Source organism: Antechinus flavipes, chromosome 1 (assembly GCF_016432865.1).
Source record: "Antechinus flavipes isolate AdamAnt ecotype Samford, QLD, Australia chromosome 1, AdamAnt_v2, whole genome shotgun sequence".
Classification (NCBI taxonomy): Eukaryota; Metazoa; Chordata; class Mammalia; order Dasyuromorphia; family Dasyuridae; genus Antechinus; species Antechinus flavipes.
This window is the reverse complement of record NC_067398.1, coordinates 693624467-693897007: the sequence shown is the minus strand read 5'-3', so window position 1 is coordinate 693897007 and position 272541 is coordinate 693624467. Positions and strand designations below refer to the sequence as shown.

General features: G+C 37.1%; 5 protein-coding genes across 11 annotated transcripts in view; 1 reads left to right on the top strand and 4 right to left on the bottom strand.

Annotated features, from left to right (window-relative positions):
• Positions 1-11916: 11916 nt before the first annotated feature.
• On the top strand, positions 11917-13408 carry B3GNT4 (UDP-GlcNAc:betaGal beta-1,3-N-acetylglucosaminyltransferase 4). The gene has a single exon (XM_051972723.1). It carries the CDS (start codon positions 12126-12128, stop codon positions 13215-13217), a length of 1092 nt encoding a protein of 363 aa, XP_051828683.1. The 5' UTR covers positions 11917-12125; the 3' UTR covers positions 13218-13408.
• Positions 13409-13604: 196 nt separating this feature from the next.
• Positions 13605-24203, bottom strand: DIABLO (diablo IAP-binding mitochondrial protein). Its single transcript, XM_051972724.1, has 7 exons — positions 21944-24203; positions 20386-21624; positions 18897-19017; positions 16642-16773; positions 15869-15979; positions 15595-15691; positions 13605-14389 (listed from the first exon to the last, which is right to left on the bottom strand). Exons 2-7 carry the CDS (start codon positions 20433-20435, stop codon positions 14154-14156), a joined length of 747 nt encoding a protein of 248 aa, XP_051828684.1. The 5' UTR covers positions 20436-21624; positions 21944-24203; the 3' UTR covers positions 13605-14153.
• Positions 24204-24306: 103 nt separating this feature from the next.
• VPS33A (VPS33A core subunit of CORVET and HOPS complexes) lies at positions 24307-45512 on the bottom strand. Of its 2 annotated transcripts, XM_051972721.1 has the most exons (13): positions 45305-45512; positions 43108-43173; positions 42376-42503; positions 37935-38121; positions 34939-35055; positions 34227-34401; positions 32567-32760; positions 30949-31075; positions 29254-29321; positions 28322-28459; positions 27666-27803; positions 26426-26594; positions 24307-26004 (listed from the first exon to the last, which is right to left on the bottom strand). In XM_051972721.1, exons 1-13 carry the CDS (start codon positions 45404-45406, stop codon positions 25823-25825), a joined length of 1791 nt encoding a protein of 596 aa, XP_051828681.1. In that variant the 5' UTR covers positions 45407-45512; the 3' UTR covers positions 24307-25822. The 2 variants fall into 2 exon arrangements, with proteins under 2 accessions (XP_051828681.1, XP_051828682.1); XM_051972722.1 differs by lacking the exons at positions 24307-26004; positions 26426-26594; positions 27666-27803 and adding an exon at positions 26752-26981.
• An 8406-nt stretch (positions 45513-53918) lies between these two features.
• Positions 53919-213120, bottom strand: CLIP1 (CAP-Gly domain containing linker protein 1). Of its 6 annotated transcripts, XM_051972715.1 has the most exons (26): positions 211823-212129; positions 173829-174023; positions 168714-169291; positions 147396-147520; positions 145109-145328; positions 141795-141992; positions 141102-141205; positions 138133-138193; positions 136576-136608; positions 133109-133213; positions 129012-129956; positions 126855-126971; positions 123481-123538; positions 122211-122294; positions 115950-116106; positions 115076-115241; positions 114762-114977; positions 100170-100286; positions 89420-89526; positions 81795-81915; positions 65892-65944; positions 59786-59903; positions 59547-59697; positions 58274-58311; positions 56271-56389; positions 53919-55689 (listed from the first exon to the last, which is right to left on the bottom strand). In XM_051972715.1, exons 2-26 carry the CDS (start codon positions 173911-173913, stop codon positions 55464-55466), a joined length of 4302 nt encoding a protein of 1433 aa, XP_051828675.1. In that variant the 5' UTR covers positions 173914-174023; positions 211823-212129; the 3' UTR covers positions 53919-55463. The 6 variants fall into 6 exon arrangements, with proteins under 6 accessions (XP_051828675.1, XP_051828680.1, XP_051828676.1 ...); XM_051972720.1 differs by lacking the exons at positions 133109-133213; positions 136576-136608 and adding an exon at positions 103666-105942 and having other exon boundaries at positions 211823-213120; XM_051972716.1 differs by lacking the exon at positions 136576-136608.
• Positions 213121-266729: 53609 nt separating this feature from the next.
• The window catches only part of ZCCHC8 (zinc finger CCHC-type containing 8), a 23346-nt gene continuing 17534 nt past the window's right edge, over positions 266730-272541 (bottom strand). The window contains exons 12-14 of the mRNA XM_051972714.1: positions 271439-271525; positions 270398-270518; positions 266730-268185 (exon numbers count right to left, since the gene is read on the bottom strand). Of these exons, the coding sequence (XP_051828674.1) occupies positions 267389-268185; positions 270398-270518; positions 271439-271525 (1005 nt within the window). The 3' untranslated portion in view covers positions 266730-267388. The remainder of the gene's footprint in view (positions 268186-270397; positions 270519-271438; positions 271526-272541) is intronic.

Below are 272541 nucleotides of genomic sequence, written 5' to 3'. Positions count from 1 at the left end.
AACATATTTAACATATATTGGATTGTCATCTGGGGAGGAGGTCGGGAGAAGGGGGAAATTTTGGAACACAAGGTTTTTCAAGGGTCAGTGTTGAAAAATTATCCATGTATATGTTTTGAAAATAAAAAAGCTTTAATAAAAAAGAAAAGAAAAGAAAAAAGCACAGTCCTTGAGAAAAAAAAAAGAAAAAAAACTGGGACAGGGCAAGCTAAAGAAGAGAGGAATTTACTAACTGGGAGTAAAAAAGAAGATAGAAATATATAGTCAATGCAAAAAAGGGCAAAACTCCAAAGGGAAAGGATAACAAAAAAGAAGAGGGGATCAAGTGTGAAAGGAAATGAGTCAGTGAGGGATAGGACTATCTTTAAAAAGATTAAATTGTGGCAATTAAAAAGATTTGAGAAACATAATTTCTGGGTAATTTGGTCATTTTATTATTTTATTATTTTATTATTATTTCTTAGATCAAAGACCATTACAGGAGCCGATTCAAGGCTTATATATTCATGTAGAAGAGGAGTGTTCAAAAAGATCAATTCTGATTAACAATCTCTACATCCAGATCACCCCCAGCTTTGGTCAATTAAGACAAAAGAGTCTGTCTGCACCCAAGCTTAGACTAGAGATTTTTTATAAGGTTGGGTGGGGTAGGATAGAGGAAAAGTTTAACTCAACCTTTAGACACTAAAGTTCTAAAATGAGGATAAATAAAAGGGAGACCTCTGAATCTACTCAAATAGTCAGTTATTAATAATCACTTCTCTCAAACTGAAGGAACATAATATTGTACTTATAGCAGAAGAATGGAAGGAATAACTTGGGGGGGAAGAGCAATTTTATAGCTAAATGGAGGAAAACATAAACCCAATTCATAACTTTTAAATGTGAATGGATTAACACAATTCAATAAAATGGAGGAAAAAATCAGTTGGATTAAAAAAACAACCCTATCTGCTCTTGCTTATGAGAAACTCATTTTTAAAAAAATACACAAAATAAAATGGAGAGAATAGGGAAACATTTACTATACAGCAAGTGAATCCATAAAAACAAAAGTTGCCATCATTATATCAAATAAAGCAAAAACATTCAAAAAATCAAAAGGTCATGTGCGTTATACTGAAAGGAACAATAGATAATGAACCCATATTAGTAATTTATATGCTTCAGATGCCTTATTGTCAAAATTCATAAAAGACGCATATGAGTTTTAATAAGACAAAGACAATAATACTATAATGACAGGAGATTTCAATCTCTCTCTGTTTTAAATAATTAGCAGAAAGAAACAAAATTAAAAATATAGAACTGAAGAAATTTCTGGAGAAACTAGAATTAAATGATTTGTAATGCCTTTTAAATAGAAGAGCAAAAGAACATACATGTTTCTATGCACCATATTTGGAACTTTACAAAAGCTGACCATATACAAGGAGATTGTTTGCAAGGAGATATTGCAAATTAGTGTTGTCTTTTTTAAAAATACATCTTTTACATAACATGATACAGTAATAATAGAAATTGGTTCAGAGACCACAAACAAAAGATATAGACCCAAATGGAGACTTCATAAAAATTTAAACAAAGAACAAATCATAGAAACAATATGAATAAAAGAATGAAACAATATGCCAAAGTTTTTCAAATGTAGCCAAGGCAGTCATAAGGAGGAGGATGGGAAATCACATCCTTATAATTTTATATTAATAAAATAGAAAAAAGGAAGATTAATGAACTGGTGCATTTTTTAAAATTAGGGAATCAACACCATCTGAAAATAAGCACAAAAGATATTAAAAGTTAGAGAGAAAATAGATAAATTAGGAACAAAAAAAATAAAAACAGTGAAACAAAAAGCTGTTTTTGAAACTGAAAAATCCTTAGCTAATCTGATTTCTAAAAAAGAGCAAAAACCAAATCAAAATAATAAGGTAAAATCACAACAAAATCAGAAGAAATAAAATGACCAATCAGAACATATTCTGCACAGTTATATTCTAACAAAAAAAAATGAAAGCACAAAAGAAACAGAAAAATATAAAATTTTTAAAAATATGAAATAAACTATCAGAAAATCAAACAGAAGCCTTAAATAATCCAATATCAGAATCCAATATCAGAAAAGGAGTACCCATACTTCACAAATTATTTTCAAAAATTAAGAACCCTGCCAGAATCCTTTTAAGGAACAAATATGGTGGTAATACCTACACTAGAGAAAGATAAAACATGTAAAGAAAATATAAACTAATACAACTAATTCTTTATTGACTGTGTGATAATTATATTTATTATGGGATAACATAATTGAATATTGACTTAAAACATTTAAACAAATCCTATCAGATTACAGCAATTTATCCAATAAATGCTTCATTATGATCAAATTGAATTTATATGAAGGATGCAAGAATGGTTGAACATTAAGAAAACAATATAATTAATTATATTAAGACTCAAAAAATTCCAAAGCACATGACCATTTTAATAAATGCAGGAAAAGCCTTTGACAAAGTACAACTTTTTTATGCTAAAAATCCTACAAAGGTAGGCACAGTGGGACCCTTCAATATTATAAAAAGCATCTATGTAAAAACAAAAGCATTATATGTAATGGGATTATACTAGAACCTTTTCCAATAAATATAGAAATGAAGAAAAGATACACACTCTGCCCATTATTATTTGATATAGCACTAGAAATGTTAGCAATAGCAATAAGACAAGAAAAAGGAATGAAATAAAGAGAAATTAGAAAAAGAAACATCCCTGTTTGTTGTTCATATGATTTATTTGGGGAAAAAAACTTCAGAAAATCCTCAAAAATGGTAATTGAGACAATAGTTTTAACAAAGTGACTGGTTATAAAATAAATCTGCAAAAACAGCATTTCCATATAATAACAAACACAAGAAGCAATAATAGAAAGAGAAATCCCATTTTGAATAATTATAAGACCTATAAAATATCTGGGGATCAACCCACTAAAGCACACAAAAATTATTATAGATTAAATTACAAAGCACTACTTAAGGAATTAAAGAACAATCTAAATAGCTGGAGGGACATTAAGTGCATATGGCTAAGCCATGCCAATATAATAAAAATGACACCACTAAAATGAGTTTACAATTTTAATGTTATACCAATCAAGAGGATACTTTAGAATTTGATAAAATTATAACAAGATTCATTTGAAAAAACAGAAGATCTAGAATAACAAGAGAAACAATGAAAAGAAGTATGGATGATGGAAAAATAAGACTTCCAGACCTCAAATTATAAAGCAGCAATCATCAAAACCATCTAATGGTGGTTAAAAAATAGATCAATGAAATAGACCAGACAAGAGAGATTCAGAAACAATAGAACTACAACCCAATATTTGATAAAGCACCAAAAAAAAAAAAAACAAGTTACCTGGGGAGAAACTCCCTATTTGATAAAAACTTCTATGAAAGCTGGAAAGCAATTTGGCAAAATTTAGGCTTAGATCAACACCTTATACCCCACACCACAACATATTGTAAAGGAATATGTGACCTAAATATTAAGAAATATATTAAAAAATTAGAAGAGAAACATCATATATCCCTTATAGCTATGAGGAAAATATGTATCCTTAACCAAATAAAAGATAGAAGCAATTTAAAAAAAATAAAATTGATATCTGAGTATTTGAAACTGAAAAGCTTCTGCACATGTAACATTAGAAGAGAAATTTTAAAAAGTTTTTTAATCAAATTTCTCTGACAAGGGGTTAGCATCCAAGATATACGAACAACTAATATATAAAATTACGTTATTCCCCAATAGACAAATGTTCAATGGTTATGAAATATTTCTAAAAAAAAAAACTACAAAGTATTAATAACCACATGAGAAAATGTTTCAAATCCCTATAATGAAAGATGCAAATCAAAATAACTTTGTTTCACTTCATATCCTGCAAATTGGCAAAAATGACAACAGTTGATGTAGGTGTTTGTGAGAAGATAGACACATTAATATATTGTTAGCAGTTGTAAAATGGCACAACCATTCTGGAAAGCAATTTGGAATTATGCTCATTAAAGTGACTAATGAGTCTATTGTCTTTGAACCAGAGACACTGTGCTGTGCTTATATCTCAGGAAAGTCCTCAATGAGAAAAAAAAAAGTCCTCATATAGTACAAAATACTTATGCCAGCATTTTTGGTGATGTAAAAGATTGGAAACATCATGGATTGGAAACATAGGCATAAATAAATTGTGGTACATGAATGTAATCAATTCCATGCAGAGAAAAATAGGAAGAGCCAAGAAAACTACATAGCAACTACAACAATATAATTGAACAGAACAATGCATGACCCCAAGTCAAAAGTAATTGTAACAAAACTTAACAGATCAAGGGGAACTCTAATGAAAATAATATGAAAAGATATTCCCAATCTATCCTTTGGTGGATGTGAGAGGTCCACATATTTTTGTACTTAATCAATACATCAACCAGTTGATTTCTCTAAAAAACAAACACAAAAAAACCAAACCAGTATTTGTCCTTTGAGATGACTCCTGAAGAGGAGAAGAGGAAGATACTATGGTAATGTAAGAAACAGAAAATATCAATAATTATTTTTAAAAACTTAAAAGCAATATTATGGTCACTGTATAAAATGTGTTCCTGGTCACGTTTATTTAACTCTGCATTTTCAGATTTCTTTGAATACATCCCTTTCTCAAGATACAATAATATTCCATTATATTTATACACTCTAACTTCTTTATTTCCCAATTGATGGTTTCTCTATAGTTTCTAGTTCTCAGCTACAACAAAAAGTGCTGTTAATATGTTTGTACATATCCCTCTTTTATCTCTTTTGGGTCTATGCCTAATAGTGGTGACATTGAGTCAAAAGGAGCAATTTCATGATTTTGGGGGGATGCAGTTCCAAGTTACCATCTAGCATAGTAGCACAACTTCACATTTCTATCTGCAGTATCTTAACACAGTCCCTCCAACAATGTCTTTTTCCTATTTGTCATCTTTGCCAATCTGATGGATATAAGGCAAAACCGTATAATTGTTTTCATTTGTATTTCCCTTATAATTATTTGGAGCCTTTTAAAATAGAATTATTGAATGTTTCATTTTATTGTTTGTCTATTGGGGAATGGCTCTTGTTTGTATCTATTTAGTTCATTTCCCTATGTCTCTTCTAGACTATCAGAACAGCCTTCAACTGGTCTTCCTGGCTCAAGTCTCTCCCCATTCCAATCCATCCTTCATATGGTAATTTTGTTAAAATGTTAAAGGAATATGTCACCTCCCACTACACAATACATTCCAGTGGCTTCCTTTTACTTCTGGAATCAAATATAAATGCCTTTAGCTTTTAAAGTTGTTCACAACCTGGTCTCATCCAATCTTTATAGTCTTCCTTCTTAAGATCCTGGAAGATCACAACACTCAGTACTTAGAGAAAGCAACAATGGGACCTCAGAAAATAAAATTCAGGACTAAACAAGGTTCTCATATTTCCCTCTAGAGGAGCCCAGAGCCTGTTCTTAATACAAAGTTCCAATTCATAAAGTAAGGCTGGAAAAATGAGTAAATTCTTGTTTAAATTTCCACAACAAAAAACTGTTGTGGTACCAGGAATAAGACACAAATCAGAACAAACAAATACCACCAAAATATCTAGTTTCAACCACAATTTCTGGAAGAAATAATGAAAGACTTAAAATGATAATACAAATTAAATGAGCATTATGGGAAAGAACTAGAAAAGAAATGAGAGCTTTGCAAGTCTTGAAGCTGGCAACTAAGTAAAAGAAGTATAAAACCTTACCCAATTTATAATAGACTCCTTGAAAAATGTATTAAAAAGCAGAATCTAATAATTTGTTTACAAGAAATAAAAAGTATTGAAAAGAGAAGGTAGAAGCAAAATCATTGTTTCTCAACAGAAATAGATGAAAGGAAATTTAGAGAACACCTATTTTAAAGATAATGCTTACCATTTCTCTGATTTCCATTCAGACCTATACCCTTCAGGGATAAGAAATAGGTTTAGAAAAAGTATGTAGGCTATAAAGTGACAGAATTGTTAATTGTTGATTTGAATAAGGCTTTTAAAAATATAAAGAGCTGCCTTTCTGTTAACTGAGGGAATAGCCATCAACTGGGGAATGGCTGAACAAATTGCAGTATATGATTGTAATGGAACAGTATTGTGCTGTAAGAAATGTAGATACTCTTAGAAAAATCTGTAAAGACTTAACATGATCAATTGGGGAATGGCTGAATAACTTGTGGTACATGAAGATAATGGATTATTATCACATAAAAAAATGAACAAGCCGATTTTAAAGGGGCCTAGAAAGATTTACATGAACTTATGCTGAACAAAACAAACAGAACCATGAATATATTGTACAGTAACAGCAAGATTGTTCAGTGATTCAAGGCAATCCCAATAAACTTTAGATAGAAGTTCCGCAACCAGCAAGAGAACTATGGAGAATGAATGTAAATTAAATATGCTATGTTCACTTCTTTTTTCTGTTTTTTTTTCTTTTCTCATGGTTTTCCCTTTTTGTCCTGATTTTTCTCTCTCAACATGCTTCACAAAGAAATGTGTATTTTAAAAATTAATATAACATGTGTAACCAGAAAAAATAAAGCAATAAATTTTTTAAAATTCTTTTGCATGAATTGATGCAAAGTGAAATAAGTAAAACCAAGAGAGCATTGGACACAGTAACAGCAATAGATGAGCAATTGTGACTTTTTATACTCAGCAATATGATTCAAGACAACTTTGAAGGACTTATGATGAAAAAATGCTATCCCTCTCCAGAGAAAGAGTCTGAATACAGATCAAAGTACACCTTTTTTACTTTATTTGTCTTGGGTTTTTATTTTGGTGTATGTTTTCTCTTGCAACATGACTAATTTGGAAATATGTTTTGCATTGATTATATATGTATAACCCATATGAAATCACTTGCCTTCTCAATAGGGGGGCAGGGAGAAAGGAAAGGATTTAGAATTGAACTTTAAATAGAAAATGTTGAAAATTGTTTTTTACATATAATTGGGGGGAACAAAATGCTAAAAAAAAAAAAACAGCTGAATGCTTTGAGAGATAGACATATGGGGAAGAGAAAAGAAAAAGATGTAAGAGGAGATACAACATAGAATATATAGCACTCTAGGGAATCTATCCTCCTACCCTTCCTGTTTAATCACATTTAGTTCGTTATGCTTTCTCCCTCCCCAGATTGCTGGAAAAATCCAAATATATAACTATTCTTTGCCTATTAAGATTTTCATCTACCAGAATCCCCTTCAGTTAAGGGAGGTTCAGAGAATGAACACAAAATCTCCCTTTTGTATCCCAAAAGGAATTCTTAGCCATGGGTGCCAACTTCAATTCCTTGTGGCCAGAAGAACTGGAGAGACCAAGAAAGGTCTACAGCTAGGTTGGTATAGAATTGGTACAGCATCAATTACTAAAATTTTCATACCTTTTGACCCCTGGGCTTCAAGCAATCCACAAAGTACTATGAATGAATGAATGAATGAATGAAGCATTTGCTAAGCACCTTGTGCAAAGCACTGGACTGAATGCTGGAGATACAAAAAGAAAACAGTCCCTTTTTTTTTTTCTTTTTCTTTTTTTTAAACTGCCTCATTCTAATGGAGAAAACATATAGGGAAGGTTCCAGTCCCAAGCTTGATAAAAAGGTGTCAGGTGCCTAGGGGGCAGCAGCAAAGCCGATAATAGTATATCCAATGCCATTTCCATTGAAAATATTTTCTAATGCTGAAGCATTTGAGAGCCCTGAGGATTTGGGGAACCAGAATTTTCTTTTCTGAGTTTTCAACAGTTATGGCTAGAGGACCAGCTGGATCAGTTGCCAGACTGCATCTCCACAGGGGCTGCTTCCCAGGAGATTGTCTGAAGGCACTGGGCTGGAAAGATTTTTATATTTTATTTATATCTATTTAATACATAATATTAGATATATTTATATTATTTAATATTAAGACATCTTTTAAATTTATACTTATATATTTAATGTGTTAGGTTAAATATTTCCCAGTTACATGTAAAAATGGTTAAAATTTTGACTTCCAAATTCTGCCCTTCTAATACCCCTTCCCTCATCCTTTGAGAAGGCAAACAATATAAGAGATCATTATACGTGGGAAATAAAGCAAATTATATTTCCGAATTGGGCGAAGTATTTTTGTTTGTTTGCTTGTTTTTGAGGCAATGGGAGTTAAATGACTTACGAAGCCCAATTACACAAAAACATTTATTAATATGTATATTCATTTTTGGACATTTCCTTATGAATCATGTTGCAAGAAAAAAGAAAAATCACGAGAAAAAAAAAACACTATTATTCTTGAGGAAGCTGCTGATTCCTAGAGGCAGAGTTAGGGTTAAGAGGGTTAATTAAGAAAGAGGTCACAGCACAAAGTGTAAACCCTGTTTTTCTTTGTAGCCTCAGAGGCTAGGACAGTGCCGGCACATGGTTCGTCACTTAATAAATGAATGAATCCGGGCAAGGGCTGGGGCGGGGACAGTTGCTTCTGGATGAAGAACCACTTTCCGTTTCTTCAGCTCTCGGTCGTACGAACCGGACGCGGGATCGGTGGCGGCGGATGCAGGACGGCCTGTGACGGTAACGTCCCGAGGCTCGGGCTGCATTTCCCAGCACTGATCCTTGGGATGCAAGTAGCTCTCGCGATGGACTGAGGCTCGGAGCGACTTGGCCAGATCCCGAGCTCTCTGCGCTACAGCCAGGGCCGTCGGCTCCCTCCTTACCTGGGACAGCTCCGCGCTCAGCCCCGAACGGCTCCAGAATTGCTCTCGGAGCCAGGTGCCCGGGACTCGGCTGTAAGAGACCCCCGGGATGGTCCTTCCGAAGAGTGGCAGGAGAGGGGGCCAATGGGAGATGAGCACAATCCGTGCCCCACCCCCCCATCAGTCCCGGGGCCGCGCACCTGGGCTCCGGCTCCTGACTTTGCTGCGCTTCCGAAGCTCCAGCGAGTGTCCGGCGCGGGCGTCCCGGGCCCCTGCTCAGGTGCGTGACCCTGCCGGGCTCCGTTTCGAGCACTGGCGCGGAGGGCTGGGGGGCGACTCGCTTGGAAGCCCGGGCTCGGAGGGGGGGCGTTGTGCCCCGTGCGTTGCCTTGGCGACCTTGGCCCGTTTCCGAGGGAGCTCATTGGCCACCTCGGGCGGTGGTTCTCCTCCCCCCCCCCACCTCTCCCGGGCCCGGGAGTCCCCTAGCAGGCGCGCTCCCCGCCCCTCTTCTCCTCCCTCCGGCCAGTGCATGAGTTTCGGGCCAGGTAGGATGGGGGGCGCGGTCTGGGAGGGAGAGCTCCCCAGCGCTCGCCGGCCCCCCGCAGCCCCCTGCGAGGGCTCCTCTTCCATCTTTGGTGTCGGGGCTGCTCTGGGGAGCCGGGGGAGGGGGTAAGGGTCTTGACTGCCACCTGCAGCAGCTTCAGGGAGGCTCGTCTCCCTCTCGTGAAGGCTCCGGGGCAGCATTTCAGCCGGGCTGCCCGGGCCCCACGCCAGGCCCCATCCTTTGGTGGGGGAGGAGGCCCGAGCAGGAGTTTGATCTCTGCCCGCCCGAGCTTTTGTTCTCTTTGGGCCGCCTGCTGAATGGGCAGGGGCCGGGGCCCCTTCTCTTCCGGGGGCCTTGGCTCTTGGCCAGCGGAGACTCCCGGAGCCTTTGCCCTTGGCCCCCGTAGCTCAAGAGGCAGGACGAAGGGCTTCTCACTTGCGAGCTAGGGGGCTCCCGGAGACACTTCTCAGAGCAGGTGCTTCGCGGTGAAGGTGTGTGTGGGGGGACGTTCTAATGAGGCTCTCTGGGGTCTGCCGGGCTTTCTCGTTGTGGCGTGGGATGAGGTGTGGGTGTGTGACGGGATGCTGGAGCCTTGTAGCACCGGACCCCCAGCCTTGGGGCTATAGTGGGGGCTCACGCTTTCTCCCCCTCGCCTTTCGGATCAGAAACGGGACTAGGAAGGACATTCTCCATCCCAGAACTTCCCGCTGCTGTGGTTTCTGTGGAGAGCGCTGCATCTGGAGGCGGGCACCTTCTCACCAAGCTGCTCCAGCTCTCTAGGTCTCTGTTTCCTTATCTGTAAGACGAGAGCTTGGAAGAGATCCCTTAAACAGGGAGAAACCTCAGAGAGTTATCTACTCCCATTTTACAGATGGGAAAACCGAAGTCCCTAAGATGAGATTTGTCCAGTCACACAGGTAGTTGCGCGGCCCACGACTCCCTGTCAACCTTTCCTGCCGGAATCCTGCCCGACTCCGGAGTAGTCACCGGGCAGCCCGGGGCATCAGACCACCTGTGGCATGCTGAGCGGGCACAGGTGGTGCTCTGCAGCCCTCGGTAATACACGGACTTTCTCCCTCGCCTCCAGCGAATCTCAGCCCTATTCCGTCGGCTTTAAGCAGAATTCTCGGCTTTTGCTTTGGTCTAGATCAGCTCAGCCATTAAAGTTGTAGCCCGCAGGGACGCTTTCATTTTTCCTCTCTGAAGCCCCACGCCCTTGCAGAGAAGGTCTTTGATAAATGTTTGTTAAACTGAACTCGGGCATCCTCCTCTCCTGGCTTTTACTATTCCCTCTACTGGAACTGCTCCCCTCTTCTCCTTTCCCTTCCCCCAGTCTCTGCCCATCAAAAAGCCCACTGTCTTTCAAGGGTCAGTAAGAAGGCCGCCTTTGTGAAGCTTTCCCAGCCTGTGGATCTCTTTCTCCTCTTCCTCCCCCTCTCCCCCCTCCTCTGTGACTTGTTTCTGTCACTTGGGTATGGGGGCCTGGGACCGAATTCATTTCCTTATCTCCACTGCGCCTTGCATAGGACCTTCGTTTTTCCAGCCTTAGTGGAAGGGATTGACCTGATGGATTTTGCCTTTTCCAAATCTGAGAAATTGACTTTAGCGGAAGAATCGTCAAATATTTATGAAGTAACTTATAGGCCGGGCACTGTGCTAAGAGTTGGGGATACAAAGGCAGACAAAGGATATTCCCTGTTGTACAGGAGCTCATGGTCTAAATGGACAAACACACAAACCACCACATACCCACGAGATACAGGGTAAAATGGAGCTACCAACAGAGAGATGGCCCTACGCATTTAAGATGGATTAGGAAAATGTTTTTTGGGAAGGAAGTCAGAGGCCCAGATGAGAAGGGAGAGAATTCTAAGCTTGGGGGGACAGCCAGTGAAAACACTTGGAGTCAGGAGATAAGAGTCTTAATGGGGGGAATTGCATTCCAATTAAAATCGGGCCCAATATAATCTTTCGTCTTGAGAAGCTCAGAGCTCTCTAGCTAGTGCCCCTAGGTGCCCAGCTGTGCTTGGATTTCTTGGTCTTTCTTGTAGAGCAGCTACATGTAACAGAAGATAATTGTGTTTTGGACTTGAGCCGAGCCAAAGTTGAGAATAGAACTGGGATGTTTTGTCTGTCCATCCATCTGCTGCCATCAACTCTCGGCTCTAACCCGGCCTGCAGCAGGGGTTAGGTCAGGAAAATGCCTTCCCTTAAATAGACAGCAGGGCTCAGTTCTGGTAAAAGCCCGAGGCTGAGAGCAGACTGTAATCCAAGTCTCCCAAACCACAAAGGGCGGGTTAAACATGAATTCATATACCAAAAGCAAGATCTCAAAGATTTCTTTTTAGGTCTAAGAAGGAACAAGTTTTAAGTTAGGAAATGAAACACTTCCTTAAAGTCTCAGTGGGGAATAAGCTTTAAAGAATTTCATTATCCATCAGAGACTGTAAGCAGATCCACAAGGGGTTATTAAAGGAAGTTAATTCAATAAACATTTCTTGAATGCCTTCTTTTGCCAAAGAGGATCTCTTGGTTACAGTTGGACGCTCTAAAGCCTGTCCCATAGTTTTCAGAGCTTGCAGCTCCAGGCTAGGCTCTCGGTGTAAAGGATAGTCTGACAAGACCCAAAAAGGAATTTCATTTTTTCCCTGCATGTTCTTAATCCTTCATGGCACTGAGTGAGTTTTGGGGTGTATAAGCCAGTGAGTAGCCCAGTTGCCGCCTTTGCTCATAACACTTTTTTCTCTGCAGGATTGAGGGCCATCTGGGCCTCGAGATGTCCCGTACATTTGGTTGGCTTGCTCTGTACTGTCTGTCAGTGACACTCTTCACATGTCTCCTCTTTTTGAAGAGGGAGACAAAACCAGCTCTCCCTGGGGGCCCACGGCAGGTGGGGAGCCCTGTGGCCAGGCATTCTTTCTGGGCACCCCCAGCGCCCCAGCGAAGCCCATGTCTGCCCAATTCAGTGACCAATACATCCACGGTCCTGCCTGTCCGTCACCGCCTCTTCCTGACCTATAAGCACTGCCGGAACTTCTCCATCCTACTACAGCCCACAGGCTGCCCTGCCGACACCTTCCTCCTGCTGGCTATTAAATCCTTGCCTGCTCACGTGGACCGCCGTGCAGCCATCCGTAGCACCTGGGGTCGGGTCAAGGCCCAGGGTGGGCGGCAGCAGCTCAAACTTGTCTTTCTCCTGGGAGTAGAAGGAACTTCCCCACCCCCCCAGTTGTTGCTTTATGAGAACCAGGAATTTGATGACATTTTACAGTGGAACTTTACTGAGGACTTTTTCAACTTGACTCTGAAGGAGCTTCATCTCCAAAGGTGGCTGGCTACCAGTTGTCCACAGGCTCGGTTTGTCCTCAAGGGGGATGACGACGTCTTTGTCCACGTGCCCAACATCCTGGAGTTCCTGGAAGGGCAAGACCCCAACCGGGATCTCTTTGTGGGGGATGTGATCAGTGAAGCCCTGCCTAACCGAAACACTAGGGTCAAATACTTCATCCCCACCTCCATGTACCGTGCCCGCCACTACCCACCCTATGCTGGAGGTGGGGGATACGTGATGTCCCAGGCAACAGTTCGAGGGCTGCAGGCTGTGGTAGAGGAGGTGGACTTATTTCCCATCGATGATGTTTTTGTGGGGATGTGCTTGAAGAAACTGGGAGTAAAGCCAACCCACCATGCAGGATTCAAGACCTTTGGGATTCGGCGCCCCCTGGACCCCCTGGACCCATGTCTGTACAAGGGGCTACTGCTAGTGCACCGTCTCAGCCCCCTGGAGATGTGGACTACATGGGCTTTGGTGAAAGACGAGGGCCTGAGGTGCGCTGCCCTTCCTGCTCCGGCCCAACAGAGTGGCTAAGGGATCGGCTGGGAGGTTGACTGGTAGTGTTCAAAAGCTAGTAGAGGACTTTGCTATTGGTTACTTTCTATAAAGGCTAAAATAGTGGAGAGCTTTTAAACTAATGTAGATTGATAATAATTTATATCCTAAGATATAACCCCACAAATTCCTTTTAACTTTGAACTCTGTCTCACACACACACACACACACACACACACACACACACACACACACACGGTGTCTCTACCAAAGCAAAAGTTTTTCAAGAAACAAGTGGATTCCAAGTGATGAATAGCTATTCTATGACCCTAAAACACCTTTTTTTTTTTTTTGAAGAGAAAGGGTGTGTGTACAAAAAAAAGAAAAACTAGTAAAAGGGAACAAAGCAACACAAGGCAAGGAGAGTTTCATTTAAGGGACTCCTGTTTCATAACAAGTACAAACACATTTCTCCAACTGTGCAGAGAGGCCTTCTGGCAGGGCCAGGCCAGGCATTTTTATCTTAGCCACATTTAGGTCAAAGAGGGCATGAACTTTTAAAAAACAAATACTATAAACACGACCACACCCTCCAAAAATTCACATCCCACAAGAGAGAACCAAAGCTTAAATAACTTACATTTGAAAATCTGACTATGGTTGAAAATGGAGGCTAACTTACTAATTACTTAAACTACTGGTAAGAGGGCTGGGTCCCCTGCTTCCAGAGGGCTGTTGAAGACCACTTTCATGACTGAGTGGAGCTACATGGCCTTGAACACGACTCATTTCACCCTCCAAGGAGGGGTGAGTTGTATGGGATCTTTGGCTGTCACAGAACTGCCTAACTCAGGAAAGATGTTACAACTTTGAGCTAGCCGCCCCACCCCAGCTTCCATTCCTCTCTAACTGTGTTTTCAAAGGCAATCAAGGTAACCATATTCACAGTGTTAGTGCCTCTGGGGAGAAGCCTCCTCAGTCCTCCCGCAAGTAGGCCTCCTCCTCATGGTCTGTCAGCAGAGATCCCCCAGTGCTGGGACGCTGGGGCATAGTCCCCTTTTCCAGCTCCTCGGGGCGCCTGAGGCGTAGCTCCTCGGTCTGGGCCTCGGCCAATTTGGTCTCGGCCGTCTGGGAGAGCTGTCGCACTTCCTGAACTTGAGTCTTCACCAGCTGAACATGATTTCGAGCCATGATTGAGGCTTGATCAGCACCTGGAAACCAAAAGAGCAACTTAAATCAGTAGCAGCAGCAGCAGAGATGGAAATACCAGGTCAACCTAGGGGCAGGTAAGACTTCCAGCTAAAAACAGAACATCAAACCCCGGGAACCCAGCAGGGCCAAAGAGTTTTGTTTAGGAACCCGAACCACGTTCCGTGCACTCAGGTTCAACTCCCTTCTTCCATCTACTTTTGGGCTATATTACCAGCCCTTCCCAGCCAAATGTCTAGGAGCTCAAGTGCCTCCTTAACAGGAGCTGCTTGGTTACACACATTGGCACGGTAAACTGGCCTTCTCTTTCTATAGCTATTCTACATTTAATAATCAAGGCATTTCCCTGTAAAAGAAAACAGCATCTTCCCTTCAGCCCCTCTGTAAGCACAGAAGAAAACCCCTCTTCCTGAGTCACATGAGCTTCTGCCACTTGTTAATGTTGCCTTTGGGACTCTCTCGGACATCAGTCTGCAGACTAAGGTTCAGACTCACTTAATTCCTTGCACCCTTAAAACTCTCTTCAACCTGAACCTTGTCATTCCCTGAGAAGAGTACATAACCTAAAAAGAGCCATTACCAGATCATGTGATCCAAAACAAATCCCTTCCCTCTCTAAGCCTCCATTTCCTATTCCATAAGAGGAAAAAGGCCAGTGTTCTTGGTCATCTAAGAACCTTTCAAGGTTTAAAATATTGACTGCTCATGTCTGATCACCTGGGTAACAGCCCACCTCTGACTGGAGCTCCTCCCCAACTCACCCACAGAAGAAAATTCATTAGAACGAAACTCCTAGCTCCTCCATCTCATCCTGCCCCAAACCAGGGGTCACTTAGCATACAAAAGGCTTCAAAGAAGAGCTCCAAGCATCCATTTAGGATGGCACTCGGGGTCTTGGACCCCAATTCTGCTGCTAATTTACTGTGTGACCCTCTTTCCTTTTCCTTCTTGGGGTTTCCCATGAATCTGATATTCTACAAATGGTCTCAGGTGACGCTCTCTCCCTGACAGAGTGTTGGAAAGGCCCTGGGCCAGAGGAGAGGCAGCAGCCAGGCTCCCCATTACACGAGCAGCTTCATGTTAAGAGGGGAGGGAGAACTCCCATATTCAAGCTTCACCGACAATCTGCCTGTCCTTGGTTAAGGAGGGATGGGGCATCTCAGCTTATTCACGTGAGTAAGAAGCCTTTGCTTGCCGCTGCACATACCTGACTGGTAGGCTGCTTCTGCTGCCATCTCAGACAGACTCAAGGCAGTCATCCAAGTCGTCTCTAACTTTAAATACTCTTCTTGTTTTGAAGACATCTGTATATTAGAGAAAGTATTTTATCAGGAAGAGCAGAAAAGTCAATGCCATTAGAAGTGACTTCCTCACAATGGCACTGTTAGTAGAAAGACAGTCATGAGGTAACTTAATTTCACAGTTTGTTTCCTGGATAAAATAGAAGTGGTAATAACTACAAATGAATTTTTGTTTTTTACCTCAACCCTGGCTCCTATGATCACCTGCCACACTGCATCTTCCTCTTGAGAATTCATTTTCCCAAGTAAACTTGAGTATTTTCGGTACAGAGACACTAATGTGTAAACCGCCTGCAAGAAAGGAGATGAGCTGGTTAAAAAGGAAGGTTCTCAGCAAGATGGCCAAACCAGAACTGGGCAAATTTCTGAAGAATTCACTAAGTACCTAATGAGGGGAAAGCTCTGTATGAGTTACCTGGGGCACAAAGCTAAAAAGAAGAAGCTGCCCTTGAAGTGAGGGCCAAGTGGAAAGTTTTCTTTTTAAACAAAAAAACAAGCCACCAATGGACAGCTTAAATGCCACAAGGCCTAAGGCAGCACCTACAGTTTTCCTGAGTTTAATGCTGAGCAACCAGATTCCATCTTTCTCTATAGAGTTTCATCCTCTTGGTATGTGCAAGAATTAGCTTTTGACTTATACTATGTCTTCTGGAATCAATTTTAGGGTTTTCCAAGAGCCAGTTAATGGCTAATCAAGGCCTTGAGCTTTTCTTTCTGGTCCTCATCCTACTTCCAATCTCTAGACTCCATCAAGATGCTGTTTCACTAAGGGAGGGAAAATGCAGAACTGTCAACATTAATGCTTGTTTGCTAGCAATTTAGGACAATAAAATCGAAACTGATGGCCAAAATAAGACAATCTTTACATTTTGCTAATCCATGCTAAATCTTTACCTCACAGATTTAGATAATCCACAGCTGGTTGTAAATAACCCTGCTGAGAATGAACTTACCCTAGTATACTCTGTGATGGCTTCAATCAATGCATACGTGGTTTGTGAGAGGAAGGTGGAGGTGCTGTCAGTCACCATGGAAACTGCTCTTCTCATCAGTGCTTCATTACTAAGAGAGTGTGTCTCCGTCTTCTGAAAAACAAGGTGTCTGCATTTAAGGGAAAGTTCATATTCCTGCTCATAAGAGAGTAAAGACAGTAGAGACCAAGTCCATTTAAAGACTGGCCCTCAAAGCTATTGGTGGCAGTCTTCCAAACAAAAATGCATGAGAAACAAATTTTCTTTTCCCTTCCCTTGGGGTGAATCCTGCTGAATCAGAATTTTTTTTTTTTGATAAATAAAAGGCAAATATTTACAAATCATAACATTCAAAGTTTATCTGTGTGTTATATGTATGTATATACTTCATGCACAACAATAGTAAGTTTTGAAGATCTCACAGAAGCTTCAAACTAAAGTGTTTTAGAGGAAACATTCATTTGGACCTTGATCTACCACATTTAAAAAAAAAAATCCTCTCTACTAGCTATCAGTGATTTCTTGAGGCCAAAAATTTGAGTTGAGTTTCAGTGGATTAAGCCAGCTGGTGTTCATCCTAGTTATGGAACCAATATGGTGAGTCCCTGAGATCCTGTGGGGTGGAGGGGCAGATTAGCCCAGGCTTGAAACAAGAGCCTTGCCAGCAGTTTTAGTTAACAACTGAAGCAGGCCATAGCTAACTGGCTCTGCCTTCTTCTTGGCTGAAGAGTTGCTGTTCTGTACCTGTTTTGTGTTTCACTTGGCTTTGCCTCAATATGTTTTTCCTTTGCTATTTTTAGTGTAACTACTTGGGCTGAGAAAAATGGCTGTAATATGTGTCCTGGCCTTTTGGAGGTCAAGTCTCTTGGACAGTCCTCGATTTCTCAGTAATCTCATAAACTGAGAAATAAAAGTTCAGTAAACTATGGAACATGAGTACCATTCTATTGAGCAAGAATTGGTGGTACTTCCAACATCTGTATTTTGGGAATGGTGGATAAAAGACATCAAAATGTTTGTTAAATTTTGATTTCATGTGATATTGAAGCCATGGATACTGTGGCCATGTGTCTGGAGAAGAAGAGCTGTCTTTGCATTAAGTTTTAACTGAAACATTTTGGGATTTCTGAACATTTTTTTTAAAACACATTAGCAAGATAAATTATTCATATTTTCATCAATCTCTAATGGCTTCAACCATAATCTTTAAGCTAATTTCTGATCTCTCAGGCAGTAATCCATTATCTTATAGTTACAGTGTTAAGTAGTTATAAGTGGAGATATATACATATATAAATAGTTATAGCGATAAAAGGTGGGTAAAAAGGTCCTATTAACTTTCAATTTTGTTGAGGAAATATGACATACACACAAAATATTACGAACTGATAAAATATCATGCCAGTGTAAACAAAGACCCAAATGGTTAAGCAGTCAAGAAAGATAAATCAATATTGATTACAGTTACTGAGGGAAGGTATTACAGAGGGCCTGACAACCAGCTGGGCCTGTAATGATTAGTAGAGATCTGAAGTAGGCAGAAAGAAGAACCAGAATCAACTTGATGTGTTCAGGCATCGGAAGGAGACAAGCTAAGCTAGAACATAGAGTTCATGTTGGAAAGTACTTAGAGGTATGGTACTAGACTAAACAAGACCAAAATTTCAGTAAGAATTTGGACTGAATTACACAGGCAAGAAGGCAACACTAAGGTTCTCAAGAAGACCAACCGGTCAGTCCACAAACTTTTATGAAAGGTCTATATACCAAGGACTGTGGTACTAGGAATCCTAAAATGAAAGAATCCTTGTCTTCAGAGAGCTTACATTCTATCAGCATGATGTGAATAGGGATAGGAGTGTGAAGTAAGAAGGGGAGTTTGGCAAGGAGACTAGTCAGGAAACTTTCTCTAGTAAGTAACAATAGCAGGACATCTGAAAGACTGGCAACTAAAGGTAACTAGAAGATAATGGATTACTGCCTGAGAGATCAGAAACTAGCATGAAGATTATAGTTGAAGCTATTAGAGATCATAACAAAAATATAATTTATTTTACTATTGCTATTAAAAAAAATGTTCAGAGATCCCAAAATGTTTCAGTTAAAACTTATTGCAAAGACAGCCCTTCTTCTCCAGACACATGGCTTCAATATCTCATGAAATCAGAATTTAAACAATTTTGAGCATCTTTGTTCAAGTATCCAAAGACAACACTAAGTATATCACTATACTTTACCTGTGCTATAGGCACTGCACACAGAGACACTCCAAAACCCACTGCCACTGTTTTGTGCCAGGGTCCTACCAAATCTGTCAAACGGCATCTTCTCAACCTTGTTACAACTGGAACACTCTGCCTGTATGAAATGTTAAACAATGAAAGCCAAATTTGAAGAAAACTTCAAATGTTCAATCTTCAAAGGATTTCTTCTAATTTTTCTTTTTCTTTCTTTTTTTTTTTTTTTTTTGGGGGGGGGGAGGAAATGCTAGACATTCTTCTTTACTACTAGGCCTAAAGAACACTAGCCAGTCCAGTACCTTTACAGCCACTCAAAAAAGCAGCCAAACTGACATTTTATCAAAATAGACTAACAGGTCATGTAAGCCAGCAATCCCTTGGGGGGAAAATTAGCCATAAGCAGCCTCACCAAGAACAGAGGCATCCCAGGAGACTTCAGGTTAGGAAAACATCAGCAAAGTGTTTCGTTTTCCTCTCTGAAAAAAACACAGCCAGTCTACAGGGATTGAGGGCAGGTGCTAAAGCAATGATCTATAGAAGTTTTCCAAGGCTCACTTTAACATCTGACAAGTCCTTTGAACCCTTTCAGTCCTCAGTCAAACTCTTGGGCCTGGATTTGAGAATGGCCTTTTGAGAACTTTTTGTGTTCTCACTTAACTCTAAGCCTTAGCTCCTTAATCATGAAAACGAACAGTACAAAACTTGCACTACCAACAATACAAGGTTGTGGGAGTGTTTTGTATACCCCGGGGAGCTAAAGAAATTTTGAGTTATGGAAATTGCCCCGGGCCAGCAACGCTTTATTATAGCAGGATCTCCAAGTAACTCCAGATCGGACTGAGGGTCACAAGGCTATCTTCTGGGCCTGGGAGAATTTGTTAAGAGGAATCAATAAAACCCACCGTGACTCAGTAACTGTAACGGTGCCATGGAATGCTCGCCCACTGTTCGGGCACGAGGCGCTTTTCCCGCTTTTTCCCAGCAGCGGAGGAAGATGGGGGCTCTACTCTCACTTCCATTTTACAGACCCAGGAATGGGCAGGGGCGGATGAGGATGTCGGTCTTGCTGTTCCGCCCCCAAGGCCGTTCCCCAGACCCCGCCAGACCCCATTTCGGTAAGCAGAGGCTGCCCCTGAGGGCCAAGGAGCCGGCAGTCTGAGCCCGACAGGCACCCTTCCTTCAACCAGCATTTATTAAGCTCCTGCTGGGCGGCCGGGCATTGGGCTCAGGGACCATCCCTGCTCTCGAGGAGCTTACACTCTAAGTAAAGTGAAAACAGGCCACAGAGGGTCAGGAGGTTAGAGATCAAAGATCTGAGCGTACACCCTCGGGAACTCCCAGACGCGATGGACAGGACTGTGCGGACTGCAAGGCCCAGGGCAGAAAGGGGATGAGGAAGAAGCCGGACCTCGCTTCGTCGGGGTCAGAGGGCCGGTGACGGTTTGTCCCCGCCCTCTCGCGCTCACCGCGCGGCTTCAGTAAGTACCTGAAGAAGGAGCCGACGCTGCGGAGAACCCAGCTCCTCAGAGCCGCCATTCCACAGCGGACGCCGGGAAACGGATGCCGGAAGTGACGCGCCGCCAGGTCCCAGCACCTGATAGGACAAGATCACTCGGCTCCGCCTTTAAGGTGACGCAAAAGGGGCGTGGAGCAGAGGAAGGATCCCTACGCACTGCTGCAACTGTCTCGTCCTCCCAGAAGGGGGAGGAGGAGGAGGAGGAGGAGGAGAAGAAAGAGGAGGAGGAGCGCGAGCGACTGTGGTCCCCTCCCTGATGGGAAGTGTGTAAGGAAGAAGCACGCTTAGTTATTATGGGCCCTACTTCTAATGAAGGTGGGACGGGGAAGAGGCACTTTCTCCATTGCGAGCCCCGTCCCAAGAGATGGGGAAGTGTTTTTGCTGCTGGGGGTGCCCAATCTGCAGAGGGAAAAGCACGCGCGGCTATGGCCCCGCCCCTAGGAGCGGGGAGAAGGGGAGGAGGAGCTCTGGCGGCTTCGGGTCTCGCCTCTAGGAGCGGAGAGAGGGAGAGAAGGAGCTCTGGAGGTTTCGGATCTCCAGGGGGGGAGAGGAGAAGCTCAGGAAATCTAGACCCGCCTCTAGAAGCCGCCGAGAGAGGGGAAAGAGGAGCTCTGGCATCTGGGAGCCCCGCCTCCAGGAGAGGGGAAAGGAAATGCTGGAGATTTAGGCCTGCCCAGGGGGCGGGGAAGAGGAGGAGCTATAGTAGCTGCGGCCGCCGCCCCCCAGCTCTTTGGAGCGCTGGGTCCGGGATAGGAAAAAGGAAAGGAAAGGAAGGGAGGAGAGGGAAGGGGAAGGGAAGCAAGGGGCAGGGAGAACACCCAGGAAGAGGATGACCGCTTAGAGAGGTTGAAGGAGGCCTGGAGTGCGGCGGGTCGAAGGTGTCTCTCTCTCACATGGCTCTCCCCGCCCGCTGCCGCGGAAAGTTTGGGCCGGATAGGCGCGTGGTCTTCGGAGCAGAGGGACTAGTAGGCGCGGCCCGCCGGCCTCCTCCAGGCAGCAGTCCGGCCCGGGCCATGACGCCCGGAGCTGTCACTTCAGCACCAGGAAGTAAGTGGTCCAGCCGGCCAGCAGCAGCGCCCCAATGAGCACCGTGTAACTGAGCAGCACGAAGGCGAGCAGCTCCCGCAGCGTCCGCAGCACGTGCACTGCCCACGAGGTGCGCATCGCGGCCCCACTCTGTTGGCGCCCGCCCGGCCGGACCGTCCTGCCCTGCTGGGAGGGGAGAGAAAAAGAGCAGACAGAGCTGAAGCTTCTCCGGCCGCGGGTCCCCGGGGCCCGCCGTCGGCTATTTCCAGCACCAACTCTAGGAGAGTTAGCTCCTGATTCTGCATATTTAATGCGGTAATGGACGTTAATGGACTGACCCGTCAGCCCGGCCAGGAAGGGGCCCACGGGGAAGGGGCTGCGGCTGCAGCTGCTCGATTTATCCGGGCCCGCAGCCCTCCGGGGAACAGCGGCCCCCCTGCCCAGCCCGGCCCGGCGGGTTTGGCTCCCTCGCTCAGCTGCCCGGACACTAGCCCCCACCCACCTGCTCGTCGGAGCCCGGAGGACGTAGCCGGCCTCTAGGGGCTGGAACTTAACTTCGCAAGACTTTTCTCTTCGGACTTAACAGACAAGAGTTGCAGCCAAGGTCTAGCTCAGGTGCGGAGCAGAGCGGAGCCCAGCCCGCGGGTGAGTGAGTGCGCACTGAGCCCAGGGAGCTCTAGGATGAGCGAGCTAGGAGGGGCCAAGGGCCGGAGGGTCCGCCCCCAGTTCCTCCGCCTGCCAGTGTCCGGGCCGCATCTGACTGCGTGGGTGAGTCCAGCGGGACGCCCCGAGGCGCGTCCCGCCCTTTCTGGCCTCGGTCTAGTCAAACTCAAACCCAAACCCTACCGGGTGTGGTCCAGGCGGCTCCTTCTATAAATAACGGGCGACCTCAGACTCTGAGCTGGGGAGGGCTCACCACCTCTGGCCAAGGTCAGATTGCAGGAGGCTGCTGGGTCCCCGGACTAAGGCTGGTGGTGTCCCAGTGAAAGGGGTCTGGCTTTTGTTTGAGAAGCGGGAAGACGTGAGAGGGACACCGGAGGCTGAAAAGAGGGGTGATCCACAGTTATAGGTGGAACTAATGACTTCTGTGGGAACTGAGACCCCATAGGTCAGAGCTAGTAAACGGCAGGGCATGACTCCAAATTCTGGGCTCTTTTAGAGCCGGCCTGAGTTTCCGAGATTGGGAAGGGAGTAAAGTAGTGCAGCGATCACACAAACCAGACATCTCCATTTCTACCTGCTCCACCTCCACCCCAAGCCGGGAGAGGGACAAGTGGAGGACCTAAGCTATTCCCTCAGCATGAGTAAAGCAAAGAATTCAAGAGCTTGCGCACTTAGGAATGATTTTTTGGAAGGAGTATATTTTACAAGAGGAGAATCTTTCTTGACCTTTAAGCAAATAAGCTGGATGGAGAAGCATTGTCTATCAATCCTTTTCTCAACATCATCATCCAGGGCATAAATGGTTCCTTAATTTAATCAGGATCTCTTATTATCAAATTATTGCCTCAGCAGCAGCCAGGCCAAAAACAGGAGCAGAGCATTATCAAGCTTTTCAGGAAGCCTGTTAGCAGTAATTGCTCCTCTAGAGAGTTGGTCATCCAAAAAGAGTTTCTGTCTGTCCTACCGAGAAGGGAAAAAAAAAAAAAAAAAAAAAAAGCCCGTCTAAGCTTCTAGTAAAGACATTGACTTCTCACACAGCCAAGTTAATGCATGAAAGGATACATTTCTTGATGAATTCTTTCATCCTCTTCCAAGTTCCCTCCCAAAGTCTTCCTCTTCCTCTGTTCTGTTTCATATAAATGAAGTATCTCAAGTATAAGAACACTCAATGACCCAAAGTTGACATGACATTGTGCTGGAAATACTTAATTCCAAATTGCCTTTTCATGCTACTAGATACTTTGGGTTTCTCTTTTTCTCTCTGAATCTGCAAGATACTCCAGCCAATAACCTGCAAATTGGCAACTAAGTTGTCATTTATCATCTTGCAGTGGCTGGGATCACTGAATGTAGGTAGTTTACTCAGGATCAGATAGCAAGAATGTGTCAGAAGGACTTAAACCCAACCAAATCTCCCCAAGCTGCCCGCTAAAAAAAACAATTGTTCTTCACTTGCACTATTTCCAGTAACCTCTCATCATGCTCAAATTACATTTATTGAGCGTAGCTGTCAGATACTGTGTACAAGAAATACACTCTAGAGGGTAAAGGAAAACAGCCAGGATAGGGGTCTGTACTGTAGACACTCTTCTACAATCGCTGTTCTTGTCTGATGCCCACTGACATGATTACAAAGATGAAAGAAAAGAAATTTGTTCCCTAGGGGCAACTGTTTGGAATATAAGTGTATATTTCCTGCAGGCGAAAGGTTAGGCCATGGTGTCCAGAGTGAGAAGAACAGGAGCACAGATGTTTTATACAAGCTTTTTCGGCTTCAATTCAAACAAGGCTGTGATGAGATCTAACTAGAAGACCTGGTGGAGCCTCAAGTCTCTAGAGCCTTACTAGAAAGATTTTCCCAAAGGAACTAAATATGCTGCTTTTTTGGTTCCATTGTCAGTATAAAAACAAATGTTATTCTCTTGTTCCCATTAAAACTACAATTAATATTTGAATGGGATTCTCTGATTTCACCTAAAGTTGTACACAAAAATAAAACTGTGCCTATGTAGCCATCTTCTTTAAAGAACAATCAATTTAATACGCATGTTTCCCCAGTTACACAGAAGTCCAGACATGATATAAATAATATATCCTTTCCAAGTATAAATGCACTCACTATTCACAGACCTCTTTTCAATGAAAACACACCCCCTAGAGACAAAAGCTGCCCACGTATTGAATAGACTTACACAAATGAGCTTTATATGGAATTATCAGTTGCCTTTTATTTATATACAAATGAAGCAGTTAATGTTTTCTGAGTCTTTCACTGAATAACTTCTCAAAACCTGACTTTATGCTTAGAGAATGGAGGAGGTGAACATTAGCACAGGAAAAAAAGCAACTTGCCTGTAAACAGGAGAAGGCACAGTTTAAGAGATAGGACTGAATTCTAATTTAAAATCGTACATGTCAAAAATATTGGGCGAGGCCTGGGATCTTGAAATTTGGATTTTATAACATAGCTATGGCTGAGTAAATTTCCTCAGGATAATGAAGAACAGATAAAAACTTTTTCTAAAATTTAGGATTGTTGTTTATTTCAAATCCTAAAAGGACAAAGCAAGTAGACTAAATTAATTCCATTACTGTTATTTCAATCTAAACAATCTACAATATTTCTCATCCTCACTATACTGAAGACTGACATTTGGTGTCTAGATTATTTTGGCCTTCCAGTTTTTCCTTTCCTCATCTAATCAAAGCTTATAACACGTAAAAGTCCCACTAAAATGCGACTGATTTGGGTTCTGCTATTAACCACTCAGTAATGGAGGCAATACCAGGAGAAAGATATTAGCCTTCGCCACCAGAATCCTGAGTGATTGGAAGACACCACCACCCTTGCTCCCTTCCCAGAAATAGCCGTTCCTCTGGTGCCCAGCTAGGAATCGAAGGGCAGCAATACCACTATCAGCCCTTTCTTGGTGCTATTTGGGATTCAAGCTCCCAGTTCTCTCATATACTGGAAGGAAGACAGATAGGAAGCAGTTTGAAAGCATTCTGCTACCCACAAGTGCTGCTTTTGTTCCTGCTCTGTGTGACCATCCATACTAGTCTCATTTCTGTTGTTGTTTCCCTAGGGCAACTGTTTGGAATATACTACGACCTAAAAGTCGTTAGCAGGAATCACTGCAGCAACTGCAGACTCTGAAACCACCTAGGAAGGCAATATCAGGAGCATCTTACAAAGTAAAGGGGTGAAAGGAAAAATCCTCCTGGGTTCAGCAGCCTTTGGGCCAGCCCAGGCCTGCCCCCACTTACCCTAGCCATCCTGGGTGGATGCACCTGGTCAGAGGTGAGAGATGGAGAGCAGCAGAGGGATGAGAGGATAGATTCTCCATTTTTATTTCATTCTCATTGGCTCAGAGCTTGATGTGCAATTCTCCTTGAACTAGCCCAATCCAAACAGCCCAGCGCCCATGACATAATTCCTTGGGGCCTCTACTGAGAATCCCAAACTTAGACCATGGTGGTCTTTTGTTTCTTATAGAAAATGATTGTCCTTTGTTATTCTTGTGCCTTCTGAGCGAGAAAAGGAATCCAGAATCTGACAGAGAAAAGCAGAGCTCAAAGCAGACAATAACTTAACAGACTCTGCATACTTCTGCCATTTTTTTCACTTTCCTTTAACAGCTGTTCCAAGAGGCAACTTCCGAGGTCCTGCCTCTGGCCACTTGCTGCAGCTGATTGAGGATGGCTCAGTATTCCCAATTTAGAAAGGTTTCTCCATCAGGGATTCTATCCAACTGGTTCCATTCATTAGTTTAGTAGTAGCAATGACATATTCTGTACCTCCATCTTCCATCTGAGATAAAAATCTCAGGGCAGCTATTTCAGCATAGGTCACACCTCCCAGGAAAAAGACCAAAGTAACTCTGTTTTCTCCTTGTTGACCTAAAGATGGAGACATTAGAAATTATTCTCTTTATCATTAGCATTTCTTATTTCCTCACCCCCTACAATTTTACACCCTTCACATAACAGTTTTGTAAACCTTAAATGTGAAAAAGTATTAATATTCCAAAAAGGCAGATATGATCTAGAACATATTTCATTTGAAACAGAAGACTTTAGATTTTATTTAATATGTTTTTTAAAATATCAAATACCAGAAATTCAGAACCTAGGAGTAGCAGATTACTTAAAACTCCTGAGGTAAAAAGAAATTAATAGCAATCAAGTACTTAAACTATGCATTAGTAGTCTGTAGAAGGGCTTTCGACACCACTTCCCAAACCCTGAAAAGATGCATTATACCAGACAACCACACATCACTCTGACATGTGTATATAAAGCAGAGAAACCTCCAACTCACGCTTCTTTTGCAATCCTGCTGGCAACTGCTGCCGTTCTTCAAAATGGGGGCCTGGAAGCATCTTCAGAACTTCCTCAATACTTCTCCATCCAGGCCGAGCAAGCAGCTGAGCTAGTCGGACACTGAGAGGCGCATAGCCACTGTAGACATAGGATATGTCATTGGGATTCTGTTAAACAGTAACATAAAAGAGATACTCAGTATCTTCCCAATTCATTCCTGTTTATGAAAGATCCAAAGTACATAATCCAAAGCTATTTTTGTCTTTGAAACAGCAAAATAAAAACTAGTGATTGACACGGGAATGGAAAAAGGGACGGCAGGCAGTGAGAAAGAATAAGCTTTATTAAGTATGCTTTGGATAGCTAAGTGGTGTACCAGATAGAGTCAGGAAGAATCCTCTTCATGAGTTCAAATCCAGTCTCAAGACATTTATAATCTTTATGACCTTACACAAGTCACTAAACAAGTAATTGTTTCTGCCACCCATTTGAGGTCTGAGCAATCCGGCTTGCTCTAGATTGTTTAAGGTCAGCATGTGTTCATAGCCATATGTCTGCAACAAAAAGGGTGTTGATACTGATGCCAGATGAGGAGAGAGGCTGATACCCATTTTGTCAGATCTGTCTAGTGTTCCAAGCTGAGACTAGCAACTGTTTTGTGCACCCTTACAAGACAGCTGAGCAAGACAACATTCAAAAACAAAAAATTGTTTGCTTTAGTTTTCCTTCTCTATAAAATGGGCCAGAGAAGGACATGGCAAACCACTTCACAGCTTTGCCAGGAAAATTCAAAGGGTCACGAAGAGCTGGACCCAACAGAAACAAATGAACAAAGGAGTACACTTTACAATTGTGATCTTTGATCCTCACAACCACCTTAGGAAGTAGGTTCTATGATTATCATTTTACAGATAAGGAAACTGAGGCAAATAAGTAAAGCAACTTGGTAGTGTCCAAGGTCACTGAGACTGTGGCTACTGACAAAGCTAGGACCCCATTATCAACTAGCTTAGCAACTCAGGGTCGACTTGGATAATAATGGGAATGAAGCCATGTCTGATGCATTCCTGGATACTTGAGAGCTGGCTTTCTAAGCCCTTTTAAAGGACCTTTAAGTACTGAAAGTGAATCTAGCTATTAAATGTGGTCCTGAGGCACAAGCCAGATACAAATAACAACATCACAATTTAGTATAGATCAATAAACCAGACAAGACCAAAGGGAAGGGGCTCATTTACCTGCTCGTTAACATCATCCATCCAGAGCCGCAAGGTTTTCCTGATCGTGGGGTAATTGTTTCTGCCACCCATTTGAGGTCTGAGCAATCCGGCTTGCTCTAGATTGTTTAAGGTCAGCATGTGTTCATAGCCATATGTCTGCAACAAAAAGGGTGATCATACTGATGCCAGATGAGGAGAGAGGCTGATACCCATTTTGTCAGATCTGTCTGGTGTTCCAAGCTGAGACTAGCAACTGTTTTGTGCACCCTTACAAGACAACTGAGCAAGACAACATTCAAGAATGCTCATTTGTTGTAAGGCTGGCTCATTATTTCTAAAAGACATCTTTAAATTTACTTTTTAAACTCTAAGGGGGCTTGAGGGTGTCTATTTAAATCAAGTAACAAATAGTGAGACATCAACACAAAAAGAATACTGTTTTAAGAGAAGAAAAGCAAAGGTGGTGAGTACATGTGTGCATGCACACATACACATACACACACACACAAAATACAAGATACAATTAAGTGGTAATCCTCTCTGTACTCTTTAGGTTCTCATGAACTCTACCTTGATGATAGTAAAACAACAAAACAGCAGCAGCCTGACAAAAATATTTGTGATGATTCTAAGATGTTTTCTCTAGGTTGTTACCAGTTTAAAAACAGACTCACCTGGAGAATTTCTCTCTTGTAATAATCTAACACTTTCTGCTTGAGCCCACTATTGCACACAGACTGAAGGCAAACCAGTCTTAGTATCTTGATCAGTGGATGTTTTTGAGCAATGCAATCTTCAATGTAATTGTTGACCTGGAAATATAAACATACACGGTATTTGTTACTACTTTGGGCACAAAAAAATGTAATACTGCTTTATTTCCTCATTATCATGTATTGCTTTAAATCCTAGATTCACTCCTCTGCCATATGTCCTTCAAAAAATGAGAGACAAAATTACAATGTACTACTTCATTTACCAGTTATACCATATTTTATAAGCAATAACAGCCTCTTATGCATGACCAAATAGTGAATTCCATTAAAATGCTATGGGCCATTTGAAATGTCTATCAAAACAGAAAGATTTCCTAAAAGCTGTCCAGTGCTCAGGAGAATCTGGCTTGATCTACTTCAATCACAATGTAGGCTCATCTTGTTTTAAGCTTTATGGAAATGTGCTTGTAATATAGTTAAAAAAATAAAAACAAACTGCATTTTAAAAAAATCAATGAAATGTAATGCTTAGAGGAATCCTATGGAATGTTAACCCAATTCATCTTATATTCTCATCAGAAAATGCTTTGAGGCTGGTTATGTAACTTTCTACCCCTCATGGTACCCTACATATAGCAGGTGCTCAGTTAATAGTTGTTGATTGATAAATCTGAGTTTTCATATGTTGAGATGATTTAAACATGTACAAACTTGTACAAGATGATATATCTATTTATGGTAATGTACTGGGGTATGTCGAGACAGACATCTCAATAAAGACATCAAAGAGCTTATTTATGAGCCTATAAATATGCTTTTCGATGGTTAGTTGCAACTAAGAATCTCATTCCCATTCCCCACCTCCAAAGACAATTTTATAATACACATACCTTATCTGTGTCTATTCCAGACATAAATTCTTGCTCCACTGTTAACTTATCAAAGAAATCTTCAGAAGCTAAAAAAATTAAGCAATTTTATAATTTGAAATGAAAATGGTATCTTTGTCTTCTGTCCATATAGGAAAAAATAAACTTTTGGTTCATGATTTTAATTAAGAAAATAACACAAAATGAGCAAAAGTTAGTCCAGTGTTATATTCAAAACAGACTTCATGATATTATTCATCTGAAAGGAAGCTTCCAAGGAAGGTGAGAAAATAATCCCAGCACTTGTCAAACATATCAAAATAGAGCAGGGTACAAGGGGGATTCAGGCAGAGGGTTCTGGCCTATACTCCTAACTCACTGCATAGCAGGGATCCTCAACCTATGGCCGCAGGCCAGACGCAGCAGCTGAGGGCATTTATCCCCCTCAGGGCTATGAAGTTTCTTTATTTAAAGGCCCACAAAACAAAGTTTTTGTTTTTACAATAGTCCGGCCCTCCCACAGTCTGAGGGACAGTGAACTGGCCCCCTATTTTAAAAGTTTGAGGACCCCTGGCATAAAGGAACTCTTAAGAATTTCTGGAAAACCAAAAGGAAATGGGCCACAAAAGGCAGCAGGCCCCAGAATGAAATAAATTCTCTGGCACACCCACTTTCCAGTTTATGATTCACTTTGGTTTTAATGAATTCCTCCTAAACTAACATGAACACAATCAAATGGGTGCAGTTTTACAATAATGTCAAATGGATAATGTAGTGCAGCTGGAGGGGAATTGTTTTGAATCTTTCAAGTCTGTTTTGCATAAAAGTTGTAATTACATAAACAGACTGATGAGTGCAAAATGTTACACACCCAACCAAGCTTTTATTCCACTACCTTAAGAAGCTAAGAAATTTTATAGATGAATATTTGCTCCAGATTTTTTCACATTCTTTTAATAGCCAACTGATGTTCTGTACACTTCGTCAGTGCAAAAGGAAAATTTCAAAATCCCCAAAATGATCAAACTCTTTGACTTGCTAGAGCCCTTAAAGATAACATGAAAAGGAAAACAAGATCCAGCTACACAAGAAGCACTCAAGAGTTGCTTGATCTGTAATACCAAAACATTGGGAACAACTTGGTATCCAGTGCCCAGAGAACAGCTTCATCCACTATGATCTTGTAATGAATGGACTGGAGGGCAATGGTACCACAGGAAGTGACAAATGTGAAGGACATAGGAGATGAGGAACCCAAGATCCACAGAACCAGAGCCACAAAGACATGAACAAGACGATGGTGATGTGTGAAGAAAAGACAAGGCTCAAGGGAAAGGAGCTTTCTATGTAGAGGGGGGCTCCAAAGGAAGGCCAGGGCACATGGCGGAAGGGAGAGAGAGGCTGAGTTAGTTTGATTTTAATTTGTTAAAATGTGGAGCATCACTTATTTCTGTTTGATTAAGCTGTACAATGACTCAATCTCTGGCTGTTCTGATTGTCAGTTTGCTGGTAAGTGTTGTGCTTAGGCAGCACTTGAGAGCAGAACAAGCTAAGCTCCAAAAGGAGGCACTCCAGGGAAGCGTGTTCTGCTTCAGACCACCCCAAATGGGGAGGCTTTCAGCACCAATTCTGCCCAAGCAAAGCATACCTACTGGGCATGGCACTGCCCAACACAAAGCAGAGCCCATTCCAATGAAAAGGATGTCAAATACTCACTGGTAATGTCTTTGATCAACTCTGCAATGGAGGTGTGGTTTGCCAGCGACCCTCTTGCTGCTTGCATGTGAGGCAGCTGTGAAACAAACTGCTTAATTTCACCAACTGTCTTTGCATTATGCCTTTCCTGAAAATAATAAAAGCAGAGGGAATGGCGGATTAAACGGAGGCAGGAGCTCACTCAGCTTTTTGCTCTCACCACCCTTTACGTTCCATGAAATCCTCGAGGGCCTATCTCATGTAAAAATGAGGGAGGAGCCAAGTGTGCCACAGAATAACCAACCAGCCCAAGTCCATCTCAAAACTTAACAGAGAAAGTATAAAAAGCAAGCCAAGCACTCCACAGATGAGAAAAGCCTGTTTTCTTTTTTTGTCATCTTCCTTTCTATGGGAGAGAACATGGCACGGAGGGAGAAAACACCGGGCCTGGAGTCAGTAGAGCCCTGCAGCCTGGCGATGCTGGGCAATGTGGCTAACCTCTCTGAGCCACAGATCCTCACATGTCAACTACAGAAAGTGATATTGGCCCTGCCTGCCTCACAGAAATGTTTCAGGGAAAGCATTTAAATGCAAGTTCTCTTTGTGTAGTTCCTGAGTTTTAGAACTGAAAGGAACCTTTGAAGGCATCACTTCCCACTCTCTCATCGAAGTGATGTGTCCAGGGCCAATCAGCTCAAGGCCTCTGAGGCAGGGTACAAGTTCAGGTCCTGATTGAGGCCCAAGCTCTCACTACATACCAGATCACCATGTAATGATGCAATCTGTGTCCTTGGGGAAAAACAATAACGAGGCAATTAGAGGAGAAAAAAGGGAGGTCAAGACTACTGAGGAGGAACAGGAATCAAAAAGTGAGTTTCTTCTATTTTAAAATCCACACAAGTTACTAATAGCACACTTAGCTTTTTGTCAAACAAAACCTAGTTTCAATAAAATTGCATTTTAGCAGGAAGCTTAGCAATTTAAAACAAACTCCCAAACCCTGCTGAAATGTGCTTAATGTGGAATTTAATCCCCAATTCTCAAACATAAAATATAAAAAAAGTATTCAAGAATAGAATAGATGTCTTATTTTTAAAGTAAAATTATTCATAGCTCATTTTATTGAATTGCTAAATTAAAAAAAATAAATTTAACCAAGCCTAAGATAGATGAATGGGCAAGCAGAGGCAAGAAGGTGATAATGAAACACACAAATTAAAAACCCAGGGCCACCAGGGGTCTCTGTCTCATTATCACTTATCCCATCTCTTCTTCATTCTCACCCCTTTCCCTCAGGAAATTCTCTAAACTTAAGAAGACCTTTCTTCTCACTAATTGGATAAATAGGATCAATAATAGAATAAAATGACCAAGTTATCTAAATCTGATCTAGGGTAAAGTTACCTCTCTCTTCATTCAGGAAGGAAGGGAAGAATGGACAGAGAGACAGAACAAAAAAGTCCCTGAGCTACAAGCACTGTCAAAAGAGGTAAATTTAAAGTGTGGCTACTGAAAAGTTTCTCCTTCCATGAGCACTCAGAGGAACAAAGGAAGACCCTTTAGGTTCCTGCAGGAAGTGCTTGCTCCATCCATGTCACGGGTCTCATGAGCGAATGGACAGACTCCACAGGGACCTCACCTCAAATGCCGCCGAGATGATCTTGGCTTTCTTGCTCAGGACGGAGCCCACAGCATTGAAGTTTTTGTCCCTGATCTCAGCATAGAGCTCTTCTGCAGAATTGAGCTGAAGCTTCTTGGCTTCCGTGGGCAAGTCCTTCCCACTTTCTCCCTGTTTCTTGGGAGCAAACTTTTCTGGAGGTAGTTTCACATAACCTAGGTGGACAAGGGAAAGGTTCCTGTGCAGAGCCACTTGAAAAGTTCACATCAAACCACAGCAGAACTTCTCTCCCCTCCTCCCCCAAGGTCTCACAGGAAGTGCTAAAAGGCTTGTCCCAGTAAGGCCTGGCTTTTCCTTGGGGTTTCCGCTCCCTACTGGCCTCCCTAACACTTTGCGCAGGCCCAAAGGGCTCTCTGGCAGTGCCCTCCTGGCACCCTTCCCCATGTGCTGTGCTGGCGATTCTCTTGCTGGTGAGCTCACCCACCTATTTCCCTGGGTTCAGTGTCACCTCCATGAAGGTAAACAGTCTCCACATCAAATCTTCCCTCCTGGACTGCAGTCCCACACTGCAGATCACCTGGTAGGCCTTCCCTCTGAATGTCACCTCCAACAGGATTGTTTGAAACTGAAGGCGCCATAACGCCTCCTCCGCCCCCACGATGGAACCAAGCACCTCCTTGCTACCGGGCAGCTCACGGGCATCTCTGTCTCTTCACCAAGCCGACAAACAAGTTGTCAAGACCTGCTGGGAACTCCTCCTCCTCTACTGCTATGGGCCCCTGTGCTCTCTGCTCTCCTCCTGTCCCCTCCTCACCTGCCTCTCCTCTTTAGGGACCTTGCAAAGGCATCGAACTCTAGGAGCAGCTGCTCAGGAAAGGTTTGCTCCATTTATAAGCACAATCCAGAGCTGGTGCAGGGGGAGCACTGAGCCCAGAGTCAGTCCAACACACACTGTGTGCCCCTGGACAAGACATTTAATTTGTCTGCCTCACTTTTCTCATCTGTAAGATGGAAATCATCTCATAGCCTGCCTCCCAGGGTGGTCGTGAGGACCAAATGAGAACAACTGTCAAGTACCGACTAAGCTCAGTGCCTGGCACATAGTAAGGGCTTTACAAATGCCAGCTTTTATCACCACCAAAAGCAGTTTTGCAATTCTGTCTGTCACACTGCCTCTCTGCTCCCAAGTGCCCAAGGCCACAAATCAAAACAATTCTGCCCAACCTCTGGAACAGTCACTATGTTATTCCCATTCAACCAATCAGATTTATTCCTCTTAATATCCCAGCTGGAGGTCGCCCACTGTGAATCCATCCAAGCAGACCTGCTTGCCCTCAGCTCATTCCTACCACATTACCATGCTGATGACACATCACAAAGTATGGAGTATCTTGGACTGTTTCTTGTCTACTTCAGTCTCTCTCTCAAAGATAATTTAGCTCCTCCCAGGCACTACAAAGCCTCTTACATCACTCCCACCCTTGTATTTCCTCAGGAACATCCCAAGTCAAAGATAAAGGGAGTTTTTTCAAGATGCTTCCTAATTTTAACTCTTTCCTATAGAAATGGCCCTTTTTGGAATGATATCTTCAAATGCCATACTTTTGAAGATGTTGCTGAATCTGCATCTTGGGGTAGCATTCGTTTCTTAAACTTCCTGAAGAGATTTGGCTCTACTTACTATTTTGAATGCCATAAATTTCATCAATGAGTCCTTCATATGTAAGTTGAGTGGCTAGCGGAGTTAACAAGTCAACATTACGATCAAGTAGCAAGAGAGTATCAAAAACAGGAAATATCGAATTTTGGCTTCCAGTGAACTCTCTTTTCATTCGGATCATCATATTGGCCACTTGCTGAAAAAGAAAATTAAATATAAGGGGTCTCTGTGGGAGCTACTAACATTTAGATTTGGGCAACAAACTGAGACAGTAAAAAGATAAAGAGGAATCAGAAAACATGGAAACAGCATGACTGAGCAGAGCAGATTTTCATTATGGTATCCTCTTCCCTGAAAGGTATATTACTGAATCAAAAGTAGATTTTACTAAAGAGGTTATGAGGGATGGGAGATTGACTAGATGACCCATAAGGTCTCCCTTTCAACTTGAAGAGATTGTGAGACTTTGGCCTAAACAAACATAGAAAAGAGCTTTTTGGGGGATGGGGAAGGGAAGGTTGGGGAAAATTACTCAAGGCACTATCAAAAGAAGAAAGCAAAATTGAACAGCATCATTTTCTCATACGTGAAAAGCCAAAAATCTCTAATCAAATATTTATAGGAAAGTCATTAGAACTCCCAAAGAGCAGCTTAATGGATTCTGCTGCTATAGCCCCCCAGTTCCACCAAGCAGTCCTACTAGAGGCAAAGGAAGTATAAAATAGTCCATTACCCGAGCACATTCCCCTTTGCCAAAGATTTGGGGGATGGTTCCGTACAAGGCTTGCAGAGTCATCAGTCCTTTGGCTGCATGGTACAGACTTGTCTGGTCATTCTCCAAATAACATTCCTAGAACAGAGGGAAAACTTGATCTTTATTACCTTCAATTTCTTAGGTGCCAGCAGATGTTCAAGATTGCTCAGTAGAAAGAACACAGATGTAGTTTCTGGGCACATTCTGCAATCACCAATGATTAAAGTTACCACTCAACACTTTCAGAAATCCTTTCCATCACAAACAGCAACCTTTTTTGTAGTGAAAACAATCAAGGTTTATTTTATGTTTTTATATGTGAATTCAAGTATCTAATTCTTTAAAGAAAGGCATTCTAGGTTCCAACTTATTAAACTATGGGTCACAATCCCATAGAGGGTCTTGTAACTGAATGTGGGGGTAGTAAAATGATTTATTATCAGTAAATCTTTGATTTACATATTTTATAAATTTTTATGCCTGGGTTTATTTAAAAATTTCTCAGGTGAAAAGGAGTTGCAAAAGAAGCCCTTGTCTAGGTCATGAGACAAAGCAGTAAAGTTCTCTCTCAGTTATGGAAGTGATTTTTCTAATGATGTGGGTTATTTAGCAATAAAGTTCTCACTGATGTCTTATCTTTTTATTGTTACCATATCAACCTCCTGATGATGAATTAAATTGAGTACAATCTTTTTAAACAATGATTTTTTTCATTATTTCATAGAGGACTGTCACTCTATGTCCTCACTTATGTTCATTTTCTATACTGGACCAAAAAATAAAGTTCTCCTCAGCCTGCTAATCAGAACTCTTAACTTCTCCCTGCCATTTTATCTCTTCAACTGAAGGGCAATTGTTCGACTGAACAGCAAAGCCTGGGCAAAATGGAATAGAAGGTGTAAGGAATCAAGGAGACAGACAATTGACAACTCTCCTCCAGGCTCCTTGCAATGATGGGAATATGAAAGAGGAAAAAAATCAAATAGACCAGCAGCTCTAAGGAGCACAGGAGATTTGTTAATTTGACCATTTTTTGAAATGTAGCAGACCAAAATTCAGAAGACAAACACACAGGGCCCCAGGGAGCCACAAGGAACCAAGATGAAAATTCAAGGGAAAAAAATCTGAAAGCATTTCCCAGTATTTCAAAGTGATTATCATATCCTGTCCTATTATAATCCTCTCTTTTCCAAAGATTTAAAAATCAGTAACAGATCTTTAATAACAGACTTTTTTCCCCCATAAATATGTCAACTCCATATGCTTTACTCAGCCATCAGATTTGAAATTAAAGCTGGGCTTAAACTTTTCAGTTACCACTTAATCAACATCCGTTATTTCTAAAACTCATCAAACACATAATTTACAAGTCAACCCACAAAGGGATAGGGCTTCAAATTCTAAATGGAAACAGGCCAGTTTTCCTAATATGGTTAAGTGAAAGAAAATAAGGTCTCAACAAATTCTGTCATGCTATGACAAGTTGGGGTTTTTCACCCATAACTACTGAATCATCTCTAGGACGCTAAATAGAAGAAATGGGGAAATAAAGGTTCACCCTAATTGAATGAGATTTAGTGACACAGTTCAGAATCTAACAAAGATTCCAAGTCCTTTATCTGTTAAACATCCTCAGTTGTCTATCAGTCACATGTTCCTTGTGAGATAAATCATGATTATCGACCCATTTCAGAAATGAGCACACAGTGAAAAAGAAAAGCTGGTTTTTCTCTTGATTTGTGGATAAAAGAAGAGCAGGACCCAGGACGCCTTCCCTAGACTACAGTTTTTGTCTTAAATCCCCAAGGCCTAGATCTTGTAAGTCCCTTTAAGTGGCTCTGCCTCTTCTTCCTGGGGATCAGTTCACATGATGTCATTATGCATTTCAGGCTCTGAAGTGCCACATCAACATAATGGCAGAATTCAAAACTGCACATTTGAAACATGTGCATGTGAAACAGTCACAAAGCAGCCTTTGTATGGGAAGTGAAAGCTCCTCATCCCCTAAAAGGAAGAATGACAATTTCTTGTTTCTGCAGGGAGAACTGCCTGTATTGCTTTTAGTCTCTCTCTAGTCCTATTTGATGTTTAAAATCCCATGTGAACCATGGGCTAGAGGTCAGGGTGCAGACCTCTGGAGACAAGATGAGGTACAATCGGTGATGTTGCCTGGCCCTAAGCTGACTGAACTAGCCCAAATGCAGCCCCCAAAAGTGCCAAGGGGTCCAGGGCTCCCAAGCTCCTGGGAGCAGATCTGACACACCATCAGGGAGCACTAACTTCCACTTTGGTGCGTATTTCAACATTCAGGCCAGCACCCTCACTTTCCTTCCCCCACTATACCTACACCACGATGGAACAAACTGGTTTGCCTTTTATATCAATTTATTGGTGGTAAAGATAAACCCACTAAAGCTGCCTTGCCATAACATAAACAAAGCTTTCAACTCGTTACAAGTCTGAGCTGTCTGGGTTCGAATTCCAAATGTAGATATTAAATAAGCAATTCCCTGTTTGCACATTGCCACCTGATTCTGTCAGGACAGAAAGTCACATCACCAATTTCTCCAAGGTTCCAACACTACTTTTTAGTAACAAAGATTTCACGGACTTTATCTGCTGAGCTTCTTTAATTCCCAATGAATATCAGATCTCTTTGGGGAGCAGCTGCTGGGCTTTGGGCACTATACAGACTGTAGGTCTTCAACCAAGCCTTCTCTGAGTATTCCTGAACTCTCCCTTTTCCAGCAGCCATTCCAATAAGCCACAGCTATCCGAACCCTCTTTATTCTGTCATAACTTCTAAATTTTTCTTAGATCCTGAGAGAAACTAATAACAAATCTTTTCAAACATGAGAAAAAGTACTACACAAAACTAATACTAATGCCTGATTGTCTTTCAAGACATGAGATCAAAGCTGATACATAAAGTCAGAATGTTACTTTTCTTTAATAAAGATAAAAAAGACACTTACTTTAAAAGCACTCTCAGATTCCATGGATAACAAGTCGCCATCAAATGGAATGAGGTCTAGGCTGTATTCTTCTCTATGAATAAAAGACCCCAGAACACCCTGATCCTTCAAACGCTGTTCACACAACAAACTCCGGCGTGGGACAAACAAGATGTGGAAATCTCTTGCAGGGGAGCGTCTATCTTCACTAGAAAAAACCAAAGTGCTTGTTATATTTACATCTCGAAGACAAATGGATAAAGGTACTGGTATTGGTTTTTCTCACAGAAAAGGAACACAGGTATATACACAAATGTAGTATTGGGAGAGGGTACAGATGAATTGCACCTCCTTTCCCCCTCCCCAGAACTTGACATAACACACAGAGCACCTGACCTGGAGTTAAGAAGACGTGAGTTCAAGTTTAGACTCAAACAGTTTCTCAATTGTAAAAGGAGGGGGAGGAGGGAGGAGAGAACAAGAGCCTCTATCTCTCACGATTATGAGAATAAAATGAGATAATGTTTGTAAAGTATTAGCATGGTGCCCAGCATATAGGAGGTGCTTAATAAATGCTTATTCCCTTCCCTTTGGGGCTTCTCATCCATTTTGAAATCTTCTTTTAAATCCTTTAGGTTACATTTTGTAGCAATAAAGTACTGCATTTAACCTTGTAGGAAGTCCAGTTAAAGGAAAATAAATGATACTCAAGAGCGTACAACAACTTATTAGCAAGATAATACACTGTGACCAAGTGGGATTTATACTAGGAATGCAAGGTTAGTTCAATATCAGGAAAACTATTGCTATAATCAACTATATCAATAATGAAACCAACAGAAATCATGATAATTCCAATAGATAAAGAAAAAATCTGACAAAATACAGTACCCATTCCAAATAAAATAGTAGGGCGCACAGGGATAAAGGGATTTTTCCTTAAAATAATAAGCAGCATCTATCCAAAACTGTCAGCAAGCATTATTGTAATGGAGACTAGTTGGACACATTCCCAATAAGATCAGGGTAAAACAAGGATGCCCATTGTTACCCCTATTATTCAATGTTATACTAGAAATGTTGGATCTAGCAATAAGAAAAAGAAATTAAAGGAATTAGAATAGGCAATGAGGAGATAAAACTATCATTCCTTGCAAATGATATTGATGTGGGAAAGATTTCCTTTCTAGATTCCCATCCTCTCCTAGTTAATAATGTAATTTGCCCTTTAACTCACAAATCCTGGTCCCTTTGAATTCCAATAGAAGATCAGACCTGTTCCCAGCCCGACCCGGATCTGAGCCAACTTTGGGGCTACACCCAAAAGCCCCTCGAGCTAAGTCTCCTATTATAAAAAGGCCACACTGGGAAGCCCTCCTTGCAGAGATTCCAAACATGGTAGCCATGTGAGAACCCTGTCCACTGGACCCTTTGTCCCGTGCCCTCCTTATCTCTATCTTCACCTAATAATAAACCTCTTTTATCAATCTAGCTCTCTGGGCCAATAAATGCTTTTATTGGGAACTCGCGCTGCTACTAGACCCCCTTGCGACGAATCTGTACCCCAAACCTGCCACTAGACCTCAACCCTAATTTCCTTTAGGTACTCCAAAGCTAGACCTCAACAATATGATGGTATACTTAAAGAATCCTAAAAAATCATCCAAAAACTTAGCTCAAACAAGCTTTACCAAAGTTGCAGGATATAAAATATATACAAATTATCAGCATTTCTATATATTATTAACAAAGCCCAGCAGCAAGAGGTCAAAAGAGAAATTCCATTTAAAATAACTAGAAAATAAATGATGCTCTAATTAGATCAAAACAGCAACACAGAGAGAACCTCAGATTAAAATATTCAGCAAGTTTCTGAAGGATTCTTTACTTCTCTGTGCTGCTTTGCTTTTTTCTCACTAATGACTCCCAATATATATTAACATCTAAGAGTCTTTCAGTGCACTTCAATTCAATTCAACCAGTGCTGATCAAAGGCCTATTATGTACATATTCTGGTAGGCTTTGTACCGGGAACAATAAGCAATAGGAAAACTAGTACCAGACCTAAACAATAGGGACATCATCTTCATCACTATTATTATTGTTATTATGCCTCATGAAAGATCCTGAGGGTTATAGGGAAACTTATGTGAAGGAATGATCTAATTTTAGTTCTGGAAAAGTTTTGCTTATTTTCTCTTATGAAATGTAAGGAGCAACTCATCTACTCTCAAGGACAGACTGGGTCTGGGAAACAAACAGCACATCGGATTTAGGTAAGGATGCTCTTCCTCCAAAGAGCTTTGAAGAAGTTTAAGCATTCTAGGCCTCAGGTCCCTCCTAACTCAGTGGCTGAGGGTGCTGGCTCACCAATGTCCCTTTCAATTCTAAATCTTGAAATCTGATTTATTATATCCTTGGTAAAAGGCTCCTTTCAGGCACCTTAGATCCAGTTTTCTTCCTCTTTTAGCCCCTGCCCAATTCCTAGTCATTTCGGGAAAGCCAGCCTCACACCTTTAAAAGGGGCCACACAGAAGGCCCAATTCAGTACTTCCTACTTAATGCTTTATTTAAAAGGCAGTGGGTGGGAAAATATTTTTACAGTCAAAGGTCCTAATAAAGGCCTCATTTCCAAAATATATAGAGAATTGACTCTAATTTATAAGAAATCAAGCCATTCTCCAATTGAAAAAAGAATATGAACAGACAATTCTCAGACGAAGAAATTGAAACTATTTCTAGCCATATGAAAAGATGCTCCAAGTCATTATCAATCAGAGAAATGCAAATTAAGACAACTCTGAGATACCACTACACACCTGTCAGACTGGCTAGAATGACAGGGAAAGATAATGTCGAATGTTGGAGGGGATGTGGGAAAACAGGGACACTGATACATTGTTGGTAGAATTGTGAATACATCTAACCATTCTGGAGAGCAATTTGGAACTATGCTCAAAAACTTATCAAACTGTGCATATCCTTTGATCCAGCAGTGTTACTACTGGGCTTATACCCCAAAGAGATCATAAAGAAGGGAAAGGGATCTGTATGTGCACGAATGTTTGTGGCAGCCCTGTTTGTAGTGGCCAGAAACTGGAAACTGAGTAGATGCCCATCAATTGGAGAATGGCTGAATAAATTGTGGTATATGAATATTATGGAATGTTATTGTTCGGTAAGAAATGACCAACAGGAAGATTTCAGAAAGGCCTGGAGAGACTTATACTAACTGATGCTGAATGAAACGAGCAGGACCAGGAGATCATTATATGCTTCAACAACAATACTATATGATGACCAATTCTGATGGACTTGGCCATCCTCAGCAATGAGATGAACCAAACCAGTTCCAATGGAGCAATAATGAACTGAACCAGCTACGCCCAGGAAAAGAACTCTGGGAGATGACTAAGAACCATTACATTGAATTCCCAATCCCTATATTTTTGCCTGCCAGCATTTTTTATTTCCTTCACAGGTTAATTGTACAATATTTCAGAGTCCGATTCTTTTTGTACAGCAAAATAACGGTTTAATCATGTATATTTATTGTGTATCTAATTTATACTTTAATATATTTAACATCTACTGGTCATCCTGCCATCTAGGGGAGAAGGTGGGAGGAAGGAGGGGAAAAATTGGAACAAAAGGTTTGGCAATTGTCAATGCTGTAAAATTACCCATACATATAACTTGTAAATAAAAGGCTATTAAAAAAAGTAAAGATACCTTCTGAATCCAATTCTCCCTGTGCAACAGGAGAACTGTTTGGTTCTGCAAATATGTATTATATCTAGGATATACTGCAATATATTTAACATATATAGGACTGCTTGCCATCTTGGGGGCGAGGGGGGGTGTGGAGGGAGGGAGGGGAAAAAACGAAACATAAGCGAGTGCAAGGGATAATGTTGTAAAAAATTACCCTGGCATGGATTCTGTCAATACAAAGTTATTATTAAATAAAATAAAATTAAAAAAAAAAAAAAGAAAATAAGAGAACGAAATAAAAAAAAAAGTAAAGAAAATAAAATAAAGAAAAAAAAAAAAGAGGCAGTGTGGAACAGTGGCCCTAAAGCCCTGCTTTTGGATGAAGCGGGAGGCTCCTGCTTCTGATGTTGTAGTGTCTGAGGAGCTTGGACTGAACAATCTTCAAGGTCCTTTCCCACTGTAGCTTGTAAGTATCACTTCCTTCCCCAAACGCTTTCCTCCAAGAATCTCCTAATCAGTGCAATGATACTAGATGATCAGCTCCCGTTCCTCACCTCCTCTACCTATATCCTCTTTCTAAGCTTAATACTCTTGCTCTAGCTTGGTCACTCTTCTTCCCTATCCATAACAGCCACATCACATTCTGAATGTATTCCATTTACCTATGCTCTTTTTCAAAAGTTTGAGTGTAAGAATTATAGCCACCATTTTATTTTAAAATAAATTTAAGATTTTCCCCTTTAGATACCTGAGTACGTTTTCAGCAATTATATCCATCAATTCTAGCCTGGGTCTGACAAAAAAAATGATGTTCTTGACATCAGCTGGAGGCAGCCGACTTCCTTTAAGTGTGAACATTTTTTCCACCTCATGTTCCTAAGAAAACAACAAAAGATGTAGCTGAAAACATGGATTTGAAATTGAGTCAGCAAACACTTAAAAGCACTTGCTTTAAATGAGTTTAGCAGCATAAAGGTGCAACTATAAAATATTGAGCAGTTAGGCGGCACAGTGCAGAGTGCCGGACGTGAAGTCAGGAAGACTCATCTTCTTGAGTTCAAGTAAGTTCTCAAGACACTAGCTATGTGACCCTTGGCAAGTCACTTAATCCCATTTATCTTAGTTTCCCCATCTATAAAATCAGCTAGAGAAAGAAATGGCAAAACCATTCCAGTGTCTTCGCCAAGAGAACCCCAAATGGTGTCACAAAGACTCAGGCACGACTGCACAATAATAACAAATCACAACATGAAGGACTATGAGTATGTTACAATTTATACAGTCGCCTTGGTAGGCAGTGATATTAGCAACATCAGCTACAGCATCTCCACCAAAAGTCATGGGCATAGGTGGGTACTAGTAACAAACACAGAACTTCAGAGTCTACAAGAAATAGAAAACATGTGCTCTGTGGAAGTTCATTAGGAAATTTAAAATAAGACATTAGCCTCTCCTCCATCAAATCCTATATTTGATTTACCTTCAATAAGGAATATTGTGCAATCAGTCCAAATGGTCCTGTTAGGTATTCATCCCAAACTATTGCCTGTAAAGAGAAGGAAAACTTTATTACTACAATTACTATCTGCAGTTTCACTCAATTCAATTCAATTCAACAAGCATTCAGTAAGCACTTTACATGGGCCAAACACACACTCAGATGCTGATGATGCAAAGACAAAACCTAAAAATCTCTACCCTTATGGAGTTTATATTTTCATAACACACACAAAGAAATACAAACACCTGCTTGAAATGTCATAGATGTAACCTCTCAAGCCAAATTTCTATTGATTGCAACAGTAGAACACTCCTGTACCTCCGAGAACAAGATCTAGGGCAAAGCATGTCATAGAAAAGTTGTGTATCATCGTTGCTGCCCTGCCTCTGGCCCAAGTGAATTGGATTCAATATTTGTTAAGCACCTACTCCATGCTGGAGTGCTAGAAAGAGCTAAGAAGACCTGGGTTTAAGAGCTGCCTCTGACACTAGTTGTGGGAGCCTGAAAGTTATTTCTCCACACAACTCTATGATTATTACAAATTGCAAAGAGGCTTGCATTAGGAGAAGGAGTTTTCTCATGGGGAGTTCCCTAGTTCTTAAACTTTTTCTACTCAGGACTTCTATTCACCAGAGAAATTTTTATCCAACCCCATATATATAAAATAGATAATCAAATCAAACACTGGTAATAATAATTTTATGACTCCCATATTCAGTTATGAGACTCATAGTTTTAGAAGCTGGGCTAGATCAGTGAAATGCAGACTCTATTTCTACCCCTTAATCTGTTAGTAGACACTGCTGAATATTAAGAATACAAAGATAGGAAAACAGTTCCTACCCTCAAGTAATTTATGGTCTAGGTATGGTAGTCAGTGCACAGACCAGTACAAATACTTATGTAATTGGGGGAGGGGCTAGAGAGAGGAGGCTGGATAACAAAGGGGCGGGTCCAGGAAGAGTTTGTGTAGGAAACAGCTCTGAGTCTTGAGTGAATGCAAGTGTGGATTTCAAGAGGCACCCAGAAAGAAAGAGCACAGAGCCAAGTGTGTACAAGGGCGACCAGTACCAACTTAAAACTCTTCAGTGACTGGACAGCAAGGCTGCACTCTGGTTGCTTTGAAAATCGGCTTGAGCCTCTAGGGGGCTTTCTGCAAATTCAATTTAAAAACATGGTGAAGACCCAATATGATGGGGGGACACACACCCAGGGCTCAATTAATACAAGCTCTTTGTGCTGGCAGAGTTGGCAAGTAGCAATCCATTTGCCTGCTTATCCATCCATCCATCCATTTATCCATCCACTCACCCATCCACCCATCCATCCATCCATCCATCCATCCAAGCATCCATCCATCCATCCATCCACTCACTCTAAGCATCCATCCATCCACTCACCCACCCATCTATCTATCTATCTTCTACCACTCAGCGGGGCCATATAACCCCAAAAAATAGGTCTCCTTCTTGGGTGTTTGTGTGTTTTGTAACAGAAAGAAGCAGTTTCATGAGCTGGTGCATTCAGCATGTGCTACAAAGTCCCTACAGCCTGAGTTCCCAACCAGATGTGGCTACATCCATCCATCCATCTATCCTTCTATCCATCCATTCATCCAAGCATCCATCCACTCCCCCACTCATCCATCTAGTCATCCATCCATCCATCCATTTATCCTTCCAGTCATTCATCCATCCATCTGGTCATCCATCCATCCACTCACCCACCTATCCATTTACTCATCCATCCATCCAGTCATCCATTCACTCCTCCACCTATCCATCCCTCCCTCCAGGCCCGGCCCCTGGGCGCTCGCCCTGAATTTTTCTGCATAGCTGGCTCCTGCCAGGATCCAGCCCAGTCCTTTTCCCGAAAAGGTTCTGAAGACCAGGCGGTAGGCGGCGAGCCGGCCTCGGGCACCAGCTGGCTCCGGGACCCTCCCCGGCCACCTGTTAGTGCCCAGGTACGTCGCCCGGGTGGTCGGGCAAAGGCCGACGGATGCAGACCAGCTTCGGGGGAAGGAAATCCCCTCCCCGGGAGATCTCCCTCCAAAGACATGACGGCCCGGTGCTTGGGTCCGAGTTCGATACATTGCTACCGCTCGTGTCACGAACAGGGGGCGCTCTCGTTCCCGCTCTGTGCCTCAGTTTCCCTTCCCCGCGGGGCCGGGCCTCACCTTGCTGCCCGCGCACTTGTCCAGGAATTCGCGCAGCTCCCTCCGCACCGCCTCGCGCAACACGTTCAAGTTCACCCGCCCATAAGACAGGTGCGCCGCCATGTTGCAGTGGTCCCAGCCGGGGTCGGAGGGCGCCGCCGCTCCCTCCTTTTTTCTCCCTTTCCCCTCCCCGCGCCCTGGCGCCCCACTACCGGCAACCTACAGAGCAGTCAGGTGACCGCGCATCTGCCACGTGATCCATGACAGACAGAGCAGGAAGCGACCCGAACGCCTTTGCGCATGCGCGCCGGGAGCGCGCCATCTGCCCCCGGCAGCACTTCCGTGTTTTGTTCCTGGCTGCCTCCCTTGTAGGGAATTCAGTACCAGTTAGGAAGTCACGTCCCTACTTGAGCCCTGCTTTCAGTCTGCTGGATCCAATAATTATTGCTCAATATAACTAGTCTGGGAGCTTCCGGGCCTCAGTTTTCCTCTCCAGTAAACTGGAGACAATTATAGGGCCCGTCCCACGGCGATTGTGAGGCGGGAGCAAGACCGTGAACTTGAACCTCAGCTGGCCTCGAACCCGAGGGTCAGTGAAAGTGGCCCGGCCACGTGGGGATGGAGGGGTGGAGGTGACACATAGAGGGCTTGGGAACAGAGAAGGGCGGAAGGGGCAGCCCTGGCACGGCGCCCACGAGGAGGGGCTTTACAGCAATCCCGTGAGGTCGAGTGGAGGAAACTGAGACAGACGGGTGAAGTGCTTTCCCAGGTTCAGCCTGACTCCAGTCACAGCCACCAGGAGGCGTAGTCAGTAGTGTAGAATAGGTGACAATACATTACAGGGGCCCTCAAACTTTTAAATAGGGGGCCAGTTCACTGTCCCTCAGACTGTTGGAGGCCGAACTATAGTAAAAACAAAAACTTTGTTTTGTGGGCCTTTAAATAAAGAAACTTCATAGCCCTGGGGGAGGGGGATAATCATCCTTAGCTGCCGCATCTGGCCCGCGGGCCGTAGTTTGAGGACCCTGCCAGCGATAAAGCATCCACAGCTTGGTATCAGGAAGTTCCCCAAGAGAGTGAGAATGTCCTGACCCTGCCACTGTCACCGTGGGTTTCCTTTTCTCTGTAAAGCAAGGGGCGCGGCGGGGATGGTAGAAATCTCGACATTGAACCGCCCACGAGATTAAATTTCCTTTACAAAGAGATACTTGAGTCTATCTAAAATGGGGAAGGGGGGAATTACTGAGTAGGGGGGCGTAAGTTCGGAACTGAGTAGATTTAACATTAAGTTCATGTCTAGATGGGACATGATTGGAGGGGAGGGCCTGGAAAAGAAGGAGATGCTCCTCTCAAGTTGGTCTGGTCTAGGAAGAGCCTCGGCTGTCTCTTCGACATCTGGTTGGGAACTCGGGCTGTAGGGACTTTGGAGCACATGCTGAATGCACCGGATCATGAAACTGCTTCCTTCTGTTACAAAAAACACAAACATCCAAGATGGAGACCTATTCTTGGTGTCATGTGGCCCCACTGAGGGGTAGAAGTCCCTAAGGCTGTTACCTCTTTTCCTTTACAGAATGTCTTCCTGATCTCATTGAGGGAAGGAATCACCAAAGAGAAAACCCATGGATTTTATTTATTGAAGCTGGAGCTGTTCTGTTGTCACACAATGGCGTTGCATTTTTCAATTTTGTGATGAGCATTTCTTTATAGAGATAAAACTTTGGAAATCAGAAGAGGACAGTTGGAAATTGTCCATGAGATTTGGTAGAATAGGGAAAATTACATGTGTGACTTTAGGCATGTTACTTCAATTCTCTCTGGTCTTCTGTTTTCTCATTTGTAAAATGAGTGGGATTAGATGAATTCTGAGCCCTTTAAATTCCTAAATGTTAAGATTTTATCATTTTCCTTTTAAAAGAAAAACTGTACAAAATCTATTTTGAAACCTATATGAACAAGTGTTCAATGGGTACTAGAATCCACTTATTGAAAAAGTTATTCTCTAAGATAAGGCACCATAGATTTAGAACTGAAGGGAACTAAAAACTGAGGCTTTTCCTCACATTTTACAGATGAGGAAACTGAGGATCTGAGTCTAGAGAACTTGCCCAGATCCTCTGCCACTGGATCCAGCATTAATTAGTTCTTCTGGCCTAGACACTAGATATAGCTATCCATATGCTGTAGATGATCTACTGTCAAAAACTCAAATGGCAAGCTGAACCTTAAAACAAAATTAGATGACCAAAGAGTTTCTCCAAATGAAAAGGATTTCTAACCAGTATTTTTATCATTTTTTTCAAATACAGAAATATTACTATTAATTCTGTGAGAACCACTATGCTTTAGATTTAAGGAAAAAGGATTTAGAATAAAAACAAATTAATATACCCCAAAGTTAAAAAACAAACTGATTAGGTTTTCATTAAGTGGTAACAATGAATATTGGAAGGCAGGAGAAAAAAGGCTGAAAGTAGTGGTTACTTGTATAACTTGCTGCTATCCTAGCAGAGACTAGCAGTTTGCACTCTATTCCTGGAAATTCCAGAGAATGAGAAGGGACTTTAGCGGTCATATTGTTATTCTAGCACCCAAAAGTGGTTGTTCAGCCTGTGCTGAAGATTTCCAAAGGGATTTTTACCACCTCCCAAGGTTGTCCCATCACATTTTTATACAGTACTAATTACTAGGATTTTTCCCCCTACGGTCAAGCTTAAATTGACCTCTGCAACTTCCTATTGCTCCTACTTCTATTTTCTGGAGTCGGTAGACTCTTTTACATGACAGTCTTTTAGAGACTTGATAACTATCGTGTTCCTCCTCTGTATTTCTCTAGGCTAAAGAAACCAGTTCCCCCTACCTCTCCTCCTGTGACATGATACAGCCTTTCACCATTCCACTTACCCTCCTTTAGACCCTCTGGGGTTCATCAGTGTCCTGAAGCTGTGATGTCTAGAACTACACACATAACTCCAAGATGAGGGTCTGACAAAGGCAGAATTCAATGGCACTCTTACTTCACCAATTCTGGAACCAATGTTCTTCATGCAGCCCAAGATCACAATGTCTTTGGTGATCACATGACAATACTGACTTGTAGAGAGCTTGCACTCCACAAAACCTCCAAGTTTGGGGGGTTTTCCAGCATAACTGCTGTCCGGCCATGCAGCCTTCTCACCCCTTTTCCATCTTGTACCTGTGAATTTGACTTTTTGTATCCAAATTCAAGTCTTTACATTTATACCTGTTGAATTTCATCTTATTTCATCCAGCCTGATGTTGTAGCCTCCTATCAAGATTTTTTTGGGATCTTGTTATGCACTGTTAGCTATCTTTCTTAGATGTCATCTGCACATTTGATGAATTTTATCTTTATCCAAATCATTGATACATATACATAACAAAGGAATAAGCACAGATTTCTTGAGTTTTGACCATTATTTTTAAGTCCGGCCATCCAACCAGTTCCAGATTTATCTGATTATATTACTGTCCCATCTCTCTCTTTTGTGTCTTCTCAAGAATTAATATGAGAAAGTTTGTCAAAAGGTTTGCTAAAATCTGCATCAACTACATGACTCCCTTCAGTCTGTGGTTGTTGCTGTTTATATTTCATTTTCGGACAGGATCAATCCTGAGGATTGTGCCTTGACTTGTTCACGAATCAGATTTAAGTAAGGTCCTCAGCCTCATTCTCCTCTCCAGTCATCAGAGTTCACTGGCAGGACAACTAGCAAAGAAAACGGTTGTTACATAGAGCCAGCATTGCCTTTCTCAAGAGCAAATCCTATCAAACTAATCTTTGGACAGGGTTTTAAAATTAGAACTTAATACAGTTTCCCTAGATTTTAGCCCAACACTTGATGAAGTATCACACATCATTCTTACTATCTGTGTGGAAAAGACGGAGATGTGCACTGGAAGGTAATTGGATGATTCAGCAGTGGATGAATGAGATTTCCAGAGTCGGGTTCCAGGGATCTGTCTGCTTGGTGCTGTGCTATTTTAACATTTTGATGAGTGATTTGAGTATTTGAAATAGTTTGCTCATCAAACTTGCTGATGTCAAATTTGTCTGGGATAAGTGGATGAGTCAAGAGCTAAAAAGAACTTGACAGTCTAGCATACTGGATAAAATCAAAAAAGAAAAAAATTGGGAGATAGAAATAGAAAGTTTTCCCCCAGGTTCAACAAAATCAGCTCACATGTGCAAAATGGAGGAGGCTTGGCTAATCAGAGATAGTAATGTGAACAGTGAGCTTGCCTAGGGGCCCCACAAAGCTCTGATCCTGGGCGGTGTTGATAGGGTTATCTTTCAGGCAGAAATAAGGAAATTGTAATTGCCTGAACCTCAAAAGTTTTTTTTGGTGGTTGGGTTTTTTGGTCATCAGAACATGGATAAACTGGAAAGCATCCAGAGGACCACCAGCATAAACAGGTGCCTGCTCTATGCTAGACACGGACTACAAAGAATAGAACTGTGTTACTTTTAAGGGGCTCACATTCTAATAGAGGATAGCTATTGATAATTATATAATGGGATACAAAGTTAAAAACAAGGTCCTTTGGGAGGGTGGTTGACCTGTTTCTTAAAGGGAGAGAAGGTTCTATGAGGTGGTGGTAAGGAGGGGGAATGCATTCCAGGTATGGAGAAAGGCCAGAGAGGTTTTCAGCTAAAAGGAATCTGCAAAAGTTCCCTCCTTGGAGGCATAATAGCTGTTTTGAAGTATTTGAAGGGTGTGTTAGATCCTATCTAATAGATGGGAGAATCAGAAATACTCAATCTGTATGAATATTGACAAACTCCTAGTACCCAGAGTCCTTTAGACATGTGGTATCAATCTCTAGAAAGGATCTCTGCTGCCTATCGAGTATTATCTTAGAAAAAAATATAGTATTTTTATTTTTAACATTTTCTAATTACATTTTAATCTATTTGGGGCTGTACCAGAGGATTTGCTGGTCATGAGTTTGACATCTCTGCTTTTTGCCTCAGAAATTTAATTAAAAGCTACGAATAAAGTTTATGATTTTTGTTCAAGCTCACAAGGAAGAGTTTCATCTTAGACTGAATTCATGTCCACATAGTTGCTCTATGCTGTGGAGTTTTTTAAAAATATTTTTTATTTATGTTTTTAGTTTTTCACAGAATCCTTCCTCCTCTGCCTTGAGAGATTTGTCATTTATAGCATATCATATGGGGTGAGGGAGAGAAGAAACCAAAAAATCAGTACAACCTATCATCAGGGTAGTGAAAAAGTGCCAAAACATGTTAGTGTGAAACACCTGTGAACCTCTTGCCTCAAAAAATGAATGAGCTGGGCCTTCTGCCTTTTGAGTCTTGCTTGAGTTTTATAATTTTCTAAGTCACTTGACTTTTTGCTGTGTGATGGTTCTTTCAGTTTACATTGGAATTACTGTGTTTGGTGTTTTCTTGGCTACATCAGTTTATATGGAATTGTCCATGCTTCTCCGTGTTCATCATATACATCATTTCTTCCTGTACAGTGATATTCTGTTACGTCCATGATCTACAGTTTGACCACTCCCCCAAATGACGTCCAACTCTCGGTTTCCAAATCTTTGTGATTATAAAAAAGATGAGCTGCGATAAATATTTTGATGTGTATGGTATCCTACGTAATTTTAACTGTTCCTCAGCTATTTTGTTTTCACCCCAAAGTTTCATCCACTATCAATCACCTAACAAGTCCAAATAGCCCATGGGATTATAGATAAGATTTTTTTTTTTACATCCCTCCTTATAATACCTTACAAAGATAGAGGTTAGAGAAGAGACCAAGGGAGTGATCCTGTCTCCTCCCTCAACCAGATAAGACTGTTCAAAGATCTGTAAGTGGAGGTAAGAACTGCCAAGACACAAGGGAACACTCCTACCACATTTCAAGAAGCAACAGGGGGGCATAGGGAACTGAGTTCAAATCCTACCTCAGACACAACTCTCCATGTGATGCTGAGCATCTCTCAACTTCCCAAGGTGGTTTTGAGATAATATTTGTAAAGTGCTTTGCAAATCTTAACGTGCTCTTTAAGTGTTGATGATGAGGTCGGAGATGAAATTTTTCCTGTGCATAACAGAAAATCGAGGACGTAGTCTTGCAAGCTTCCATACCGACGACAACATCTGAGCAAACTGGGAGGGCTGCAGCTCTCCCTATTCCCCCCATCTTGGGGAGTAAAACCTCAGTCAGCTGTTAAAGAGTAACCGCTCTATCCTATTTGCATGTGCAAGTTTTAAGCGAGGTTTTGCTTCTTGTCCCCTTAGTGTGGGCTACCGCTTTGTCATATGATCATTTACCTGGAGAGCCCTTTGCCACCAAATGAAGGGCATGAAATGAGCTGTGCTAGAAATGATAAAACAAAGATGTCCTCCAAGGTGACATCCAAGATGAATAAAGGGATGGTGAGCATCGGTGTCATCCCTTGTTAGAGTCAAGTCTCCTGGCCCAGATGAACTATACACGTGGTCCTTGGTGGATGTGATTGTTGGTTCACTGGAAATGGAAGAGGCACAGGAAGGTTGAAGGTGGCCAAATTAGTGTCCCAGTTTTCAAAAAGGAAAGCCAGCGAGTTAGATTCTTGGGAAGATCCTACAATAGCTCATGCAAGATTGGTGAACATCTATAAAGATGTCCTAGAACCTTCCTTAAAGAATAAATCATGCTAATTCCAATAGACTTGGAATGGAAAATCCCATCCACATCCAGAAAGAGAACTATACAGACCAAATGAATGTGGATCAAAACATAGCATATTCACCTTTTGTTGTGGTAGTGGTGGTGGTTTTTCTCATGTTTTTTTCCCTTTTGATCTGATTTTTCTTGTACAACATGACAAAAAATCAAAATATGTTTAAAAGAATTGCACATATTTAACCTCTTAGAGAACTTGCTGTCTTGGGAAAGGGGGAAGTAAAGGAGAAATTATTTGGAAAGCAAATTTTTACAAAAATGAATGTTGAAAACTTTATGTGTATCTGGAAAAATAAAATACTGAAGCAGAAAAAAAAATGTCATATCAAATTCATCTTTCTTGACAGGATTATCAGTAGATGGGGAGGACAATGCTATAGATGCCTGTGTTTTGGCAAAGCGTTTGATAAAATATCTCATGTCTTCTGGAGAAAATGGAGATATGAACTAAAAGGTTAATACAGAAAGCTGGATTGCCAGACTCCAAGAATAATTAGTAATTAATGCTTCAATAGTAGCTTTGCAAGGGAGTCTCCCATGGAGTACCCCAGGGATTTATGCTGTTTAATATTTTATCAGTGAATCAGATAAATTCATACGTAGCATATTCATCAAATTTGCAGATGAAATTAATCTGAGAGGAATAACCAATAGTGGGTAACAAGGCAGGCTAGAGCACTGGGTGGGATCTAATAAGATGCAATTCAATAGGCATAAATGGAAGGATTTGAACTTGAATACAAAAAGTCTAATGCACAGGCCCAAGATGATGGAGGAGAGGTGGGAAGGAGGCAGGTTGGACAGCAGCCTTGCTGGAAAAGACTTGGAGGATTTGTGGAGTGCCAGCACAAGTCAGAAGTGTGGTGTAGTCACCAAAAATGCAAGGGGCTTGATTTCAGGGGCACCCAGACCATGTCTGGAGCTGTGTGTGTGTGTGTGTGTGTGTGTATGTGTGTGTGTGTGTGTGTACGCGCGGTGCTGGACACTCCAGTTTCAGCACATTGATGAACCACAGAGGATCCAAAGGAAGGTAAGTGGAATGGTGAAAGGCTGTGTCTGTCATATCACATGAGGATGGCTTCAAGGAACTGGTTTCTTTAAGCTAGAGAAGATGCAGAGGAGGAATGTGATCATGATCTTCAAGTAGCTAAAAGGATGTCGTGTGAAGATAGTATTAGATTTCTTTTAATGGCCCTGAGGACAGAACCAGGAGCAGTGAGTCAAATTGCAAAAAAGTCAGTTTATTCTTCGTAATAAAAATTTCCTAACAATGAGTGCTGTCCAAAAGAGCACTGGGGCTCTACTTGTTAGGTGCTAGAGGAAGGGGTCTTTGGGGGTACAGGTTGGAGAAGATGGATGCTGAAAGTCCCTTCCCATGCTCTGATTCTGGAATTCTCTGATGTCATGTGACAGAACGTTGTGCTTGCTTAGAGATCACAAGTCAAGGCAGGTTCTGCACAGTGGGAAGGTTTCAAGTTTGAGCTCTGTGACAGAATATAGACACGTCAGGTAGCAGCTAGGTGGTGCAGTGGATAGAGCACCAGCCCTGAAGTCAGGAGGACCTGAGTTCAAATCTGTCCTTAAATACAACACTTCCTAGCTGTGTGGCTCTGGGCAAGTCATTTAACCTTAATTGCCTCAGCAAAAAAAAAAAAAAAAAATTATATATATATATATATATATATATATATATATATTTTTTTTTTTTTTTTAAAAAAATAGACTCGTCTGTACTCTGAGGAGCAGATACAGGAGCTACAGGGAGAAACATTTACAGCCATAACAATTTCCTAAAGTATGGAGAGGCCTTGGTGGAACAAGTAGCCATAATGGCCTAGTAACTGCTTTAATAAAAAAAAAAAAGGTCTGGTATGATAGGAACCACAACCACTCCCAGAATAACTCAGATTGATCACCACCACCAAAAGAATAATCCTTTATTAAAGTAGATACAGAACACTTAAGTTGGCCAAAGTTTAATACTGCTTTACATGTTTAGCTTCTTAGAACAATTCCTATTATCATACACCTGTAACTCAGACTTTCAGGTGATTACAGAAGTATTTTTTTCTTTAAAAATATATTCATGTGCCAAATATGCAGTTTATAATCTTAGGGGAAAGGGAAATACATCAAAGGCATATATACAATTTGTAGAAGAAAAGGAAATTCATATTGTACACATTGAATGGAAGACACGGTATATCTATTTCTTTACATATTCTGAGACATTCAAGAGAAGATAAATAATTTGAACCGTTTGAGAAACTGTTCTCTTGGATGAGGTTTTGTATTTTATTTTTGCTACAAGAAAATCCAAAATTATTCATGTTGAATTTCCCAACTTACATTCATCTAAAAATACAGTAAACCAGAAAAAGCAGAAGGGGAAGGAGCAGGGAAAAAGACTGAAAATTGGTTAACCTAAGGGTTTTATTTCTTATTGAGATTTTGCTTCATTTAAGTGATCGGCTGCTAGGGAAAATGGCGACAGGAGAGAGGGAGGAGTGAATTTCTAGGGAAAAAAAAAAGATTCCTCCAATGTATAAGTTTTTCAAAGAGCCAAATAAAAACCTTCACAGTTGCAAAGCCATGTGGTGCTTTTTCTGGGTTAGGCAGGTATGTTGTAATGAATATAAGAGATGTAATTTTTTTTTCCTTTAATAAAGTTAAAAACCTGAAAACAAAACTTCCTGTATGCTTTTTTCCCCAAAAAAATAGAGATTTTTAAAAATATATACACAATATATAGAAACTGAGATTATGCAAAAATGAAAAAAACCAAAAATCCCAGAAAGAATAGTAAATATGCAGCCTCCAGGTCCTAAGTCGTTCCCCACAGCAATTCTGAGGGGTCCTCACTTCCTTTACCTGCTTCATGATTTTATAATTACACAACATATCAAGTCTGAAATAAAGGCACTACTGACATCCAGGTAGCGCAGCACAAAGAGCTTATAAATTCTTTGATCAAGAATAAAACATTTTAAATGAGTAGATGAAAATGTAAGATGGAACACTTTTTTCAACTCATTCCAGTGTCAAAGCTATTTTTAAAAAAATCTAAATGTACAAATGCAGCCTTGAAACTTTTTAGTGCAAATATGAAAATTAACATCATAATTTTAAATTTTATTTAAATAAGATAACGTAAGGATAGTTCTCTGCTCCATGAGGTTTCCCTATGGATAAGTAACATAATGGCATTTGGTGCAAATGTCTTATTAAATATCAAATACATAAAGACAAATAAGAGGTGACAACTCACCTATTTATTATTTCAACTTTAGCTTGAAGAAAGAATAAAAAGGGTTGTTCATGGAAGATCAAAATATTTTTTTTTTTTAAGATTTGTTGAAGGGGTCAAAAAATAATATGAGTCTTCCTGAAATCTGCCCACACAAATGCTGGTGTTCCATTGTCCAAGTGTGTGTGCATCTGGAAAAGATGACGTTCTGACGGGGCCATCAGAAGGTCTCGTCGTCATTACAGTTGGTGGCCCAGTGCCCAAACATCTCACAGATCTCACAGTAGGGGCGCTCCTCACTCCGGCTGCCGTGGTGTGTGGAATGAGGAGGATCCTCAGACACCTGGGTCTGGGTGGGACAGTCCTCAGTGTCGTGGAGGTCAAAGCAGTCACAAATGTCACAGAAAAGGCGAGGTTTCTTCTTGAACTGTTTCTCCTGGTCATCACTGCCATTCCAACAAGAATAAGAAACCCAGCTTTAGCGGTATGCATGCAAGAGGCAAAAGCCTTTTCCCCTTTAAGGTATAGAATAATAGTAATAACAGCAGCTAACACATATTAGGCACATACCGTGTGCCAGGAGCTGTGCTGAGGGCTTTACAAAAATTATCTTATTTGACTCTTACAACCACCCGGGGAGAGATGTGCTATGATCATTTTACAGATTAAGGAAACTGAGGCAGACAGCAATTGACTTTTTCAGGTCACTCAGCTAGTATCTGAGATCAAATATGAACTCAGATCTTTCTGACTCCCAAGCCCAATGTTTTGTGTATTATGGTACCACCTAACTGTGAGAAGAACTATTTTTTAAAAAATACATTTACAAAATCCTATCATGAGGGATCGTTCAATTATTGATATTTTAAATTGTCTGCTACCCATAAGATTATTTTCTACCTCTAAAACTTAAAGACTTGTGATTTAACAGATTCTAACTTTGAAAAAAAAAAAAACTATCCCTATGGTCATTATGAAGAATCACTTGAACCAGTCTTTATAATAAGTCTATATTAGTATTATATACCTGTCATAGTTATTCAGATCATTGCCATTGAGAGCGGCTTCTGACATCATTTCTACCTTCATCTTCAAGTCTTGATTTTTCCTCTGAAGATCCACTATTACTGAATTCAGGAAATCAATCTGGTCCATTGGAAAACAAAAAGGAGAAAAACAGTAATATGTACAAAATAGCTGGACCTGTCAAATGCAGGAGCACCAGGGAGACATGGTGACATAGTACCACTGAGCAGCTACTGTAACTGGAGGGGGTCAACACTGATTTTCACTAAACAAATGTTGTCAAATGGATTACAAGTGAATTACCCAGCTAAAATCTTAATTTAGAATAATTTAAGGATTTTAAAATTGAGTTTAAAAATCTGCCTGACACATTTCTTTCAGCTTCAATTAGGCTATACTGATTTTGACTTACTGGCTATACTTTGATGGCAATAATGGAATCAAACTGATCAACTGTGGATTACTATGGAAAGTGTCAGTCAAGTAGCTATTTCTTTCAGTAGGAAGAAAAGAATTCTCCAATAACCTTGGAACTTCATAATCTACTTATGCATATGTGGCACAAAGTAGCGTGAGGCTTGACCTTTTTAGAATATCTCAACATTTGTCCTCACAGATATTGGTTTCTATGACAGATCCTCTTCCCATTAGTGTTCAGTATCCCTGTTAAATGGCATTGTCAATTATAAAGGTATCTTTGTTGCAGGCGTGATAGATTAAAGAAATGTAAGAGAAATGATAGGACAGGTCAAACTGCAGGGAAAATTTCCCTTTGGGGTTAGAAAACTGAACACTAAGAAAAGGGAATTAAGGCAAAATGCACCATAGTTGACAAGGACTATGAGACTAATGAAGGAAGAGTCTCAAAGTAATGAAAGAACATCTACCAATTCCTTCTGAAATGAGAATTCACCAAGATAAAATGGGTCACCGGCACCTTTTTGTCCCTCCTGCAAATGCTTAATGTCACAAAATTCTTCCATGCCATTTGGATAATAAGCCTAGCTGCTAAAATTTAAAGAGCATGGAATACAGACCAACTGTGATTGTTTAGGAAGGAACTCATCATCCGGTCTAAAAATAAACACACTCTTATGCTCCTCGACTTTATCACCATTTTTTTTGGTTGACCCATTATAGAAAAAGCAATAGACCAATATATTCTATCATTGCAGAGTATTCCTCCCAGGGTGAGGAGCAATCAGGCCCCCTTAGAACAGTTTCCAAAATCCATTTTCATTTCCTAAACTAATCTCTGATATTTTTATGTTGACATCTGGCCAAGAAGCTCATGTCAGGTTTATCATAAGGGGGAAGGAAAGTAAGTAGTGAATAAAATCATTAAATGGATTTAAGTATAGGGACAGAAACTACAAATAACCACAGAATAAAAGCTTAGGAAACAAACAAACCATTTGCTGAGTGGAAGAAAGCGTGGCCAGCAGCAGACGAAATAGGCAGAAGCAAAGAAGGGGAGGGGGAGAAAAAGAGAAAACAATGTTATTGGGGCATTACTGCTACCAGAGGCAAACTAAGCAAACAAAGGTAGTTAAGAGACAGAATTACTGAAGTCCTACTTAAAACATTTATTCCCACCCTCCACTATCCCCATCCCAGTGATTAGTAAAAAATTAATATGTTTCCTCATAGGTAATACAGGTAGATATGTAGCATTTTAGTTTAAGAAGAGTTAACATACAGCATATCAGAGATAATTAGCCATAGCAGGTCCCAATTCAATTATGATACCCAAAGCTGCTAATTTTCAAATTGAAAGAAATATGTTTACAGATATAAAATTATATTTTAAAATATTTAACAGCCAGTATTAATGCTCCATTGAGTTTTTGAAAATTAATTAAATTTTGTTAATCTTTGCTTTAAAAAAAAAAAAAAAATCAGCCGTGTTCCCTCATCCCCACCCACAAAAAAACCAAACCAACCAAACCAAAAAAATCCCATGCTCTAGTCAGGGCATTATTTTAAAGCAAAAAAATTTTTTACCTGGCTCTCTTGAGCTCTTTCTTCTTCTTCAGAATTACCTTAAATGAAAAAGAGAGAGAAAAAAAAATTTCAAAAATAATTGCAACTTTTTGTGGTCTAAAATGTAGTGTATTCAGATGACCTTTTTATAGTCAATTATGACTAAACCATGAAAATGAGCATTATTCGATATATCAAAGCTTGTTATTATATATAGCATAATATATATATGTAAATACACACACACACACACACACACACACACACACACACACACACACCCCTAATAAGGGAGAAAGAGAGGTTGTTCAGGAAGTTCCCTGATGAATTTGATGAGAATATTTTCCTTGTAGCACAGGTTATTAACCTTTTTGTGTTGTGGCACACAGTCTTAGGCTGTCTGGCAACACTTGTTTTCAGAATAATGTTTTTAAATATATAAAACAAAGAATGTTATACAAATATAAAAATACCAACTTTGCAGAATGTGTTAATTGCATAAAACAAAATAGTGAGAATTACAAAAAGAAATCAATTAAATTGAGACAGTAATTTAAAATATTTTTGGATTCCCTGCTTAAAGAATACTGACTCATTAAGACTCTTAGCATCTTAAAAGAAGACTGTGCCAGATTGCGGCACCCTCCTTTGTCACCTTCTCTGGACCCTTCATGACTTAACCAGTTTTGATGATGTTCACTGCCCAACCTTCTTCTCTGATTAGCCTATGATCACAGCCATCCTAGATGGGAATCTCATTCCAATGAAGAAGAGAGAGGAGAAACGACGTGTTAAGAGGTCACAGGGCAGTTACCCGGGCTTCTCTTCTTTGATGTGCAAACCTTTATCCAAGCGCAGCCAATTAGAAGAAACCTTCCTAGGCAGGGCCAGGGGATGACAGACCCAGAACTGGGTCAGACCTCACAGGCCCCAGCACCTTCACTTTAGAAAGAGGTAAACTGAGGCTCAGGGAGGAAAAGGGATGAGCCCACCATCACTAAGGGCCAGAACTAAACCCAGATCCAACACTGAAGAACCATACTGGGCCTCCAGTCTGAGCTCAATCTGGAGCATGGCCATCTCCTCACTAAAAAAGATTGTAAAGCCCCGGCCAGTCTGGAGGGACCTCCATAGAACCCCCACTGATTCCCTTGGCTTGTCGGGCCTTGATTTGTGCTTTGTATCGCGCTGGTCCTCTCTCTTCTGGCTGCCCCTCTGATCGGTAAGGGCACCTTACAAAGGGGCCTACATGTGGGGGCTCCAACCTGGCCAGAGGCCCCACTCTGGTTTTTACCTCCGAAGCCGCTCAGCTGCCTCTGGTTTTCTTTCAGTTTCAGCTCCAGGTTCTTCACCTTCAGCTCTAGCTTCACCTTATCAGACTCTAGTGATTGGACAACTGAATGTAAAGACTTGGCAGAAGCATTTTCTCCCCGGAGCACTGTGACCTGGAATAAATGTCACTGATAAATACTCGGGCTTTAACTGGTGATAAATGAGGGGAGCATGAAGACCCATCTCTAGATTGTACTGCACCTCATTTCTGAGTTTTTCCAATTCTGCGTCCTTTTCTGTGAGCAAGGCACTAGTAATACTGATGGATTTCTGTAAGGAAGCTCTCTCTTCATCAGTGTCTGCTTTGTACACGGATTCTCTAAAAGACCAAAGAGAGTTAAAAAGTTCCAGAAATCAACCAAGAGATTTCAACATACACAGATAAGCGTGTACGTATCTGTGTTAAAAATACAAATGCAAAACAAACTTTGGCAAATTTAAGTTAATTTCTAAGGCTACTGAGATAATTTGGAAGAGGAGATTTGTAAGATTATCGAAACTATCACACTGCAAAAGCAGTTGGGGATTTTACATAATGTAAAAAGAAAAAACAACAAAAAAAGTTTACCTACGCATATACATGCCAGAATCTGCATATCATCGCATCCATTTGAATTTAAGGAAAAAATGTTAATTGGTTTGGAAGATGTAGGCTCAGAAACTGTGTCAAATAAAACAATTCACCAAAATCTAATTTTGAATTGAATTTTGTTACTTCCTGGCATAATTTTCACTCAAGCAACAAAAACCACATGCAAAGCTTAATTATACAGTTGTCATGCAAAGCGCTGATTATGCTGGAAGTATCTTCTGGTCCTCACTAATTTAAGTTTGCTTATTAAGAAATTTGCACCCACACGTTTAAAGATGTAAATTATACCAAAGTAATAATAGCCCATTAGGTACAAGTGCCTATGCACCAAGAAAAATTTGGATTTTTGCTCAGGAACTGCAAAATCTCAGAGGGATAGTAAACATTTTTGTACACAAAGGCCAGAGGATGTTACAACTTGGGGAACTGATGATGGAGCAGAAACCAATGAGTCACAGAGCACTTGAACTGCAATTATAGCTCTGTGATTTGACTCGGTATCTTTGATCCTAGTAAAAGTATATTTTGGGAATTTTCTTATCCATATGAAATATTAGAGAGAGCTATTTTGAACCCTCTAATGGCAGGAAAGCCTTCAGCTCATAGCCAAGGGAAGCAGTAAGGAAAAAAAAAAAAAGGCAGAGCAAAGAGACAGAAAAAGACTGGGGAAATTACAAAACTGAGGGGGGAAATGGAGAAAATGTGAAAGTAAAAAAAGGAAGAGGTTAGTATAAAGGGAAAAAAATGAATTGTCCATGGGAAAGAAAGGGACAAGCTGTTATAAAAATAGAACTCTGGGGTAAAGAAAGGGAAGAGAAAAAATCTACCCAGGTATTATAAATTTTTTTAAACTCTCCTATAACCCGGAATCTAAATGGCTTATTTTCCACCAAGATATGATCATTTTAAGCACTATCAGCCAAATGACATTGAGTTACATCACAAATAGCTGGTGAACAGGACAGGACTCAATATTAAGATACATCCTTTATGTGACAAACTAGAGAATGGAAAAGCTAGGAGGCCCAGGTGAAAAAAAACTTTAGTCTTTATGTCAATTTAGTGAGACCCATGATATCCCAGCACATGAATTACAATAATATGACTAAGGGTAAATCGAAAACCCAAGCAAAGATGAAAATATAAGTGCTGTCTTTATCTCATTGTTCAGCTTACACTTATACTCCAGAATGGTAGGTAGTAAGAAAAGAATCTGGGTTTTATAAACATTTCCTGACTTGGATATACCATGATTTCTTACATCTGCATTGGAGAAGGGAAGACAACAGTATTGTCAAATGAATAATGGAATGAGAAAATTTGGACTTACTTTCATTCTATGTAAAATGAATGATTTGAAGTAAAGGTGTTAGAACCTGACAGAGTATATAACAAATGGCTATTATTCAAAAGATTCAGAAAGAAGGAAATCACACGTGTCCAAATTTTGTTATTTTCTAATAAATTACTTTTCTAGGAAATTCATGTAATTGCTTACAGTGTCAAAATTGCTTTGAGAAATTAATGTTTTATTTCTATCTCACCTACCTAATGAAAAACATAATTTTTAATGGTTTCTCCAAAAAGAGCATGCCCTCCTTGCCCCTCCTTGCCAAAAACTGAATTCTCCTATAATTAAGGTTTAAAGTTAGCCAGATCTTATGAGATGTCCATCTTGGAAGTGGAGGAAAGGAGAAGGAATGAATGAATGTTGAAGAATGCTCCTCTGACAGGAATCCCTCTCTATTTCTGTTTAAAAACTCCCAGCTGGCAAGACATACGAACTCTAGAGAAGATGCCTTTTGTATAGGCAATTTCAGAACAACACCTGTTGTGTAGGTTATTCATGGAACAATTAATTCTGCCATTATTGCTATGTGTTTGCAAGACCAAAGCTCAGAGACCATGGAATCCAAACCTGGGCAGGTTAGGTACTTATCCAGGGCAAAAAGATGGTCAAATGATACCAGCCCTGTGGCTCAAAGTCTAACAAAAATGTCAAACAGGAATCCCCTTTACCAAAAAAAAGTCTTAGAATGGGCAGACTTAAAAAACCTAACTCTGGGTGATAGCTCACTCTTGAGCCAAACCCTACTGGTGGCTCCTCCACCAAGAAGATTGTTCTTAGGATCCTGAGGATCCTGACCCTAAGTCACTCATCCAATGGAAGAACTACTAACATTAACAGCATAGCTAGCTAGCACTCGATTAAGTCCACAGCTATCAGTATGATAATTACTTGGATTAAAATGGCTCCCCTGTTATTTTTCAATCTAATCCAAGCTGAGCAAGGCCTGAGCGGATAGTGATTTATTATTTTAAAGGGGAACACATTGCCCAGATTCTTTTCTTACTACCGCAATAGAAATAAATTCCAGTAATGAAGCAAATACCTTAAAGTGTTACTGGGCAAGCTTTAAAAATGCAAGATAACAAGAACCACATGTTAGAAACATGAAGAAAAATGCAAAATACAGTAAGGAGAACTAAATTCGCACTGAAATTCTTTATCATATAAATAAAAAATATATGTGTGTGTATATATATATATATGTATATATATGAATATATAAATACTGCAAAGAGTATTTTACAAAACAAAAGCAAGACACTGAGGGACAAAGGCAGCCAAAAATATATACAACAAATTTTTACTAAAAAATATAAAAATTATTTATTATAACGTGGATAGACTTTCTTTAGTCTTACCATTAAAGACACACAGATATAGCAAAGGAAGCAAGAGTAGGAAAGGGAAAAGAGAGGAGTGAAATGAGCATTGATAAGTTGCGCAAGCCCAAAGACAGTCAGACAGTTAGCAATCCACAATGAGTCTAATGAGCTGAAGAAACATATAATCCCCTTTTTTAGTTTGTAAATAATAGCATCAAATAGTTTTCCCATAGAAATATCTGCTTCCGGGAGAATCACTAGAGAGGGCAAAAGCACCTCTTCGCCAGGTTTTTGGCCTTAAAATTTCTTCCTCAGCATCATGAAGCCCAGAGAAGCTAGGGAAGTGAACTAACTCACCCTCAAAGCTCTGGTGCTCTCAGAGGCTCTCCTATGACCAAATTCCTGCTCTCAAACCTGGGGAGGGGGGAGGTTGGGCTGAAACTACATTTTTATATGGAATTTCAATTATTGTACTGGTAATGGTGAGGCTTATTGTCTGTTTATTTTTTTTCTCATCAGATACCTTGGAATCTGCCTGGAAAACACCTATCCTATTTTTAAACAATTTCACCTAACAAAATGAGCAGATTTTTGATATGCTCTCATTTTACACTGATTGTTGTTCACTGTGACTGGGATTAAAAAAGATCACCAACAAAGATGATCACTCCTATTAATGTTAACATGTTTCCCAACCAGAAAAACTACAACTTGAAGCATTTTAAAAAGAACAATTTGATGGGCACACCTCAGCATTTTTGTAAAATATAACTATGACTAAAATGTATGATTTCCAAATAATTTTCTTTACTTTAAAACAACCGATTTTGATAATGAATAATGGCTTTCAGGATTTTCAAAATGTCTTTTCATATAGTTTATTTGAGACTGAAAGTAGCATTGAAATTTCAACATAATGACCATTGGTGCAAAGGATTTTTTTCTGATTATTCTGGATTAAAACTGTTTGCATTTTTATTCCAACCAATTTTTAAATTCAATTGTTTATAGATGCTTTGTTTCTTGAGTATTAACTAAAGAATATGCTGAAGTCAGAGCTGAAAAAGACTTTAGACAGAGACTATATATAACTAGGGAAATTGAGACCCAGGTTAAGTAATCTTCCCCAAATCCCCCACCCATTTGGAGGTTTTGAATGTGAGTTCTCAGAATCTTTCCACTGAAGACAAAGATATTTTCTCAAGTTATTTGCAAAAGGATGACTTAAGATCTCTCTTCAGCCTTTTTTTTTTTTTTTTTAATACAAATTTAGTATCAAACTTATTTTGGAATATCTCACCAAGTGAATTCATTTAGCAGTTACACATTGTAGAGCTGAAGTTAATTCACTTAACTTACTGCAAGCTGATAGGGGCACAATTAATTAGTCAAAATAAATTTTCATTGAGACTTTCCAAAAGAAAAAAATTCTAGGAAGATTAAAAAATATATATAATTCTAACATCTGGAATTGGGTTTATAGAGCATTTCCAAATTAGAAGTTGCTCATTCAAGTGGGGTGGGAGGAATAGTAGTGGTGATCTAATTTGTTATTCTATTTTCCTAAAAACACCAACAGCTCAAACTGGCAGTGTAGATGGGGAAAAGTGAGGGAATGATAATTTCATTTTGTCAAGCAAGTAAGAACTGATAAATAATAAGACTAACTCTTAAAAGTCACATTTAAATAAGAAATTTGGAGAAAAAATATTAAATCAAATGTTTTTTAAAAAACCCAAAGACAGTTAGAAATTATGTGAACACCTTTATAAATTCACTTGCAAAAAACTGTAAAGGAACAAGCACTATTTATCTTTTCATAGACTGCTGAGAGTTTAAAAGAAGAGCTTTTTACAGAGATAAAAGTTTACTTCTGGTTGATTTAAATGCATGGCCTGCTATAAGACAGCTCACCTAATCAGTTCACTACTAGTTCATTACATCAACCTAGTTTCACACCACTTGAAGGGCCCAAGTCTCAAACTGCCTAATTTAGGACCCAAATTTCTATTTTCTGTTTACACTCCTTCCAAATGACCTAATATAATTTGCAATGCAGTTTACAGAGCTGAAACACTCCACAGCAATGCCTAAGAAGATTGTCACGCTCACAAGAGGTAGCCTTGTTAGTAGGGGGAAATGGTGATGTCAGTAGAAAAATAGTTTTGCTCTGGCAATAAAAGCCAAAACTAAAAGAAAAAAAAAACACACACATACACACAAAACCACGGAAGATTATTCCATGATTAAGCAGGGTGCATCTTTAAAAAAGACATAAATCTAATTTTATTGGCTAGACAATAGTTCTCATTCAGCAGTCTGACTGCAAATTATAGCCAAGCTTATGTTTCCCTGAGCACATGTAGAGCTCAAATTCATCTGACAAGCAAAACTAAGCACAGAATTTTCTGGATGGAAACAAGCTGCCCATTCAGTAAGAGCAAATAGTGATTCCATTAGGATGCACAAACACCACACATCTAAAAAGGTTCTATTACTAGGGGCAGAGTTCAATGCCACTCAAAATAATGATGAAAACAATCCCAGGTTGCCATTGTTAAAATCTTATTAGGAAAGCTAACAGTATTAAAGCTATTTTAAAGAAAATTAGTTGGAACCTTAAAAATGATTTATTTTCAATCAATTACTATTGCTATGACTGAAAATGCCCACTTTTTAAAAACTTTCAAAATATCAGGTTTTGCACAAGATTTTGGTGTTTCACAGAAAATTAAATAATATTTTAGGCATATTTAACAGCGCCCATATGATATAGAAGAGATCTTGCAGAGTATGATTATCTTGATAAGCACAACTGAATATCTCAACATTTTAACTGTTTTCTCTCTCAAATTTGAATGCTACCCAAGTGAAAATATTTGCAGCTAATTTTCTTTTCACTATATTGGTTTTAGGAATGCCAGACTACCATCATGCAATTGTGTTGATAAGAAATTTTCCTTTGTTGTTATTTTTAAAACTAAGTCCCAAAATTTTGACAATAATGACTATATTGAAAAATTCCTTTTAAAAAATTCTTACCTCTTTTTCATCTCTAACAGCTGGTTATTGAGTACAGATCTTTCGCCCTCCAGCTAAAAAAAAAGAAAAACCACAAAAGGATTAATTTTCACGATAAGCAGTTCAAAGATCAATTAATTATCCCAAATGGTATATTCACAGATTCCACTTTTAAATCTGAAAAAAAAAGGCACATAATAACCAATTTTCTCTGAAAAATTGAAGAAACTAAAAATATAAATATGGTTGTTCCCTAAAATGGAATCAACTGATATTACTTATGAATGAAGTAGCCAGGGCCTTTATGATTCAGTCAGTTGGGACATTTGAGGTCCAGTTTCAGGTCTATCACTTGCTACCTGCATGACATTAGTTATTTACCTTCCTGGACCTCAGATGCCATAACTCCTAAAATGAAGGAACTAAATAGATCATAAACTCCACAAGTAAAGGACGAAATATTACTTAACTTAGTATATATACCTGCACAAGCATCTCCAAAAACTATATATTAAATAAATTATGTTCAGTTAAATTAAACTGATTTCCTATCTATCTATCTATCTATATATTTTAATTTTATGATAACTTTATATTGACAGAATCCATGCCAGGGTAATTTTTTTTACAACATTATCCCTTGCACTTGCTTCTGTTCCGATTTTTCCCCTCCCTCCTTCCACCCCCTCCCCTAGATGGCAAGCAGTCCTATATATGTTAGATATGTTGCAGTATATCCTAGATACAATATATGTTTGCAGAACTGAACAGTTCTCTTGTTGCACAAGGAGAATTGGATTCAGAAGGTAAAAATAACCTGGGGGGAAAAAAAAAACAAAATTGCAAATAATTCACATTCATTTCCCAGTGTTCTTTCTTTGGATGTAGCTGCTTCTGTCTATCATTTATCAATTGAAACGGAGTTAGGTCTCTTTGTCAAAGAAATCCACTTCCAACTGATTTCCTATCTTGAAGAAAAGTTCATCTGTGGCTCTACCATCAAAAATTTTACACATGTCAATCTGAACTTGCAAGCATTAAATAGGAAACAGAAGAATTTTTTAAAAGGCTTTTTAAAATGACTTCTCCTAAAGATCCAGAAATAATACAAAAACAAATAACATGAGAAACTGAAATTTCTCCAAATGAGTAAAAAGTTTCAATATAAAGAACAAGAATTCAAATATTTTTGAATTTTTAAGCTATTCACTGCTATTGATGAGGTTTAAAAAGTATTTTTTACAATGTCAATCAGAATACTAAGCATAAATACTAAGCAAATTTCAGGTCCATATATACCTTATTATAACCTCATCACATTGGAGAGGCATATATATGTATATATATTTATCAGTATAAAGATGTTTGTGCTATAAAAGCAGATAAAGCAGACCTTTTCTCATTATAGCATTTTTGCCTTAAATTTTTTTTTCACTTCCAAGTTCTCTCCCTCCCTTTGTTCTTCCCCACACTTGTTGAGAAGGCAAGAAAAACAAAACCCATTATGAATATGTATGCCATGCAAAATAAATTTCTACAAGGTTATTGTTCTACCATGCTTTAAAAAAAAAAAGTAAGGAAAAAAGAAGACAATGTGTTCTCATCCATATTCTGCAAATATTGGTTCTCTGACTGGAGGTAGAAAGCGTATATTTCATCTTGAGTCCTTTGGAACTGTGGCTGGTCATTGTGTTAGTCAGTTGCTAAATTCTTTCATGTCAACTGTCTTTAATAGCAATGAATTGCTGCTAAACTGTATAATGGTTCTCTTGGTTCTGCTCACTTCACTTTGCATTACTCCTGCAAAGCTTCCCAGGTTTGTTTGTTTGTTTAAACAGTCCTCTTCCTGATGAAGCAAGTTTGTCACTTTTATTATATTAGCTCAGCTTACTTTATGAGCAATTAATTAGATGTTTTTATTTGTGTGAAATGTTTTATAATTGTTCCTGTGTATCTTGGCAGGTAGAACTTACAAGTATTTTACACTATCTATTTTAAATGGAATTTCTCCATCTCTTCCTGCTGAATTTTGTTGGTAATATGCAGAAATGCTAATGATTCATATAATTTATGTCCTGCAGAATATGATGAAGATGTTTATTGTTTTGACTATTTTTTTGGTTTTTTTTGCTGACTTTCTATAGTTCTCTTATGCCCAGATTCTTACATTGTGATTCTCAAACATGTATAGGGTCTCCTAATTGCATCTGGAAGTTATGAAATGATGACTTTTTTTTAATCAGGAAATGTTTTATTTGTATATCTATTTTATAAACCTATAAACCTGGGCTCACATAAAAATTTCTTGGGTAAAAAGAGATCACAAATAAAAAAAGTTCAAGAAGCCCTGCTAGAAACCACAATCTCATTTCCAAAAAGTCAAAGTTTTGTTGCCTCATTGCCCACCCTTATACTTCATTTATGTTTTCTCTTTTTATTGCTACAGCTAGCATTTCTCTTGTGATAATGAATAGTACAAGAGATAATAGACATCCTTGCTTCATCCTTAATCTTACTGAAAAGCTTTTAATTTATCATAATTGCAGAAAATGCTTGCTCTTCTTGCTTTTAGGTAAATACTGATTACATTTTTAAAAGTTTCATTTGTTTTTCTGCTTTCTAGTATTTTTTAATATAAAAATAGGAAAAAATTTTAAAATAAAATAAAAATAACAAATTTAATAAAAAATAAATTGCATTTTGTCAAACTCAAAATTGCTCTACATCTATTGAAATAATAATATATTTTTCTTAATATCATCAATTATTCTCATAACTTTTCTAAATTTGAACCAGACACCCATATTCCTGGTATAAATTCTGCCTCCTGACAATGTATGTAATTTTTGTGACATATCGCTGTAATCTCATTTCTACTATTTTATTTACATTTCTTAATCAATTCATTAAGGAATTTGGTCTACTTTGACTCTCCCTGTTTTAAATATTATTTGCTGCATAGAAGGAATGTAGTATGACTCCCTCATATGTATTTTCTTTCGAAAATTTTTAAATTTGTTTTAAACTTAAGTACAAAAAAGAAAAAAAAAGAACATTTTTATGTACACAACAGAACATAGAGGATTTAATATAAAACCATAAAACTATTTTATGATTAAAAGTTCTTCTTAAGACAATATTTCTATTACCTATGTACATTGTCATGTTGGTGATTGCTCATTTCCCTTTTCAATTTTTCATGCAAGTTGTCCATGATTTCTAAGAACAACCAGTTTATCATTTCTTATAGCACAATAGTAATTCAAGCACAATCATATGTCAACTTATTCAGTCATTCCACAATTTGAAGTACTATTATTTTAACCAAATCTGAAAGGTGTAAGATGATATTTCAAAGTTGTTTTAGTTTGCATTTCTCTAATCAATAATGATTTAGCAGGTTTTTTTTAAACAAGTCTATAGTTTTGATTTTTTTATTGAGAAAATGTCTGTTCTTCTGTCTTATAATCTTAACCTTTATATTTAGATCATGTATCTATTTTGACCTTGCCTCAGTATGTGATTTAAGATATTGGTCTATGCCCAATTTCTGCCAAGCTGCTTTCCAGCTTGCCCAACAATTTTTTAAATTTAAATTTTTAATTTTTAAATTTAAAATTAAATAAAAATAAAAAACAATAAATTTTAAATTGATATAATGAATTATCTCAAAAAAATTAAATCGTTACATTTGCCAAACACAAGATTACTATAATCCTCTGCTACAATGTATCTATTTTTCAATGAGTACCACTACTTTTTACAGTTTGAGGTCTAGTGGTGCTAACCCTTTCTTTACAATAATTTTTCATTGACTTAATTAGGATATCATTTAATAGGTTAGAAAAAACTGTCATTATTATTATATTGATTTTACTTACCCATGAACAATCATTTAAATCTGGCTTTATTTGTAAAAAGAATTTTTGTAATTTATGTCCCTGGATCTGTTTTAGCAGGTATATGCTCAGCTTACATTTATTTTAAATGGGGTATCTCTTGTTATATCTTCTTGCAGGGTTTTCCTAGTGATATATAAAAATGCTGATGAGTTTATTGTATATCCTACTACTTTACTAAAATTATTGTTTCAACTAATATTTTAATTGAATCTTCAGGATTTTCGAAATATCTACAAAAAGGGCTTATTACCTCACTTCCTATTATGATAATTTCAATTTCTTTTTCTTCTCATTGCTAATGATAGCATTTCTAAAATAATACCGAATAATACTGGTGACAGTGCAGCCTTGCTTGTCTCTTTCAATTAAATTTTAGCTTTAACTTTATTGGAGATCAGAATTGTTACCTTATTTTTTTTTTTACTTCAGCTAAAACATAATAAATTCTATTCTAGCTCTTTATTTCATCTATGTATGTTTTTCTGCTTCAAGAATACTTTTTACTGAGTGAATGTCTATCAACTGGAGAATGGCTGAATAAGTTGGGGTATATGAATGTTATGGAATACTATTGTTCTGTAAGAAACAATCAGCAGGATGATTTCAGAGAGGCCTGGAGAGACCTACATGAACTGATGCTGAGTGAAGTGAACAGAACCAGGAGATCATTATACATGGCAACAGCAAGACTATACACTCACTGATCAATTCTAATGTTCATGGCTCTTTTCAATAATGAGATGATTCAAATCAGTTCCAATTGTTCAGTGATGAAGAGAGCCATATACACTCAAGGGAGAGGACTGTAGGAACTGAATGTGCATCACAATATAGCATTTTCACTCTATTTGTTTTTGTTTGCATTTTATTTTCTTTCTCATTTCCTTTCCTTTTTTGATGTGATTTTTTTCTTGTGCAGCAAGATAATTATATAAATATGTATTCATATATTGGATTTAACATATATTTTTATGATGTTTAATATATACTGGATTACTTGGCATCTAGAGAAGGGGGTGGGAGAAAGGGGGGAAAAATTGGAACATAAGGTTTTGCCCAAGTCAATGTTGAAAATTTATATATGCATTTGTTTTAAAAATAAAATGCTTTAATAAAAAGAATATTTCTTGTAGCAATTCCAATAAACTTGGCATAGAAAATGCCATATGCATTCAGAGTTGGAGATTGGAGGGTGATTGAATATGGAGCAGCATAGTATTTTCACTTTTTGTTTGCTTTTTTCTTTTTCATGGTTTCTTCCCCTTTTGGTCTAATGTTTCTTGTACAACGTAACAAATATGAAAATATGTTTAAAAGAACTGCACATTTAGCATATATCTGATTACTTGCTGTCTTAGGGAGGAAGGAGGTAAGGGAAAAAGGGAAAAAATTTGGAACAAAATCTTACAAAAAAGAACGTTGAAAATTATCTTTTACATGTATTTAGAAAATAAAATACTATTAAAAAATTAAAATTCAATTCCATTTTGCCTTCTATTTTATGAATAAATTCATCCCATTCAAATTCAAAATAATACTAGCTTTGTATTTCCCTCCATTTTATTTATACTTTTTACTCTGTTTACTTTCTTCTTCTGAGGCTAATTTACTTCTCACCATTATCTTGCCTTCCTATTCCATAATCTACCCACTTTTGTGAGTCCCTCTTCTCCCCTCACTCTCCACCGATTTTAATCTACTCACCCACTAAGAATCCCACCCCTTTCTCTTCTCCCTACCCTCTGATTCTTTTTTTTTCCCCCTACTCTCTGATTCTTAATCTACATATCCTGGAAAAAACAAAGTTCCTCCCTTATCCTATCCCTTTACCCTCTCATTATTTAAAAATATACAAGATTTTAAATCCTTATCCATGTATATGTTATATTCTCTTTAACCCAATTTCAAGGAAAGTAAGGTTCCAACACTACGAGTCCTCTATCCCAACTTGATTCTCCTCTATCAGCTCATTCTTTCAAGCGTCATTTGTATGAGATAACTGCCCCTTTCTACTTTATTCTACCACTTTTGTTTTTTAGAATCAACCCCTCATATTCAGGTCAGCTCAAACCTGCCTTGCAAACTACCCAAGTAATGATGATAGTCTGAAGAATACTGATAACTTTTTCACATATAAGAAGTAAACTATTTGATTTTATTGAGTCACTCATAATTAGTTTTTAATGCTTACTTTGGGTTTCTTCTGAATCTTATATGTCAAATTTTCTATTAAGTTCTGGTCTTTTTGTCCCAAATACTTGAAAGTCTGCCAGTTCATTGAATTCCCCCCCACCCGCTTTCAGGAATATGCTCAATTTTGCTGGGTTAATTTTACTTTTGGCTGAAACACCAGTTCTTTTCCTCTTTGAATATTATGTTCTAAGAACTACATTCTTTTAACTTAGAACTTACTAATTGTGAGACTCTGATTGTAGCTTTGTGGTATTTAAATTGTTTTTTTTTTCCTTGTTGCTTGTAGTATTTTCTTAATCTCAGAGCTTTGGCTATGACATTTCTGTATATTTTCTTACATAGGATCTCTTTCAGGAGGTGAATGGTGGAATTTTTTTACTTCTACTTTGCACTTTCATTCTAAAATTTGAGAGCAATTTTCCTTAATTTCTTGTAATATTATATCAAGACTTTTCTTTGTTTGTTTTAACTTTCAGGTAATCCTACAATTCTTATATTGTTTCTCCTCTATTCTCCAATCAGTTCTTTTTCTAATAAGATCTTTCATATTCTCTTCTAATTTTTCCCATTTATTTTATTGTTTCTTGGTGTTTTAGCATCCTTAGCTTCCTCTCGCTCAATTCTAGTTTTCAAAGAGGTAAATTTTTGGGTCTCTCATTCCAATTGGATGACTTTCTTTTCATAATTTTCTCGGATTGCTCTTTTTTTTTTCCTCCTAATTTCCCCTCACAATCTCTTATTTGATTTTTGAGGCTCTTTTTAAGTTCTTTCAGGAATTCTTTTTGGGCTCATGATCATTTGATGTTTCTCTTTGAATATCATCTTAGATCATCTTTATTCTCATAATAATCATTTATAGTTGAGTTCTTTCTCCTTTGCTTACTCATTTTTATTTTATTTTATTTTTATCAGCTTACTACTGTAATGGGTTCTAGTCCCAGAGTGTGGGAAATGGTGCTCCAGGCCTCAGATCCTTCTGATTCTTATATTCTGAGCTCTTTCTGGAGGCTCAACCCCAGATACGCCTCTATATTGCTAAGCCACAGCAAGATCTCTTCTCCTTCCCTCCCACTCAGTCCATCAAATGCTTTTCTTTCCCTGTGCCCTGGAACTAAAACCAAGGACTCAGCTCTCCTGGAAGTACTTATTCCCAGCCAACAAGATCCTGCTCAGCGTGCTCGCTCCTCCTAACCTTCGGCTACAGCCTTAGGACCATGTCTGGTTAACACAGCTTCCTTCCTCACTCAGCTATTCAAGCCCCAAAGTGTTGGAGAAGACAGAGTTCCTATGGCCAAGGCTGCCTCCCTAATCCGGTTTGCCCCAATAATTTGTCATTTATTGAATCACTGGGGAGGTATTTATAATTCACACAATCAGAACCTCTTCCCAGGAAGCAGGATCTTTCCTGATATCCTTTCAAATTGTCTGAGGAAGATAACTGCAATACCCTGACTTTATTTACTTCTGTGGCTATATATTCACTTTGGGATAATGTTCTAGCTTTTTTTTTTAGTGTGGGGTAATTTGGAGAGCCTGGAATTTTCTGACCTACTCCACCATCTTTCTAGAATCCTCCCCCTTCTATTTTATTTTCCAATTATTTATTTAGTATTGGAATGAAATGTTCTTTAAATATTTGGTATGAAGTGACTTGTAAATTCTTCTGGTTCTGGAGGATTTTGTATTGGGGCTTCATTTACAACTTTTTTCAATATTTTTCCTGATAATTCCTGATAAGAGAATTATCTAAACATTCTATTAATTATTTGGTTAATCTGGGCATTTTTATTTTTGTAAATATTTATCTATTTTATTTAGATTGTCCATTTCTTTGGGATATAGTTGGGCAAAATAATTCTTCCTAATTGCTCTTATTTTCTCTTCATTGTGTGTGGATTCACCTTTTTGATACTAATAATTTTTTTCTTCTTTTCTTTTTCAAAAAAACAAAACAAAACACACCAGCCAATGGCTTATCTATTTTATTTTTCAAATAGCTCTTCATTTTATCAGTTTAACTATGTTACACACCCAATTTGTTGATTCTTCCTATAACTTGTTTAACTTTTCCTTTAAGAATTTAGTTGCTGGGACAGCTAGGTGGTACAGTAGATAGAGCACCAGCCCTGAAGTCAGGATGATCTGAGTTCAAATCTGAGCCTCAGACACTTAACACACTAGCTGTGTGACCATAGGCAAGTCATTTAACCCTAATTTCTTCAGGAAGAAAAAAAAAAAAAAGGGATTTAAATGCTATCCTTTGATCCAGCGGTGATTTTACTGGGTCTATATGCCAAAGAGATCATCAAAAAGGGAAAAAGGACCCAATGTTTGTAGCCCTTTTTATAGTGGTAAGGAGCTGGAAACCGAGTGGATACCCATCAGCTGGGGAATGGCTGAATAAGTTAGAGTACATGAATGTTTATGGAATATTATTGTTCTGTAAGAAATGACCAGTAGGATGATTTCAGAGAAGCCTGGAGAGACTTACATGAATAAGTGAGGCAAGTAGAACCGAGAGAACATTGTACACAGCAACAAGATTATATGATCAATTCTGATAGACATGGTTCTTTTCAACTATGTGGTGATTCAGGCCAATTCCAATGGTCTTGTGATGGAAAGAGCAATCTACACCCAGAGACAGGACTGTGGGAACTGAGTGTGGATGACAATATAGTATTTTCACTTTTTTGTTACTGCTGTTTCTTGCATCTTATTTTCTTTCTCATTTTTTTCGCTTTTTGATCTGCTTTTTCTTATGCAGCATAATTGTGAAAATATGCACATGTTATATATAACATATATTGGATTACTTGCTGTCTAAAGGAGGAGATTGGGGGAAGGGAGAAAAAATTTGAACACAAGGTTTTGCAAAGGTGCAAATGTTTTGAAAACAAAAAAGCTTTAAAAAAAAATAATAGTCCTTAAAATAACCCAATAAAGTAGTTGGTATCACTGTGACTTAAAAAAAAAAATAATTTAGATGCTATGTCATTTGGTGCATATGTATTCTGTATTGCACATTCATTGCCTGTGGTATTTTAGCAAAATGTAGTTTCTATGTGTTTTGTTTTGGTTTTTTGAGAGAGGAGGATGTCAATTTTTGCTTTCATTTTGTGTGAGATCAAGATTGCTATCCTCACTTTTTAAATTTCAGCTGAAGCATAATATATTCTGTTCAAGCTCCTTAATATCTCTGTGTATCTTTCTTTTTCAAGAGCACATCTTATAAAACAATATGTTGTTGGATTCTGATTTCTGCAACTTTGCTAAAGTTGTTCATTATTTCTAGTAATTTTTTAGTTGATTTTCTAGGAGTCTCTAAACCTGCAAAGAATGATAGTTTTGTATCCTCATTACCTATTTTAGTTACTTCAATTTCTTTTTCTTTTCTTATTGCTAAAGCTAATATTTCTTGTATACAACATTGAACAGTGGTGATAATGGGCAACTTTGTTTAACTCCTGATCTTACTGGGAATACTTCTAGCTTATATTCCCATTACACATAATGCTTGCTGATGTTTTTAATGTTTATATTAAAATATTTATCATTTTAAGTAAAACTCCATTTATTCCTATATTCTCTAGTGTTTTTATTAGAAACAGGTATTGTATTTTATCAAATGTTTTTTCTGCATCTACTGAGATAATCATATGATTTCTATTAGATTGGTTATGATATGGTGAATTACACCAACAGTTTTCCTAATATTGAACTAACCCATCATTCCTGGTATAAAACTTGGTCATCATGTGTTATCCTAATCATAAGTTACTGTAATCTCTTTGCTAATATTTTAAGAGTTTTGCATCAATATTCATTAGGGAAACTGGTCTATAATCTTCCTTCTCCAGTTTAGCCCTTTTTGAATTCTGGTTTCTAATACATTCTGCTAACCTCTTTCCATGTCATGGGTGAGTTCATTCTATTCATATTTACATTTAGGACTGTATTCTCCTCTATCCTATTTTCTTATATTTCTTTTTCCCTTTTCCCTTGTCTCCCAAGGTTGTTCCCTTCTATTTCTCTGGTAGATGAGATGATTTTTCTGTATCCAACTATGTATATATGTGTATTCTTTCCTCCTTAAATGAATTCAGACGTGAATGAGGTTCAAATGTTACCTATTCACATCCACTGTCCCCTTATATATAGAAACCCTTCTTTGTATATCTCATTTATATGAAATAATTCCCACCATTCTTCCTCTTATTTGCCCTTCTTCCAGCACATTTCTCTTCTCCACCCTTCCATTCTTCTTTTCAGATTATCTAAATATAACAGAATCATACCCTAGTCGTGTCTAATTAAGATTGCTTGAAAGATCCTGGTGATGGTAAAATTCTTAGGAGTTACATATATCATTTCTCCATGTAAAAATCTAAACAATTTAAGCTTCATTAAGTCCCTTATGATTTCTCATTTATGTTTACTTTTTTATGTTTCTATTGAGTCCTGTGTTTGAATGACAAATTTTATAGTCCACTTTTTCATGAAGAATGTGTAAAAGTATTTTATTTCCTTAAAGATTCATTACTTTCTCTGAAGGCTTACGTAAGTCTAAAATAAGTGAACAAGGACTTCTCTTATACATTATAACTATATATAATGTATATTATATACAAAGTGACACCCTCTCTATGGGTGTGAATTAATAGGAAGTCATTACTAAAGGAAGACTTAAGAAAGTAGGGAACATGTATCTACCTCATTCTATATTAAAATTGGCTAAATAAACCTTTCACTTCACCTCAATCCTTGACCCAAATCCCCAATCCTGATTCCCCAACCAAAAAAGGACAAAATACATTTTATATCATTTTAATCACATCTTTAAGCAAGTATTTTGAAGTAAAAAATAGCTGTTCCATTCTGATAGCACACAGCACATACCCTGTGTCTAAGTATTTCTAGTCTCACCTCCCACACAAAAACAGACTACATGATTTCTTTCACCCCAATCTTTAGATGGAGGAAGTAGAAGGTAGAGAGAAAAGAAAGATGCAGTGACTGTACTTTACAGCAAAGAACTTGCTAAAACTAAGAAAAGAATTCAGTTTGGTTACCAAAGAGTTTTACTTCATAACATCTGAAATAAAAACTTCTTGGTTATAATGTATTATAAATAAATCACACAGAGTCTTCTTTATTTGATAGCAGTAATAGGATGATGTTATCCACAGCAGACAGCACTGTGGCTAAAAAAGCCAAATGCATGATTAAGAATTCTTTCAAAAGCTGGTACAATATAATATGCTCTAAAATTTGTGAGTAAAGATGTTAATGGAGAAAATATTGTGGCACAGTAGCATATCTCATTTCTAACAATCTACTGGAGAGTAAGGGGAAGAGACTCCCTAAATTTTATTATGATTATTAGTGTTACACATTAAAGACAATGCCCCTAGAATCAGCCACTTCCATGACAGACAACACTAATATCCAAAATAAACTTTCTTCTGATTCTCTCAAAAATTAAAGGAAATGGGTGGATTATGGAGTTTGTTTGGAGGGTTATAAATAGATATAAAAAGACCTAAAGCAGCTCAAAAATTATCCTACATCTAAATCCCAAATTTAATTTTTGAACAAGCTTGAGAAAGGTGAGAAGGGATGAAATAAATAAGCAAACAGGTTACTAAAACATGCCACTTTCTAAGCAATTGATGCTACCACTACACCATAATTCAGTATTTCTATGATTTGTGATTTTGCAATTACGAGCACTTCCTCAATAGACCCAGGGCACAACCTTATTCTGTCTTAGCAGTCTTAAAGAATTGTTACAGCTGAAAATCTTGTCATCTAGTGGACAGTTTGGTGACAAGCCTCTCTAAATTAAATAGGTTTGGTCCTCAAAAAATAGATGTATCTTGAATAATGAAATTGATAATTGTAGCCTTTCCAGGCTTGTAGAATTGTGAAAATTTTTACTTTTTTACTTGTCTGAAAGAATCAGGATTACCTCCATAGTAGGGCTATAACTACATGTTGGTTGATCTGATTTGATTTTTAGGGAGATAAAAATAAATTCTTCTCACTTCACATGCATGTCTAAGAAGTTGGCTAATTATAAATAGGGTATTATTTATGGCTCCACTGAAATGACAGTTCTAGATTCTAAAGGAGATGTGTTTTAGACAGATGATCCCAAAAAACTGATGACCAAACATAAGCCAGGAGCTTTCTAATGTATCCTTCATTCCACAAACAAACTTTAGCTCATTTAATACAAATTGAAAATCAGAATGATTGCCTAAACAAGATAGTTCATATTTTGAAGCTTACAATGAGTCAGAAAAACCCCAAACCCTCAAAATTCTACCAAATTGTGAATAACCCTATTAGTTAATTCACATTATGACTTTTTGTTGTAACCTTGGTAAAGACTAGAGGTGGGGAATACTTTTATGCAAGGATCATGCAAAATTATCCATTTAAAGAACTCAAGCAGCAGAAGGTTGTTGCTGCCTGTGGTTGCATTGGCAGAACCAGACCAAACAGTCCCTGGTCTTATACAGCCTTTTTGCCAGAGGTCTCCCCACCCCCCAGGATAGAGGATAATCTCATTGGTCTTTAGCTACACTTTAACTACACTGCATGGAATCCACAATAAAGTTATTTTACTTTTCACTAACCTTAATTAAGGCTGTTATTTTGAAAACAAAAATGATTTCTGAGATGCCAAAATACATTATAACAAAACTGAGATACTCTATTCTACAGCAGACACTCAGGCCCTCATATAAAATCTCACTCAATATAACAATTGCAACAAGCTTGGTTTTCTGACATTCCAAAAAATAGTAATGATCATGATGATGATCCTTAAGATGAACAAAAAATTGTATTATGTTCAGTAAATCTCTGTAGCAGAACAAGGAAAAACTCCTTCTAGAAAGATTTTCATCAAAATGGTTAAGGTTAAGTGTCCACATCTTCAGTTACTTCAAAAATTCACTTATACAGAATACCTTTTAGGTACCATATAAAAAGAAGTACTACTGTATTAAACATATTCTTGCATTAAGAGATATTTCTTGGTCCTAGGAAAGCAGTGATCAAGGGGAGAAAAATTCCTTTCTCACATTAAAAATGACATATCTTATTTGAGAAAGTAGGAACAAGAAATTATTTTTTAGAATATTCCTTCAGTTGGAAGAATGCTTCTGTGGCCAAAAGAACAGGTAACAGACTTAGCTATTCTATCTTGTGCACCTTCTTTTTTATAATAATTATAAATAAATCAAATTACTCTTTCCATGATTTAACATCTTTTGTTCCTAGTATCTCCCCTTCCTTCCCAGGGAATGCTTAATGCAACCAAGAATAGGTAGAAAATTTAAGAAAAAATGTTAGCTTCCATATTCTTCTCCAGAGTGAAATAAGTCTCAACATTCTGTATTTCTCATTCCCTTTTGTACTATCTTTTAAAGAGGTGACATGGGGAAAGGGAATAATGTGTTCTGAAACTAAGGTCAAGAGCAGAATGCAATTCCTTTATGTCAAAGGAGTTAATTATTATTTCCTTACTACCATTGCTTAGTGGCAACTAAAACTGGAAAGTCAGATACCTGACTGGAAATTTGCTCAAATGGTAAAAAATTAAAATGCAATATTTTACATTTATGTAGGGTCACTTAATATATGTTGAGTATCTAGCATTTCAAAGAAAAAGATACAAAATTAGAGTAGGAAACCTTGGTTGCTCCTAACAACATAAAAATATAAAGTAGAAAAAAGCATCAGCTTACGTAATAATTTATACAGTTTTTGTAGTGAAATTAGTTGCTGCTGTTTTTTAAATATCGGTGAATTTTATTTGCACAACAATTCTGTAATATGGACAAGATAGAGGAAATTTCTCTTCATTTTACACAGTAATCTGACCAGAGGAATACATATATCATTAACAGGGATTAGTGAAGACAAGAACAAGGCTTTTTCTGTCCTTTATCCTCACCTTTGCTGCTCTGTATCCTGGAATGAAGAGACTTAATTTTACATATTTTCTATTGTCACCAGTGAAAATCTTTTCTTGAATTAAACACCATCTGCCTAATACAGGTGATGTACAACACTTGGCTGGAGAGACAGTGACCAACATATGTCATACTGATGCAGAAGGTACTGAAAAAAAGAAAATGAGGGACCTGGATAGAAAGCAATTACATTTTAGATCTTCTTGTGGAGTCAAAAAAAAGACATAAGGTTATCTTGTATTCAGTGCCTTCTAAACACTCCTCACTGGTCTGAGGAAGACTTCATTATTACTCAGTTTGTCTTCAGTGTTACCTTCTAAAGGACCCTTCAAATCATTTCTTTAAATCCTTGCTAAATTGTCTAAAGCTCTCAAGCAATATGTCGGACTACTAGCTTTTTACTCAATTATCTAGCAATGACAAAATTAAAACTAGAGGCCATTTACATGCTGAGATCTTATTTCTTCAAGAATGCTGTCTTTTATGTTCTGAGAGAAAAGGTTTTAAAAGAAATGTGGATGGCTGCAAATACATTCAAATTGCTTCTCTTAAAGATGTGACAGATCTGATTCTAGACTGTACTTGTAAAATGCTACGCTTGCCTTGAAAAAAACTGATTTGCCCCCAAAGTTTCCATTTTCCCAAGGAGATCATCAACTACCCAAGCAATGCCAAAAGAACATATCTAAACCCTATTCAAATTCAAACAAGCTCTGACAATATGAATGAAAGAAGAATCTTAATTTCATTCACAAGAATACTCTAGGACAGTAATGCCAGTAGTTGGTGGAGTGGGGGTGAGAAAATTTATTCTAATAAGACTTGTGGGTGAAAAAATATATCTGAGTCCTGATAGGATATGGCACAGTGCTATGAATCTAAGAAATGGGGAAAGCTGCACTAAAGTTTTTGACTTATAAAATCTAAAAAGAAACATAACAAAACCTGATTTTACACAACTAACACATAGGGTAGTGGATAGCTGATGTAGTTTCCAAAATGACTAAACAAGTTGCCCAGGGCTTTTGTCATTTTAAACGATGATTCTGTGATCTAAAATTTATACTATAAAGAAAATGAATGCAAAACATACTGGAAATAATAATGCCAATACTGATAACAGCAATTTCAAATTCAATTTGAAAATGATTCTTAAGTTGCTATTATGCAGTTAAATTTGACCATTTAGCATTGTGACTGAAGTATAGAATCATCTAGAATAAAACCCAGGTAATTGCTATTTACAAATTACTATGTACAGTTGAAACATAAAACATTTGATAAAAAAATTGTATTAATCAGTCCTATTAGCTATGTCAGAAACCTTTTGGATTAAGTCATATAGGCAAATGAGCCAGAGTTTGTTTGCCTGTAGCTCATTCCATCAATTATATGTAATATCAGAACACTTACAGTATCATCTGTAAATTATAGCCAATAAAAGGAATTATTTCATTAAAAAGTAAAAATGTCTATTAATCCCCAAACTATACACTATTTAGATTAATTTTTCTAATAGGTAAATATATAAATACAAGTTGAATCAGAAAGAACCTTTTCCCCTCCAGGCTTATAAAGAAAGAGCTTCTTTCAAGGAAAGTCTCATTTCCAAGTTATTTATAAGACCCCAGGGGTTTTTTACTTACCAGGAATTCTGAGCTACCCCTAATATAGAGCCCAAACAAAATTGCCTAAAAACAAGGTGAGACATTTTATAGCTAAAGTGTAACAGTGCAACCCCTTACAGCTCTGCTCCAAATGATTGAGCACCTCCTGCCCTCCAAGAAATGGACCAGGATGCCTGGGAAACATTACCAGGCCAAGGTCTGGGCATCCCTTACCTTCTGATGACTTGTGACCTCCTCTCTGCTTCTTCCCAGCTCCTCAGCAAGTTTCAGGTTCTCCTCTTGCAACGCTGAAAGCTGTTGGGACTTCCAAGCCGCTGCCTGCTTCAAGGCTTCTCTGCAAGGACAGGGAGTGCAAGGTTACCATAGAAACAAGACAGGCAAGAAAAATGGTGGGAGAGAAGCAGCTTCCCAGCCTGAGGCAGAAAAATTTTTTCTCCGGGTCACGTGCCTAATGGGAATTTATAACTAGAAAGCACCTATGTCCCCAAGCAGACTAGACTAGACAATTTTAACCTGGCAAAGGACGGTTGTCATCTCTAAGACCATCACCCTTTAGCTGGCTGAGTGCATACACACCTCCCACACTACCCTCACTCATGAATTAACCTCAGGAAAAAAAGAAGAATGGTCATGAGAGCTACTGTCTGTAGGAATAGGTTTGTTCTTTAAATGTACAAATACATTTCACATTGATAGAGTAATTTAACATGTCATTTCCTGAGCATTTGCAAAACTGTCCAACCTTGTAACCTGTTTCTCTTGGCAAGAAGAAAAATATGATGGTTCAATTTGCTAGTATCTGATGAAGCTGAGCGATGACGTGTATCAGAATATATTTTTAGGACAACCAGAGGCAAAATGCCCTAGAGAGAGAGAGAAAGCAGTTTTCTAATTACATAAGGCCTTTCTTTTTCTCTCTCAAATGAGAATGATTTCCTTTTTCAGAACTGATTTTTCATTAAAAGCAGCAAATAAAAAGGAAAATACTATGTGGAACATGTACAACTAACATCTATTAAATTCAATGTAAAAACCAATTGTTTTAATTACTAGCTAAGGTATTTAGTTACAGTACATTTGCCATACTATCACTAGAATTACTTTAATACTGCAGAAGATTTTGATGTAACTATGAGTTGGAGATAAACATATACTTGTTAATTTCCATTTAGTAAGTTATAATACATGGATAAATCCTGAATCTTGGTGTGCTTCCATAATGATTATCAACATGTCTAATTTTAATCTCAGCTGGCTATAGGTGATATACTGATTTCTCTTGTTCTCTGATTTTCTCTATTTTTATTTCACTAATCACATGGGAAAATAGTTTTCACCATTTACCTTTGCAAAATCTTGTGTTCCAATTTTTTTCCCTCCCTCCTTTCTACCCCCTTTTCCTACACAGCAAGCAATCCAATATAGGTTAAACATATGCAATCCTTCTACACATATTTCCATATTTGTCATGGTGCACAAGAAAAACCAGATTAAAAGGTGAATGAAAAAAATGAGGAAAAAAACCAACAAATAAATAAGGTGAAAAGACTATCTTTTGATTCACACTCAGTCTCCATAGTTCTCTCTGGATGGGAATCGTTTTTTTCATCTCAGATCTATTGGCACTTTACTGAATAACCTTACCATTGAAAAGAGCCAAATTCATTACAATTGATCATTTCATAATCTTGTTGCTCTGTACAATGTTCTCTTGGTTCTGCTCACTTCATTTAGCATCAGTTCTCTGAAATCATTCTGATGATCATTTCTTATAGGACATTAATACTCTGTTAACTTCCTATACCATAGCCATTCTCCAATTGATGGGCATCCAATCAATTTCCAGTTACTTGCCACTACAAAATGGGCTCCCACAAACATTTCTGCACATGTGGGTCCTTTTCCCTCCTTTATGATCTCTTGAGAATACAAATCCAAGACTGCTGAAACAAAAGGTATGCACATTTTGATAGCTCTTTAGGCACAGTTCCAAACTGCTCCACCAAGGCACTATTGTTTCAGTTTTCCCACATTCCCTCCAATATTCGTCATTATCTTTTCCTCTCATCTCAGCCAATCTGAAAGGTGTGAAGTGGTACCTCAGAGCTGTCTTAATTTGCATTTCTCCGATTGATAGTGATCTATATATTAGGGCGACCTCACAAAGGTTTAAGGAAATGTAATGCAGGATGGTTTAATGAGACTAACATGAGATGTGTTGGCAGATCTTGGCCTGGGGTACAAATCCCAACTCTGTATAAGAGACATCACTGCCCCTCTCTAGGAGTCGACGTGAGTATCTTACAGAGGGGAGTGGAGGCAGAGAGAGGTGGTATCCATAGCTTTGAATTAGCAACACAATAAAGAAATTGGAAGTGATGAACTATCCTGAGAGGGGACTATTAGATGAAGCTCTGCTCAGGCAGAGCTAGAACTTGAAGAAATGCAGGAAAGCATTCCAGAGGAGCAGCAAGAGAACGTGCCCACGGCTGCAAGGCCAAGGATTGTGAGGAAGGAACCAAAAGGAGGCCATTGTCACTGGAAGGAAGGATGCCTGTGACAGGGACAAGCGTAGCTCAGGTATAGGTATGAGGGTTCTGATCCTGAAGGTGACGTAGAGCCGCTGAACCTGGCTCGGGCAGACCCCTTAGCAGCCTCTGCAACAGCTGGAGTGGGGGACAAGAAGTCCTGGATCAGGGTGAGGAAAGGGCACATTTGAGATGCTGCTGAGGGAGCACTGAGAGGCCTTGACAACTTTGGATACTGGGGGCCTGGAGGAGGTGTGAATTGTCCCAGATGACTTTCAGGTTGTGAACCTAAGGGATTTCAGAGGAGGCTGGCATTCTCAATAGGGGGGTTTGGAAGGTGGGGGTCATGTGAGGATAAAAATCATGAGGCCCATCTTGGACATGCCGAGTCTGAGACGTGTCTGCAGGAGATATGGTCACAGACAGCTAGCTCACTGGCAGTTGGAGATGCAAGAGAACCAGAGGGCAGGGCTGGAGAACAGATCTGAGAACTGTCAACAGAGGGAAGTGAATGAAATCCATGAGAGGGGATAAGATCATCAAATCAAACAGTACAGAGGAGGAGGAGAACGAAAGGGTCGAATTCTGGGGACCCCCATGAAGTGAACATGATCCAGAGGTAGAGCCTGCATAGCAAAAAAAAGGAGCACACAAAAGGAAGGGAGCACCAGTATCAGAAGGGATAAAGGGGTCCAGAAGGATCAGGAGGGAGAGGAAACCACAGAGAGGTCTACAGCCCTTCTGGCAACAGGATCCCCGCTCTCTACCTCCAGACCTAAGCCAAAAGAGAAGGCCAGAGAAGGTGTCAGAAACACAGGCAAACTGCTCATGAATCCACCAGTAATAAAGTGCCTAGGAAGTCATTTGATAGGAAAGCTGTTCCCTCACTGAGAGAGCTCAAGAAGCCTCTTCCTTATAGGCTAAGTTCAATCGTTTTCTGAGAAATCAGATTTGCCAGAAATCCAATGAACTTTGGATTTAAAAACACTTCCAGCATCTGGTGTATGAAATTGCTCAGGATTTCAAAACAGGTCTGCCCTCATGGAGTACACTATCTTATTGTCCTGTTGGTGGACACCAGCCCATGTGCTATCTATGCTAAATATATCACAATCATGTCAAAAGATATCCAGCTAGCTTACTGTACATGCGAAAACACTCTCAAATTTCACTAGGAAGGAAAACATTCTTCATTCTCAAAACAGAACGAAAAATCTCTTCTTCCTCTTATGTTCTGAACAAGAGATTTTGGCTTTCTTTAATAGTCTCTAATTAGAAGTGCTCTAATCTAGTGATTAATTTTTCTGGCAGTCTTTTTGCCCTGGGGCAAGTCTTCACACAAGTCTGTACTAGTACATGACCAAAGCTGCTGCCGTTTCCAATGCCATTCCTAATGCCATTCTTCCCAAGGACTCCCTGCTATGTCGTAGTCTAAGCCTACTCCAGGATTAAAGTCACCAAAATTATAAGCTTGTCCTCTTTTGTCATAATGATGATATGAGTCTCCAGGTCTTCATAAAATTTTAATCAACCTGGTTCATCATGGTAGGAGAACAAACAATGAGCATGATGGGAACATAGATAATGAGGTGAAAGAAACAGTTCTTGGCAAATGGCTTAAATTTTTCAGTAACATAGGAAAAGTTGTCAGCTGAGAGTATAAAAGGAGAGGGAGCCATGGAGGTTTAGGAAAGGATGGAAAGGTTTGGAAGAGACATTTACAACTATATGTTATGAATATTTTCTTCAAGAAATAAAGCAAGCAGCTAACAACAATCACCAAAAAAAGGAACTAACTTTATCTCGACAATAACTAAGTGATGCGAGTCAATTCTGAATCAGCTGTTTGCCTCAAGTCTAGTTAATGTACAAGTCAATTGTTCTAAAACAAAATGATGAACAAGTTAATGTAAAGGTCAAAATCACATCAAAATAGAAAATAATGATGACAATTATGATAGTTCCAAATTAAATCACTGGAATAAGGTACATGCTTTTATCCAGTTCCCATTTTCTTTCCCAAAGTCAAGGCCATAAGCTTTAATTGACATCACTTCTCAGAGAAACTAATTCTTGGACATCTTGAAGTTGATTTCTTATAATCTTATAAGTATCTAATTCAACAAGTGCAAACTGACCTTATTATCTTTCTTAGGCAGCTAAATGGTACAATAATGAGCCTCAAGTCAGGAAGACCCAAGTTCAAATCCTGCATAGAACCTCCTATCAATTTCCTCATTACATAAAAAAGCCACTCAGACTTTTTAGGGCCCTTCACACCCTGGCTGCTTGCTGCACTTGCAGCCCTCCGAGTACGGGTGGGTCAGTGACCAAAGCCTCATTCCTCTCTCTCACACCAAGCATGTGGCTTCCTGCTCTGAGCAGGTGCACTGGCCGCCTCCACCCCTTCCACACACCATTCTCTCCATTTTCACCTGCCAGGTGCATCCAAGTTTTAAATCAAGGCCCACGTTCTGTAATAAAATCCTCCCAATCTCACTTACTGCTAGCATTTTCTCTCTGCTGCCACATCTCGTTTGCCTGCTGACCCGCTAGACTGTGAGCTTCTTGAAAGCAGAATCTGTCTACTGTCTTTTCTTGTATCCTCACTCACGTCTTCAGACCGCAAATCCAATGTAATTCTGATTAATACCCTCTTGGTATTTTATGATACCTTTTATGGTAAGAGCAAAATTATTTAGATGATATCTACAATTCCTTCTAGCTTGTCTTGACATTTATGATCCTTTATTTCTGCACAGAATAAGCTGAAACCTTAAAAAACCTAGGGCCAATTCCAATAGTCTTACAATAGAGAACGCCATGTGCACCTAGAGAAAGAACTGTGGGGACTAAGTTGGATCACAACTTAGTATTTTCACCTTTATTGTTGTTCCCTTGCTTGTGTTTTTTTTTCTCATTTTTTCCTCTTTTGATCTGATTTTCCATGTGCAGCATAATTGTGGAAATATGTATAGAAGATCTGCATGTATGTAACATAAATTGGATTACTTGTTGTCTAGGGGTGGGAAGAGGATAAAGGGAGAAAAAAATTCGGAACACAAGTCAGATGTTACCCTGAAGTCATAAGAAGTTTAGAAAGGATTAATCATAACAAAATGATTTGTGTGGCATATGGTCTAATCCCTCTTTATTTGAGCTACTGTTCTCTAAAAAATGTCCAACCAGAAGTAAAGCCATCCAGAAGAATCACTCTCATTAATAAAACTGTTAGAATAAAATATTTATAATCAAATTGTTTTTCTTCTGAAGGGCAAAGTTATGATAGTAAACTTTTTAATTTAATAGAATCATTCAAGGTATTAAAAACAATCATGTCTTTCATTATCCAATAGATTTAAGAGATGTTAAAAAAAAATAGCATGAGAAATCAGAAGATGCAGAGGAATGAGTAAAGACTGTTAGGTTAAAAAGTTATTCTATTAAATATTCTTGATCTCCATCAACTTTTGAGTAGAAGAGTCATCAATGACTCAAAATTAGATGATATTCTCTGATTCCATTCAGTACAGAGGCAGAGATAGCTAAATGGTGTGACTCAGTGGGAAGGAGACTGGGCAATTTTGTCTTACTGTTCAATTGCTTCCTTTCCAATTTCCGGAACTAACAAGTTAACTTGGCATTTCAACAATAACAAAAAAGGGTTAAAACATCTCATTTTACTGATCCAATTATTTGTGTTGCTAAAAAATTCCTAAGTATTATTGTTTTCCATAAAACCAATGGGACCCATACCACTATAAATGCAACTGTAGTAGTACGGGATTTTTCCATATAAAAATCTAATTTCAGCAAGTAGTAGGATCACTATTTTTTGATTTTGCTGTAAATGAGTCTCAATATGATAGAAGCAACTGATAAATAAAACAGGTTTATAATTCTTCCTTTGTCTTTTGGAAGACAATGTAAGTTGAAGAAAGGATTTCTCAAATTTGATCTGCAGATGTAAATAGTACCACTAAACTCAAGAGAGAGAGAAACTCCAATGGCAAACATTAATAACTCAATTTATAGAGATTCTAACTTTTAAATAGATCCCAGGTACCAGAATGATTCTAGAAAAATCACAAGAACGTATAGTAACTAAACTCATCATTCACAAGAAGGGGGAGTAGCACTAATTTTACCCTAGTTTTGAAACAAAATCAGTTGTAAAGATTAAGACTGTTCATTTGGAAGTGCTAATTTTGTCATCTTTTGAGTCTCATCTTCCTGTTCTATTAGCTCATGCTTCAAATTCTTAGTGTCACTATTGTAAATGGAGTCTATCAAACTGAAAAGGACTCTTTTTTCATCTCATTGCCAGCGAAATTCAAATTTCTAATCATACTATTCCTAGCATTTTGAACAATGTGAGTTAGGAGGAACCAACAGCAATAAAAATAAGCAAAACATGTCTGCTTTGAAATTTGAATAGCAGAGAACTAATTTGAAATACTTATTACTTCTCATGATCTATCCCATATACCATCCATTCTATTAAAATCAAGTCACCTGAGACAGCTAGATGGTACAGTAGATAGATTACCAGCTCTAAACCAGGAGGACCTGAGTTCAAATCTGGCCTCAGACAAGTAACATTTCCTAGCTGTATGACCCTGGATAAGTCACTTAACCCCAATTGCCTGGGGGGGGAGGGGAGAAGAGATCAAATCACCATTAATATCAGCCTAATTGACAGACCAAAAAGGAGGTGTTTCCCCCCCCCCCTTCTGTTCTTGGTTTTTTTTTTTAATTAACTATTTTTCCCCCAATGGGCAAAAATCCACTTCTTAGACTCCTATCTCTTCCCCATTAAAAAAGAAAAACAAAATCCCTTATAATAAATATGTAATCAAGCAAAATAAAATACCCACATTGGCCATATCCCCAAAAATATATGATTCAATTTGAACTGTCAACTTAAGTCTTAAGACTCTTTAAAATGATGTAAGGAAAAGTGTTCTGTATTGTGATTTAAAAAAAAATAACATCTCATATGGGCATATTCCACTCTTTAGGATTAAAAACTCTACTTCATAATTCCAAAGTGCTTTACAATACTTAATTAGTCACATTTGTCCAACTGAAACATCTTAAGTGATACAATTGTTCATTCTTATCTTTTTCATTAGCTGCGATATTTCTTCCTAAAAATAAAAAAAATTAAGTTACCCTTGTTCTTTCTACATATAATCATAAATGTATGGGTTGAAATATTGAAATGAAATTTCTTCCCAAAACTTCCACACATATGCTGATTAAAGAATGGCTATATAGTAATTCATACCACAAATCATAAACACTTACATTTCTTTCCTGAACTCCTCCATTTTTTGGTTCTCTACTGTCAAACGTTCCTTTGATTTGTTCAATTCTTCAACATTTTTTGAGTTGTTTTCTTTAAGTGCATCCAACTTAAAGAGAAAAAAAAAAAAACATAGCTTAAGTGAAATGTTTAGAGCCCTAGAACTATTCATTCAAATGGATAGTGAGAGAGGATTGTAAAGTTAGCTGTGTGGGAATGTATTAAAGGGCACATGGGCTATAGTGTCAAGATTCCTCAGTTTGGAGTCACAGGATGTGGATCTCAAACCTTGCTCCAAACATACCAGAAGACCATGAGACAGGTCCTTCCCCTCTCTAGTTCTTACTTCCCACCACTATAAAATGATAAGAATGAGCTTGAAAATTATTAAAATTCTTTCCAAATAGAACTCTATAAAAAGCTATTGTAAATACAGAATGCAAATCTCTACATTATTAAATAATATTAAAACAAAAAATAAACTTGAGATCCCCTTTAATCTTCAAGCTTTCTCTAATGTTTTCAGTTATGCATACTATTTTGTATGGAAAGCCAGAGAGATAAATCTACTCAAATTATATCTAACATATCTGCTATGTGGTAAAGTTGATAGTTATACCAAAAAAATTAAGACAGTCCTTAGATAGAGCCAGAATGGTGGAGAAGCAGCAAAGTAGCTGAACTCTCCCAACATTCCTTTTAAAATAACATGTTAGATTGAATTCCTGAGTGGCAAAGCCAACAAAAAGTCAGATAAAACATTTTTTCAGCCCAAGAAAACTTAGGCACTCAGAAGTTCTGTGACAATGGAGTGGAGTGTGGCCAGCACACTGGCAATAAAGGTAGGTCTTATAGACCATGGTGATGGCAGCAACAGAAAGCTTTCAGTCCAGAGATGGCAAGGAGTTGGACAAATGAGCAGAAAAAGATGTCAGGGGAAATCGGGCTGGCAATGGGCATAGCAGTCTGGTGCACTGCCTATATGCAGTTTGGTTTGTAGTTTTAGAGGAAGGAGGAAAGAGCATTAACTAGCAACTATAGGTGTAGGAAGGCAGAGGTTCTTCCCATGTACTGATGATAGTGTAGACCAGGAGAACAGTGAATACATCTCTCCTCAAATCACACCAGTGAAAACACTGAAAATTTACTGATCCCCTGAATAAGCCCTGAAAACAACAAAATGAAAAAGTTTGATGCTTGAGATACCTTCCTACCCACCCCAGGAACAAAGGCCAGTATTAACATAAAATTTAAAGTCAAGAAATAGCCAGGAAAAATGGGCAAACCACACACACACCACAAATCATAATCTGGCAATAAATACTACAGTGAATGGAAAGCTCAAAGAAAAAATTTTAAAAAAGCAAAGTGAACACAAGCCCAATAAGAATTCCTGGAAGAGTTAAAGAAAGGATATGAATAAAAGAAAAAAGAGGAAAAAGTGGGGAAAGAAATCAGAGTGGTGAAAAAAAAAATCAGGAAAAGAGAATAAAGAGCTTAGTAAAAGGCAAAAAAAAAAAAAAAAATTAAAGAAAATAATACCAGGGCTGGTAAGTGGCATAGTGGATAGAGCACCAGCCGTGAAGTCAGGAGGACCTGAGTTCAAATCTAGTCTCAGAAACTTAAAGTTTTCTAGTTGTGTGACTCTGGGCAAGTCACTTAACCCCAACTGCCTCAGCCAAAAAATAATTATAATAATGTCTTAAAAAACAGAATTGGAGAGATGGTAACAGACAGAAAAAATTCACTTAAAATAATTCCTTAAAAAGTCTACTTGGACAAGTGAAAGCTAATTATTGCATGAATTATCAAGAAACAATAAAACAAAGTCAAAAGGATGAAAAAATTGGGGAAAAAGTGAAATATCTCATTCATTGGAAAAAAAACTAAAAGAGAAAAATACATCAAGAAGTTATGATTAAAAAAAAAAAAAAAGGCCCAGACATTCCACTTAAGAGAGATCCACAAAATATAAATTTCCAGGATTATTATAACCACATTTCAGGTCTCCTAGGTTAAAGAGAAAATTTAAGTAACCAGATATCATTCAGATACCATAGATGCATAATTAAGATCACACAAAATTTAGCAGCTCTTATGTAAAAAAAAAAAAAAAATGAATAGGTAGCAATCATGAATTTAAAAGAGATTATCTTGAAGTAATATCATTACTACGCATACATTCACCAAATGGAAGAACATTCAAATGTTTAAAGAAAAAGTTAAATGAGTTACAGAAAAAAAACTGTAAAACTATATTAGTGGGAAACAAAACTAGAGACAGAGAACAGAAAGAAAAGTTTTGGCAAAAAACAAATGATCGTTCCTTTGAAAGTACTAAAAGGCATAGGAATCAAAAGAGTTTATCTTAAAATAAGTAATATTTATTTAAAACCATGAGCAACCATTGTCTGTAATAGAGAAAAACTAGAACCCTCCCCCATAAGATCAGGGATGAAGCAAGGATGTCCATTATTACCACTATTATGCAACATATGGAAATAAGCTATGGCAACAAGACAAGAAAAAGAAATGGAAGGAATTGGAATAAAAAAAGAATAAAACTATCATTCTTTATAGATGACATGATGGTATAGTTATAGAATCCTGGAGAATAAGTTAAAAAATAGTTGAAACAACTTTAGCAAAGTTGAAGAATATAAAATAAACCCACATAAATTGTAAGCATTTCTACTTATTCCCCACAAAATCCAGCAGGAAGAGATAGAAAGAGAAATTTCATTTAAAATAAATGCAGACAATATAAAATATTTTGGAGTCTACCTGCTAAGCAAATCCAGAAACTACACACATACACACACACACACACACACACACATACACACAAAATCAATGACAAAACACACAAATAAGACATATCTAAACAACTGGACAAATATGAATTTTTCAGATATGCTGAATCAATATAAAGATAATTCCACCTAACTTGACTCACTTAATTACATGCTAATCAAACTACCAAAAAATTATCTTATAGATTGAGAAAAGTAACCATAATTCATTTGGAACAACAAAAGATCAAGACTATCAAGGAAATCAATGAGGAGAAAAAAAAAAAATGAAGGAAGGCAGTCTAGCAGTACCAGATTTCTATTATTTTCTACTATTTTAAATAGGGTAATCCCCAAATAATCTGGTAATGAATTAAGAAATATGTGATGGATAAATGAACTAGATTAGATACACATTTAAAAAAAAAAAGTAAATGACCATAAACCTGAAGATTCAAACATCTGGGGTAAATACATATTTCATAAAAATTTCTAAGAAAATTGGAAAGCAGTTTTGTAGAAATTAGGTATAGATTTACATCTTACATCATACATCAAAATGTAATCAAAATGAGTACATGTATCATAAAGCAAATTAGGGGAGCATAGAAAAATTTACTTTTCAGATCTATTATTAAGGAAAGAATTTATCACTAAACAAGAGAAAACGGGCAGTAAAATGGATAATTGTAATTACATTAAAAAGTTTTTACACTAAAAAAACCCAAAAAACCTAAGGCAGTCAAGATTAGAAATGAAGTAGAAACCTTAAGGAAGAGGAGTAATTTACAAATTTCTCTGATAAGTAACTCAATTTTTAAATATATAGGGAACTGAGTCAAATTTATAAAAGGGCCATTCCTCAATTGATAAATGGTCAAAAGATATAATAGATGATTTTTAGAAAAATAAATCAAAAGTATGTAAGTCATAGTTATATGAAAAAAAATGTTCTAAATCACTACTGATTGGAGAAATACAAAATAAAATTTAAATAATTCTGAGGCATTACCTCACTCCTACTACACTGGCTAATAAGAGAGAAAAGGGCAATGGCAAATGCCAGATGGAATATAGAAAAATTGGGAGATTAATATATTGTTGGCCAAGTAGTAAACTGATAAAACCATTCTAAAAAGCAATTCAGAAAAATATCTAAAGGCTATAAAAGTGTGCATACCCTTTTATACAGCAATACCTCTCTTACTAAGTCTTGCAGAGGTCCTCAAACTACAGCCCGCGGGCCAGTGGGAACGATTACCCCCTTACCCAGGGCTATTAAGTTTCTTTATTTAAAGGCCCACAAAACAAAGTTTTTGTTTTTACTATAGTCTGGCCCTCCAACAGTCTGAGGGACAGTAAACTGGCCCCCTATTTAAAAAGTTTGAAGACCCCTGTCCTAAAGAGATCAAATAAAATAAGACTTGCATCTATAAAAACCATTTACGGCAACTTTATTTTAGGATGAGGTAAAAATCTGGAAACTGACAGGATATTCATCAATCAGGTAATAGTTGAACAAGTTATGGTACATGATTATGATGGAACATAATGTGCTATAAGAAATGATATTCAGGATGGTTTCATAAAAAAATAGACAAGACTTGTATCAACTGATTCAAAGTAAAGTGAAAAACAAGAGATCATTGTGTACAATAATAGCAATATTGTAACAATGATGAACTGTGAAAGACATCAATTCTGATCAATATAATGATCTAAGAAAATTCTGAAGAACTCGTGATGAAAAATGATATCCACCTTCAGAGAGAAGTGAACTCACAGTACAAAATAAAGTATGATTTTTCACTTTATCTTAGTTTTTTTGCAATATAGCTAATATAGAAATAGGTTTTGCATGATTTCATATGTATAACTAATATACTGCTTGCCTTCTCGATGGATGGGAGAGGGACAAAGGAGAGAATTCAGAACTCAAAATTTAAAACAAAAGAATGTTAAAAATAGATGAGTGAAAAAAAAGAAAAATTTCAATGAAATATTTTTAAAACACAAGGAAAGAACAGAAGGAAGTTCAAAACTGGATACAGAAGAGCAGAGCACAGTTGATATTATCATGTTTAATTTAATATGTACTTTAATAAAGATTGAGGGTATCATATATAATCCTCTTTTCCTGCTCTCTATTTATAAAAATGTTCATAGTAGTTGATGTTTATTACATTCATAATAATAAAAAATAAGATATAGTTTTGGTACTCAGGGATCTAATAGTTCTATAAGATATACATAAATATAATAGAAAATACAATGTGAAAGTATAATAAGAGAGGCACAAAATGATAACAAAGTTGAAAAGAATGATGATTAATTACAGGAGAGGGAGAAAAAGGAGGAAACTGGGAAAAGGTACATGGAGAATTTGAACTTGGTCTAGAAACCAACAAGTCAATAAGCATTTATTAAATGCTTACTATGTTTCATGCATTATGCTAAGTTCTGAGGATACAAAGAGAGACAAAAACAGTCCCTGCCCTAAAGGAGTCTAATGGGGGAGACAATTTCCAAATGACTATGTACAAACAAGATAAGTATAGGATAAATTGGAAATAATTTCAAAGGTGAGGAACTATGCATTTCTAAAATATATAGAGATTTGTAAGAATACAAGGCATCCTCCAATTGAGAAATGGTCAAAGAATATGAGCAATTTTCAGAAAAAGAAATTAAAGCCATTTCTAGTCAGATGAAAAAATGCTCTAAATCATTACTGATCAGAGAAATGCAAATTAAGACAACTCTGAGATACCACTCCATACCTCTCAAATTGGCTAAGACAACAGGAAAGATAACGATAAATGTTGAAGGGAATGTGAGAATATTGGGACACTGATACATTGTTGGTAGATGTGTGAAATGATCCAACCATTCTGGAGAGGAATTTGGAACTATGCTCAAAGGGCTATCAAAATGTGTATGCCCTTTGATTCAGAAATACTGGGTCTCTATCCCAAAGAGATCATAAAGGAGGAGAAAGGACCCACATGTGCAAAAATGTTTGTGGCAGTTCTTTTTGTAGTGGCTAGAAACTGGAAACTGAATGGTTGCCCATCATTTGGAGGTTGGCTGAATAAGTTATAGTATATTAATGTTATGGAATATTATTGTTCTGTAAGAAATGATTAGCAGGATGATTTCAGAGAGGCCTGGAGAGAATTACAAGAATTGATGTTAAGTGGAATAGAACCAAGAGAACATAGTACACAGCAACAACAAGATTATGTGATAGACATGGCTCTTTTCAATAATAAGATGATTCAGTCCAATTTCAATGGTCTTATGATGAAGAGAGCCATTTGCAACCACACAGAGGTCTGTGAGAACTAAATGTGGATGACAACATAGCATTTTTACTTTTTGTTGTTGTTTGCTTGTTTTTTACTTTTTTATCTTTTTTTCTTGATCTGATTTTTCTTGTGCAGCATAATTATGGAAATACATTTAGAAGAATTGCATGTTTAGCCTATACTGAGGGAGGAAGAAAAAAAATTTGGAATACAAGGATGAGTGTTGAAAATTATCTTTGCATGTATTTTGAAAAATAAAAAAAACTATTATCAAAAAAGGGTGGGGGAAGCACCAACAACAAGGAAAATAATAAAAGGTGGGACTCTAGCTGAGACTTGAAGGAAACCTGGAATTAAGAGGTGGAGGAAGAACATTCCAGACACAGAGGCAGTGAAAATGAATTTAGTTAGAAGTATTGAATCAGCTACCAAGAATGACTGGGTCACTCTCCACAACATAACTCATTCATTTCCTCTCCAACCACATAGTTACTATCTGTGATCAGCTCCTCATTACCTCTCATTTCCTAACTCCACTCCTGGGTTCCAATCTCTTCCCTCTCCATTTTATCACCCACTCAGTTGGTAAATTAAAAGTGTAAGCTAGATCATGGCCTGCTCTTGCCCAAGAACTATGATGATCCATATTGTCTTTAAAGTAAATTTCAAATTTCTTAGTGCAGCAAATTTAGTATCCCTAGATAATCTGGCTCCAGCTTACCTTTTCCTTCTCAGTGCACTTTACATTCTAGGCAAATGGGCTCATCTGCCATTTCCTTCCTACAACACACTTGTACCAGCTTTTCTCCCTCCTTAGAATCTATTTCCCCCCCTTACCTTTGACTCTCAAATGCCTAGATTAGATCTTACACCACTTTCCCTTTAAATCTTTGCTGAATGACTTGTTTGTTCTCATATTGTTATGCACACACAGCTCTGTCTACATGTTCTCCTTCAGAGGAGGGCATAATTATCTGGGTGGCTAGGGTACCTAAATAGTACGGTGTCTGACAATGACAAAGGACAACTGGAGAGAACTAGGACAGGGGCCATGAGACTGCCCCTGTCTTGCCACTGGTTTCAATGACTCTGGAAGAGAGAGTGAGGGGAATACTTGATGCAGTTCTGCAAGTCACAGCATCAGCCCATTGCTCCAGACTGAAAACTGAGGATCAACACCAGTTAGACAGAGAAGATTATTTCAGGAAGAAACAAAGGAACGAAGCGGGACTGCACAGGGCACATTAAGGAAGTACAAAAAGCCTAGGACGCCTGAAAACACAGAGTGAGAAAGGCAGCTGAGAAGGAAGGTCAGAACCAAATCAGGGGGATCGGGAAGGTCAAGTCAAGGCATTGGATCTTTTTCCTATTGGCAGTAAAATATAATGGAAGCCTAAGAAATAGAAGAGTAGTGTGATTGCACCTGGGCTGGAGGAAAATACAAGATGTAGAATATACTAGATACAAAAGACCAGGAAATGAGTTAGAAGATAATACAACAGACCAAAAGGCCTAAACTGAAACGATTGCCATGACAATGGACAGGAAAGAGTGTATCTTGAAAAATTGAGAAGGCCTTGAAGAAGGGACCCTGAAACTCTAAAAATCCTCGAAGGAAAAAATCTTCAACTCTGCCTCATTGAGGGACCCTACCCGAGGAACAAACAGTCTCATTCTTGTTATCTAGGTGGGGTTGGTTCAGTCCTAAAATTCATTGAATTCAATTTAAATTCAGCTCAAGCTGAAACCCAGCTTAAAATTCCACCTTTCAGCTGATACAATCTAAAAATCCTCTCTTTGCAGAGGTTCCAAACATGCCATGCTATGCAAGGAGTCTCTGCCTGCTGGAATATTCTTTTCCAGTGTTATCCTCTCTTTATCCTCATCTATTTCCCTAATGAGACTTTATGCCTTTCTGTCAGGATTTCTAACCTTACTTCCCAATCCCTATAATAAACCTTTTATCAATCTAGGTTTTCAGAGTCTGTAAATTCCTTTACAGAGAATCTCTGTGCTGCCAGAAGGGAGTTCCCCCAAACTCCCCACCCTTACACTGAATCCCAAAGGAAAGTGGAGTAAGATCTAATCTAGGCATTTGAGAGACAAAGGTAAGGGGGAAAATAGATTCTAAGGAGGGAAAAAAGCTGGTACAAGTGTGTGTAGGAAGGAAATGGCAGGGGAGCCAAACCTATCCATTTGGTTCCCTGAACCCTGAACCTGCCACTAGACCTTATCATTTAACTCCCTGACAACCCGAAACCCTAATCTCATTTTGGTTCCCTAAATCTAGACTTTATCAGCCTTAGGAGTAGAACTTGGGGGAAAAGAAAAAAAAAATCATAAATGATTAGGCAGAATGGGAAGGTAATGAAATGATTTTTGGAAATTTTTAGAAAATCCAGGTTAAGGCTAGAGAAGAAATAAGGAGTATCATGCTCACTTTAACAAAGATTTCTATGCCTTCCTAGATTTTCCAGAAAGATGGGGATTTTTCTTCCAGTTTTTTTTCTTTAGATCACATCTCTCAACTTTTTTTTTCCCCAATAAGCCTTTTTAGCTCAAGAGTAACACATTTTTTTCTTTTAGTGATTCTTTGTAACATCTATTGTTCTGATATCTAAAAACTAATGTTGGCTTGTATTTATATTAAAATCTGTATTTTTTTTTTAAAGCTTAATTTGTCTCCTCTTGTTTACATTATTTCACAAAGCTCTTTTCTCCACTTCTAGTGTCTCAATCCTCTAATCTCTGTGGTTTAACAAAATTACTCCACTAACTCAAAAATCTTAAATGGTTCCTTCTGCTATAAGATAAAAGACAGGCTGGAAAGACTTACACGAACTAATGCTGAGTAAAACCAGCAGGGCCAGGAGATCATTATATACTTCAACAACAATACTACATGATAATCAATTCTGATGGACCTGGCCATCCTCAGCAATGAGATGAACCAAATCAGTTCCAATGGAGCAGCAATGAACTGAATCAGCTACACCCAAGGAAAGAACTCTGGGAGATGACTAAGAACCATTACATTGAATTCCCAATCCCTATATTTTTGCCTGCCTACATTTGGGATTTCCTTCACAGGCTAATTGTACAATATTTCAGAGTCCGATTCTTTTTGTACAGCAAAATAATGGTTTAGTCATGTATACTTATTGTGTATCTAATTTATCCTTTAATATATTTAACATCTACTGGTCATCCTGCCATCTAGGGGAGGGGGTGGGAGGAAGAAGGGGAAAAATTGGAACAAAGGTTTGGAAATTGTCAATGCTGTAAAACTACCCATATATATAACTTGTAAATAAAAAGCTATTATTAAAAAAAAAAAAAAGATATGATAGGTCCTTTGCCTAGCTTTTGGCTTCTTATTTTTTTGCAAACCAGATTTTCCAGCCTTATTTCACATTACCAACTTCCTCCTCCAACCCCCCACATGGGGACCATGTTCCAGCCAAATAGAGCCACCTCAACATTTTAGTACCCATTTTTGTTCACTCAGTCAAATGCTTCCTCATGTTTGAATAGATTCTTTTTTATTTCCATCTTTCAGAATGAAATGGCCAGGGGGTGTGCTGGACAACAAGAAAGAAGAACCATCCAGTGGATTCACAGTACATTTAAACTTAATCTGCATTGTTGTTATTTTCTCCATCATTCTTTAAAGTCTAGGCAATCAACAAAAGCATAAATTAAGCCTTGATTTGGAGCATCTCCCTCTTTTCAACACTGAAAACTTAACAACCGAGAACCTTGCTCAAACAGTCCCTGTATCAAGGTTCATCTTGAGCACTACTCCTCCTAGAAGTGTTTCCTGGACACTCCCCAGAAAAGAGTTCCTTTGTCTTACTCCAGTTTTCCTAGACTTCATTGAGATCTTTGCCTTAATCACCTTCTCATGTATATATTTATTATGTTCCTTAGAAAACTTCTTAAAAGGCAGGAATTATGTCCTTTTTAGATCTTTGTGTGCCCAACACTAGGCAAAGTAGCTCTATGTAGTGCCTTAACAAGTGTTCAATGAGGAAATCACACAGGATGTTCCAATGTCTATAGCTCCTTTTACATACAACCTTTTTACATAATAATAGTGAAAAAAATTTCTATGCTAGGAAAAAATTCACTAACACCCTAAGAAAATTGCTATGTGTTTTTGGCAGAGGAGAAATAGGGAACAGTATTGTTTTGAAGAATTTTTAAAACATGCTACACAAAAAAGAAGGACTAGATAAAATAACATGAAGATCTATAATTACAATATTAAGCTAATAAAATAACTGATAGCAAACCCAGTGCTAAGAAATGAAATAACAGCAAAAAGAGCAATGAAGGAAAAAGAAAAAGGAATTTGTGCAATATAACCCCAACTCCATTACCCAATCAATGGCTCTCTTTCCAACAGTTTAAAAATCATTCTTTAGAATACTAGGCTTTTAGATTTTTTCTAAACTTTTACTATGAAGTGCTGCGATTATGTATTTTTTCAGCATTTCCATGTTAACAAGAGATGAAGTTATGTACGTGAATATGGAGTCCATTTAAAAGTACATCAATGTTACAGTCGAATGTAATTCATATGAATGACCAAACATCCAATAAAATCAGTAGTAATGTTTTTTCCAAATAAAAAAATAACTTAAAATTACTTCATTTTTCAGTTTTTCATTTGTTTGCCTGGTATCCTCCAAGGAAGCAAGAGTTTCTGTCTTCTCTTTGGTCATCTGTTCCATTAGCTGCATGGCATCTTCTGCTGTTTGAGCAACCTAAACATAAGAAAGCACGATAAGTTTTAAGGTAGCCTGATAGTTAATGTTTTCAATTAAAGCTCTCTCACAACACTTTTTGCAATGAATAGTCTGATTTAGTCCAGAGAAATGTGTTACATTGTTCAAATAAATAATTTCTATGTAACTGAATTTTCTCAAAATAATCAGGTATGACATCTAATTCAAATGGTGATATACCTGTTATTATCAAGTCAAGGTCTTTGGGAATCAATGAGGGCTTGGAGAAAAACCTTTAGAAAACAGTTTTATCTTTAAACAGAAATAAAAGTTAATTCTGAGGAATTTAAATGTAAATCAAGCATGTTTTATAATGTAGAATACAAGTATAAGTGTATTAAGCAGGCTAATAGTAGTGAATAGAAGTATGGCTATGAGCAGAAGAAAATGTGAAGGTCAATAGATTGTTGCAAGACAACCCAATTGTTGCTGCAAGAACAAGAAGTAATGTGGAAAAATGTAACTTTAGCTAGAGCTTAGTTTTACTGTTTCCTTTGATCTAATAACACTTAAATGAATGGTAACAGTATCATGATTTGCCCATTACAATCTGGGAAACCTCTGATTAAGTTTTCAGATTTTAAATGCATATATGACAAATGAAATTGAAAGCCAAGTAAAAGATGCTATCAGTTTGTACCCATCTTATTATTGGATTTAAACTGATAAAGTATAGCAACACTTTATTTTAATTATGCTTTTCATTCACTGTTTTGCAATTTAGCTTTTTGTGACATTCAATAAGTTACTTGAGATTAGATATCCAGTAAAGAATCATCTTTAAAATGCTCTTAAAACGTTTTACGTATTACTCAAAAGCTAGTTATAGGTACTCAAAGATAACTGAGGAACAGTCTTGATGGAGGATAGAATTTCTGTTTTATTGTTTTATAAATAGGCCAACTGAGCTTAAGAATGCTTTAATAATTTCATACTTCAATGAAGAAAGCAACAAGGAGTAATTCTGTTCTGGGCATATTCTTACTAACAGGGCAGAACTGGTTGCTGGAATGGAAATGATGGGAAATTTTATAAGAAATTTTTAGATTAACATATAATTATCCCTTCCACACTGCCAAAGTTAGAGGCATGGTGCACCAATAATCTGAAAAATCTGAATAAAAATTTTAGCCCTCTCTTGATATCAGAGAAATTTGAAGTTTCCCCCTCCCCCCCATGGGGTATTTAAATTACTTTATTGTAAAATTTGACTTAAGTATCTGATCACAGGCTTGTGTCTGTGGGCCTATTGTCTATGGTTTTCATAAAATTCTCCCAAAATCCCCATTTAATTTCTTATGCTGACATGTGATAAATCAGAACCACAATGGGGAAAGTCATGACGTGGAAGGAATAACTATATTTCAAAAGGCTCAAAGCAATAGCAGGTAGAAGCCAAGTACTAAAAAGCCACAAGGGAAAGTAGTGTAGAAGAGAAATGATGCTATTAAGGAAAAGAAATTCTGAAGGCAGAAAGAAAAATAATTCCAGTGAGGAAGAAAAAAGAAAGCTATATAAAGAGACCATTGTGACAACACAAGGAATTTGCTATTTGGCAGAGTAAAATAAAATATTGGCTCCGGAGTCAGTCTGAAATCCTACCTCTAATACTGAACTGTGTGATTTTGGTTGTTATTCTGTCCTTAAGCCCAGAGAAAGAGGGTTGGACAAGATGGCCTGTGAAATCCTTTCCAGCAGATCTAGGATCATATGATAGGATGTTTAAAAAAAAAAAAAATACAAAAATATATACAAAAGAGGCAGTGGATGGATATCCCTAGTATAGGGCTGAATCAAAGATCAGGATGAGATGTGTTTGGGAAAAAAAGTACAAGAAGAAAGAATATTTTTAATTAAAAAAAAAAATTGTCGGGAAATAGGAATATCCAACAAAAGGGTAGAACTGCTTTTTGGAATAGGTGGCCAGATGAATAATAATTAACCATGCCACCCAATTCTCATTTTGCTTTTGTTTTCTATGCCAAGAAAAATTATCTTTGGATTAGGAAAGCACAAAAGACGATTAATAAGGAGAAGATAATCAAGAAAAGCAAAGCAATTATAAGAAAGCTCTAGCTGTCTTGATGAGTTCAACCTACCTGCCCAGATAAACTACATTTTTAGGTACTCAAAGAAATTGTTGCTATGATTACTGATGACAAAGAGTATTGTCAGTGATCTTTGAGAGACTATTGAGAAAAATGGGTAAATGCCCCAGTTTTGAAGAAAGGAAAGATAAAAGAGACTAAAAACTTAACCAGTGAACTTGACTTCAATTCCTGCTAAAATTGTTGAACATATGAAAAATAAAATTGGTGAACTTTTAAATCAAGGGGGAAAGTTGTAGAAAATGTTTTCACAGTTTACCTAGACTTTAAGAAAACATTTGATAAAGTCTTTCAGGATATTCTTGTAGAAAAGACAGATCTGGAATTCATTAAATGATCAAATCCCCTAATTAATAGTTCTTTGACAGATTTCCAGTGAAGTGCTCCAGTTTTTTTATTCATGGCTTCAATCAAATTTGTAAATAATACAAAGCTGTGGAGAACAAATACATTAGATAATGAATTCAGTTATCAAAAAAATCTTGATAAGAGGACAGCACTGAGCTGAATTGAATTAAATGAAATCCAGTACATCTGTGTTCAAAAATTGACAAGATGACAGGTGTTTTTTTGTTTTTAAAATCTAGGCATTTTAATGCACTATGAGCCCAAATTACTCAAAAGAATGTTAGGACAGCTAAAAAAATTAATGAAATCTTAGGCTGAGGAATAAGATACTTTTCGTGAATGAGATTAAGAATGCTGCTGTACTTTCACCCTGATCAGACTACATCTGGGCTATTAAGATCAATTCTGGCTGTACCATTTTAGGAGGGACATTGATAAGACAGAGATCAAAGAAGGGCAACCAGGACTGTAAGAACCAATTGAAAATAACTGATGTTTGGCCTATAGAAGACAATTGAAAGACTTCACATGAAAGAGTAAATTAGACTTGTTTTGTTTGACCCCACAAGATAGAACTAGGAATAGAGCATGAAGAAAGAAATTCAAGGTTCATGTAAGGAAAAACTTTCTGGTCCTGAAAGCTGGAAGAAGCTCCCTGAGGAGAAGGAGAGTCTCCTTCACACAGGTCTCCAAGTGCAAATTGAATGACCACTTGTCAGCTATACTGCAGAGGGGATTATTTCTAGATACACCCTAGATGCCTCTGTAAGCCTCTTCCAACTCAAATGTAATGATTTTGTGTAGTGCTCAATATGGAAATAAAGTATATCCTTAAACCACTGAAGTTAGTACTTGGTGTTAGTAATTATATAGATGGTCAATACCTCAATTTTTGGAATTACCGTGTATGACTGAAGGGTCTCTAGCTCTCTAATTCTCAGAGTAAGCTTGCTCTTGTCTTTCCGCAAGATCCGATTCTCACTCTGTGATTCTAGGAGGTTTGCTGAAATATTACTGTTGGTTTTGGCTAACTGACTAATCTCCTTCTGGAGAGTAAAGTAGTTCTCTGCCATCTTCTCCTTCTCTTTCAATTCCTTCAGAAGCTCTTCCTTCTTCAGCATGACTTCTCTATTGTCAGCAAGGAGATTGTTATTCTCTTGTATTAGTTTAGCTTTCTCGGCAGTGGTCACCTCATGGCTTAGCCGGAGATCTTCCAATATCTTGGTGAGGCAACTGTGCAGATCTTGCAACTCTGACTTGGATTTAGTCAAAGAAGCAAAATCATTTTTCAAACTGTCTATTTTAGCAGCAAGCTGAGCAGTCTCTGCACTCAAAACTTCCTTTTCCTTAACAATTTTCACAACTTGTTGCTCTGATTTTCCTTTCTCCTGGGCCAGGATTAAATTTTCAGACTGAAGTTCTTTATTGCAAAGTGCTGATTTTTCTAATTCCTGTTGCAGGAACACAATTTGACTTTGTAGCTTATTATTTTCTGACAGAGAACTCTCCTTGTCCTGCTCTCTAGCTTCTCTTTCAAGGATTAAGGCCTGTTGCACTTCATTGACCTCTTCATTTAATTTCTGACATTCTTCTTGCAAGCTATACCCATCCTGAAGCAAGATATCCTTTTCAGAATAGCAAGTCTTAAGCTCAACTTCCAAACTGTCTTTGATTTCCAACAGATCAGCATATTCCTTTTCTAAATTCTTTTTGGCTCCCTCAACTTCTTCTAGCATCAAAGAAAAATCATGTTTGTTGGTCAATAGTTCCTGGCTTTCTTTTTCTTTATCCTGAAGCTCCTTCTTCAGAGTCTCAATAGTACTAAGAAGTTTCATTTTCTCTTGAATAATGATTCTTCTGTTGGCAGTTTCTTGATCAAATTTCCTTTTAAGGTCACTCATGGCTTTGAGTGAAGTGTCTCTTTCTTGAAGCAAGCTTGTTTTTTGTGTTTCTAACAGAGATGTTTCTTTTAGGAGACCATCCAGCTGCTTTTTAAACTTTAAGGACTTCTGACAAGCAACTTCTTTCTCTGCAGCCAGATAACCAATCTTCTCATTCAGAGCTATCTCTTTGTGAGCAGCATCTTCTGAGCATTTGACAAGTTTTTCAGAAAGCATTTTATTTTCATTTAAGAGTTCTTCATTTTCGAACAAAAGCCTGTTCTGAGATGAAGTCAAAGTTTCTTTTTCTTGTAGAAGCTGGATACATTCAGAATCTGTAATCTCCCTACTGGTCTTAATTTCTTCAAGAAATTTCATTAGACTTGCTTTTGAAGACTGAAGCTCCACAGCCACTTTCTCTGCATCTTTAAGCAACTTATTTGAGTCATCCAGCTGAGTCTGCAGCCTGTTAATTTCCATGCTAAGCACCTGTTTGTCATGGAGAACTGCTTCCAAGCCAACATTCAGCTTTTCTTGTTTCCTGAGTAGTTCATCTTTCTCACTCTGTAGATCCTTGTTACTTTGAAGAAGATCATCCTTCTCTTTCTTTAAGGCTGCACACAGAGTATTAAGGCCTGTTTGCTTTTCTAAGTATGACTTCTTCTCATTTGTAAGCTCTTCAACTTCTTGTACCAAGTTTTTTTGATCTCTTGCCAGTTCTTCAAAGGAGTTCTGAAGTTTTACGACAATATCATCCTTATTTTTAGCCAAGGTAATATTTTCAATAGTAAGTTTCTTCAGCTGATTCTCTAATTCAACCTTTTCCTTATGATTCTTCTTGGATTCAGTAATTAAGGAATCATTATGTCTCTGAAGGTCTTCTACAAGGGTCTGCATGCTTTTTTTGGAAGCTTGCAAGCTATCATTTTCTACATTTATCTTCAAGAATTCTTCCTGTGCAGTATTAATTTCTTCCAGTAACTTTTCTCTCTCAATATCTAAAGCTTCTTTGTTGAGGTGCTCTTCCTCATACAACTTTTCTACATCGTGCTTTTCTTCTAGGATTTTTTCCTTCTCCAAATTAAGAGTTTCATTTATTAACCACAGCTTCCGCTGGTCTTCCTGCAGTAAAGAGATCTTGGCCTCCACCTCAACAAGTTTTGATAAGAGTGAACCTTTGTCTAATTTTAAAGCATTCCCCTCCTCTGCAAGAAGCTGCTTCTCTGATTTCAGACCCCTCAGCTCTTCTGACATTAGTTCAATCTCTTTTTTGGTTGATGCTAACAAATAAGTTAGAGACTAAAACAAAAAGGTAGGGAAAAGGGGGAAAAAATCAAGTCAAGCAGACAATGCAAGCGGATTAAGGCTGAAAAAAAGTTATTGTAATTCAAATTTAGTAGGCATAACTATCAATGAGTTCCTTAGCTAGGAGGATTATGGGAAGAAGTTATTAAGTAGGAAGACTAACAATATCAATTTACATTTAAGACTTGTAACTTTTCAAAGTACTTTCATAGTTATCTCACTTTATATTGTCTTACCATCTCATTTTATCTTCCTTCCACAAAATCTAAATCCAATGCCTCTTCCTGGCATGGAAGTGACACTGGATTCTCAAGGACTAATGTCAGCATTGTGCAAGCTCTGGCTACCAAGCCATACTAAATTCAATTAAAGTCCCAGCAATAGATTATATCTACTGCCCAAGGACCAGCCTATGTACAGAGAGGCTCATTCTGGTAGGTTGGTCATGACAATCTATGAAATACATGCAAATATAAAATAGCCCTGGAGTTCCATGCAATCCCTTTCTGATTTGATGCTGATATGTCAGAGTAATGGAAGAGAAATCAAAAGGTGTTGAGAACTACTATTACTAGTTGAAATGTTAAAGATTTGCAAGAAAGGAGAAATGGAATGGGGGAGGACCATTTAGGCAGCAACTCCCTTAGGACCAGTAGCAATAATGTTTTTATCCTCTCCCTCCTTCCCGCCCTGTCCCACCAACAAAATTTTGAAATTACCTTAGAATTTCATTATTAGCATTTAGAATCATAGAGCCTAACTATTTTTACAAGCATCTTCTTTGGAGAAATTCCAGTACAGATAAGTTTTTGAAGATGAGGGTCAACCAAAATAACTGAATATCAACATAAGATCCATCCTATCAAAAACCACAGAAATGTCAAACAGAAAGCAACAGGAAAAGGGAACTAAGAGATTAACTAAGGTACCAATATACAAGTAAAGTATAATCATTAGCAAAACAACAAAGGGTTTTAAATCTAAGGATATGCTACTTGACACTAATGGAGGAAATCACAGCTACTATCCCAAATGAGTTCACTATGAATTTGTTATATAATCCCAATTAAGTTTTTCTTCTTGCACAATAAACCCTTTATATTTTCCCTGACTCTCTAGCCCACTCCACACAAGATCTGTCCAAATCTCTTCTTGACCCTTGACCCTATACCATCCTCTCTTAAGTGGAAGACTTTGCCTCTTACTTTATTGATAAAAGAGTCTATTTGTTTAAAAAAAGTCTCCTTCTTTCCCCACATCAATGTTTGTCAACATCATTCATTTTCCCCAGATTTACTTTAATCTTTGGCAATGTGGTAGTGCTTTAGGCCAGCCCCTGCATTTATGCCCTTATTCTAGGAGTTTACCTCTTTGATAATTGATTCTCTCACTACCTACTTCACATTCTCGATGTCTACTGGGACTTTTCAGAATCTTACAAACATGACTAGGCTTTCCTATCCGTAAAAAAAAAAAAAAAAAAAAAAATCCTTCAATTGATCCTATCATCCCTACAAGCAAATTCCTCAAAAAAATTCAAGTACATTCACTGGTTTCTCCTCTCCCATTCACACAAGAACTTCTTGCAATTTGGCTTCTGAGCTTACCACCCCACTGAAACGGCTTTCTCTTAGCTTCTGAGAACTTTTTCTCAGTCTTCCTCCTTCTTGACATCACTGCAGCATTTGACCTTGTTGATTATCACCTCCTGTTTGGCCACACTTTTTCCTGGACTGCCATGGTTCTGCTCTTTCCTGGTTGTCCTTTTTATGTCTATCCATGAGCCTCCTCAGTATCCTTTGCCAGACCATCATCCATCTTCAATCCATTAAGTGTCAGTATTTCCTGAGGATCTGTCCTAGGTCTTCTTTTCTTCTCTCACTACACTTAGTGATTCCATTAGCTGCCATGAATTCAATTATTATATTTATGTAGAAGACTGTAAGAATGTAAATTTTTTAATGTAGAATATTTTCTGATGAGAGAATAGCTTGGCAAAAATTATCCGGCTTTGCGAAACTTTTTCAGAATTTTTTCTTTTTTATTATCTATGTTTTTAGTTTAATTAATTGGAATTCTTTATGATTGACTTGATAAATATCATTCTAACCTTTTTTTATATTTTAAAAATACTATTCATATTTTGAAATTTGGGTTTTACTCAATGGAAATCTAAGTACAATCTCGTTAAATAAGAATTTGATACAAATGTAATGGAAACTTTTACAGGATCTAGTTTGGATCTTTTTCATATGGCCCTTAAAATAACATGAAATATCAAATAGACTGCCTTATGAGGAAAAAAGATGATTTAATAAAATTCAATTTCATAAAATTTTCTGTGACAAATTTCTGGGTATATCTAATTTGGACTATAAAATTGGGGAAGAGTGTGTGTATGTGTACACAGCATTCTGGGAGTTACTTTGTCCAATTACATGCTAATAAACCTAACCATCAAAGTCAAATGGATGAATATTTACAAAAATATAGACTGCGCAGGTAAGAGAAGAGGAAATAAAATATTTAAATAGCCCCACTAAAAAAAAAAAATAAACTGAAGAAGACATCAATTAACTCCCTAAGAAAAAACCTCCAGGGCCAAATGGATTTGCCAGTGAATTCTATCAAGCATTTAAAGAATTACTAATTCCAGTTATATATTTGGAGAAAATAGGGGAAGAAGAATTCCTACCAAATTCTTTTTATGACAAAGATATGGTGTTCATACCTAAATCAGAAAGAACCAAAAGCAGACAATATATAGTTCAGGCACCAAAAGTTCTAAAAGATAGAGGCTGTTGTTATTTCTCACTTTACAAAAAAAGGAAACAGAGGCTTAAAGAGAGTTAAGTGATTTGCTAGATCTGAAGTGGAAGATGAACCCCAAATTTCAAGTACAATATTCTATTCATTATGTCATGCTGCACTAATATATTAATATAGTGCTTTAATGTTTAAAAAATGTTTTACCTATTTAAGAAGAAATATAGTATGGCACAACAGAACAAGCATAAAATCAGAAGTCAGAAAAATAGTTTCTAACCAGTGGGTTGTTAATTACTCAGGACATATTCACTACAAGAAGTCTATCTCAAGAAATGTCTGACTATGAGACAGAGAGAGGCAATGTGGTTTGGCAAAGGAGGGCTGAAATTGGAGTCACAACAAACCTGGTTTTAACTTCTGACATTAGTCATGTGACTGATTATAGGGCAAGTCTCTTAAGCTTTGTGAGCCTCAGTTTCCACAAAGTAAAATGGGGATAAATACTATCTGGAGTGCCTACCTTACAAGGTAGTTGTGAAAATCAAATGAGATAAAATATATAAAAGTGCTTAGGAAACTTTAAGAGTTATGTCAATGTCAACTATAATTTTTAAATAAGTATACCTTCTAAAGAGCAAATAAATGCCTATGCATTTAAATACTGTTTTTGAAATTATGTATATACTACTGTGATTACTAAAATATAAAATCATTTAAAGCACTAATGAATTCAGGGTAGCTTTTTCCTATTATGTATTTTCTCAACTAAAACTAAAAGCATAATTAACATGCTGTAGTTCACAAAATTGGGATCCTTGTATTCAAAATTGGGAGTCACTGAATGAAGATCAAAATTAACATCAAAATTAGGATAAACTAAGATGCTACATGCATTCAGAATAGGGACAAAAAGACTTAATTAAACTAGATTATTAACTCAATGTCAACTTCAAAAGAATACAAGCTCCATGAGGTCAAGGATTGATGTTTTTATCATAATGCCAGTGCCTACCACATAATAAGCACTTAAAAAACATTTACTGAATTAAAAATGAGAAATGTATAAAAGTAAAGATGTTTATCTAGTTATATAATTTTTAGAAAAGTTTTTTTTAAAATATAAAACAACACAACAAAGATGTCAGAACAACCAAACTGCCTCAACCAGCAAATTCTAAAGCTCCTTAATAAGTGCATGTCAACCAAGTGTAACGCCAGTTTTAAATATAAATTCATTTGCAAAGCACTATAGAAGATGACAGATATTACAAGTAAATCTCATATAACAGCAAAAGCTGGCAAGGACAGGGTGAGTCTACAAAAAGCATGGAAGAAAATGGATCTAAACCTGATCATCTCAAGAATATAAGAAGACAAATAAAATTAAAATGGAAAATATCTATCAGAATATTGACAGTAGCCTATTTTTGTCATCAATAATTGTGAAACTACTTTTTAGATCAACACATTAATGCCATAAAATGTAGAAATTGCATTCAAGCAATGATTATCAAAAAAGAAGCTGGACTCAATCAAATCCTTACAAAGAAATCCATCCAGGAAATAACAATTTTCAAGACACTCAAAGATAACTTTTCAAGGTGCTTTAGCATGTGTGACTGGAATCTTCAGTGAAATGGAAGAAATAAAAGGCAGATCCTTAAAAACAGTTCCCTAAGGTAGACCACCTCTTCACACTCATATAAATCACTGAGAAGCACAGAAAAGACTTTCCATATTTGTTCATAACTGTCTCACGCACCCAAATCTGATTTGTTAAGAAATAAAACCTCCCTTCCAGAGGAGTTTCTTCCTTATTTAGGAGCAGCACTTTATACTGAAGAGAAAAGTAGATTAGGTATCTAAGGTATCTAAGGAACGGGGCCTCAAGACAAATCATTTCATCTCTGTGAGCCTCACTTTATTCATCTGTAAGGGACTTTCCAACTATACATCTTACAATTATATGTTGAAATCTTACAGGACTCCCAGACAGAAACAACTCCACAAAGACAATTTTATTCCTGACTTAGGAATAAACTTGGAAGAAAAAATGTTCATTACTCCCATGAAGAGTATCCTGGGCACAGTTCAAATAGAAGAGTCGTTCTCTACAGGTGTTGAAGGTCTCCAGATGGTCCAGTTTAAAGATGGTATTTTGCTGTCTTCATTGAACCCTAGGATACATCAGTGCCTCCTCAATGAGTTTCATGGCCACCCAAAACTGACCTAGTAATTTATGCAAGTGAAGGAAGAGTGAGAATGTGTGTGTGTGTGTGAAAGTGTGAGAATGTATATGTCTGTATGAATATGTATGTGTGTGAGTGTGCGTTTGTGTGTGAGAATGTTTTGTCTGTATGAATAAGTATGTGTGTGAGTGTGTGTGTGCGTGTGCATTTATATCATGGAAAGCACCACAAATGGATAATAAAACGGACCCAAAACTGAATAGAACAGTCTAAATCATCTTCAATAAACCATGTAGTACTTTCACCAATTGTTGGCTCCCCCAATATTCATCTTTTTATTACTAATATTTTCCCAGTGATGCTATATATATCGCAACAAATTATGTACCAATCTAATCTCTGAAGATTAAAATTATAGGCGAACAAATGAAATGAAAGCTGCATGTTATAAGCAGACTACAGTATATTTCCAGTCCTGTATTCCAAGAAGTGTACTTGTTTACCCAGCTCCTAGCACAGTACAGGTACTTGATAAATTTCTCTTGATTGACGCATCATAAAGGACATCATCCACGATATGCATGACTTGAAAAGAATGTAGACTGGACATATAGCAAGAGATAACCACAAACTTCCCAGTGTTGCACTGATATCCAGGAAATATTAGAAGAGCTAGAAGAAATCCACCAGCATACTGACTAAATTCTCTCTGAATATTCATGGAAGGAAATGAATAAAAATCTCACAGGATGAGAAGACAAACAGCTTGCTGTCTGTGTCAGTGAAGTACCTTGGCTTCATAACAACAGTGTAAGAAATAACCCCTGATATTTGGTAAAAGAAAAACAAGTGGTTTTGTACCAAAAAGTGAGATAAAGTAATTTCTGACATTCTTACAAGAAATATCTGAAAGAATTATTTTTTAAGAGCAAAGAAAAAATTATCTTGAATGTTTACAAATAAATGGCCATTACATTACAAATAAAAGGCAAGGGAAAGTAGGCTAATTTTTTTCTTTCTATCTCATCTAAAACCTCACCCTCTGCAAGAAGCCTTTCCCCACCCAAAATCTTAGTACCTTCTAAGACAAACCCCAAGAACATATAGTCTTGAGGACAGAGACTATTTATGCATTTCTTTGTATCCCCTGGACTTATTAAAATGACTGGCACATTATAAGCATTTAATGAATATAAGTATTCATTAAAAGCTTACTGCTAACTTTTTGACCTGACCATAAGAAAGCTAATTTATTAAAAATGTTTTCTACTGTCCAAGAGAAGTACTATATCTGTGAAGAGCAATGTAGGTCTATAACCTAGACTTTTCAAAGTTTTCAGATCTATGATTTAAGTAATGAAGGCATCTCTTTCACCAATGCAGATCATGGACCTTTCATGCTTTAGAAAACAATTCATGTGTTGATGGGCCATAAAATTCAATCTATGGTAGCCAATCTCATGGAATGAGCCTTTCTGAACGTAGATTGGTCTGTGGCTGACAAGTCTAGTAAGAACCATACTCAAAAGCTTTCAAGCTCAGTAAGGTCTGTCACAGTAAGCATTTCTGCAGGCACAATCTTCAAGAAACCAGGGTCACAAACCAGGGTCACCTCTACACAGTGATAGAAAAGACCCACAAAATTGCAGAGGATTTTGGCAGAATACCTGATTATTAAAAGTCAGGTTTTACTCTTAATTCTCCAGGATTAACCTTTCAATAATTAAAATGACAAGATCTTCATCTCTGATTTCACTGAATAACAGTCACTCTACAGGGATCATGAACTGATGGTTGCTATAAAAGTATATTTAAAAAATTAGAAAGAAAAATTTAATATTTTAGTTTGTCGATTTAATCTATTCAATTTGCAAATTAGTTATTCAACTGTAGTATTACATCTTTAAATTATGCAAATACATTTTAAAAGCTGAAAATGAGAAAAAATTGTTAATACAAATTAGCTATCATTATACTTGAGGACATAATGAGTAGCATATATTTATACAAAATATGGCATAAACTGAAGTTATTCAATAGCATGCAAAAATAGTTTTCGAAAAAGATCAAGAAATGGTCTAAGGACTAAAAAGCCCCAATTTAGGGGGGATTTTTAAAATTAAAGTGTTAACAGGGTCATGAGCACCTGAAATGAGGTGCTCTCTTCCCTTTATGCTTTCAAGAAAAAAGTTCCCTGATCAAAAATTAGGTTGAATTATCAAAGCTACATGTGTCAGTATGTACCATGGTCACACACAAAAAAATGAAATTACTAACATCTACCAAAACTGGCAAATTATTAGATGTGAAATACATGAAAATTTTCCAAATAAGTAACTCATTCTTATTCAAGTCTCTAATGGTATTTGTGACAGGAAAAGTGATAAATTTGAGAGCAAGTATAGAATAATGAGCAGTTATCCAGGTTTTAGTAACAAGAACACCTGAATTCCAGCTCTACTTCTGAGAGAGACTGGATGATGGAACCCTATCCAAGCCTCTCAATATCTTAGGGCATCTGGAAACTATGAGACTTTCAATTGCAGAAAAGATAAAGAACTGAATCAGTAGATGTAACTTTTTCACCAGGAAATTCTCTTACCAAAGAAAATCTAAGTCTGGACCATCCCTCCAAAGGCAATAAATTATATTTTTTTGTTTTGTTCCTAAAACCAAGAGTTTTTTTTCTTAATGATACATTTCTGTTAACAGAATGTAATGTACTCATTAGTACAGGAAGCTTTAGTGAAGCTATTAAGTTGGAACTCTTTAGGAGAATGAGTAGCTAAAATACTACATTTTAATCTATTCAGCTTTAAGACATTAACCAAGTCACAAATTTTAATATTGTATTAAAGGAAGGGACATTTCTATATAATGTTACATAGGATTTGCTTCAAGTTCTACATGCAATTCACTAAAGGAAGTATCTACCATATACCAGTGTCTTGTTGGCATTGAATATGTTTGTTGAATTGAATCTATCATAGTCTCCTTCCACTAAATAAGCAATTCTTTAATACCGTGAAAAATATGTAAAGGCAAATAGTAATCGTTCTTGAACCAATAAAAAAAATTGAGACAAGGGTTAAACCCCAGTCCATAATAGTGTCAAAATACACAATAAATACCAGATAATTTCAATACATCCAATATATACATCTCTGAAAAGATGCCTATTGAGAAAAATTCAACATTTGGATAATTTGGAAAATATTTCCTATGTTCATAACCCTCTTCCCAAAATATTTATGTTTCATATAGATATATGAAAAGCTGGAACCAAAAAGCCCTTCTTTTCATGGCTCTATTGTACTCCTTTTTTATGAATATCTGCAGCCAATCTCATATTCCAGGTTTTGTTTCCCTTAATGTATTATCTTCTCTTGGCTTTTGCCTTTTATTCTTCTGGGACATTAATTACCTGCTGATTAATTACTGACTCTTCTAACACTGATGCAAGTTGATAACAAGGAGCCAGTGATAGCAGGTACAAGTCTAAGGAGAGGAATGCTCTTCTCTACAATGCAAAATTGGACTTTTTAAAAAAACAAAGACACACTTAAACCAAGAAGAAGCAAGACACAGGCAAAACCTGGATTTTTGTGTGGTAGTTTAAGAAGATAAAGGTTACAAATTACCCAAAGAATTAGAAAACTCACTACTAGATGATGCAGACCATACACTGGCTCAATTTCTACGTCAAATCACAATAGACTGAAAATTTTATGTATCCAAATTTAACCTAACAGATAATAAATCTACTTTTACAAATAACACAATAGCCAAATGTCATACGCTACAGCCTCTTAGAAATTTTCGAATATGTTGCCACATTAACTCTTTACTACGTACTTTGGCTTTGTCGGCTTGCTTTTTCAGTTCTTCCATCTCCTTCAATAAATCAGTGTTCTTCCTTTGGGCCTCTTTCAGGGTTCCCTCAGTATCCAACAAAGCTTTCTTCAGACCATGCAGAACTGCTTCATGTTTTGTGATTGTCTCAGAATTGGCTTTTTCATGTCTAGCTTGGAGGTCCTTGCACTGGCTGTGGCTTACCTCAATTTGCTTTTCCTGGAAGAATCCAGAATGTTAGAATTCAGACCACCCAACCTGATGAAAGTTCTCTCTGTCCCATAACCAACAAATGCTCCTACTTGTTTTCCTCTTACCAGATCTAACACTTTCTTCTGTAATTCCCTCTTTTCTTCCTCATGCTTTGCAATTATATTCTTCTGATCTTGCTCAGCTTTCAAAGTTGCTTCCCCAATACTTTTCTGCAGAAGAGCTGCTTCATCATTTGCCTTTGAAAGCCGGAGCTGTAATTCTTCCACAAATCTAAGAGGATAAAATTGTCAGACTTTATAAGGAAAACCATTCAAAACTTTGAAATAATAAATGTGAAAAAACTATAATGTATAAATATTTCTCATAAAACTAAGCTTATCTCTGCAAGTCAACATGAGTAGCCAATGATTTCATTAGTAAGACTGACATTCATGTAGAAGCAGCTGCACCATGGGCCTCTTTCAGCAGATGCGGAAGTTCTCCCTTGTGTTCCCTCCCCTATTCAAATATGAGCTTCTGGAGAGCAGGGGCTATCTGACTTTTCTCAAATCCCTAACACCTAATACAGCACTTTGCATATAGCCTTATTCATACCCATATCCATTCACAAGAAAAAAACAAAACAAAAAAAATACAGTTCCAAAAACTTCTTTGCATAAATGTCTTTTATTTTTTGTTAATAAACTCCAAAAGGTTCTATATATAGCAATGCAAAGGTCTTGCTTTTCCACAAACAGTAATATCCCCATTTTACAACTTAAAAAGAAAAAAAATTTTACCTTTCAAACAGTAATATACCCATGTCACAAGCTAAAAAAATGTTTTTACCTTGCTTCTAATGTTAAGGCCACATTGTAAAGACAGTAAAAGGTGCCCACCATTTCTGAAGATACTTGCTTACTTAACTAATTGTTATTTTAAGACCCAATATGAAGCAAATATTACAACAACACAAATATAACATGATACTCAACATACTTATCTTTCAGCCTAAGTTCTTCATTCATTTTTGTCAACTGGGAAGAATTATCTCCAGACATCTTCATGATTTCTACAATTTCACTTTCTAGTTTTTCCTTTGTTTCCATTAACTGCTGCTCTCTTTCATCCTTCTCTTTAAATTTCTCTTCCATATCTGATTATAATATTAAATAATGACAATTATTATAACAACAACAATTTCCCTACTATACAGAATGAACAACTTTCAAAATATATAGAAATTTAGCAGAAAAATCAAAATCATGTAGAATAAGAAAATGTACACTTCATTGTTGTTTTCTTGTTTGCTGGTAGGGTTTTTCTGGAAGATGCTCTTCACTAAGTCTATAAACGATGAGTTTATAACCATCCCTTGCACCTTCTGGCTTCCTTGAAGGGCTAGAGCAAATCCAACCCTCTACAAGATGCAAAAGCCAGTTCTCACCATGTCCCCTCTATCCTGTAACTTGCCTTTGAGAATAGCTCCCATTCACACTGAGCATATTTTGTGTATAGTTTGCCTGTTTTCTTTCCTATTACAATGTGAGTTCCTTGAGGACAGGGAGGGAGTTTCTGTTTCTTTGTATCCCCAGTGCTTAACAAAGTACTCGACACACAGTAGGAACTACTTAATTAATGCTTATGGACTGATTGACCTAATATTTTACAATTACAAAAAAGAGCCATTTTATCCAGCTATTCAACAGTCTGCAAAACCAAAATATAACAGCAGAACAGTGACTTGTCCCTGGATTGCTTCTACACGAATTCCATCAAAAACAACTAAGAAGACACTAGTTGATACTGATTCCATTTCTCATAGCACTCTAGTAGTGCACAAAACCTCTCACAACCTCTCGGTCAGAAAGATAGATTCATAGCCCAAAGCAACCTTTGAAAATACTTAATTATAATAATAACTCTAAAAAACTATTTAATAGAAGAGATGCAAATGGTAAGTAACATTGTTGCTCTATAACTCAAACTCCAAATGAATAATCCTTTCCACTTTCTCATCATGACAGATATTTGGAAAAAAGGAGGTAATGAGGAAGGCTCGGAGGCAAGTGGAGACTGGCCCAAAGGCTAGGACTCGAACCCATGTCCTCCGACAGCACAAGAATCCGAGTGTGCATTTTTATTTTGAGTTGTCTTTCAGTCATGTCTAACTCCTCGTGAACCCACTTGGGGTTTTCTTGACAAAGAACCACAGTGGTTTGCTACTTCCTTCTCCAATTCATTTTACAGAAGAAACGGAGGTAAACAGGGTGAAGTGACCTGCCCAGAATCCCAGAGTGAGGTTTGAAGTCAGACTGGAAGTCAGGAAGGAACATCCAGGGCCTGCTGCTCACCACACCTTCCCCCAGGGCGCGATTAAACACACATTGCCACATTTGTGGGTTCTACGTGTGATGGTGCTGAGGTGGGAGTTCTGTGGTTCTCGAACCCCACGCCACAGCCAGCCGCTCACACGGTTCAGCCTCTGTGCCCTACGACAAGAGAGCCACCTCTAAGGCCCGATCACGGGCCATCCCAATGATGATCCTGAGGCTTTCTGCTCCTGACCCTGGGACCTCCTGCCCTGACCCTGGGACCTCCTGCCCTGAGGTGCCACTGCCTGGGAGCCCCTTGTGGGCTCATCCCCTCAGCAGTGCTGCCTTGCTTTCTGCGTTGGTGAGGCAGATGGCACCATGAGAGGATGCCCAAGGCTCCAGCTCTCCCTCCACATTCTTGCCAGGAGGCTCCCAGGCAGGCATCAGTCTGCATTCTGATGGCAAAGCTCAAGAAGTCAGGGAGTCCTTTTGGACCAGTGTGCTGAAACTCTCAGCCAGAAACAAGCCAAAAGGCCTAAACCTGGACCAGACCTTTATATAACTCAGACCAGGAGGGCATTTAACTGATCTTGAAAGCTTCCAGACCCTCAGGCAGAGGTCTGATTGCAAGACAAGGACAAAGGACATAAGCTCAGGTCACACATCCTTCCTTCCCCTCCCCCATCACAAAGGTGCAGAGACCAGCCTTGACATAAAGTCCAAAGTCAAGAAGTAGGGTGGCATCAATTGGAGAATGGCTGGATAAATTGTGGTATATGAATGTTATGGAATATTATTGCTCTGTAAGGAATGACCAGCAGGATGAATACAGAGAGGCTTGGAGAGACCTACATGGACTGATGCTAAGTGAGATGAGCAGAACCAGGAGATCATTATACACTTCGACAACGATATTGTATGAGGATGTATTCTGATGGAAGTGGATTTCTCTGACAAAGAGACTTAACTGAGTTTCATTGGAGAAATGATGGACAGAAACAGCTACACCCAAAGAAGGAATACTGGGAAATGAATGTGAACTATTTGATTTTTGATTTTCTTCCCGAGTTATTTTTACCTTCTGAATCCAATTCTCCCTGTGCAGCGGGAGAACTGTTCGGTTCTGCAAATATGTATTGTATCTAGGATATACTGCAACATATTTAACATATATAGGACTGCTTGCCATCTTGGGGGGGGGGAGGAGGGAGAGAGGGGAAAAAACGAAACATAAGTGATTGCAAGGGATAATGTCGTGTAAAAATTAGCCTGGCATGGACTCTGTCAATACCAAGTTATTATTAAATAAAATTAAATTTAAAAAAATTAAATAAAAAAAAAAAAAGAAGTAGGGTGGAAGAATCAGCAAACCAAAAAACTCTCAACCATAAAGAGCAACTATGATGATATGAAACATGGAAAAGAATGACTCGAAAACATCTACAAAGAAAATTCACAAAGAAAAATGCTACCTAGATATAAGCCCAACAAGAATGCCTCATATTACGACAAGAGTTAAAGAAGGAAGTAAAAAATATTTTAAAAAGCAAATGAGAATTTTTCTTCTGCAACAAGAGAACTGTACAGATCTACACACACATATATCTAGCATATACTTTAACATATTTAACATGTATAACACTGCCTCCATCTAAGGGAGGGGATGAAAGGAGGGAAGGGAAAAGTTGGAACATAATTGAATATAAGGGACAATGTTGTAAAAATTACCCATGTATATGTTCTGTCAATAAAAAGCTATAATTTAAAAAAAAATAAGAGCAGTAAAAAAAAAAAATTGGGGAAAGAGGCAAGAGTTAGAGAAGGTTAAAAGAGAACAGTTTGGAAAAAAAAATCTTAAGAAAAACAAGGATCCCTTGCTAAACTATACCTACCCTTTAAAGAAATTTAGCCTACCTTATAGTTTGAGGAGTCATTAAAACTTGACATGCTTTAATGGCTTTTAATAGTGTCTTAATTTCAAGTTCTGCTAGAGAACTTAGCTCTGATCTTTTCTCTTTGTTAATTGCTAAAAGCCTACATAGACTTATGTTAGCAACATAATAAAATCTTTGCCTCTTGATACGGTGAAGAAAAAAGAAACAATAAAACAATAACTATCCTTTTAGTCTTCTCTGATTAGCTTTCTTTCCATCACACTCTCTACAAACTTACTAAATTTGGCATTTTTCATCAAACATGTTACATAATCTCTTCCCTATCCCTCACAAGAGAACTTTATACTTTACTGACAAAGTCACTTATCATGGGCTTTTTCCTGTCCCCACCCCATATGTACATCTTATGACCTCTACTAGAATGTGAGCTCTTTTGAGAGTGGGAACTGTTTGACTTTTCTATTTGTATCCCCAGAAGCTATCACAATGCCTTGCACATATAATAACACATTTTAATAAATTCTTCATTCACTGATCCTCTTTGCCTCTTTTCCACTCTCTAAAGAAGTTATAACATTAATCCCTGTACATCCAATTCCCTCCCTTTTCTTTCCATAAAAACTGGCTCCTTTCTTTCAATCACAAAAACACACTCAATTTCCCTTGAATATCATCCCCTCAAAATGTTGTTCTCTATCTTTCTTATTTTCACAGTCAAACTCCTGGAAAGAATTATCCATATTCCTGGCTTGCCTTTCTTCACTCCCTACTCACTTATCAACACCTTATAATCTGGCCTTTTACTCTACCAGTAGTCTGAAGTGCTCTTTCAAGAAATCAATTTAGTAAATACTCTACCTGATAGTCTTTTCCAAATATTAATTCTATTCAAGTTCTCCAAAGTGTTTGGCACTGATGCCTACCCTCTCCCTAGGAATAATCTGTTGGATTCTATGATAGTGCTTATCTCAGGGTTTTCCTCCTATGTGCCTGAGTATTCCTTCTGGATTATCAGCCTCAGGCCAACTAAGAATATCAATCTTCTAATAGCTCTTTTCTGAGCTTTCTTATTATTATTCTTATATTCCTTTCTTATATTTCCTTATTATTATTATATTCCCTTGTGATTATTATTATTGTATTATTATATTCCTTTCTTATTATAATCCCTTATTAGCTCCCAAACATTCAAATAAATCATATAATATATCAATCCTAATTCCCGTCTTGAACTTCAGTCCCACATAACCAACAATTCAATGGATATCTCCACCTGAATGGCTGAGAGATCTCATACCAAGCATATCCAAAATGGGTTTTATGTTTCCTCACAAAGCTGGCTCTTCTCCAAATTTTCCCCTTTCTATGGAGGGTATTATCCAGGTCCATAACCTCTGCATCACCTTTGACTCTTCCAATTCCTTGCCACATCTTTTTGACTCTATATTTTTGTCTCCTTCGCTAGATCTTGATCCAGATCACATCTATTAACCATGGGTATCCAACGGCCTCTCCTCACCTCTTCCTCTATACTATTTCCTTTAGTGATCTCATAAGCCCCATCATTTCAATGATTCAAAGATCATCTCTATTCAGAAGATTCTCAGATCTATGTATCCATCTCTAACTTCTCTCTATTCTCCAGATTTGCATCTTCAAGGGACTATTAGAAATCTCAGACTGGATGTCCAGTAGACATCTTACACTTAACATGCCCAAAACTGAACTCATTAACTTTCCCACCTTATTTATTCACTTCCTAACTTCCCTGTTACTGTCAAGGACAGTACCACTGTTCAAATCATCCAAGCTCACAACCTAGATGTCATGCTGCTTCTCTCCTCTCTCCCCACTCATTGCCAAGTCCAAACAATTTTACCTTTGCAACTTCTCTCAAAAATGCCCCTTCTCTTCCTTACATTACCTGTGGCTCTGGTGGAGGCCCCCATCACCTCACACTTGAAGTACTCTTTACATCTTCCCAATTTCAGTTCATCTTCTACTCAGCTGTTAGGAACTTAGATTCATATATTGTCCTTCACAATCTGGCCCTCTCCTACCTCTCCAATCTTATTCTCACACACACACACACACACACACTGAGATCCAGTAACAGTGGTCTCCTTCCTGTACCTCCATCTCCAGATTCCAGGCATTCCCTCATGTAAAACTGTGTCCCTACCTCAGTGCCTTTGCACTGGAACACTTGTCTCCTGGCACCCATAGCTTCCTTCAAAGCACAACTCCAACACATCCCCCACCTAAGCCATTTACTAAGGTCCATCCCCACTCTCCTATCCAACTGTCAGCACTCTCTCTCTTAAAATTACTTTCAATTTTATGTCTGTGGGCATAATCTATACCAACAGAATGTAAGGTACTTGAGAATGTTTTCTATCTGACTTATAACTTGGTAGATTATTTTGAGAAACTCCGGGCAAGAATGGAACCAATTTGTTCATGTTTCTCTGAACTTTGCAGGACAAGTCCTCAGAGGATAGCAATCTAGGCTATCACTAGAACATGACAAGAAATCTGATAAGTGTCTGTACTCCTTTGATAGCTAATGTCAACTACATGACACAATGAGCCAAGAGACCATAAAAATATCTAACCAGAGAGAGAATTCCTCCAGATCATTAAAAAATCTCTACTTCCATGTAGCTAGGAGTTAAAAGGAAGGAAGGAAACAAGCATTTATTAAGCACTTACTGTATGCCAGGCACTGTGCTAAGCACTTTTACAAATATTATCTCATTTGACCCTTCAAGAATTTGAAAAGATAAAGTCCTACTCTGATAACCATTTTAAAGTTGGAGAAGCTTAGACAAACAAAGGTTACATGGCTTGCCCAGATTCAAAATTGTCCAAGACAGAATCTGATTTTGGTCTTCCTAACTCAAGGCCCAGTGGTCTGTGTACTGTGGCATCATTAGATGCCATGGGAAAGATTAAGTAGTAAGTTAGGTTTAAAATATTCACTGTGACAAAATCCAGTGTTCAACGTTCTATTCTGTTTAGTCTAGAACAGTAAATAATGTTTTTCTTACCTGACATATTATATTTCAATTTCTTCAGATCAGAAGACAGAGCACTAAACTGTTCTTCTTTTTGGTGTAGTTTATTTAGCGTTTCTATTTGGGAAAGATATTCACTTCAGATTTATGGCTCACCTGTCTTATAAATGCTTATGATCCTTAAAGTGACAGGGAATCCTCAAAAAGAAACCATGAATGAACAGATACAGAAACAGACTCAATCAGCACACCAGCTGTAAACACCATGTCAGTATCCAGCATCAAATATAAGGCGTTCTGCCTGGCCTTCAGACCCCTTTCAGGCCTGCCCACTCGTGCATCTTTTGTCTCCTTAAACCTTACTCCCCACACTGTACACAGGCGTCCAGCTTCTTTGCCAACAAACTCCAAACTCCAGACATTTTCACCAGCTATCTCCAGTCACAAGTACAAGCTGGAACACTCTTTTTCCTCACTCCCAGCTCCGATTTTCCTTGGCTTCCTTCATCCCACCCTCTGCAAGAAGCCTTTCCTGATTCTCCATAATCTTGGTACTTTACCTCTGAGATTATCCCCTTTCCTTCTGGCTATGACTTATTTGTACATAGTTGTTTACAAGTCACCTCTCCAGTTAGACTGTAAAAAATTCTGGAGGGCAGAACTGTTTCTTTAAAAAAGAAACTTTTTGTTGTAGCCCCAGTGCTTAGCATAATCTGGCACACAGCAGGTGTTTAAATAAACACTAGCTGACTGATGAAATATGAAATGCAAAGCCCACTCTACCATTCTTCCCAATCCCTCCTTCCTGTCATAAGGTTCCTTTCTATCAAAATTTTTTTCTTAGGAAATGATCTGAAACTTCTTTAAGCTAAAAAATCTCTAGTAATGCTTAATTAAGATCTGATTTCCCACCTCTACGTTATCTGCATTTCAATAAAAGATTATTGAATATTAAACTGGAAGAGATCTTAAAGATCATTTAATCAGAAACTCTAATCTTACAGATGTGGCAAATGAGGCACAAAAAGAGAAAGGTCTTATTGCTAGTTAAATAATTAAATGGGGCAATAAAACTCAGAACTCTGTACTTTACAATATGCTACCTGACAGCAAAGGAATAAATGCTTTCCATACTTCAGGAAACAGTAAAACAGAATAGGTGTGTTTTTGTGGGATGGATGTTTATGATTATATGTTTAGGTCTTCCCACTTCCTGGTTTCAATAAGACTTAAACATCAGTCTTAGTTTGTAATATTTATATTTTCTTTGAGATTATTTTGCTCATCTACTAGGAAAACATACCTTGCATTTTTTGTTGAATAGCCACTGATTCCTCTGAAGCATCTGCAAACTTTTTTTTCTTAAAAAAAAAGAGAAAAAGAAAAAATTTATTTTTTAGAAAATAAATTTAATGTAAGCTCTCTTCAATATAATCTAATTAAAGCTATATTTTAGTTAAGAACTTTGCAATATTAATTTCCTGAAAATATGAAGACATTATTACTACCATTAAGAATGACTAGCCTTTTAGAGCCTATTGGCAACACAGCACTTAGCACAGTACCTAGCACAAAGATACCTATTTAATGTCTGCTCAATTGGGCTTTTCTTTTCTTCTTCTTTTTTTTTTTTTTTTTTTTGGGGGGGGGGGGGGGGCTGACTTGCCCAAGGTCACACTGCTAAGAAGTGTTAAAGTGCTTGAGGCCAGATTTGAACTCAGGTCCTTCTGACTTCAGGGCTGGTATCCTATCCACTGCACCACTTAAATGCCCCAGTTATTTTTTTTTTTCCCAAACTATATGATCAGCCCACTTCTTAGGTTCATGTATAAACAAATAAAAGTAAATGACCTAATACACATAAAAATATTATAAGAAAGATTAACTGGGTATGATTTTTTTTTCTGGCTATGGTCTTATAATCCTATAATAGGAGGTCTTATCAAATCAGATAGATCCTGTGGACTAAGAACCTGTGTTAAAGCTAATGCTTTGTTTTATATATGCTATTTCCTGAAGTCAGGCCATCATTCTAAGATAAAGATTTTTACTAGTCTTACAATTAATCTCAAGGTCTGAATGAAAGGAATGACCAACAGTCAATCCAATCTGATGTTTTACTGAAATCTGTTTGTACATCCCATCTGTCGGGATAATAAAAAGAAGATGATGCAAATAAAAAGTCCATTAAAGCCAATGATTTACAGTAACGAACAGAACCAACTATATCCAGAGAAAGAACTTTGTTATTGTTTGCTAGCATTTTTGTTTTTCTTCCCAGGTTATTTTTACCTTCTTTCTAAATCCGATCTTTCTTGTATAGCAAGATAACTATATAAATATGTATACATATATTGTATTTAACATATTTAACATGTATGGGACTACCTGCCATCTAGGGGAGGGGGTAGAGGAAAGGAAGGGAAAAGTTGGAACAAAAGTTTTTGCAAAGGTCAATGTTGAAAAATTAACCATGCATATGTTTTGTCAATAAAAAGCTAATTAAAAAAACCAATGAATTAATTGTTTGACTTAGTTCTAGGGATCTTTACTCAAAATATAGAACAGTACATTTTATCTTCAGTACATGAATATAGGAAGTTCCAAACTTAATGTATTTCAAAAATTTGTTTCTTAAGTCCATTATTCTAAACATTCCTTCAACAATGTCATAAATAGTAGCTCTAAGACTAGTTCTCCTTACCCCCAAATTTAACTAGACAGACCTAATGAAAGATAGAAGATAACACTATTATAATATCGATAATTAAAATTTAAAAACCAGTACAAGCACATATACATTATACTCATACATATTTAAGATATCTTTAAATTCTAAGTTGGAAGATGATAAGATGACAAAAGGATCTGTGGGGATTCTAACAGGGACCACTGGGCAATTCTTCAAAGGCTTTAGAGATATACTATGGACAGTGGTGTTTCATTATGGTTAGCAGTTTTCCTCAATGCAAGTGCGTATTTTTTTTTATTATCACTCTTGATCAGGATCAGTTTTTGCCTCACAAGTGGAATAGAGAAAGTGAGAAAGAGGGAAATAAATTTCCTAAGATAACTACCAAAGAAGAAAGGTAATTAAATAAGATGTGTGTATATATAAGAATAGCTGCCAAAGAGGGGAAACACTGCCCAAGTTCCCTTGATGGTTTGGAATTTTTCTGTTTCCTGAAAAAATGTTGAGTTCACCTTTACTGTAGAATGAAGGAATGGAAGAAATGACCAATGATTCTAAAAAGACAAATTGGGGCCTGAGTATAAGAAGCTTTTAAAGTCAAATAGAGGAGTTTTCACTTGATTTAAAGAACAATATGGAACAGATTTTAGGATAATAACACAGTTAAGATTCACAGCTAAAGAAACCTACCTCCTCTTTGATAACAATTTGAAGAATGACAGGAGTAGGAAGATAACAAGCACAAAGAAGAAATAAAAGGTATACAACAGTTTAGGAAAGATGAAAAAGACAATGTGGTAGTTACATGAACTGAGAGAAGCACAAACAGCAAGATTTGGTAAACTGACTAGATAAAATAAAATAAAAATAGAAACAAGGAATCTCTGTGGGTGAGGAAAAGTGATGAATCAAGATTACAAAACCTGGGGAAAATATTGGTGCCTCCAACTGGAATAGGAAAGTCTGGAAGAAGGATGGAGTGAATGGTGTTTTTAGACACCTTGAGTTGGAAGTGGTACATACAGTTTTAACTGTCCAATAGGAGATGCTGCAAAACTGGAACTTGGGAAGAGACAGGGACTTGATATGTAAATCAGGGAATCACTGTAGAGAGATAATGAATTTATAAGAAGCTAATGAGCAGAACAAAGCTAATGAAAGTACAAAAGAGAAGAGAGTCTAGAACAGAGCCTTGAAGAACACCCACAATGAGGAGACCTGATAACTAAGCAAAGTAATCAGACAGACAGGAGAAACACAAAGGATAAGTAGTTTGACGAAAAAACAAAACAGAAGAGTGTCTAGAAGAGAGCATTCAACACTGCACTAAAAATAGCTGAGAATTCAAAAGATGGAGGTCTGAGACAAAACCATCAGATTTGGCAGGAGGACTGAGACAAAACCATCAGATTTGGCAATCACACAGTATTTGGTCCTTTTAACAAACTTTTAAGATATGGCATATCAAATAATGTTTAAGAGGGCCAGCCTTGGGAGAATGAAAGATCTAAATTCAAGACCTTCCTTTTCAACATATTAACTATGAAGATACAAGGGCAGAACTTCTGAGATGAGAAAACTCACTCTCTGGATCTTCTAAAAAATGCCCCATGACCAGGAAATCTTGGCAGCTTACCAGATTAGCCTCTTTAACCACTAGGGCAGGGGATAAGCAATGGGTCATTTACATAAAAGGGACATTCCTACAATGAGGGTTTCTAAAGGAGTGCCTTTAATGGAAACTAAATCTTTTGTGAAATAAGAAAATGATTTTTTTAAAAAAAGAAAGAATAGACAAAGAAAGGCATGATACCTACCTTTTGGAGGCTGGTTTATATTTAACCTATTTCAACTAATCTTCATACACTCATCTTATATCAGGGCTTGACAGGGATAAGCAATCAAAAACAAATAATTTATAACTAATTTTGAGTAAAAGTCAACACAATAAGTCCTGAAAAAGACTCATCCAATAAGATACTTACCAAAATCTGAAGTTCTTTTTCCAAATCATCTTTCACTTGACTCACTTCACTCAAATTTTTCTGAAGATTAATGAGCTTTAACTCTTTCCCCTGTAGTTCTTTTGTTATGTGACTAGCCTAACATGGATCGTTACATGGAATAAAAGCAAACAAACAACAAAAAAAAGAAACAAAAATGAAGGGGGGGGAATTAAAAACTAAAAAAAATTATGAGAAAGTAAACATGGTAGATAGAACAAAGCTGAAGAAAATAAAGGCATGTGTTAAAATACTTTTAGTGATAAGCCAATTACGAAATTATAATTCTACACAGAAATGGTTAAAACTTCCTAATAATTATTGCTTAATTAAGTATCATCAGATACTTAAAAGAATGTTATAGTTTTTGTTTTTAACTTTTGAATGTCTGCATGTCAGAGGTTATAATAATTTTGACAACAGCATTTTGTATCTTGTAGCAATATCTATTCATAGTTTTTAGTTTTCTAATGTTAAAAGGCCATTAGGCCAGAGCCAGAAATTTCTATTTAAAAATCTAAACTTTGAAATGAGCCATGAATTATATGTAATTCCCATATTTTCATTGTTTTGATTGAGTATCTTTGTATCATAAGAGGAGATTTAAAAAAATATTCTCACCTAACTTCTAATTATTGTTGACTAAAGCAACCTGTGAAAAAACCTTATTAAATATCAGGCTCTCATTCAAATTCTGCCGTTTGGTATCTATGGGACATGGATGGATGGATGGAAGGAAGGAAGGAAGGAAGGAAGGAAGAAAAGAAGGAAGAAAGGAAGGAAGGGAGAGAGGAAGAGAGGGAGGGAGGAGGGGAGAGAAAGTTTTGGCAGAAATAACCCATAGTTACTGAACTTAAGCCTATTATAATCAAAAATGTAGAATTAAATGAATAGTGGTAGACTATTCATATAATTATCACTCAAAGATCAAGGTTTTTTGAGCTGAATGAGGCAACATGGCACAGTGGACTGAGTGATAGGTATGGAGTTTCTTCTGCTTTACAGTTACTAAACCGTAAAACTTAGTACAGTTTATTGTGGGCCTGGACAAATCATTTAACCCATGTGTACCTACTATAACTCCCTAGAATATATTACAAAGAATTTTCTACCTGCAAATGTATACCCCATCATATGAAATTACAGTTCTCTGTATTTAAGCTGCATGTATTATTTATGTTTTTATTATTAATTTTACAGGGAACAGAAAGGACCCAAAAGTCAATCTCAACAGCCTTTAATTTTTCTCAGTGATTAAAGCACAGTAGAATATATGGAATCAGTACTAGACTTTGAATCAGAAACTTGGCTTTACATCTCAGTTTTGACATTTTCAAAAGTTTAAAATCAGTCAAATCACTCAACTTTTCTGAGCCTTTTCGATACATCTAAATTGGGCCTAATATAAATTGCATTCCCATTTTATAAGATAAGGTAAGGAAAAATGCTTTGTAAATATGAAGGTTAGAACAACTCACAATACATGTGTACCATTTCCCAGAAGCGAAGTATAACTTAAAAATCTGGCTCTGTTTCTGATTTTTAAAAATTAAACTAAATTAAATTTTAAAAAGTCCATTCTGGACTTGCAAGAAAACTGTCATTCTCAGCAATTCCAAGAGAACCATCTAATTAGCAACAATGGAAAAGCCTAACTTCTAGCAATATATTTTTATGTCAGAAAGAAAAATTATGAATCCAATGATTTCTAATTGGGTGGAACACTTTTAAATAATTACTGAATTTGATCAACATTCAATCTGATTCAACATTGTTTACTTACTACATCTCAGGAAGTTTTGTTGCTTTAATAACTGATGATAGCATCATCATGCAAGTTAGAAGACATAGATTAAACTGAAACAAGAGCTCAATAATTTTGATTCAACAAGCCCTGTCAGCAAAAAGGACAGAGACCCCAAATCACAACACCTGAAGTTAAAGATAGCTTCCATATTCTCTAGAGAATTTTCTCAGATCTCTTCATATGAAACAAAGATATTTCATTCCAGTGGGAAAGCTTTAAGCAATAAATGAGTTATTTTGGTAATGGATATGAATGCTTTGGATTCAAAAGTAATAAACAATGCAAAATGAGAACAAACAGAAAAGAAAAATTGGAAGGATGTTGATACAAACCTTGCCACTTGTGGCAATTTTTTCCATCTCTAAATTTTTAATTTGTTTCTCAGCTGCCTCAAGCTTCTGGCTAAGTTTTTGCACTTCCAATTTACCTTCGGAATTGGCTTTCCAAAGTGCATCAAGGTCCAAGAGTTTTTCTTCGGTAGCCTTGAGCTGTGATGTAATATTATCAATAACATCGGTTTGCTCATTGTATTTGGCTTGCAGTACCTTTAGCTCTTTTACCTTTATCTCTGCTTCCTGCAATTTGTTTAAGGCGTCTTCCATCTCTACGAGATGTTGGTCTTCCGCTTTTTCCATTTGGAGTTTGAGGCCTTCTAAACCTTGCTCCTTTTCTTTAATGATTTTCATCAGTTTGTTCTTTAGGATTTCCATTTCTTTAGCATGAGCAGACCGTTCAGAATCTTGTTTGCATTTCAAATTCTCTATTTCATCCTGATAGTCTAGTTTCAATTTTTCAATTTGTGTCTTTAGTTCAGCAAATTCTGCTGTCTCAGTCCCAACACTCTTGCTAAATGAAACTTTGAGCTCTTCCATTGCCTGTTGATGGGAAGCAATGGCAGATTCCAACTTTGACTTCCATAGAGCTATCACTTCAGAATTCTCCTTGTTAGCATGATCCAGCTTGCTTTTCAAAGACTCATTCTCCTTTGAGAGTTTTTCGGATGCTGCATGAAGTGCTTTTACCTCCTTTTGATGACTTTCCTCTGTTGCTCCAAAATGTTCCTTTAGAGAAATTATTTCATGCTGGTGATCAACATGCATGGCTTCTAATTTTTCCTGCAAAGTGCTAATCTCTTGCAAAAGGGAGAGTGAAGTGTCCACATCACCAGCTGGTTTATTGGACTCCAAACTTCTTCGAAGCTCAGCTACTTCCTGTATTCGTAATGTTAAGTCTCTTTCTAGTTCCATAATACGAGACTTTTCTGAAACTGTAGCCACCTATTAATAACAGTAGTTCAAAGAAAAACACATTATTTAAATAATAAAAAACAAGGGTTTTATTTAATCCTGAAGTTATATAAAAAACAAGCTATCAAGAACTTTCCCAGTAATCTACTAAAGTAGTAAAAATACACATATAAAATTTGATATATATTTCTAGCTCCTTTTTTATTGATTTCTCAAAAACAACTTTATAAAGAAAAACCACTAAAAATTACCACTCCTATTTTGAGATACCAAAGGAGTCTCAATTTACCTTTCCTAAATTCACATACATTAATTAACTAATCCTTCAATTTCTACCAAAAATAAAGGGGATTAGATCACGTTCTGCAGGTTAAAAAGAAGAATTCTGTCTTTTGTTAGTAAAGCTTGCTATACTTTATTCAAAAAAGAGTGATAGTACCTGATCCAAGTGAAAGGAGGCAGTAAGACAGAAAGTCTAAATTACTTATTAATTTCCTATTTTTGTAGTTAGGCAGTTAATATTCCCAACAGTTTTTTTTTTTTGTTAAGAATCATTACTTACCTATTATTCTAATTAAATGTCTTCTAATGAGTCCCCTTTTAGATTTTTTAAGTTCATTACTGATTTGACCAATTAACTTTATGAAATTTTATTTTGTTTCCTAGCATCTTTAAAAAGCTACTTTCAGTTATTTATTAATCAGGATTAATCAAAATAAAAAATATAGTGACATGGAGCAATCTAGCCAAACTGACTGCACTACTGCCTAGATTCTACACTTCCTCTTCTAAGGGATAGCTCATGCGCCATCTTCTGCAGGAATGCTTTCTTGATCTTCCAATTGCTAATGACTTTCCTCCAAAACTACCTTCACTAACAACTTTGTATATATTCGTCTTGATTCACTTTATGTTAATGCTGTGTATATATACTTATGTATCTCTTGTCTACTCCTTCTGCCAGGCACCATGGTAGGTATTGACTAATTGAAAAGTTTGACTATTGTCAGGGCAATAGAAGATAATAAAAATGTACCAACAATTTGGAGATTCCAAATCTTCCCTGACATAACTCTCTCTCTTTCTTCCCAATGTTCTTTAATAGAACAGCCAACAAATAGTAAAACTTATGTGGATTTGGCTGCCTCCTCCCTTTCTAGTAGAGTTTAAAATAACCACAAAGTACATAGCAAGAAGAAAAGAAAAAAATGAATCTGAAATATTCTATAGAAAGAATAAGTTTATAAATAATTTCAGAGTCATACTGTTATTTTAGATACTTTAAAGTATCTAATACTGATACTTTAGAGAATTTAAGGAATAAAATTTGACCCAAAGCATTTTCATAAATAAAACTAAGAGACAGGTAACACAAAATCAGGAACAAAATATTAATGAGGTCAACAGAGCAATGTCTACAGAATTTTGAAAATATATATTTAATGGGGAGATTAATTTAAATCAGCCCCAATGAAGCTATTAAAATGGATATAATACTCCAAGTAGGTATGAGAGGAGCAGGGGGAAGAAATATCTTTTTTGGTGTATCATTAATGGAAGTTTAAAGTCTTAAAAAAATTTCCCCTATATTCCGTATCAGGGGTATTCAAACTTGTTAAATAGGGGGCCAGTTCACTGTCCCTCAGGCTATTGGAAGGCCAGACTATAGTAAAAACAAAAACTTTGTTTTGTGGGCCTTTAAATAAAGAAACTTCATAGCCCTGGATGAGGGGGATATACATCCTCAGCTGCTGCATCTGGCCCGCAGGCCGTAGTTTGAGGACCCCTGTTCTATATTATCACACAAAAGCATTCCTTTAATCCTATGTGATAGTAAGCTAATAGGATGGTTTTTATACTATGAGGAAAGTTTTTACAAATTCAGAATGGGGATTAAGAGAAGACACTTATTAGAGGAATAAATATATCATGCTATAAATAGTGTTCACCAAGGACAGTGACAAAAATTGCTAGCAAAGCAAACTCCTTGGGAAGTCATACAAAAATGAGAGTATACTTACCTGATAGCCATTCATTTTTATGGCAACTCAATTCCATTTGCCTTTCCCAATTCCCAGATTAATTCCTTAAGTAACTAAGAACCAGTTTTTAACTACATGCTTTGTGTTTCAGTGAACCCTCTTTATTTTCCCTCTTAAATCAAATACACAGAAAATTTTCCAATCTGGGACTGGGTAAGAAAGTTTAAAAAAAAAAAAAAAACACACACACAGCACAAAACCTTTCATGAAGAAATAAAAGGGACTGGATCAATTTTAAATAGATTATAAAAATCAGTGATTTCTCATCAAGAAAAATTTCTAAAAAATATTAAGGATTAAAAAGGAAAAATTATAATATAAAGTTTAATTTGCAAAATTATTTGAAATTTCAAGCTTCAGAATACTTGGCCATTCAGCCATCTGAAAATCAGACACTTGATTAAAATTTGTTATTAGGACATTTGTTTTAAACACAAAGATGCTCTTATGAAGCCAAAAGATTTGCTTTGAAACTCCTAGTAGTTTCCAAGGTCCAAATAGAGCCATGAACTGATGGCCTCGAAAAACCAGTTGTGGTCCCAGCACATGGTACTGCCTACTTATTCAGCCTTCTAACCAGGGAGATAAAACCTACTGGAGGATAAGAAAGGAGAGACTAGGATGCAAAGACAGATCAGGTAACCAGAAAACAAGGAAGAGGGAGGGTAGGGGTAGGGCAGGGGACAGGGAAGCCAAGACTCAGCCAATGCTCTACCCCGTTCCCATCAAAAAACAGGGAAGAAGGCAGGGAAAAAGCCAAAGCCTAAAACAGCAAAATAAAAAGGGACCATGAGAGTCCAATCTCCAAAAATGAGAGTGAGAGGATAATTGATTGGTTGGGTCACAGACCTATATTTTGGAGCACAACCAATCACGATGTTCTTTTTGATGCATATAGAGGCTATGTTATTGGTTAACTCAATTTGAGTGAAAAAGAGCAGTTTAAAATTGTAAAGACTAATGTGAAAACCTATGGAACTATGGGCAATTCTAAGCTATGAGCATCTGAACAATACCAGGACCAAGCTTAAGTTAAACCACTGGGACATGAATCATACGAGACAAAGCACGAGGCCGGCCCCTAAAATGTCCACAATTCAACCATGGGGTCTCGTTCCATTAAATAGTGAAAACCATTACCCTAGTGTCTTCTAACTCCCTCTGGAGTTTGTCAGCTTTGGTCTTTTCAAAGAGCAGGCTTTGTTCAAGCTCCTTAATGCGGGCATGCTCCAGTTTGGTCTGCGTCTGTTAGTAAAAAGGAAGAGGAAGAGAACACAAAAGTGCCACCATCACATGCCAGCACAAGAAGAGAGAGCGGCATGCAGGCGGAGCCACCACTAGTTTGTTTGGGGTGGGAGGGGTTTTGCCAAAAAAAATAATAAAAAAATGAGCAGAAAAGATAGAGCAGGGAGAAGGGATGAGATGAAAAGATGGGGGATGAGAAAAGAGGCTATGGATGAGGGATGGTGGGTGAGGAGGGTGTATGGACTGAGGCAGAGAATCAGAAAGAAGAAAGAAAGCGTATGAGGCGAGATGAGAGGGTCAGATACATGCAGCCAAACACGAGTTATATCGATAAGTAAGTGAAATTTATCAGCACAAATTAGATTAGTTAATATTTCTCTACACTATGGTCACCCCTATTCTCCAATGTCAATATCTGACTTACATACTCCATGAAGGGACTTGATAATAGTAAGTACTGTGAAAACTATTCCATGATTCCTGAGCTCTCACCAAGGTCTTGGAGCAGATCTTCAAATCTGAAAAAGTACCTAACATGACTGAGGACAAAGTTATCACTCCTTAATGGTATTCGGAAACAAATGTAAGGAGAGTCATAACATGAAGAGCATCTGCTGAGGTAAGTAGGAAGAGACTCCTTAGCAACTGGTTTTTCTACCTAAGTACATAAAAGTCAGGAATCACAACTTCCAAACTCCTATTTCTTTCAAAGAGAAAACGTGTTCCAAAAGCTACATATCCTCAGAGAAAAAAAGGTCAATTAAAAAGTCAAAATAATGATTAAGGATTATATCCTATATTCTCTGCTTAAACAGGTATGAGACATAACAAGTAGATTTAAGGAAAAATGATATTGCTAGAATTGGGGAAAGTTCTTTATACTTCTCTCCAAAGAGGAAGAATAAGCTATATAACTTGAGGAGAAGAAACAGAATGGAAAGTCAGTTATTAGTATCTATAAACCCATAATACTTTCCATTATCATGTATTTGGTTTGCTTAAAAGACTAGACATGACTCATAGAAACAGAGAATTTTAGAATTTGAAAAGAATTCAGCAACATCAAGGCCAGCCATACCCAAAAAGGAATTGCCATTATAACAAATATCAAGTTATTCAGCTTCTATTTGAAGACCTTCAATAAAAGGGAAGACTAGAGATTTGGGCAGATTTGAAGAAGACAGAATCTTAACAAATTTACTATATTTCTTACTAACCCAAGAATATTCTTTGTCCAAACTATTTTCTTTCTATAAAAATAAAATATAATAATCAATCAATGGAACAAGTGACTGAATACAGACACAAGAGCTACTCTTCTCAAAGCTGTCACCTACTTACACTGCAAGAGCTAATCTGACAATCAAATCTGAGCATCTAGAGCCAATGATTATAGCACTGATAGTGATATGGTTGTTGTGAAGTTTAACTAGAAGATAAAAATGTAAAAAAATATCCAAAGAGTTCATCTTATTTTACTGGGAAGGGCATTTTTACTTCTACATCTTCAAATTAAAGAAATTTTTAAATCATGAAGAAGAAAAGTTTCCTTGTACTTTCAACATGACTAGATCTGATTCAAATTATAAGAACTAGATAGTCTCTAATCCCTTATATGATTTTTAGTTACCTAATACTCAAATTGCTTTCCCACAAAAAAGGATCCAATACAGACAGCTGTGATCAAAAATTTGAAATTAACTTCAGTGATAAAACTGAGACTAGAAGCACTACATAATTTCTTATCAATTACTTGACACTGATATAATAATATCACTGATCCATAATTCACAATCATAGAATCTTAAAGGTCTTCCAGTTCTACCTCACACCTAGCATTAGAATGATTCATACAATATATCACTGATAGGTGATCATTCTGTGTCTCCTCAGACACTGTCAATGAAGAGAAACTTACAATTCCACAAAGCACCCTACTATTTTGTTCTTCAGTTCTATTTGATGTCAAGATTTTGCAGAATTGAATCAAATAATAACTACCAAATAAAAATCAAAGACTTATCATAGTCTACTCTTCCCCCTACACAAATTCGGATAATTTATGTACCTTTACAGAATAGATGGTTATGTTGTAGATGACACTGAGACAAAGGACACCAGGTAAGCACAGTCTCAACAATTTTAAAATGTACCAAACATCTGATTTGTCTGAAGAAACACTCTCAACTATTATGTTTATTTGGCAGAGGATGCCAAGAGAAAAGTTTTGGGACAGGAAATCAAAAAGAAAAGCAAGGGCTAAGAAAAGAGCACACAAGAGCATCAAGAGGAAAATCCCATGCAGCCTAGCACCATATAATGCAAAAGCCTGCTTCACAAGGAAGAAAGAGACCCAGATCACTGAAGGAGCTTCACAAAAAGGAATCTTTCAGAAGGAAGTTCAAGTTTAGTATTGAATTTTCAATACTTCCAAGGGTGGATAGACTGAGAGAAATGGACCTTTGGTTAACCTTGCTCTTATTCTCGTCCCAGAACTAGTCAAAGCAAAAGTGTTTTGATTACATTACTTTGATGTTACAGTTGGAAAAAATACATATGTGAATAATGAAGCAATAATGAAGCAATGCTTTTTTAAAATTCAGTTCAGTGAGGTTTATATTTTGCTATTTCAGGTAAAACACATACACACACACACACACACACACACACAGACACAAATAGTTTTACAACTCAAAATAAAATCACTTCATCACATGCAAATCAAAAGCTAAAATTGTACACAACAATGAAAATGCTGAACGTACGTTTTCCCTGGAGAATGCTTTTCTCTCAGCAGTTCATGATATGAGAAACACAAAATGTGGTCTCAAATGCCAATTTAGATTTTGACCATCAACTGTCCTAGTAATCACTGACCAGTAGTGGGAGCTCATGGAAAGGATAATACAAGCAATAGGAATTCTGTAAATTCTTATTACTATATACATAGGGGAAAAGATTCGGATGACTTGAAAAACTGATCTAAACATGCCTTTCTACTCCTACTGCTTTCTTATCAGAAATATTTCAAGCTTCAGGAAGCCATTATCATTTTCTTAATGGTATTGTAAAAAATGCCACATAAAAATGAAATAGCTGAAGGCCAGACCTAAAGCTTCTATTAAGAAAGGAAATATTCTTCTCATTTGCCTATTTAAGAGTTCTAGATAATTTAAGCACTATATATATTTTCTTCTAAATGTAAAAATAACTGCTCTGGAAAGACACATGCACAGAAATCTCATAGCCAATGTTCTAAAGACAGACTGCAGTTAGTATTTGAGTATATAAATAAGCATTTTAATTGTATACACTCTGTGTTAACAGAAAAAAATCTCCACACAGGTTAAGTGCCCTCTTACATTCTCAGGATCTTCAGATATCTGGCTCTTTCGCTATCAGTAAAAAAAATAAAAAAATAAATCAAAGAACAAAAAATTATCAACTAACTTCAACATTTGACAAAGGTTCAACAAAATTGATCAATCAAAACTATTGAACATATTATTGGTATAGCTCAGATACAGGCAGTTAGGCAGAATACTGTTTTCTGAAACACAATAGATTTTTATGAACTTGATGATGGCATGAACTTTCTAATGAGGTTGGGAGCATTTTTAAATTGATAAGAATAACACAAAGTACAACTGAAGAAATGTGGGTGGATGTGAAATGAACAAAGAAGATAATTGTTATAGATAATACCTAAATAGGGATAGAGATCTAAGTTCTATTTCTCCAAAATTAACACAATCAAAGGGGCTCCCTTATTATTAATTCATTAAGCTTATTTTCAACTGAGGAGAGCCTCTATTTCTTTAGTAGTTATAATGAAGAGACTATTTGGCATAATCTTGAATTTTCAATGTAGCACAAATTTACTTTCTATGCATTGAAAACAACAGAACAATATCTAAAAACAATATTATAGATTAAAGTGCTAAAATGAATTTAAAAGATGCTCAGCATTTTTTGATCTAAATTCTCCTGACTGGAAACCTAGCATGGTTATAGAAATATCAACTCGCTCAATTCAAAGCAACCCATGAAAAAATCTTGGCATGAATAATGTTCTGAAGAACTAAAAAAAGCTAGGAGTCATTGGTTCTTTGTGAATGCAAAATATGCAATGTCACCTACATTGGCAAGTTAAAGAAAAAAAGGAAATGCTACATGCTTAGTTTTAAACTTTGTACTCTTTTAAAAATTGCTGAAATAGCAAACTCTCAAGAAAAAAAGACAAATGACTGAGTGCTTCTTCCAAAATGTTTAGAACAATTCTTACAATAACTTAAATTTATAGCTGGCACAGCCTCAACTAATTTTATACAAATTTACTGAGGAAAAAAATTACAAGTGAGGCAAAGGTTATGCTAGTGGCTAGGATAAATCTAAATTGTTCTTTTTTTAAACTACAAAAGAAGCATGTGCATGTGTACATGCATATGCATATACACACACATGCACGCACATACACACATACACACACACACACACACACACACACACACACACACACACACATGCACATACACAAATGGTCCTAACCAGAGCACACAATTCCACATTTGTGACTTGATATTTTAATTTTGGAATAGGAGAAAAAAAAACAGAAGGTTCTCCTTTAGAGTGGTTGTCAAGGCCCTTGTAGCCATATTCTAAACAAAGACCACCATCTCTAGGCCCTCTGGCTCCACTCAGCAGGCCGGCACCCTTTAAGCCAGGTGATAGATCTGTAAAGTCTCTGCACAATCATTCAGGGGTCAGGCCATCAGTTTCAAGGGACACCTCTTAGGTGTGTCATACCTACAAACTCCTCTTACCCCTGGTCAGATTGGGCACGGTATAATTTTTTCACCTAGGGTTCTTTCTCTACCTTTATTTCCCTTAGGAGCTTTGGGGAGTTGGAGGGGTTTTACCTCAAGATCGCCTTTGGTAATAGATTCCTCCTCCACTCTGAACTGAAGGTCTTCAACCTTCCTGTAGGGTGAAAAATCAAGGAAGTTTAGAAGTAAAGAATTATGTTTGTAGTCACAAAAACAAAAACTGACCACCTCACCAACACATTTGATGATCTTGGGAAAGTAAAATGCAAATTATTTGCCTTAAGAAAACTATATGACCACATTTCTTACTATACCAGCCTTATTTTGATATCTAGGATACAGAAAGATAATAACATATTCTATTGAGATGACAAGAAGACAGAGGGAAAAAAAAAAAGTAAAACTAATTTCTGTAGTCATCACACCGAAAAGATCTAGAAAAAGTAACAGCAGACAACAAAGGCCAGGTCTGTACTACCACAGAGATGGATTTAAGATCTCACAAAAATAGTTTCCTTGACTATTAGGATTAACACACAAGTTCTAGGTAGAGATTATTTAATCAGAAATATCAATGATAAAAGAGCATAGTTCAAAAGAAGTAGTGAGACACTGAGAATTAGCAGGATAGCCCTAGTTCTAGAAGTTATTTGGAGATCACGGTCCTAGTTCCAGTTCAGTGAGAGTGAGCTGTAAACAATGGTGATAAACACTGTGGGGGACAATAGTGGGTTAATGGATTAACAGTCTTCTGAATACAGGAGACTCTAGAAATGTACAAGATTCACATTTCATAGGAAAATGGGAAGTGAAAAAAAGAAAGTAATCACAATACATACATATGCAAATACAACAAATATATACAGTGTTTCAATCCCATATAAAGTGTAGCAAAAGCAGGAAACTGTTTAAGAAAACAAGAATTTAACAAACAAAATCCTAAAACCTTCCCTAGCTTAAGCCACAGGTCCGAATTACTCTGGAACTCACTGCATATTTGTCTGCTGGGGAACATTTGTGTTGGCTGGCAACCTGTAGGATGACAGCACACAGGGATAAATGAAAGTTTTACTATGTATTTTGGCATTCAGGAGAAACAAATTGCCTGCTTATTTTTCAGATTGGTGCTAGAAATATCCAAAGTAATTTCTTATTTACTTTAGGCCCACAAGATCTTGGGACTCTTCATCATCCTGCAGTTGTCCATCACCAAATCATTTCCAACTTATTCATGTGGTTCTCAGAACCGACCAGTTCTTTTTGACAGAACTGTCAGCTCTTTCCTATTGCTGCTCCCCAGCATCTCATACTGACTTAGTTCTCTTGACAATCACATCCCAGCTGACTCACACAGAGCTTCCCACAGATTTGGTCTTTCTTAGATTGACTATTCTTTCACTACGTTCACAACCTGTACTTGTGAAGGTAACAGGGATAAAGAGAACTGAAGTTTAACCGATATTTACAGAATCTCTATAGGGAGGGAACTACGTCTGTAGGGAGGACACAGTGAATGACTGCCTTGGAGTCAGAAGATGAGGCCAAATCCAGCCTCAGATACTACGAGCCTAGGCAGTCACTTCCCTTCTCTCAGTCTCAGTTTCCTCATTTTTAGAATGAGGATAGTGATGATGATCAAATAAGCTAACCTAAGTAAAGGAGCCTGGCAAACCTCCAAGTGCTATGCAGCTGTTGGTTATGTTGATTTTATCATCCGAAATATCCATCATCTCCCCAAGCCTAGTATGGAATATACAAAAAAGTGTGCTTTTTCAGACTTAATAGACATTACTCTCTTTTGTAAACCCTAGGATGAGTAGTCCTCTACTTCTAGAATGTAATCCCTTCTCATAGCTACCTCAAAGATCTTCCAGTTTTAAATTCAGCTCAAGTATTTTCTCCCACCAAGGCTTTTCTTGATGAACCCAGAAGCTAAAACCTTCCCATAAATTTACCTTGTTTTTATTCTATATATACTTATATATGCTTAGTGCCTGGCACTTAGTAGGTGCTTAATAAATATTTATTATTTATTGATGTTATATCCTTTAATAGAATAAAGCTCTGTGGAAAGTTTTAATTTTGTCTTTGATTACCTAATACCTAGCACAGAGCCTAAAATGCAATTGATGTTTAATTAATACTTATTGATTAAATGACTGATGCTTTTGTGTCCTAATGAGATTATAAGCTCCTCAAAAACAGAAACTATATATACTTCTTTTGTATCCCTCATAATCTATTATAATCCTAAGCAAATGCATAAGCACTTCTCATTATAAGAAGATAACTGACCTGACAGCTCCATTTTTCCTTTTTCCTTTTTTTAAAATTTGTTTTGCTAAGGCCATTTGGGTTAAGTGACTTGCTTAGGGCTACAGAGCCAGAAAGTGTTAAGCATCTGAGGCCAGATTTAAATTCAGGTCCTCCTGACTTCAGAGCTGATGCTCTATCCACTGTGCCACCTAACTGCCCTTTCTCCATTATTAATAAGAGAAGGGGAAAGACTTTAGAATATACATAACAATGTTCAAATAGTTTTCACATGAATTCTCTCAAGAAACCTATCCTGGGCCCTCGTACAAGAAACATCTCTTTATGATACCCAGTCTTTGGTATCACAGAACTTTCCTATGTCATCTTCCCACTAAAACGATAAACTCCTCAACTGCAGGGGCCATATGCTATATGTTTTTTATCTCACTAACAAAACTAGGCAGAGTATAAAACATAGCAAAGGTACTTATTAATACTTTAACACTTGACATTTAGACCAGGGTTCAGAATTGAAATTCTGTATGAATACATCATACAACAACCCTAAGATGACATGCCTAATCAAGGAAGGTTAGAACAATGTGAACTATTCCAAACCTCCAAAGGCCAAATAAAAGGTGAATACACATCTCATGTTTCAATAGCAAAGCTGTCACTGAACAGTATGTTCGTTCCTCTGGCAACAATGGTGATAATCAAAAAGGCAGTCACAGGAAAAATATTTCAGATAATTCACAGCTTTAAAAAAAAAAAAGCCACAGTTATACATGGCAGTTTGGGATCACCTTTTTTCTTCCTCTAGTTGATTTAGAAGCTCCACCTTCTCCCTATCAGCAGCTTCCACCATAGCTCGTAGCTGGTCCATCTTTGCTTCCATTTCCAGGACATGCTAGCAAAGGCAAGAATGTGGGTAAACAGGCAGTTTCTGGCATAGATACACAAGACCATAAAATTATAACTGAATTGCTAGACTTTTAATCTAAAATCTTATATTAAAGTGCTTTATGATTGTAAATAAATTACTCCTCCTGGAAGCTGTGTCTACATTATCATTCCCATTTGAAAGACATAACCTTACCTAAAAAGGTAAGGGGATTATTAAGCAATTCTCTCTCAAGCCAAAATACTTAAAAGGACATCTATGAAATGAGACATGTTTTTACTGGGAAGTTTTGTATTGGTTTTTTTGTTTTGTTTTGTTTTTTAAATGACATTCCTGTCCTATTACATACGAGGCTAGGCTAAAGCAAATGACATCAGGATATGAAAAGATTGGCAAATTATTGTGGCCCAAGAGACAAAAACTTTTCCACCAAAAGCAAGAGCTTACAAACACAAACAACAGCAGAACTTACAGTAAATCTCCACAACTCTCAAAACTAATTCAACTGGCTCTGGGCATGAAGTCTACCTTCTACCTCTGGACTCAACCTGGGGCTTATCGCCTGTGCCAAGAGGCCTCGGCGCCCAGACTTCACCTGCTCGTGTCCATCCCGAGCCAGAGCCAGTTCCTGCTCTATCTCCCCCACGTGGCTCGTGGCTTTCGCCACCTCCGCCCTCTCTAGGTCCCTCTCGGCCAGCAGCTGCTCGATGTGCTGCTGCTTCTCCTTCAGAGCCTCTTGGAGGGCGGTGGTGCCGGAGATCTTCCTGGCATATCTTGAAGAAGTTTCAGTCAACTGCAAAGTAAAGTTAACAAAGTGAAGGCCACGCCATGATGGAGGCTCTGCCATTGAAGGAGCAGACAGAGAGCGGTACATGCACAACGGGCGTCCCCTCAGCCAAGCGGAAGCGCCTCCTCCCTCGGGGGCAGGCCCAATAGCTAACTGGAGCAAGCGCAGGGTGTCTATCTGCAGATCAAGCACTGAGAACCAAGGGCCAGTGGGTCTGGCCACAGGACTGCTCCAGTCCAGGAAGTGTGGGAGGACCAGGCCACGCAGCCTGGCTACGAATGACTGGGACCTCCTCTATAGGTACAGATGGGTGGGAGACCAGGAGACAGTGATAGGACTCATTGAACTAGTCTCACTTAATTCCACTTCTGCCTGAGCTTGAGCTAGATGTACACATATCCTCATGTTAGGAGAATTTGATTGTGCCGTCTACATTCTTCCTCGATCCATAATCTTGAGTTTGAATACATTCTTTATCCAACTTCTTTGAGGGTTGCAAATGCCATTAAGTTAACAAACAGCTCCCCCATGTAGTTAGAGACCCCTCTTCAGGTGATTAACCAGGCTTAAATCACAGGTTTTTGTCAGTAGTTTGTCTGTTAAAAAAAAAAATTCAGAGAAGCCATGTACCCAGAAACACAGATTTGGTGGGGCCTAGGTGCCAAGCATCTTCAAAGCACTCTATATAGAAAAAGATTGGGAGAAGTGCATCCACCTTCCAAAAGGTAAAAAAAAAAAAAAAAAAAAAAAAAAGAACAGAAGTTCTTGCATCCACTTTTTTTTTTTTTAAAGTCTTAGGTTTCTTGTCCCTTTCTTTTGAGGAAAAACAAAATCAGCTAGCAGAAGACTAGATGTGAACTCCAGTAGAAAAGTAACCTCCCAAGCTAGCTTGTAGGGGCCAGGAGATTTCTTAACAGCCATCTTTTGTCTTGGGATGTATTCATCTTTAGATTCCTACCTTGTGTAATCTTTACCATCAAAATTTCATTTAGCATTTGAATTTTCTTCTTTTAATAAAGCTATGTGAGTCCTCATATGAAGGGCACTCATGATGAGCACATGTCTCTTGCTTAGTTCAAGGATTAGGCATTTGATGCCAAGGAGAAAGAAAGAATTCAATTAGATTACATTACTTTATATTATGAATAAGGTTACAATAAAGTTCTAAGTACTAAATGTTTCTATTGTGCTATGAATAACTTTCCATGCTTGCTTCTAAAATACATTCATTTCAGGATAACAAAATAATAGTCACCAATTTTTTACGGTTTGCAGACTTAATTTTCAGATGACTTTAAAAAAATAAAATTTTAAATTCTTTAAACTAGAATACACACAAAAATCAACATCTTTAAAATGAAAAAAATCTCAACTCACACTCAGAAATCTCCTTATCAGAAAGACTGACCCATTGCTCTGAGAAAGTAAATAGCAGATAAAGATTGAGGTAGGTACAAAATTTAAAAGTAATTTTGCTTCTTTGACATACTACATGTCCAAAGGACTCATGATGGAGTTTGCTCTCCATTTGGAGATAGAGAACTGATGGATTCAAAGAGTAGAGATTGAAGTATAAGAATATTTGATTCTCTTTTGTTAAAAAAAAAAATGTCTAAGACGGAAATTTGTTTTGTGTAACTATGCACATTACAATTAGATTCTGTTTTTCTTGCCTTCTCAATGGATGGGGAAAAGAAGGATGAGAGAATTTAGAATTTTTTAAAAAAGGAATTAAAAAAGCTTAAGTGCTTAATATTAAAATGTTAAGTAAAATGTGCCCTGGGAAACATGGCAAAATAAAAAACTTCTAGAGTGAATATTCTCATGAACATTCTCTATAATCCACCTTGATTTATCTAAGCAGACTATTAGAGTTAGTTATTAGAGTTAGCTATCCCTAGCATTGACAAAACTAAGGAGATTACTTTCCTGACATTTCAGAGTTCTGGTTGCCTTTCTCCACAAAAGTGTAACAGTCTTCTTCTAGATATAAAGATTTTCTTTCTAGATGCTATTAAAATAGCCTAACTTTTTTCATGCTATTAAAATAGCCTAACTTTTCTCTAAGTTTTTTGACATAAGAAGAAAGTAGTAATATTGATATGATTGGGGAAGGATGGGATCTGATAATAGGCACAATCTATGAGGTAACAACGCCTAAACAAACTATGTAGCCCTTCCACTCCAAGGTCAAAGTATAAGTCATCCATCTACAGCAAAAAAATAAAGGGAAATTGGACAACCTAAAATGATTTTTCAATTACTATCTTAAATCCTAACTTCTAAACTACCATTACAATGGAAACTAACTAAACATAGTTTGAATCACAACATGCTTCTAAACCTACTCTCTATCATTTCAAAAATAAGCCAGTAGGCAACATCACCTTTCTGGTTCAAACAAAAGGACAAAGACCAAAAGAAAAGTCAATTCCAAATTACTGCTTTATATTTACAATCTATTATTATTAGATGTTAACATTTATGATCAGGATCGATATTGTCTAACTTTAGTGCTTTTAGTTTTTAAATATCCTTACAAAATTAGAGAGACCGAGATTTTTCCTTAACACCCCAAAGAAATCGAAAATTAATTTTGTTTCCTCTTAAACAAGGAACATTCTCCATAATAAGAGTTTTTAGCATAATAGAATATTAGAATCCTCAAAATTTATATTCAAAATACCTTTTCTTATGGGTTCAAGAAAAAAAGAAAGAGGTTTCTATTTAAGAAGAAAAATTCTCTCAAATTTCCTTAGTTTGTCCAAATTATCTCAAAGAAACCACTCCCCAGTGTCAGGCCACTTAACTCTATAGGCACAGAACTACTAACTAAAATTTCGAGTTTAAAGGAATCAAAAGTTTTGGCAATGACTGTGAGAAACTTCTTTCTTATTTCCAAAAGTTAGCACTCTTGCTGTAGTTATACTATAAAAACATGTATGTGATCTACTAGTAACAGTTTTATGTCAAGCAACAACTACTACACATGCCTTTTTTTTTTTTTTTAAAAGCACAAGGAGAAAGGAATCTATAATAGTTGTTTAAGCAAAGCAAAAGACAAAACAGTATTTGCTGTGCCTGGGAGGTGTAAAGCATGCAATAAGAAAACTGGAGCTTACTAATCCTGTACGACTGGGCTTGCTGCTTACGGAGGAGGCTACCGAACTCAGAGAGCTGAGAGAGGAGGCCGAAGGGCTACGTTTCAGACTGCCAGGGGTCCCCATCACCTTCCTCACAGCGGCAGCCTTGGCTTTGGCTGGTGTCGTAGAAGGGAAGCCAATCTTTGTCACTTTATGAACAGGAGCAAACAAACCATATTTGGGTTGACACTGAAAATACCTACAAAGAACAAGAAGAGTTCAATTTACTAGGGATGATGATCATTAGAACATCCTCTCTGCTCCCTTCCACACACACTCACAAACTAATACTGATTGCTATGAACAAAATAACAGTCATAAGATATCAAAATTACACTGTACTTATTACCATTCAAACATGTGATTATAAAAATATGTATTCAAAAAGTTTTAGTGAAGTGTTAAGCTATAAAGTTTTAGGATACATTTTATATATATGATTATATGTATATTTATTTATTATAGATATATAAGATTGTGTGTGTATGTATATATGTACATAACTACCTCCAACAGCAGCAGCAGCAACAGCATTAGAGAAGGCAGCCAACCTTGGAGTCAAAGCCTTGGTACAAGTCCTATACGTGATAGATAATATAGCTGTCTGTGTGGGTAATAGCCTCTAAATTCGCTGGGCAACCAAGACTGTCAGTTACAGGTGAATCATTCATCAACACATATAGAGTGTTTCGATATTAGAAATTCCCTATACTGATGAAATCATAGGGATGCACCAAAAATTTTTAGATAAAAATAAATGACATATACATACATGGCTATAATTTTATATTTATATATATGTATATATATATATAGGGCTTATAATTTCAATGGCATAAAAAATTACTAATTAGGAAATACTTTCTACTGCTACAGATTAGCAATATATTAATACATGACATGCTTAAAGGGTTAGTTGGGTTAACTGATAATTTGTCTCAGGTCATAAAACTTAAATGTAGCAGAGACATCAGAGGGGAGACTCAAATTCAAGACTCCAAGGCTGACTGCCATCCACTATACCATGATGCCATCACCTTTGGTTGTCTGCTTCTGTCTCTCTGGATGTGTGTGTGTGTGTGTGTAAATATATTCATTTATTAAGTATATAAGGAATATATGTGAAATATGAATTTAAGAATATTTTTTAAAATTAATATATGCCTTTAAATTACAACCAGAGTAACAAGCAAATTGTAATCCAAGGGACCAAACATTTCATTTGTAAAAGGAAGATTACACAAATATAACTTTCCTATATAATAAAAGGATCTATTAGAATAGAACAGAACAAAATACAATAAAGATGTTCATAAAAAAAGTCAAACAAGTATATAGTTTAACAGAGCTATGAAAATAAAATGCAGATGAATAGTTAGTTATCTCATTACTCAGGCAAATAATATTGCTGTTTAATGAAATCAAAGGACTACTATGTTTTTCTCATAATACTAAAAGTGAACATTTCAATAAATTTGTCATCTCAAAACTTCTTTATCCGTAACAGAATACTGAAATATATTTAGCCAACAGGACCTTCACCAGTCACATCAGTATACATGTGTTCTAAGCAATGTCAACTGATAAATATAAATTATTTTATATGCATTATATATAATTTAAAATATTTTATCATATTAATAAGAAAAAAATCGAGGATAAAAATTATAGTTTTTTAGCCCTCAGAGAAATAATCTTTTGGCCAATGTTACTTCTAGTTTTTATTGTGGGATGGAGACAGGGATTATTTTAAATAGACAAAAAAATGATTACCCAGAAGGGAAAGAACTTGCCCATAATCCAGTCTCTGAACAGTCCATCAGACTTATGTTTCAGGCATTAGATATAACTGGTCCCAGGTTGTTCTAGAGTATGGATTCAGCACTTACAGAATAATACTTTGATATGAGATATAAAAATATATAATTTACATTAATTTTTTTTTGACAAAAGTTTGATGCCTCTTCTTTATACTATGCCCTAGTCTCCTGTGTAAAAAGTAGATTTCAAAGCATAAAACAAAGGTACAAATGCTTCCAAAATATTCCTTTCTGGGCCCAAAATAAAAGATTTTTTCCAAGGATATCCAATACTATCTGAGATTAGTGAAGGGATAACCCAAGAGAAACCTTAAATTCTACGGAGAATAGCGAAATCATTGTTATTGATGAGACAGTATCAGAGTAGAGACCTGCCAATTTAAATTTTATTATACATAAGCATAATCTTTACTCAAATACCCTAAAATACAGAAAACTAGACAAACCTTGTACCAGCAACTGCTCCATCATTCTTTCCAAGAGGTTCATCCAATTCTACACCACACCATTCTCCTTTGGCAAAGTCTGTCTCTCCAAGAAATCTTACTACCCCAGCTTTTGTGCCACCAACCTGAAAGTAGAGAAAAAGAATGACAAAATGCAAACCAAAAAAGAGTTCAACTCACTAAAAGAAGATCCTGCTTAGTTATTTCTATTAGTTATTCTACCTTTATGTTTTTCTTCCTCAATCCTGCTTGCTGGTCTACTCTTCAAGAAAAATTACAACACTAGTGTATAATTAAAAGGAAAATAAACATTTTAAGGATTTAAATGAAACAATTCAAAGGAAAAAAAAAGAAGAGATGACAGTATGGTACTGTGGAAAGAGTCCTGAAGAGGTATGCTGGCAGAATTAGATAGAAACCACCCTTGATTGCTTGCTATCTGGGAGAGGGTGAGCTAAGGAAGGAGAAAAAAATTTGGAACTCAAAATCCTATAAAAATGAATGTTGAAAACTTTATATGTAATTGGAAAGGTAAAAAACTATTGAAAATTTTTAAAAAGTTAAGTTTTCAAGGTTCAGAGGTGACAAGGGGATAATCAAGAGTAGAAATGTAAATCCCACAAAGATATCCAAAGGATCTGGGCTAGTTGGGATCCTTACACAAATAAAGAAAATTAATTTATTTTGGTAATCCCTAACTCTTTTTTGGCTTCTTATTTGAGAAATGTTTGAGGCCTTACATAAATTTTTAACATCTCATGGGTCAGTTTTCAACTAGGAATATAATCTCTTAAGTAGGAAAAAATGACACTGAACCAGAAATAATAAAAATTAATAAAAGGAAATCAAAATTTCTTACCATGCACATATGTATGTTTATGTGTGTTATATATATACATGTATATATATGTATATATGAGAGACTAGCCATCTTTCCTTCAACAAGAAAGATTTTCTTATTCAGAAAGGATGCTCAAACACTGCATATGGTTTCTTTCCACCACCATCACCAAAAAACAAACAAACAAAAAATCTGCTCTGGATGAATGGTCCATGAAGCATATGCTTTTACAATAGGAAGAATAAGATGACAGTAGTCTCCCTTATTGTCCTGACAGTTCATACATACTAAGCCAGCTAAAAGTTGCTTTTTAAACCCCAAATTTTACATTCATATTTTCTTTTCATTGATCATAAGAATATAAGTACTTTGCTTATATACAAAACCTACATATGGCAAAAAGATTGAAGAATCAGTGACAAAAGATGGTATGTTATATATGATGGTATCTGAGAGACCAGCAAATAAATCAGTTTTTCCAAATATGTCTAATGACTATATCTAATGCCAGAAAACATCTACTTATTTTGGTAACTGACTGTTATACTTAGCTGTAAAAAGATAAGGAGGAAAGATCAAACCTAACATGAAGAGATAAAGGAAAAGGACATATGAAACAACGTATCTCTCAAGTCAAAAGCTTAACTGAAAACTTCCTCCCTGCCCTAAAAATTATTTCAAAAATTACTTTGGTCTGAGATTTCCATATAATCTGTGACAGAAGATAGATAACTCAGAGTACTGAATTAAATATGGGCACACTGGTCATTTTACCATTTCCATATAAATTAGACTGTACTCTTCCTCTTCTCCACAGTCTATATAATATTAAGGAACTAGTGACAAACTTTTGGTCATATCGGGGGAGGATACTACAATCTCTCCACACTGAAGAATACTTTGTGGGTAAATCTAAGAGTCAAGTCAAATGAATTTTCCAAGAACCTTACAAGCTGTAGTAGAAAAATCTTCACATCCAATTGTAGATTCCAGTTCAGAATCTTGATTAAAACCCTAAAATTGCACAATAGTACTTCTCTCTTCCCAGGCAGGGGCTATACTATCTGTCATTTAAAAAGCCATCAAAATACACTACACACTTTTCAGAAAATAAGTCACCTGGAGAAGAAGGTACTTTCCTTTTTATAAAGTTTGGATTTCTTATTTCATACACAAGAAGCTAATATTTCTTGTAAAATATCATTGAATTATTATATAAGCCATTTAAAAACAATGAGATTTCCTGTTTCTGTTTTGAAGTTTCTCTAATTAATTACATTAGAGAGAACTGATATTTCCTAATATATGCCCTAAGCAACTCCAAAAAAAAAATTAGAAACTATATATTTACCAAAGTTCTTTCATTTCAACGTACTCCTTCTTTTCAAAAGGCTATCTGAGGTTCACTCGTACATACACATGCAATAATAATCCAAAAAGAATATATCGCAGCCTGATATTCTTGATTTCCATTTGAAAAATTTAGCCTTAAGTGAAACTCTTGCTTTAGAACCAAGACAAAAGGAATTAATAAATATGACATATATTAAAGAAAAAATAATTTCATGTTCTAATAGCAGATATTATTACACATAGTGTTAATTTATATTAATTACAGCCCTACAATAAATAGAAGGGGAACAAACCCCAAAACACAGTAAAGCTAAAGCATGAATCCAAATTTTCCAATGGGAGTTGGATGTTGAGCACAGAATATGTAATTAATTTCAACTAAAGTTTTCAATAAAATGAAAACTGAAAATTTAATTTAAAGTGCAAGTGATTTTAACCAGAGGTCAACATTTCAGAGGAAAACCTGACTCTACTACTTGTATGAGCCTGTGTATGTATGATCTTTATGTCAAGAAATGCTTTTAAATGCCCCTGTGTAAAAACAGGATAAGCAAACATCACAATTCAGCCCAGGCTGATGTAAAAAGTTACTTGGGCTAAATCAAACGGAGAAACTTAGAACATTTAATTCTGATCCCTTCTTCTGCCAATCACGCATTGACCAAGGTTGTTGCTTCACCTGTGAAATTTAGGATTTCTCTTTATATTATAATTATTGTTTCTACTGTTTCTAATAGGCTTTTAACTTAGTTAAAAAATTAAAACAGAAAGTAAAATACCAAATTCGCACTTGCCAAACCTAAACACAGCAACAAATTAGGTTCATGTACTTTCCACCTCTTAAATCTCCTTCATAGTATTATAAAATTCCTGAATTCTATTTCTGGTATAGATAAGCTAAGTGTATGATAACAAATATTCTATGCTAGAACCAAGAGAACATTGTAACAAGATTCTATGATTCTCAACTGTGATGGACTTGGCTCTTTTTCAACATTTTGGTGATTCAAGGCAATTTCATTAGACTTGAGATGGAAAATATAACCTGCATCAAGAAAGAGGACAGAAACAGGATATAGATCCAAGCATAATATTTCAGTTTTGTTTGTTTGCTTTTTCTTTCTTTCTGTTTTTTTTTCCTTTTTAGTCTGATTTTTCTTGCATCACATGACACATATGGAAATATGTTTAAGGAATAGCACATATTTAACTTATATGGGATTAATGAGGAAGGGGGAAGGGAGGAAGGAAAGGAGAAAAATTTGAAAAGTTATAAAAATTTATGTAGAAAACTACTTTGATATACATTTGGAAAAATAGAACACTTTAAAAAAAATTCTGTGCTGTAATTTCAGCTTATGTATATCCTTTAGTAAAGAGAAGTATACTTTAAAAGGTCAAAAATGAGATGAGGCAGAAACTACTGTTGGAAAAAAGGTGAAGGGGGAAAAAAAGTAGAGGACCTAATTACTCTAGTTAAGGAGCCTTTAACAATAGGATCATTAAGCAATTCATAGACTTTTAATTTTATTATGGATCTCAGATTCAAAAAGATTTTGTAATGATATCCAACTTTCTTTTTGCTTCAAGTCAATAATACAGATTATATTAGTAATTAGATATTCTACAGATTAGCATAAGTTTCCTAAATTATTGACTAATCAATCTTTTACACAGGGAGAAGCAGCAAGGAGTAGTAGAAAAAATGCTGAATTTAAGTGGACACACACAGGTTCAAGCCTCACCTCTGACACAAATTTTGGACTATAAACAAATCATATAGTACTTCTCTGGGAGTCTTTCCTGTGAGCTTCAGTCTTTAAAAGATGATAATAATCCTTGCACAGGCTTGTTTTGAGGATTATATCAGATAATGCAAAAAAAATACTTGCAAAACTTTAAAGCACGAGATAAATGCTACTTTTTATGCTACTGTTTAGCTTCCACAGAGCATCAAATGGTAGACAAAGCACCCAGAAAGTTTTATTCACTATTTCAAAGCTAAATGGATCTTGAAAGAACACAAGGAGTTATCTGGAAGAAATCTTAACAATAAATTAGTTTATACTGACCTAGAAAAAATTCAACGGGAAGAACAAAAGGTAAAGAATTTCAAAGGAATTAATGAAGAGAAAAGCAAATGAAGGTGGCCTAGCTGTACCAGATCTAAAACTATATTATAAAGCAGTGGTTACCAAAACCATTTGATACTGGCTAAGAAATAGAGAAGTCAATGAGTGGAATAGGTTAGTTTCACAGAACAAAAGAGACAATGACTATAACAATCTAATAATTGACAAACCCAAAGGCCCCAGCTTTTGGGATAAGAATTTACTACCTGACAAAAACTGCTGGGAAAATTGGAAACTAGTATAGCAGAAAGTAGGCACTGACCCACACCTAACACCGTATACCAAGATCAGGTCAAAATGGGTTCATAATCTAGACATAAAGAATGTTATTATAAACAAATTAGAAGAACATAGGATAGTTTACCTCTCAGATTTGTTGGAGGAAGAAGGAATTTGTGACCAAAAAAGATTTAAAGATCATTACTGATCACAAAATAGATCATTTTGATCATATTAAGCTAAAAAGTTTTTGTACAAACAAAACTAATGCAGATGAGATTAGAAGGGAAGCAATAAACTGGGAAAATATTTTTACATCCAAAGGATCTGATAAAGGCCTCATTTCTAAAATATATAGAGAACGGACTCAGATTTATAATAGTTCAAGCCATTCTCCAATTGATAGTCAAAGGATCTGAATTTTCTGACAATTTTCAGATGAAGAAATTGAAACTATTTGTAGTCACATGAAAAAGTGCTCCAAATCACTATTGATCAGAGAAATGCAAATTAAGACAACTCTGAAATACCACTACATACCTGTCAGATTGGCTAAGATGACAGGAAAAGAAAAAGATCAGTGTTAGAGGGGATGTGGGAAAACTGAGACACTGATACATGATTGGTGGAATTGTGAACAAATCCAATCATTCTGGAGAGCAGTTTGGACCTATGCCCAAAGAGCTATAAAAATGTGCCTACCCAGAAGTGTTTCTATTGGGACTATATCCCAAAGAGATCTTAAAGGAGGGAAAGGGACTCACATGTGCAAAAATATTTGTGGCAGCCCTTTTCATAGTGGCAAGAAACTGGAAACTGAGTGAATGCCCATCAATTAGAGAATGACTAAATAAATTATGGTACATAAATGCTATGGAATATTATTATTCTGTAAGAAACGACCAGCAGGATGATTTTAGAAAAAGCCTGGAAAGACTAAGATGAACAGATGCTGAGTAAAATGAGCAGAACCAGGAGATCACTATACATGGCAACAAGAAGACTATACAACTATCAACTCTGATGGACATGGCTCTCTTCAACGTTGAGATGATTCAAACTAGTTCTGCTTGTGCAGTGATGAAGAATGCCATCTACACCCAGAGAGAAAACCATGGGAACAGAGGATGAAACACAACTTAGCATTGTAACTCTATCTATTCTTATTTGCTTGCATTTTCTTTTCTTTCTCAGTTTTTTTTCTTCCTTTTTGATCTGATTTTTCTTGTGCAGCAAGACAACTGTATAAATATGAATATATGTATATAAATAAAAATACATGTTAAATCCAATATAGATTTATACATAATATATATTTGTAATATATACATATATAGAAAAGTTACACTATATATACGTTAAAGTATATAACATGTATTTTAACATATTTAACATGTATTGGATTACTTGCCAGCTGGGGGAGAGGATGGGGAAAGGAAGGAAAAATTTGGAACAAAAGATTTTTGCAAGGATTTATGTTGGAAAAATTACCCATGCATATGTTTTGAAAATAAAAAGCTTTAATTAAAAAAAAAAAAAGATAGTGAAAAGAGGACTTTGGAGGGAGTCAGAACATCTGGTCTGAAGCCTCAACTCTTTTATTAGCTGGCTGAGTGACCTAAGACAAATAATTTGATCTCTTTGGTACTCATAATTCTTATTTATGCAGTGAGAGATTTGATTAGATGATGTGAATTTAAAAGCCCTTCCTAATTTTTTTAGGCAGCTATGTGACACAGTGAATAGAGTGCTGGACTTGAAGTCAGAAAGGCTCATTTTCTTGAGTTCATATCTGGCTTATTAGCTCTGTGACCCTAGTCAAATCATTTAACTTCATTTGCCTCAGTTTCCCCATCTGTAAAATGAACTGGAGAAGGAAATGGTAAATCACTCCTATACCTTTACCAAGAAAACCCCAAATAGAGTCACGAAGAATTCGCCATGACTGAACAAAAATCCTTTCAGCTTTAATTTTCTCCCCATTTGACCTGTATGTGCCAAAATGTTTGTAGCAGCCCTGTTTGTAGTGGCTAGAAACTGGAAAATGAATGGATGCCCATCAATTGGAGAATGGCTGGGTAAATTGTGGTATATGAATGTTATGGAATATTATTGTTCTGTAAGAAATGACCAGAAGGATGAATACAGAGAGGACTGGCGAGACTTACATGAACTGATGCTAAGTGAAATGAGCAGAACCAGGAGATCATTATACACTTCGACAACGATATTGTATGAGGACATATTTTGATGGAAGTGGATTTCTTTGACAAAGAGACCTAACTAAGTTTCAACTGATGACGGACATAAGCAGCTACACCCAAAGAACGAACACTGGGAAACAAATGTGAACTATCTGCATTTTAGTTTTTCTTCCCGGGTTATTTATACCTTCTGAATCCAATTCTCCCTATGCAACAAGAGAACTGTTCGGTTCTGCAAACATATATTGTATCTAGGATATACTGCAACATATCCAACATATAAAGGACTGCTTGCCATCTAGGGGAGGGGGTGGAGGGAGAGAGGGGGAAAAAAATCGGAAAAGAAATGAGTGCAAGGAATAATGTTGTCATTATAAAGTAATCATTAAATAAAAAATAAAAAATAAAAATTTTCTCCCCATTTGTTATAGATACATAACTTCCCAAATCATCTTAGAGGTGTTGTGAATTGAACCCAGAGTATGGTTTCTGATATTATTGCTATTTCTACTACTACTGCTCTACTATTACTGTCACTCCTACTGCTGCTGCTACTTCCACTGCTATTAATGCTGCTGCTATTGTTACTGTTACTACTCCTGCTGCTATTGTTATTATTATTCCCAAATTAGTTCAGGGGGGCTGTAAGTTGAACCTAGGGCATGGGATTCATTAAATCAATCTTAAGATACAAAAATAACCAACTAAATTAATTAATTTAATACCATGATTTTAGATCTGAGGCACCTGAGGTCAGAAAAGGTAAAGAAATTTGTGCAAGACACCACCAGCCAGCTAAAGAGAAAGTCTAGATTAGAATATTGGCCTCGTACTTTCCTTGATTCAATTTCTACACTTTTTTAGGGAAAAGAAAATACACTAATAAAATCTCCTTTAAGAAATATAAATTCTGAAGAGAATTTTACAAAGCACTAAACTAGGTGATATTATGTATGGAGGTCACTGTATTACATTAGAAGTGAGAAAAATTTATTAATTTGTTAATCATGTTATGAACAGACAATTCTCAGACGAAGAAATTGAAACTATTTCTAGCTATATGAAAAGATGCTCCAAGTCATTATTAATCAGAGAAATGCAAATTAAGACAACTTTGAGATACCACTACACACTTGTCAGATTCGCTAAAATGACAGGAAAAGAAAAAGATCAATGTTGGAGGGGATGTGGGAAAACTGGGACACTGATACATTATTGGTGGAATTGTGAACAAATCCAACCATTCTGGAGAGCAGTTTGGACCTATGCCCAAAGAGCTATAAAAATGTGCCCAGCAGTGTTTCTATTGGGATTATATCCCAAAAGATCTTAAAGGAGGTAAAGGGACTCACATGTGCAAAAATATTTGTGGCAGCCCTTTTCGTAGTGACCAGAAACTGGAAACTGAGTGGATGCCCATCAGCTGGAGAATGGTTGAATAAATTGTGGTATATGAATGTTATGGAATATTATTGTTCGGTAAGAAATGGCCAGCAGGATGATTTCAGAAAGGCCTGGAGCGACTTACATGAACTGTTGCTGAGTGAAATGAGCAGGACCAGAAAATCATTATATACTTCAACAACAATACTATATGATGATCAATTCTGACGGACATGGCCATCTTCAGCAATGAGATGAACCAAATCAGTTCCAATACAGCAATAATGAACTGAATTAGCTACATCCAGTGAAAGAACTCTGGGAGATGACTATGAACCACTACATAGAATTCCCCAATTCCTCTATTTTTGTCCGCCTGCATTTTTGATTTCCTTCACAGGCTAATTGTACACTATTTCAAAGTCGGATTCTTCTTGTGCAGCAAAATAACTGTTTGGACATGTATACTTATATTGTATTTAATTTATATTTTAACATATTTAATATGTATTGGTCAACCTACTATCTGGGAAAGGGGATGGGAGGAAGGAGGGGAAAAACTGGAACAAAAGGTTTGGCAATTGTCAATGCTGTAAAATTACCCATGCATATAACTGGTAAATAAAAAGCTATATTTAAAAAAAAAAAAGGTTAATCATGTTACAGAAATCAATTTTTAAAAGACTTTAAAAAAAAGTTATTTTCTTGACCACTAATAAACTTCCCTCTAGTTTTATATTTAGCTTTTAAATGATTATCTAGTCAGCAGCAGTAGAAAATTACAGAAAATGAGAAATCTTAAAGTAAAAAAGAGATACCCCTTAAGTTTCAGTGAACTCAAATTTTGAAGATAATTTGTTCAAATTCCACAGAAGTCTTCCAGGACATAGTTTGGATGCAAAAAGAAAAAAGTCTTAATGTTTTGGGTCATATATATCAAATGCCTGAACAGAAACTGTAACTAGGATTATTGCTTTCACTTCTGAAATAGCAATATAAAAGTACCAATTGATAAAAGCAATAACTAAACAATTATATTGTACTTTGTAAATTATCTATTTTAAAACAATGTCAAGGAAATGAGATAATGGATTGTGGGACTTGTTTAAACCAACAAAAATAGCACACATTTTCTTTTATTATAGGTATCTTTCATGTAATTTAAAAAACTAAACATGAAATAATTCCATAGGTCAAAGTTTTTGTTTATTCTGAGCAGACTCATTAGGGCTAATAATTCAAGATAATGATTTTTGTCATTCTAACTCAAATTATTTCATGGATTTCCTAATACTCTAATATGAGATAAAGTGTAAGGTCCATTAATGGCAATAAATCTAAGAAACTAAAGGCAGGGAATTTTCATTTTCCCAGTATCCCACTAAGAGACTTAAATTTTATCTTCCTCACAGTCCTTTTATTATCATTAAATTATGGAAGAATTAAATCTATATTTGGAGGATATAACTTCAGTTCCTTTTGTGATATTTAATTTCTGAATCTGCCCTTAAAAGTTTTTACACAGCTCAGGTCTTTTCATCAGGAATGTTTGGAAGTATACTATTTCACTTAAAATCCAGTTCTTCCCTGTATGGTTATATTCAGTTTTGCTGGGTTATTCTCGATTGTACGCTTACATCCTCCTTTGCATTTTGAAATATGGTATTCCATGTTCTCTATTTTCATTTTGTTTTTTAATATCTTTTTATTTACAAAACATATGCATGGGTAATTTTTTCAACATTGACCCTTGCAAAACCTTCTGTTCCAAATTTTCCCCTCCTTTCCCCCACCCTGTCCACTAGATGGCAGGTAGTCCAATACATGTTAAATATGTTAAAATACATGTTAAATCGAAATATGTATACATATTTGTTGTTACCTTGCTGCACAAGAAAAATCGGATCTAGAAAGAAAAACAAAACAAAACCTGAGAAGGAAAACAAAAATACAAGCAAACAACAGAGAGAGTGAGAATGCTATATTATGATCCACACTCAGTTTCCACAGTCCTCTCTCTGGGTGTAAATGGCTCTCTTCATCACTGAACAAGTGGAACTGGTTTGAATCTCTCATTGAAGAGACTTATATTCATCAGAATTGATCATTGTTGCTGTGTACAATGATCTCCTGGTTCTGCTCATTTTACTTAGCATCAGTTCGTCCAAGTCTGTCCAGGCCTCTCTGAAATCATCCTGCTGGTCCTTTCTTATGGAACAGTAATATTACATAACATTCATATACCATAATTTATTCAGTCATTCTCCAATTGATGGGCGTCCATTCAGTGTCTAGTTTCTACACTACGAAAAGGGCTGCCACAAACATTTTTGCACATGTGGATCTCTTTCTCTCTCCTTTAAGATCTCTTTGGGATATAAGGCCAGTAGAAACACTACTGGGGGAAGGGTATGTACACTTTGAAAACTTTTTGAGCATAGTTCCAAATTGCCCTCCAGAATGGTTGGATCCTTTCACAGTTCCACCAACAATGTATCTGTTCCAATTTTCCCACATTCCTCCAACATTCGTCATTATCTTTTCCTGTCATCTTAGCCAATCAGAGGTTTATAGTTATATTGCTGTAGTGAGTTGTCTTAATGTGCATTTCTCTGATCAATAGTGATGTAGAGCACTTTTATATATGACTAGAAATAGTTTCAATTTCTTCATCTGAAAATTGTCTGTTCATATCTTTTGAAGATTTATCAATTGGAGAATCCATGTCCTCTGTTTTTACAGGTGCTTGGTAAGTCATATGTGATCCTGACTATGGCTACTTCGAAACTTGAATTCTTTAATTTCTAGATGCTTGCAGTATTTTTTCTTTGACTGGGAAGATTTTGACCATAATGTTCCCAGGAGTTTTCATTTTCGAGTTTCTTTCAAGAGATGACCAATGGAATCTACTTCTACTTTACCCTTTGGTTCTAAGATATCTGATCAGGATGTCCTATGATGTGATCAGGCTCTTTTTGGGGAGTTGTAGGTGAGGCTTGCAAATAACAAAGTCATTTTAAATTTTTTCTGTTTCATCTATTTTGAAGATTGGTTGGTTAGTTGTAGTCCTTTGTTCTCATAGATGAACAAAATAACATCACAATGTTATCGAGTCGAGTTACAGTGTATCCCCACTATGACTGATCAGACCAATACGAGCTTGGAATGCTCTGCCACAGGTCATATACAAAAATAGTTAGGAGTGAACTCTAACTCTGCACATCTTGCATTTCTCCTGAATTAATTCAATTCTGCTTTGCCCATAAAGCATAGTACTTTCTCTAATAAGGGTATGCAATGCTGCGTAGTCCTATCTTTTCTTGTTGTTAATTATTAACCTGAAATTAGTGAAAGTAGCAGAGAATCAATCCATACTTATCTCAGCTTCAGAGGCTTCACAGAATGCACAATCATCTACCAACAAAAAATCATGCATTAACAGTCACTCCTTAGTTTGGTTTGTAGCTTTTTCAAGTTGAATAATTTATCATAAGTGCGGTAGCTGATTGATTCCATGTTTGTCCTCCTTGAAGGTATTTGACAACATGGCTGAAAAACGCCATACTAAAAGCACACAGCCTTGCTTCACTCTGTTGGTGAGCGGGAAAGCTCAAAAGCAGTGTCCATTGTCCAGAACAAGCAAGGCAGCATAACAAGCAGGCCATCATGAAACTGACGAACGATACTGACAATTTCTCTGGGCAACCAAATGTTGTTATCATTTTCCGTAAGACCTCATGACTGACAGTATCAAAGGTCTTGTCAGATCTGCAAATGCTGTATGCAGACCTCTGCTCTGCTCCTGGCATTTCTCCTGGAGTTGCTGGGCAGCAGACACCATACTGATTGGTGTTTTAGTGCCTTCTGAGGTCACTCTGGCATTCAGGTAGATGACATTTTGCCAAGTGTAGGGTCAGCCTATTAAGGAGAATTCTAGCAAGAATCTCGCCAGCAATGACCGAGAGGGACACCCTCCTGTGATTGTCACAAAACAATCTATTGCCTTTATTTTTATAAAAATGACCAATGAAGGCTCCTTGAACTCTTGGGGCAGAACCTCCTCTTGTCATATATTCTGGAAAATTTCAGTCAGCTTTTGCACAAATACATGTCCCACCTTGTAAATCTCAGCTGGAATAAAATCAGCACCAAGGGCTAACATGAAAATAGTCTAACGGCATTAAAAAGACCTCTTCTTCAGCTGGAACTTCAGCTAGGGAGTAATTGATTTCAACTTGAGGCAGTCAATAGCTTCAGCACTGATTGATGACAGTTTATTGAGAATACTGTGGAAGTGTTAAGAATATGATCCTAGAAAAAAGGACCTATCACTAATTAGTGTTACACTGTCAACACCAAACAGCTGAAATGAACCATAGATCTTTAGTCCACACATAGCCCCCCCTTTTTTTTTGACTGAGGCAATGGAGGTTAAGTGACTTGCCCAGGGTCATACAACCATATAACAAATTTTCAGATGAAGAAATTAAGGCCATTTCTAATCATATGAAAAAATGCTCTAAATGAAGGTAGCTTATCTGTACCAGATCTAAAACTATATAATAAAGCAGTAGTCATCAAAACCATTTGGTACAGACTAAGAAATAGAGCAGTTGACCAGTGGAATAGATTAGGTTCACAGGACAAAATAGTCAATGATTATAACATTATAACAATCTAGTATTTGAAAAACCCAAAGATTCTAGCTTTTGGGATAAGAATTCACTATTTGACAAAAACTGCTGGGAAACTAGTATGGCAGAAACTAGGCATTGACCCACACCTAACACTGTATACCAAGATAAGGTCAAAATGGGTTCATGATCTAGACATAAAAAATGATGTTATAAACAAAATGGAAGAACATAGGATAGTTTACCTCTCAGATCTGTGGAGGCAGGAATTTGAGACCAAAAGAAGAATTAGATCATGACTGATCACAAAATAGATAAAATAATGTTGATCATATTAAGCTAAAAGGTTTTTGTACAAACAAAACTAAAGCAGACAAAATTAGAAGGCAAGCAATAAACTAAGAAAACATTTTTACATTCAAAGGTTCTAATAAAGGTCTCATTTCTAAAATATATAAAGAACTAACTCAAATTTACAAAAATTTAAGCCATTCTCTAATTGATAAATGGTCAAAGGATATGGGCAATTTTCAGATGAAGACATTGAAACTATTTCTCATCATATGAAAAGGTGCTCCAAATCACTATTGATCAGAGAAATGCAAATTAAGACAACTCTGAGATACCACTATACAACCTCTCAGATTGGCTAAGATGACAGGAAAAGATAATGACCAGTGTTGGAGGGGATGTGGGAAAACTGGGACACTGATACATTGTTGGTGGAACTGTGAACAGATCCAACCATTCTGGAGGGCAATTTGGAACTATATTTAAAAAGTTATCAAACTGTGCATACCCTTTGATCCAACAGTGTTACTATTGGTCTTAAGATCTTTTTGGGATATAAAGGAAAGGGATCCACATGTGCAAAAATGTTTGTAGCAGCCCTTTTTGTAGTGGCTACAAACTGGAAATCAAGTGGATGCCCATCAATTAGAGAATGAATAAATTATGGAATAGGAATGCGATCAAATACTATTGTTCTGTAAGAAACGACCAGCAGGATGATTTTCGAAAAAGCTTGGAAAGACTTACATGAACAGATGCTGAGTGAAGTGAGCAAAACCAGGAGACCATTATACATAGCAACAAGAAGACTATACAATGAACAATTCTGATGGACGTTGCTCTTTTTCAACAATGAAATGATTCAAACCCATTCCAATTGTTCAGTGATGAAGAGAGCCATATATACCCAGAGAGAGGACTGTGGGAACTGAGTATGGACCACAACATAGCATTTTTACTCTTTTTTGTGGATGTTTTAGCTTGCATTTTGTTTTCTTTCTCAGGCTTTTTTTTTTTCCTTCTTAATCCAATTTTTCTTGTGCACCAAGATAACTGTATAAATATGTATGCATATATTGGATTTGAGTGGGGGGAAAGAAAGGGAAAATTTGGAATAGAAAGTTTTGCAAGGGTCAATGTTGAAAAATTACCTTTGCATGTTTTTTAAATAAAAAGCTTTAATAAAAATAAATAAATGTTTGTTGATTGATACCTATCCATTCAGTTTGAGAAACTCTTATTAGCAATTTAAATCCTTATTCTCAAGTTATTACCAACACAAAGAACATACTTTACATAATTGAAACATTTATCCCAGAAAGTGACTCACATTTGTCTACTGACTCATTTTATAAAACAGAAATATACTCTCAAATTATTTCCATCTTGTATCACTGACAGTCCAAAGTGAACAAGAAGAGGCAAATGGAGCATCCTGCAAGCACCAACACTTGTCACAATCCAAGGCAGTTTTGTGAAACATTAAAATACTTAATATGATGAAAAGTGAAAAAGTAGATAGAGTATGAACCCTAGAATCGGAAGACTCATTTTTCTGAATTCAAATCTGATCTCGGACTCTTACTAGAAATATAATCCTGGGTAAATCACTTCATCCTGATTGGCTTCATTTTCTCATTTATAAAATGAGAAGGAAATGGTAAACCCTTCCAGCATCTTTGCCAAGAAAACCCTAAACAGGCTCACAGTCATTCACAAAAAAAACAAAACAACAACAAAAGAGGAAAAGGAGTTACACCGAGCTAGTATGGAAAAGGAAAAAGGCAGACCAAACTGAATCGAGTTTGTTACCTCCAAACCAAGAGCTACAAACAACAGGATTTGAAGTCACGGGAGGTGTATGTGGGAAGATGGGCAAGGGAAGAGAAAGTACAGCTTTACACTTTCAGGAAAAGCATATCTGATATAAGAATTGTTGATCTTGACACTTATACAATGGTCCCAGAGCCTTTGACACTGCAGTATTTTGAATCATAAACATAAAATTTCCTTTTTTTCATTTTATTTAAAAAACAGAATAGAAAAAAGAAAAATAGAAAATGAATACAAAACAAAACAAAAAAAGAAAACATTGTCATGTCATCATGTGCCCAGCAGAACATCAGGGAGGATTCACAATACATAACAAATTATCAGTTGAAGAAAGTAAAAAAAAAATATATATATATATATACATATATATATAAATTATATTCATAAGTGTACATTCTTTCTTTACTTTCTTGTAAATTGTTTTGTTCTCTACTTTTTTACTTCTTTTTTTCCCCTCTTTCATCTCCTCTATCACCCCCAAGCAGGCTGTAGTTAAGAAAGCATATGTTTATATATAGATATATACATACACATTATGTTTTTTCTAACCCTGCTGACTCTTTGCTTTAATTCTACTCCATAACTTGCCTTGCTATTACTTAACCTCCCCCCACTCATGGATTCCTCTCATCATCTTCTCTCACTCTTTGCTTCCCTGTCTGCCCAGCCTCTTCCCTTATTTCTTTATAAATTTTGGAGGGTAGTATATACTCTTCATGGTGTATGTGTAGTGTTGCCTACTGAACCCATTTCCTATGTGAGTAGAACTTCCCTCTCCCCCTCTAATGCCTTTGTATCTATCATTCCTCTGCAACCCATTCGTACATGATTACCATTTTTAACCTAACTCTACCCCAATCTGTCTTTTGAACTACCTTATTGTTAATGTCTATCTTAAACATATAGTATACATTCCCCATGTAAAAAAAACAAACTTTGTCCATGTCCAGTTTCTTGGAACTGATCTTTGATATTGGCTCTTTTTTAAAAAATTTTCTCTCAAGTTTAGATTTGACTGATAAAGTACTTGACTCAAGTACCCATTTTTTTTCTCATTCAATATTATTTTGCTGGATATGATATTTTTGGTCACAGGCCTAGTACTTTTGATTGTCAGTAGATATGATTCCTAGACCTACAGTCCTTTATTATGGCTGTTAATAAGACTTATACAATTCTAATTGTAGCTCTAACGTATTTAATTTTTTTTCCTTGTTTCTTGCAAAATGTTCTCTTTGATTTGGATCTTTCAAAATTTTGCAATAATGTTTCTAAGTGGGTTTTTTTTGTTTGTTTTGGGGATTTTTTTTTTTTAACAAAGGATCTCATTGAAATAGTGATCAGTGGATTGTTTTTTTTCTATTTCTACTTTACCCTCACATTCTATCACTCCAGGACAATTTTCTTGGATTATTTCTTGCATTATTATGCCAAGGCTCTTTTTTATTTTGGTCACAACTTTCAGACAATCCAATTATTCTTATATTTTCTCTTCTGGATCTGTTCTTTAGATCAGTTGCTTTTTTAAAATAAGATGTTTCACATTCTGTTCTACTTTTTCATTATAATCTGTTTTGTTATTTCTTGGTCTCATAGCTTCACTGGCTGCCCTTGCCCAATTCTAATTTTCAAAGAGCTATTTTCATCTTTGAGACTCTCTCTCCTTTTCTAGTTGATTAACATATATAACATATGTTGTGATATGGGAGCCACCTGTCAGTGGCTGCTAAAGGTCTAACTCAGACCTGTAGAATAGATCTGTTAATGTGAGAAGATGATGATGATACAAAGAGACTGAGAGGCAGTTGCTGTTAGACCTCTCTCCTCTTCTCTTTGCCTCCAACTTATTTCATTCCCAATCCACAAGTAACAACTGCATAAATAAAGGCTGCTTTGCAACTCCTTCAGGTTTATGATTCATAGCTGTGGAAACTCTCAGAGAATTGACCTGCCCCTTCACTTAGGCATGGTCCTTAACACGTCTGTTTTTTGTTTTATAGGAGTATGATTATTTTTCCCCCACAGCATGTAAAGTAAGTTTATGCATTAGCTGTTATCTAAGTCCACATGCTATATAAGGTATCTGAGTCCACCATGCTAGGGAGTACAAACAGCACTATAGCAGGTGATGAAGCTTGTGAGATGTCATTGAGGCAAACTTTCAAATGGAGAAGAGGACTGTAGTCAGAACAGGCATTTAAGTCTCTCATCAGTCTCCTGGCTCAGCCCTTTGGTGTGTTTGCCCATTTAATTACCCCAACTAAAAAAGTCTTACCAGTTCTCTTCTCCCTTTCCTTCCCTGCAGGTTACTGAAGGAACTCTGGAAAGATCTGGAAAGCTCTCGGGTGCTGCAGCTTTGTTTCTTGTGTCCCATGTTGGGCGCCCTATGTTGTGATACGGGAGCCACCTGTCAGTAGCTGCTGGAGGTCTAACTCAGATCTGTAGAATGAATCTCTTCATGCAAGAGGATGATGATGATGATACAAGGAGACTGAGAGGCAGCTGCATTCTCTGACCTCTCTCCTCTTCCTTCTGCCTCCAAGTTATTTCATTCCCAACCCACAAGAAACATCCACACAGGCTGCTTTGTAACTCCTTCAAGTGTTATGATTCTCGGAGAATTGCCCCTTCACTTAGGCATGGTCCTTAACGAACATATGTAACATAATCTTGGTTTTTTTGCATGGTATTTTGTTTTGTTTTTAATTTTTTCTCAATGTCTCTCATTTGATTTTTTAAAAAATGTTTGAGTTCTTTTATAAATTCTCTCAGGGCAGGGAGCCATTTCACATTATTCTTTGGGGTAAAAGTTTTTTTTTTTTTTGCTTCAGTGTCCTCCTCTGAAGATGAACCCTGTCTTCCCAGTTCCCAATTTCCATGGTGAGGTTCTTTTTTCTTTGCCAGTTTTTTTTTGTTTTTTTTTTAAGAAGTATTAGTGTAAGGACCTCTAATCATGGGGTTGGGGGTGGCACCTCTAGCTTCCCTTCAGCTCTCCCCTATGACCTGGAACCCAAACCAAAAGCTCCCCCCTCCTATAAGTGCCTGCAGCCAGCTGCATCCCTGTGTTCTTTCCCATGTTTCAGCAGCACAGCAGGGCCTGGCGTTCCTAACCAGCAGTCTTCCCAGACTCAGACTTGGACTCCACCCGTAGTCCTGAGGGGAAAATTTCTGTGGTTCCTATTGAGGCTCCAGACAAACCAGCTAGCCCCCAGGGCTCCCCACTGGGTGTTTCTGTGGAGCTAGTCCGGAGTTGTGTGCACTTAACAAGGGTTGATCTCCCACCTCCAGTCTATCTTCACTTCTTCTTCGGTTCTATCAGGAGAACCCTTTTCTCCCACCCCAGTCTTGATTTGTCACCAGCCTATATTTTGCCCTAAGGTGCAAATTTGTTCTATTTGTGGGGGAAATATGGAGAACTTGAACTTTACCAACCTACGCTGTCATCTTCCCAGAATCCTCATCCATAAAATTTCTTAATTTGAATATTCCTGATGCTTGACCTTCCAATTAATAGATATGTTTGGCAAGGCATTTCTATTTTTCTTAGGAATGCTGATTAAAAACACTAAAAGCAACACTAAGTAGGCAGATATAGTTAAATTATTTCTTTGATTATTATATTAGCAGTACTAATAACATTTATATAGAGCTTTAAAGTTTGCATAGCACTTTACATATATAACATATACACTTTACATATGTAACATTACTTATGGTCTCACAAGAACCTTATGAAGTAGGTACTACAACTATAGTTAACTGATACCTCCACTTCAAAGATAAGGAAACTGAGGCTCTATGAGATTAAGTGACTTGTTCAAGTTCACAGCTAGTAAATATAAGAAAAAGGAATTAACTCAGCTCCTTCCTATCTACAACTGGATATGAATTGTGTTCTTTTTGGAAAATTTGCTAGAGATGGGAAGAGAATTAATTTAAGAATGAAGGTTTCTATTCCATTTTTTCTGACTATCAAATACACTTTAATTATTACTATTCGCTTCTGGAATAAGGCACCCATGGTCAAATTATAAGCAGCCTATTATTTAAAAGGCTTGCACAAAAAAATACAAAATTTTAATACCTACTTGTAAAAAAAGTTATTTGCCTTAAAAATCTACAAAAATTTAACCAACAATTATATACAGTTATATAAGTTATATAAGACATTAACAGTAACTGCTGATATTCTAGTTACTTTCAAATGAACCATATACAGAAAGAGGGAGACCATCAACTTATTATTAGCAAAGATCAAAATTTAGGAAAATAAAAATTAGGATTCATAGCCTGCAAAAAATAAATAAATAAATAATGAGAGATAGCCATAATCCCCAATTCCATTGTTATAGTAATGCAAATTTCCCTAGTGATGGGTCCAACAACACTAGAACATAAAATTACCAAGTACTTATTTAGGGCTTACTGTATGTCAGGCACTGGACTCATTTTATTCTTTCTATGGGTCTACTGTCATTTCAAAAAAGTAAAAAACTATAGTTGTTCACAGAAACACAACTGTATAACTGCTACAAAGCCAATTAAGATATAAAAATGTACTCTTATTTGGAGAAGACAGCTACCATGCCTCAATTTAGGACCAAAAACTCAATAAGAGTGTCTACATTAAATGCTTTTTTAAAAAAGAAAACAGTCTTAAATCTAGAAGCATCCTTATTAAAAGTAAGAAGAGAAATCTACTGACCTTGAGGCAAAGATACTAACTTCTCAGCCCTGATATCCTCTAACTAGAAAGTCACAGCCATTAAAGACGTCCTAGAGGTATGGAAGTCAGGGCTCCCAAGAGGCCACACAACGTGGCAGTAAAAGCACTGGACTCAAAATCTAGAAACCTAGTTCTAGCACTCTCTTTGGAACTCAATTCTTCAGGTTTCAGTTTTCTCTTCTACAAACTGAAGAACCCATACTGAATGGCCTCTAAAAGAATGTATTCAAAACCATATCAAAATATTCATAGAAACATATACATAACACACATAAATTTATATAAACATAAAAATATTCATAGGCAGTTGTGTAGGAAAAAAAGCAGAAACAAACTGAAAGTAATGAAATATCACTGTACCATAATCAAGGACAGATAGAGAACAACATAGGAAAATGTCTATGAACTAATGCAGAATGAAGAAAAAAAGTAGAAGAATATATAAAACTACAATAATATTAACAAAAAGAATATTTAAAAGCAGTTTAGTTCAAATTAAATGCAATGACAGATGTTGATTTCATAAATAGACCCCTCTCCTTACTCTTCTTTCAAAGATCTGGGAGGTGGTAGGGTGGGGGACAACCGTCACCTAGTCTGTCAAACATCGTTGCTATGTTGTCTAATCTATGCACATATCTACATTCCGCTAGTAGAATGGATGCTCCATGAAGATATCCTCAGAGACTACATAGTAGCCTTCTCCATAGTAATGTCTTACATAGAAAGGTCATTACTAACTAGATGAATTGAACTTATTACAAGACAGGGCATTAAGTGGAATGAGTTGGAAAATAAATACGATATTAAAAAACAAGATTTCAATTAAATTTTTAAAAAGAAAAAATACAGATTCTTTTCAGCTTGAAAAACTTTTAATTCCAAATATACTATTTCCTTATCAAATTACTGGAAGCCCTTACATGTCTACAAAGCACCCAGAAATAAAAAGCTATTGAACAGAGAAATTAAGATGTTTGACAAATTGAATGTTTTTATATAGAACTCTGAGTAACAATAACAAAAACAATAATAAACTGTCTTACCATATGAAGCTATAAATCCATCAAAATGGCACTTCAATTATGACAGAAATCAAAAGATCACATGGAGTGATTTTAGAGATTAAGTAATCTTCATACCATATGTTCCCTGTTGCTAAGCAAAACTGGTACCACTATGCATTTTTTTTATCCTACTCAGCTTAAAACTGGTAAGTTGAAAGTAATGACCACCTGGAACAAAACAATTCTAACTGAAATGAGTATTATAAGTATTATTCTAAACTTTTAAGGAGCATCTTTAATATTGTTCCCAAGTCCTATCTTTAATATGATAATAAGAGATTGAAAAAAAACAAGCTATAGTAACATTCAAGCAACTTCTTCCAAGATTTACTAAACAATACATTACATTAATATTTTGTAAATATTTAATGCTTTTCTCCTGGCTAAATATTTCCTAGGGAAATATTCCAAATGGTTTGTTGAAAATCTATGCATCTATTTATATTATCCAAGCTACAATTGAGTTTAATTTGTATTCTTATAAACTTGTTCTAACTGAACAACCACAAAATATAGCAATAAATCTTAAGTTTGAGGAAAAAAACACCATCATTCCTCTAAAAGAGCTTTAATGTCAAAAAGCAGCACTCACTGTATATCAAGGGGACTCCATCAGCACAATATTTCAAACTTACCAAGACTCGATCATTAATTTTCAGCTCTCTTTCACCTTTCTTTACGGATCCAGCTTCTGAAAGGTTGGAGATCGATTCACTGGCAGTTTTAGTGAGGTTGCTGACCTGAGGAGTAGTGGAAGACTCCTTAGCTACAGGTTGGGAGACTTTATGGGGCACAGCAGAGGGGGAAGGTGCAGCTGAAGAGGAGGACGCCATGCTAGTCATGGAGGTGGAGAGGGGGGACGTGGCTCGGGAAGCAGGAGGAGCCTGCGTGCCATTGGCTTCATCTTCGCTCATCACTTTCCTCGTCAACTTGGAAGGTCTTGTAAAGATGCCTTTTAAAGGTTCACACTGGAAATACCGAACTCCTGCCACTGACCCATCATTCTTGCCAATTGGTTCATCCAATACAATTCCAGCCCACTGGCCTGGTGCAAACTGTGTTTCCCCAAGAAACTGGATGAATCCAGGCTTGTTGCCATTGACCCAAACACGTTCCCCAACTCGAAAGTCATCAACAAACTCTTCATGAGTCTCAGGGGATGGTGTACTTGCTGTTTTATCAATGGATAATGCCTTTTCTACTGGAGCTGGAACTGCAATAGAAAAAAAAAAGAAGAGAATCAGCAGAGATCAAACCTAACATTTAAGCATATATAACCAAGAACCAAAATATACACTACATACACTAATAAAAAACAAAACAGGCTATATTCTGTTTCTGGTATGCTTGTATTTTTTAATTTTTGTTTTGAAAGTTGGGAGAAAATTTTTTTTTCAAAAATTAAGTCTTCATTTTAATTTCTACTTAATTAAATCTTTTATCAGAAATAATAGTAAAGATTACTGTTTACTTGAAGTTAAGATTAGAAAGATACCAAAAACTTCAGAGAAAAGGTTAAATGTAAAATAATAATTATCTAATTTACAACTCCATCTTAGAACATTGCTCTAACTTTATTCTTTCACTTGAGCTAGGTCATGAAAAGTAATCTTTTGCAATGTGTTTCTGGCTCCACTTTTCTTCTCAATTTTATCAACAAGAGTTAGTCAGGACCAGGGCCTCTCTAGTGCCCAATTTGTTAAGCTGTAGGTCACAATCCCATGGGGATCTCAGTACTGAATGTGGGAACACAAAATGATGATTTATTATCAGTAAATGTTTGATGTGTCACATAAAATTTTCTTGGGCAAAAAGGGGTTTGCAAGAGAAAAAGTTTAAAGAAGCTCTATTCAATGGAACCAAAGACCCTCATTCACATATAAAACAATTTGAAAATCATACCAAGAAAAAACAGCTATGGAATAAAAAGTAACAGTTATCCTATTCTTCCACACAGCTCCTTAAAAAGGATATGAAATGACACGTGCATTTTTATACATCACCAACAAAACCCAACAGCAAGAGATACAAAGAGAAATTCCATTCAGAATAACTGTTGATACCATAAAATATTTGGGAATCTATCTACCAAAGGAAAGTCAGGAATTATATGAGCAAAATTATAAAAAAATCTCCACACAAATAAAGTCAGACTTAAATAATTGGAAAAATATTAAGTGCTCTTGGATCGGCCGAGCGAACATAATAAAGATGACAATACTCCCTAAACTAATCTATTTATTTAGTGCTATACCAATCAGACTTCCAAGAAAATATTTTATTGATCTAGAAAAAATAACAACAAAATTCATATGGAACAATAAAAAGTCGAGAATCTCAAGGGAATTAATGAAAAAAAAAATCAAATGAAGGTGGCCTAGCTGTACCTGATCTAAAATTATATTATAAAGCAGCAGTCACCAAAACCATTTGGTATTGGCTAAGAAATAGATTAGTGGATCAGTGGAAAAGGCTAGGTTCACAAGACAGAATAGTCAACTATAGCAATCTAGTGTTTGACAAACCCAAAGCCCCTAACTTCTGGGAAAAGAATTCATTATTTGATAAAAACTGCTGGGATAATTGGAAATTAGTATGGCAGAAATTAGGCATGGACCCACACTTAACACCATAAACCAAGATAAGATCAAAATGGGTCTATGACCTAGGCATAAAGAACGAGATAATAAATAAATTAGAGGAACATAGAATAGTTTATCTCTCAGACTTGTGGAGGAGAAAGAAATTTGTGACCAAAGATGAACTAGAGACCATAACTGATCACAAAATAGAAAATTTTGATTACATCAAATTAAAAAGCCTTTGTACAAATAAAACTAATGCAAACAAGATTAGAAGGGGAAGCAACAAACTGGGAAAACATTTTCACAGTTAAAGGTTCTGATAAAGGCCTCATTTCCAAAATATATAGAGAACTGACTCAAATTTATAAGAAATCAAACCATTCTCCAATTGATAAATGGTCAAAGGATATGAACAGACAATTTTCAGAGGATGAAATTGAAACTATTACCACTCATATGAAAGAGTGTTCCAAATCATTATTGATCAGAGAAATGCAAATTAAGACAACTCTGAGATACCACTACACACCTGTCAGATTGGCTAAGATGACAGGAAAAAATAATGATGAATGTTGGAGGGGATGCGGGAAAACTGGGACACTAATGCATTGTTGGTGGAGTTGTGAACGAATCCAACCATTCTGGAGAGCAATCTGGAATTATGCCCAAAAAATTATCAAATTGTGCATACCTTTTGATCCAGCAGTGTTTCTATTGGGCTTATATCCCAAAGAAATACTAAAGAAGGGAAAGGGACCTGTATGTGCCAAAATGTTTGTAGCAGCCCTGTTTGTAGTGGCTAGAAACTGGAAAATGAATGGATGCCCATCAATTGGAGAATGGCTGGGTAAATTGTGGTATATGAATGTTATGGAATATTATTGTTCTGTAAGAAATGACCAGCAGGATGAATACAGAGAGGACTGGCGAGACTTACATGAACTGATGCTAAGTGAAATGAGCAGAACCAGGAGATCATTATACACTTCGACAACGATATTGTATGAGGACATATTTTGATGAAAGTGGATTTCTTTGACAAAGAGACCTGAGTTTCAATTGATAAATGACGGACAAAAGCAGCTACACCCAAAGAAAGAACACTGGGAAACGAATGTGAACTATCTGCATTTTTGTTTTTCTTCCCGGGTTATTTATACCTTCTGAATCCAATTCTCCCTATGCAACAAGAGAACTGTTCGGTTCTGCAAACATATATTGTATCTAGGATATACTGCAACATATCCAACATATAAAGGACTGCTTGCCATCTAGGGGAGGGGGTGGAGGGAGGGAGGGAAAAAAAAAATCGGAACAGAAACGAGTGTCAATATAAAGTAATTATTAAATAAAAATTAAATTTAAAAAAAAAAAAAGAAAAGAAATGACACGTGCACTTTCCAATGTGGTCACAAAATGCTAGAGTTGGAAGAGACCTCTGAGATCTAATCTAAGGCCTACCTAAGGCTCTCTCTTCTACAATATCTCCAACAAATATTTAATTTTATATCAAGTATTGCCAGATATTAATCTGTTTAAAAAACTGCTGCCAGTCTAAGGGCATGAAAAGCCAGAAACCACAAAGCATTTTTTTTTAAAAAAGCATAACAAAACTACTGATTTGGGTTTTTTTTTAAAAGACTGCTGATACCTTCAAGTCAGTTACTCATTAAACATTTACTATCAGCTGGGGCTTATGCTCAGTGCTAGGGATACAAAAACAAAACCAACAAAAAGAAAGTTCCCACTCTCAAGGAACTTTTTATTTTATGAATGAGTACAATATCTACACTAATTATAGTGAAAGTAAAATTAAATAGGCACTAAGAGCACTAGCAAATTGGAAGGATGAGGTAAGTGGAGACTAGGAAAGCTCCAGGAAGGAGGTAGAATTCCAGCTGAACCTTGAAGGGAGCCAAGAATTCTGAAAAGTAGGAATGAGGAATGATTACACACTGGACAAGAGGAAGAGCTTGTGTAAAGGAACAAAAATGGAAAACAGAGTATCACATTCCAGTTTAGTTATAAAACTATCCGTAAAATGAAGAAAGGTAGATTGTGGAGAGCCTTAAATATTAAGCTAAGTTTATATTTTATCCTATAGTCAAGAAGAAGCCACTGAACATATATAGACCTCAGATTTAGGAAGATTATTTTGGATGTGGAAGATGGATTAGAGAAAAAAAGACCAGATACAGAAAGATCATTTAGGAAGCTCTGATAATAGTCCAAAGAAAAGCTTTAAACTAGTGTAAGAGGAGGGCTCAATCTAAGGTAAACATCAATGTAGAGAAAGAAATAGAGATGTTTTGGAGGCAAAAAAGAGCAACTAACTGAATAATGATATGTTGAGGAAAAGGGAGAAGTCAAGGATACGTTCAAATTATAGACACAACTGGCAGGAAAGATGTTGGTAACAAAAGAAATGGAAAGGGTTAGAGAAAAGACAGGTTTAAGAGGAAAAAAAGGATATCTCTGGGGCATCCAAGAGAAGCTATCCAAAAGACAAAAGAGAAATAGCAATAGTTAAGACATATATATTTAGGGGGTAGCTAGGTGATGCAGTGGATAGAGCACCAGTCCAGAAGTCAGAAAGCCCTGAGTCCAAATCTGGCCTCAGACACTTAACACTTCCTGGCTGTGTGCTGGGGAAGTCACTTAACCCCAATTGCCTCAGCCAAAAAAAAAAAAAAAGATACATATTTAAGAATCATCTATATAGGGATATCTATGGAGGAGCTGAGTGACGTAGTGCTTAGAGTCAGGAAGACCCAAGTTCCAATTCAGCCTCTGATACTAGCTTTATGACTCTAGCCAAGAAATTTAATTAATGTCTGTTTGACTCAGTTTCATCATCTACCTACCAAAGTCATACAAGGATAAAATGAGATGATCTATTTAAAGTGCTTAGTATAGTAATCTGTCACATGGTAGGCACTATATAAGTGATAGAAATTATTATACTGTATTAAATTCAACTAACAAAAAACTTTTTAAGAGGAATAAAGTTTGAAATTATGAGGGAAACAACCAGTTCTGAAAGTCAATGAATTAAAATGTACCTTAAAATAAACTAGAGAAAATAAATCAGGTATTTAAAAAACAATACTACTATCTTTAGGTTATATCATAATATATTTATATTTAAGAAAAATGTAAAAATACCAGCAGCAGGTGTCTTCAAGGCAGTAGATCCAGGCTTACTGATCTTAGTAGGGGCCTTAAGCCCACTTGGTTTTAGCATACTCATCTTCCGTATTATACCAAGATGTTTTCTCCTTTGCTTCTGGTCACTATCTTTTCCCAACCATTGATATAAATATAGGTGCTCCTATGCTGAAGTCAGTCTTTGAGTGAAACCTGCAGAGAGAGAACATACAAACATATTTTTAGCAACTACCATAAGTTAGGGAAAATGCACATTAATTATTATATTCTCAACTTATTTACAAAGCTACCTATTTCCCCAAATAAGGCAAAAGGAGACCATCTTAAGATTAACCCAAGGGCAGGTAGTTGCTTCAGAATTCCAAGGTTGTGACATTTAAAAAGGAGTTTTGTTTTGTTTTTTAATCAAGACATTGTTTGGATTTAAGAAAAATTTTTTGTACAAGGTCACAGACAGTGGGGGAACTCTGGCTGAACTTGAAGATCCTTCAGCCCCGAGGGCACCTGCTAACAATGTCTGGTTCGGTTCCCCATCTCACCTAAGGGCCCTTGGCCTTCCTGGGAAGTCGGGGGCGGTGACAACCTGTGTTGTGAATGAAGCAGACTGATACCAGGTGGCAAACTACATACAATACCAAGTTGTTTATGTGGTCCCACATGCACCATATATACTGGGCGCATGCCCAGTGTTTTTGTTACTTAAGGGTAAGAGGGTATAAAAAGGGGAAAGTCCTTGGAACAAATGGCCTCCAATTTCCCACCATCCTCCAGAGTATCGCCTTATTACTTCTCCACTAGGATGGTATAGTTTAATCACCCTGGTTTGGGGGCTGTAGAAAGCAATGTTGCGTTTTGTCACTCCAACTTGGAAGTGTTAGAAAGAAGGAAATGAAAACTTATGGCCTCTGTAATTTCAACCTGGGCATGATAGGAAAACTTAGTCTCAAAATAATAATGACATCCATAACATATCAACTTTGAAAACTACACAGACAGGACAGACCAGAACACAAACCCAGAAGAGAATATGAAAGGGTCTCCAGTTCAAAAGGCTGTCTTGGAAGAGTTCAAATAGGAGCTTAAAAGAGAGAAGAAGAAATGGGGAAAAGGAGAGCATTACAGGAATTATGAAAGTTTATGGGGGGAGTCAATACACTGGAAAAGGAAGCACAAAAATTGACTTAAGAAAATAACTCCTTAAAAATAAATTTGGTGACATAGAGGGAGGAAGGAATCCACTAAACAAAGCAACTTCATTAAAAGTACAATTGCCCAAATGCAACAGGATAAAAAAAGCTAAACAAAGAAAATAATTCACCAAAAATTAGAATTGGACAAATGGAAGTGAATGCCTCAAAGAGAAATCAATAATCAGTCAAATAAAAGAAAAAAAAATTTAATGGAAAAATAGAAGAAAATGTAAAATATTCCGTTGGAAAAATAACTGACATGGAAAACAGATCCAGGAGAAAGAATCTAAAAATTATCAGACTACTTGAAAGCCATGATGAAAAAAAAAAGTCCAGACAACATCTTTAAAGAAATCAATAAGGAAATGTGCCCTGATATCCTAGAACCAGAGGATAAAATAGTCATTGAAAGAATCCACCAATCACTTCCAGAAAGAGACTCCCAAAGTGAAAATTCAAGAAATATTGTAGATAAATTCCAGAATTATCAGATTAAGGAGAAAATACTACAAGCAGCCAAAAATAAATAAATCAAATATCGAAGAACCACAATCAGGATTACTCAAGACCTAGCAGCTTCCACATTAAAGGATTAGAAGGGCCTGGAATATGATATTCCAGAAGGAAAAGGAACTTGGACAACAACAATCAACTACCAGGTAAAATTTTATCTTTCAGAAGGAAAAATGGACATTCAACGAAATACATGATTTTAAAATATTTCTGATAAGACTAGAGCTGAACAAAAAATCTGATATCCAAATACAAGATGCAAGAAAAACAGTAAAATATAAATGGAAGGAAAAAATGTTTTTTTAAAGATTAAAATGTTTACATCCCTATATAGAAAGAGACTGTGTATAACGTTTGATAACTGTATCTTTGTCAGGGCAATTAAAAGGGTGTAGTTATAAGCTGACTTTAACCTGATGATATAAAAAAGAAATTAGGGTTGGGAAAGGGATTGTACTGAAAGAAAAAAAAAGGATAGGGGAGAGAAAATGGGGTAAAGCACATCACTTATTATAGTTGAGGGAAAGAAGGGAGGAGGATGAGCTTTGCTTGAACATTAACCTCATCAGATCTGGCTCAAAGAGGGAATAATATACATATTTAGTTTGGTATAGGAATTTGTCTCACCCTATAGGATAATAGAAAGGGAAAGAGGGAGACTAATAGAAAGAAGGGCAGAAGTAGAAGGGGAAAGGAATAGGAATGGGGGGCAAAAAAAGGGGGGAGGACAGATTGAGGGAAGGAAGATGGTCATATAAGCAATACACTGGTGAGAAAGGAAAGGGTGAAAGAAGAAAGAAGAGTATAACTTGGGAAAAATAGAATGGAAAGAAAGTTAGTAATCTTGACTGTGAATTGAATGGGATGAACTCTCACATAAAACGGAAAAGTGGATTTAAAGCTAGAATCCTATAATATACTGTTTACAAGAAATACATTTGAAGCAGACACACACACACACAGAGAGTTAAAAAAAAAAAAAAGAAGAAGAAGAAGAAGAAAAGAAAAGAAAAAAGCAAGGGGTACCAATTCTGATTTCAGACCAAGCAAAAGGAAAAATGCATCTAATTAAAAGAGATAAGGAAGGAAACTACATCTTCCTAAAGGATAACACAGGGAATAAAGTAATATATACTAAATGTATATGCACCAAGTGATATAACACCCAAATTTTTAGAAGAAAAATTACATAAGTTGCAGGAAGAAATAGACAGCAAAACTATTCTAGTGGAGGATCTCAACTTCCCTCCATCAGAACACATAAATCTAATGAAAAAATAAACAAAAAAGAAGGAAGGCAAATAGAATTTTAGAAAAGTTACGTATGATAGACCTTTGGAGAAGAAAATTGGGGATAGAAAGGAACATACTTTTTTCTCAGTGGTACATAGCACCTATACAAAAACTGTCATAAAAACCTCACAATAGTAAATGCAGCCTTTTTATAGATCATGATGCAATAAAAATTACATATAATAAAAGATCATGGAAATATAGATCAAAAGTTAATTGGAAACTAAATAATCTAATCCTAAAGAATGAGTGAATCATCAATAATTTCATGCAAAAGAATAACAATGAGACAATGAGAAATTCTTATATCAATAGATGCTTACATGAATAAAATAAAAAGACAATCAATGAATTGGGCATATAACTAAAAAAGTTAGAGAAAGAACAAATTAAAAACTCCTAATTAAATAACAAATTAGAAATTTTGAAAATCAGAGAACAAATTGAATGTAAGAAAACTATTGAACGAAAAAAAACAAAACTAAGAGTTGGTTTCATGAAAAAAAAGATAAAGCTTTGATTAATTTGATTAGGAAAAGAAAAGGAAAAAAACAAATTATCAGTATCAAAAATGAAAAGGGTAAACTTACCAACAATGAAGAGAAAATTAAATAATTAGGAGCTATTTTGCCCAACTATATGAAAATAAATTTAGCAGACCAATGGAATAGGTCTTGTGATGAAGAAAGCCATCTGCATCCAGAGAGAGAAAAGGGGGAACTGAATGTGGACCACAACATAGTATTTTCGTTCTTTTTGTTGGTTGCTTGCATTTTGTTTTCTTAATCATTTTTTTTCCTTTTTGATCCGATTTTTCTTGTGCAGCATGATATTTGTAGAAATATGTATAGAAGAATTATACATGTTTAACATATATTGGATCACTTGCTGACTAGGGGAGGTGATGGGGGAAGGGAGGGAAAGAAAGGTTTGGAATTGAGGGTTTTGTGGGGGTGGATATGTGTTTTGAAAATAAAAAAGCTTTGAGGCAGGTAGGTGGTGCAATGGATAGATAGAGCATCTCGAAGTCAGAAGGACCTGAGTTCAAATCTCGCCTCAGACACTTAAAACTTCCTAGCTGTGTGATCCTGAGCCCGTCACAACCCCAAATGCCTCAGTCAAAAGGGAAAAAAAAGTAAAGAAAATAAAAAGCTTTAAAACAACAAAAATAATAATAAATAGAAAGAAATTAAGCAGAGTGGAACTGGAAAAAGTTACAACTTACATGATGCTTATCGTACCCTTTTTTGACTTACTTCTTATCCTGGCCCCTATCTGTATCTAGTTGTTTCCGATCAAAACAAAACAAAACAAAACCAAAAAAACAGGAATACAGCTCTATTAAGATTTCTTATCTAAGGCTAGAATTCTATAGTCAGAATTTTGAGAGTCATTACTCTGCTCAAATGTACTAATCAACTAAGCCCAAGGTTTCCACACACACATATTTTAGGGGTCAACCTTTATGTTCCATGCATACATAAGTTCCATTGTGAAGGTCTCTGCCTATTGACTTACTAAGCTTTTGGATAATAGAAGTGGTGAGGGGAGCCCTGAAACTCTTTCTTTTTCTGACTCTGGGAATGAGCTATGAGGTAAAGCACTTGAAGTTCCTTGAAGGAGATTCTCTTTGAACCCTGCCCCTGTGAGACCTGCCCAAGGGAACCAATATAAAGTGGTTTATCTTAGTGGGACTAGTTAAAAGTAATTTCATTTAATGGGAGATTTAATTTTCTACTGACCCCTATTGTTGGCTCAAAACCACTCCCAGTAAGTGGGCTCATCTAGGCCTGGGGGCAGTGACAGCAGTCTCAGATTTCCTTATAAAAAATGCCAACTTGGGGCCCAGTCTTTGCAGAGGACGTAATATACCATGCCAAGGAAACCCTCTCTCTCCCAGGAACAGCAGCAAACTTCTGCCTGCTGAAATGATATTCTCCTTTAGCATTACCCTCTCTTAACTCTCATCTGAGACTTTATACTTCTTGATGAGGGGAGCCCCGAAACTCTTTCTCTTTCTCTCTCTTTGACTTTGGGAATGAGCCTCGAGGTAGATCATTGGAGAAACTACTTCAAGGAGAAAGTCTCCTGAATCCTGCCTCTGTAGGGGACCCAGCCCAAGGGAAACATTCTAACAGCTTCATTCTATTATCCTGAGAGACAGACATCACCCTCATGGATAACACTCACTACTGATTAAGATTCCCATTGAATTAAAGAGCAAATCTAGAGACATTCATTCAATTCTTAGATTTCAGCTCAAACTCTACCCACCTACCAGCCCACATCAAGAGCAAACATCAGCATGTAGCCAAGGCTTCTATTATAAAAAGAACCAATTTAAACCCAGTCCTTGCAGAGGACCTAACATATCATGCTATGCCAAAGAAACCTCTGCCCACTGAAATAATATTCTCTTTCAGCATTACCCTCTCTTTACTCTCTCACCTAAGACTTTATATCTCTCTCTCAGGACCTTGCCACTAAGGATTCAGTCTTTCTATTCATGCATAGTAAAGGCTTACTTTATACCAATAATAAACTTCTTTTTACCAATTCAGCTTTTCGTGTTCGAAAATTCTTTTACAAAGGACCTCTGCAGCACCAGAAGGGGGGTTCCAACAACTCCCTACCTTGCTAAGGAGTCTGGGGGAGCCAAACCTCTTCATTTGGTTCCCTAAACCCCGAACCTTCCACTAACTTCATCATTTGCTTGACCCTGACCCTGACCACCAGGAAATCTAATCTCATCAGAAGAACCAATCCTATAAAATAAGACTACAACTTCAGCATTATCAATGCACATTCCTCTAGCTTCTGATCAGATTGCACAGATTTAGCATTTCTAAAAGGTGGACACTTGACAAGATTTAAACAAAGAGAATAAAATATCAATGATTTTTGGTTCTCAAATTTATTTTCTACTTAGCATTATTATTGAAAAACAACAAATCAAAATTATTTAAATTAAGAAGCTATAGATCAAGAAATACCTTTGCATAACATTTTAAGGTAGCAATGTCACATGTAAACAAAACAATTTTAAGAAGTATAGGAGAAAAAAATTTTTTTTTTAATTCTTGGAAATTAATTTTCTTAGAATGGTCTTCTATTTAAGAGCCACCATCAAGCTTTGCATCCAGTAACCTTATTCTTCAGAATCAAATCCACCTAGAGAACAAAAATTTGTCACTACTCAAAGTATTGACAAGAATGTGCCACAGTCTCTGAATAAATTTACAAAAAAGGTATTCAAGAAAATTTAAGGTCATGGCAGCATTACTGGAATGAACATGTAATTTCCCAAGGTAACATTTATCAAGATGCATTCTTTCTTCCCCTCCTTCAGTTTTTAATAAGACTGTCACAAAATATTATTTGTAATAAGAGATGTCTCTCTGGGTGGGGGAAGGGGAGGAACAAAGAGAAATCCTGATATTAAAAAAAGGTCAATAAAAATTTATTTAAAAAAAAGGAAAATCTAACACATTACTTTTTCATTCCATTTTCTATACAGCACCAACATTCCATTCTAAGCCTTCTATGCCAAAGTGCATTTTTTAAACTAGGAACAACTGTAAGATGTTGAGGGAACATACAACTTTTTCTATCTACTTGCATGCCAAGTGCAAGGATACAAACAGAAAAGTAAGAGTCTGCTCCCAAGAAGCCTCCCAATTGTAGAGAGAACACAGTAAGAAAGTTTCAGCTACAAGTCAAATGTAAGGGTTTCATGGTCCTTAGGGCACAGGGGCAAAGATAGGAATGCCTCTATTAACAGGTGTCCTACTGTCTTTATATCTGGAAAGTAACTATCATTTCTCAGAAACCAAATAAAATCACTCAATAAAATATTTAACTTCTCAAAAGTAAAAGAGGAATTTTTCTTACTAAGAGTAGGTCTCTGATCCAGGACTGAGTTTCTGAAGTAGGAGAGCACAAGTTAGAATGGATAATGATTTTACACTAAGACAAACCTCAACCTACAGCATGGCTGAATAATCCCTTTTCTTTTTGTTACAAAAGATTTACATTTCCTCTTGAGAACAGGAAGTTTAATTGCTAAACATCAAACATGGTGATAAATGTCCTTGTAAAAAAATCAAGCTTGAAAAAAACAGGCAAGACATCTGAATTAGATTTAATGTTTTGGGGCTGAGCTTCAACTGGGATTTGATCAGTTACTGAAGAAGAGAAGATAAATGACATTTTCTACACAGTGCTTATTCTCTTAATTACTTTATAGACCCGTGAGGTTTTTTGCATTTCCTAGATGATGTTCTTAGCTGTAGTCATAGTTAGAGAAAGGGAAGAGGGCATTCTATCTTGAGCCAAGCAAACAATTTTAAATAAATGGTAATTTATAAATCAGGTATTTTGGATTTAAGCTCCAGGATCTAGAAAATTTGTTCCACTGATATAACCAGTTCTAATCTTTGGTTGTCATAATAATGAGAACCTTATTGCTGATATGCTGCTGTTACATTTAAACATACCTATGATCTTACTGACATGGGTCAGTCCCTCTGACAATGTAGATCACAATCCACCCACACCTGTCCACAGACTCTTGCAAATCTTACAAAGGGGACTCATCTAAAGCACTAGATGCCTTCTAATTTTCTTAGCATGTGCAATCCACATTTCAGACAAATATTAGAATTCTTTACACGTTGATAGTGAATTGAAGGGACACAGGAGCAGAATTAATGATTAGGGCTGCTATATACTCAAAAGCCTAAATGACACTAACATTTCTGGTGATTTACTATTAAAATCAAAATGAATTTTTGCATTCTCCGAGAAGTCATTTAAAAACAAGCACTTCCTTAGTAAACTATGTTCCTTCTAATGTTATTCTAAGAATAAGGCGGGTCTGACCTCAAACAATTATTGTACTATCTATGGAGGCTGCAGAAAGATCAACTGAGTCTGGTGATGGGAGAAGACCAGGTACCTCATGTTGTCCCCAGAACTGAGGCAGGCCTTGCCTCAGGGGTACATCTTGCCAGAAGCCTGGGCAACCCTGGTAGCTTCCTTGGCTGGCTGTGAGATCATGACCGTGAAGTCACAGAACAGAATTCCCAAGTGGATCTGTTTCCAAGCTACACGCTCTGTACGCCAGGAGAGAAAGCTGTACTCCCAGACCTGAAACTGTGCCCGAGCTCCTAAGAGCTGACTCCTCTGAAGGTACCATCAATCTAGAGCAATTATTCAACTTAGAGCTCTCTCTGTTGCCCTCTCTTTAGTCTCTCCCCAAAACTTAGAAAACATGATGAAATTCAAAACCTAAGGCTATAAAAGGAAAAGAGAAATATGTCATCTTTGTCTTCAGGGACTGTAATTTCTGAATTTCAAAACCCTAACATTGCAGATATTCCTTCACTCTTCTATTTACAATTTGGGTTTATGTTTATTGAGCAAATAGTATATTATGAAAAAGTCACAAATAGCAATGTAAGATTTCATCACAGCTCTGAGGAATTATCTCTTTCCTAAAAAATGAGGTTTTTTTTTCCTAATAGATTGTCAGGTTTGCAAGTCAGCAAAGGATGAAAACGATTCTACTATTAGTTCTAAGTGTTCTTAAAGTCGCAATAAATGCTCTAATCAAGACAATGATCAATACAATTCCAAAGGACCCAAGCTGAAAAAAGCTGTCTATCTACAGAAAGAGAACTGATGAATTTTGAATGCAGACTGCAGCATGCATTTTTAAAAACTTTCCTTATTTTTTTTTGTGTTTTCTTTTGCAACATGGTTCATATAGAAATGTTTGGCATGACCTCACACATATAATCAAACTCAAAAGTGCTTGTCTTCTCAAGGAAAAGAGAGGAATGAAAAAGAGAGAAAATCTGGAACCCAAAATTCTTAAAAAAAAAAAAAAAATGTTAGAAATGTTTTATGTATAACTGGGAAATAGTTAATGAAATATTTTTTTTTAAATCAAAGTGAAGCCTACATTTAAGATGGTGGTACTCAACTCTCAGTACATAGCAGAACAGTCAAGCCAGTAACTTGAAGGCAAAAGAATCAGTTTCACTTAGGTCTCTGTAATATTTAGCCTAAATTGCTAAGGAAATGAATTTAAAAGATAAATACTTTATGAAGCAGAACAGCTTCACACTGAGAAAGTAGCTTTTTATTTTTCAAAATACATGCAAGGATAGTTTTCAACATTCATCCTTACAAAACCTTGTGCTCCAAATTTTTCTCCTCCCTCCCCACAGCAAGTAACACAATATAGGTTAAACATATGCAATTCTTCTAAACATATTTTCACATTTATTATGCTGCACAAGAAAAATCTGATCAAAAAGGGAAAAAATGAGAAAGAAAAAAAATCAAGCAAACAACAAAAAAGCTAAAAATACTATGTTGTGATCCACATCCAGTCCTCAATTTGAGTGCAGATGGCTTTCTTCATCACAAGTCTATTGGAACTGCCCCACTACCTCACTGTTGAAGAGAGCCACATTCATCAAAACTGATCATTGCATAATATTGTTACTATATACAATGATTTCCTGGTTCTGCTAATTTCACTTAGCATCAGTTCCTGTCCATCTTTCCAGGCTTTTCTGAAATCATCCTGCTGGTCATTTCTTACAGAACAATAATTTTCCATAACGTTCATATACCATAACATTCATTATTCAGCCATTCTCCAATTGATGGGCATCCACTCAGTTTCCAGTTTCTTTCCACTACAAAAAGGGCTACCAAAACATGCACGTGTGCATCCCTTTTCCTCCTTTATGATCTCTTTGGGATACAGACCCAGTAATGGCACTGCTGGATCAAAGGGTAGACACTATACATCTTTGGGCATAGGTCCAAATTGCTTTCCAGAATGGTTGGATCAGTTCACAATTCCACCACCAATACATTAATGTCCCAGTTTTCTCACATCCACTCCAACATTTGTCACTTTCTTTTCCTGTCATCTTAACCAATCTGAAAGGTGTATAATGTACCTCAGAGTTGCCCAAGGGGCCTTTTTTTTTTTTAATCAAAGGAAAAAACAAATGGACATATGGTAAAATATGGTTTAAAAAAACTAATTTTTAAAACATCTTGAAAAATATTTTGGCTAAATCCAAAGCTCCTCAACAAAATTACAGTAAGAATTGGGAGTTGTTATAATGAAAAGGAAAAGAAACACTCGTTTTATTTTTCATAGCTGATTTACTTTTTGGGATTTCAGTCCCCTTGAGGAAACTTGTCATTGGTTAAAAAACAAAATCTCTTAACAGCTATTTAGAATTTCAAACAAGCCCAGCAAATCAAAAGTCAGAGAGGTCCACAAGCAATTGTATGAAGAGGCAACCTTTATGGTTCTCACTTCTCCAAGAGTTGACTTTGCTCTCAGTACAGACAAGATCTAAACTTGATAAGATCAGATTCTCTAACAAGCTCAGTGTCTTCTGGCATGAACACACTTGGCATTATATTGCCATCCTGTTCACTTGTCACCTTAGACAAATCACTGAACCACATTCATTTGTACCTTAGTGTTACTATAATATTCTCAGTCTGCAAAATGGGGGTGCTACTTTGTTTTCTAAACATAAAAAGGAGACAATGAGAGCTATATCCTTTAAAGTCTATCTGCACTGAATTCAATCTGCCTGGAAATAGTTTTTGTTGCCATTTTGCCACCAACAAAAAAGCAGTCATCTCTTTAAAAGAGTCCTGAACTAGGAAGGAATGACAAATCTGGACTCTTATTTTAACTCTTATTTTTCTTAATATAACTAGCTGAGTAACCTTGAAAAAAAATCATTATCCTTTTAGGAGTGTTTATTCATCTGTGCAATTAAGAAGCAAAACTAGATTACATAATTTCTAAAATTTCTTGAAGTTCTGAAATTGTATGATTCTTTGAACATTATTCAATTTTCAGAGCAGGCTATAGGATCTCCCTAAAATACAGAGGATTCTCAGTCTGAGATCTAAGAATATTTTTAAAATACATATATTTTGATAACTATTTCAATATCAATGTTTCTTTTGAAATCCTGCTTTATTTAATGAATTTAAAAGCATTATTCTGAAGAGTCTATAGCTTTCACCAGACTACCAAAGGTTTCTGACAAAAAAAAAAAAAAAATTAAGAAGTCCTGCCCTAGAATGACAAAAGAAATCTAATCTAATGGAGATGCCTGAAAAAGTATCTTTACACAGTGAAATAATGATTCAATTATTATAATATCCTTTTTCTTGGTATACATTCATTCACATTTAATCCTCTTTCCTGAAGTCACAAGTTACAGAACTATCTGCTATATGATTTTTTTTTCCCTCAAATACAAAAGGCTTCTACCTAAGCATGATCTTGTTTGCTCCAGACTCTAAAACTCCTCTCACCCATAAGCCACCAAAAACCTATACAACATGATTCATATTCTAACTGATTAGTATTTCTAAAGGTGGGTTTAAGAATATCTATATTATTGGGGTACTTCCTTTCAAATTTCACACCCATATTTTCAAGTGAAGCTGTATAAGTTAAAAAGTTTTCCCCTCAAAATCTGGAAGACAAAACATCAAAGTTCATCCTCCAACTTACATGAACTGATGCTAAGTGAAATGAGCAGAACCAAGAGATCATTATACACTTCAACAACGATATTGTATGAGGATATATTCTGATGGAAGTGGATCTCTTTGACAAAGAGACCTAATTCAGTTTCAATTGATAAATGATGGACAGAAGCAGCTACATCCAAAGAAAGAACACGGGGAAATGAATGTGAACTATTTGCATTTTTGTTTTTTCTTCCTGGGTTATTTTTACCTTCTGAGTCCAATTCTCCCTGTGCAACAAGAGAACTGTTCGGTTCTGCAAACATATATTGTATCTAGGATATACTGCAACATATCTAACATATGTAGGACTGCTTGCCATCTAGGGGAGGGGGTGGAGGGAGGAAGGAGAAAAATCGGAACAGAAGCAAGTGCAAGGGATAATGTTGTAAAAAAAAATCACCCTGGCATGGATTCTGTCAATATAAAGTTATTATAAAATAAAATAAAATATATAATTAAAATTTTTTAAAAAAAAAGTTCATCCTCTAGCATATATGGTGACCTTGAGCAAGTTATTTAACTTCACAGTGCTTCTCATACAAAGGAAAAGGGAGTTTCCTTATAGGAAACCAATGAAATCACAATTCTGGCATAAACAAAAATCACAACGCTAAATTAATTTGAGAATTGGAAAGGACCTCATTGTCCATCTTAGTCCAATTCAAATACAAAAGGAATCCCTACAGTGAGATATCAACAAATTGTCATCCAGCCTCTGCTGGAGGGCCTCCAAGCAATGTTCCTCTGATGGCAATTCATTCTACTTTTGTATAGTTCTAATTGGTAAGATGTTTTTCCTGACATCAAGTCTCAACTTCCACCTCTGCGCCTGACTCTGCCATCAAGCCAAAGGGATAACTTTAATTTCTCTTTCATATGACAGCCTTTTATACATCTGAACATAGTATTATGTTCCGAGTTCTTAATTCCTTTGATTAATTGCCTTGAGACATACTTGTAATATTCTCTCTAAAATGTAATATTTTCTGTTGAGGTTTTCTTGGAGTCTCTGGAGGTAGCCTTCATTTCAGTTCAGTAGTCGCTACAAGAGTATAGCCAGGTGGTAAAGTCTAAATCCTTTATTATCTCCTTCAAAGTCTTGTGTCCTCTTGGCCTATCTCTCTCCTTGGTTCGGAAAGCTTGAGTTCCGCCTGCCTTCTCTGGCTTCTAAATCTCCCTGAGATTGACAAGCTAGAGACTGCAATCGGGCAGAAGGTGACAAAGGACAAGCTGCAAGAGCTCTTGGAACCAAGGAGGGAGATAGGCCTCCAAGAAAGCTAACCGGGCTATTTTGGAAGAGACAATAAAAGACTGTACCTTAATCCCTGGCTGCATTTGAGGTGATTATTGATCTGAACTGAAACTAAGGATGCCTCCAGAAACCTCCCTGAGAAACCTGCTCACAGAGAACCATCATATATTTGAGAAAAAGAACACTACATTCTGGAGACTTTCTTTTTTTTTTTTTTTAATTTTTATTTAATAATTACTTTATATTGACAGAATCCATGCCAGGGTAATTTTTTTTTTTTTTTACAACATTATCCTTTGCACTCGTTTCTGTTCTGGAGACTTTCAAGGGTTTGTGCTTCAGCCTCTAGCCACAACAAAGGTGGAAGATGGAATGAATCTGTTTCAGCCTCTAATGTACTTGTCCTTTTTGGCCCTGAGAGCTTGTCCTTTATATGCTCCACTGAGTATACATCAATCATTATACCATTAGGAAACCATTATTTGTTGTAGGATTAAATCAGTGCTAAACTAGATTTAACTACTGTCTCCTCAATTCCAATTAGTGCCTTGTTTCAAGTTCTGGCTCATAACATCTCCTTGTAGGATTAAATCAATCATACTGAGCCATGCTGAAGTAGATAACTATTGTTATCCACATTGTCTCTTCCAAAATCTCTATCAATTCCACTGACTTAGTCCGTTGTTTCAATCCTTTGTTTCAAGTTCAGAGTTCTGGCCCATAACACATACTCAAGGCCTTTCATAATTTTAGCTGCCTTTCTAAGCATAGTGTCCAGGTTATCAATATCCTTTTTTAAACTACGGCACCCAAACTCCACTTTCTAAAACACAGAATTATAATCCTCAACTCCACCTCTAAGACTACTCCTCAATTATACCTTTAAGCCATAAAATTAGCATATCAGTTACATGAAACAACAGATCTTTCTTTTTCCTATAAATTTATCTTCTTGCTCCAGGTTCTTTGCTAAATTCTTTTGGAACTTAGCCAGTTTTAATTGGCATTAAAATTACAATAAATCTTGTCCCTTGCCTTGGAAAAATAAACTACAGCACTCAGAACCAGATGAAATCCTCTAAATATGGTCTGATAAGGACCCAGTCCAGTGGGACTATCACCTCACTATTCCTGGCAGCTATTCCTCTCTTAATGTGGTCCAAGACTGCTGAAGCTTTTTTGGCCATCCCTACACCACATTGCTTATTCATATTGGCTTGGCAGCCTAGTAAAACCTCAATTTCTCTTCCCCACAGTAATTGCTATCTAACCATTCTAATCATTAAATAGATTTAATCAATGCTAGATCACATACATGTAATCAAATATTATTGTTCCATAAGAAATGGTGAACAGGCTGATTTCAGAAAAGCCTAGAAAGACTTATATGAACTGATGCTGAGTGAAATGAGCAGAACCAAGAGAACATTGTAGGCAATAAGATTATGTGAGGATCAATTCTGATGGACAAGGTTCTTCTCAACAATAGGTGATGGAGAGAGTCATCTGCATCCAGATAAAGTTCCACAGGTACTGAGGGTAGACCACACCACAGTATTTTCACCTTTTTTTATAATTGTTGTTTATTTACTTGTTTTCTTTTTCATTTTTTCTCTTTTTGATCTGATTTTTATTGTACAGAATGATAAATGTAGAAATACATTTAGAAGAATTGTACATGTTTAACCTGCATCAGATTACTTGCTGTCTAAGGGAGTGGCGAAGGAAGGAACAAGGAAAAAAGTAGAATACAAGATTTTGCAAGGCTGAATGCTGAAAAATATCTTTGCATGTATTTTGAAAAACAAAAAGCTATTATTATTTTTAAAAACTGATTGAAAATACTAATTCACATAAAGATAAAAATAATACCCACAAATTTAAAAGCTTATTTAATTCTAATCTTTGCTTCATTTTTATGTAAGCAGTTCTTATGAATAATTGTCATTTTTATATATATGACACGTGATATATATTTTTATATTTTCTTCCTGAATACCCTAAAGCTGGGCCATCCATAATCAGACTCCCTGAAGAATTCCCAACAGCTCTTAGGCTTGCTCAATGACAAATAGGCCTATTTAAAAGTAATCCTCTTTGCCAAAGAAATTGAACTCAATCCAGATGGCAGTTTCATAACTACTTTTAATTTTCCCAATTATCAGTTATCAATTCATCTAATTCCTTCAAAATGTACCTCTTCCATGCAAAGGAATTCCAACATTAAAAACTAAACAACTAACAAATGATGTGGGCCCAAATGATGAGAATCTGATGTGCCAAGTGCCAAGATAGGAAAAAATTAAATAGGCCCTCCTCTTAGGAGTTTATATTTTTTGAAAATATAGCTACACATAAGTAAATTCAAGATAACATAGAGAGGAGAGACACTACAGAGGCATCTGGGGAAGATGAGAAAAGGGAAAGGAAGTAAGCATTTATATAGCACCTATTGGGTATTAATTGGGTATTAATATGACTGGTGTAGCATATAAAGCACCAGGCCCAGAATTAGAAAGGCCCATGTTCAAATCCAGCCTCAGATACTTCCTAATTGTGTGATCCTGGGCAAGTCTCATAATCCTATTTGTCTCTGTTTCCCTATTTGTAAAATTAGCTGGAGAACGAAATGCCAAACCACCCTAGTATCTTTTACCAAGAAAACACAAAATGGGGTCATGAAGAGTCAGATACAACTGAAGTAACTGAACAATATCACTGTATGTAGGCTAAGCACTTTACAAATATTATTTCATTTGATTCTGTCAAATTCGCAAAAAAAAAAAAAAAAAAAAAAAAGTAATACAGAACATGTAAAATAGACAATTCTGTACAAATAAACATAGCATTTCAAAATATAACCAAGAAACTGAAAGTTTTAGAGGAATATAACATGGCAGAACCTCAATTACTAAGACAGCAAGTACTGTTTTATAAAAGTAGCATTATGCTACTTCTATAAAAAAATAAAAATATTATGCTATACTAGGAAACTAGTATAGAGTATAAGAATGGTATAACAGCATCAGAATAACAAAGAAATATGGATTCGGCAGAAAAAAGAAAAGTTAGGTATGAAATCAGATGTTATTTTATTTATTAATCCACAAAGTTTAATAAGCTCAGAACCTTAGTAAATCAACTTTCTAATTAAGTTACAGCTTACTTATTGATAACATTTACTGTGACATTTAAAAACTATTTAAAAATTTTAAGTCAGAAGAAAAATGTCTAATTTGTTATTATAGAGAATTTAAGGTAAGTCATCTATTAATAAATGATATTTATTTGCATATATAATGAACTAACCATATGATATATAACTTAAATAATCATATATAATAATTTAATAATGTAATTTGAGAAATATTAATTTGAATTTAAGATAAGTCTTTGTATTAAACTATTATTAGTATAATTGTATATAGTTCATAATATTAAGAATATGATAATAAGCATGTGTTATAGAATACTCTATCTAGTAACTGATTTTACACATTTAAAAGTGACAATAGTCAAATGGTATCCCAAAAAATGCCAGGTCTGAATACTTCTCAATGAAGCAACTGTTAAGGAAAGAAAATATAGTGCAGTTTTCCTAAGTACTTAATAAATGTCAAGTGCTACTATTTGTGGTGAAGATTTCAAGGAAATGGTTTTGCTGCTTCTCAGAAATCTGTCCCTGGAACAGAAAAACAATGAGTGTGATGCTTATAAACACTTTTCTGAACAGTCCACACTTCCAAAATTAAAATCACCAGAAATATGAATTGAATATTATTTAGAAAAAGGTAAGGCAATGGCAGGAAACTATTTTGACTTCTAAATGTTTTCCTTCCCTCCCATACTCCCCCCCCAACCACTGAGAAGGGAAGTAAGTAATATATAAATTAAACATGTGAAATCATGTAAAACAGTTTTCCATATTAGCCATATTTCGAGAAGAGAATAAGATAGGAAGAAAATTATATTTCAATTTACACTCAAGAGTTCACTTCTCTCTCCCTGGAGATAGTTTTCTTTCTTGGATTACTGTTTTGATCAAAATAGCCAAGACTCACAAATGATCATCATTATAACATTGCTATTAGTATGCACAATGATCTCACTTCACTTTGCATCAATTCATATACATCTTTCCAAGTTTTCCTGAGACCACTTGTCAATTCTTTTTTTCTCTGTCACTTCTTGTAGCACAATTGTATTCCATCATAATTAATATGCCACAACTTGTTCTGGCATTCCCCAATTAATATTCATTCCTTTAATTTCCAATTTTTTACCACCACAAAAACATCTACCATAAATATTTTGATCCTTTTCCTTTTTAAAAAAAAATTTCTTTGTGATATAAACCAAGTGGCAGCATTCAAAGGGTATACACAAACTCTACAACTCTTTGGCTATAGTTTCAGATTAAACTCCCCAGTTCACTAATTCACAATGAAAAGGGTTTTTTTACTTCAACTTGGTTTTTTCTTCATTTTTTCTTATAGTATTTGTTATTTCTGATAGGTATGAGGTAGTACTGTAGAATTAATTTTCAATTGTCTTATCAATAGTAACTTGGAACATTTCTTCATATGACTATATATAAATTTGAAAATTCTGTTTTATTCTGTTGATCATATATCAATTGAGGAATGGCCTTTATTTTTATAAATTTTACTTAGTTCTATACTCAGAAATTAGATCTTTATCAGAGAAATTTATGGTAAAAAAAATTTAGTACTATTTCCTTATCTATGTATGGTACCTTTTAGTATAATAGTTTCCCTTATTATTTCTTTTAAATGAGTCTAATTTTGCCTTTGCTTTGAGATCATGGTTGCTACCCTCCCCCTTTTTACTTCAGCTAAAGGATGTTAGATTCTGCTCCAATCCTTTTATTTAACTTTGTGCTGACAGGAATTTAAATCAAAAATCACATTCAACAAAGAACAAGTGTTTAACATAAAAAACAGAGTTCAGTGGATAAAAATTCCAAATAGTAATATTACTTGATGAAGTACAGACTCTAGCATTCAAAATAGACCCTATTAAGACTATAGTCATGAAACTTTCAGATTTAATTTTCACTTTAGTCTAAATTACAAAAATAATTAGAATAAATTTTAAAAGTTCAGACACCCCAAATCAGTCTACTATCCCAGACAGAAGTACATAATATGTAAGAAATTTAAGATCTCTACAACTTAACTTGAGGTAATTTCACCTTTAGATCTGTTTCCTTTTAGGTAACAGGAATAACATTTGCCCTACCTAGTACTTTACAGGGTATATAGAAGGTTAAATGAAATAATGTAGAAAATACTTAAAACCTGACAGGATGATAAAGGATTGGTACTGACTTACCATACAAAATATCCTTCTTTTTACTGACCTACAAAAACCATTAACATTTTTAAAGGAAAAAGTTTTTTACTTAATAGACTCAGTTCATCAAGTCTGAATAAACATCAAATTGGATCCCTGACAAGGATAAAGTACAAAGGACATATACTAAGTCAATAGACTTGCCAATATTTGTTCTAAAAGGAAAAATATGAAATGAGGAGTTAAATATTAAGGAAATGACAAAAACTAAGTGCTAGAAAAATTATTTCCTTGATTAAAATAGTGATAAATTCTAAACAACAAAACTCAGTAGTACTAACATAGCCTTAGCTGACCAGTCAATTTCTAACAGCCGATCAAAATATAATCTGCTTATACAACAGATCTTCACTAATCATTATTTACAATTTCTGCTCCTCACTCTGCCCTCCAACACCGTACCAACCCCCCTTGCCCCTCTTTTCCCTCTCTTGGTGAATCACTTCAGCTCCAACTGTCTCTCCTACGGAGGAGGCCTGGCTTTTACATTCTTGAAGACCTTGTCCTTCCAAACCCCATTCTTGCTCTCCTTCTTTCCCTTCTTCTCATGACCAGCTGAACAAAAATGAAGAAAAGCATGACGCTGTGTTCCCTGGGTCCACGAGAAGTTTATATTATCTAATCTTAAGGAGCCCCCAATGGAGCAAGGGGAATTCCTTTACAACTCCCTGATTCATCCCACTCACTACAGATGCTTTTCTACAAGGCGTTTTCACTCCCCAGAGTTCCCTTTTTACTCCTATACTCTCAGGTCAGAACTTTGCCTCCTATTTTATTGAAAAAATTAAGCTCATTTGTCAATAGCTCACTATTCCCGCGCCGCCCCCCCCCATTCTCTTATCTCTCTAATGCCTTCTGCACAACTTCCTCTTTTGTTCATAATTCATATAAAGAAATAGCCTTTCTCCTTGCCCAGAGATCCCTTTTTATCAGCTTGTCCCTTCTCTCATCCTTACTTTCTCATTAATATTCAATCATTCCCAGTCTAAAGACTCCTTTCCTACTATCCCCACACCTTTCCATGTCTCCCCAGTCTCAAAAATCCCTTACTTCCTCTATCCATCCTCACTGGTTATTGTAAGCTGAACAGAAAACTTGATCTTCAAAACATGACTCAAGAGAAGTATAAAAAGATAAATGGCTAAGGGGAAAAAACAGTTTCTTAAAGGTTAAAATATTTACACCCCTATATTGTCAGGGCAGTTAAAAGGGGTATATAAATAGACATAGGGTGGAAGTATAAACTGACTTTAATGTAATGATATAAAAAACAAATTAAAGGTGGAAAAAGGATTATATTGGGAGAAGAAAGGCAAAGTAAAATGAGGTATTTTTTTTTCCTTAAAGGTATTTTATTTTTCCAAATACATGCAAAGATAATTTTGAATATTCATCTTTACAAAACCTTGTATTGCCATTGTTGGTGGAATTGTGAACACATCCAGCCATTCTAGAGAGCAATTTGGAACTATGCTCAAAAAGTTATCAAACTGTGCATACCCTTTGATCCAGCAGTGCTTCCACTGGGCTTATACCCCAAAGAGATACTAAAGAAGGGAAAGGAACCTGTATGTGCCAAAATGTTTGTGGTAGCCCTGTTTGTAGTGGCTAGAAACTGGAAAATGAATGGATGCCCATCAATTGGAGAATGGTTGAGTAAATTGTGGTATATGAACGCTATGGAATATTATTGTTCTGTAAAGAATGACCAGCAGGATGAATACAGAGAGGACTGGCGAGACTTACATGAACTGATGCTAAGTGAAATGAGCAGAACCAGGAGATCATTATATACCTCAACAATGATACTGTTTGAGGATGTATTCTGATGGAAGTGGATCTCTTCGATAAAGAGAGCTAATTCAGTTTCAATTGATCAAGGATGGACAGAAGCAGCTACACCCAAAGAAAGAACAATGGGAAATGAATATAAACTGCATTTTTGTTTTTCTTCTTGGGTTATTTATACCTTCTGAATCCAATTCTCCCTGTGCAACAAAAAAACTGTTCAGTTCTGCACACATATATTGTAACTAGGATATACTGTAACCTATTCAACATGTAAAGTTCTGCTTGCTATCTGGGGAAGGGGGTGGAGGGAAGAAGGGGAAAAATCAGAACAGAAGTGAGGGCAAGGGATAACGCTGTAAAAAATTACCCTGGCATGGCTTCTGTCAATAAAAAGTTATTTTAAAAAAAAAAAAAAAAAAAACCTTGTATTACAAATTTTTATGCCTCTCTTCCTCTCTCCCTCCTCCTCCAAGACAGCAATCAATCACGATAGAGGTTAAATATGTACAATTCTTCTATAGAGAGTTCCATAATCGTCATGCTGAACAATAATAAATCACATCAAAATGGAAAAAAAATACGAGAAAGGAAAAAGAAACAAGCAAACAACAAAAAAGATGAAAATATTATGCTTTGATCTACTTTCAGTCTTTATAGTCCTCTCTCTGGATGCAGTTGACTCTCTGCATCACAAATCTATTGAAATTACCTCAAACTATCTCATTGTTGAAAGAACCTTGTCCATCAGAGTTGATCATCACACAGTGTTGCTGTTTCTATGTACAATGTTATATTGGTTCTGCTCACTTCACTCAGCATCAATTCACGTAAGTTTTTCCAGACCTTTCTAAAATCAACTTGTCCATTATTTTTTATAAAATAATAATATTCCATTACTTTCACATACCAAACTTACCAAAGTCAAGTCATTCCCCATTTGATGACCAACTACTCATTTTCCAATTCTTTGCTACCACAAAAAAAGCTGTTACATTTTTGTACATGTGGTCCTTTTCTCTTTTTTATGATCTCTCTGGGATACAGAGCCAGCAGAGACACTGCTGGATCCAAGGTATACACATGCACAGTTTGATGGTTCTTTGAGCACAATTCCAAATTGCTCCCCAGAATAGCTGGATCAAAAGGAGGCAAATCATATCACATGAAGAGACACAAAAGACATTACAGTAGAGGGAAAGAAGGGAGGGAAGATGAGCATTGTCTAAACTTTAATCTCAACAGATTTGGCTCAAAGATTTACCTAATCTGATAGAGAAATTTGTCTCTATAGGAAAGGGAAAGGAAAGAAGGAATAGGTGCTTTAATCTGCACTGAGTCCATCCAGTGCTCTATTTGGAAGTAGATAATATGCTTTATATGAGTCCTTAGGAACTGTGATTGGTCATTGTATTTAATGAGATTTGATATAGGGAAACCAAATGAGGAGGAATCCCCTAGGGTTCCTAGTGGTCAGGGAGTTAAATGATGAGGTTAATATCAGGTTAGGGTTCAGGGAACCAAATGAAGAGGTTTGGCTCCCCCAAATCCCTTGGGATTTGGCACATGGGTAGAGAGTTTGGGGAACTCCCCCTTCTGGTGGTGCAGAGGTCCTTAAGGAATTTATGAACCCAAAAAGCTAGACTGACAAAAAACTTTTTTTTTTATAATAACTTTTTATTGACAGAACCCATGCCAAGGTAATTTTTTTACAACATTATCCCTTGCACTCGCTTCTGTTTCGATTTTTCCCCTCCCTCCCTCCACCCCCTCCCCTAGATGGCAAGCAGTCCTATATATGTTAAATATATTGCAGTATATCTAGATACAATATATGTGTGCAGAACCGAACAGTTCTCTTGTTGCACAGGGAGAATTGGATTCAGAAGGTATAAATAACCCATGAAGAAAAACAAAAATGCAAGCAGTTTATATTCATTTCCCAGTGTTCTTTCTTTGGGTGTAGCTGCTTCTGTCCATCCTTGATCAATTGAAACTGAATTAGCTCTCTTTATCAAAGAGATCCACTTCCATCAGAATACATCCTCAAACAGTATCATTGTTGAGGTATATAATGATCTCCTGGTTCTGCTCTTTTCACTTAGCATCAGTTCATGTAAGTCTTGCCAGTCCTCTCTGTATTCATCCTGCTGGTCATTTCTTACAGAACAATAATATTCCATAACATTCATATACTACAATTTACCCAACCATTCTCCAATTGATGGGCATCCATTCATTTTCCAGCTTCTAGCCACTACAAACAGGGCTGCCACAAACACTTTGGCACATACAGGTCCCTTTCCCTTCTTTAGTACCTCTTTGGGATATAAGCACATAAGTAACACTGCTGGATCAAAGGGTATGCACAGTTTGATAACTTTTGGGGCATAATTCCAGATTGCTCTCCAGAATGGTTGGATTCATTCACAACTCCACCAACAATGCATCAGTGTCCCAGTTTTCCCACATCTAAAAAGAAGTTCTATAATATTTGTTTTTTAATAATTAAAATTTAAATTAAATTAAATATTTATTTAATTTAATAAATAATATTTACTTATTATTGGCATTGGAAAGTCAGCCTTTGCTATGCGTGAATAGAAAGACTGAATTCCTTAGTGGCAAAGTCCCAACAGAGAGCTATAAAGTCTCATTAGGGAAATAAGTGAAGATAAAGAGAGAGTAATGCAGGAAGAAAATATCATTCCAGCGGGCAGAGGCTTGCTATGCCAGGAAGAGAGATTCCTTGGCAAAGAGAGGGTTTAGATTGGTTCTTTTCATAAGCCTTGGCTACAAGTTGGGGGTTGCTCCTGATTGAGCTGAATTTGAACAGAGTCTCTTTAATTCAATAGGAAGCTTAATCAGTAGTGAGTGTTATCTACGGGGGTGGTGCACCTCTCAGGATCTATTTCAGAGGCCAGGATTCAAGGAGAATCTGTCCTTCAAGGAGTTTGATAGCATTTTGAGGCTTCCTTCATTATTGATTGGAGTTCCAAAGTCTTTCAAAGTGGTTTATTTTTATAATATTGTATAAATTATTCTGTTCACTTCACTTTGCATCAGTTCATACAATTATTCCCAGATTTTTCTGAAACCATGCCCTTCATAATTTCCTCCAGCACAATGGCATTCCATTGTATTCATGTACCACAACTTGTCTTGCCATTCTCCAAATGATAAACATCCCTCAGTGTCCTACTCTTTGCTACCACAAAAAGAATACAGTTGGCATTTAATAAAAGTTAACTAATGGATTCAAGAAGCTTTATTTAACATTGTTAATATCAGAAAAGTTCTTCCATTCAACTGAAAAAAATCTTATTCACCACATATTATACCCAGAATAATGCATTAGGTCCTGATGGAATTACAATGATAAGGGCACATGAAAACTATAGTCCAAAATGATTCATGTTGAGTACAACATATATCAATTGTTGCTGCTCAACTGTCTTTGTTACAATCTATACTTTACAAAAATCATCTTAACTTCTATCTGAAGGATGAACTTTAGTGGAGAAAAACAAGTCAGGGAGATCACTTAGGAGTTTCCTGCAATAGTCCAGGACAGGGGTGAAGATGGTGTATAATTTAGCTGTGGCTGAATAAATGGAAAGAAGGCAATATATAAGAGATATCGAGAAGAGAGAAATTAAATTTGGCAACTGATTGTATATGTCAGGTGAGGGCAAGTCGAAAACTAGAAAAATGTTGGTATTCTTGAGAGAAATTGAAAAAAGAGGGTTTGGGGAGGAGACATGGGGATAATGAGCTCCATATTGAACATATTGAGTTTGAGGTGCTCCTGGACATCTAATTAGATATCCAAACAACAAGTGGCATTTTGAGAGTGGAGCTCAGCAGAGATATCTAGTTTTTAGAATCATCCATAGAGAAATATAATTGAATTCATGAAAGCTGATGAGGTCATCAAAGGAGAAAAAAACAACAAAAAGAAGAGTTTCCAGGGCAGAGCCTTGGGCAATCTTTAGTTAATGAGCTTGCCACAATTGAAGAAGCAGAAAGGAATAATGTCACAAAAATGAAAGGATGAAAAAATGATCAATACAGTCAAATGCTGCCAAGATTGTGGGAAAATTGGGACACTAATGCATTGTCAGTGGAGTTGTAAACTGATCCAACCATTCTGGAACCAGTTTGGAATTATGCCCAAATCTCCAATATTTAACCCAGTGTCTGGCACACAGTATGCACTTAATAAAATGTTGACTGATTAAGTAGTCCTAAAGGTAGCAGACAAGTCCATCAATAGAGAGGGATTAAAAATTATCAGTGATTGGGGGCAGAGAAGGGAGAAGGGGCAATTTCTTCATCGGAGAAAATCATGAAGGAGATAAGGTTAAAGGAAGATGTCTGAATGATACTAGTTGAGGAGGGAAAATGAAAAATTATCAATGACTAGTCTTACTATTTTTGGTGAAGTATAAATTAAAATACTCAACTGAAAGAGTGGAGAAAGGGATGTATGGGAGGCATTTGAGACATGAAGTGTGGAAGAGTGAATCAATGAGGGCAGAATATTTGCCTTGTTGTAGTGAAGATTCAACTCCATGAACCTACATACCTCACTGAAAAACAATTTTCTATGTGACATCATTTAAAAACTTTTAGCTGTATATGACATACATAATACAGAATAAAAGCTGTCCCCAAAGTTCCAAACTCTGAAGCAAAAACAAAGTACCAATGTGCACAAAAGGAGAGGGATTAGGCATTTGAATTCCAAAAAGAATATGGAATCACTTAGCCAGAACATAATTGTCAGCAACAATGAACTTCTCAGAACAGCCCAATTTAAGTGAGAATTTATCCTACACTATTAAGATAAGCAGAAACCTTACAGTGGTTTAGTTGAAAAAAATTTACTAGACCCTCGCCTGTTTGTTGTCAGTCCTTTGTTCTCAGAGACATGAGTGAACTGGATGTAAGTGAGGGAAGGCTAGACAAGGGCATCTGCCTCATCTTCCTCTCCAGAGCCATCTGGGTGCAGTGACCAGATTGAGATCAGAAAGGCTGGAGATGGGCCTGGATATAATGGGCCTAAAGCAAATGTCTTTAACCCATCTCAGTTTGATTGAGGCAGTGCTCAATCAGTGATTGAGGGTAGATAAGAAATAAGGCAGAATTTCTAGTCACATGAAAAAATGCGCTAAATCACTATTGATTAGAGAAATGCAAATTAAGACCACTTTGAGGTACCTTTTCACATCTCTGAAATTGGCTGAAATGACAGGAAAACATAATGATAAACACTAGAGGAGATGTAGGGGAAATGGTATACTAATACATTATTGGTGAAGTTGTGAACTGATTCAACCATTCTGGAGAGAAATTTGAAACTATGTTAAAAGGGCTATAAAACTGTGCATACATACTCTTTGATCCAGCAGGGTCTCTACTGGGCTTATATCCCAAAGAGATCTTAAAGGAAGGAAAGGGACCCACATGTGCAAAAGTGTTTGTGGCAGCTCTTTTGTGGAATAGAAAGGAAGAGGAAATTGAGTGGATGCCCATCAGTTAATGAATGACTGAATAAGTATATGTAGGATATATGAAGGGAAAGGAATATTATTGTTTTATAAGAAATGATAAGCAGGCTGATTTCAAAAAAGTCTGGAAAGACTTACAAAAACTGATGCTGAGTGAAGTGAACAGAATCAAGAGAACATGGTACAGAATAACAAGAACATGTAATGATCAACTGTGATGGAATTGAGTCTTTTCAGCAGTGAGGTGATTCTGGCCAATTCCAACTTGGGATGGAAAGTGTCATCCATATTGAAAAAGAGAACTATGGAGACTGTGGACCAAAACATAAGATTTTCACTTTTAGTTGCTGTTATTGTTTGTTTTTTTTTTCTTTTTCATGTTTTTTCCTTTTTTGATCTGATTTGTGTTGTGCATGATGAATATGGAAACATGTTTAGAAAAACTGCATGTTTAATTTAGATTACATGCTATCTAGGGGAGGGGGAAGATAAGAGAGGAAGAAAAATTTGAAATGCAAGGTTTTGCAAATGTGAATGCTGAAAACTAATCTAGCAAGTATTTGAAAAAATGAAACACTGTTTACAGTATTAAGTAATGAGACAGAGAATGGTCTCTTTTAACCAGTTTGGGTTCTCAGTCAGGTCCCTAGTCAGACAGCTCTATTCACTGAAGCTATTCTTCATTCTCAAAGTCAAAGAAGACCATGACATCAGGGAGGTAATGCCAAGAAATGCAAGTGAATTGGATTTAGGTGAGGGAGGACTATGCAAGGGCACCAGCCTCACTAAATATAAAGGGAAGGTGAATAGTGTAAAGCCATTTTGCCCTGGCTTCCCAAAAGATTCTGCAAAGTTGCAGGAAATATAAAGTATATGCTATACAAAGATGGCCTGGGAAATAGAAGAGGAATCCATACTTCCCTCCAAGAGTTCACCTCATGATCTGATAACCAAAAACTGTATTACTTAGCAAAAACTAGTATATTTCTAAATATTGTCCTAAAAATTATTAGAGTATAAAGGAATTTTAAAGGTCAACTAATCCAAAAACAAATGTAAAAGTGAGGAAGCTGAGGTCCAGAGAAGGGAAGGAATTTCACGAAGATCCCAGAGCTCCCTGGTGGCAATCAGGACTACAGCTCAGATCACCAGATATCAAAGATGCTCCAAGATGCTACAGGCGCTTTCTCTCCCACAACGCTTCTGAATTTTTATATACGAAGCGAGAATGTGGCACTGGAATGGGGTGCAACAAGTATCAAGGAAAGTTAAATATGGCTTTTCTTCCAAACCTTTACTCAGAATAAAACTAGGCATATTGTTACATGTTCTTAATCAGAGGGCTAAAATCTTTACTTGTACTAAGCAGGTATAGCTAATCAAATCAACAGGCATTTAACAAAAAATACAAAGTCACTTCACAAAAGTTTATGGAACGGTTGCAGTTTTCCTTTCTTTAGGGTTGGAAAAAAGTCTTCTTTTACTCTACAAAGAGACATTTAATTATGCCTTTTACTCATATATAGGATGGAAAAATAATTCTAGTTTCAACTTTTAGTGTTTGTAAAGCCCTGAAGAATGCATCTGGTCTTTTTTTTTTTTTTTTAAAGTAACTACTTATACATTTGCTTACCAAATCCATAAAAATATTGTTTTCAACTTAGTTCCACATATTCCTACTCAATAGAAATAACTGGGTCAGATCCAATTATCTGAGAGAAAAAAATCCATTCTGAGCAGTGGAAGGAAATGACTGAAAAAATGGTAAAGGAATTGGATGAATTATAACATGAGGAGGGCATCTGGTACTAATCAAATAATATAATATACGTAAAGTACATTGAATATTTATCGAATGAAGTGTTAACATCAATCAATAAGTGCCATATCATGGTCACTGAATACTTAACTCTTCAAAAACTTTAATATCAACCTATTATTCACTACACAATTTCTTCACAATAACAAGAAAATCTAAATGCATCTTTTCTGCTCAAAATGTTTTCTAGAATGACACCAGAGATTTTGTTTAAGCTGCTTTTCACAAAAGAGTAATGTAAATTACTCTTAAGAATATACAAATTTGATTTAAAGTATAAAACCAAATCCTTCATTACAGAACTGCACACAGTAACAAGATTATGTGATGATCAACTCTGATGCACATAGCTCTTTTCAATATTGAGGTGATTCAGACTTGTGATGGAGAGAGCCACCTGCACCCCAAAAGTGGATTGTGGGGGCTAAATGTGGATCACAACACAGTATTTTGACCTGTTTTGTTGGGGTATTTTCCCCTTTTGATCTGATTTTTCTTTTTTTTTTTTTAATAACTTTTTGTTGATAGAACTCATGCCAGGGTAATTTTTTACAACATTATCCCTTGCATTCATTTCTGTTCCGATTTTTCCCCTACCTCCCTCCACCCCCTCCCCCAGATGACAAGCAATCCTTTACATGTTGAATAGGTTACAGTATATTCTGGATACAATATACATGTGCAGAACCGAACAGTTTTTTTGTTGCATAGGGAGAATTGAATTCAGAAAGTATAAATAATCCGGGAAGAAAAACAAAAATGCAAGCAGTTTATATTCATTTCCCAGTGTTCTTTCTTTGGGTGTAGCTGCTTCTGCCCATCTTTGATCAACTGAAACTGAATTAGCTCTCTTTATCGAAGAGATCCACTTCCATCAGAATACATCCTCAAACAGTATCATTGTTGAGGTATATAATGATCTCCTGGTTCTGCTCATTTCACTTAGCATCAGTTCATGTAAGTCTCACCAGTCCTCTCTGTATTCATCCCGCTGGTCATTCCTTACAGAACAATAATATTCCATAACGTTCATATACCACAATTTACTCAACCATTCTCCAATTGATGGGCTCCATTCATTTTCCAGCTTCTAGCCACTACAAACAGGACTGCCACAAACATTTTTGCACATACAGGTCCCTTTCCCTTCTTTAGTATCTCTTTGGGGTATAAGCCCAGTAGAAACACTGCTGGATTAAAGGGTATGCACAGTTTGATAACTTTTTGAGCATAGTTCCAAACTGCTCTCCAGAATGGCTGGATGTGTTCACAATTCCACCAACAATGTATCAGTGTCCCTGTTTTCCCACATCCCCTCCTACATTCCACATTATCTTTCCCTGTCACTCTAGCCAATCTGACAGGTGTGTAGTGGTATCTCAGAGTTGTCTTAATTTGCATTTCTCTGATTGATAATGACTTGGAGCACCTTTTCATATGTCTATAAATAGTTTCAATTTCTTCGTCTGAGAATTGTCTGTTCATATCCTTTGACCATTTATCAATTGGAGAATGGTTTGATTTCTTATAAATTAGAGTCAATTCTTTATATATTTTGGAAATGAGGCCTTTATCAGAACCTTTGATTGTAAAAATGTTTTCCCAGTTTATTGTTTCCCTTCTAATCTTGTCTGCATTTGTTTGTACAAAAACTTTTCAATTTAATATAATCAAAATTTTCTATTTTATGGTCAATAGTGATCTCTAGTTCTTCTTTGGTCATAAATTCCTCCCTCTTCCACAGGTCTGAGAGGTAAACTATCCTATGCTCTTCCAATTTATTGATCTGATTTTTCTTGTGCAGCTTGATAAATGTGGAAAAGTTTAGAAGAACTACACATGTTTAATTTATATTGCTGTCTAGAAGAAAGGGAAAGGAAGAAGGGGGTTGAAAAATATGGAACACGAGGTTTTGCAAGGGTGAATGTTGAAAACTATTTTGGCATATATTTAACTTAGGGGCAGCTAGGTGGCACAGTGTTATAAAGCACCAGCCCTGAAGTCAGGAGGACCCGAGTTCAACTCAGACACTTAACACTTCCTCTCTGTGGGACCCTAGACAAGTCACTTAACCCCAATTGCCTCAACAAAAAGAAAAAACAAACAAAAAACTTAGCATTTACACACACACACACACACACACACACACACACACACACAAACCACATGAAAAGTTGTTAGAAGACAACTTAAAATGCACACATACTGAAATTCTAATTTCATTTCAAACCTGCCCATTTATATCACAAGGATCTATACTTCAGAAGATGTTAAAATAAAAGGAAAGGAACCATGAAGATAGTATAGTACTTATTTTTCCCCTTACAATGAATGAAGATTTTATCTTATTTTCCTGACAGGCAAAAATCCGTAAGAAAATGTCTTCATAATTTTCACAAAAAAGGTTAAGATTCTAAAATTCATTCTAATGCACCTACTCTATTCAAAAATTTTTAATTATCTGACTAGAAAAATGGCCAGGGATTATATGAACACAATTACAAAACACTTTTCGACACAAATAAAGTTAGATCTAAACAATTGGAAGAGTATCAAGTGCTCATGAGTAGGCCGAGCTAATATAATAAAAATGGCAATTCTATCTAAATTAATCTATTTATTCAGCGTCATACTAAACTGTCAAGATATTACTTTACAGATCTAGAAAAAATTGCTAAGAAGATTGGAAAATAGTGTGGCAGAAACTAGGCACTGATCAACACCTAACATTCTATACCAAGATAAGGTCAAAATAAGTTCATGATGTAAACATAAAGGGTGATACTATAAGCAAATTTGGAGAACAAGGGATAGCCTAACTCTCAGATCAATTTATGGCCAAAGAAGAACTAGATAATATTATGAAATGCAAAATGGATAATTTTGATTATATCAAAATACAGCCAAAATTAGAAGGGAAACTGTGGGAAAAAAATTTATATTCAAGGTTTTCATAAAAGTTTCTTTTCTAAAATACAGAGAATTGATTCAAAAATAATGAATACAAGCCATTCTTCAATTGACAAATGGTCAAAAGATATGAACAATTTTCAAACAAAATTAAAACCATTTCTAGCATATGAAAAAATGCTCTAAATCACTATTAGTTAGAGAAATGCAAATTAAGACAACTCTTAGATACCACTACATATCTCTCAGATTGGCTAAGATGACAAGAAAAGATAATGATAAAACACTGGCGGAGATGTGAGTGAAATGGGACACTAATACATTGTTGGTGGAGTTGTGAACTGATCCAACCATACTGGAGAGCAATTTGTCCCTATGTCCACAAGGGCTATCAACTGTGCATACCATTAGATCCAGCAGTGTCACTACTAGATTGCAAAGAGATCACAAAAAAGAAAAAAGGACCCACATGTGCTAACATGTTTTGCAGTGGCAAGGAACTAGAAACTAAGTGGATGCCCATCAATTGAAGAATGGCTGAATAAGTTATGGTATATTAATGTAATGGGATATTATTTTTTTAATTTTATTTTATTTAATAATAACTTTATATTGACAGAATCCATGCCAGGGTAATTTTTTACAACATTATCCCTTGCACTCGCTTCTGTTTCGATTTTTCCCCTCCCTCCCTCGACTCCCTCCCCTAGATGGCAAGCAGTCCTATATATGTTAGATATGTTGCAGTATATCCTAGATACAATATATGTTTGCAGAACTGAACAGTTCTCTTGTTGCACAGGGAGAATTGGATTCAGAAGGTAAAAATAACCCGGGAAGAAAAACAAAAATGCAAATAGTTCATATTCGTTTCCCAGTGTTCTTTCTTTGGGTGTAGCTGCTTCTATCCATCATTTATCCATTGAAACTGAGTTAGGTCTCTTTGTCAAAGAGATCCACTTCCATCAGAATACATCCTCATACAATATCATTGTCGAAGTGTATAATGATCTCCTGGTTCTGCTCATTTCATTTAGCATCAGTTCATGTAAGTCTCTCCAAGCCTCTCTGTATTCATCCTGCTGGTCATTCCTTATAGAACAATAATATTGTAATGGAATATTATTGTTCTGTACGATCAGCAGAATGATTTCATAAAGGCCTGGAGAGACTTACATAAACTGATGGTTGAGTGAAATGAGCAGAACCAAAAGAACATTGTACACAGCAACAACAAGATTATATCATGATAAATTCTGATGAATGTGGATCTCTTCAAAAGATTCAGACCAGTTCCAATGGTCTTGTGATGAAGAGAGCCATCTGCATCCGGAGAGAGGATTGTGGGAACTAAATATGGATCACAACATAATGTTTTCATCTTTTTTTATTTGCTTTTTTTTTTCTCATTTTTTCCTCCTTTTTAATCTGATTTTTCTTGTACAGCATGATAAATATGGAAATACAACTGTACACATTTAATATATTAGATTACTTGTCTAAGGAAGGAGAAAAATGAGGAACACAAGGTTTTGCAAGGATGAATGTAGAAAACTATCTTTGCATGTATTTTGAATAAAAAGCTATTTTAAAAAGAAAAAATGTCTTAAGGTAGGAAAAAGTAAGTAAATGACAATCTACCTAAACTATTCCCAAATTTAAATATAAGAACTAAGGAAAACTGGAATACACACACAAATCCCATAACCCAACAACCAAATACCTTCTTCCTTTAAACTTGTCTTTAATTACATTTTTTTAGCACCAGATTTCCAACAAGTCAAGTAACTCATCGTAACTGCTAACAGGGATTGAGTAGAGAGAAATTAGCATGAATGTAATTAACATAAATGTGATTTAAATCATACAGAATTTTTTAAAAAAGGAACCTTAATGAAGATTTTTCTTTCACATAAGCTGTAACTCTCAGGACTGCTGACAAAAGCATTCTACTACCTAAAAAGGGAAAGTTTGAATAGGTTTTTACAAGAACCTATTTACAAGTTTGAATAGGTTCTTGTAAAAACCTACAAACATTTTTACATACAAATTCAAAGGAGGGGGAACAGGAAAAAGGAAAGGAAAAATTTAATGGAAAAATGTTCCCAAGTAACCTTAAAAACTCTTTAATTTTTCTGAGAAAAAAAATTATCCATCAAATCAGTGGCATGTTTGCATGACAATAAGAATAAACCTGAGAAAAGAGGGAATTAAACCAACAAAGTTACATTTATTTTATTCATCATTCCTAAACTTTGAACAATTTGCACGTTCTGGATCCTTTGGACCAAAATCTTCAAAGAAAAGTGAGGCCATGAAAATGGTAAGAGTAAGAAAAGAAGAAAAATTGCTTGACAGAACAGAAAAGTTCTTCACTTTGTATTCCAGGTTATACCTAGAGATAAACTAACAAAGGATAATGAAGGATTAATTTAATCCAAGCCTAAATGGAATTTTTTTTCATGCTTACATGTTGTACTTTAGCAGCTCTGAACAATATTTATCAGGGTTCTTGAGACTTAATAAATGATTCAGTATTCCCCAAGACAACAATACATGGATATATTGCTTCCTTCCCTGAAAGTGTTCAGGAATATGACTTGTAGTGGTTCCAAAGAAGGTAGAGATTCCTAAATGAATGCCTTTAGACTCAGATTCAGTGCAAAAATTTAATAAAAATGAGACCACCCATTGTTCCAGTGCCTTCAGCATTAGTGGGATGGGTCCTTCTGGAAGTGCCATCTGGAGATGATTAAAAAAACAAGGTCTTCACTAACTATAGCCAAGATTCCATGGTACTTTATGCCAGGACAAGGATATTAACCCAGATGGCCTAACCAATTCAAGATTGGATAATTACAAACTTTCCAACCTAAAAATGCTTCCCTCTAATTCAATGACTTAAATTTGAAGTAGTCTTCTGAGACTCCCATTATAGTTTAGCCATGTCCATCTCTTCATGACTCTGTGAACCAGTGTCCATGGGGTTTTCTTGGCAAAGATACTGGAGTAGTTTGCCATTTTCTTCTCCAGTGGATTAAGGCAAACATATGTTTGTGACTTGCACAGGGTCACACAGCTTGTGTCGGAGGCCAGAATCCATTTTGGGTCTTTTAACTCCAGATTCCAGCACCCTATCCACTGAGTCACTTAACTGCCTTCCTGAGATTCTCACGTGGGATACATATTCTCACCAGAATTTAGTGCTTCTGATTCATAGCTTTGAAAGCTCACAATATGAACCAAATCAGTTCCAATAGAGCAGTAATGAACTGAACTAGCTACGCCCAGCGAAAGAACTCTGGAAGATGACTATAAACCACTACATAGAATTCCCAATTCCTCTATTTTTGTCTGCCTGCATTTTTGATTTCCTTCACAGGTTAAATGTATACTATTTCAAAGTCCGATTCTTTTTTACAGCAAAATAATTGTATAGACATGTATACATATATTGTATTTAAGTTATACTTTAACATATTTTACATATATTGGTCAACCTGCCATCTGGGGGAAGGGGTGGGGAGAAAGAGGGGAAAAATGGGAACAAAAGTTTTGGCAATTATCAATGCTGAAAAATTACCCATGCATATATCTTATAAATAAAAAGCTATTAATAAAAAAAAAAGCTCACAATAATGAAAACCCAACTTTTATTTTAAGTTTAAATAAATACTAAAAACTGCCTAGTATATAAAAAGATAGTTAGAAATCTCATTAATATGGCATTTTAAGATTTACAAAAATCTTACAAGAAAGGTAAAGTAACTATTATCATTATGGGAAAAAAAAAAAAAGCCAACATCCTAGCTTTCCTTAGATCTTACATAGGAATGTGAAATGTCAGAGCCACGACTGAAGCCTAGGTCTTATTATTTCCCATCCAGTGCTCTTCCCACTCACTGTACATGCTACTTTCTATTATTGACTAGGGATATAGTTTCAGACCAAATGCTAATTTGTGGGGATGTGCTTTGAGGTACAGAGGAAAATGTTCTCTGTCAACAAGTGAGAGTAGAATTTCAATAAAGTTTATTTAAGCAATTTCATTTACCAGAACTGCTGGGGTAGAACAAAGATCTTGATGCATACAAATGGGAACTTGATTAATGAGTTTCAAGCAATTCAACTACCTTTGAAGTTAATCCATTTTCTGATAACTTTCTCCAAATAAAATCTGAAACTCTTGTGATTTGACTTTATCCACTTGACAGCATTAATCTAACAACAAATCTTTCACAATTTTTGAGAAAAGCAATAAAAGTCTGGGATCCACTAAAAATCTCTAGGCCTATCCCATTCTTCCCAAAAAGTCTTTAGTGATTAAGGGGGTCCAAGATCATCCTTATCCCTAAGACAAAGGAAAGACTGCCAGTGGATTCCCCTTAAAATATGTTAATTTGCTTGGATGAGTTTCATTGATATCTAAAGTCTCATTCAGGACTCAGAGAAGCAATAGACTAAAGATTGACAGGAGAATAAGTGAAAAACTTTTGGACTGTTTCCTCCAATTATGGAAAAATGCAGATTCCATGAACATATAGCCTGAAAGATAAAAGGGAATTATATGCTTTCCCCCTCCTTTGGGGGGTGGGGGGGAGAGGGGGGAAATGGGGAGTGGGAAGGAACTGATAAATTCATAAAATTATCAGAGCTGACAGGAACCACCTTAATCAATGAGTCCAAACTCTCTTATTTTAAACTAGACCCTAGAAAGGTAAAGTGATTTGTCTATAATCAGGCAGTGTGATCTAGGCAGAGCCAGGTTTCCTGAACCACCTAAAGTCTAGTGGTCTACATTTGCATTGTCACACACAACAAAACAGTTTGGAAAAGGGCATTACCAGAAAAGAAGAAAGCCAAGAATTGGCTTAGTCCTATAGGTTTATTTATATGGAGTACAGAACTCAATTTCCTGAGTTTAAATCTGGCCTTGGACTCCTGTGTGTAATCCTGGGCAAGTCATTTAACTCTATTTGCCTCAGTTTAATCACTTGTAAAATAAGCTAGAGAAGGAAATGACAAATCCCTACAGTATCTTTGCCAACAAAACCCCAAATGGGATCAAGAAGAATTGGACTGGACAGAATGACAAAGCCATCTGTAACACTGAAATTTTTCAGATTCAAAGATTTAGAGCAGATAGTCTTTGATCAAGTGAACATCTCTCCTTTATTTTACACATGAAGACAGAAAACCGGAAAGTTTAAATGATTTGCACAAACTCACATAAGATATAAACAGCATAATCAGAGTTCAAATCTCCTGCCTGATTACAAATGTACAATAACATACTGCCTCAGCTTTTGTCATTCTATAGTAATAGTATAGTATAGTATGTTAAAGCAGAGCAGGTAGACCTCTGTCTAGGCCTTGAAATTAAATGACATCTAATTCTTGAAATCCTAAAATTCTATGACCTATTTCCCTAGTCAATGATTTTTTTTCCTGCAATTCTCAAAGACCCATTTATTAAATGAGGGAAGGAAGTACTTATACTGACAAAAATCATAGATCCTTGAAGTAATGAATAATAGCAAATCCTTTCAAAGGAGATTGAGAAGTAGTGGGTACTATTTTTTAATGGCTGAGACAGGAATGAATCTATCCTTCCCCAAAGGAAAGTCAAGAAAAGATGGTGGCAGGCTAAACCTAAGAGGAAACACCAGTGAATTTACTGATGGAGAGAATGGGAGGAAAATGAGCTAAAGGAGGAACATTATACTAGACACCACAGTTCCCATGATATTTAAAAATAAAGAACTCACAAAATTACTATTCAAAGAATGGAGAGCTGAAGAATTAACCTGGTTGCAATGCAAAAATACTCATTTTTCACACTGCTTATTTTATAATAACTAGGCCCATTTTCAATCAACCAATTAAAATTTACTGAATGCCTAATATGAGCCAGCCACTGCACTAGAAGCTGAACAGGTGACAGAAGACAAGATTGTCTCCACCTCTCCAAATGGATTACATTCTACTTTGAGAAGACAGATGCACAAAATAATAAAAATAAAGACATGAAAATAAAAACATGAATGAACAACAATACCAGAACACAAAAACACCAAATGAATAAAAGAAATTTTAGTTGTCCACCTTTTACGTCCCTTTCCATTCCCTATAAGAGGAAAAAGAAAAAAGGAGGGATAGAGGAGTTGGGTTTGTTTTTTTTTTTAATAGTAATTGAAGTGATACAAGGCAACAGAAGACAAGATTCTCTCCATCTCCCCAATCAAAGAAATAGTCTATTTGGAGAAAATAGATGCACCAAAAAAAAATTTTTAAAGACAGATGCACATGAAAGGATACCAGAATACAAAAACACCAAATGAGTAAAAGACATTTTAGTTGTCCACTTTTTATATCCCAATTTACTCCCTAAGAAAGGAAAAAAAAAGGGGCGGGAGGGGGGTGGTTGGGAGGTTAAATTTTTAATTACCCCAGGGCTAAGGAAGTTCTAGCCAATTACTACAGACGAAAAAGTAATCATCACGGCACACAGCCCATTAAAAGGTGTTGAAAATCTGCTCCGGGTACTGCAGTGTATTTACAACATATTTCCTGCTCCGAGTTCCACCATCCTTTCCTCGCCCGTGAACTGGCCTGAATCACCTAGAAACAAACCTGACCCTGCTCAGGAGCTTGCACAATTAGGTCCTTAACACTCACTTCCTCCCCTCTGGGCCGGAGCTGAGCTTCTCCTTTGCAAAGCCCAAGGCGTGCAAGGGTCCCGAAGGTACTCAAAATCTCCGAGGAAGATGCTGGCAGGGGCGGGGGTCCCACCCAAGAGACAGCCTTGCACAATTTCCTCCTCTGCTTCCCTCCCCCCAGCAGAGTGCGAAGCCGAGCTGTGATTCTTGGAGAACCCAGCGGTTGCTGGCATCTGCTGCCTCATTCCTCCACTCCGGAGAGGTGGCCTAAGGAGGAGGCTGGATCGCCGCCAGGAAGAAGGGGGGTGGGGGGAGCAGGTTTGCGAGCGGAGACACCCAGAAACCACCTAACAGGTCACTCGCAGCGGACTCCCGAACCAAAGTCGGATTCGGGGGAGGGGGAGGGCGGGATGCGGAGACACGTTTTAAAATAACCCCAGCGCCAATGTCATCGGGTTCGGATACCCAGCAGAGGCGGACGGCTCGGATTACTGGACGAGGCAGCTATTCTGGAGAGTCACAAAAATGAAAACGGACCCATGGCCCCGAGGTCAGCGACCTCAGGCCCCTCGCTTCCTCCGCCAGCCCGCGGAGGGGACAACAAAAGCCGAGGGGACTCGGGGAGGGCAGCGCTCAAGGCCACAGCCGCCGCCGGAGCCGCCCGCCTTGGTCCGGGAGCCAAGGAGCTGAGTAATCCTCAGGTGACCGTCGCCCGGCCCGCCCCGAGGGGCCCGGTCAAAGCCGGGCCGGGGCTCCTCGGGGAGGGGGGGGGGGGAAGAGGCGGGGCTGGCTCCGCACTGGGTGACCTCGCGGGCCGGGCCGGGTAGGGCCTCCCCCCAGCCCCCCGCCTTCCCGCAGCCGCCCCGCAGCCGTCCTCCCCGCGGCCGGCCCGCCTCCATCTTGAGGCGGCAGCGGAGGGAGGGGGAGGAGGAGCCGGCAGCGACGAGGGAGCGGGCAAGGCCGGAGCCTCGCTGCGGCGGCCTCACCCGAAGGAGCCGAAGCCCGGGAGGCCCGAGGAGGGAAGGGGACCACGACGAGGAAGAGGAGGGGAAAGGAAGGAGGCCGCGCAGCCGCCGGGCTCACCGGGATGGGACCGCGCCGGGTCCAGATGGGTCCGCGCCGCCGCCGCCGCCACCTGTCGGGCCGAGCTCGCCTGTCGCCTATCGCCGCCGCCGCCGCCGCCGTTGCCTCTCGCTCTCCAGACTCAAGCGCCGCCTCAGTCGACAACCCCGCTCGCTCAGTCAGTCAGTCACTGCAGCAGCAGTAGCAGCCTCGGCGCAGCCGCCTCCTCCGCGCGCCTCCAGCGAAGTCTCCGCTCCGACCGGGAGGGGGGACCAAGGAGGACAACGTGACGTGAGGCCACGCCCCTCTTAAAGGGGCCGCGATGGTGCCCGCCCGCCTGCGCTCGGGGCTGGGCGTGTGGCCCGGCTGGGGGCGTCTGTCTGTCTTTGTGTGAGTGTCCGCGCGGCCGTGGGTCTGTATCTGGATTTGGGGGTGTGGCTGTGGCCGAGCATCTATGTGTCTGCGCTTGTGTGTCTGGACATCCTGCGTCTGTGGGTGTCGGGGTACCTGCCGTGGGTCTGTGCGTGTGTGTGTCAGTGTGTCAGTGTGTCAGGCCATCCTATGTCGAAGTGACTGTGTTTATGGGAATGCCTGTGGACTTGCGTCTGTCTGTGTCTCTGTCTGTCTGTCTGTGGTCAGCTGACTCTGCCTGTGGTTTCTATGAGCCGGGCTGAGAGTCTGCGGCTGGGTCTGTACGGGTATCTCCTTCCTCCCCTCCCTCCAGCCAAACAAGCTTCCCTTTAACTGCCTTGCCCTTGCCCCAAGCCCTCTCCCTTTCCTCCCGCTTTCTCCTCCAGCTCCTTTTTCAGTCTTCATCTACCTGCTTCCTCGGTCTCCTTCTTGTAGTCAGTCTAGAGTCTATTTCAGTCTATTTCTTGTTTCTATCTCTATCGTGTCTGTTTCTCTCCGCTTCTGTGTATTTTGTTTTCTTATTTTTCGGTTTCCTTCTTCCTGTCTCCAAATCTATTCCTCTTTCTTCCTCTTTGGTTTCTCTTGATTCTCTTAACTCTCTTCTCTTTCCTCCCTAGTGCCCTTCTCCTGCCTGTCTGTGCTTGTATATATCTGTCTCTCTCCTGTCTTCCTAGCTCCCTATTTCTAGCTCCCCACTTCTCTTCTCTCCCTCTTTTCTCCTCAGCTTCCTTTTCTATCTCCCCAAGGTCCTTTATTCTCTGTCTCCTCAAATCCCTTTCTCTTGATCCTCTTCAGGCCCTTTCCACATTCTCTCTTATGTTCCTTCTTGAGCTTTTCTCTCTGTCTCTGTCTCTCTGTTTTCCCTCCCCCTTCCTCTGTCTCCCTGCCCCCTCCGCCTTTCTCTCTCTCTGTCTTTGCTCTCTGTGTCTCCTCCCTTCTCTTATAAAAAAAAATTTTTAATACATATTGCTTTATGATGGGAGAGAAAAATCAGAGCAAAAGGGAAATACCTCCCTTCTCTCTTGACCATAATTTTCTCAGGCTCCCTTCTTTCTCAACCTTCCTCCATCTCTCTTCTTTCAAGCCCCTTTTTCTCTTTTTCTACACTCCCTTCCTCCATATCACTCCCCAACTCTTTCACCCTCTCTCTTTCTTCCCTTCCCTTCTTCACCTGGATCCTTTTTTTCGCACAAATATACCATGGTTTTTATAGCAGATACCACTTTAGTATATCCCTTTGCAGAGCTAAGATAGTATCCTCTGGTGGTGTGACAGCAGACTTTAATGGAGGCAGAATGGGAAGGGAACCAAATCAAACTCCAAGACAACCCAGGCCTGGATCTCACAACTGAGAAGATTTATATTATTACATCTCATACTCTTTTCCAGGGCTCTCCAACCACAGTAGGAATTAAACAAGAGCAATCAACCAGCTCAGCATTCTTAAAAGGAGTTTTCAGACTGAGGTTGAATCATTCTTACCCTTCCGGGACCGTCGGAAAGGCAGAGGATGAGAAATCCCTTGCAACAAGCCCAGAGACTTAGCCTGTTGCTTTCAGAAAAGCCTCTTTTATCAGTGTCAGCCACTTGGACTGAATCCCTGCTTAATATCCTTCCTTCCCTCTCTCCCTGAGGGGCCTCCTTTGAAAGCCTTTGAAAGTGACTGGAGGGGAGGGAGGGAAATGCTCAGCCACAGAAGGTGGCCGGCATTGCGCTCCCACAGACCATGGCAACACCTCCAGCTCCCCAGCTTCCAGGAGGAGTTTGCAGCTGTTCGCAAGCACCCAGGATCCGCAGCCCCGAAGAGCGGGATAAGGGCCCCCCCCTCCTGTGCCCCAGAACAAGGGTATTATCAGGAGGATGACCTCATTGCTCACCCTCCTCAAAGCCCAGGCGCTGCTCTAACCAGCCAGAGTCCACGTCGCCTACGAGTGCCTAGGTGGCTGGCTGTGGCAATGCTTTGGGAACAGGACTTGGCAACTTCATTTGCAGCCCTTTCTCATCTTTGGGAGATCATGTGTTTCTAAGATAATTCCACTCCTTAATAATTCATCTTCCATAGCGGTGCTAATTCACGGAAGCAAATGTGATATCCCAAGTGAAAAAAAGTGTTTAGAAATCAGGCTTGTTCTGATTTCTTGTGTCGTCTCCTAAGACAATCCTCCCCTTCCTCCACTTTCCCCCACCCTAGCTCAGACACACACATCCTTCCTCTCTAACTTGTAAGCTGGCAATGGCACAAATGTTAGCGCCATTCCACTATAATCACTGAACTACAAGAAAAGTCAGGGACCATACAGCTCAATCCATACCTGAGCAAGAATCCCCTTCCTGAAAAAGTTTAGTAACAATCCAGCCTTCATTAGAGGGCCTGTTGTGGTTGTTTATCCTGTCTTCTCCAAAATGACCCTGACCTCAGGGAGGGGACGCCATCATGTGCCAGTGAATTGGATTTAAGTTAGGGAGGCTGGGCAAGGTCTGCTGCCTCCCCTTCCCCTCCAGAGCCCTCTGGGTGCAGTGGCCAGAGAGAGAGCAGCATGACTGGAAATGGCTCTGGATGCAGTGGGAGACCTGGGCCTTTTTAAGCTAAGCTCTTCAACGGGCCTCAGTTTGACTAAGGCTGCACCATTCAGTGACTAAGGCTAACTAAGAAATGAGGCAGAGAATGGCCTGCCAAAAACCCCAAACATATACACATATACATATAGTTATGTATACATTTTATATATTTAATATAATATAATATATATTAATTTTATATATTTTTAAATACATATGTGTGTATATATAAAGAGAGAGAGAGAAAGAAAAAGAGAGGGAGATAAGAAAGAGAAAAAAGAGAAATCTGGAAGGGGAGACCCTGCGGCGACTAGGAACTTAAAATCCCAAGGTAGCTCATTCCACTTTTAGAAAGCAATCATTATTGGGAGGTTTGTTCCTTACACCTGCTAGAAATCTGCTGCTCTGAAGCTTCTGCCCTCTTGAGCCAAGTAGACAAAGGACAGCCCTTCCAATATTTGAAAGCAGTTATTACATCCTCCCCAAATTTTCTCCTAGCCAGAGTAAACATCCTCAGTTCCTCCAGTAAGGCTCATGGTCTTGAGGTACTTGAACTCCCCAGTTGCCCCATTCTGGAGACTCATCACCTTGTTCTTGTCCTTCCTAAAATGAAACCACACCCTACTGCGAGGGTGCTATGAGCAAGTCCAAGTTCAGTGTAATAACTAGTATCCTCATTCTAGACAGCGCCACTCATTGAAGCCAAAAATTGGCTTTGGAGGATGCTAAGTCGTACTTAACTACCTTTTTCTCTTCATTTTTCCTTTTTTTTTTTTTTTTTTTTTTTTTTTTTTTTTTAGCCCTTCTGTTTTTTTCTCCTCCACCTCTGATTTAACTTAGATTGCAAGCTTTTTGAAGATAGGGGCTTCTTTTTGTATTCCCCAAGTATATAGCACTTAGCACAGTTTCTGACATATAGTAGGTACTTAATTAATGGTTAATTGATTTCCAAATTATATTTTCAAAATAAATTTTTTACTGATATTTTCTATTTCTTATATCACCAGAGTATCTCATATATCCCTGGTCCTCTCCTTTCTGAGAGCCATTCCATATAACATACAGTTTTATTGGGGGGGGGGGGAGCGGCAAATCAGCAGAACTGGCCAATATATTGAAAATGGTACAAAAATATGTACAATATGTAACAATCTGCAAATATTTCAATTCCACGAAGGGAGTTTTAGGTGTCTTTTCATATCTCTTCATTCTGAATCTTTTTAAATATTTTTTAATATTGTTACAATTATTTTTGAGTTTTTGAAGTGTCATTGTTCTTTCCAATTACATTGTTGGGAGTTCAGTGTATATTGTTTTCTTGTCCCTGCTTACTTCACTATGCATCAGTTCATATAGTTCTTGCTATGATTCTCTGTATTCACCACACATATTTCATATAGCACAGTAATATTCTATTACATTTGTAGACCACAATTTTGTTTTCACATTCCCCAATAGATTAGTGTTTACTTTGTTTTTGATTCTTAGCTATCACAAAATAAATAAATAAATAAAATGCTGCTACTAGGGGCATTTCCCCCCTTACTAGTAGTTTCCTTGGGGTATAAATCTGGTAATGGAATCTCTGGTTTAAAGGATATAGACATTTTAGTCACTTTATTTGCATAATTCCAAATTGCTTTCCAACTCCAATAAATTTATTTTGCATGATTACACACTTATAACCTCTGTCAAATTGCATCTGGGGGGAGACAGGGAGATAATTTTAAACCAAAATTTTTTAAAAAATAAATGTTACAAATTGTTTTTAAATAGAATTGGGAAAAATAATAAAATATTATTTGTACAAAACACTGTTTCCCAAACACATTTTAAAACATTTAATAAGAGCAAGTTCTGGCTGCAGAGGCAATATGATCCTTCAAGCACTGAAATCTTAAATAACCTTCCCAAGGTCTCACAGATGTTGTATATCAAAGGTAATACTCTAACCCACCTTTTCCCAATTTCAAAACTGGCTCACTAAGTCAAACTTCCTCTGATTATTAGAGAAAAGAGGAAGATGAGGATGTAAGACATATGTTTAAATAATCATTTTTTAAAATAATTCTGTTTATCCATTTTTTAACCGAGACCAAAAATCTTATTCTAATTACTAGGTTTAAAAATAATCCTTCAAAAATAACTATTTAAAATATGTCAAACTTCAGCTTCAGATAGGTTGGAGTTTCCTGGAGGACAATGTGGTATTCCTGCTTGCTTATAGAGAGATGTGATTCCTGATCATTTGCATGGCAAAGAAAAGACTATTCTGGTGAGATGGTTTTCTCCTTGTTTGGGCTGAGATTTTATCTTGCTCTCAGGCTGATGAGCCATTTGCCCCAATGTATACCATTGTCTATCCTAGTCTGTATAATTTCCCTGCTTTCTGTTTTACAGCTTGCTTGAATAAATATATTTGCTCACTATTCATGATTGTCTTTTGTTTTAATGTGTATTTTGCTAGAAGGGAGCTAAGCTGGCTGACAATAAGCTATTATCTTCCCCTGGGAAGTGAGAAAGTGAAGTCGTTTTTATCCTGAACCCCTAAAAAGCATCATACCCCAGACAACAAATATCTCATATATAGTGAACAGACACAGTTCTAATCAAATAACACTTTTGATGATAGGAGCATGGAGGAGGAAGTGTCTGGCCCTGCTTTACCAACAGCAGGAAATCAGTTTTCCTTGGATATATGGAAAGGAGCAATCCAGACCATAGATCTTGTGTCTCTGGGTCATCCAGATCCTCTGTGGTTAGTGCTTAACACTATTACTGCAAAGAGAAAATAACAGAGAATATATAAGAGCAAGAAATCTTCAAGATTCCTAAAGCAGAAATTTTCAATACTACATCCAAGTTTTAAAAGAACAATGAGAAAAATATTGACTGTCCGAAACTTGTTGGTAAGAATTTTGAGTTTTGGGGCAGCTAGGTGAGGCAGTTGATAGAGCACCAGCCCTGAAGTCAGGAGGACCTGAATTCAAATCTGTTCTCAGACATTTAACACATCCTGCTGTGTGACCCTGGGCAAGTCACTTATCCCCAATTGCCTGGGGGGAGGGGGGAAGAATTTTGAGTTTTCATTTCATGTAATACTAAATGAGTAAATCAACCAATATAAAGAATAATTCAAGGGGCAGCTAGTTGGTGCAGTGGATGGAGCACTAGTCCTAAAGTCAAGAGGACCTGAGTTCAAATCAACCTCAGATACTTAATATTTACTAGCTGTGTGACCCTGATCAAGTCATTTAACCCCAATTACCTGAGGGGGAGAGAACAACTCAATCTAACAAGCATTTATTAAATGGGATCTGAATGATGCTCTCATACTTTCCCAGTCACCAATGAAATGAAACAAGACTATGTGCTTTTAGCATCAAGTTTTCAGCAAACCTATTAGACACATTTAATGAGAGTAAAAATAACATCAAAGTCATCTGTCACATTAGTAATAAATTATTTAATTTGAAAAGATTGTAAGCTTAAAATGATTTTTTTGGTTGTTCAGACAGTTAGGCACTTAGTATAGCCTCTGAGGCTGAAATACAAGAAAAGATAGTGAAATATACTCCATTTAAAATAATTCTAGACAGTATAAAATACCTGGAAGTACACCTGCCCAAACAAACCTAGGAATTATTTAAACAAAATTATTTTTAATTAAAAAAAACACTTTGTATACAAATAAAATCAGATCTAAATAAATGGAGAAATATTAATTGAATATTAATAGTTTATGGATGGACAGGACCAATATAATAAAAATTATCATTTTACCTAATTTATATATTCAATACCATTTCAATTAAATCAAAAATTATATATATATATTATATATATTATATATATATATATAATATATATACATATGAGTGTGTCGAATTAGAAAAGATAACAAAATTTGTTTGGAAGAACAAAAAGTCAAAAATATCACAGAAAATAATGAAAAAAATGTAAAGGATGGAGGTGTAGCAACACCAGATCTTAAACTATATTATGAGGCAATAATTACCAAAACAATCTAGTACTTCTAAGAAATGGAAAGATAAGTCAATGGAATAGAGTAGACATACAATTTACACTAACAAATAAACATAATAACTTCATATTTGATCATTATAAAGACTTAAGATTTTGAGATAACAATTCCTTATTTGGTAAAAATTTCTTGAAAAATGAGAACCCTGGGACACCTAGATGGCACAGTGGATAGAGCACCAGCCTTGAAGTCAGGAGGACCTGAGTTCAAATCAAAGCCTCAGACACTTAATACTTCCTAGCTATGTGACCCTGGACAAGTCACTTAACCCCAACTGCCTCAGCAAAAAAAAAAAAAAAAAAAAAAATTAGAAACCAACATGGTAGAAACTGGGTACAAACAATATCTTATGATATTTACTAAGATAAGGTCAAAGTGGCTACATGGCCTAGATATAAAAATATTATAAGAAAAAATTTTAAAAACATGGAAGATATTACTTATCATATTTATGGATAGATGAATAATACAAATAAGCAAGAGACAGAAAAGCAAAGTTAGGTATAAAATTAATAATTTCATTATATTAAATTACATTTTAAAGTTTTTGTACAAATAAAACAAATATAGTCAGAATCAAAAGGAATACAGAAAATTCAGGGGGAAATTTTATAGACAGTTTATCAGATAAAAGTCTCATACAAAAATATATAAAGAATTTTGTCAAATATATAAGAATATAAGTCTCTCCCCAGTTGACAAAAGGTCAAAAGATATGAATAGCTTTCCAGTGGAAAAATCAAAACAATTTATAGTCACATGAAAAAAATGCTCTAAATCATTATTGATTAAAGAAATGCAAATTAAAACAATCTTGGGTTATCATTTTATACTTACCAAATTGGCTAAAATGATTGAAAGAGAAAATTACAAATATTGGAGGGGATATGGAAAAATTGGCACACAATTCATTATTGGAATGGGGTTATTCAAAGCAATTCCAATAGATTTGTGATGGAAAGAACCATCCGCATCCAAAGAGAGAATTATGGAGACTGAATGAGGACCAAAGCATACTATTTTCACCTTTTTGTTGTGGCTTTTGCACAGAATGATAAATATGGAAATATATGTTTAGAAGAATTGCACATGTTTAACCTATATTGGATTGTTTGCTGTCTAGGGGAGGAGGGAGAATGTGAGGGAAAGAGAAAAATTTGGAACACAAGGTTTTGCAAAGGTGAATGCTGAAAACTATCTTTGCATGTATTTGAAAAAATAAAAAGCTATTATAATGCATTGCTGGTGGAATTATCAATTGGTCCAACCATTTTGAAGAACAATCTGGAATTATGCCTAAAGAGTTATTACACAGTCTTTACCCTTTGATCCAAATATACCCCTCCTAGCTCTATTTCTAAAGATGATTAGGGGAAAAGGAAAAGAATCTATATGTTCAACAATGTTTATAGCCACAATCTTTGTGGTGACGAAAACTGAAAATTACAGCGATGCCCATCAATTGATGAATGGTATAATAAGTTGTGGTATATGTTTATGATAGAATACTACTATGCCATAAGAAATGATGAGCTCAATGATTTTAGAGAAACATGGAAGGACTTGTATGAAATAATGAAGAGCAAAATGAGCATAATCAAGAGAACATTATATATAGAAATAACAATATTGTTTTAAGAATTACTAAGTGAATAAGTTATTTTGACAATTATATAAATGAGTATAAAATTTTTATAAAATTATATAAAATATAAGACCTATTTGTACAAAAATAACACATATACATACCTAAAATATGTAACTATAAAGGACATATGAAGAATGATGTCATCTGCATCTAGAGAAAGAACTGATAACTAAAAGTATTTTAAGAATAATTTTACATATATGTTTATATATAACTATTTGTATCTAATGGCAGCTATCATTAAGGCAGAGTCAGGGAGGATAGGAAAAAAAGGAGAAAAAAGATAAATTTACATGATAATTTTATGATATATTTGAAAGGAATAGCAAATTGTGCATTGTAGATTTGCAGTTTCATATATAATCATCTTTTTATTGTACTATGTTATAGAAATGCTTGTTTTATTCTATTCATATGAATTAATGAAATACAAAATTAGGAGGGGAAAGAAAAAACAAAATATAGGTTCTCCACCAGTTAGCACTGGTTACCCGAGCAGGGGACCTTAGACAACTCTTTCTTTCCTTTTTTTTTTTTTTTTTTTTTTTTTTTTTTTTTTTTTTTTTGCTAAGGCAATTGGGATTGAATGACTTGCCCAAGGTCACACAACTAGGAGGTGTTAAGTGCTGGACAGCTCTTTCAATCCATTTCCTTGTCCAATTCATTTAGCCCTCCCTCTCTTAAATCCAATTCACTTACATGACATGATCTCTCCAATCTGATAACATGGTCCTCTTTGAGAACCAAGAACAAATAACAATAACAACATTCTTCAAATAACATAATGTCCTATTTTCCCAAAAAGAACAAAAACCTTTGGGCTCATGGGCAAATTGGGAACCTGGTTATTGCCTTCTTCCCTTTTCCACCTACTTATCAGTTCATCCACATCTACACTAAGTTCCAAATTATTCCATCAAAAGACTCTTCCTCATGTGGCCTAACCATACCAGATCTAAAACTGTATTATAAAGTGGTAGTTATCAAAACCATTTGGTACTAGCTAAGAAATAGAATAGTACATCAGTGCAATTAGTTAAGCTCATAAGATGCAATAATCAATGACTATAGTAATCTAGTGTTTGATAAACCTAAAGACTCAAGCTTCTGGGATAAGAATTCACTATCTGACAAAAATTGCTGGGGAAAATGGAAAATAGCATGGCACTTTCCAACATCTAGCATCTTATATCAAGATAAAGTCAAAATGGGTTCATGATTTAGACATAAATGGGGATCTTCTCTACTCTAAGCAAATTGGAAGAATAAGAAATAGTCGACTAGGATCTATGGAGAAGGGAGAAATTTATAGTCACAGAAGAACTACAGAGCATTATGAAATGCAAAATGAATAATTTTGATTATATTAAATTAAAAATATTTTGCACAAAATCAATGGAGTCAAGATTAGAAGGAAGGGGCAGCTAGATGGCATAGTGGATAAAGCACTGGTCCTGAATTCAAGAGGACTGAGTTCAAATCCAGCCTCAGATACTTCATACTAGTTGTGTGATCCTGAGCAAGTCACTTAACCCCAATTGCTTTATAAAAAAAAAAAAGACATCTAAAAAAAAAAAAAAGATTAGAAGGGAAGCACAAAGCTGTGGGGATAAGGGGGGGTTGAATTTACAATCAATATTTCTGATAAAGTCCTTATTTCTAAAATATGTAAAGCACTGACTCAAATTTATAAGAAACAAGCCATTCCTCACTTGATAAATGATCAAAGATATGGACAATTTTCAGACAAAGAAATTAAAGCCATTTCTAGTCATATAAAAAAAATGTTCTAAATCACTATTGATTAGAGAAAGGCAAATTAAAACAATTCTGAGGTACCACTTCACAACTTTCAGATTGGCTAAGATGATAGGAAAAGATAATGATAAATGTTGGAGGGGAGTGTAGGACAACTGGAACATTACTGCATTGTTGGTAGAGTTGTGAATTGATCTAACCATTCTGGAGAGCAATTTGAAACGATGCCCAAAGGGCCATAAAACTTCATACTCTTTGATCCAACAGTGTCACCATTAGGTCTGTATCCCAAAGAAATCATAAAAGAGGGAAAGGGACCCATATGTGCAAAAATGTTTGTAGCAGCCCTTTTGGTAGTGGTGAGGAACTGGAAACGGAGTGGATACCCAAAGGTTGGGGAATGGCTGAATAAATTATGGTATATGAATGCTATGGAGTATTATTGTTCTAAAAGAAACGACCAACAGGATGATTTCAGAAAGGCCCGGAGAGACTTATATGAACTGATGCCGAGTGAAATGAGTAGAACTAAGAGGACATTGTACATAGCAACAAGAAGACTATGTGATGATCAACTGTGATGGACTTGGTTTTTTTCAACAATGAGGTGATTCAAGGCAATTCCAATAGATTTGGGATGGAGAGAGTCAGTCATCTGCTTCCAGATAAAGAACTATAGAGAGACTGAATGTGAATCAAAAGATAATCTTTTTACCTTTGTTGTTATTTTTGTTTGTTTTTATTCTTTCTCTTGTTTTTTTTTTCTCCTTTGGATCTGATTTTTCTTGCAGAACATGATGAATATGAAAATATGTTTAGAAGAATTGTACATGTTTAACCTATATCAGATTCCATGCTGTCTTGGAGAGGGAAGAAGTAAAGGAGGGAGAGAGAAATTTGGAATACAAAGGCTTCCAGAAATGAATGTTGAAAACTATCTTTGCATGTATTTGGAAAAATAAAATACTATTGGAAAAAAAGGCTCTTCCTCACCATAGTGAGGTCACTGTTGGCCAAAATAGCCTCAACTAGTCTTCTATATGTGAGATTGGAACCAGGCAGTGAATATTGCTAATGCACTGGATAATTCACAAATCCCCTGGTGCTGTAAAGCCTCGTCCCTCATTAGTCCTCCCTTTGCTGGGGAAAGATGATTTCCATTGTGGACCATCCTAAACTTGCCCCACCCCCATGCTCCCCATCTTTCCAGTTATCTTAACTTTACAAGCTACCCTTTTATCATATATACTTCAAATCAGCAACACCCGCCTCATTGCTGTTCCTGGAACAAGACATTCATCTCTTGGCTTCTGGCATTTCCTTGCTTGTGCCCTATCCCTGGAATCTCTATATCCCTATCTCTGCTTCCCAGCTTCCTTTAAATCCCAACTAAAATCCCACCTTCCATAGGAAACTTTTTCTAATCCTTCCTTTTTGTAGTTTTGGTTTTTTTTTTCATTTTCAATAGTATTTCATTTTCCAAATACATGTAAAATACATGTAAAGATAGTTTCCAACATTCATTTTTGTAAGACATTGTGTTCCAAATTTTTCTCCCTCCCTCCCACAAGACAGCATGTAATCTGACATAGGTTAAATATGTACAATTCCTTTAAACTTATTTCCATATTCATCATGCTATGCAAGAAAAATCAGATCAAAAGGAAAAAAAAAAAAACAAGAGAAAGAAAAAAACAAACAAAATAACAACAAAGGTAGAAAAAACTATCTTGTGATCCACATTCAGTCTCTTAACTAGAGAGCCAATGCTTTGTTTTTGTTGATTATTTTCCATTTATTCTGTATGTGTTTTCTTTGTACTCAGTCCTTTGTATGTGGTTTCCCCCATTAGACTCTGAGATTCTTAAGGGTCTAGATTTCTTTTACCATTCTTTGTTTCCCCCCCACTCCATACAATACCTGGAACATTTATCTTTATTAACTGACTGACTGACTGAAGGCAAGGCATAGAAAGCTTTGGGATTTGTGACCTGACCAATGAATGAATGAACTGAATAAATGAATGAAGCATTTAGTAAGCTCTTATGATGTACAATGGGATAAATCTTGGAATACAAATAGAAAAAAGATATCTGATCTCAAGGAGCTCACATTCTAATGTAGAAAATATATTAAAAGTTCCAGATGGAAAACTTCCATTTTTCTTTGGATATAACAGCAAAACAGATGGTCATACCTCTTCTGTAGTTCATTTCCACTGACAAAATCAAATTAATTTCTGATCTTAAGCCATTTGGCAGGACCAAAGATTTGTCTTTTCCGGGTCTTCAGTGGATGTAGCACCTGAAGGAGCAGTTGGCCGGCTGCATCCCCACAGGAGCTACCACCCAGGACAATGGCTCCGAACACAGGCCTGAAAGCATTGCTTTTCCCAGGACTCTTGATTTAGTATCTTGGGTGAGGTCCATTAGGGTCTGAGGGCAGATGGTAGTCCAGGGATGAGTTGTGTTGTATTTATCTGACCCATGTAGCCTCCTGTCCCTCCCTCAGGGTACCTGGCTACTCAGCCTTCCTTGCTTGCTTTGTGAGGGACATTTGGGGGTGATAGCTGGCCCCTTTCCCACAAAAGCTGCCTCCCTGATTAATGGCTATGAGGTCTGGGATAGAAGCAGGAATGGTCCTGAGGACAAAAGTGGGGTAGGAGCCCTGGCACTCTAAGAGCTTTTAGGTCTACTTGAGTATTGGTAACAGTTGGTCAGCAATCCTCGTTAATGGTGATGCGAAAAGTAGGTCCCTTCTCCACAATTATTTTCAGAAGTATGAGGAACTTCCAGTGAGAAAACATCCTTTATCAAAGTAGATCAACACCTGCTGTGTAACTTATAATAATATTAATAATCACTAACATTTTTAATGGGGCTTTAAAGTTCGCATCACCCTTCATGTATGTTATCTTATTTGATCCTCAGGACAAACCTGCAAGACATATTATTATGCCCATTTTATAGATGAGAAAATTGACACTGAGGTTATAATTTGTCCAGGGTCATAGAAGTAGTGTATATGTGTCCAGCCAAGGTGAGTCTTGGGCCTAGATCTTCCAAATTCTGAAATTAGCTTTCAATGTTTCATTTCTTTTAACCCTTATTATTTGTATTTACTTTCATCAGTTTTGTATTTAAAGCCGAGATACAGATCCCAAATGTCTACCATCCTTTCCTCGATAAAAAAAGTAATGTTAAGGACTCATGAACTACAAAAGGAGTCACAAAGAGTAAAACATGATTGAAAATGACTAAACACAATAAAAAAAAGAAAGGAAGGAAGGAAGGAAGGAAGGAAGGAAGGAAGGAAGGAAGGAAGGAAGGAAGGAAGGAAGGAAGGAAGGAAGGAAGGAAGGAAGGAAAAAAAGAAGGAAGGAAAGAAGGAAGGAAGAAGGGAAGGAGGGAGGGAGTAGGGATGGAGGAAGGGAGGAGGGAAGGAGAGAAGGAGAGAAGAGGAAGGAAAGAAAGAAGGAAGGGAGGGAAGAAAAGAAGGAGGAAGGGAAGAAGGGAGGGAGGGAAGGAAGGAGGGAGAGAAGGAAGGAAAGAAGAAAGAAAGGAAGAAAGAAATAAAGTCACTAAACAACAATGACAAATTCTATTGGTTTTATGTCCACAAGTTCATTACATATCTTGTCCAATTCATTTGGGGAATGCTAAAACAAAAATGGTAGGCAACAATTTCTAAAAGTAACGCAAGCACAAATAAAAATATTTATTTACATTTGTTTCACATTTACATGATTTTTTTATTTCACACTTCTTTGGGGAATGTAAAAACTTTCTTATAATTCAATTCAACAATCATTTATTAAGCACTTATGGTGAACAAGACAGCAGGGATCTTGGAAGGGAATTACATTCTATTGGGTTAACAGTTATATCGATAAGTAATACAAGATCATATCACTAGTAACTAACATCTGGGGGGATTCAGAGAAGCCTTCAGAGGGGAGGGATCAGAAATTTCTCCTTAAAGGAAGAGAAAGAGTCTAAGCAGAGCCATTATGCTCTTGAATTGTGAGAGTGTGGGAGTAAACAAGGCTTTGGCCAAGGTGCTAAGGTGGGGAGGGCTGGCTTCTGCTGTCACTTCTCCATGTGTCAGTGTCCACCACTCTCCCACTCCAACAAATCTCCCTTCTCTCCTTTGGCTAACCCTGAGCTGTCATTCTCCCACACCTGCCTTCCTGCACTGTTGGACCTGCATGACTTCATCCACCTGGGGCAGATTACCCATCTGTTCTGGAAACCTGAACCACAATGGATGCCCAGGATCAACAGGAAAATCAGCAGCACAAACTCCTGCCAGCTTCCTCAGAAGCCACATTGAGGTCTCTGACTTCCTTATACTCCCCTCCACCAGATTCTCCCCATATGCCTAAATGATTCTGAGAGCTGGAGATGGGAAAAGAGCAAAGGAGCCCGTTAGAGGTATGGGATACAGCTTGTGAAAAAGCAGGAGGGCTGGAGCTGGAGAGGCCATTCTGGGGAATTGTCCTAGGTCCAGTTTGGCTGGAGAAAAGCAAAAAAGGTCACTCAGAGTCAGGTGGAAGGTCTTCAAAACTGGTGAGGGGTATGCTATCTTAGAAGTCCTCGACAAAGGGAATGCCTTGAAAAAGTCAGGATAGTTATGATTGGCTCATGAAATTAAAGATTGAAAAAGAGAACAAATAAAATGAGTAAATTCAATGTAAAAAAAGGGTAAAGGAAGAAAAATTAACCTTAATAGATATGATGAAACATGTTGTTGTACTTGGTGACCATTATGGACTCAGAATTAACTCTATTTCTGGTCAAATTAGTATTATCTTAACATTAAGTCTCAAAAATTGCTAAACTGTTCATGGTTTTTGACTTAATGGTTCCCATTACTAGGCATGGTCCCCTAAAAAGATCAAAGATAGAAATAAAGACCCCATTTAAACCAATATATTCTTTTTTTCCCCATTTATTTATTTTGTTTTTAATTAAAGCTTTTTATTTTTCAAAACAGTGGACAATTCTTCAACATTTGCCCTTGCAAAAACCTGTCCTTCAATTTCCCCTCCTTTTCCCATACCCTCCCCTAGATGGCAAGTACTCCAATATATGTTAAATATGGTAGAAATATATGTTAAATCCAATATATGTATACATATTTATACAATTATCATGCCACACAAGAAAAAGAGGGGAAAAAAGCAAAATAAAATGCAAGCAAACAACAAAAAGAGTGAAAATGCTATTAAGCCAATATATTTATGGCAGTATTCTTTGAGGCAATAAAAGAATAATAATGAAAATAAATAATAATAATGGAAATTATTTCCAATCATTGATTGGGAAACGTCTGAACAAACTATAATAAATGAATGGAATAAAATATATATTTTTAAATAAGAAGGAAAGACTCTGTTATTGTCTGCTTGCATTCTTGTTTTCCTTCTCAGGTTATTTTTACCTTCTTTCTAAATCCAATTTTTCTTGCACAGCAAGATAACTGTATAAATATGCATACATATATTGTATTTAACATATACTTTAACATATTTAACATGTATTGATATACCTGCCATCTAGGGGAGGGGGTGGGGAGAAAAAGGGGAAAAGTTGGAACAGAAGGTTTGCAAGGGTCAATGTTGAAAAATTATCCATGCATATGTTTTGTAACTAAAAAGCTAAAATAATAAAAAAAAAAAAAAAAGAAGAAGGAAAGAAATCAGAGAAAGGAAGAAATCAGGTAAGATGTAGACTAAGGCAATATAAAGGGCAGGTAACATGGCCCAGTGATAGAACATTGAGCTTGGAATCAGAAGGACTCACCTTCGTGAGTTCAAATATGGCCTCAGACACTTACTATACAATTATGGCAGTATGTAATCCTGGGCAATCACTTAATCCAGCTTGCCTCAGTTTCCACGTTTGTAAAATGGGTTGGAGAAGGAGATGAAATGGTATTTCTGCCAAGAAAACTCAAAAAAATGTCACAAAGAGTCTCAAAGGATTTAGTAACAAGAAAAGGAAGGATTTGTTGCTAGGAGGTGAATGATAGAAAATTACTTTTGTGTAAAAAAAAAAGTTATGGGTGCATGCTTATAAGGATGAATGAATGAATGGAAATGCATTTATTTAGTGCTTATAATTATACTCTAAATATATACTGTGATAAAGACTGGGAATACAAATACAAGTAAGAGACCCAGCCCTTAAGGAGTTTACATTCCAAAAGGAAGAGTCAACTCATAAAGGAAGCTAAAAAGAGGGGTAGAGTGTGAGCTGTTCTGTGGCTTGATTTGGAAATGGCATCAAGCCCTAATTCTGAGCAAGGCAAGCTGGAAGCTCACCTCTCAGAGTCCTTGGAATAGAATCCAGGATCTGGTGGGAGGGGGAAGAGGAGAGGGACCTGAGTGTACTCAACATGGTTTGAAAATAGCAGGGGAATGATATGGAGCTCTGGTTCCCAGGAAGATAAAGGAAAAGCTCAATAAAACCTTATATAAAATGAAACACCAATAAGCATTTTTAGTAAATAAATAAGTAAGATCATCTACCTACATCGGTCTCACAATCTTGGATACTGTTGTCCCATTGTTTATTTTTAAGGTCAGATGATGGAAAAATGTTGAGTGTTTGTTACTCAAAATGAAACCATCACTCACAAGTAAAGCTATTCTGTCAGAACAAAAGTTACATTGTGGAGAAAAAAGAGCAAGGAATGAAGGGAAGGGTCTGTGAAAACTAAAACTGGATCGTGTATCTCAATAGAACAGAGCTCTTACTGGGGATGGTTTCACAATAAGAGTGGGCTACCTGATTTAGTGTAATTCAATCCAACAAACATAAACATGCTAGAAACTATAATGGACATTGAGGATGAAAATAAATATTCTAAAAAAACTTTTTTGCCACTAAAATTTGAGTCAGGTTTCTTGAAAATTAGACTTGTTAAAATGCATATTATCCTTTATTCAGGAATGACTAATATTTCATCCTTGAAGATTTTCTCTGGTGAAGGATGTCATATAGTTTCACATCATCATGTAGTCACTTGAAATAAATATATTTTCTCTTTATAATTATAGTTAGGAAAGTAAAAAATACAAAAAATAAAATAAAAACTTGCTTTGTTGGTTACCTGAAAAAATTTTCTTACCCTCCTTAAGGGAAAAAACTTAGTCCTTTTGCTTGTCTTTTATATCTCTAGCACTTAGGATAGTGTAAGTGTTCAATAAATGCTTTTTTCCTTCTTTCCTTCCTTCTTTATTTTCTCCCTTCCTTCCCTCTGTACCTTTCTTCCTCTCTCCCTTTCCTCCCTCCCTCCCTTCCTTTCTTCCTTTATTTTCTCCCTTCTCTTTCCTTCTCCTCCCTTCCTTCTTCCTTTCTTTCCTCTTTCATCCCTTCTTCCCACTCTTCTTCTTTCCCTCCCTCTGTACCTGTCTTCATTTTTTTCCTTTGTCTTTCCCTCCCTCTTCTCCCTCCCTTCCCTTTTCCCTCCCTTCCTTCTTCCCTTCCTTCCTTTCTTTCTGCCTTCCCTCTTTCCTCCCTTCTTCCCTTTCTCTTTTCCTTCCTTCTTTACTTTCTTCCTTCTTTCTTTCTTTCCCCTCCCATCCTCTCTTCCTTTCTTTCCTCCTTCCTCCCTCCCCGCTTCCTTCCTTCCTTCTTCTTCCTTCCTTCCTTCTTTCATCATCTGGGATATAAAATGACAAAAGAAACATTTCTATTGTAGTTGATGTAAGGATGGGCAGGAGGATGGAGTTGATTAAATAAACCAATCAAATTACCTACTCCACTTAAAATAAGAGGTAAGATGCTAAATCCATATTTTTGTCAGTTGAGAACAGAGGTCTTAATTGAATCAGTTATTGGGACTTCTGGGAGCATCACGATTAAGTATAATGGTAATTTTTCAGATAGACTCTGGAGAATCTGTGGACATTCTGTAACTGAATTTAGTCTGCTAGTCAGACAAAAGAAGATATTTTTCCTCAATTGCATTTTATTCTTCCAAATACACGTAAAGATAGATTTAAACATTCCTTTTTGTAAGATTTGGGGTTCCAAATTTTTTCTCCTTACCTTCTCCCTTCTCAGCAAGCAATCTGATTCAGTTACATATGTATAATAAAAAGAAGATATTTTGACTAACTACATACAGAGAAGGAACTAGAACTGTGAGCCTTTTCAGAGATCTTAGTTGCCTTGGCCATACTTCCTCTGATTGAGTCTTTCACCGATGGCATCTTGCGAGAGATAAGTCAGTAAAGGAAAAGAACTTGGACTTCTCCCTTCTGAGAGTGATGTTGCTGTTCAGTTCTGTCTGACTCTGTGACCTCATGGACGATGTTGTCCATGGAGTTTTCTTGGCAAAAATACTAGAATGGTTCTCCAGTAGAGTAAGGCAAAAAGGAAAAGTGACTTGACCAGGGTCACACAGCCAGTGTTTGTGTGTCTCCTCCTCCAGCAGGAGTTAGATGGCTCAGTGGCCTGGGGGCTCAGGATGGAGCCAGGAAGATGAGAGGCTGACATATTGGCCCACAGAAATAGTCCTTGACCCTTTTGTTTTGCCTTTTATTTTTTTCTGTTTTAGGTGAAGCAATTAAAGTCTTCAACCTTGTGATTTCTGAAAGGCTGAGACAGTAGTAGATAAAAGCTATATTATCCTAAAATAATCATAATAATTAAAAATAAAATTTAATATAAAATGTTAATTTTGGTAATAGCTACTTTTATTTATTAAGTGATTGCACAAAGTAGACATTCTGGTACTACCTATAGGATTTTGGGTCAAATACTTAAACTCCTTGAGGCTCAGTTTCTTCATTTATACAAAATGAGAGAGCTGGACTATCTTTAGACATCCCTTCATTCTAAAATGATATCTGCTAAATCATTATTCCTGTTGTTTTGTTTTGTTTTTTTAACAGAGAGAGCAAGCAACCTGAGCTCTGGAGTCCAGCACTTGAAATTTATTCTGAATATTGCATTCAGTTCAATATGAATATTCCTAAAAGTAACGAGTGACCTTTGGAGCCAGCCAAATGGATGAGATGACTATTCATCCAGAAGTTATGTTGTATCTTGATGAGAACTTGTAGGACTGATGTTACAGAGATATTCTGCTAAATCTGAGCTAAATCTTCCCAGAGACTAAAGAGCTATAGGGGAAAACATGTCCCAAAGGAGTTGAAGGAAATGTTTGTTTTTGTTATTGATATATCTTCAAAGTAAATAATTCTTTGTAAAAGCTAATTGCTATTAAGCAGTTAAATGGAACTGGAGTGCCCTTCCGTTCACTAGAAGAGAACATGAGAGAAAACATATCAGGTTGGGACTTAAGCCAATGGCTATAGAGATGACACTTCTCAAAGCTCTCAAAGTATTCATGGAACGCTGAAGGAGAGATGTAACAGCCTAACTCTGGGGAAATGGGCCAGAGCCCAGTCATGTGAAGAGGATTTTGAATTTTGGCTATAGCATCTTGCTGTCAGCATCCTAGCATCCCTGAATTGACTGATGGCAATATCTGCTTTGAAAGCCAAGGACAGATGAAACACGGGTTCAAAGTTTTATGTACAAAGAGCCAAGCAAAAAAGTCACATCATTTCTGAGGGCTCCAAAGAAGTTACTAGTTGGTGAGAATGGAAATTAGAATAGTAGCACCAGAGAAATGTGATAAGACATAAGAACATTGAAGCTGGGAAATGTTTTTGTCTTAAATTACTAATGGTTATCACATAGCAGGCACTTGCTGACTCATTAATTGACAGCCTATTCACAGCAAATAACATACTCTTCTTCTAAACTCTAATTCCAAATATAAGAAAATGACTACATCAGGCCATGATCATGGGCCAGCTGGGCAGGAGAGAATCACAATCCCATGAGCCAAAGTTGGAAATGCTGTATCATTCTAGCATTAAGTAGGGAAAAAAATGTTTTTTGATACAGGGTAAATCCCCATCAATTTTGAAAAATTCTGAAATAAAGGATTTGGATAAATTGGAATAAAAGTTATATTATCCTAAAATAATAAAAAATAAAATTTAATATAAAAATGCAATTAAGTGATTGCTTTACTTGTAATTGGAAAAATGGAAAATAAAATGCTATTGAAATTTTAAAAATGATGAAACAGGTAGTTTCAGAAAAACCTGCGAAGCCTTATATGAGCTGATGAAAAATGAAGCAAATAGAAATAAGAGAAGACTGTACACAATAATAATGATATTATTGTCCTTTGTTCTTGAAGAGGACCAAAATGACCAATATATTAGATTCAAGTTATAGTGTGATCCACTGTGGCTGATCAGATCAATAGGAGCTCAGGAGGCTTTGTCACAGATTAGACACAATCTCTATGAACACTTAGGGTGAGCTCTCTAACTTTGCACATCTCATGTTTCTTCTGGGCTAATTCAATTCTGCTTTGTTCAGAGAGCTCAGCCCCTTCTCTGATGAGCCTGCCATGCCGGTGGTCCCATGTCAGTGTCTCCCATGTCATATAATCAATTCTAAAGTTCTTCAGAGAGACCTTGAGAGTGTCCTTGTACTTTTTCTGACCAACTTGTGAGTGCTTGCCTTCTGTGAATTCTCCATAAAATAAATAAAATACACAGTAATAACAATATTGTAATAACAATCAACTGATACTCTGATCAATACAATGATCTATGAAGACTTATCTGAATGGATGCAAAGTAAAAATGAGCAAAATCAAGACAACACTGTACATAGTAATAACGATATTGTAATGATAATCAACTGGGATAGATTTAACTATTCTAATCAATACAATGATTGGAATGGTTCACAGTTCCACCAACTGTGCATTATTGTCCCCACTTTCCCATTTCCTCTCCTGCGTATCATTTTAGCTAATCTAATCGGTGTAAAGGGGTACCTCAGAGTGTTTTAATTTATGTTTCTCTAATTATTGGTGATTTAGAGTATTTTTTTCATTTGACTACTGTGATTTCTTTTTTTATTTCTTCTTCTGAAAATTGCCCGTTTATATCATTTGACTAACAATTGATGAATGAATCTTATTTTTATAAATAAATAGATTTGACTAAGTTTCCTAAGTATCTGAGAACTGAGACAATTATCAGAGAAATTTGTTATATAAATGTTTCCCAGCGTCTTGCTTCCTTCCTAAATTTGGATATATTTAATTTGATTGTATTTTGTTGGTGGAAAAGTTTCCTAATTTTATGTAATCAAAATTATCTGTTTTATCTCCCCTTTCCTTTTTTTTGGTCAAGAACTTCTTTCTTATCCATAGATCTAAAAAGTAATGTTTTCTACACTGTCCTAATTTGCTTATGATGTCTAAATAATGTACCCATTTTGAGCTTATCTTGGACAGTATGAAATGTTAACTATGCTGTGCTTCTGCCAGACTGCTTTCCAGTTTTCCTAGCAACTTTTGTTGAAGAGTGCGCTCTTCCCCCAAATGTTTTGGATTTTTTGATTTATCAAACACTAGACTAGTATGGTCATTTACTTTAATATATTTTCACCCAGTCTATTCTATTGATCAATCATTTTATTTCTTATCCACGACCAGGGTTTTTTGATGATTCTTTTGCATTTTTCTTTTCATTGATCCTTTTGATATTTTTGATTTTTTGTTCTTCCATATGAACTTTGCTATCTAACTCCCCCCAAAAATAATTTGATTGGCATGACACTGAGTAAATAAATTAATTTAGATAGTATTGTCATTTTTATTATATTGGCTAATTATCTAGTTGTTCAGATATTTTTATTTATATAAAGAATATTTTATAATTATGTTCATATATTTCCTCTGTCTTGATAGCTTGTCAAGTATTTTATATTGCTTGCAATTACTTTAAAATGAAACTTCTCTTTATCCCTTTTTGCTCTCCTCTCTGTTTGTCTCAGCAACTCTGTCTTAGTTTGCTGCTGCTGTTTCCGCAGCCCAAATTCCATTGTTCTTGTGCCTTTTGAGACTTTATTTACTTAAGAGAAGAAGCCACAAACTGAACTTAGTCCCCATCCTTGCTTTAGAGGCTCATGACTTGCAGCTTGATGCACAAGAGGGATCAGTCTTCCTCCCACTAACCCACAGAGAGTAGTCCCTATACTTCAAAGCCAGGAAGATTTCCACAGATCTCTGGCTCAACAGCCAATTAAGAGCCATCATGGATGACAGAAAGGGACAGAGGATATTTTCCACCTGATCTGAATGGGTCTGATGAGCATGGAGGGGTACAAAGAATCCCTCCATCATACAAGAATCACAGAATCTCAGAACGGTGGAGTCCCACTGGCCTTCTTATCCAACCCAGCAAGGATCTCCTCTGCCATATTCCCAACAAGAGATTGTGCTAACCTTTGCTATATCTGTATCTATAGATATATATAGAGAGAGCTATATATATAGCAATTAAACATCAAAGATATATATATATATATATATATATTTATCAATCAAACAATTGCTAATTGTTTGGAAAATTTACCCTCACATGTGCCAATGCACATTATAGAATATTATTGACTTGATAAGAAATATTGCTAAGGCAATCTGATAGTGTAGTACAGTATTGCAATTAGAATCAAAAAGAGCTGTGTTCTTAGCTGTGTGATCTTGGACAAGTTATATAATATTCCTCTTCTTGCATTTTTTGATCTGTGAAACTGGAGTAATAATATTATCTACTTCCCAAGATTGTTGTGAGGATTAAATGAAATAGTATTTGTAGAGTGCTTTACAAATTATAAAATATTATCTTGATATAATATATTCATTATAGCCATAATAGAACATTATTTCATATATTTAATCAAATCATTGATTAACATAATTGATTATAGTAATATTGTTTTAGAATGATAAATAAACTATTATGTTAGTCAGCTATTATTATTATTGTAGAAAAAGAAAAAAGCCTAGGAGAAAGTCTGCAAGAATCCATGTTTACAAATGAAGAGAGACAGATTAAAAACACAGCAAAGGAGAATGAGAAGGGGTAATCAAACAAGTGGAAAAGATCCAAAGAACCACTGTCCAAAAAATCCTGAGAGGACCAGATATTTCCTTGGGTTTTAAGTAATAGCTATCCACTCACCTGAAAGTTTTGAGATTATTTCTTCTTTAACTTAAGCAATTTTTTATAAAATTATGACCCCTTTAAAACTGACCACCCAATTTTAAAATCAAGGATAGGTTTTATCTAACCAGAACGTCTTAAACTTCTTCTACTTGTGATCCTTTTTTGCCCCCCCCAAAAAAATTGAGAAATTTTATATGTAACCCCAGATATATGAGTATATAAAATAGGTATAAAAATAAAAAAATTATTAATAATAAATCATAAAGAAATTTGTTTTAAAACAATTTTGGTATATATATTTTATATACATGTATGCCTAATATTTTATTGTTTATTAAAGACAAAAGCAACTTAAAAATTTTTAATACTATTTTATTTTTCCAAATCCATGCAAAAATAGTTTTCAACATTCATCTTTGCAAACTTTGTGTTCCAAATTTTTCTTCCTTACTTTCTCCCTGTGCAATCAGCAAATAATCTGATATAGTTTAAACATGTGCAGTTCTTCTAAACATTTTTCCATATTCATCATGCTGTATAAAAACAAAAATAAAACAGATCAAAAGGGAAAAAACCATGAGAAAGGGGGAAAAAACAAGCAAGCAAACAACAACAACAACAACAAAAAGATGAAATACTATGCCTTGCTCCACTTTCAGTTTCCTTAGTTCTCTCTCTGGATGCAGATGTCATTTTCCATTCCATGTCTATTGGAATTGCCTTAGATCACATTATTGAGAAGATCCACATGCATCAGAATCAATCATTGGATAATCTTGTTGTTGTCATGTACAGTGATCTCCTGGTTCTGCTCATTTCACTCAGCATCAGTTAATGTGAGTCTCTCCAGGCCTCTCTGAAATCATCCTGCTGGTCATTTCTTACCGAATAATAATAATATTCCATAACATTCATATACCACAAGTTATTCAGCCATTCTCCAAGTGATGGGCATCCACTCAATTTCCAGTTTTGCCACTACAAAAAGAGCTGCCACAAACATTTTTGCACATATGGGTCCCTTTCCCTCCTTTAAGATCTCTTTGGGATATATGCCCAGTAGAAGAAACATTGCTGGGTCAAAGGCTATGCACAGTTTGATAGACCTTTGGGCATAGTTCCAAATTGCTCTCCAGAATGGGTAAAATAGTTCACAATTCCACCAACAATGTATCAGTGTCTCAAATTTCCCAAATCCCCTCCAACTCTTGTCATTATCTTTTCCTGTAATTTAGCTAATTTGAGAGCTGTGAAGTGGATCTTCAAAGTTGTTTTAATTTGTATTTCTCTAATCGATAGTGATTTACAGCATTTTTCCATATCATTAGAAATGGCTTTAATTTCTCTGTCTAAAAATTGTCTATACATATCCTTTGACCATTTATCAATTGGGAAATGGCTTATATATTTATAATTTTAAATCAATTCTTTATATATTTTAGAAATGAAGCCTTTATCAGGAATACTGGCTATAAAAATGGTTTTTTGCTCCCCTTATAATCTTGGCTGCATTGGTTTTGTTTGTACAAAACCTTTTTAATTTACTATAATCAAAATTATTTATTTTGCATTTCATAATGTTCTCTAGACTATAAATTTCTCCTCCACAGATCTAAGAAGCAAACTATCCCTTGTTCTTCTAATTTGCTTACAGTATCACCTTTTATGTCTAAATCATGAATCTATTTTGACTTTATCTTGGTACAAGTTGTTATATGTTGGTCAGTGCCTACTTTCTGCTATACTATTTTCCAGTTTTCCCAGCAATTTTTTGTCAAATAGTGAGTTCTTATCCCAGAAGCTAGAGTCTTTGCATTTATCAACCACTATATTGATAATAGTGACTATTTGTCTTGTGAATTTAACCTATTACACTGTTCAACTAAATTTCTTAGCCAGTACTAAATGGTTTTGATGACTTTTGCTTTATAATATCGTTTTAGGTCTGGTATAGCTAGGCAACCTGGAGAAAGCAATTTTGTCTACTAATGAGGTGGATGTGCTTCTTTATTTTTACATAAAAAAGTAAATATTTTTTTCCCATGCAGCATGATGATTGTGGAAATATGCATAGAAGAACTGCACTTGTTTAACTTATATTGGATTACTTACTGTCTAGGGGAGGGGATGGGGAAAAGGCAGGAGAAAAATTTGGAACACAAGATTTTGTAAGGGTGAATTTTGAAAATTATCTGCATATATTTTGAAAATAAAAAGCTATTCTTTAAAAAATAAGAATTAAATCTTGGCAGAATATTTGATACCGCTAACTGTTGTCAAATTTTTCTAAAACTCCACTTTCAGTTGGTCACAACCCAGAGTTTAAGAAACTTTGATCTGAAGTAAAGGGAGTTAGGATTAGAATATTGTTTCTTCTTTCTCCTGCACTCCTGAAAACATAAGTAACAAAAGTGGCCAAAATATGTCTACTCCATTAAGGAAAAAAAAGCATTCTCACTTTTTTACCTTCTGGCAGAATCAATTACTAGCAAGAAGTTCCACCCTCTGCTCAGGACTGAGAGCCTGTAGACTTAGATTTTTCCATTTCTTCTAGCTAAAAATGTCAGAATATTCAGCCACAATGAGTCTTTAGATCTCCAGATTAGAATTACAAAGCAAAGGGTAATTAATTTTTATAACATCTTGTAAGGGGCCCAGAGATAAAATATTATTATGCCCATTTCACAGCTGAAGGAACTGAGCAGCCAAGGAAATTAAATGCCTGAGGCTACATGCAGAATGAGTCAGTTGTTGAAGCATAACTTGATAGTTTCTCATTAAAAAGCCTATATTATTATAAGGTAGCCCATGCTAGCTTTCAAAAAAAAATTTTGTTTTTTATTTTATCTCTTCCTTTGTACTGCAGGTACATGATTGCTAATTTATAGCTTTTGCAAAATAATTTCATTGTTGCCTTTTCTTTTGACAAATATTCATTTCCCCTAAAATTGAGTCTTTGCTTGAAACAAAAACATTTAGATAAAGCCACAGTGGGTTCTGTAGTATATATTAACAATCCATATCCACCTTCCTCTGATAGTAAGAAGGCTTTTTTTTCTAAGAACATAAACTGAGAGACAGAAAGGACCTTCGAGGGCCTCTAGTCCAATCCCCTCACCTTACAAATGGGAAAACTGAGTCCCAGGAAAGTTAAATGCCTTGTCTGAGATCATAGGGTCAGAGGGTCAGCTAGATGGGCCAGCCATTAGAGGATTGGCCCTGGAGTCAGAAGATTAAATCTGGTCTCATGCACTTAACATTTACAACTTGTGTGATCCTGGGCAAGTCACTTAAAACCAATTGTCTCAGGGGAAAAAAAGGTCAAAGGGTCATAGATTTAGAACTGGAAGGGATTTTAAAACTCCTGTGGTCTGACATCCTCCTCCCTCATTTTATAGGAAAGAAAATTGTGTTCCCTTGTCCAAAGTCACTCAAGTAATAAGTGATGATCAGGACTTGAATCCAGGTACTTGGATTAAAAATCCAGCATTCTACCATGCTGCCTCCTATTCTCTTAATTTCTCCAGAAAAAAAAAAAAAAAGCACCTTTTTGAACAATAATTTATTTTCTGTGCCTGGGTCTCTTAAAGTGGTGAGAAATATTCTGTGCTTCTGCTTTTTTTTTTTTTTTTGTCTTAATTGGTGCTTTTTTAAAATTTTGTTTGACACAGCAGCTAAGTTCCAACACACAAATGATTCCACTTGAGACACACACATCAGTAGCAAAACCATCTCCAGATGTGTCAGTGGAGGGCTGCGTCAAGAGTCAGGAAGATCTCCATTTAAATTCAAACTCAGATATTTGCCATTTGTGTGACTGAGCCAGTCTCTTAAGTATCCTCTCTCTGCCTCTGTTTTATCATCTATAAAAAAGAGAGAATAACATCTGTAATAATTACCTCACAAGGCTTTGGGAAGATTAAAAGAAATAATATAATATGAGAGAATAGTTCAAAGCCTCCCAATCCCCACTAACACAAGATGTTTGAATCCCCAGAACAAGGGGGACTATTAAATCTCTGCTAGGTTCTACAGACAACCCCGGGGAATTAGCTATGTTCTGCTCTAATATACACAAATGCCGGGCCAGTGCGTTAACCCCGGTATGGACAGCCTGTTAGCATCTTCCTGATATCAACTGACCAATTAATACCAGTTAGCGGCAAGGAACATATGCTGCCCACAAGGATTATGCATGTGGACGGGGATTGGCTAAATGCGAGGCAGGCAATGAGAAAGATCTTGGCAACATTGCCATATCTTTAGTAAGGAAACTTGGATTTTACCTGGTGAGGGACAGGAGAACAGGCTATCAGGCTAAGCTCTCTGTTCTGAGAGACAGAGACAGAGAGAGAGACAAAGAGAGAGAAACAGAGAGAGTGACAGTGAGAAACAGAGACAGAGACAGAGAGAAAAAGAGAGAGACAGAGACAAAGAGAGAACGCAACCGAGAGACAGACAGACAGAAAGAGATAAAGAGAAACAGAGAAACAGAAACAAATGGAAAGAGACAGAGATGGAGAGAGACAGAGAGATTGGACTAGAACTAAAGTTATCTGCCTTCTCTAACTATTGCTGATCGGGGGAATGACTGATTTTTAGGTTCAAGCTGCTTTCTTGGTCACTAAGCTTTAAAAGCGTAAACTTAGCCTTCAGAGACTTGTTTCCCACCGAGCACTAATTACACAAAAGACCCTACAACAAGTAACAGGAAAGAAACCCACTTATCTGAGCAGAGATCACACAGAAACTGGAGGACTTCTATAGCCCCGACCCCGGGCAAATGAGCTCTTCCACTGCCGCTGATAGCTCGCCAAAGAGCGAGCCCCCGCTCTCCCCCGGGGGAAATTCCCTGAAGTCTTTAGGGAAACTGGAAATCTGGGACATGATGTGGCACTGAATCTATTTCCAGCCTTTTGCTTCCCAGAGTCTTGGTTTTTTTTTCTCATTCCCCGGATTCAGTCCCTAAAAAACTCTAGATCCTGTGGGATTTCTCTTGAAGATGGAATGAAGACTCCCTATGTTTCTCAATCGTCAGCTCTAGCTCATCCCCCTCCCCGAGGAGAGCCTGCGCCCCAAAGCGGCCCCCCCACTCACCCAGGGTGCTTCCTCCTCTCTTCCATCCCCCGTAGTAGTTGCCCTAGAGACGCCCCTGGCTCTTCCCCCCAGGACGCCACAGGAGTCCTGGCCTTCAGGGCTATTTCCTCCCGGGCTGGGCAGGTCGGCCGCTCCCCACTGGATTCCTGGTTCTGGCTGCGATAGACCTGCCTGGACTGCGGCTCCCAGCCCGGCTCTTCCAGCCCTTGGGAGCTCGCGCTGCTGGGAGATGATCTGAACCATCTCTGGTACTTACTCACCCGAGGTCCAGAAAGAAGAAAGGAAAAGCTGCCACAGTAACAGCCCCCTGGGAGCTAGGAGGGGGGAGCGGGCAGTCGCTTCTGGGCTCACCGAGGGCCCTGGCCACAGCGCTTCCCTACCTAGAAGCAAGGTCCATATCGCTTTTTTCCTCCTCACGCGAAAGCTGTCGGGGAAGACAGAGACAGAGAGACAGCGCAAGAGAGATAGAGACAGAGAGACAGAGACAGACAGAGATTAGACAGAGACAGAGAGAAACAGAGATATGAGAGAAGAAGAAGAAGAGAGAGAGAGAGAGAGAGAGAGAGAGAGAGAGAGAGAGAGAGAGAGAGAGAGAGACAGAGGAGGAAAGGAGGAAGGGAGAGACAGACAGAGGGAGGGAGAGACTAATCATGAGCCTCAAATGAGACAATATATATAAAGCGCTTTGACTTGAAGCTTTACATAAATGTCAATTCTTCTTACCTGTACGATCCTGAACAATCCATTTTGTAGTCCTCAGTTTGCTCAACTTTAAATGAAGCAGTTGGACTTGATGGCCTGCAAGTTCCTGTCCAGTTCTGAATCTATGTCTTTATGATTCTGTGACATAATGGGTCACTTTTCATTTTCTCCATGGAATCATAAGTTGAGAGATGGAAGGAACATTCAAGGATAGGTGGATCAGTCTCTCATTTTACATTTGAGGAAACTGAGTCCCAGGAGTTTAAGAGATTTGTCCAAGATCCTAGAGGCAGGATCAGAGCACCTACTATGTGCAAGCACAGGATTTGAATCTGGTTCTTTCCCTACTGTTATTCACTTCCAAGTCCCAGAAAGGAAGGATATATGCCTTAATTTGAATAACTGCACTCTAACATTGGCCATTGGACTGACTTGAATTTCATAGCTTCCCGGTGTTGCCTTCTCTTTAGGATTGTAGTCATTATATCTGCTGATCTTTTGGCTCAGCTGCCTTTTTTTCTGCATCATTTCACTCAAGGCTTCCCATGTTTCTCTGAATTTTTCATATTCTTTTGTTCCTAACAGCTCTTCTCTACCATGTTGTGGGAGCCAGTATAGAAATGCCTTTAAAATATTCAGATGTTACAACAAATGGGCAAATTTTAAAATATGATATTATGAAAGCAGAATGTGATGGTGGATAGAGTTCTGATCTTGAAATTCCTGATCCTGATACTAACCAGTTATGTGACCATGCATAAGGCATATAATCTCTCCAAAGCTCAGTTTCTTCATCTGTAAATTGGGGATAATAATAGCTCAAGGTTATCATAAGCTTCAAATGAAACAATGTGTGTAAAATATAACCTAAAAGTGTTATGTAAATGTTGATTTTTTGACTAGGTAATTTCTTTGGTATAAGGAACTCTCACAAGTGGACTCCCTCCACCAATGCAGATAGCACCTGCCCCTACAACCTAGCTTTAGAGAGTTACCTGGGGCTGGGAAAGATTATGTGATCCACTCAGGGCCATGCAGGTGGCAGAAGTGGGACTTCCTGCTATGAGATCAGCTTTTTATCCACTGTGTTATGCTATCTTTTTCTTTTCTTTTTTTATTTGATAGTATTTTTTTTTCCAATTACATATAGACATAGTTTTAAACATTCATTTTTATAAGATTTCCAATCTCAAATTTTGCTCCCTTCTTCTCTTTCCTTCCCCTCCCCAAGACAGCAAACATATATAGGCTTGCACCTATATGATATAGGCTGACACAAGTCCAGTGAAAACACTGCTGGGTCAAAGGGTATGCACAGTTTGATAACTTTTTGCATAGTTCCAAATCGCTCTCCAGATCCAGCTGTGTTTCTACTGGGCTTGCATCCCAAAGAGATCTTAAAGAAGGGAAAATGTGCATGTGCAAAAATGTTTGTGGCAGCCCTTTTTATAATGGCAAGAAACTGGAGACTGAGTGGATGCCCATCATGGGAGAATGGGTGAATAAGTCATGGTATATGAATGCTATGGAATATTATTGTTCTTTAAGAAACAATCAGCAGGATGCTTTTAGAAAGACCTGGAGAGACTTACATGAACTAAAGCCAAATGAAGTGAGTACAACCAGGAGATTATTGTACATGGCAACAGCAGGATTATATGATGATCAATTCTGATAGACATATATAGCTCTCTTCAACATTGAAATAATTCAAACCAGTTCCACTTGTTCAGTGATGAAGAGAGCCATCTACACTCAGAGAGAGGATTATGGGAACAGAGAGTGAAACACAAGATAATCTTTTCACCTTTTTGTTGTTGTTTTCTTGCATTTTATTTTTTCTCATTTTTTCCCTGTTTGATCTGATTTTTGTTTTGTAGCAAGATAATTGTATAAATATGTATACATATATTGGATTTAATATATATATTTTTACCATGTTTAACATTTATTGGATTACTTGCTATCTGGAGTAGGGGTGGGAGAAAGGGGGAGAAAATTGGAACAAAATATTTTGCCAGGGTCAATGTTGAAAAATTGTCCATGCATATATTTTAAAAATAAAAAGCTTTAATTAAAAAGAAGAAGAAGAATGGTTGGATCAATTTACAACTCCACCAACAATGCATTATTTTCCAGTTTTCCCATATCTCCTCTAACATTTATCATTATCTTTTTCCTGTCATCTTAGCCAATCTGAGAAGTGTGTAGTGGTATCTCAGAATTGTTTTAATTTGCATTTTGTGATTTAGAACACCTTTTCATATAATTAGAAATGGAAACCACTCATACTTAATCATTGAACCATGCTGCTGTTGCTGTGTACAATGTTCTGGTTCTGCTTACTTCACTCAGCATCAGTTCATGTAAGTCTTTCCAGGTGTTTCAGATATTAGCCTTCTCATCATTTCTCATAGCATAATAGTATTACATTACATTCAAATATCATATTTTGTTCAGTCATTGCCCAATTGTTGGGCATTACTTCAAGTTCCATTTGCCACCAAAAAAAAAGCTGTTATAAATATTTCTGTACATGTCTGTTTCTTTTTTTATGATCTCTTTAGGATATAGACCTAGTAGTGGTATTGCTGGATCATCAGGCATGCACAGTTTTGTTTTGTTTTTACATGTTCCTAATAGTTTTTATTTTTTTCCAATTACATATAGAAATAGTTTTCATCATTTGCTTTTGTAAGATTTTTGGGTTTCCTATTTTCTTCCTTCCTTATCTCCCCTTTTCCCCCAAACAGCAAGCAAAATAAGTTATATATATACAATTATGTTAAACATATGTTCATATTAGTTGTGTTATGAAAGAAGAATTAAAACAAAATGGAAAAACCATGAGAAAGAAAAAACAAAAAAAGATTTTTTAAAAAGTAAAAATAATATGTTTTCATTTACATTCTGTCTCCATAATTCTTTCTCTGTATGTGGGTGATATTTTCTTTTTCTTTTTCTTTTTTTTAATTAATTAATTAATTAATTTTTATATATTACTTTTTATTGACAGAACCCATGCCAGAGTAATTTTTTTACAACATTATCCCTTCCACTCACTTCTGTTCCCATTTTTCCCCTCCCTCCCTCCTCCCTTTCCCCTAGATGGCAAGCAGTCCTATATATGTTAAATATGTTGCAGTATATCCTAGATACAATATATGTTTGCAGAACCAAACAGTTCTCTTGTTGCACAGGGAGAATTGGATTCAGAAGATAAAAATAACTTGGCAAGAAAAACAAAAATGCAAATAGTTTACATTCATTTCCCAGTGTTCTTTCTTTGGGTGTAACTGCTTCTGTCCATCATTTATCAATTGAAACGGAGTTAGGTCTCTTTGTCAAAGAAATCCACTTCCATCAGAATATATCCTCATATAGTATCGTTGTTGAAGTGTATAATGATCTCCTGGTTCTGCTCATTTCACTTAGCATCAGTTCATGTAAGTTTCTCCAAGCCTCTCTGTATTCATCCTGCTGGTCATTTCTTACAGAACAATAATATTCCATAACATTCATATATGTGGGTGACATTTTCTTTCACCAGGCTATTGTAATTGTCTTGGATCACTATTGTCATGCTACTTTTTAAGTGCAAATTTTTATTATTCTCTCTTTTCCTTTCATATGTCTAGACTGACTGGTCTGTGTGCCCTTTAAATAAACAAGAACAATTCAGAACAATTGCTTATATTTCTATTATAATAGAGAGGCAGGGTGATATAGTAGGTAGTTCCTGGCCTTTGTGACAAGGGACCCATGTCCCTTGATGCTTATTTAGCTGTGTAATTTGGATACTCCAGGAAGAAATCATTTATTAAGCTAGGTACGGTGCTAAATGCTTTATGAATATTATCTCACAACAACCTTGAGAAGCAGGTGCTATTATTATTTAACAGTTGGGGAAACTGAGGTAGACAGCAGTGAAGTGACTTACCCAAAGTCACATAGCTAAAAAGTATCTGAGACTAGATTTAAACTCAGATTTACCTAACTCCATATCAATGGCACCACCCATTTGCCTTAGTTGTCTAGGAACTATCTAGGATAAAGTTATAGAAGAGTTACTGATCTGGACCAATAGAGAAATCCTTATAATGGTTAAAAGAAACAAAAATTAATGCTGCTAGTTAATCTAGTTCAATAGGATGGTTTCTTTAAAAACTAATTCCCCAAGAGGAAATAAATTACTTAAATGGTTCCATTTAGAAAAAGAAATTGAACAAGTTATTAATCAACTCCCTAAGAAAAAATCTCCAGGGCTAGATGGATTTACATGTGAATTCTAACAACCATTTAAAGAACAATTAATTCCAATACTATGCAAATTATTTAGAAAAATAGGGAAAGAAGAGCTCCTACCAAATTCCTTTTATGACACAGATATGGTGCTCATATTAAACCAGGTAGGGCCAAAACAGAGAAAGAAAATTGTAGAACAGTTTCTCTAATGAATATTGATGCAAAAATCTTAAATAAAATATTAGCAAAAAGATTACAGCAAGTTATCCCTGGGATAACACACCACGACCAAGTAAGATTTCTACAGGAATGCAGAGCTGGTTCAGTATTAGGAAAATTATTAGCATAATTGACTATATCAATAACCAAACTAACAAAAACCATATGATCATCTCAATAGATGCAGAAAAAGCATTTGACAAAATCTAACACCCATTCCTTTTAAAAACTAGAGTATAGAAATAAATGGACTTTTCCTTAAAATGATTAGTAGTTCTATTTAAAACCATTAGTAAGCATCACATTTTATGGAGATAAACTAGAACCATTCTCAATAAGATCAGGGTGAAACAAGGTTGCCCATTATCACTAATACTATTTAATATTGTATTAGAAATGTTAGCTGTGACAATAAGAGAAGAAAAAGAGATTAAAGGAATTAAAGTAGGTAATGAGGAAACTAAATTATCATTCTTTGGAGATGATATGAAGTCTTTCCAGGCTTCGCTGAAATCATCCTGCTGATCATTTCTATTGTTCTGTAAGAAACAACTAGCAGGATGATTTTAAAAAAGCTTGGAAAGACTAAGATGAACAGATACTGAGTGAAATGAGCAGAACCCAGGAGATCAATATACACGGCAACAACAAGACTATACAACAATCAACTCTGATGGATGTGGCTCTCTTCAACAATAAGATCATTGAGGCCAATTCCAATTATTCGGTGATGAAGAGAGTCATCTACACACAGAGAGAGGTCTGTGGGAGCTGAGTGTGGACCACAACATAGCATTTCATCTTTTTGTTGTTGTTTGCTTGCATTTTGTTTTTTTTTTTTCTCATTTTTTTCTTCTTTTTCATTTTATTTTTCTTGTATAGCATGATAATTGTGGAAATATGTATAGAACAATTGCACATATTTAACATTTATTGGATTACTTGCTATCTAGGGGAGGGAGTGGGAGGAGGGAAAGGAAACAATTTGCAGTATAAGATTTTGCAAGGCTGAATGTTGAAAATTATCCATGCATATGTTTTGAAAATAAAAAGCTTTAATTTAAAAAAAACTACTTCTCTTTTATTTTCTGTGATAGAACTCTCTCCTTTTATTCCTACTTAAAATAGCCTAAAGAGAATCTTAAATGGACAATTCCATGTTGCCTCCTCCCTCAGCAGATTCATTTATTTCCTCCTTCAGGAAATTGTGTGACTCCAAGGGTCTGTTCCAGGCTCTTCCTCTCACATCACACCAATGTTTAACCTCCATTTTGGGTCACAGTATTTTCCCCTGAGATCTGATAATTCATGCTCTGTCCCTTCCCAAAATATCTTGTATTGATTTACTTGCGTGTGCAGCTCCCTGGAAAGTATAAACTCTTTGGGGCCAGGGCCTCAGTGCTAACAGAGTACCTGACTAGTAATTGGCCCATAAATGTTGCTTAAGGTTGCTTCTCTCTTCTCACCAAGGCTGGGATTTAATCATTGACTTGAGCATTTTTATTTATTATTTATTCATTCATTCATTTATTTAAATTAGTATTTATTACATTGGGATTTTTTTTAAAAAGGAGGAAAAAAATTTGTATAATTATAATAGCTTGGGTATTTGCAAAGCAGTAATAGAAGAAAGATTACTGGATTTAAGACAAGATGTAGGTGTGAATCCCAATGCTTCCACTAACAACTTGTGTGACCATAGGCAAGGTCTAATTAATGGATCTGGGTTTCAGCCATCTGCAAATGAAGGAGGATAGGGTTAAGTTAGATGACAGTTAAGTTCTAAATCTAAATCTACAATTCTAAATCTGTCCTCAGAAACCAGCCATATGACTCTGGGCAAGCCATTTAATCATTCTGTGTCTCAGTTTCTTTATCTGTAAAATGGGTATAATAATAGCATCTCATTCAGATTAGATCAAATAAGTTAACGTATATAATTGTTGTTGGATAATAGTGTCTGATTTTTCATACCCTGTATGGGATTTTCTTGGCAGAGATACTGGAGTGCTTTGCCATTTCCTTCTCCAGCTCATTTTACAGATGAGGAAACTGAGGTAGACAGGGTGAAATGACTTGCTGAGGGTCAAGGAAGTGTCTGAAGTTGGATTTGAACTCAGGAAGAGATTTCTTAACTCCAGATCCAGTGCTCTGTGCACTATGGGACCCTAGCTGCTTTATCATTGTCATTGTCTCAGTGTTAGGAAATTTCTCCTTATTTCAACCCTAAATTCTCCTCTTCCCAACTCCTCTTTGACTCCTAGTGATGCTCTCTGGATCCAGTAGCAAACATCCTTCTCAGGGCTGTCACATGAAACCAAGTTTCTCCATTCCTTCATCCATACAGAGCTACCATTTTTTAGCTTCTTTTAAGAGTCAGGAAATGGTGGAAAACCAAATTATACTGGAGGGGTGGATGGAGCATTTGAGGACTTGTTGAGCCTTCTCAGGGAGGCTCATCCACCTTTGGTACCTACCTGTTCTCCCACTTTCACTGTGGCTCCAAGAAGCTGTAGTGTGTACATCAGCCATCCTCTGGCAAAACCTTCTTGGCAGATGGGCCAATATAGGTTGAAGGCAACTAATAGATCTCAAATTTATTTGGTGAGTTTGTCTACTTGGTAAGTGCTATTACTATTCTCATTTCACAGATGCATAAACTGAAGTAAAGGTTAAGAGCCTTGTCACACAGTTGGTAAATAGATTTAAATTCAGTTCTTTCTGACTTCAGGTCATCACTCTGTTCATTTTACCACCTAATTGGTCTAACATATGGATCCAAAAGTAAATGTAAGATGCCCTTTAGCTCTCAAGTCTATGAATCTAATTTTCTTTCCTTTTTTTAAATAAAAGCTTTTTTTTTTTCAATAATGACCCTTGCAAAACCTTGTATTTCAAATTTCCCCAACTCACCCCCTTTCCTAGATGGCAAGCAATCTAATATATGTTAAATATCTTAAAATATATATTAAGTCCAATATATGTATATACATTTATACAATTATCTTGTTGCACAAGAAAAATCAGATATGATTCTAATTTTCAATAGTATTTTATTTTCCAAATACAAGAAAATTTTCAGCACTCATTTTTGTAAGACTGTGTTCCAAATTTTTCTCCCTCCCTCCTTTACCTCTCACCTCCTCAAGACTACAAACAATCTGATATAGGTTAAATATGTGCAATTCTTTAAAAATATTTCCATATTTGTGGTATTGTGTAAGAAAAATCAAACCAAAAGAGAAAAAAACTATGAGAAATAAACAAAAAGGGTGAAAATACTATGCTTTGATCCATATACAGTCTCCATATTTCTTTATCTGGATGAGGATGGCATTTTCTATCCCAAACCCATTGGGATCACTTTGAATCACTGCATTGTTGAGAAGACCCAAGTTGATCACAATTGATCATCATATGATCTTGCTGTTACTGTGTACAATGTTCTCTTGGTCCTACCCACTTCACTCTTTATCAGTTCATAGAAGTCTTTCCAGGCTTTTCTGAAATCAGCCTACTTATCATTTCTTATAGAAATATATATAATTGTATAATATACATGAAAATATATAATATATAAAGTATATAAATATATAACATTCATATACTATAATTTATTTAGCCATTCTTCCACTGATGAGCATCCACTCAGTTTCCAGTTCCTTACTACTACAAAAAGGGCTGCCACAAATATTTTTGCACACGTGGGTCCCTTTCCCTACTTTAAGATCTCTCTGGAATACAGACCTAGTCGTGTCACGTTTATGATTCTTGCAATGAGGGTGAACAAGATGAGACTTGGGACTAGAAGAGACTAACCCTGAGCAGAACAGGATTATCAAGGGTTTCACTGAAATAAGCTTTTATTGAGAATAATGATACCAAGCTATGATGAAAAAGAAGTTATTCCAGTTTGTTAACTGTTCTCTGGATGGGACCTGCCCAGAACTGGGCTGTTACACACACAAAGGGCGAGCTGTTCTGGAGAAGGAGAAGAGCAAACTGCCCCTCCTCTTACCATCTGTTCTCTTCCAGTCCAGATGTAAAGTTGGAAAGAAGCTTAGATTTCAAGCCCCTCCTTGTGTGTGTGGCTGGCTTGTTCAGGGGAGTTCCTGTGATAATGAACTTTGGTTAGGACCGTACAACCATAACCTCTAAGATTTGTATAGCACTTTAAGATCTGCAAAGCGCTTTACAAAAATTAGTGAATTTGCTCCTCTCAACAGCCCTGGGAAGTGGTTAGTCTTGTGATCTCTGTTTTACAGATAAGAAAATTGAGGCAGATGGAGGTAAAATGACTTATCTAGAGTCACAGCACATTGTCTGAATTTAGATTTCAACTCAAATCTTCCAGTGCTCTGTTCATTGCATCAAAATCATCATCATCATCATTATCATCATCATCATCATCATCATCATCATCACCATTGACATTTATAAAGCACTTTAAGGCTTGCAGGGACATTCACAGACACACATATATATGTATATATATACACACACAGAATACACACACGTATATATGCATACATGCTATATATGTATACATGTATGTATAAGGTTTTGCAAGGGTCAATATTGAAAAAAAAGCTTTAATTAAAAAAAGAAAGAAAGAAAATTACATTCATAGACTTGAGAACTAAAGGGTACCTTACATTTACTTTTGGATTAACATATATATGTATATAAACCTATATCTATCTACAAAATCTCATTTGATCCTTCAAATAACTCTATAAGGTAGGTTCTATAATTTTAAAATGGGGAAACTGTGAGAGAAGAGAGATTAAACATCTTACCTAGAGTCCATCTGTCAATCAGTACCTGGGGCCAGATTTAAAATCAAGTCTTCTTAACTCAAAGCTTTACCCAATATAGCCTTCTAACTGCCTAAATTTGATTGCATTCAATTTGCTATAAATTATGTGAAACTACTGAGGGAGGGTAGGGGCCACCCTTTTATGCTGGTGTATAAAAAAGGGGTTCAATTCCTTTTTAAAAATCTTTTTGGATAACAGACCAGAGCAACAGAGTTAAGAGTAGAGGGGAACCATGTATTTGTGAGGGGAGAGGAGGAAGGAGGTGGGAAAAGTCCAAGTATATCCTGCCCCCCTCCAGGAACCTCTAACAGTTGCATTGAGGGAAAGGAGGGGTATTCTCAGCCAAAGCACTTTTATAATGCCCTGAAGGCTATCTATGGTGTACCTCAATTACTCAGCCTTGATGGAATCTCTTTGATTATAAGGATATGATCCTGGAGAGATGGGCTGAACACTGGTATAGTGACAGTCAATGGATTGTCAATCAACCAATGCTGAAGCCATGAACTGTGACTTGAGATTTTTTTTCCTGCTATACAGATATTTAAATTTTCCATGTACTAAAGTACTGCCACATGGTAGCTTAGAATAATCTATAATTAGAAATAAATCTGAATATGCATACATATTAATGGAATCTATATTTTTCTTTATTTTTCACTCTTCTACATCATTTTAATATAAAACAACAAAATATGCATTATTTGCAAAGTGAAAAATAAAAAATCGATGCTTTCATGAAGCTTCTTGTTAAATAGAAAACACAAATTCAAAAAATATAATACTAGTTTTGTGATAGATGCAATAGAAATTGGAAAAAAAAGCTCAGTGGATTTAAGGAAGACTTCATAGAGAAAGTAAAATTAGAATTGGGCTTCAAAGGACAGCTAAATATTCAATCTTCAAAGGAGAGGGGTTGTATTCCAGATCAGAATAGGTAAAAAAAAAAAAAAAAAAATCACAGAGCTGAGAGGTTGATGGCATGGCATGTATGAAAAGCAGAAACTAATCACTTCCCTGAAATATAATTTGTTTTTTTAAAGTTAATTTATTTTTAATACACATTGCTTTTTACGAATCATGTTAGGAGAGAAAAAATCAGTGCAAAATGGAAAAAAAAAGAGGGGAAAAAAAAAGAAAAAAGAAATGAACATAGCATATGTTGATCTACACTCAACCTCCATAGTTTTTTTCTGGATACAGGTGGCATTTTCTGTCCAAAGTCTATTGGGATTGCTTTGGATCCCTGAACCACTGAGAAGAATCAAGTCTTTCATAGTAGATCATTGCACATTCTTGCTGCTATTGTGTATGATGTATTCCCAGTTCTGCTTGTTTGTGACTTCAGATTGAAATCAATCTTTCTCTAGTAAAACTTTTTCTGAAGAAGTTTTGAATGCTGTTAAGATCCTTTCATGTGGCAAAGCACCTAATACGGATTGTATTTGAGCTGAGATTTACAAGGTAGAGGATCTAGAGGTCATATGAAAGCTGACTAAAATCTCCTAGGTTTTATGACAAGAGATGATCCACCAGGAGTTCAAGGTTGCCTCCATTGTCCAGCTCTATAAAGGAAAAGGAAATAGATCGTCCTGTTACTATCATGAAAGAGGGCATGGAGGGGCTCTCTTTCTTAGTAATTGCTGGCAGGATTCTTGCCAGGATTTTCCTTAACAGGCTGATTCTTCATCTGGAAGATGGTCATCCACCTGAGAGTTAGGGTCAGGTTCAGGATGGCCTTTTCGCCCAGGTTCTAGGCAATGGACGGGGCTCTCCAGCTTTCCAGCAAGGCTGAGTGCTTGCTTCCATGCTTTTTAGCATGTGTTTTCAGAAATGTTGCCAGATGCTTTCAATGAGGATGAAAATGGGATCCAAGTTACCACACTGATAGTAAATTATTTAACTTGAAAAGGCTACAAGCCAAGACTAAAGTGAAAAATAGTGCACATTTTTTGGTTTGCTGATGATTGTGTTTTCAATGTGGCCTCTGAGACTGAGATAAAACAAGTATAGAACGATTCTCTGCCACTTGTGCTAATTTTAGCCTGACAAGTAATAAGAAAAAGCAGGTTCTCCACCAGCCAGCACCATACCATCCACATCTGGAACAATCAGTAATGGAGAATTGCTGTGGTTAGGTTTGCTTACCTGGGCAGTAAAATTGACTTCCATATTGCCAGACCTAGCTCAGTCAGGGAAGGAAATAATGGGAGAAGATAGAGATTAGAGTAACTGAAGGTCCATAGAGCCACGATTGTGTCCCTGTGAAAACTGAACAGGATCCCAGAGCCATGACAGGAAATTGAACTGCTTCCAACCGAATTGTCTTCAGAAGATTCTGAAGATCATCTGGCAGGATAAGATATCAGACACTGAGGGCCTTTCTCAAGCTCAACTGCCAAGCACTCAACTCTACTGAAGAGAGCATGACTCTGATGGGCTGGCCACATTGTTTGAATGCTAAACGTGTGTTTGCCTAAAAGATAAGATTTTTAGAGAGACACACAAGGCAAGCACTCCCGGTAGGTCAGAAGAAGCTATACAAAGACACTCTCAAGTTGTCTTTGAAGAGTTCTGGAATCAATTTTGGGAGACTTCATGGGAGACTTCAACATCTAGGCAAAGAATTGCCTAGCATGGCGTACCTACATCAAAGAAAATGTTGTACTCGGTTTTGCGAAGGCTAATGTTGAAGAATTGTCCATTGTTTTGAAAAATAAAAAGCTTTAATTAAAAAAAAAGTTTTTATAGCAAAGATTTAAAAAAAAAATGTTGTATTCTACAAGCAAGAATTGCAGTTGCTCAAAACAAATGGGAAATACACAAATTTAGGAATATTTCCATTTCAAAAGTTCACGTGGATAATTTGTGCCCAACCTGTGGTAGTTTTCTAAGCTCATATTGGTCTGATCAGCCACAGTAGGTGACTTCAACATAGTGATGGCAACAACCAACCAACCAATATTCTCAACCATTAAGAGGAAGGATCCCCAGTTCACAGAATTGGAATTTTAAGAGACACACAAATTTTTGTAATTCTTGGAAATACTTTTCTCATTCCTTCCTAAGTTCATAGATTTGGAAAGGGAAGGGAATCCAACTGTCCTAACTTTTCAGATGAAGATATTGCATGGAATAGTGCCTTTGTGTCCCATCTTACATGAATCCTCAGCAGTGGAAAATAGTTATTTGCTTGGAGAGGCTCTCAGTTAAGTCTTATCTTCTTGGTTGGTTGGTTGTTCTTTCTCTTTGAAAAGGATCAAAAAGATATCACTATGTTAGAGATAAGTTAGTATGTCTGACTGTGGCCGATCAGAACAATACAAGCTCTGAGTGCTCTGCCACAGGTCAGACACAAATAGTCCCTATGAAATGGTAAAATGATGTAGTGATTCCTTGTGATTCATTACATGAAGTCGTCAGCCTTACTCTCTTCTAGAGTCATCACTGTTTTAGATACATACACCCCAGAAAGATAATCTTTGGAGTCAATTGAAAAGTTATAACTTGGCAAGAATGTTTGTGGCAGGCCTCTTTGTAGTAGACAGAAACTGGAAACTGAGTAGATTTGACTGGAGAGACTGACATGAACTGATGCTGAGTGAAATGAGCAGAACCAGGAGATCAATATATACTTCAACAACAATACTATATGATGATCAGTTCTGATGGACCTGGCCATCTTCAGCAATGAGATGAACCAAATCAGTTCCAATAGAGCAGTAATGAAGAGAACCAGCTACACCCAGTGAAAGAACTCTGGGAGAAGACTAAGAACCATTACATTGAATTCCCAGTCCCTATATTTTTGCCCGCCTGCATTTCTGATTTCCTTCACAGGCTAATTGTACACTATTTCAGAGTCCGATTCTTTTTGTACAGCAAAATAATTGTATGGACATGTATACATATATTGTATTTAATTTATACTTTAACATATTTAACATGTATTGGTCAACCTGCCATCTAGGGGAGGGGGTGGGGAGGAGGGGAAAAATTGGAACAAAAGATTTGGCAATTGTCAGTGCTGTAAAATTACCCATGCATATAACTTGTAAATAAAAAGCTATTAAAAAAAAAAGAAAGAAAGAAAAAGAAAAGTCATAACTTGGGTTCATTTTGCCCATACCTAGAGTTTACTCTGAAAAATCTCTTCAAGAAAATAGCTTGACGAAAATTTGTTTCTAAATCGAAAGAGATAAGAGGAAAAGGGTCCTTGATTCCCATACAAATACTCGAGATAATATTATCTATCTAAATAGAACAACATTTATTTCAAATCACAGGGATTGGAGAAAGCACAAAGGATTCATTGAAACCTTAAACAACAATATAATTCTTTCCCCGGCTTTGTTAAGTCCCACCCTCTTATCCCTTGGGCCTATAATAGTTCTTTTTAAATTTTTTTTTCATAATAATTCTTCAGATTAGTAGGGCTAGCCTATGGTTTACACTTTTCTTTGAAGGGAACCAAATTTGGGGTTGCTAACAAGGTCCTGACTTATATGTGGAATGGGTGTAGTATTTTGTCTTCTCAATGGGTAGGGAAGGGAAAGGAAGAAGAGAATTTGAAACTGAAAATAAAAGTCAATTTTTTAGATAATTAAAAAAAGGCAATGTGCTGACATTCTGTTAAATCCCACTCTCAGTCCAGAGATGCATATAAGCCTCCCCGTGGGCCTGAAGTACTCCCTAGAAGGAAAATGAATTTGTGGTTACAAGGAAATCATATTTCAACATTACAGTGAATCCCTTTGTTTAGAAACTCATGCAGAAGTCCAGCTTTATGGTACCATTTAAGGTCTTTGCAACTCCTTGCCAAAAGGAAAACATACTTGGGATTGCTGAGACGACTCTCTTCCCATAAGATCTGCATTGTCTGGATAACACACATTAAGAAAGGAGAAAAAGTTCAGGTCTTTTTCTCTCCCATGTTGAGGCTCTGTGTCTGGCTTTTGTTCTTTCCCAGCTAGGGATTAAGCATGAATATTCTTTTCTGTGTTTCCCTTTACCTCCAAAAAGTTAAGTCCTGTCTTGAAATTCCACCTTCTGTCTCTAGCATTCAGGGTGTGGGAACTCTTGAGATTAGGAGAAAGGTATCCTAAGGCTGACTGCTCAGGAAAACCCCCATTTTCTCCAGGAATTTGTCATTATCCATGATGTTCTCTTTCTTTCTCCAGAAGACTGGATCCCCAAATCATTAATCCTGGAGTTATTAGCATGACAACTATGATATTGATGCTACCCAAAATACCCACTTCACTTTCTCTAGGGGGCTAAATCTCTGAATTCTTGAAAGATTGCTAGAGAAGCAATCATGAGACCAGTGCTATTCAGGAGGTTCCCCTTTTTTCTCTAGAAAGTTGTTTTCCACATAACATGGAAGAAGAATTAAAGGTTCTACTACAAGGAGGCAAACTGGTCTTTTAGCTATTACCTATAATTAAATCTTAGCTCTGGATGGGTATACATTATTCAAAACATCACATTCCCTCATGTCCCTCATGCCTTACCCCTGCTTTGGAGGATGCTCAGGGGGCCTTCCAGACAAGTAAAGGGAAGCTTGGAGTGGGCTTACTTTGAAACATATGTGTTAAAAGGTCTTTTAACCCCAATTCAGAGTACATACAATATTCCCTGGTTGTTTTAAATACAACACTCAGCTTGTCGAGCCACCTTCTGGCAGTGATCTATTAAAGGGCTGGTACTGTGGAAGGAAAATGAGTCTTCTGGTTGGCTAAGGAGATGGAAGAGTAGATCATACAGAAGAGGATGAAAGGAAACTGAATGATTTCCCATGGAAACCATTGGATAAAAGGAAAGTGAATGGAACCTATGGGCTCCAACTTCCTGGTCACCAAGAACATAAAAAGTCTCATTCTGGGCATTTCAGACTTAATGGATTTCCAAAGACCATGGAAGTCACCATATCTCACCCCCAATGACAAGACACCTTCCCATTGGGAGGCAAAGAAATTCCTGAGCCATTTTATACTTGTGGTATATAAATCTTGTTTAGTTAACTGTTCAGTGACCTGCAAATGCCTCATTTCATCCCAAGGTTGAACCTGAAATGAGACTACTAGGAGTAGAGCCAGTTCCAATACCATGTGAGATCACCTTAGTTTTTTTGGCTATCCTATTACACCTTGACTCACATTGAGCTTACAGACCATTAAGACCCCCAAGTTTTTCTCAAAACAATTGCGGTGTGAAAAAGCATCTCCTTTCTCATATTTGTGAAGTTGATTTTCTGGCCCCAAAGTGTAAGATATTTATACTCGTCCCTATTTAATATTCTCTTCTGAGATCCAGCCCTATTTTCTAGCCTGGAATCTCATGCTATCATCCAGGGTATTTCCTGTCCCTCTTAGCTTTATCTTCAAAGCAGGCCATCACTGATAAAAATATCTGCATGGGGCCAAGCACAGATAATTCCTTTCAAAATAATATTACCTCATTGATTAAAATACATTTTTTCTTTTTTAATTACAAACTTAAAGATCATCAAATGTGGCTTTGTAATTCAAATTGAATCGAATTTTACCTCTATTAATGGTACAGCTTGGAGTCAGAAAGTCCTGAGTTCAAATTTGGCCTCAGCCACTTATTAGCTGTGTGATCCTGGGCAAGTCACTTAAATCTCTGCGTGCCTCAATTTCTTCATGTGTAAAATGGGGATCATAACAGCACCTATCTGTTGATGTGTTGGTAAGGATCAAATGCGTTAATATTTGTAAATAATGTAAATTTTGTAAATTGTAAAAAAAATTGTAAATATTGTAAAAATGTAAAGCACATAAGAATGTTAACTATAATTATTATTACTTCTATGATCTTAGATTCTTTGGGCCTCAGTTTCTTTATTTGCTGAATGAAGAGTTTAACTAGATGGTTTCTACCTCCAGATTTCTAAACCAATAAAAATTTCAACATACAAATAACAGAAAAGTAGACAGACAGCATGACATTGAATCCTTAATAATTTTTTGAGTCTAGTCATTCAGATGGTTCCAAATCCAATTAACTATACCATCACCTAGCCCACTTCCTCCATCCTGTTCATAATATCTTAAGATACTCTGTCAAAAGCATAGCTAAACTCTAGGTCAACGACCACTCAGTCAAGCAACTTTAATAAAAATGAGAAATGAAGTTATTATTTCAGTGGTGTCTGACTCTCCATGATTTGGGGTTTTCATGGCAAAGATACTAGAGTAATTTGCCATTTCCTCCTCTAGTTCATTTTATAGATGAGGAAACAGGGTGAAGTGATTTGCTCAGGGTCACATACTAGTGAGTGTCTGAGACTGGATTTGAACTCATGTTCTCTTAAAGCTAGATGGAGCTCTCTATTCACTGCACCCTCTAGACAAAGATAATCTGCTCTAACTGGAAGCCATGGCTCTTTGTGATCAGTGTCTCCATGTCTATAAACTTTCTCACTATTTCTAGAATATCAGTGTTTCTCTTGGTCCTTTAAAACTACATTTTTCTGGCTCCTCTTTCCATCATGACTACAGTTAGAGCCTAGAGCTTTGTCTCAGGGACTGAATCTGAAATTTGACGGCACTGGAAGCTCCTGGATCCCTTCAGAGTATAGAAAAATTTGAACTTCGGACATAGTGAGAAATAGTGAGAATAGAAAGCTCCCAGAGTCTCTCTCTCGCCTCTGGCCATAGCTGAGATAAACTTCTAACTGCTGAGGTTCCCTCCCACTGTGACAGGTTCCCTAGGAATCAATTCACAAGATCTCTAGAATCTTAGAGAGTCTTCCCATGGAGCCCTATGTACCAAGGTCTGGGGGTTTTCTCTATCTTCAACAGAATATCTTTTAAAAGTTAATTTGAGGGAGTTTTTGTATTGCTTTGACAAATTGATAGTTACAGATATCAATAATAAATATTTATTTAGTACCTCTTATATGCCAGTCTCTGCCCTCAAGGAATTTACAATTAAATAGAGGAAACAATATATAAGGCAAGCTATACACAGGGTGCATAGTGTCAGAAATGAATGGGCATTTGTTTTCCATTTATGAAAATTAAAATGGAGAAATGAAACTTAAATATGGAAAACTGAAACTCACAAGGACTTCAAGAAAGAGTCAAGCCCTGAAATCAGGAAGACTTGACTTCAAATCTAGTCTCAGGCACTTAATACTTCCTAGCTGTATGATTGTGGGCAAGTCATAACTTAACTCCAATTGCCTCAGCAAAAAAAAAAAAAAAAAAAAAAGTAGTCAAGGATGGAGTTTATTTTCTCACAAAAGAATGTAAGCTCCTTGGGAACAGGGACTGGCTATGTAATTCGTGTCCTTTAACTTCTATAACATCCAATTGATGGGGAATTGGGGATGGGAGCCCATAAATCAAGAAGATAGGGGAAGTCATGAAGGTGAGAAATTTATAGAAGAGATAGCCTTCTGTGAAAACTATCCCTGCCATTATTTAGGGCAACAAGAAAACCTTGCTTGTACCCTTGTTTAAATTCTCTCAAACTACTAGTAATCCATAGTTCCCTTGTTCTTTTATGTTAGGGTGCAGTGGATTCCCGTGACAGATTGTGAGCCCTGATACTAAGTCAAGGACAGCTGGGGCCCAAGTTCAGGGTATTAAAAAACCTGCTCCATTGCCTGTCCTTTGCCTCCTTTCATTAGACTATACTGGTGAAGGTGACGCCCCTTTCCTGTGGGAAATGAATAAATTGCTTTCTGCTCTGGCTCTGAGAAACATCTATTTGAATTATTTTGGGTTAGTGGTGTTGTCCCACACAACAGGAAATGATTAAAAGGGATGAGGCATTAAGTGTGGGTTGGGGAAGGCTTTCTGTAGAAGGTGGGACTTAAAGGAAGCCAGGGAGGTGGAAGAGGGAGAGTGTTTCAGGCATGGGAGACAGTCAGAGAGAATTTCAAGAGCTGATAAATGGAGGGTCTTATTCATGGAACAGACACAGATAGTTGTATCAAAGAGTACAAGACAGGGAGGAAGATGTAAAAAGACAGAAAGGCAGGAAATAGTTGACTTATGAAAGGTTTTGAAGGCCAAATAGAGCATTTTACATTTGATTCTGAAAGCAGTAAGGAGCCACCAGAGTATTGAGTAGGGGAGTAAAACAGTCAGACCTTCAACTTAGGAAAATCACTTTGGTGGCCCAAGGGAAAATGGATTGGAGTGGGGAGAGCCTTGAGGCAGGCAGAACCCCAGAAACTATTGCAATAGTCCAGCTTTGAGATAATGTCTGCAGAGGAGAGAAGGGGGTATATTCGGGTGAAATTGATGAGAAAAGAAGTAGAGGTGAAATCAACAATTAGGAAGGTAAAATGGACAAGAGATTCTGGGAAATGAAATGGATAAGAGATGCTGAGGAGTGAAATGGATAAGATGCTGGAAAGTGAAATGGACAAGAGATGCTGAGGAGGTGAAATGGACAAGAGATGCTATGAAATCAACAGACCTTGGCAATAGCTTGGAATCGGGGAAAAAAGATAAGAGTACAGAATGACTCCGTGGTTGGGAACCTAAGAGCCTGAGGAAATGATGTTCTGGTAGGAACTATGTCTGGCCTTTATCATCTTCCTCTCAAATGTGTATTCATTTGGTTTTTTCCTAAGCTTTTTTTTTTTTTTTTTGGGGGGGGTTAGGGGGATAGGTAATTGAAGTTAAGTGACTTGCCCAGGGTCACATAGTTACTAAGTGTCTGAGGCTGCATTTGAACTCAGGTTCTCCTGACTCCAAGACCAGTGACCTATCTACTGCATTACCTAGCAGCCCTTCAAATCTGTATTAGTAACAATATATATCCAATGGCTCTCCATGAGTTGGGTGACCTTTTGAATGCTGTCATATAGGCTCAGAAAATAAAGAAGTTTATGGAGGAAAGAACAAGAAAAGGAATGAAGAATCAGACTAAGATTAAGTGGAATATAAGTACTTTAAGGACAAAAACTTCTTCATATTTTTGTATACTTTTGTATCCCCAACGTCTAACACAGTATCTGTAGGTACTCAGAAAATTCGTGATGAAATGAATTGATTTCAGGTTTAAGCAGACAATCATAGCAGAAACATGGTGAAGTCTTCGGATTTTTTCCACTTACCTATGCTTAAAAAATCATTGGACTCTGACCCACCCAGAAAATGTTGTAATTTTCAGTGTTGAGAAGTAAGCACTACACCTGGGTGTAGCCACTGTACTGTATTTCATATAGACCTATGGAAAATTAGCAGGGGTTGTCTTAATTCAGCAGTAGGAGTTGGTTTTATGACTAATGACTTAGCCTCTACACCCTGGAAATATGAAAAACAATTCTCTCTGCTATGATGTCATAAATTGAAAAGAAACCTCAGCAGCAAGGAATGATATGAGGTCGAATATAGGGCACACCCAATGTACTTTTTCTGTGATTACTTGGAAATGAACAATTTTTCAAATGCCAAATTCTAGAAACTGCAAGGCTAGTCCATTTGTAGATAGTTAGCCTGAGTAAAAGGGGAGACAGCAGGATGCAATGTAGAGAGTCGTTGGTCCAACTCCTGGCTCTATCATTTATTATCTGTGTGACCCTGAGCAAGTCACTTTGGGGTGGGAATAGCTGATCTCTTGGGCAACTAGATAGAATCCTAGGCCAGGAGTCAAGAAGACTTATCTTCCTGAGTTTAAATCAGATATTTACTAATGGTATGATTCTGGCCCAGTCACTTCATCCTGTTTGCCTCAACTTCCTCATCTGTAAAATGGCTGGAGAAAATGGTAAAACCCTCCAGTATCTCTGCCAAGAAAACTCCAAATGGGATCATGAAGAGGCAGACACAACTAAACAACAAAAAGGTTAATTTATCCCTAAAACAATGATCATATGGAAATGTAACTTTGGTATCTATAGGATACTTATCGTAGAATTAGTAATTTCCATATCCAAATGCTAATAGAAAATGTTTGAATGCAGTGAGGTGGGTGAGAAGAATCTCCTTTTAATTTTATATAGAATGACAAATTTAGACAAGATGTCTTAGATTGCAGTATATTCTCTTTTTTTTTGCAGTAATGACCCCAAATTTTCTAGATTAGAGCTACAAGTTTTGTTCTTCATTACCTGGAAAATTCTGATCAAATTTAAATACATTTATAAAACATGTCCTATCTCAGTTTTTAAAAGAGAATTCTAAATCACTAAGGGCATGCACATAGCGAAAGAGCTCTGTGTTTAAAGTTCTATTTATATCTACTTTTCTTTTTCATATAATTAAATACTCTCAGTCAACAAGTCTTAATTTAGCACTTACTATGTACCAGGCATTGTGTCTAACATTAGAGATTCAAAGAAAGGTTAAAAAAAATAAAAAAATAAAACTCTCAAGAAGCATACATTCTAATGGGGGAAACAGTGTCCAAATGAGTCAATATTCTCTCTCTGTGTTTGTATACTGTCTCTCTGTCTTTGTGTGTTTCTCTGTGTATATCTCTCTGTCTCTCCACCACATTCATACACACACACACAAAGTAGCTGAGTATTCTAAATATTAGCAGTTGAGGAGACTGAAAAGTATCTTATAGCAAGTGCGATTTGAACTGAATCTTTAAGCAAACCAGGGAAAGTGACTGGATATATAGGTATATAAAATAGGTATACAAATCAAACACTTACCAATAATAAATTATAATTGTGACCCTCACATTCAGTTACACAATTGATGGAGTCAAGAACTATAGTTTAGGAAGCTAGGTTCCAGATGATCTAGATCAGTGGTCCTCAAAGTATACTCCAAAGAATTGTTGAGGTCTCTGAAACCCTTTCAGAGGGTCTACAAATTCAAAATTATTTTTTATTTCTAATATAGTAAATAGCTATAAATATAACCCATGTGAACAAAAAATCTTTGAACAGATCCTCGACAATTTTTTAACAACATGAAGATACTGAGAACAAAAGTATGAAAACCACTGATCTAGATCTATCAGCCTCCATGGATTTAATTACTATCTCTATGTTGATGAATCTCAAATATTCCTTTCCTGTCTCAAACTTTCTGCTAACCTCCTTGTCTCAACTCTCCAACTGTCTCTCAGACATCTTGAGCTAGATGTCCAGTAGACATCTTAAACTCAGTGAATCTAAAACAGAACTTACTATCTTATCCCCTAAACCCTCCCCACTCCTATTTTCCCTAAATGGAAAGGGCAACACCATCATCTAGGTCCTTTAGCTCCCAACTTAGGAGTCATCTTGTACTCAGTTCACCTATATCCAAGTTGTTGCCAAGGTCCCTCGATTGCATCTCTGCAGCATCTCTCAAATACAACCCCTTCTCTGCTTTAGCGTAGCCACCTTATCATGACCTCAACCTGGTTATTGCAATAGCAGCCAGGAAGTCTGTCTGCCTCTGGTGTCCCTGCACCCCAAACCATTCTCCATTTAGCCACTAAAGAAATTTTCTGAAACACAGATCAGATTATGTCATCTACACCCCCATCTCGATAAATTCAATGACTTTATTGCTTCCAGGAACAAATATATATAAACTGCTCAATTTGCCATTCCAAATCTTTCATAACCTAGTCCCATCCTGTTTCTCCAATTTTTTAACAATTTTCTCTCTGACACGAATTCTTTGATCCATGGCTATTTCATGAACAAGATCCTGCAGCTCTCAGCTTGGGGCATGTTTCCTGACCATCCCTCATTCCTGGAACACTCTCCCCCCTCTGCTCTAATGACCTCTCTGACAATTAAGATCCCCCCTTCTACAGGAAACCTTCCCCAACCCTCTCAATTCCAGTGCTTTCACTCTGCTAATTTTGATCCTGTAGATAGCTTACTTTGTATATATTTGTTTGCATCTTGTCTTTCTTATTAGATCGTAAATTCCTTGAGAACAGGGATTATCTTTTGCTTCTATTTTGTATGCTTAGTATAGTGCCTGGCACATAGTAGGTGCTTAATAAGTATTTACTGATTGTTAAAGAGTCAGGTTATGAAGAACTTTAAATGTCAAAACTTCATATTTAAACCTAGAGGTGATAAGGAGCCACATTGGAAAATCACTTTGGCATTTGAATGGAGCAGGGAAAATTAGGGAGACTTAGAAAATAAAAGTCTCTTGGCTCTTCTCAATGTGTGATTCAAGGCAATTCCAATAGACTTAGGACCAGTAAAAACCATCTACATCCCGAGAGAGAACTATTGAGACTTAATGTGAATTGAAGCATAGTATTTTCACCTTTTTTTTCTCATAATTTTTCCCCTCTTGCTCTGGTTTTTCTTGCACAACATAATATAGAAATGTGTTTAAAAGAATCACATGTATTTAACCTATATCAGATTGCTTGCTGTCTTGGGGAGAGGAGAAATAAGAGAGAAAAATTTGAAACAAAGTTTTACAGAAATGAATGCTGAAAACTATCCTTGAATATATTTGGAAAAACAAAATGTTAATGAAATTTTTTTAAAAAGAAAGTATGTTTATTTATGGAAATATTTTGCATGACTTCATATATGCCTTCTCAGTGATGGGAAGGGACAGGGAGAAAGAAAGAATCTGGAACTCAAAAGTTTTAAAAGCTAATGTTAAAAAATTGTTTTACAAGTAACTGGGAAAAATAAAATAGTAAATAAATAACAAAGATCAAAAAAGAATACGAGGCAGAGTCTTTAGCTGAGAGAATGGAGAGAGCGGACTTGAGTGGGAGATTTGAGAAGGTAAAGAATGGCTGAATGACGGCCAATCAGAGAAAAGATGGAATGTTTGTCCACTTGCCGATTTCTTCCAGCAGGTAAATAGAAGTGAAGGAGGTACTGGTGGGGAAAAATCCAGGAAAAATCTTGACAAAGTGTGAGTTGCAATGAGAAAAGGAAGCAAGAGAAATGAAGGTGGATTCTAATGTAGAGTTGAAATGTTTCACCAAGAAGTCAAGAAAAGGGAGGAGATTCTAAATAATGTAGGGATGACAACCTGAAAAGTCCTGAGAAAGTAGAGGCAATGATAGCGATGAGGATGAAGGATAAGTTTAAGGGTCATAAGACACAAGGAATGATGAGATGTTGAAGATGATCAGATACAGGAATTTTGGAGTTCATAAACATGAAATACAGTCATAGGTGACGCCAGAGTCAAGGACAAGACCATTTCTGAGTTAACAGAAAGAGCTGGTCGCTGGACTTGGATAGAGTGAAGAATAAGAAAGTTAAGTTTCTGGTCAACAAAGTCGCATCATCTAAAGAAATTCAAGATTATCTTGTATTCCCAAAGGGGAGTGCCTCTCTTACCACCTACATAGTTCTACAGGCAAATGACATCATGCTCTCTCTCCATTTGAATAACCTGATTTATAAGTTACCTTCCTTTGGACCCAAGGCAAAGATTAGAAACAAATCTCCACCTGTTTCAAACTTTTCCATGTATACAAAGTTCTTCCTTGGTTACTACCCATTACTCCCTACGCCTAGCAACCAAGCATCAGGACAGACAAGTCTAAACAGTAATATATTGTTCTGTCATGAGACATCCCACACCCAGGTGACAAAACAGCCGTGAAACTTGGGGATGACTTTCTCTCCCCCTTAAGTTAAGTTGGCTTCAAGGACCATCTCGTTGTTTTAAAATATCATGAAGCAAGACTTTTAGAAACAGTTTGTAATCCAAACCCAAGGGTCCATCTCCTTTCTTGTCTCCACACCTGCAGCACCAGCCCTTTTCAACTCCACTTTTAGAACTTTTTCCTTGCCATGAAGCTCAGCTTAGGAACACCTCCTACAGGAAGCCCTCCTGTCTCAACTTGTTTTACATCTACTCGGCTGTTTTGTGTGTTATATTCTCTCATAGGATACAAGCTTCTTAGAGAAAGCAGGTTTTTTTAATCTTTAAATCCCTATCTTCTGGCAGTCAGAAAACCCAGATGCTATGCAAGGTACCTTTAGATTGTTGTTCAGTTGTGTCTAATTCTCTGTGATCCCATTTGGGGTTTTCTTGGCAGAGATAATTAGTTTGCCATTTCCTTCTCTAGATCATTTTACAGATGAGAAAACTGAGAAAAACAGGGTGAAGTGACTTGCCCAGGGTCACACAGCTAGTTATCTGACACCACATTTGAACTCAGGAAGATGAGTATTCCTGCTCCAGGCCCAGAGCTCTAACCATTGTACCACCAAGCTATATCTCTAAAAACAAGAGGAGATAGCCTCTATAAATAGCCACTAAGTTTGTGGCAAGCAAATTTTACTTTATTATAAAATATAGACTTGGTTCTTACAACCCTCAAAAGGGATCAGCTGAACAAAATGTGGTATATGATTTTGATGGAATACTATAAGAAGAGGGAGTCAGGATGGTTTTAGAAAAATCTGAGGGGATTTGTATGAACCAATGCATAGCGAAGCAAGCAGACCCAGAACACCGTACACAGTAACAGCCATGTTGTAACAAAGATCAATCATCAAAAACTCAGCTATTCTGAACAATGCAAAGATCCTAGAGAATCCTGAAGGACCTATGATGAAAAAATGAGATCCACCACAGAGAAAGAAATCGAGGAGTCTAAATGCAAAGCAAAACATAATTTGACATTTTTTTGGGGGGGGGAGTAGGGGGAGTCATACATGTCTAATATGGAAATGTTTCACGTGATTTTATATGCATAATATATAATCAAGTTGCTTACTTTCTCAAGGGAAGGAAGACAATTTGGAACTTGGAATTTTTAAAAACAAATGGTTAAAATTTTTTTACATGTAATCTGAGGGGAAAGATGAATCCCTCAAGAAAAAAGGAAATTCCTCATCCTCTGCCTAAACAGCAGCAAAATGAAACTAACAAAGACTTAAATCCTTCTAAGGCTAATTCAAGATTTCCCAAGGACTTAAGCCATTCTCATGCATGGCGTTTGGGGAGTGGAAGGATATTATACAGCTCTCTAGAGCTTTTCCCAAGGGAAACAATGCCCATGACTTTCTGGTTATAGAACAAAAATAGTCTTTGACATTCAAAGACATTCCGCAGAGATTAACAAAATTAGCATAGTTTCAATTTGATTCAACAAGTGTGGATACAAACTTTTACTTTTCTCTGGTTTATATTTGTTTCAAATCTGGACTATCCTTCTTCTTCCATACTGGCCTGGAGCAGTTGGATCCTTTATTATTAATTTTTTAAACGGCCAAGTCAAAGGCTCTCACTTTCACTGTAGTGACCCCTCCAACTCCCAGGCTCCTTCCCTATATCAGTTTAGGTATCAGAAGAACATTCTCTCATGAGCACAAAGTATAGGAAACTAATTAATCCACAGAGCAGGTATTTACTCACTTCAAAGTATGGCTCATACTGCAATAGCCATGAAGCGCTTATGTGTAGTAGAAGCTTAAGATGTTTATATGAAAACTAATTTATTTAAACCTCTGTACACAAGAATGAACAGATCTGTGCAGCGAGTTTACATGAAGAATGAGGTTACAAAAAAGCAAAAGTGATATTAAAAATTGATCCAGGAAAATCACATATAAAAATACCCCCAAATGATGCCAAGCTAGTAATTCCTGATTCCCAACTGACTGCCGACATTGAAATATGAGAAATTTTAAACGGTCAGAGCTTTAAAAAAATTTATATTATCGTTAAACTTATCTACAAGGACAATTAGCAAAATGTAGAAAGAGAAAACAATGTACAAAGGACAGATTTAAAAACTACCACTCCTGAAACTCACAAGTCAAAAAACGGTATAAACCTTAATAATCAAATGAACTCAGACATCATTTTTTTCTTCCCATGTTTTTTTTTTTTTTATCTCAGAAAATGAACGCTCAACGAGCAAATCCACAGTCTTTCCCCTTCTTTAGAGGGAAGTTTGCCTTTAAGCTAAGCCAGGGCTGGCTCACGCCAAGTTCCAGCTTTGGGTAGCTCTTTTTTAAACTAGGAAAAGAACAAAATAAAACAGAATTGCCCACATCGTTCAGCTCCAAGCAACAGAGAACACAAAGTGAGGATGAAGTTCAGTGTCACTCGGGTTAACCCCCAAGCTGCCACTCTTAAGTTTTTTTGTTTTTCTGCTGGTTCCGGGGCGAGTTCTTTAATAAACTTCGTATTCTGAGATAAACGCCAGTAGATTCTGCCATGTTCTCAAACTCAAAGGGGGTTATTCCAGCTGCAAACTTACTCATGTCCGGAATAGGGCTGCTGGTCTTGCTGGAGGCTGCTGAGCTGATCCCCCCTTGGGGGGCGTCCCGCCCGCTGCTGCCCTCGCAGTCCAAGGCGGCAGGGCCGTTGTCCAGGCCGTCCTCAGAGTCCGCCTGGGTGGGCGCCTCCTTCTGGACTTCTTCACTGAGCACCCCGGTCTCGGCGTCGGGCCCTGGTTTGGAATCCCCAGGGTCACAGACCTGTGCGCAGGAGTCTGCCGCGCCAAGCTCGGCCGATGTCTGCCCGTCGGGCACTTTTCCTTCTGTGGAAGAGGTTTCTGGCTCATTCTGGCAGGGGGATGAGGAAACGGAATTTCCTGTCAGAGGCGTGTCGCCTGGGAGGTCAGAGTCACTGTTGGCGCTGTCCGCTTGCTCCAGGGCAGCCCAGATCAGCCGCTGCTGCTCCTCAAGCTCTTCCAAGGTCAGGGTGTCTTCATCCATGGAGGGAGCTCCACTTCTTGGCTGAGCTGGGTCACCGGGAGTGGGAGGAGGAGTACCCCTGGGGAGGGGAGGGGTAAAGCTGGGGGGGGTACAAGGAGGAGTCCCCTGGGGCAATGGAGGAGGAGTTCTAATCAAGGGAGATCCAGGAGGCAATGGGGGTTGAAACTGAAATCCTTCACCAAGATGAGAACCATGTGGTATCTCCATATCTAAAAAAATAAAAAAAATAAATTGAGTCTCTTTCAAAGTTAGGATCAACATTGACTAATACTTTTAATGTAGTTTAACATGTTTCTTAGTCATACCCAGGTGGTAGGGCAGGGGTTCCCCACCCCAAAGGCCTTCCCTCTACGGCAGACCCTAACCCTCCTCAGCTCAATCACCGAGAGCTCCATCGCTCCGGGGCCGGACAAGAAGCCGGGTCTGTTGGGCTCTGGCACTTCACAGGGATAACATGTACCCCAAGAAGAGGGGAAACCTCTCTCTCTACATCTCGGGTTCATGAAACACCATGTGATCAATACACAGGAGATGGAGAAGCAAAGTATCCTGAGAAGCCCAAGCTCAGCTCAGGGGCAGGACTGGAAGAGGCCCTGGTTCACCGAGGAAGGATTTCCAAATCAGAAGGTGATTTGGTGATGTTGGACGAGCTGTGGAACCACGTCCAACTGCCCCAAAGCAGCGGACAAAGCGGAGAGGATGAAAGGAGACGAAAAGGCAACATGCAGAGCTGGGATCTCTCAAGTCCTCAGGCTGGTCCTCACCTCACCGGACAAGCAACCGGGAGTCGCCAGAAGGCTCTGAGCAAGGCTACTGCTCTTGAAGAGAACGATGAAATCGGGGAAGGGGGAGGGGGAGGGAAAGATGACCTGGATTTGAGGAAGGCTGGGCCAGGTCCACGGCCTCACATCTCCCCCCAGTGGCCAAAAAGAGGTCAGGATGACTAGAGGTGGAGGGAGGGAAGACTGGCCTTCTGAAGCTCAGGTCTGGAGCAAGCACTGACACTGCCCAAGGTGGGCATTAGGAACAGCCTTCTGTGGCGATGGCACAAAGTGGGTTAGACAGGGGTGGCTGTGGCTGGAGGGAGCCAAGAAGGAGATGGGGGAATGAGTGCTTGGATTATGATGGGAGTGGGTGTGCTCAAGAGACTGGACCCAAAGATTTGGGGCAGACCAGAGCTGTGCAGAGCAGAGCCAGAGAGCGGGCCTGGGGCCCGGGGATTGGGAAAATGGCGGCACCCCCAGAAGAATGAACATTTGTGTGGAACCGTCACTAAGTGAGGGAATCTGCTTCCTAAGAAGTACTCCTGGTAGGCCAGGGACCCATGTGTGCATGAACACTGCAGCAGCACAATCTGTCACAGCAAAGAACAGAAGTAAAATAGGTCCCAGACCCTGGGGAATAACTGAATGAGATGAATGCAAGAGGTGCAGAGAAGTCCAGAAAGTTCTGTTACTGGGTGTAGAGAGAAAAGAACAGAACCAGGAGAATACTGTGATAATCACAATGATAAGGTGAGGATAAGGTGAGGGCAAGCAGTTCTGAAAGACACATGCCTCCCAAGGCAGACCAACGAGGACCCCAAGAAACAGGACTCAAGTCCCCCCTTCCTGCCCATTCTTTTGGCAGAAAGGAGAGCTGCCCAGGTGCTGTGCTGTTTTATAATGGCCACTGTACAAGAAAAACCGGGGTAGTTAGTGGGTAGTGACAGATTTTTAAAAATTCATGTACAGAAGGGGACGGGAATAGAGCAATTTTGTTACTGCCTTGTTCAACTCAATATGTATATTTAGGTTTAGTTCTGCTCTGAAAACAAATGCTAAACATCAACATCAAACTGTCCAAAAGAAAGAGACAGACAGAGACAGAGAGAGAATGGATCTTGAAGATGATCTATATCAACGGTTTTGCAGAACTGCCGAACCGTCTTAAAATTTTTGTTTTAAGGAAGGGCTTGTTGGATAGGGGAAGGAAATTGCTACATTTGGATGACTACATAAAAACAAACATACCAAGTTTTTAAAAGCACAAAACAGATTGGTCAGTGTTCTGCCCATGATACTATTAGGATACAATTATGAGAGGGACTATGAACAGAAGAATTGCTCAAGTTAGGAAGGATCTTAGCAGCTCTGCAGTCCAACCCAAACCTGACAACAAATTGGGTGGGGAAAGAAGGAAAAAGAATGATGATCTCTGGATTGTACACACACCTCTATTTTCTGTCACATGGTGCTTAGGAATACTAAGGCTCTTTTTGGCTGAGAACTATCCTCTCTGACAGCCAGGGAAGGTGCCCAGGTGCCTTTTTGGGTTGGGCTGGGCAGGAGGGCAGTTTAACATTTCCATAGACATTTCACCCCAGCTCCAGCCTTTTCCAGCTTTACTTCTTTTCCTGCTTTGGAATGAAATGAGACTCACCCGAGTCGAGGTCCATGTCCGTGGCCGAGGAGGTGGTTGTGCTGCTCCCCCTTCTCTGCTTCTTCGGGCTACAAGGACTAGACTGAGATGCGGCCCTTTTGCTGCCAGATTGGGGGCTTGTCTAAAGTTGTGACAGACACCAGCTGTTAGGTCAGGATCCACCACAGAGCCCCCAAAGCCCAATCCTCCAACCAAAGCCAGACTCAACTTCTCAGTCACAGAAACCAAAACATTGGGGAAGTGAAGGAGGCTGTGCTCAAGAACAAGCTCAGAAGTGGGTTCCCGAGTCCAGGCTCTAGAGTTATGGTGGGTTTTTCTATTGTTCTTGATTATATCATATACACCAAAAGAAAAATGATGACTGCTTTGTAGCTATCATAAGAAAAGACCCCAAGATTCTAGAATGTGAATAATTAACTTTCAAGAGCTATGATTTCATCACAAGCATGGCTGGTCTTCAGAGATGGTCTCTCTGCGCCCCATGTCTCCTGCCAAGCCAGCCCTACTCTGGGGGCAGTGTCTCCCAGCTTAGCTATAGCCGACCCACGGGGGCCAGAGAGAGCCGGGCCTGGGTCCTGACCCTCTGCCTGGGAGAGTCTGCCCTCTCCTGACAGGGTTCACCCCTCAGGTCTTCTCCATACAAGTAGAAGGGACCAGAGTGTGCCATGTGGAGGACTTCTAACACTGCATCAATATTCTATGATCATAACTCATTTATGGTACTCCAGGGTTTCCAAGTTTACAACCTTGTTATCATATCTCCATATCATAAATCTGTATTTTATGATGACAGAAACCAGCTCGGAGAGAGTCACTTGAATGAGTCAGGACTTAACCTACAGTCTCTCCATCTGAACAAGTTCATTGAAACCACTTAACCCTGAGGAGAATGGGGAGCTCTGTGAGGAGGGGAGGCTGTTCCCCTGTAAGACGGCCCCTCTCATGCTCAGACACCACTCCTGGGAGGCAGCCTGAGCAAAGGGAGGGGGACCCAGAAAAGACCCAGAGCAGCATCACATTCAGCACAATGAGTCCACTTACCGCTTGGAAGTTGGAAGACAGGTAACTCGCAAAAACATCCTTTTGCTGAGACGCCTGCATTGGTATTGAACCAAATATCCTCCAGTCCTAAATAACGAAAAGAAAGATTTATTTGGTGAACACTGTCCTGGTGATAAACTTCATGGCACTAGGAGGCAAAGATAAGACTCAACTCATCCAACTTTGCCATGTGACACAGACTATGGGTGCTGAGAGAATTAACTGCACTGACAAGACTTGCACACCAGGAAATGCTTGACATTCTCCTCTGGCAAAAAGGTCTGTGAACATGGAAAATCCAGGCCTTCCTTATCTCACTGCCGACTTCCTGGACTGGTTTCAGTGACAACTTTACTACTCCCCCAGGCTAACGTGCTCCAAACGTTGCCTTCCTCATGCTTAAAAGTCATGAGGCTCCCTTTAAACTCACTTCTACGCTTCTCCCTTGAAGATGCAGAAGGGAGTCCTCAGTCACACCACTTCTTTTTGCTTCAAATTCAAACTCTTCTTCTTTGGCTGTCAAAGACCTATATACTCTGGCCATTCCAATCTTATCTTCCACCACTTCAAATATACAATTCTCACAGTAGCATAACAAATAACAGTCCAGTTTCTTTATACTTTAGCCTCTTAGGGACCCCATCCTGATACTGACTGGCCCAGAAATGCCAACCTGCTCCCTTTTTTCCTGGCTGGACCATTCACCCTTCTTCTTTTGACAGTGCAGCCTACCAAGTCCAGCAGAACATGATACACATGCAAGTGATATACCAGCTGTAGCCTCCCTAGCAGACCCCCATCCACCCAACTGGCCCATACTTCCTCTTTCTAAGTGTTGTTAGAAGAGCGATTTCATATTTATCATCACTTCAACAATTGTATAGCTTATGTTTTAAGACATTTTAAGATAGAATGGTAACTGGTTTTTGGTGCTTTTGAAACATGGACTATGTCTTTTTTTTTTTTTAAATTATAGCTTTTTATTTACAAAACATATGCATGGGTAATTTTTCAACATTGACCCTTACAAAACCTTCTGTTTCAACTTTTCCCTCTTTCCCTCCACCTCTCCCCTAGATGGCAGGTAGACGGAATATGTCTTA

Bases quoted from the DNA above. Each gene is read 5' to 3' on its own strand.
- B3GNT4 (XM_051972723.1), top strand. From the start codon at position 12,126: ATGTCCCGTACATTTGGTTGGCTTGCTCTGTACTGTCTGTCAGTGACA.
- DIABLO (XM_051972724.1), bottom strand. From the start codon at position 20,435: ATGGCGGCTCTGAGGAGCTGGGTTCTCCGCAGCGTCGGCTCCTTCTTC. The intron at 19,018-20,385 runs GTACTTACTGAA...CATTTCATACAG, and splicing joins AGCGTCGGCTCCTTCTTCAG to GCAGAGTGTTCCAGTTGTAA. The intron at 15,980-16,641 runs GTAAGTTCATTC...CCTTTCTTGCAG, and splicing joins CCATCACAGAGTATACTAGG to GCGGTTTACACATTAGTGTC.
- VPS33A (XM_051972721.1), bottom strand. From the start codon at position 45,406: ATGGCGGCGCACCTGTCTTATGGGCGGGTGAACTTGAACGTGTTGCGC. The intron at 35,056-37,934 runs GTAAGTGTCTTT...CCTCTGTTCTAG, and splicing joins AATCTGAGAGTGCTTTTAAA to GAATGTTATTTGGAGAATGA. The intron at 26,005-26,425 runs GTGAGTTGGAGG...CTCCATCTTTAG, and splicing joins AGCAGGATTGCAAAAGAAGC to GTCAACAAGGAGAAAACAGA.
- CLIP1 (XM_051972720.1), bottom strand. From the start codon at position 173,913: ATGAGTATGCTAAAACCAAGTGGGCTTAAGGCCCCTACTAAGATCAGT. The intron at 147,521-168,713 runs GTAAGTTTGAAA...CTCTACTTTCAG, and splicing joins AAATTAATGATCGAGTCTTG to GTTGGTGGCACAAAAGCTGG. The intron at 65,945-81,794 runs GTAAGGGATGCC...CTTTTTTTTTAG, and splicing joins AGGTCACAAGTCATCAGAAG to CTGGAGGGCGAAAGATCTGT.